This window comes from Microcebus murinus, chromosome 14 (genome assembly GCF_040939455.1).
Source record: "Microcebus murinus isolate Inina chromosome 14, M.murinus_Inina_mat1.0, whole genome shotgun sequence".
Lineage (NCBI taxonomy): Eukaryota > Metazoa > Chordata > Mammalia > Primates > Cheirogaleidae > Microcebus > Microcebus murinus.
This window is the reverse complement of record NC_134117.1, coordinates 10,262,707-10,551,064: the sequence shown is the minus strand read 5'-3', so window position 1 is coordinate 10,551,064 and position 288,358 is coordinate 10,262,707. Positions and strand designations below refer to the sequence as shown.

General features: G+C 40.6%; 4 protein-coding genes across 10 annotated transcripts in view; 3 read left to right on the top strand and 1 right to left on the bottom strand.

Moving 5' to 3' along the window:
* The window catches only part of BAG3 (BAG cochaperone 3), a 22,800-nt gene extending 561 nt beyond the window's left edge, over positions 1-22,239 (top strand). The window contains exons 2-4 of one of the 2 annotated variants that reach the window (XM_012739167.2): positions 15,663-15,998; positions 17,750-18,151; positions 20,875-22,239. In XM_012739167.2, coding sequence (XP_012594621.2) covers positions 15,663-15,998; positions 17,750-18,151; positions 20,875-21,681 — 1,545 coding nt within the window. In that variant the 3' untranslated portion in view covers positions 21,682-22,239. Of the gene's footprint in view, positions 1-15,662; positions 15,999-17,749; positions 18,152-20,871 lie in introns of both variants that reach the window. The other variant, XM_012739166.2, reaches the window with a different exon arrangement.
* A 38,055-nt stretch (positions 22,240-60,294) lies between these two features.
* Positions 60,295-150,722, top strand: INPP5F (inositol polyphosphate-5-phosphatase F). Of its 3 annotated transcripts, none has more exons than XM_012739168.3 (20): positions 60,295-60,596; positions 87,377-87,457; positions 112,280-112,416; positions 123,509-123,637; positions 123,855-124,022; positions 124,143-124,199; positions 126,787-126,985; positions 127,539-127,718; positions 128,577-128,644; positions 134,601-134,725; positions 135,514-135,591; positions 136,477-136,597; positions 137,921-138,049; positions 140,170-140,287; positions 141,842-142,040; positions 144,242-144,313; positions 145,270-145,343; positions 145,772-145,900; positions 146,494-146,581; positions 149,057-150,722. In XM_012739168.3, the coding sequence occupies exons 1-20, from the start codon at positions 60,500-60,502 to the stop codon at positions 150,204-150,206; spliced, it is 3,399 nt and encodes a 1,132-aa protein (XP_012594622.1). In that variant the 5' UTR covers positions 60,295-60,499; the 3' UTR covers positions 150,207-150,722. The 3 variants fall into 3 exon arrangements, with proteins under 3 accessions (XP_012594622.1, XP_075865863.1, XP_075865864.1); XM_076009748.1 differs by lacking the exon at positions 112,280-112,416 and adding an exon at positions 92,447-92,529; XM_076009749.1 differs by lacking the exon at positions 146,494-146,581 and having other exon boundaries at positions 149,057-149,272.
* Positions 150,723-151,349: 627 nt separating this feature from the next.
* MCMBP (minichromosome maintenance complex binding protein) lies at positions 151,350-205,507 on the bottom strand. Of its 3 annotated transcripts, XM_076009750.1 has the most exons (17): positions 205,154-205,507; positions 183,697-183,782; positions 182,917-183,057; positions 182,749-182,790; positions 178,596-178,697; positions 173,985-174,129; positions 172,350-172,463; positions 171,753-171,904; positions 170,205-170,305; positions 164,702-164,874; positions 164,148-164,271; positions 162,857-162,974; positions 159,220-159,385; positions 158,206-158,339; positions 156,888-157,052; positions 153,528-153,616; positions 151,350-153,100 (listed from the first exon to the last, which is right to left on the bottom strand). In XM_076009750.1, exons 1-17 carry the CDS (start codon positions 205,209-205,211, stop codon positions 152,974-152,976), a joined length of 2,037 nt encoding a protein of 678 aa, XP_075865865.1. In that variant the 5' UTR covers positions 205,212-205,507; the 3' UTR covers positions 151,350-152,973. The 3 variants fall into 3 exon arrangements, with proteins under 3 accessions (XP_075865865.1, XP_012594625.1, XP_012594626.1); XM_012739171.2 differs by lacking the exon at positions 172,350-172,463 and having other exon boundaries at positions 164,696-164,874; XM_012739172.2 differs by lacking the exon at positions 172,350-172,463.
* A 12,092-nt stretch (positions 205,508-217,599) lies between these two features.
* SEC23IP (SEC23 interacting protein) lies at positions 217,600-264,408 on the top strand. Of its 2 annotated transcripts, none has more exons than XM_020280725.2 (19): positions 217,600-217,851; positions 223,938-224,470; positions 226,913-227,123; positions 228,244-228,437; positions 235,020-235,109; positions 236,592-236,712; positions 238,697-238,786; positions 239,659-239,800; positions 240,942-241,150; positions 241,490-241,608; positions 242,398-242,547; positions 243,864-243,959; positions 249,196-249,387; positions 253,175-253,330; positions 253,736-253,838; positions 254,986-255,171; positions 255,863-256,022; positions 256,545-256,646; positions 264,031-264,408. In XM_020280725.2, the coding sequence occupies exons 1-18, from the start codon at positions 217,689-217,691 to the stop codon at positions 256,624-256,626; spliced, it is 2,997 nt and encodes a 998-aa protein (XP_020136314.1). In that variant the 5' UTR covers positions 217,600-217,688; the 3' UTR covers positions 256,627-256,646; positions 264,031-264,408. The 2 variants fall into 2 exon arrangements, with proteins under 2 accessions (XP_020136314.1, XP_012594629.2); XM_012739175.3 differs by having other exon boundaries at positions 255,860-256,022.
* Positions 264,409-288,358: the final 23,950 nt, after the last annotated feature.

The window sequence follows — 288,358 nt, the reverse complement described above, 5'->3', positions numbered from 1 at the left end:
GGCCGCGGCCGGCCGGGCCGGGCAGGGCCGGGCTGGGGTCACGCGAGGCCTCGGTCCCCGGCGGTCGGCGAAGGCCACCTCCCGGGCGACCCTGGCGCCACGCCGCACACACTGGGGGTGGGCCGGCCGCTCCCGGGCGCGTCCTGCCGCGCCCGACGAGTCTCCCCCACCCGCCCTTGACAGGCGTTGAGGCGGGAGGGGGCGCCAGGCGGGGGTGGCCGGGACGTGCGACCCGCGTGGTGGCACCGGCTCGGTGCGGGGGCCGGGGGACGGGAGCTGGCCCGGTGCTCCCGGGCGCGGAGCGGGACGGCCGGCCTGGTCAGCACCGGGCCCGCCGCGGCCTCTGCCGCCCGCTCGGCCGGAGCCCCTTGACCCGCCCTGCTGGGCGGACGCGAGGGCGCCGCTCGCGCGCTTGGCCGGTGGGCTCTGGGGAATATTTACCAGCTCCTCAAGCTCCACGACTTGGTTGAGGGGACTTCGCTCGCCTGGCCTCGAGTGACTCAGGAGGCTGGTGTAAAAACATTTTTTCCTGTCTCTATTTGAAATTAAAATTGTGCTATTGTGTGAAACTGCTTTCAATAAGAAAGTTTTCTAGTATGACTTGTGAAGTAAAAAACAGGGTGTTTTTCTCGTAGTTTCTAAACTAGAGATGAGACTGCCTCTCAATAGTTGGCCGTTGCTTTACACTGCAGAGAAGAATGAGATATATACACATACACATATGTATGTATATATTTATAATGGCATAAGTTTCATTCCTTGTTATGGTATTAAAATACTTAGGATTTATTTCCAGTTTACAGATAACTGGGTAGTGATACTCTTGAATACAGAAGTATGCCTCACTTACAAATACTCAAGAGTGTATACTTCTTAACACTCAGGAGCATGAAAATTTGAAAATATAAATTTGGAATGAGTCTGTTAATTTAAAAAATTATGATTAGCAGTACTACTCTTGCAATTTTCTATAAATTTGGGCTCTTTCAAATTAAGAGTTTGGAAAAAAAAACATACTTAAAGTAACTGTTACTGCTGTGTGCGCAAAATAATAAATGCAGTAAGGAACTGGTAAATTATTTGGAAGATTTAAAAACTCACCAAATTAAAAGTGCTTTATAAACCATTATTTTAGAATAAAGACCCTGTATTGTCCCCTTTCATTTTTATGCACTTTTTTCTTAAAAATATTTCTAAAACTGGTGCCCAACAGTGAGATATTGTACATTCAAACAGTTTATATTTACAAGAAATTAATTGTATATTTATTCCTGAGCTAGTACAAGAGTCTGTGTAATTAGCTGGGATGGGCACAATTTAAATATATACATTTTTGTGTTCTGTTCAGTCCTTTATTGGGTGAAACCTAAGCTCATTTCAAACCATCCTTACTGCAGTCTGCATGGATTGTAGATAATCATTAGTGTGGGACAACTATTATAAAATAATACAACTATTATTTTAAGGCTGCCTTCCTGTAGACACAGAGATAGTCAGAAGCTGCTGTCACCCTTTGTTGTGAGTGAAAATCAAGTTTGAACATAAACATTACTAGCACTTTGTTGTCAACATGAAACTTACCCAACAAGTTGGGATCTTCCTGTACCCACCTGGTAGATGGGTTAGGCTGTGGTTTCATAAACCTTATTAAAGGGAAAAAAACAGGTTGAATTACTAATGTTGTTCTCAACAAACAGAAATTAAGAAATACTAAATTAGAAGTCTGATGCTGGAAAAGTTAATTTGAAAATATAACATTCAACATTTTAAAGTTGAAAAGTCCTTAATGATCTTTTAGTTCAGCATTTTTTTTTTAGAGACAGGAAAGTCCCTGCTGCCCCTTCTCTCCCCACCCCCGCGTTTTTTTTTTTTTTTTTCTTTGCTCCAACACCCAGGCTGGAGTGCAGTGGCTCAGTCATAGTTCACTGCAGGCTCCAACTCCTGGGCTCAAGTGCTCCTCCTGCCTCAGCTTCCTGAGTTTCTGGGACTACAGGTGCATGCCACCATGCCTGGCTACTTTTTTAATTTTTTGTAGCAGTGAGGAGGTCTTGCTATGTTGCCCAGGCTGGTCTTGAACTCCTGGGCTCAAGAGATCCTCTTGCCTTGGCCTTCCAAAGTGCTGGGATTATAGCCAGGAGCCATCACACCAGGCCAGCTTCTTTATTTTCTGATAAAGAAACCCAGAGAGTTCAAGTGTGTTTCTGAAGGGCACCCAGCTAGTACCAATGGTAAGGAGAGAACTAATATAAGGAAAATCCTAGCAAGAGGCTGAGTACCTGTCCAGAAGTTGAAAGTGGTTTGAATGTCTTATGAAACTGTGAAGCTTTTAGCCTGGAATACTTGATTATCTTTGTGTCCTCTTGGTCACCAAGTTACTGGGTCACTGAGTTCTGCTGTGGTTGCTTGGATTTTGATGATTCAATGTGATCAAATCAAGAAAAGAGTTCTCTTTACCATATTAATTACTTGAGATTTGTCAGCTTGGCACAAAAACGTAAGGACAAAATTAACATTCAGTCCATGAGCTGTTTGGACTTCATTGCCTTCAACCTGTGCTTTGATCCACACAGAATATCTGGATGACTAATTCCCTTTCACGTATATGAATCACATCTGACTCCAAACTATAGTGGAAAATCCTGCAATATTATTTTACATTAGAAAGTGGTTTCTTGAGGCATGATGAGGAAAGGGCCCTATCGTAAAACAAAGGGCGATTTTGGAGGAGCTGAGCTAAGGCCCTTGTCTTCAAGAGGAAATGCTGTCAGTCAATAAAGGCTGTTCATTGAGCATGAAAACAGCCGTCTCTCCCTTTGGGGAGGACTCAGCTCAGGATGTTTACTATCTAACCACTTTAGTAAATAAATGACTTTTGTGGAAAGAAGAAAAAGACTAGAGCTATGTGTTTTATTTAGTCTTGTACTCTTTCGTCTCACAGTTGATGCTCTGCTTTCCCCTGAAGTGGTGAGAGCAATTCTTTTATCCCCGTTTTTACAGAGGGGGCAAGTGGAAGCAAATGCCTTACAGTCTTTGCAGAGGCAGGACAGCTACAGGCAAAAATGTTGGGTGTCATCCAGCACCATTGTAAGCAGCTGGACGTCCCCACCTGCAGTCTCTTGGATTTTGATTTTCTGCACTCTTGCACTCCGCACTAATCTGGCAAGTTCATGCTAGTCCAGGCCCCTTCCTGGCAGAGGCTGGCATTCCCTTTGGCGTCAGGAGATGCACAGTTCCGGTGCAGCTCCTCCTCCCTGAGTAAACAGAGGCAGATACTCTGGAGTACTGTTCTCTGACAAACCTCCCTGAGATGGAGGAGACCCTCCTCCCTCACAGAGCAGGGTTGTTCTAGCTCTGTGCATATGGAAGGTCACCAGCCTGGCAGTCTCCAGGGGAGCCTCTTAAGAACACAGACTGCAGCTGTGTTGCACACCCCCTCTCCCGCCCATTCTCATATTAAATCTGAATTGCTCAGGGTAGGGTCCAGAAATCCACAAATCTAAAAAGCTTTTCTGGTGGTTCTGAATCTGCCAGACTGGCATTAGGAGCCACAGATGGCCTGTGGCCCCACCTTGGGGAGGGGGAACTGCAGCGTAGCAACGTGTAGGCCCTGGAATCCCTATCCCTGGAGAGGTGCCTGCTTAACATCTAACCTGCAGAGCCTTTACCCCAGCCTCTGTTTTTTGTTTTTTTGTTTTTTTCCTTGGGGAGACTCTCTCAATGCCTGGGCTTCTGGCGGTGTGAATGTGGGGTGACATGGGAAGGGAGTGGACACAGCACCATGTGAGTCTGGCAGAGTGGCAGTATGAGAGTGGGGGAGGAGGTCAGACTCAGGGCAGTCCCAAGACCCTCCTATACCTCAGGAAGAAGCAAGCCAGAGCCTTTTGTCTTGCTCTCCCTGCAGAATCTCACCATAATAATTTGACAGATTATACTTAGGCACTGTGAGAGGGAGGTAGAAACATCCTTTCAGAGAAAATTGAATATGTTTTGACTTATGATTGAAGAAGAGAGAGCCAGTTATTCTGCTTCAGGTTCAGCAGAGCCTCCTGAATTTTCTTGAAGATGAGATCATTTTGCTCTTTCCAGATCGATTGTAAGCTATTATGCCTCTTAACAGAGTCAGAGCACAATCAGGAAATGAGTGGCCATTCTCTCCTTCATGTTTCCAGCAAGTCGCAGTAATGGCCGAGCAAATTCCTTCGCAACTAACTGGATGAACAGTGATTTGTTGGGGGCGTGGAGGGGAAAGGCAGATGAGGAGCATGGCCAGATGCCTTAGGAGTCCGGCTCATCCAGGCCTTCATTTTCCCTCTAAAGAACAGCCTGTGTCTGGCTCATACAAGAAACTACTGCACCTCTGGGAACATAATTTGTCCCCTGTTTTGTAAAATAGATTTGCCCTTTATGAGAGCAGAGCCAGTACACAGGAACTGTGGCGATGTTTGACGTTAGCCAGGGCTGGGGAGGCTTAGCTGTTGGATGCTCTCGGCTGGTTGTGAGTCAGAAAGCTTCATACCACCCGTGAGGCTTGATTAGCGCCGTCCTCGTTTCTGGAATGACACACAGTTGCCTTATATAAACCACTCTACATGTTTATTACTTTTTATTGACATTTAAAAATGATGTTCTGATGCTTATCATCCAAAATAGGAAGCCATACATAATCCACACTTACTCTTTCTCTAAGTTTTGCTGTTTTAATATTGCTCTTAAATATTTAAGAGACCTTACATAGGAAAACCGGGAGCTGAAGACAAAGGCCTTGCTTATTAGGACCCTGTAGTACTGATGAACTTATGAATCATCTTGTCACTCTTGACTGTTATTCTCTAGGCTTTCTCTGGCTCCTCGTTGTCGTGAATCAAGTCCACACCCCTGGTCTGCTTTTGCCTCAGAGTGTAGACTCACAGTGGGACGTTTGAGGCTTGGCTCCAGAGCCCCTCATTTTGCAGGTGCAGGAGTTGATCCCTGTCCCTCATGTGGCACTTAAGATACTATGTGAGATATTTGGTGCTATTAAATTTTCACATATTTCTATAAGGATATCTTTTGGACCTTGGAAGCTATTTAGGAAACCAGGCACCTTGTAAAAGCTTAATCAGAAAGAATTTATTTGCGAAGGAATGAATGTAACATTTTTTTGTCTGTCAACATATTTATATGTGCCAAATATGGGTAGGTGCTTTTACGAACTATATCTCTTCAAATCCTCAGAACAGCTCTCTGAGATAGAAACTATTATGTGTGTCTTACGCATGAGGAAACAGACTTGGAGAGGTAATGTCCTGGCCTATGGCAAAACAGAAAGACTTTTGTGGCTTTAACCCTACCTGGGTTCCTGAAGGGGTGCCTGACAGACTGCTCTCAGTAGGCCTGGCTCTTCCCATTCAGGTTCCCAGGAGCAACCCTAGGTAATAAACAGCACTGAGTTCATCTTTGTACAGTTAAGCAGAAATTTGGCCCATTTCCTGAGCCTGGGTCTGAACTTAGGAGATGGGCCGAAGCCTTCACTCACTCATTCATCCCATCTGAAATGTACTGAGTGCCCACAGTGTGAAGTCACAGTGTTAAAACTCCATAGAGAGGACAACTCTGCCCCCTTGGAATGCTGTTCACCATAAAGGATGTCCTACTTTCCTCTGGTCAGAAGCCGGCTATCCCTGCTCTGGACTCCTTGTTACTTTAAGTTGAATCTTTTTTCAAAGCTCAGCACTTTCCTGCTTTGCTTTGGAGTCCCGTCCCTTTTGGGAGCTCTGGGGGCAGAGTCTGTCTGTTTCATCTCTCTGCCTCTCGGTGCCTGGCAGGGTTTACAGGCTCAGAAAAAATCGAACAAATGATTCTGTGCAGAGAAGGGTAAGACATGGGCCTGGGCCCCAGAGTGTGCAGGCTGGTTAAAGAAAAGCTGCCTTTCCAGGCACAGTGGCTCATGCTTATAATCCCAGCACTTTTGGAGGCTGAGGCAGAAGGATCACTTGAGGCCAGGAGTTCAAGACCAGTCTGAGCAACCTAGTGAGACCCCATCTCTACAGAAAATAGAAAAATCAGCCAGGCATGGTGGTGCGTGCCTGTCATCCCAGCTACGTGGGAGAGGCTGAGGTGGGAGGATCGCCTGAGCCCAAGGGTTTGAGGTTGCAGTGAGCTATGATGATGCCACTGTACTCTAGCCCAGGTGTCAGTGAGACCCTGTTCAAAAAAATAAACGATAAATCAATAAAAGGAAAGCTGCCTTTAGTGAGTGTAGATGGATGTGTGTCACAGGAAGCCTTCTGTTGGTTCCTAAGACTGCAGTGTTATCCTGGGCTCCTGAATGTCCCCCAGAGGCCTGTTCCTTTTTATCGCTTTCTGAATGGCCTTTTCTACACAAAGGACTTCAGTGTTGATTCCCTAAGTTCATCCCTATGGGTCTGGAGAAGCTCCTTTTTGTTTCCACCGGTGACGCAGCATCTTGGAGCAGGCCTGTGGGAGAGGCTGGGAGCCGGCAGCAGCCAGACACCGCTGATCCTAGCCACAGACAGCAGCCCCCAGTGCTGGGAAAGGAGTCTCTTTAAAGACGTTTTTTTCATGTGGCTGGCAGTAAGATCAGACACTATACGTGAGGCTTCTTATTCACTCTCAATTCAGAAAATCCTAGAATTGCAGATTGCTCACTGCCTGCGTCAGGAGCCTGTAAACAGCTCAGCTGCCCAAGAGCTACCAGCACAGAGCTCTGCCCTTAGTGAGTTGAGGTGAGACTTTCCACGGAAAATTCCTGAGCTTCCTACTGGAGAACAAACATTTCCTATTTCAAGATAACTTCCTCAGTGTTCATTAAAGTAGAATTATATGTTTCTTCAGTTATTTAAAAAATTCTTCTTTGACAATAAATAAATGAATGAATGGTTTAAATATCCAAACGGTGGGAGGGTAGGAAACCACCTGCATGTGTAGGAAAGGCAGCCACTTCCCTGGTTGAACCTTCTGCAGCAGACCCTCAACATCTGAGTGGGGTCAGCTCTCCCCGTTCCTACTTGAACAGGGTCTTCTCCCTTCAGAGGCTCCGTTCTCACAGTGTCCCCACGCTGGGTGTGGGTACAGTCTCACGGCCGTGGTGACTCAGATTGGAGCCGAGTGCCTTCACTCTCGCTCGCCCTGCCTTGGCTGGGCCGATGACTCAGCATGGAGCGCTGTGCTGGCTCGCTGACCCAGAGCACACTTGAACTGAATGTTCCAGGTCTGAGCCTCAGCCCAGCTTGGCTGGGTGAAATGAAATGCTTTCCCCCTTGCTGCATTTTACCCCGGGAAGATGAAGGTTTTAAAGACATTAGTCTCACAAATTGTTATTGCACAGTGTACAGGTGTGACAAGAATAGCAGGAAGGTTAGCATATACCTGGCCTTATCATCAGACAAACCTGGGTTCTAGAGATCTTAGGTAAATCAGTCACCCTCCCTGAGCCTCAGTCTACCCTCCTATAAAATAGGCATAGCAACAGTCCTGTCCAGCAGGGAGAATCAGGGGAGATGGTGCGTGGGAGGCGATTAGTCCAAAGCCCAAGCTGATGCATGTGTGCAGCCCCTGGACACAGCCACCACCGTGGAATGGAAAGATGTTGGTGGGTAGGTGTTTGGCTTTCCCACGCAGTGGACCGTTCAGGCTGTACATGGATCTAGCAGTTCTCAGAAGTCTTATTTCTTAGAAGCTAGGCCTCCTGTTGTCCCCCTTGTACCAAGTTTAACTGACTCCCCTTGACCAGTGTCCATATGGTCTTCAGAAGCCCTCCCTGTGGCTTCCTGTGCCCCTTGTGAGTGTCGTGTGTAGATGGGCAGTAACACACACAACACGGGATCAGATGAAGGCTGTGGGCCTTCTGGACCTGATGAGGCTCCCAGCTCCATCCTCTGCTCAGGACAGGCCAGGGGGATTGTGTTTCCTGCACCATGCTGTGTGGAGTGCAGTGTTTGCTTTCCACCCCAACTCCTAAGAAACACGACTTCAGGCCTGTCTGAGAGCTACAAGATCCATGTACAGCATGAACAGCCCACTGTGTGGGGAAGCCAAGGAGTTGGGGAGGGGGGTGATCTCTCATCCATGGCTATGCAGCCCCAAAAACAGTACCAGGCAGGGCCTGGGTTCCTAGTCTGTGTTGGGGGGAAGCCATGCCGCCATAATGAGGGGCTGGTCATCTGCACAGCTGTTCTGGACCCAGCTCTAAGGGTTATAAATGTCACCACAGATGGAAGGAGAGGGAGGGATTTTCTAATCGCCACCATATTGAGGGGAATATGGTGCTTGTGGGAGAAATGCACTGAGAAGCTGCTTGGGGTGGGGAGAGGAGTCCTCCCAGGAATTACCCTCAAAGGTCTCATCATCATTCACAGAAGAGGGTACCCTTACCCGAGCTGCAGCTGATGAATTATAGGGTTTTTCCTTTTGGAAAATTGTATTTTATAAAAAAATGCATATCTACTGATGCCCTACACACTGATACCTCACAAACACTTGGGTGGTTTAGCAGATGGAATAGCCAAGTGGTTGGCCAGTATTTTCACTTTTAATATGAGACAAATCCTTGGAAAGGTACCAGATGGGGAGAATCTTTTCCTGGGCTCTATCTAAAATCAGACAGTTTGTTTCCTGGCATGGAAATTTCAGGTACTTTTCCATCTGTGGTTTGTGGCTTTGGATTGATTAAAGCAGGTAGCCCTGCCTTTCTTTTTCTTTCTTTCTTTTTTTTTTTTCCTCTGAAGAGGTGGCAGGTCATTTCTACTTTGCCCTGAGCTGCTGCCTGTGCACTCACTTCCTGTGTAACCTTGGCCCACATCTGGGTTCCCACCTCTGCTGCAGGGGATCCTTGAGGAGGGCTGCGGGGTTGGGCCTGTGAAGAGGCTGGATGCTGACTGGAGTCCCCAGCACGTCCCCAGCAGGGGAAATACCCAGCAGCTGCTGCAGTGCCTGGCCTGGGGACTGCTTATATGTGTCCTTTAGAGGATATTGAGGAGACACCAGCAGGTGTTCTGCCGCCAGGCACATCCTCCTGTGCCCCAGCTTGGCCTGGCTTTTCTCCCATAGGTGGGGGGGGGGTGTGCTGGGAGCTACAATCGGCACAGTTGGGTGTTGCTTCTCCGCGGTGGGTTTGTCTGCAGTGCAGGCCCCTTCCCCAGAGCAGCTGATGAGCCTGTTGGAGGGAGAGGGCAGTTTAGGGCTCAGTTCCTTGAGTTGGTTTTGGCTGTGTTTGCTTCCAGATTGTGAAACTTCAGGTGTAGCCCTCAGTAGAGAAAGTGGCATCCTTGCTAATGAGTGCTCTTAAGACTCTCAGATAAAGGGGCTTGAGAACCACAGAAGAATTAGGCTTTGTAAACAATAAGCCTAACTAACTACTGCTCCCGAAAAGCTGGGTCCGTTAGTAACTATTTGTGGAATGAAGGAACATGATTGTCTAGAGCATGGGGCAGCTCGGAATTTACAAAGACTTGTACCTTATTTCACTTAACATCTTGCAAAAATCTCTGGGAGGTGTGGGGGTTCTTACAGCTGGGGAAGCTGACCCTTAGTAGCAGGGAGTCGTGTCTGAGTCCACATAGCTGGTGAGCACAGGGAGGGATTGGAACCCAGGGTAGCAACTCAGAGACCAGGGCTCATGCTGGTTTGTCCCAGTTCATTTGGACATAGCTGCAAAGAGAAGCAGTGTTTGTTTTATCTTCTAAAAAAAGTTTTCTCCAGTAGAAACTCATAGGGACATCCATCTCATTAATCCCAGGATAAAAGGCATGTGTTTTAATAACAGGTGTATCAGATAAAGCCTCCAATAACCTATGACTTATGATTGTTTATAGAGTTTGTGGTTAGCACAGACCTCTGGTCTCACCAGGAGTCTCATGACAAAACCTAACTCCTTGGATGTGCTATAAATGGAGTTTGGTGGAATGTGGACTTAGCTTATTTTTCAGAATTTGCCCAGAATCTATTATGAGCCCGAAACAGTGCTGGGGGTGTGGGGGGAGACCCTTACATCACAATCCAATGGGAACTGAAGGAATTTTGACTTTGGCTGTAGGGATGCAAATGGCTGTTTATTTATCAAATGGGCAATAATACTTAGTTCACTCATGGCCTGTCATAGCAAACAGAAAGTTCGTAGGATGTTGAAGCTTAATTCTATTTGCGCTTTAGAAGAAAGTTCGTTTTGTTTGTTTCCTCCCTGATAGAGCTGAACCAACACACCTACTGTTGCTCAAGGTCCTGGCATAGCAAGTTCCAAGATTCCTATTTTCCTCCATCTTTTTTCTTTGTTTTAGACATTTTGAAGTATTGCTAGTAAAACTCAGCACCTGACCCTGTGAAGGCTCTTCTGACCTAAAAACCCAGTTAATAGAATCTGTGTCCTACTTAATTAAGACTCTAGGGCTGTCGAGTGGGAAGTGCTGCGGGACAGCCCAGAGTTGCCTTCGTTACCGTTACCCTTAATTCAGACCAAAATGAGGGAGCTGCGGCTTGTAGGTGTTAAGCCCACTTTTCAAAAAGTGCTGTGCCATTGAGCCAAGATTGGGGGAGGACACTCAGCGTACAGGGGACCAGTTTTGGGTGGGCCCAAAACTGGTGGGTGGGCACACCCTTCTCCACGGTTGTCCCGTGAATGTGCCCAGTGTATACCTAGCCAGGCAGACACCTAGCACCTGCCCAAGAGCTGTTGTTCCTGCTCTGCTCTTAAGGCATGGGAGTTGGGGTCAGCAGCTTCCTCTTTATTTGGGACATGAAATAATAAGCATTTGGGGTGCTTTGGATTCTAGCGATTTCTGATATGATTTTAGTGCAGTTAAAAGTGGTCATTTTTATATTTCCATGACATTAACTTTTGTTTGGGGTCTTTGTGTAGATGTTTATAGCTAAATGGGACCTCGGAAATCAGGCCCCATGGAGAGTGTCAGAGCTGGGAGGAACTCGTGATCACCATTTCTCAGTGCAGTTCTGTGGGCTTCATCACACACCTGCTGAATCAGGCTTTCTTGGGATTGGGCTTAAAGTCTGCCTTTCCTTTTTGCATTTCCTGGATGCTCCAATGCACCCTGGAACTTGAGAACCACTGCTTTGTAGAACATTTTTGGGCCTTCCCTTCATTTTATAGGTGAGAAAACTAAGGTTCAGAGAGGGAATGCCAGCTGCTTACATAACACTCATATTTAGGGACAGAGCCAGGGTTAGGACCAAGTGCAGCCTCTTCCCAGGTCTCCTGTCTGTCCCCATGGTGCCCATGTTTCTGTTAAAAACAAGTCATGCAGTTTAGACATGCTCTTGAGCACACAAACCCAACAGCTCACCAAAGCTTAAAACCTGACCTCAGGTTTTCTCTAATAATAATATCTTGTACTTAATAGGGCAAATTTTGGTTCATCTGGGGTAATTTTTTCATCATTATCTTGGCCATCTCATGGAGTTGTTTGGCACCCTGAGATGTACCTCAGAGGATTTTAATGCAGTGCACAAACAAGGAGGAAGAATTAACTAATTCGTTTTATGAATTAATGAATGTCGTGAGATAAGCAGTGGAAGTCAGGACTCAGCCCTTGGGCTCTTATTTCTTAATTGGATTTTGTATAGTATATATTCCTGATGTCTTTACCCAGAGATAAGGGTAATGAGCTGAGCTGCTGCAGCTGTGATTAGGTGGTGGCAGAGATCTGCTTGGTTACCGTGACTGTGCCCCTGTCACGCAGTCACATAGAGCAGCCCCCACCCTGAGGGAGCAGATTCCCAGGTCCCCCAAAGTCACAATGGGGCAAGTAGTGGAATCTTATCACAAAGATGCTGATGTAACCACACATTTGGACTTGTATTTGAACTTGAGAGCACTTAATGAACTAAAAGAGACGTGCTTCAGTCACATTCTAGGGGAATTATAAATATTACACATTTTTTCATTTTTCATTTAAAAAATGTCCAATTTCTTTTTTTTGCTAGATTGTGATGAAAACACCATGATAGAAAGAAAGGGCAATTTAATCCTTCCAGGCAGTGATTTTTACTTAGTAAAAACAGAAGCATTTGCTATCATGACTCTAGTGATAGTGGAGTAGGAACATTAGAAGGTGTTGTCTGCATTTCTGGTACAGACCTTGTTATAGATGGGAGTTTAATTTTTGTTTTAAATTATTCATTCATATAGAAGTGTTTAATTGCCTGTTTCTCAAAATTCATGTTTTTTTTAACTTGCCTAAAGCAGTGTTTTTCTAACCAAAACCCTACCAGAGTGGAAGGGGAACTTCTTTTAGATGCAGTGCTTACAGTGAGACACATGGTTTTTTTATTATCTGACAGAGTGGATCATTAATTCACAGGGACCCAGTAGTCCAGATCTCAGGATTGTAGGAAGAACATCCCAGGCCACCCATGCTCATCCTCAGCATCTCTGCCCTCCAGCTTGTACCTACTGGCAGTGGCAGGTCTCAGTGGCCCCCATGCTCAGACATGAGTCTTGTGGAGGCCTCCTTGCTCCAGTCGTCTTCCTGCGGCCCCCTTCCCTTCAGCGTCCTCAGTCCTGCTTCACCCTCACTGCCTGACATGTGTTAGTTCTCCTCTCCATTCCCTCCCACCTTGCTGGGGCATCTCTTGTAGTGGTCAGAACACTCGGGAGGGTGGATGTTGGTCCCTACTTCCAGCTGGGCCCTGGGGCCTCCAGCCTGATTTTCAGCTCAGTGCTGACCTTCAAGCTCAGCTTCTGGCTGCTGCTCTGACAGTACCGCCCCATCCCTACAGCCACCACATTCTCTGTTCACTGACCCAGACGCAGCACTGGAATGACCCAGGCTGAATATGGTTCCAGGAAGAGGCTTGGCTGCCACAGTTCCTTGTGTAGGCAGGGCTGTTCTTCCTTCCTCTCCTCTTCCTTTCTTCTTCCCTTTTCTCTTTCAATTGGAAAATGGATTCAGTGAGATGCATAAAATGCACAGCTCTTGGCAGGCTGGCTCCAGTGCCTTCTGGATCCAGGGCCTCCCTGGGAGGAGCCGAGCCACAGCCAGGCCTGTCCAAGGGTTCCAGGCCCTGGAAGGATCTGGCTGCCAGGGAGATGGACTTGTGCTTGAAGCTGTCTCCAGTTAAAACCGGATAGTGTGGGTGGGGTGTGGGAGGGGATGGGCAGTATGGGGTCCAGGAAGTGTGTAGTATGATGGGTTTTTACAGAGGTATGCACCTGTTTACCACCACCCGGAGAGAGAATATTTCTATCACCTCAGAAGGTCCTTTCAAGACCCTCCCTAGCCACTCCCATCTCCTCCAGAGGTGACCACCATTCTGACTTTTGTCACCATTGATTAACTTTGTCTTTCACTTCTGATTCTTTTGGCACTTTGGAGTCTAAAGAGCATAATTTGGCCTTCCGGGCTGCCCTCTTGATGTGCTCTTATAAAACTTCACAACATTTCTGCAGGGCTAGTGATGCCAGCTCTATTTTCTAGAAAAGGAAATAAAGGCTTGCAGAAGTGGGGGAGTTATCCAGGCTCACAGAAGCATTCCCAGCAGGGGTGGGAGTGGCACTGAGACCCTGTCTAGGCCAGCCTCCACCCTAGAGGAGTCCTGCTTCCCTGTGCCCCAGCACCTACCCTCCCTTCACGCATTCTTGAGCCCTCTCGTGAGCCCCTTGTCCACAGGGATTGTGCCTTGCTGGTTTGTAGCCTCGTGGGACTCATCAGCACGGAAGCAGGATGTGCGCCCAGGGTAGGCAGGATGAGAGTTTGCTAACTGCTGTCTTCGAGGTAGGCTGCGCAGATGGCTGGGAAGAAACAACAGGCCCCAGGGCAGCCAACAAAGGTGACGTGGAAAGACTTATACAGGCCCCAATTTTGCATAGAAGGAAGGGTGCCTGGTGAGTAGACTGAGTATGCTAAGGCATGTTTTTTTCTTTTCTTTTTTTTTAATTTAATTTAATTTTTAAAGCCAGTCAAATTTAGCAGTGGGGGGTTGAATACTAACTTTAGTGACACTAATGTTAATAAGTTCTGATAACCCACTACCATCGAGCAGTCTGAGGTGTGTTTTGACTCAGCGCTGAGTAGCAGAGGGTTCCTCCAGTACCTCTTGCTGGCTGCCTCCTAGTGTGTCTGCCTCCCAGCAGGGATTCGGTTCTGAATGTGAGGCCTGGACCCACTCCCTGCTCTTGGGTGACCTGAAAGTTAAGCAGGCTAATATAATGCTGCCACCCTAAGCACGTGGGTATTCTAATCTGAGAATGCCTGTCTGCCCATGTCCCCAAGGACACAGTGACACTCTTGCCTTCCCTGTGAGCTGGAGGCCCTCCAGGGGGCAGGGTCTCAGCAGGAGGGAGGCAGTTGACGGGCTGAAAGGGCTAAGTTCCAGGGTCAGCCACCTGGTGCCCATGCCTGCAGGCAAATAGAAACATCACAAAATTAATGGTGTGTTTACTCAAAATGTGGATCATCCCTTCCTTTTGACCAGTTTTGCAGCAGTAGAAATTGTACCCTGTAGGCTCATAGATTCTTTGCCTTTGGTCTTTGCTGTTCAGAGAGATGCCTCTTTAAGGAAGGATCACTCTCCTTAATAATTGACCTACTCAGATGTGTACAAGTGGCACAGATCAATAGGTCCCCTTCTCTGTAAAAGGACCCTCTAGTGTTCAGGACACAGGACTTCTGTTGCGTGGTCTCTGCTTGGTGAGAGATGGCATTGCCCAGTGAGTGACTGGCCAGCCCTGTTGTCTGAAATAGGATCTTTCCCTGTGGTACATCTGGAACTTGGCCTTCTCAAGGGTCCCAAAATAGCCAGGCCACTGAAGGGAGAACTTCCTGAGAGGGCATAACAGGGAACCCCAACTGTTTCTCTTTCAAACAGGCTTTGTTGTGTTAAAGAAAAAAAATATTCAGTGATGCTTGTTAAAGCATGCTGATGAAGACTTGACTTAGAACCATTGAGATAGGTATAGGGACCACCTCACTGGAGTCTGGCATTGGGGGAGAGAGAACTCCAAATACAGTGTGGACAAGTGGGAATTTACAGCCACGGAGCAGGGTGGGGTCAGTGGATGGAAAATTACTAAGAGGAAGCATCAGGGGTGAGGAGGATTCTGGCAAAACTGACCTAACAGGATTCTTGCTGAAGACAGGCCAGGGTGACCAGACATCACCTAGAGGATGGTGGAGGATGAGGAGCCTGATCAGATATCCAAACTGTGTTCTGTGTTTGGGCCCAATACAAGTCTTTGTTGTCAGGAAACGTGAGGGCCGTTTGGAAGCAGAAGCCTGCTGTCATTCAGGAGTTGGGATTGAACCCTGTTCCTGGGGATCACCTTCTGATCTGGGTCAGTGAGGATTTGGGAGACAGTAAGCGGCTCTCCTACATACACTGCTGCCGTTTGTCACGGGGAGAAGAAACCTGCCTTACCAGTTTGGGAAACTGGAATCTCTCTTTGCTCAGCAGATACCTGGGCTCACTTGCCTTCTCCTGATGCCCCTAATTCTTAGCTGCCAGCCAAGCAGCAGTCTCCGTGGGGGCAGGGGTGGGAGGCCTGGTAGGAGCAGGGGCTGTGGGGCAGCCGGGCTCCCTGTGCTTGGCCGTCCTGGCTAACACTGTGGGGCCCAAATCGCTCTGGAAGAGTGTCACACTGTCTTCTGCCAGGGCTGTTTTCTTCCCAGTCTTCCCAAAGAAACTGGTCTGAATGTCTCCTCTTTTTATTTCAGGAAGCTGCATCCTCTGCCAATGGCCCTTCCCGGGAGGGCTCCAGGCTGCTACTCACTAGGGAAGGCCACCCTGTGTACCCCCAGCTCCGACCAGGCTACATTCCCATTCCCGTCCTCCATGAAGGTGCTGAGAACCGGCAGCCACACCCTTTCCACGCCTATCCCCAGCCTGGGACGCCGAGATTCCGAACGGAGGCGGCAGCGGCGGCTCCTCAGAGGTCCCAGTCACCTCTGCGAGGCATGCCAGAAGCCACCCAGCCAGACAAACAGTGTGGACAGGTGGCAGCAGCGGCAGCAGCCCAGGCAGCCCAGCCCCCAGCCTCGCATGGACCTGAGGTAAGGCGGGCCTGCGTGGGGTGGGAGCGAGTTGCTGTGCTGCTTAGGCTGGGTCCCCGCCCCTGAGGACAGTGCCCTGGGCCTGGCACCTGTTAACATGCAGGGCAGCTGGGCCTGGCCTGCAGTGTCAGAGGTCACCCAAAAAAGACAGGTGGACAGTCCCCACACTATCCCCCAATGTTTTATAGGTGTGTTTTTCAGGTGGGCAAGGCAGGAGTTACATGGCTTATTTTCATAGTTATGGAATTGGGGCTCAGGAGGGTAAACTATAAACTGCTTGGTTCAAATGCACAGTGGTGGGAGTAGCAGGGACCAGAAATCTGGCCTTTCATCTCCTGATTTCACTGCTCCTTTATTCACACTGGGCTTTCTATTTCAGAAACAGAGATAGCTGTGTATTATTTTGTTCAGTTCAGTACTTATGGATAAAGCTTAATTTTTTGCAGTTATGTTTATATGAAAATGAGACTCCATACCTGCCCTCACAGTGTACCACATTTAAAAAGGAAATTCAAAACAAGGAGTCATCAGCCTGAGCAAGAGCAAGATCCCATCTCTACTAAAAATAGAAAAAGTTAGCCAGCTGTGGTTGTGTGCACCTATAGTCCTAGCTACTGGGGAGGCTGAGGCGGGAGGATCGTTTGAACCCAGGAGTTTGAGGTTGCGGTAAGCTATGATGACGCCACTGCACTCTAGCCTGAGTGACAGAGCGAGACCCTGATGCAAAAAAAACCAAAAAAACAAAAAATGAGTCAGGAAAGCAGCTGTTTAAGATGAGGTTTTAATCCTGAAACCAAACACTTCAGGGTGTGTCGATGGATTCAGTGCAGTAATAGCTAAAAAATAGTTCTTAATCTGGTTCTTAGCAGAAATTTGAGGAGTCCCCAATAGGATTCCTGAGAAGTAAGTCCTTTTCATTTTCCTGTCTGGAGATCACGCCTGCAGTTGTGTCCACTGGCATTGTTCTCCAGCACGAATTCTCATTTCTTGTCTGCACTCAGAGTCATGACTGCCTCTCGGCTCTGCTCTGAATCTGTTTAGTTTCACAACCTGCTTGGGAATGAACAGTCATAGTTAATGTGGGATACTGGGATACATAGTTAATGTGGGATACTTCTCCTTTCTTAGAGAAAGCAGTGCCTGTATTTGTAGTGTTTTTACTGTAAAAAATCAATGTGACACATCAATCAGAGAGAAATCTTAGCAAACTTAAGCTAACAAAACCTTATAAGCCAGCTGGGGAAACATCTTTTTCATTTTCTAGGTGAATAGAAGGTAGCACAGAAGGGAAAGGGGCTTGGCCTCCTTCCAGCCAACGGGGAGGGTGGGGGATGCGGCAGCTCCCACTCACTCAGCTGAGTTCTCTGCAGGTTAGTAGAGAAAGGGTTAAGGAACGAGGAAATGAGATGACATGTAATGACAACAAATGCATTGTACTGTGCGCTTCCTGTGTGTTGGACTCATGCTCAGGCATGTACACAGGTGATTTTACTTAATCTTCACAGCAGCCCAATGAGGAAGATGGGATATACTCTTTTCCTATATCACAGGAGGCTTAGAAAAGCTACATAGCTACTAGGAATTTGAACCTCTCAGTCTTAACCCCACATGTTGAAAATTGAAACATTCACTGATGGCAGGTCTTAGGAAATGTGTTCCCCTGAGCAGGTGCACAGTGGAAGGTCCAGTTGGAGTGCCAAGGCAGAGGGGTTGTTCATGGTGCCACGCCCTCTGCCTTTTGTCTCTTGCAGCGGTCCCAGTCTCCAGCTGCCTCTGACTGCTCGTCCTCATCCTCTTCCGCCAGCCTGCCCTCCTCTGGCAGGAGCAACCTGGGCAGTCACCAGCTCCCCCGGGGCTACATCCCCATCCCTGTGATACATGAGCAGAACGTCACCCGGCCAGCAGCTCAGCCTTCCTTCCACCAAGCCCAGAAGACCCACTACCCAGCTCAGCAGGGTGAATACCAGACCCACCAGCCTGTGTACCACAAGATCCAGGGGGATGACTGGGAGCCCCGGCCTCTGCGGGCACCATCCCCATTCAGGTCACCTGTCCGGGGTGCATCAAGCCGGGAGGGCTCACCAGCAAGGGGCAGCACACCAGTGCACTCGTCGTCACCCATCCGTGTGCACACCGTGGTCGACAGGCCTCAGGTACGGAAGTTAGGTGTCAGCAGACTGGCTACGGTGGCATCTCTGCAGGGGCCGAGGAGCTCTGCGGTGCCCTGGATTCCTCACTAGCTGTGCTGTGTGTAATTGGAGGAAAGTGAGATTTGGGAAATTGTTGGTCATCAACAGAAATGCAGAACAAGGGCTCTGAGCCCTCAGCACTTTCTATCTACAGTTTTTGCTTGGCTGATCATTTTCCATTGCTGCGGCCGTAGGGGCAGAGGAAATGGCTTGGTGGAACTCACACACCTGGAACCAGGTTCCTTAGCACCCACCACACCCTGTCAGGGTTCTTCCCGCCCCATGCATGCTTCAGCCACAGTCTCCTCTCTGATCTCTTCCTCACAGTTACCCCTCCACTCCGAAAGCCTGTTCTTTTCATTCCCCTCTCTGTGTTTGATCACGCTCACCCACTCCCTGAAATGCCCACACAATGCAAATTCTCCTCATCCTCCAAGGGACAGGCCAGTTTTGTCTCTTCCATGAAGCCCTTCTCATCTTTCTCAGGGTGTCTTGTATGGGTTCCTTTTGGTTCAGCAGGTGATTATTCTGTACATTTCAAAAGTGTTCATCTTACCTCTTCAGCTCAGCACTGAGCCTGACCACAGGGACCATGTCTTATACTTTTTGCCTCCCTTTCCAGCTGGGTACCACGTTGCCTGCCTGATGCATCAGCTGGCTGTGGTGACTGGGAAGCCGTCCTGGCCTGGCGCAGGTTGTGGGCACGAGTCTGCTTACTCTCCTGGAGACGTGGGATGCCGGTTCCTGGAGGAGGAAGGCATTTAGTTTGAGCAGCTTAGCAGCAGAACATTCGGCAGCCCTGGGTCCCCTCTGGCTGCAACTTGAGCAGCTGAATTAATTCTTTGCCACAGTTTTTAACAGAAAGCTCCCTGTGAACGCATGTAGGATATCACTGTAAACACTGATACTGTCCAGGGCCCTGGATCAGAGCACCTCCCTTTAAATATTTTTAAGCTTTTTTATTTGGAAATAATTTCACCTTTAGAGTTGTAGGAATCATACAAAGAAGTCCCATAAACCTTTCACCCAGTTCACTGTTTGTTAACATTTTGCTGCATTTGCTTTGTCATTTCTTCTCTCTTCTCCGTGTATTTTAACTATTTGGGAGTTAGTTGCAGACATCATGTCCCTTTACCCCTAAATATTTCAGCACATATTTTCCTAAGAAAAAGACATTCTCATTCATAACCCCAGTACAGTTACTAGATTCAGGAAATGTAATACTCTTAAAATATTTTTATGCAATATATAGTCCATTTTCAAATCTCCATTATGGCAGTTTTTCCCATTCCAAGATCTAATCCAGGGTCATGAGCACTGCATTTAGATGCCACTTCTCTTCAGTCTTCCTTCAGTCTGGAACGGTCCCTTGGCCTTTCTGTGCTTTCATGGCTTTGATGTTTTTGAAGAGCTCAGGCCATAGAGCACCCTCTCTTAAATGTTTCTGAAGTCACTTCTTACACAGCCATTGTTTGTAAATGCCAAGGAAGGGCAGTGTGATTAGTTTGTTAGTGGTGAGGGCCAAAGTTGAGGATACCTGATTGGCAAAAGATTTGATGGAAGGGGAGGTTGCTTGTGTTTAGATAGCTAAGTGTCATACCATGTTCATACTTGGGTTCAGTAATCCCAGGAAAGAAGTACTATTTGTAGAGCTAGAGCTATTTTCCTACATATTATTCTCATATATTTCTCATAATCAATGAAAGAATATTTGATACTACTTTTACCCCTATTAACCTTGTTTAGAATAACCTCCCTTTTATAGCTTGTTCAAAGATCCCTTTTGGGAAGTTTTCAAGGACTTGTGACCTAACTGAACATTATAGTGGAATTTAGTATTTCAAATTGGGAGTACTTTAGAAGTAATATAGTCTGACTCTTTCCCAGTTGATGAGAATAGGGCATGTGAGATTTTTAAAGAGGTTTTAGATATTCCCTGATATGCTAAAAGAGCCAAGATATTTCTGTTTTGAGCATAGCTCATTTAAAAAACAGCCATGTGAGAAACTGCAGCCAGAGGTCAGCATGGAGATGCTGCATCATGGCTGAGTGTTAGGCTCTGGCACAAACGCGCTAAAGCAAAATTCTTACCGTATTAACTATTTTGAGCATCTTGCTTATTCTAAAAAAATACGTCAGTCTAGGCCTAAACCACTAGGCTGTCATAGGTTTAAGAAAACGATCGTATGTTTTCTGAAGCAGAAGATGAGAAGGTCACACCATGAGCAGAGACTGTCTGTGCAGCGTAAGGAGGGAGGACCAGTGTCAGCCAGTCCATGGCTGCATCACCTGAGGGCTGGAGCCACTCAGGACTCTGCTCTGAGCTAACCTAGTTTGGCAGTCAGCATGAGTTTTTGTTATTTCCATTTTTGAAAATTATATTGGTTTTCTTTTCATTGCCTTAAGAATACTATCTACAGAGAAATTTGGGGAGAGGTAACAAACCCATACCCAAGGTGATCAGTGGAAGCCTAACTAATGGTTTGGTCACCTGCCTCATTAATACCATGTTTTTATTTTGTAACAGCCCATTGGTTGACTTTGAAAATCTTTATACTGTTAAACTTTTTTTAAAAAATTCATTTTTCCAGTTTTCTTTCTAATCTGTATTAGCCACAAACAACTGTCTATGACTTTCAGCCAGTTATTAAAAATATCTTTGTGTCCTGTTCTCTTTCTCTCAGCAGCCCATGACCCATCGAGAATCTCCACCTGTTCCCCAACCTGAAAACAAACCAGAAAGTAAGTCAGGCCCAGTTGGACCAGATCTCCATCCTGGACACATCCCAATTCAAGTGATCCGCAAGGAGGTGGATTCTAAACCTGTTTCTCAGAAGCCCCCACCTCCCGCTGAGAAGGTGGAAGTAAAGCTTCCCTCTGTTCCAGTTCCTTGTCCTCCTCCCAGCCCTGGCCCTTCTGCTGTCCCCTCATCCCCCAAGAATGTGGTTGCAGAAGAGAGGGCAGCCCCCATCCCTGCCCCTGTAGAAGCTATACCCCCAAAACCAGCAGAAGCTGAGGGCCCCCCAAAACATCCAGGTGTGCTGAAAGTGGAAGCCATCCTGGAGAAGGTGCAAGGGCTGGAGCAGGCTGTAGACAACTTCGAAGGCAAGAAGACTGACAAAAAGTACCTGATGATCGAAGAGTATTTGACCAAAGAGCTGTTGGCCCTGGATTCGGTGGACCCTGAAGGACGAGCTGATGTGCGTCAAGCCAGGAGAGATGGTGTCAGGAAGGTTCAGACCATCTTGGAAAAACTTGAACAGAAAGCAATTGATGTCCCAGGTCAAGTCCAGGTTTATGAACTCCAGCCCAGCAACCTTGGAACCGATCAGCCGCTGCAGGCAATCATAGAGATGGCAATAGACAAGAGGGAGAGAAGTGCCGGAAGCGGAGAAGGTCCCCAAACGGAAACCCAGCAGCCAGAAGCGAAAGCAGCAGCAACTTCAGACCCCAGCAGCACGACAGACACAGCTGGTAACCCAGCGGCACCATAGTCTCTGCTCCATACAAATCAGATTCAGAGACTTGGAACTGATGTGTGCTTTAGGGAATTTTAAGTTGCATGTATTTCAGGGACTTTTAACTCAGTTGGTTTTTGTTATTTGTAGGTTGGTACATAGTAACTTGGGTGGAGGCAAAAGACACTAATAAAAAGGCTAAAAGGAAAATGATGCTTTTCTTCTATATTATTGTGTACAAATAAAGAAGTCGCTTGTTGTTTCAGAAGCTAAACTCTATTGCTTATTGTTCTGGGGCCCTCTCTGTGCATGGGCACCACATGTTAGCCGTGGCTGTGAGCTGTCTTCCTATAGCTCTGGACTGAAGAAGCTTTTTGGGGAGGTTAGATGGGGAGTCAATTTCCCATCACAAATATGAAACTTATTTTTCAGAAATGTTGCCATTTAGTGGGATGACTTTCTTCATCTCATAATTAAAATACCTAACTTTAGATAGAACACAATATGTAAGGAGTCATAGGAATTATCTGTATGTTGAATGACTTTAATGCTACATTTAAAAAAAGGAAAATAAAGTAATACTATAACTCAAAACATGTTTTGTGGTTTCTAAACCTTTGAAAACAGTGGTAGCATTGAGATTGTGTATTCCTGGCTTCAGTCAGAATAAATGGCAGATGAATTTATAAGCTTGCTCTGGGATTCATGACATCTCTACCAGCCTGGCTCATGAGAGTATTTGTCTTGGCCACTTTTCAGGCTCAGATTACAGGTGGAACCTGGGAAGACTCAGGGCTGTGCACTCAGGTATGGGAACGTTACTGCTGCTCCCCTTCAGACTGCCCCAGCCAACAGCCAAGGTGCCCACCTGGCCTCGGGCTACCCTGAGGCCTCACCAGGAGTCTGGAATCATTGGAAAGTGCACAGGGAGGCCAGTTCCTACTAGTGCCTGAGACTGACCAAAGTGTTCCCTGGAGTCCAGGTCACTGAGGGTTGGAAATGTGCTCTAGGAGTCTTGGGGTCATCTTTATCTGACACCTCTGAGTCACCAAACTAGGCCAGGGCCAGGTTTGTCTTCCCCGATTGAGTTCCTAGAAGCCTTTGGGGTTAAGGACCAGATGTACTCAGAAGCCACTGAGTAGAAAAAGATCCTTGTTTCTGTGCCAGTGATTTTTTTAAAGCTTGCAAAGGACCACAGCCCCCAAATGTGGAGATGTGCTAGATTTGGGTTTTCTTAACTGCCAAAGAAAGTGAAAAGGAAAAGGCCTGAGACCTTGGAAGTCCCAGTGAGGGTGCTGACTTAAAAGCCCCTGAGCTGAATTTCTCATGACTGTACTGAGTTTAATATTGGTGCCTGACGATGCTGCACAAAAACACACACTGGTGTACTTGCCACTCTTAGCTTGCTGAGAGAGGCTGAAGTCATGCCGATGGGAGTCTGCCAACATCCTTCCTCGGTGAACTCATTTGGGGAATACAAACCGACATGCCACTAATTCTAGAAATGTGAACATGTAAATAGGAAAAAAAAAAAGCCCTACTGGACTATTTTTAACAAAGATAATGTAACCACTTCTTTTTGGGACTTGGGCATCTATTCTCAATGGACCTCAAACAACATTAGAGTTCCTTGAGTGGTTACTGAATTAGGTTGATAGTATTTTTATCACTAAATATCAATAAGTCACTCTTTAATGTAGTTGGAATATTTTCAATGATCCAATAATTAGATGTAGCACGGGCAGCAGGACGGAGTTATCTGGCCTGTGTTGGTGGTCCCTGGGCCTTGCGTGGGGGCGGGGCATAGAGTAGCTGCAAGGCTCTAACTTACATAACTCTGCCCCTCAGGAGTTGTGGGGCCAGATACCTACTGAGTGTCAGAGGTTCTCCTGTGATCCTTCACTAGGCCTCCCGACCAGTGTGTCCAGATCCTGGCTGCCTTGGGGCCACCTTTTTGTGAGACTTCCCCCATTTGAACCAAATTCCTTCTCAGACTTTCCTTTCCCCAAACTGTGGGTGCCCTTCAGTCTGCCGGTGCTCTCCACACCCTTAGTCATTTCCTCAGCAAGACTGCAAACCCCCCGTGCTGGCAGGGCCATCCCGAGCAGGCCTTACTCCCACGGTGCTGTCCAGACCTGGGCACACAGGCTCCCGGAACGGCCAGGAGGCTCTTAAAGTCCCCCTCACTTAAGACATCACGATTCCAAGGCCAAATTGAAGTTACTTCAGAAACAAATGCCATCATCAGGAAACAGGAGTTTAGGGGCGGCTCTTTCACCAACTTCCTCTTGTAATTCCCAGATATGTAATTTGGGGCAAGTGGTTTCCTCTCTCTGGGGCCTTTCCCCTCCCATCTGTGAAAGGTGGGCATTGACCAAGGCCCCTCTTGGTGGTCTGGATGATTCTGGTAGGTCCGTGCTTGTTCCTGTTGTGGTCTCTGCCCGTGATATTTCTTCCTTATGCCTGGCCAGAAAGCATAGCACGGACTCCACCGTGGGCCGCCTGTCCGGTGAGCCCCGGGTGAGCGTGGCCCGTCTGCCCACTGTCCTGTAACGTTATACAAGAGTGATCGTATGCCAACGGACAGCATCCAGGGTTGCAGTTATTTTGGGATGTGCAGGAGCCTGTGGGAAAATGCTGGAACATGTCTTAGTCACTTGGGCAAATACATTTCTTTCCGTGTTCCAGCGTGTTTTGAACTCTCAGGCAGGCACACCCCCTTTGTGACTGCGCATGCTCTTCCTGAGCGCCTCTCCCTGTCTGGGCCTGGGCACCACCTCCTCCGGGCTCTGGGAAGCCTGTGTGCAGAGCCGGGAGAACAGGGCTGGAGAAGCCCCTGGAGGCCTGACGTGGGGAAAAACTCTGGTGCCTCTATCGATACGTAATTCAAAACAGTAATCCACAAAAGAAGAGTAAGGAAGATCTGAATTTCCCATGTCATGCTGTATTGTTTTTTAAAAAATTAAAAAACTTCTCCAGTTATGCGATTCCTCCAGTCATGGGCTTGTCCCTGCTTTCCTGGTACTGTCACCCAGCACTGCGCAGTAAGAACCAGTGGAGACCAGGAAGAGCTGTGTCATTCCCAGGGGAGGGCCACAGGAGAGCGCAGCTGCCATCCCACCCTCAGTGGAGGGGACGAAGAGGTGGCCACAGGCCTTCCCGACGGGGGTCATCCCGAGACAAGCAGGGCCAGAGTTCATTTCATCGTGCACTTGGAAGCCAGCAGCCTGACGGATGCGCGGAGGGAGTTGGAAAAAGCATTCCAGGCAGGAGTGTTCTGGAAAACACTCCTTTTCCTGTCCTTGTTTCCCTAGCCAGAGCTTGCCCTGAGGACCTGGCTGGCCATGTGGAAGGAAAAAGGCCTCTTCTAGTTGGAAAAGGGGAGATCCTGCCACCAGCCCCTTGCTCATTCCTTTCGCGTCATCTCTTTCTCTCTCAACTGGCCCCTTCCTTCTTCTTAGCATACAAGAAGCACAAACTGGAAAAAACCACTTCCTTCTCGCCCCTCCCAGCCTACCCACTTCATTATCGGACATGGAGAAACAGCCAGCTAGGCCCCCTTGCCAGCCTCTGTGATCCACCCGATCGCCCCTGCCGAAACCCCCTGGGGCAGGCATGTTGCTGCGGTCGGTACACAATTTCTCCTGCCCTCCTCCCTTCAGACCTCTTGGACTCCCCTCTTTCCCGCCTTTCGTAAAAGGTCTCCCAGATTCCTCCCTCTCCCCACTGTGCTCATCACCGTGTGACGATCAGTGTTATATGTCAGCTTGGCTGGGCCAGAGTATCTAGCTATTTAATAAAACACTAGACGCTACCATGCAGGTATTTTGTAGACCTGGTTAGCATCTACAATCAGCTGACTTTAAGTAAAGGAGATTGACTACACTTCATGGTGTGGGTGGGCCGCATCCAATCAGTTGAAGGCATTAAGAGCAAAAAACAGGTTTCCTGGAGGAGAAGAAATTCTGCCTCTTCCTCAAGACTGCAGCATCGGCTCCCACCTGAGTTTCTAGCCTGCTGCCCTGCCCTACAGGCTTCCAGCTTGCCTGTCTCCACAATCACGTAAGCCAATTCCTTAACAAAAGCCACACGCACAGACTACAGATATGTTCTGTTTCTCTGGAGAAGCCTGACTGACACGTGCTGTTCACGCTCTCACTGGTTCCCCAACTTCCTCCTCCCAGACCCCAGTCACCTCCGGGTCTATGTTTCTGGGACCCTCTTTCTCCTGAACACCAAACTTAACGCGCAGTTGCCTGCAGGGCACACGGAAAGGTGGGCATGCACCGGATAGCCTCCAGGAAGCTAGAATTCAAATCCTGGGTTCCCTCAGGGTTTCCCCAGAACCTAGTGAGCTCTAGCCCAGTGCAGGCCTTCCACGGGGTGCAATCGCGAAGCTCACAGAGGCCAGCCAGGTGGAGGAGTGACAGAGTCAGCTGTCACAAGTGGGGGTGGGACAGGGGGCAGACATGACACCCAGCCCCAGCTGATGGGACATGTGGGGACAGGGGTCCAGTGTCATAAGAGCTTTCCAATCTTCAAGAAAGACCAGAAATCTGTTCCTGTGAAAGCTCTCAATTTTTAAATATTTTTAAATGTTTTTTAAAACCAAGCAGGCCCAACCAAAACCCATTTGCAGGCCAGACTCAGCCTCCGGGCTGCCAGTTAGCAAGTTCTAAGTCCCACTGAGCTATAAATATTTAATTCTGTCTCCAGTCCCTCCCGTCCTTCCTGCTACTCCTGGGAGTGTTGTAAGGGCAAGGGCTGTACTCGGGCTTCTTTGACTCTGCTGTACCCCGCTTGGGCCAGGAGAAAAGGCAGCAGGGAGAGGCAGCACCCGTCTCTCTGGCTGCAACCCTTTTCTGTCCCCACGCCCCCACCCAAGGCTTTCATCCTGCTGCAGCTCATTCAGAGTCCCCAGCCCTGACTCCTCTAAAGAAGTGAGTGGGCTGCCTCCAGCATCCCCTGGTGTAAACAAAACTCGCCTTGAAACCCTCATGCTCTTTATTCTGGCCTGTTCATCACGAGAATTTTAAGGGTAGTGATTAAGGTTGGCTCTGGAGTCAGGTAGATCGGGTTTCAATCCCAGTTTCCAGCTTCCTCACTCAATGATTGTGCGACCTTCGGCACAATCTTAACCTTTTTGAGCCTCGGTTTCTCCCTTAGTTGAATGGTGACAGTAAGAGTACTTTACATGAAGTTACACATGTAATTTTGAGTACACCCACTTGCTCAAGACAGTCAATAATGGGAGTGTTGTTTCTGCAATTCTTCCCTTCACACCAGCCCATGACCAGGAGAAAGAGGCAAGAAGCAGGTCCAGAGCTCTCCGACCTCAAGGTGGCATCTGGGCAGGTCCAGGGCAGGGGTAATGGCACATCACTCTGGTTTCTTCTCTGCACCTCTGTAACCCCCCGCTCAAGTCTGGATGGCATCTTTTAACAGTGGTCCAGGCAGGGATCTTGTGGCTGGGAGGAGCAGGGACAGAGACACCCTTAAAGGACCTCAATCGGTGGGGTTCATTGCAAAGATCTCCGGGCCCTGGAATCCAGGACACTCCCAGGCCAGGCCTCGAGGGGAGAGGAGCTGATGCGAGGGCAGCACCCGGGAAGCCAAGGAGCCACCGTCAAACTGAGCCTCCAGCTCTTCCTCAAGTTGCTCTTCTCTCCCAACCATGATTAGGATCAGACTCAGGGCACATGATGCCACCAGGGAAGCACTCAGACTGGCAAACCACTAGCCATTCCCAGTGAGATGGGGCCTTTAGGGAGAATGACCTCAGCAAAGAGAGACCAGGAAGCAGCATGGTTTCTGGGAGCTAGAACCTGCCGTTACTAAAACAAAGAAATATAGAGATGGGGGCTGCACGAACACACTGACCCTTAATGTCCCTTGCATTTGGTACCTGACCATGGCAGTCACCGTTAGGGGCCCCTCAACATTATATATTTGGAAGCATAATGATTAAGGAGGCTAGCCCAATTCCAAAATCAAGGTACAAACGGGTGCCTTTTTATACATATCTAGATAAAATTTAAGAAAATTCAACTGAAGGTGTTGGGGTGTTGGGCTAGACAGTGCAGATTCAAGGGCCAGCTCCTGCCCTAGAGACTCAAAGTCACATGTACTTAGTCCCACAAAACCCCCCAGATGCCCATGCACCTTCCTACCACGCTCCCACTAATACAGGAAGGATATAACAATATCACAGTACTTGTGCCTGCACAAACTTCCAGCAAAAACGACTAGATTGGAAATCAGTTCCATGGAAATTCCCAGCAGACAAGTTTCAGGAATGTCTATCATGTGGCTCTTTATGAGCTATAGATTCTTGGAACTGCTTTGCTTCAAATGACCACTGCAATGTGCAAATAAAGCGTGCAGTGCTGTTAACGCTTAAGTTGGATGCCGTTGGTGCTGATTTCTTGCATTCTGCAGGACAAGGATGTGTTGTAGCTGGCTTGCAGCTGTGTGAGACAGAGAGCTCTGGAAGGTCATAGAAGAGCCTTTAGAGATGGTGGCAACTGCATTGGTTGTAAAATCAGACAGCTTTAGAAGACCTTACCACCTGCCTCCCCCATCAATCCCTCCCTAGAGATACAGCTTCTGTCTACTAGGAACTTTGGCTTGCACAGGCTCTCTGTGGCTGCAATGGTCTCTCTTTACATCAGAATCTTTTAGCTGCCTCTCCCACTGTTTGTTTCATCCTTTACATGTCTTTTCTCTTTACATCAGCCTTATTGAGATGTAATTCACATACCATATGATTAACCCATTTAAAGTGTACAATTCAGGAAGCTGGTACTTTGAGACAGGAGTCTGCCAACTTCCTCCTTTGCTGGCAAACTAATAAACTCTTCTTTCCTTCTCAAATCACTTATCCTCATTCTTCTGATGCAACCTCGGAGACAAGTGCTGAACTTTTGGTAACAGAATTTGGTGTCCCTGGGTGGGACCCATTGGCACCCCAGTGGAAAAGCACCCCAAAACTGCTGGAAGAGGCAGGGAGCAGCCCCGGGACAAAGCTGTGGGTCTTCATGGGTGGGAGCAACTTCTTTTTAAGGTGAGAGAGTGAGAGACAGCCCCAGCAGCTGCCAGAGTCTGTTTTAGCTCCCGGGAACTCCTGTCTCTGTCTCCCCGAAGTAGATGCAGCTCCCGGCAATCTGAACTGAGTGGAGGAGAAGGAAATGGATTTAGGAAGTGTCCAGATGCCAGGCCATTTGTAGGGACAGAGGGACAACTCCTTAGTGACGATCTCCCTGGATTATCACCTCTTCTGTTGATCTGTCTTACTGCTGGGTTTCCAGCAGCCTCACTGGGCATCTTCAGATGATTTGTGCAAGGGTTGACCAAACAGCTGATTCCAAGTCCCCGTTTCCTAGGAATTTGGACTTCCTCTTGACAAATGACGGATGGGCCATCTTAATCCTGTTTGGCTAAGAAAGATCATACAGTTGAGGTGAGAAGGGAGCTGGTTTCTAGAATGTGAGAGAAATAACGCTGTCCAGTCGAGTCTCCTCTCCAGGAAATTTTAAACAAGATAATTGTGTCTGTAAGACTAAATCTCTGGAACAAAATAAAAATAAAGTGTACAATTCAATGGTTTTCAGTATATTCATGGAGTCGTGCAAAAGAAGAAAGAAAAAAGAAACTCAGTAGCATTTAGTTCCATTTCCCTCTAACCCTTCCTGCACTCCCAGCCCCTAGAAACCACCAATTTACTTTCTCTATATACAAAATCGCCTATTCTGGACATTTTATATGAATGGAATCATATGATATTAATAATCTTGTCTCATGACTGGCTTCTTCCACTAAATGAATGTTTTCAAGGTTCATGTATGTTGCATCATGTGGCAGTACTTGATTTCTTTTTATTGTTGAATAACATTTATTGTATGGGTATACCACATTTTATTTACCCATTCATCAATTGGTGGACTTTTGGGTTCCTTCTATTTTTTTGGCTGTTATGAATAATGCTGCTATGAGCATTCATGTACAAGTTTTTGTACAGATATATGTTTTCATTTCATTTGAGTATGTACCCAGGAGTGGAATTGCTAGGTCTTGTTGTAACTGTGTTTAACCTTTTGAGAAACTGCCAGACTGTTTTCCAAAGTGGCTACACCATTTTACATTCCCACCAGTAGCATAGGAAGGTTCTAATTTTTTTGCATCTCATTTTCTACATATTTTAGTTAAATGTTTAAAAACATAGATGTAACTGACAACTCACCTCTTAGCAGCAGGTGAGTTGAGTTCACTGACTAGCTCATGGATTGCCTGCCTTGGGGCAGGTACTCACCCCTGGTCCCATCAGCCAGGGCCAGAGTGACGGAGCAGAGTCATGTGGTACGAAACATGGCTACTGAATGCCTGTCCCTCCAGCAGAGCCTGTGGAGACGAGAAGAGGTCTGAACAACACGATCCACTGAAGGCAGAGCACTTGAGGATGATGCCAGTTCATTTCAGGGCCTCCAGAAGGAGGCCAGCTGGCCAAAAAAAGAAAATGATATATTGCTTTCCTTGGGCCTCTAAATAAGGCAAAACAGGAGACCTGGTAACTAGTTTGATCTGCTTCCACTAACACTTTGGGGCCAACATATAGCCAGGTCTCTAATTTTTCCAATAAATTGCAGGAGCATCTACATGACCTTATTAGCAAGAAGTCTAGCGTCTCTATCCGAAGGCCTCTCCCTTCCTCCCTGAACTATCCAAGAACTTCAGGAGCTCACTCAGGTCCATGGGAATCAATCCTGCTGCAGGTGCCAGGTAGAGAGAGAGAACAGAAGGTCTCATTGGTTCACCAGCCAGTCCTCTGGAAGCACCCACAGTGTCACTGTTGAAAGCTGGCCCTTCTTGCCCCTTTGGCATCGACCTGGCTTGGATTCCTAAGGCCACCACCTGGGGCTACTTTCCAGGGTCTGAGTTCAGCACCCTCTTGGACCACAGTGATACATCCAGCAGTTGGATCCAGAGCTCCCTCCTCAGCCATACGCTGTGCTGGAGCCAGCAAGTACTCCCCACGAAGACTGAGGTCATGCTTGAGGTCCGAGAATAACAGACATGGATCCTTCCAGTTCACTGGGTTGCAAACTCACACACCTGTGAGTATAAGCAAATAAGCAGTTTGCTTACCATAACAAATATGGCCTCTGAGAGAGGTGAGAGAATGTTCTGCTAACATCAGAGCCTGCAAATTCGCAGAATATGGAACGTGGAAAACCCAGGAGTGGCACTGAGAAGCCGCCACTACATTCTCTCCCAGGTGTGATGCAAATGAGGTGCTTATCACCATAGCAGGCCTCTTCGGAACACCTTCACCTGGACAAAAGTCTCAGCCAACTTTAACAGAACACAGCTGAATGCAGTCAAATAGTTCTCACCTGTGGCCGTCCACGCTTGGCCTACAGGTATGTCCTCCCACGAACTCTCATTAAACCCCCTGCCATCTTCCCACCCCTCCCCCCCAACACCCCTGGTCTCCAGTTCAGACTTCTTGCACGGTTCCCCTTGGGGCCTTTGCGTTCTTTCCCAGCAGTGCTCCTTCATCCATCCCAACAAGTTTCTCTGTCTTTGAATCTCAGCGAGCAAAGCCTGGGATCCACAGATTTTGCCCCGGGGAGCCCCTGAACTCTTAGACAAGTTTAAACCCTTTTTCCCTGACAATAAGCTTTGCTCGTCAAGAGGTATTAAGGGAGGGACAAGCTTCATCAACCCTTTAAAAAAAATTTTATGTCAGTTTTTACTCAGGGCAACGAGTGCCTGCTTGCCCTAAGTTTTCATAACAAAGAATCCACATAAAGGCTATTGCCTGAATAATGAAACCTCTAAGATGACTCTGTGTCTACCTTCTGAGTAGAAGCAGCTGGCATAATTTTAAGACGTCTCCCAATAGGTGCTCAGTTGCATTAACATTTTTTTGGAGATAATTTTGACTAATTATTGGGTCACAAATTTCTTTCAGATGAAAAGATCTTTATCCCAAATATATACATTGTAAACTCTCAGGATTGAAAAATATTAAAAACATGGTGATGCCTCTATTTTGATTTTTTGTTCATTATATTTCACCCTAATGATCAAGATATTAGAAAATATATTGAGGTGATGGGTATCTCAATTACCCTGATTTGATCATTATGAATTATATATATGTATCAAATATCACATGCACCCTTAAAATATTCACAACTGTGATATATCAATTAAAAATTAAAGAAATTAATAAAAGAAAGATATAGTTTAAAAATAAAATTACATATAATCATTGCATGAACAATTTTAAGGGTAAAGTTTCAGATTTGAATGAAAGAGCGTGCACATGTAGTACATACAAATAAGAATATGAGGCCCATGAGTAACTTACTAATTACTATAAACTGTAAATGGTTGATTTGGGATAGATGTGATTTTTTGTGTATGTGTGATCCACTGGAATGTGAAACTCAAAATCTTTCTTTGGAGCTAAGGCTTTCCCCAAGCTAGTTGAAGGTCTGAAATCTCCCAGGGGATTGATTTATGAGTACAGGTTAAGGTTACTTCGGACCTTGGTAGACCGTGGCTGTTAAATTAGGCTCTGGAGTCCTGAGACACAGCTTTTCATCCCAGCCTCCTCAGTAAGTAACTTATTTTAGCCAAGCCACTTCCCTTTGGATTAATGAAATTCTGCTACAGTGCTATGATTCTTAATGAAGAACTCAACAGCAATTATTAAAACCTGCAGTGAGGGATTTCACCCCATTGACCAGTAGGGGGCGAATCATGACTGTGCCTTCTATTTTCACCCCTGCTCAGAGGAATTCTTTCCTGCTTTCTCCAGAAGCCGATCGTGGGCTCCATTTTAGGATGAATCACCCGAAGAAGTATATCTTCCTTTATTTTGTATTTCTTATAATACAAAGGATATGCTAACAAAGACTAAGACTTTATTTGAAAACCGAGTAAAGCAAGCAAAGACGGGACGCGGTGCTGGTGTGGTCAGGTGTTTATCTTAGCTGGTTAGAACACAGCCACGCTTTCCTTCATTCCTTCGTTCCATGAATAAATGAGATACCCTCATTTTCTAAAATTGGGGAAATTTGTGAGTCAGAAATAGTCGAATCCACACCCATCGGAGATCCGGCCCAGTCACCGCTGGGCCGGTTTTCTAGCAATGTAAGTCACCCTTTGGGGGCAAAGGCCAATGTTCTCAGCACTTCAATGCCATTTTTATGCTTTCCTAAGGAGTGGGACCAAAATAATGCTAGAGGAAAAATATGATTCTTTGTATGAGAAAGGAAGAACTAAGGACGAGGCACGTTTGTTTCTTAGATAACTAATGAGAACCCACCCCTCCCTCACCCCCTAGCTCTTGCTGGTGGCAGTAACCATCAGAGATGAGAATCATCTCTCCTTGGGACTAGAGCGGCCCTCCATGCAGAATGGCAAAGTATGAACAGAGCAGAAACTCATTAGCGTCCCAATAGGCCTGAAACCTGCGTATTTGAAAGCCTCAAGAAGAGACTAAGAGGAAACCTCTTCCTGCTGTGGAGTTGGGCAGGTCAGCCCTCCTAATTGAGAACAGCTGGAAAAGTGGGCGAAACAAGGTGAGCTACCAAAGTGGAGAGGATTTGAGGGCAGAGACCTTGGAGAGAAAGTTCAGCAGAGCTTTGAGTAACTGCGGCTTCTTTCTTACCAGGGAAGTATGAATAGAAGAGGCAGCTGAGAGAGGTCCTGCTCTGTCCCAGAGAAGCAGAGGGCCCAAACACTGGGCCAGCGACACTGGGCTCACAGGTTGTTTGAGAATGATCCTACCCTCCACCTCTTCTGAGACCTTGATTTATCAGTAGTCCCAGCTCTCTTGTGTCCAACCTCTCTCTCTCTGTTTATCCCCACCAACATCAAGATATCTTTAGGTTACTCTCATCACTCTATCTGGTTATTGCCCGCTCTTTCTTCCTCCTTTGCAAAACTAAACTTCTAGAAAGAGTTATCCACACTTACTGCCTGTACTTCCTCACTTCCTGTTCTGCTCAAGTTCCTTTGGAATAGAGACCATCTGGCTAGCTCTAGGGGGCTGCTGCTTACAGGGACACGGGAGTCAGTCTTGTGCACATCTAGAGAGAAGACACTACAGCACAGCGGGCTTCGTGGAAACTTGGAATGCGGACTGCAGGCTCAGCAGGATGAGCTCCTCGGCTCTCCTCTCCTCCCTTCTCTCTCTCTCTCTCTCTCTTTACTTCTCTCTGACCATCTCTGCTATTCCTTCTTCTCTCTGCTTACCCGTCTAGCACCATCCCATAGTGACCATTCCAGCTCCCACTGTCAAGAGACAGATGCCCAAGAGAGATGAAACCTAATTAGCCTAGCAATTTCTTCCAGTGACGAGACAAGCCAAAGGTCACTGGTCTCAAAGTACAGGATGTGACTGTTTAGGGCCGCCGGATCATAGACTGGGCAGCCTCCCTTAGAAGGGGCTTTGGGGTGGGGAATAGGCCTGTGGAGCACCCTTGTGTGCCTCCCATTCGCTCCTGGACCCAGGCAGCTGCTCATGTGCTCATACACAATATCTTTTTGTTGAATCTAGTGACAGTATTCGTTTCTTTCTGTGTTTGAACGTCAGTGGCTTTTGGAACTGTTGATCCTTTTTCTGCTGCTAACTCCTGTGAAATTTACACTCTAGTTTTTCTCCTGCATTGTGGCTGTTTCTTTGCAGCCTGTCTTGTGGGCTCCTCTTTCTCTGCCTGTGTTTTCACAGTTGGCCTTCCACTGGGCCTGGCTTGTCCTTTCCTCTCCAGAGTCCTTTCTCCTTTTCTAGTTCCTCTCCAGGCAGCCTCGTTCTCACACATGGCCTCAGTCACGTGCTCCGCACTGGCACCCTCTGATTTTATAACATATGGGCTCAACTTCCTCCAAACCTCTTAACCAACTGGACAGCTCCACCTGGACGTCCCACAGGCACCTCAAAGTCACTGTGTGCACAACTGAACTCCATCCCCCTCAAATTTTCTCCTCTCCTGATGTTTCCTGATGAGCAGTTGGAGCTACTCACTTGCCCACGCCATCTCAGCCTGGCTGAGGACTCAGGTGGCTAGGACTATAGGCGCCACTATACCTGGCTGATTTTTCTATTTTTTGTAAAGACATGGGGTCTCAGTGTGTTGCCCAGGCTGGTCTAAAACTCCCAGCCTCAAGCAATCCTCTTGCCTCAGCCTCCCAAAGTGCTGGAATTACAGGCATGAGACTACCATGCCCGGCCTAAAAAATACTTTATTTTTTTAAGAGCAGTGTTTTTTTCTTTTTTATAATAGGGAAAATATTATTTTATTTTTATTTATTTTAATTTTTCCCAGCATATTGCGTGGGTACAAATGTTGAGGTTACATATCTTTCCCTTCCCCCCTCCCCCCTAGAGTCAAAGTTTCAATCGTGTCCATCCCCTAGTTGGTGCTCATCACACACATTATGTACATATATACCCATTCCCTCCCCTCCACCTGCCCAACACCCGATAGATGTTATTCCTATGTGTCCACTTATGTGTTGATCAGTTAATACCAATTTGCTGGTGAGTACATGTGGTGCTTATTTTTCCATTCTTGGGATACTTCACTTAATAAATGGGTTCCAGCTCTAACCAGGAATATACAAGAGGCGCTATATCACCGTTGTTTCGTTTAGCTGAATAGTACTCCATGGTATACATAGATCACATTTTTTTTTTTTTTTTTGAGACAGAGTCTCGCTTTGTTGCCCAGGCTACAGTGAGTGCCGTGGCGTCAGCCTAGCTCACAGCAACCTCAAACTCCTGGGCTCAAGCAATCCTCCTGCCTCAGCTTCCCGAGTAGCTGGGACTACAGGCATGCGCCACCATGCCCGGCTAATTTTTTATATATATATATTAGTTGGCCAATTAATTTCTTTCTATTTATAGTAGAGACGGGGTCTTGCTCTTGCTCAGGCTGGTTTCGAACTCCTGACCTCGAGCAATCCGCCCGCCTCGGCCTCCCAGAGTGCTAGGATTACAAGCGTGAGCCACCGCGCCTGGCCCATAGGTCACATTTTATTAATCCACTCATGAATTGATGGACACTTCGGTTGTTTCCACGTCTTTGCAATTGTGAATTGTGCTGCTATAAACATTTGAGTGCAGGTGTCTTTTTCATAGAGTGACTTTTGTTCTTTTGGGCAGATGCCCAGTAATGGGATTGCTGGATCAAATGGTAGATCCATTTGTATTGCTTTAAGGTATCTCCATATTGCTTTCCACGGAGGTTGAACTAGTTTGCAGTCCCAAGGAGCAGTTTTTTTAAAGAGTGCCTGTAGTGCTATGATGACACCACTGTACTCTAGCTTGGGTGACAAAGTAAGAACCTGTCTCAAACAAACGAACAAATACATAAATAAAATCATTTTTAAAAAAAGAGGTAATTAAGGTTAAGTGAGGTCATAAGGATAGGGCCCTAAGGTAATAGAACCGATGTCCTCATAAGAAGAGAAGAGCCATCAGGGATGTGCCCACACAGAGAAAAGGCCATCTGCAAGCCAAGGAGAGGCCTCAGGAGAAGCCAAATCTGCCGCACCTTCATCTTGGACTTCTGGGCTCCAGAACTGTGAGAAATTAGATTCCTGCCCAGTCGACAGCATTTTGTTATGGCAGCCCTAGCAAACTAAAACAATCTCCAATCCAGCTATTTCTTTAAGAAAGCAAGAGGTAGGCACTCATATCATCCATAGTAATGATAATTTCATCCTATCTTTTCTAATTGTTATGGCTCCTATTCGTTTTTTATTGTGTTCTTTACACTGTCTAGCAAGAATGCTGAATAAGGTCAGGGATAACAGACTTCCTTGTCCTGTTCCTTAACTTAATGAGAATGCCTCTGGCATTTCATGGGTAAATATGCTGTTTCCTCTGAGTTTCTGATAGCCACCCTTTGTCACGTTAATCAGTCTTGACAAATCATCTTGTCCCTGCCCACCTGCTTAGACACCTCTCCTGTTGTCTCCATGCACTGACTATGCTGCAGACATAATAAATTACAGACTATTTTCTGGAATTGCCATCGTCGTTTGTGGCTTCCTGTCTTTGTACATCCTTCTCTCCATAACAGGAACATCCTCCCAACTTTCAAATATCTGGCAGCTGAAAGAAAACTAGATAAAATTTTAATTTCTCATTAGATCCTCGACACAGGGAAGAAGATTCCTACTTTTCTCCCCATTTGGGAGAATATTGGAGGAGATGCTTTCATCATCCTTCTCTTTCCTTTAGTTGCTCCCTCCCGGGGAGAGGTGGAAGGTCTGACTGCAACCCTCTCATCAGTGGGTGGGGTACCTGGTCTTACAGGCAAGCCCCAGGTCCCACCCTTCTCGCACTTCCTGAGCCCAGATATGATGCTCCTGTGAGGGTAGCATCACTTGGCAGGCCACCTCTGGAGGAGAAGGAGGCAGGGATCTGTCATTCTCTTTTTTCCAACTTCTACACTGTGACTGGATGTGCAGGTTCAGTGACCCCTGCCCTGTGAGTCCTGCTCTATTCAGTTCAGCAGAGAGGAAGGAGGACTATGTCTCCCTTAGGTCTAGATTGAAGCCACATTCAAATCCAGCTGTTACTAGAGCTTTGCATTCAGGTTGTTTTTCAGTTTCCCATTTGGCTAGAGGTCCTTGGACATATAGTCTGTTGGTATGAATCTTAGAGTGGGGGGAGGGCGAGTGAGAGACCCTTGATGGCACTGAGTTTGCGCTCTCAACAAACATTTGCTGGATAAATGAACGACCTGCTGTATGTACCCCAGCCTTTCCCACCTTTAATAACAGCTACCATTTACGGAGCATCTTCCATGAGCTGGGTGCTATTATCTCATTGTATCCTCCCAATAACCCTATCAAATAAGTTTTATCATTTTCATTTTATAAAAAAGATATCCTCCAGCCTGAGCAAGAGTGAGACCCCATCTCTACCAAAAAAATAAAAGAAATTAGCTGGGCATGGCGGTGAGCGCCTATAGTCCCAGCTACTCGGGAGGCTGAGGCAGAAGGATGGCTTGAGCTCAGGAGTTTGAGGTTGCAGTGAGCTATGATGATGATGACACCACTGTAACACACCTGGGCAACTCTGTCTCAAAAAAAAAAAGTGGGGGCGGGATATCCTGTAGACCACTACCGTATTATCTATCCTAAAGCAAATCTCTGCTTTAAAAAGGTAGCAGCTCCCTGCTCCTCACAGTCTTGCCCCGTCTCCAGTTAGCTGGTCTTCATTCTGGCCTCTTGTTGGTAGCTCAGAACATGACGTGCCTCCGTATCCACTGTAGGTGTTACTGGTCTTCCTGAAACGTGCACTTTTCCTGCTTTAGTTCCTGCATTCATTCAGCCACAGTATTTATGGAGCAACTACTGTATGCTGGGTACTGAGCCAGGTGCTGGGGATATGGTAGGTGATCAAGACAGCTACAGTCCCTGCTCTGAAGGAACTTTGCTTTGCCTGGGGGTCAACAGATTTGAACAAGTGCAGTGAGTTCTACAAGGGAGAGTTGCAGGCTGATGTGGGAGTGAGACAGAAGGACATAACCTGATCTGGGGAGCCAGGGAAGACCCTCCTGAAGAAGTGATCAATTGAAGCTGAAGTCTCCATGTGCCTACTAGGGCCCCATCTAGGCTGGAACATCTTTTCTGCTGATTTTCTCTGGCCTCTTGCCATCATTCAACATCCAGATCCTGCAAAACCTCCTGAAGTCTGTCCTTGGTCTTTTTTGTTAAAATATAAAATAAGAAGATGCTAGCAAGTTGAAAAAAAAAAAAAAAGACAAAACCTTTAGAAATCGTTTTTTCATAGGGGTAGAGACTGTTCATTGTCCCCAGTATCCTTTCTCTTCTTCTTCCTTGGTAGCAGAAACCTAAATTTTAGCTGGACCCTTGGCGCCCAGAATAAAGACAGTATTTCCCAGCCTCCCTTGCATCTGGGCTTGGCTGTGGGATGCAAGGGAAAGTGGGCGGTACTACTTCCAAGATGTATCTATGCTTATAAAGACAGGGTGGGCTCATTCTTCCCTCCTTCCCATTCTAATGCTTGATGAAGACCAGAGATCCATCGTGGATTATGAGGATGAGAGCCACCTCGCAGGGCCAGTGGGCAGGAAGCCGGAAGCAGCCTGGGTCCCAGATGCCTAGGGAGCCACTGCGTTAGTGTTCTACGGTCACCATAACAAGTTACCATGAACCAGGTGGCTCAAAACAATGGAAACTTATTGTCTCACAGTTCTGGAGGCTCAGAGTCTGAAATCAAGGTGTCATCAAGGCCGTGCTCCCTCTGAAGGCTCTAGGGGGGAATCTTTCCTGTCTCTTCCAGCCTTCGGAGGCCCCAGCTCCTCCTTGGCTTGTGGCAGCAAAGCTGCAAGCTCTGCCTCCATCTTTAATTTACATGGCCTTCTTCTCTGTGTGTCTTCTCCTTTTCTTATAAAGACACCAGTCATCGGATTTGGGGCCCACCCTAAGTTAAGGATGTTTTCATCTTGAGATCCTTAACTAATTATATCTACATCTGCAAGGAGCCTATTTCCAAATAAGGTCATATTATTTTTTTTCAGACAGAGTCTCACTCTGTCGTCCTGGCTAGAGTGCCATGGTGTCAGCCTAGCTCACAGCAACCACAAACTCCTGGGCTCAAGCGATCCTCCTACCTCAGCATCCTGGGTAGCTGGGACTACAGGCATGTGCCACCATGCCTGGCTAATTTTTTCTATATATTTTTAGTTGGCCAATTAATTTGTTTCTATTTTTAGTAGAGACGGGGTCTCGCTCTTGCTCAGGCTGGTTTCAAACTCCTGACCTTGAGTGATCCACCCACCTCAGCCTCCCAGATAGAATTACAGGCTTGAGCCACTGCACCGGGCCAAAGAAGTTCACATTCTTCATCATCTTTTCTTTTTTTTAGAGACAGGGTATCACTCTGTCACCTAGGTTGGAGTACATTGGTACAATCATAGCTCACCATAACCTTGAACTCCTGGGCTCAAGCAATCCTCTTGAGTAGCTAGGACAACAGGCAACCACCACCATGCCACGTAATTTTTTAAATTTTTTACGGAGATGGGGTCTCACTATGCTGCCTGGGGTGGTCTTGAAATCCTGGCCTCATGTGATCCTCCAGCTTTGGCCTCCCAAAGTGCTGGGATTACAAGGATAAGCCACTGTGCCATTTCTTTCCTTTTTTTTGGTAAACAGTATCTCACACTGTCGCCCAGGCTGGAGTGCAGTGGCATGATCGTAGCTCACTGCAGCCGCAAACTCCTGGGCTCAAGTGATTCTCCTGCCTCAGCCTCCCAAGTAGCTGGGACTACTGGCTCGTACCACCATGCCTGGCTAAAGTCGCATTCTGAGGTCCTGGGTGGATATGAATTTTTGGGAGATACTATTCAACCCACTATAACCACCACACAAGTTCTAAGCTGCCTACATACAGCTGTTCAAGGGAGGAAAAAAAATACTGTTCTCCTTTATTTATGCCATTATTATTTGGGAATCTCTCAACCCAAATTCTAACCAATAGAGACATTCCGGAGGGCTAGCCTTGTTGGGGTCTCCAGGGACTGCTCTTGGGCTACTATCTGCCTCATTCATAGCAGGGGCTGGAGGGTGGCAGGACCCTCTTCTAATGACCACATTGTTAGACCACAGTGGACACTTGACCCAAGCTCAGGCGATGATATTCTCTCTTCAGGCGACTGAGACTTTAGGGAATTAGACTGGGAGACAGCCAATATCTGAACTTGTCTGTTGAATGGAGGAAAAATTAATTTATGGGTTGCGGACTAATTACCTTCTGCCTATCATGTGCAGAGAGAGGCAGAGAAAACTGGTCTCTACATGAGGAAAAAAATAAAGCAGATGTTCTAGAGAGGAAGAGATGTGAGTGTGACAGGGAGTCTGGATGGTTCTCACTCTTGGTTCCAGGGCTGAGAGGAAGAGGCTTGGCTGCATTTGTGTAAGTTAAAGATAAAACTAGCTCAGCATGGGCCAGAGCCAGTGCTTTTTACCTGTGCTATCTGGCACTGGTCGGATATCTGCCCTAGTTTCTGCAACGATTCAGTGGCTTAGCCCAACTCGAGTTTCTTTCTTGTCTCACATGAAGTCCTCGATGGTGAGGCAACCCCCTTCTAGCTTGTACCTGTGTCATCTGGGATAGGTGGCCTACATGCTTGCTGGAGTAGGGGATGAGAGAGAGAGAGGAGGTGTAGTCACTCCTCCTTTTCTTTTTTTGAGATTGCTTATTTTATTTTATAATTACATGAAATATCTACACAGTTTCAAAATCTAATTTGCAAAGCAAAGTACATTCAAATACATCCAGCTTGTTTGCCTGTCTTTTATACCCTATTTCCTCTTTCCTGCTAAAGTTAACAATTAAAATTTATATTTATATGTATCTTTATTTTAAAAATATAAGTAATTTTATATATGGATTCCTCTTCTTCCTTACTCAATACTATTCAAATTTTCTCCACCTTGCTTTATTTTTTTATTGTGGTAAAATATGTATAACATGAAATTTACCACCTTAGCCTGTTTTTGTTGTTTTTTTATTTTTTTGAAACAGAGTCTTGCTCTGTTTCCTGGGCTACAGTACAGTGGCATCTGCATAGCTCACTGAAAGCTCAAACTCCTGGGCTCAAGTGATCCTCCTGCTTTAGCTTCCTGTGTGTCTGGGACTGCAGGCAGGCACCACCATACTGGGCTAATTTTTGTACTTTTCTTGGAGATATGGTCTCATTCTGTTGTTCAGGTTGGTCTTGAACTCCTGGCCTCAAGCAATCCTCCCACCTTGGCCTCTCAAAGTGCGAGGAGTAGAGGCATGAGCCACTGTGCTGGGCCATTGTAACCATTTTTAAGTATACAGTTCAGCAGGATTCAGTACATGTACACTGTTGTGCAACCATCACCCCCATCTATCTCCAGAACTCTTCGATCTTCCCAAACTGAAATTCTGTACCCATTAAGTACTTATTCCCCTATCCCTCCTTCCCCCAGCCCCTGGCAACCATCTTTCTACTTTCTGTCTCTTTTGAATTTGATTATTGCAGGTACCTCATGTAAGTGTAATCATATAATATTTGTGACTGGCTTAGCATTTCACTTAGCATAATATCTTCAAGGAGGTACAGTCATTCTTCACTTCCTCAGCCCCAAAGTGACACACATTGCAGTCTACTGGCTAGACTTAGTCACATGGCCCCAAATGAACTGCAAGGGAGGCTGGGAAATATTGTGAAGCACATGGAATATTTGTGAGCATGAGGTTCCATGAGACACATTTGTGTCATGTGACAAATCCTCTTTTTGCTTATGTTAGGTTGAGTTAGCTGCTGTTACTTGCAACCAAGGAATTCAAATCATACCCATTCTACACATACATCTCAACATCTAGTAAAGGGGGGAAGCTCAGAAATAGGGATTCTTTATTACTAACTGGTGATATTCTTGTGCTCCTTTTCCATGTTAGAAGTATGGAATGTTGGCATTAAAAGAACCCTGAATCCAGAATGGAACCAATCTCCTAATTAAACTGTAAATGCCATATCTATATCAGTCAACATTTATTAGACAAAATGCACTGAGCACTGAGGATGCATTGAGAACTGTGAGAACTGTGGGGCCACAACATTGAAGAAAATTTTGGCCCCATTCTAGTTAGTAGAAAACATTGTCTTTCCTCTGTTGATTATAATAACTTGTTTGCCCTATGACCTAAATGTTTTATTTTTAGATTGTTCTCCTGACTGAAATCTATGGGTATACCATGAGCATATTTTTGAGTTGTAGAATTTCACTTCCTTTTTCTTTCTCGACAGTTTTACTATTGTATCAAAATTTCCCCTATTCTTTGCATTTCTCTTTTTTGTAAAGTTAAATAATAAGGATGCCACATTTCACAAACTTTTAGGAAATCTGCTACCACCTACTTAGAAAAATGATTCCTCAAAAATTATAAGCACCAGAATAACTCTTCTAAATCTATACTTGATGACCCAGAGCCTAGGATTTGACACTGTTGTATAGCACAAGAGGTCAGCAGGAATGGCAGGGAGATGATGAATTCTTACATGAATGTGGCAGTAGGTACTAAGAAGGAATTGAGGCTGTGTTCAGGTAATCAAGACACCTGGGTTCTAGCACGGTCCTCCCACAAACTAACTGTATTACTTTGGGAAAATACCTTAAATTCCCTAAACCTTTTAGCTCCTCATCTGTAAAATGATGCTGCTAAACTAACCAAAAATCTCTTTTCACCTTAAATTTCGACACATTTATGATTCTAGAGAGAATCATAGGAAGAGAGAGTCAGACAGCTGGGAAAATTAGGAAACTGAAAACAGAAAAAAGAAACTGGGGGCAAAGGAAAGTTCCAGGGACAAAGAGGGCAATAAAAATAATCCAGAACAGCAGAAAGTGAGGGAATAGAGTAAGGTTAATAGGGAGGAAATGAAAGACTGATTTTTTTTTTTTTTGGAATTACAAATATAAATCATATGAAGTTTCACTTTTAAGCCTGAAGAGGAAGAAGAAATCTGGTTATTTGTATTTCTCTTGCATTAAGAGGAAATCTTCTGGAATTATTATGACTTGCTTCTTTAGGCTTTAGCAATTCCAAGGGAAAAAAAGGACCTATATCTACTGCTACTTTGAGCTATCAGCTTGTTAAAACTAGCACATAGTAGTTATTGAGTGAGTAAATGCTTTTTAAGGAGAAAGTGGAGGAAGAATGTTATGGCATACAAGGAGATGATTGGGGTCACTCAGGAATGAATCATTCAATTATGTTGGATTTCCTCCAGACTCGGAAAGAATGCTTACATTTCGTGATTTCATCCAACCTCGAAACAATGCACGGGACAGATCAGGAGGATAATGCTTAGCTCTAGTCCACCTGACTTACATGACAATGGGTCCCTGTTGTAGGGGGTTGTATGAGTGGCTTATTGTGATTCTGTTGGTTGGTCAAAAATTTGCTGAGATGCCAGAGGCAACAGTGCACACATAGAAACAGGAGCTTTAAAGCAAACGGCTGCTTCATACAGAGGAAAGGAAGGAAGCTTCTATTCTGGGCCTTTCCCATTGCATCCTCTCTACCCATCTCACTAGTTGTCTTGCTTTTGGGGTCAGAAGTAGGGTGTACCTGTCTTAGTTCACCCTTTACCCTCTAGGGCCTTTGAGACCGTGGCAAGTTCCTGTTGTGCTCTGCCTCTCATTTTCTGCATCTCTAACCGGGACTGGTTGTGTGGATTATGTTAAATAGACTGATGGTGCCTTCCACAAAGTCTTTTACAGAATGGAAGCTCAAAAAGTTGTACATTTTCCCCTCTATAGACATCCCTCTCCTTTCCTTCTAAAGGACAGATGGATTATTTAGAACAGAGCACTCCATTTCGGTAGTGGTTTCCTTTGAAAAATGCTGCTTCAAGCTTCGGGGATGGGAATGTGAAAACTTTGTGATGGAAAAGTCATATAAGACTTTATAGATAGATTCTGTGGGACAATAAGTTTCAAATCATAGAAGTATGAGTCTCACAGATGGGAAGAACTCCTAGAGAGCTTATTCAGAAAGAGATTCTGGGCTATTTCACCAGTAAACACGATGCTGTCTCTCTTTTTTCTGGAGAGCTGTGGCCTTTGGTAGTTTAAGTGTGTTTACCGCTGGGTAGCAATATGCCATTTTTAAACTGATTGCTGTCGGTTGAGTTATGTCCCCACAAAAGATATGTTCAACTCCTGACTCTTGGTCCCTGTGAATGTGACCTTATTTAGAAATAGGTCCTTTGTAGATCTAAAACAGTTAAAATGAGGTTATACTGGAGCCCTAACCTAATGACTGATGTCTTTATGAGAATAGAGGAACTTGGACGCAGACACAGGCACACAGGGAGGACGCCATGTGACAAGTGAGGCAGAAGTTGGAGTGATGCATGGGTAAGCCGAGGACTGCCAAGGACTGCAGGCAACCACAGATGCTGGAAGAGGCAAGGAAAGATCCTCACCCCCGAGCCTTCAGAGGGAGGATGGTCCTGCCAACACCTTGACTTTGGACTTCTAGTCCAGTTGATGGTGACAGCAGCCCTACAAAGCTAACATCCTGACCAAATGACCCATCTTTGTCGTATCTCTTATTTTAATCAGTAGGATTAATCCTTGCCCTCAGTAGTTTTGAGATTTATGATGGAAATTTGAACATAGCTATCAACACATTCTATTTTCATATTAAAATAATGTATATGAGGACTGGGGGAACCTTCTGATGACTGAGTGCATAAGCTCCTAGGAAAGAGAGAGAAACTCCCTCTCCAGGTCCCCTCTGTGCGGCCAGATGCTGCAGGGAGAACATAGGACCACCCAGAGGTGTGGAGCTTTTAGTTTCGCCATCTGTAAACACTGCTGATATTTACTTCCTGCTACCTCAGAATAAAAATACATCTTTAAAGTATTTTGAGCTCTATGGAGGCTGCAGTAGAAAATTAAAAATAGCACGATCATCTTCCTTTGCCTCTTCTCTGTTTTTTTTTTTTTTTTTTGGAGTGATTTTCCTTCCTCCAAACTTGTTATTTACATCTTTTCCTCAAGATGTCTTCTCCTCCGTACGTGATGATAATTGTTGTTCATGTCATTGGGTGATTCCACACCTAAGCAAAGGTGTTGTTTTGCATTCTATGAGGAACTCGGCTGTTTATTTCAATCCATTCATAGACTTGTAGAACAGAGAGAGATGTTTCGGTTGAATGTATTCCTTTACTTGTTAGGTTGTAAAGATGAGTGTAAATGAAATGCATGCCTAGCACTGTTTTTGTTCGTAATATGTGAAAATGATGTAAACTCTGCTGACCTCCTGTTTTTTACACCTCCCACCACTACAATGAGTCAGACAGAACGGGGAGCTGACACTAACCAAGCTGATGACCTGAGAGAGGACCCATTGCTTAGTTACACCATCATTAACGAGAAGCTCCCCGATCTACTTTCTGACTCCAGAAAGGTTCTATTTTGCCTGTTGAAAGAGAAATTCTTTGCCCTAATGCTAAGGATATTTTTGTTTGCTCACTTTCTGGCTTCAGGGTTATGCTCTTTTCTCGAGCCTTACAAATGCTTCTTTTTCCTCATGCCCTAAAGGAAAATATGAATAGCTATTTGATTTGATTTTTTTCAACACACACAACCTTTGGGCTCTCATTCTGTCTCTAAAATGTAGAGTTTTTTATTATTGCCCATTGTTCACCTTTTTTAAAAATATGTTTTAAGAGGATGATGCTTTCCCAGATGAGGTACTGATTATGATTGAAGCTTTCATGATTTTTTTTCAAAAATCCTGTGATTATTCTCAGTGAGCTTACTCATTCAGAGAGTCTGAGTGTTATTTTTAGCACCCAGCAAATCTGTTGTTTTAGATTAGATTAATAATGAAATTAAATCACTTTCTTGATTATGTTTTTTTTCCATTTTCTCAGTTAAAAAATATTTTTTCAAAGATGTTTCTGAAAGAGTTGTTTTGAATAGGTAACTTCATTGTCCACCTTACGGAGTGTATCAGTCACGGATAGATGGTTTCATGTATTTCATGTTGTGTGTAGACAAAGGATTCCATGTTTTGTGCGGCAATTTGGATGGGCCTCAAGAATGGGTAGGGGATAATGGAGAGGGGGGTAAGTAAGAGCCGGTGAGCCGATGACGAGATGTTTGGCTGTGTTGTGGGCTGAATTGTGCTCCCCCCAAACTCATATGGTGAAGTCCTAACCCCCATTACCTCAGACTGTGACTGTGTTTGGAAAAAGGCCCTTTAAAGAGCTGATTAAGGGGCCGGGAGTGGTGGTTCACGCCTGTCATCCTAGCACTCTGGGAGGCTAAGGCAGGTGGATTATTTGAGCTCAGGAGTTCGAGACCAGCCTGAGCAAGAGTGAGACCCCCGTCTCTATTAAAAATAGAAAGAAATTAGCTGGACAACTAAAAATATATACAAAAAATTAGCCAGGTATGGTGGCACATGCCTGTAGTCCCAGCTACTTGGGATGCTGAGGGAGGAAAATCCCTTGAACCCAGGAGTTTGAGGTTGCTATGAGCTAGCAACCTCAAAGAGACGCCACGGCACTCTAGCCCTAGTGACAGAGTGAGACTCTGTCGCCTCAAAAAAAAAAAAATAAATAAAATACAAATAAATAAATAAAGAGCTGATTAAGGTATTATATTAATAAAATGAGGTCAGTAGAGTGGGCCCTAATACAATATGACTCATGTCCTTTTGAGAAGAGGAGATTAGGACACACACAATACATAACCCAAGAGACAACCATGGGAGGATGTAGCAAGAAGGGGCCTGCCCAAGCCAAGGAGAGAGGCCTCAGAAGAAATCAGCCCTGCTGACAACTTGATCTTGGACTTCCAGCCTCCAGAACTGTGAGGAATAAATTCCTGTTAGTTAAGCCTCCCAGCCTATGGGACTTTGTCATGGCAGCCCCAGCAGGCTAAGACAGCTGGGGCCTGGCCACACACTCCGGGGTCGGGAGGAGGAGGATGAAGGGCAGAGCCGTCAATTTGGGCATCTGCTCAGTACAGCTTTGAAGGCTCCGAGTAAGTCATCACACACGGGTGGCTGGCAGAGACGGGGCCCCTCTTGAGGGTAGGGAAGGGGACAGAGAGTGAGGGTAACAACACGTGCAAGTAGGCTGGGTGGAGGGAGATGGCTACAAATATTCACGCTTTAATAATTTGATTGCTGTCATACTTTATCCTTGAGACTAAATAGATCCGTACTCTCTAAAAATAGAAGGAAATACTACAATTACTTTATACAGGCTGCTATTACTCTCTCTTTTGTTTTCAAATGCTCTCTCAGCAGAATCAACCTTCGATTCCTCTCTCTATGGCTTTTTCTTTCTGAGTGACATAAAGAATCAGTGTATTGGCCGGGCGCTGTGGCTCACGCCTGTAATCCTAGCTCTTGGGAGGCCGAGGCGGGCGGATTGCTCAAGGTCAGGAGTTCAAAACCAGCCTGAGCAAGAGCGAGACCCCGTCTCTACTATAAAATAGAAATAAATTAATTGGCCAACTGATATATATATAAAAAAAAATTAGCCGGGCATGGTGGCGCATGCCTGTAGTCCCAGCTACTCGGGAGGCTGAGGCAGAAGGATCACTCGAGCCCAGGAGTTTGAGGTTGCTGTGAGCGAGGCTGACGCCACGGCACTCACTCTAGCCTGGGCAACAAAGCGAGACTCTGTCTCAAAAAAAAAAAAAAAAAAAAAAGAATCAGTGTATTAAAAGGGGCAGTAAAAGAAAAGCCCCAAAGCTACAAATCTCTGTTGGCCATGTGCACTGGGTTAAATAGCATCCCCCCAAATTCATGTCTGCCAGGATGATGGGAATGCGACCTTATTTGGAAATCTGGGCTTTTTGCAGATGTAATTAGTTGTTAAGATGAAGTCCTACTGCATTAGGGTGGGCCCTAAATCCAATATGACTAGTGCCCTTGTAAGAAGAGGGGAACTGAGAGAGACACGTGAAGACAAAGAGGAGGAGAAAGGCCTGTGACGATGGAGGCAGAGATTGGAGTGACATGCTGCATGCTACGGGACACCAAGGATTGCCAGAGCCACCGGATGTTAGGAAGAGTCAAGGGAGGACCTTCCTGGCTAGCCTTCAGAGAGGGCAGGGCCCTGCCAACACCTGGATTTCGGACCTCTAGCCCCCAGAACTGTGGGAGAATAGATTTCTGTTGTTTTGAGTCACCCAGTTTGTGGCACCTTGTTTTGGCAGCCCAAGGGAACTGCTACGGAGGGCAGCGCAGGGACCAGCACAGTGCCTGACAAGTGCTTGTTGCTTTGTGACTGTCACACAGTAGCTGCAGCTCTGTATGCCAGAGATTTCAAACCTGTGCTAGGATTATGGCAGCGGTGAAGCATCTAGCATGGACCTACAGACACGGCTCCATTCCCTTTGAAACATACTAGGAGACGAATGGAAACTGTGCTAAACCCCTGAGGGACATCTCCTGAGGGTATCACATGGACACAGGGCTTTAGGACCAGAGAACACATCACAGAGTGTGAGGCTGTGATTTTTTTCCTCCAGTGTAAAGAAACTTCTATACTCTGAAATGTCAGGATACCTGCTTAGGGATGTAAATCCAGCTAAATTTAGAGACATTTTTCTCTTTATAAGAAAGAATCATCATTTAGCAACAGATACAGGAAGGTTAAGCATTGGAATCGCAATGTTTCCTGAAATCTTTCAGATGTAAACTTGGAGTATGAAGCCCATGTTTAGCATATGGTATGCTCATCGTTTCTGCCAAGACTGGTTGTGTGAAGATTGGCAAGGTACACGTTTGAAGTTGATTTTTAAATGAAATAGCATTGTTCCTAGCTGGGGGATGACCTGAGAGGCTGGGTGGTGTGATGGAAATCAGGCCAGATCAGGAGTTCTGAGGTTGGTTTCTACAAGGCCTGATGTTGTCAGAAATTTGCTGCCTGATTGTAAGCAAGTTAATGCCGTTTGCTGAATCTCCATTAAACTAGGTAGGTGATTGCTGGAGTTCTCTGCCCTTCCTACACCGAGTGTGGGTGTTGGGACATTAGCCCCTCTGGTGAGTTGAATAGTGTCCTCCCAAAAGATATGTCCATGTCCTAATTCTTAGTACTTGTGAATGTGACCTCATTTGGAAATAGGGTCTTTGCAGATACAATTAACCTAAAGATCTCAGGATATGGTCATCCTGGGTTAGGGTGGGCCCTAAATACAAACAGATCCGTGTCCTCATAAGAGACAGAAAAGAAGATGACACACAGAAGCATGGGGAGGGGGCCATGTGAAGATCCACGTGAAGATGGAGGCAGAGACAAGAATGATGCACCTCAAGCCAAAGATCGCAGAAGCCACCAGAAGGCAGGACAGAGGCACGGAAGGGATTCTCTCTCAGAGCTTCCAGAAACCAATCCCTGCTAACACCTTGATTTTGGACTTCTGGCCTCCAGAACTGTGAGAGAATAAATTTCTGTTGTTTTAAGCCACCAAGTTTGTGTTCATTTGCATGGCAGCTCTAGCAAACGAATACAGTCCCCTACAGGTTAGGAGGGCCCTGGCACAGTAGGCCCCCTCCACTAGCCACCCACAGGTAATCACACCATGCCTGATGACGGGACGCTAGACCAAACACACCGAGAATTCCTACGGGGGTTGTATTCGCTTCCCCTGGCTGCTGTACAAATTGGGACAAACTTGGAGGCTTAAAACAACACAATTTTATTCCCTTACAGTTCTGGAGTTCAGAAGTCCAAAATAAATCTCATGGAACCAAAACCAAGTGGCCTGCTCCCTTCAGAGGCTCCAGGCGAAAGTCAGCTCCTTGTCTTTTCTGGCTTCTGGTGGCTGCCAGCATGGCTTGGCTTGTGGTGGCATCATGCCCATTTTAAAGACCAGCATCTTAATGTCTCTCTCAGCTCTGTCTTCACGTCACCTTCTCTGTGTGTGAAACACCACTCTGCTTCCTTCTTATACCAACACATGTGACTGCATTTAGGGCCCGCCTGGATAATTCAGGATAAGATCTTTAATCACCTCTGCAAAGACCCTTTTTCCATATAACATTTTCCTGGGTTTTTTTTTGAGACAGGGTCTTGCTCTGTCTCCTGGGCTTGAGTGCATACAACCTCACTGCAACCTGTAACTCCTCCTAGGCTTGAGTGATCATCCTGCCTCCACCTCCCAAGTACCTGGAACTACAGGTGCCCATCACCACACCTGGCTAATTTTTCTGTATTTTTATAGAGACAGAGGTCTTACAGTCTGGTCACTCTGGTCTCAAACTCCTGGCCTCAAGTGATCCTCCTGCCTTGGCCTCCCAAAGTGCTAGAATTATAGGTGTGAGCCACCACGCTTAGCCAATAGGTTCCTAATGTCTTTGTCTTACTCTTCTGCTCATACCACCCAGGATGGGAATAGGGTGGGGCCTTCAGAGAATATGCTGAATGGATACTACCTGTTTCCTCGGTTCTAGCTCCCCAATTTTTGATTGTCTGTCTCCCACCCCCAATCCCCCCACTTAATCCACCTCCCAGTGTAACATCTCCCAACCCCTACCTTGGACATTCCAACCTTTCCCATGAGTTGGGACCTGCTCTTTAGCTCCCCAGGTATCCTGCGATCTCTACCATTCCAGCTTCGGTGGCTCTGGGCTGAGAGGTAGTGAGCTTGGATTCCTGTGAACTGGGGGAGGATTGTAGTTAGTACCTTGCTGCTTCCAGGCAGTGCCTTCACCAGGAACTTTCCTCCTGAGCCACCCAAGGGCAAGCACACCTTGCCACTGAGCGTGACCTTTCTTCCTCAGACAACCCAGTCTAACATCACACGATGAAAACTCTCCTCCTGTTAATAGTACTTTTGAATCCACTCCTGGAAAATCTATAATGCTGGCATTATGAATCAGGGATTCTTCCTAGCTCTACTTGCAATATAAGGGCTCCACAGGAACGGGGAATAGCTCTGTCTGAGTCATTGCGATGAATGGTGCCATCCTCAAACATAGTTTCCGATCTCTAAATTTATCTCCTAACAGAAGTGTGTGTAGATGTGTGTGTGTGTGTGTGTGTGTGTGTGTGAGTCTGCATCCAGCTACATGATTGTTAGTGAATCAGAGAATTAGAGGGAGCAGAAAGTATATCTGAGCTCAGAAAAGCAGGAGGGGCTGAAATGATCCGAGAGAATGATCAAAGCAGGGAGGACAATCAAGAGAAGATGATGAGTGGGCACAAAATCCTCCTTTTATGTTCTTTCATGCTAGCGGTGGGGGCAAGTATTGTGACGCCTGAAGCTTTTTCACATAAAGAGAGACTTCTTTAGGAAGAAGAATACAAAATAATGAATACAGAATTAGGGCTTCCGATGAAATTAAGAAGTCTGGAATCTTAAGCTTCTTTAGCCTCAGGGCAAATCCTCAGTCTCTGGTTGGGGATCCTGCGATATTCACCTTATAGTTGTGTGATTGATACCTGTCACCACTACCGCCCCGTGATGTGATCCGAGCTGTATAGATACACATACATCATTCAAATGTTTTTAGCTATATATATGTAACATGTACGTATATATTAACATTATAGATATAATGTTAGGGATCTGTCAAATAATGAATCTGGAGGAGAAAATTTTATACCACAAAGCAGATGTTAGCAAAAAAAGTATAAAATAACATTTCCGTAACACTTTGCAGTTTAGGACACCCTTTCCAAGACTTTAGTTCATCTAATCCTGACAACTGCCTTGCAAGGAAGATTTTATATTTTATCCCCACTTTACATACACACACGTCTATTAGGAGATAAATTTAGAGATCAGAAACTATGGAAAGGGGGATACTGACCTTGGAGAGTTGGGAGGTTTGCCTAAGCACAACTGACTGGTTAATAGAGAGGTGGGCTGGGACCCAGGTGACGCTGGCCAGGTTGACAGGGGTGTAAACACTATTGGCAAGCCCTTCTGCTTACCACCACAGGGGCCGCCTCGGCTGCCTGCCTCTGCACTGATCCTGCTTGCCTGTCTCTCTCCACCCACCTTGCATTTCTCAGCTCCCAGTTCCACAGGCGGAACTGTAAGTAATTTTCTCCAAACAGGCCGGGTCAGCAGTAAACTAGGAACTGGTGAGGCTCTGTGGAATCACTTCCGATCTAGTGTTTGTCCATCTCTGTGGGTGGACACCAGCCCCTGAAACTTGCTGTCCTCCTCTGAACTGTCTAGTTCCAATCAGGAAACCATAAGGGAAGAAAAGTCCACAGACTTGCCCTCAAATTAAAGACCCCAAATAAAATTGTTAACAGCCACATTTTGTTATCATTCAGAATGGAAATACTCTTACCGAATCCCAAGGGGGGAGAATCTGTTCATGCTGGAGTGATGGGCTTAACTTTGTTAATGTCTGAGTATTTCCAGCCTTCCCCCTTTCCCCCACAGCTAGAGAGTTTCCTGGCTTAGCTCTGTGCTGTTTCTTCCCCTTTCCCCCCCTCTGAAGGAGGCCTGGCCTTTCCCAGGAAAAATAGCCCTAAGTGCTTTGCTCAGATCTCAAAACAAAGAACTGGAAATGAGGCTGGAGAGAGAAAGGCTTGGTGGAGTTTTGCAAGGGGAGATATGGGAATAATTGTGTTCCACGGAGTAATTGTGTTCTACAAGGACAAAGAAATAAGAAATAGATTTTTAAAAACTTACAGAGGACATTATATGATAGTATTTGAGAAATACAAAGGACTTGAGTTTTCCCAAATTGCTTTTAATTGTGTAGACTGGACTTTTTCTTTTTATCCTCAAGGCTGGCCTGGAATGAACCCCTTGGTTTGTAGCTTTATAAACATCTTACTACAAGTTAGAATCTTCACTTGATTAAGTAGCAGTGAGAAAGGCCATGAGAAATGATGTGCTGCCTGGGGGTAACTTGACTGTCAGTCTCTTGCCAAATCTAAGAGGCACCACAGCACTCTAATCCTGAAATTAGAGTGAGGGCCAAATTTTGAAAATATATTTGCCACATTTTTGCAGCTAGTCTCTGGTCTAGCTGATCTCTCTCCCATCATACTTAAAATCACCATCTCGGAAACCTGCAAGTCATGTTCCTCGCTTGGCTCTTTCTACCTCTCTACCCCCACTGGTTCTGCTCCTGTAGGCAGGAGGCATCCAAACAGCCCGACCCCCTCGACACACCCCCCTTCACTGTACTTCTTCAAGCTCATTGAAGGATTACTGTAGAATTGAGGGGAAAGAATGGAGCAGTATTAGGAAAGCCCAAACCCCACATTTCCTTGTCACTAAGTGTTACTCTTATGAAATAGTAAAACACTGTAAGATATTATTATTTTCTGTAACCAGGAGAAGAAACAATAGGTTCAAAATCTACTGGTCAGCTTTTCCAAGGATGTAACAACTTTCTATAGCAGTAATTTCCTCCCCCACACCCCTTGTGTTTTCTGGGGCAGTGCAAAGCATTGTTCGAAAAATCTCCAACGTGATTATCTAACAGAAGGCACTTTTGACAATCATTATTGACTTGTGATAGGAACAGGCCCCAGCAGGACATCAGCCTGCCTGGGAATTACAATCGGCAGAGAAGCAAAACAAGCCACTGCTATTAGCTTAGAAAAATTTAGAAAATGGGATAAGGAGGTAAGAAAAAATATGGTTTCTTGTACTCCATTTAACAGAGTATATAGTATGCAAAGGTGGCTTATATACTTAAGTGTACCTCTCTTTGACAGCATTTAAGGTTTTAGGGAGGTTCAAAAATATTAAGAAGAGTATGAAGAATGAATAAAAACAGCTGGGTCCCTGGACTCCCAGCTTGCCAAGGCAGAAGGCTCTACATCCTTAGGTAATAAGCTGCCTAAAAATCTGTTTTTGTGTGTGGTGAAGGAATGATTTTTATACACACACATATATACACTTAACTAGGTATTTTTAAGATTTGAAACATTAAAAGCACATGGTTTTAAAAAAATCAAAACAGTGTATAGTAATATAAAGTGAAAAGGCTCTTCCTTCCCTCCTACATACCTGATTCCCTTTTGCACTCCTCCCTCCACAATTTCCATCCCAGAGAGGTGACTACATGTTGTGTTTTGTTTCAGAAATGTCCTAGGCTTATAAAAATATAATATCTCTTCCATTCCCTCCTTTGAAAACCTCCAGTGGGATACTATAAAATACTATTCTACGACTGGGACTTTTTCTAACAGTGTATCTTGGGCTTTCCCCCCCCAAATTAGTTTATTTAGAACTACCCAATTGTTTTAAAAATCATCATTTTCCGGGGGAGGGGAGACAAGGGCAATATACGTACCTTAAACATTTATACCCCCATAATATGCTGAAATAAGAAAAAAACAAATAAAAAAACCCAAAAACAGACAAAAAAAAGTAAAACTATCTTTTTGGGTTTTTTTTTTTTTTGGCTTGGTTTTTAATTGAAAAGTAAATGCATAACAGAAAGGAAGTGAGAGACAGCTGGCTTTAGACAAATATGAAATTATCACTGTAAAAAGCTAATTATCTTGCCTCTGCAAGGAGAGAGAAGAAATATTGGATGCAGAAAATACATTCTCTCTCTTGCTTTCTCTAACACACATGAAAGAATAATTATAGCTAGTTTAAACAATAACGTGGGTCCTTGGCAATTTTATCAGGCCATACAAAAGCTGCTACTTATTTTACTTTTTTATTTTTTATTTTTTGAGACAGAGTCTTGCTTTGTTGCCCAGGCTAGAGTGAGTGCCGTGGCATCAGCCTAGCTCACAGCAACCTCAAACTCCTGGGCTCAAGCAATCCTGCTGCCTCAGCCTCCCGAGTAGCTGGGACTACAGGCATGCACCACCATGCCCGGCTCTATTTTTTCTTCATATATTAGTTGGCTAATTAATTTCTTTCTATTTATAGTAGAGACGGGGTCTCGCTCTTGCTCAGGCTAGTTTCGAACTCCTGACCTCGAGCAATCTGCCCGTCTTTGCCTCCCAGAGTTCTAGGATTACAGGCGTGAGGCACCGTGCCCGGTTTATTTATTTTTCTGAGACAGCATTTCACTCTGTTACCCGGGCTGGAGTGCCATGGCATCAGCCTAGCTCACAGCAACCTCACACTCCTGGGCTCAAGCGATCCTTCTGCCTCAGCCTCCCAAGTAGCTGGGGGACTACAGGCATGCACCACCATGCCTGGCTAATTTTTTCTATATATTTTTAGTTGTCCAGCTAATTTCTTTCTATTTTTTAGTAGAGACAGGTTCTTGCTCTAGCTCAGGCTGGTCTCGAACTTTTGAGTTCAACATCTGCCTGCCTCAGCCTGCCAGAGAGCTAGGATTACTTCTACCTTAGACAAAGTGATATCTCTCACCTTTAGACCAACATGATAGTCTCCTTATGAAGTACTTTTCTCCTTTTTGTTCTATGGTACTTCTCAGCTGAACAACTTTTACATGTCAATGTGCTCCAAAATAGTCATTACAATTTCTGGTTGTTCTTGATGAGGTTATGTGAGGAGGTAGCACAAGTTTACTGGCAGACAAACTTATAGGAAATTGGCTAAGATTGGTCAAATGTAAACATTTGGCTTGTCTTAGTTTGTTTGGGCTAACAACAAAATATCATAGACTAGGTGGCTTACAAACAACAGTAATTTATTTCTGACAGTTCTGGAGGCTGGAAAGATTGAGGTGCTAGCAGATTCAGTGTCTGATGAGGGCCTGCTCTCTGGTTCATAGATGGACATCTGTTTTCTCGTGGTGCCCTCACATAGTGGAAGGGGCAAGGGATCTCACTGCAGTCTCTTTTGTAAGGGCATTAATGAGCTAATCACCTCCCAAAGGCCATGCCTCCTAATACTATTGCCTTGTCAGTTAGGATTTCAACATATGAATTTGAAGAGGACATAAATATTCAGCACATTGTATTCTGTCCCTATGGTTTTCCAGAGAAAACAGAACCAATAGAATAGATGTAGATATATAGAAGGAAATTTATTATAATGCATTGGCTCATGAGATTAGGGAGGCTAAGAAGTCCCACAATCTGCCTTCTACAAGCTGGAGAACCAGAAAAGCCGGTGGGATAGTTAGTTCCAGTCCAACCTGAAGGCCCCAGATCCAGGGAGGCCAATGGTGTAAGCCCCAGTCCAAGTCTGCAATCCTGAGAAGCAGGAGCTCAGCTGTCTGAGGACAGGAGGAGATGAACGTCGCAGCGCTGAACAAACGTGCCCTTCCTCTGCCTTTTTGTTCTATTCTGGCCCTCAAGGCCTGGGCGATGCTCACCCTTACTAGTGAGGGCGGATCTTCTTTTCTCAGTCTACCAATAAATGCCAATCTCTTCTGGAAACCTCCCCACACATATACGCAGAAGTAACATTTAACCAACTCTCCGGGCATCCCTTAGCCTAGTGAACTTGACAAAACTAACGATCACAGTTTGTGACTGTCTTAGGCCCCTCACCCTAAGGTTAAGCCACCCCAACTGCAGACCTGAGAAATAAGCAGCCTCCTGGTAGGGCAAAAAAATATATATAAAATCTCTCCTTTGGGAGATTTCTCATACACAGATAAGACTGAAGAAAGTTCTCATAGACAAACAACATACAAGACTGTGGACAAGTAGAAGATGGGAGATGATATTAAAAGTCAAATTTCACCAGAGTACACCAAAGTCTAATCAAAACCCCAATACCTCAGAGATAAATAAGTAATAAACCTGACATTGAAGGGCCAAATCAATAATCAGAGTGGGGATATTTACCATTGTTGTGTCAGTCTAACTATGTGAACACATTTCCTCACATTCATTGATTTCACCACTGGCAGAATACTTAGTGATCATCTCTTTTAATAAATAAGGAAACTGAGACTAAAAGAGTTTAAGTGAATTGATCACACAGAACTGGCTAGAACCTGAGTCCTTAGTGAATATACTTAAATTAGTATAAATATGCCATACATGTAAAAGAAGATATATAATTTTTAGCGTGGTCATCCATGTTTAAAAACAGAGCAGCATCACATGCACTTTCTACTATAACCTGGGTGACACCAGGGCAGGAGGACCTTGAATTAGGAAGCTGGAAGAGGGTGATGAAGCCTGGCAGGTAGCCACAGGCCAAGGATGGAGCGGCCAGCCAGGGAGTGGAGAAGCTGCAGGGTCCAAGGTTCAGCAAGTCCATATCCGGAGTAAGGCAGGACAGCTGTGGGAGGGGACTGGGGATGTGATGTTTGCAGGGGACAGAGAGCATTTACTCTTTTCACTCTGCTCAGCCAGGCGAGGGCTCTTCCTACCCCCAAGCGGAGCATGTGTTTTATGCCTGAGGGGGAGAGCAGTGTACATTTGGGTCAGATGAATTACAGGAACATCTTCCCTCCATGTTTTCCTCTTTCCTAAAAACTTTGCTTGTTAACTCTGGATTTACAGGTAAACACCACCATACAATGATATTAGTTAATGACTGACCACTGTTTTCTTCTAAGCTGCAGTCAGGCAGGTTTTTGTAATTAATTTCATTTAAAACAGTGGTGTTCAACCCTGGCTGCACATTAGAGTCATCTGGGGAGCTTAGGGAAAAAAATACTGATGCCAGAGCCCCATCCCAATTAAATTCTGGTTTAATTGGTCTGAGGTCTGAGCATTGTTATGGCTGGAAAAACTGCCCAAGTGTTTCTAATAGGTAACCAGGGTCGGATCCACTGATATGAAACATCAGGAAAAGTTTTATTTATTTTTTTTTATTTATTTTTTTATTTTTTATTTTTTTTTTTTTTAGCTAAAAATATAGGAATGTCACAGGAAAAGTTTTAATCAACTAATTAATTGTCTTAAAACAGTTGCAACAGTATTGCTTTGTTCACATCTGACAATGTGATTCATTAAAACTATAATGAAATAACTTGCAGGACATTCTGTCTTCATAGGATTTCCCATCACTCATTTTTGCTAAGGAAAGTCAACAACATATGGCTGAATTCAACAATAAATCTGAAACTGATGGTTCCACTGAACCTTATCTTTATTGTCTTTGTCCAAATCACAATACAAAGGTTTAGTATAATAACCACCCCCTATATGTTGAGATGTCTGGACAGCCCAGAAGGCATGGTACTTATCAGAAAAGATTCCAGGACATTTTGTTGTCATGGGACTTTCTGTGCTATGGAAATTCAATAATGAAATCACTGTGGGCTGGAATAATTAGTAATGTGGAACTCCTTCCTGCTTTTGGGCCCTCTCACGGGCCCTCTCACTTTTATTTGAGCAGATGGTTAAAAAGTACTGCCTCCTTGCTGGCAAAGGTGGCTCACACCTGTTAATGCCAGCGCTTTGGGACTGAGGCAGGAGGATTGTTTGAGGCCAGGAGTTCTAGACCAGCCTGAGCAACATAGCAGATCTTATATCTACAGACAAAAAAAAAAAAAAATTAGCCAGGCATAGTGGTGGGTACCTGCAGTCTCAGCTACTCCAGAGGCTGGCAGGACTGCTTGAGCCCAGGAGTTTGTGGCTGTGAGCTGTGATCTGGCCAATGCACTTTAGCCTGGGCAACAGAGAGACTCTGTCACTAAAAAAAAAAAATAATAATAATAAAAAAGCATTGCCGGGCCGGGCGCGGTGGCTCACACCTGTAATCCTAGCTCTCTGGGAGGCCGAGGCGGGCGGATTGCTCGAGGTCAGGAGTTCGAAACCAGCCTGAGCAAGAGCGAGACCCCGTCTCCACTATAAATAGAAAGAAATTAATTGGCCAACTAATATATATACAAAAAATTAGCCGGGCATGGTGGCGCATGCCTGTAGTCCCAGCTACTTGGGAGGCTGAGGCAGGAGGATTGCTTGAGCCAGGAGTTTGAGGTTGCTGTGAGCTAGGCTGATGCCACGGCACTCACTCTAGCCTGGGCAACAAAGCGAGACTCTGTCTCAAAAAAAAAAAAAAAAAAAAAAAAAAAAAAAAAAAAAAAAAGCATTGCCTCCCTTTTCTAGCACTGTCTCCTACCTCTTGTCTTTTTCTCTTATTTCTGCCTCAGGCATTAGAGACCACAGGAGATAGGACTATAAAGACTCACTGATTTATAGAACTGGGAGTGTAATTAAAGTTCATTAGTGTAGCATTTAATACCTCTTGTGAAAAAAGAAAAAAAAAAAAAGAAAAAGAATTTTAAAATTTTTATAAAAAAAAAAAAAAAAGGTCATTAGTTCAACCCCACCTGAGGTCAAGGAACTAGATGACACAGCTGGACAGAACCCGAACTGGGTCTGGAACTAGGGCCTCATTCCCCAAACCCTTTCATACCAACTGGTTTTTCAAGATAGGCTGAGCTCAAGAGATGCTTGGGAGAGACTCCTTCCACAAGTTTTCCATTCATCTTATCCTCGCCAAGCTGTGTCCCTTCCACTTCATTGACTGCCTCGCTTTATGAAACCTTCTCAGACTCATCCTGCTTAATTCGGAACACAATAGCACCTGTACTTTCCTCCTCTCTATTTAGCCCCGTGCTGCCGACTCTCGTGTATTTCCTATTGTTGCATGCTCCCCTCGTGCACGTATTGAACGCCTGCTGTTGTCGAAAGTCTGTTCTAGTAGGAAATACCACAACAGAAGACGCCTGGGCTCGGCGGAGAGCATGGCTGGGGACGAAGCCCTGTACCCAGCCCGGTGGGTCGCATCTTCCAGCTCTCGGGTGCGGGTCTCTGCGGGCAGCTAAGGCCCGCGGGCGGAGGGGCTGTCGGGCCGGGTGTGGGGACTCGGCCTGGGTTCCGTCGGGGCTGGCGGGAGGCCGGAGTAGCCGCCGGCACGGGAGGGGACGCCCCAGCCCCACGGGTGGGCGTCTGCCCCGAGACCGCGGAGGAGGGCGGCGGGCCCGGCCACCCTCAGCCAGGCTCGGGGTCTGCCCTCCGGCGGGCCGGCCGGGGAAGGGCCTGCGGGAGAGCGGGAGGCGGGCGGAAGGAGCAGAGGGAGCAGGAAGCGGGAGAAGCCGGAGGAAAGGGCAGGGAGAGGGAGCCGAAAGGAGAAAGAGGCGGGAAAGAGTGGCAGCAGGGGGCGGAACCGGGGCTCGGGGCGGGGCCGGGGGCGGAGCCTGGCGGCGACGGGGTGGAGCCAGCGGCCCGGGGTGGGTCGGGGAGGGGCCAGGGAAGGGGAGGAGCCGGGGGAGAGGCCTCTACGGCCGGCGCCGCGCCGGGGCGCGTTCTCCGCCGGCGGGTCGGGCCCCCGGGGCGTTCCCTCGCCGCCGCTCCCCCGCGCCGTCCCTCCTCGCTGCTCCCGGGGCGCGGGCTCTGGCGGCCGCGGCCGACGAGGACGCCCCGTGCGCCCCCCGCGGGCCGCCGCCTCCCTCGGCGCGCGGGCCGGCATGGAGCTCTTCCAAGCCAAGGACCACTACATCCTGCAGCAGGGCGAGCGCGCGCTGTGGTGCAGCCGCCGCGACGGCGGCCTCCAGCTCCGACCCGGTGAGGCTGGGGGCGCGCTGGGCCCGGGCGGGGAGTGGAGGGGGCGCGGCCGGGCCCCTCCGCCGGGGAAGCCGCCGGCCGGCCTGGCGAGGCGGGGCCGGCGGGCTGCGAGCGCGGGCTGTCAGGGTTTCCTGACGGGAGGGAGCCGCTGCCCTCTGCCGTGCAGGAAGGGCTGACGACCCGGGCCACTCGGGGCGCGCTTCCGCGCCGCGCGCCCGCAGTCGGGGTCGCGGACCCCGGGGCCGGCCCGGGGTGGGGGTGTGGGCGTGTGGGGGTCCACCTCCAGCAGAAAGTTCCGGCCAGGTGCGCTTGGCCTGAAAGGCCTCTTTCACCCTGGGGGATCTTCTTTCTTGTCCCTCGCCAGAAGTTCTGGGTTCCAATTCCGACCTCAAGGGATTGTGCCAGTTCGGTCGGTCGAGCGCTCTGCTGGACACTCACTCCCTGCTCGCCAGGTGTTCCTGGTCTCATTATTACAGGTGTCACTTTGTTATGGTTACCTCATAGGCACCCGACTTAAGGCGCTCGTCTTTGATTTTACTATTGCAGTACAATTAAACTACTGTAAAATTTTGAGATGTTTGTGTGAGTCGATATTGTGCGATACAAAATTATTGTGGGCCCGTGTTTGGGAGTCGTGTAAGCAGTTAGGAGAGGCCTACGGCTACAGCAGTTAGCTTGCTTTAGGAAAATTTGTTTGCAGTCGTGGGGTAAACAGAGCAACAGTCTGCCCTCAGAGAGCCATCAGTCCGGTTTCGTGTAGGAGGGGACTGAGTGGCATCTCCTCCTCCTCGTAGCTTGTCAGTCCTCTTCCCTAATCACTCAGATCCTTCACTTTAAAGAAATAGCCAGAGCATTTCTAATTTACTTGTAATTCATATATGCAGTCTAGACAAAAGAATTACGTGGTATGAACTGAAAAATATAAAAGTTTCAAGTGAGCTTTTCAGATCATAGCTGGTCACCATTTATAGAGTGGCTTCCAAGAACAGGCCATTTAATATGTTATTCCCAGGCCGGGCGCTGTGGCTCACGCCTGTAATCCTAGCTCTTGGGAGGCCGAGGCGGGCGGATTGCTCAAGGTCAGGAGTTTGAAACCAGCCTGAGCAAGAGCGAGACCCCGTCTCTACTATAAATAGAAAGAAATTAATTGGCCAACTGATATATATATATAAAAAATTAGCCGAGCATAGTGGCGCATGCCTGTAGTCCCAGCTACTCGGGAGGCTGAGGCAGAAGGATCACTGGAGCCCAGGAGTTTGAGGTTGCTGTGAGCTAGGCTGACGCCACGGCACTCACTCTAGCCTGGACAACAAAGCGAGACTCTGTCTCAAAAAAAAAAAAAAATATGTTATTCCCAGTCCCCACAACAACCTTACAGAACAGGTGGTGGTGGTACCCTCTTTTTCAGGTGAGGAGAAAGGTGTGAGTGATTGAGTAACTTGCCTGAGGTCACAGAATAGAGTTGGGACACTTACATAGGGCAGTTCTTTGACCTCCAGAACACTTTTTGACAGGCCCCAGTGCTTTCTTATGAAGGCCTGCTCATTGCTTTGCTAGAGCAGTGAAGGAGAACTTATTTTTTTCCTAGGCTCTGGTTGTATTTATTTTCTTGCTATTACATTTTGGTTCCTCTTTGAGAATTCAGGAGAAACTATTGTGCCCAGATAAGGTTCTTGATCTTAGGACTGAAGTTGTTAAAGATAGGCTAATTTTGGCCAGTCTCTTGTCATTCTCTTCTTTTTTTCCTGGTTTGATCATTTGCTTGGCTATTTTCCCCCTACCCCCCAAAGTTTGGGTAAGGCTTCAGTAGAGCTTGAAGTAGTTTGCAAACTTCCCAGGCTGTCAGAAGAGCCAACTTTTTGGATTCTAAAAGCTTAGATTGTAAGAGCTGGATACAACTTGAGATCATCTCCAACTCATCTGACAGAGCAAACTTTTTGCACCTCAGTTTCCTCAACTATGAAGGGTAACCTGGGCCTAGATTTTGGATTAAGCTTTGTGGTTTGGATTACTGTTTGTTTGTCCAAAGTCCATATCAGAAGGCAAACTTAAAGCTTTTTTCTGAATAAAATGGCCGTAGCCTTTGCAATTAAGTTTATTTCACTTCTTAGCATATAGCCAACCACAGACTAAGGTAGACCAGAAATCTAGAGGAAGGAAGAGGCCATTATGTTTCAGAAGTAACAACCAGTTTTGATCTTTAGGTGTTCAGGTATTGCCAGTGAATAAACAATCCGATGCACTTGACTTTACCATAGTATCCTGCCCAGGACTGAAGATCCTTTCTAAATAATGGCTATTTAATAATGATATTTGAATTGAATAAGTACTTTTTAGATATTTTTCTTTCTTTCTTCCTTTTGTTTGGAGACTGAGTCTGACTCTTGTTGCCAGGACTAGATTGCCGGGGCGTCAGCCTAGCTCACAGCAACCTTTAACTCCTGTGCTCAAGCAATTCTTCTGCCTCAGTGTCCTGAGTAGCTGGGACTACAGGCATGAGCCACCATGCCTGGCTAATTTTTTCTATATATTTTTAGTTGGCCAATTAATTTCTTTCTATTTTTAGTATAGACAGTGTCTTGCTCTTGCTCAGGCTGGTTTCGAACTCCCGACCTTGAACCATCCTCCCACCTCCGCCTCCCAGAGAGCTAGGATTACAGGCGTTGAGCCACTGTGCCCGGCCTACATCTTTTTCTATATTTGGAATCATTTAACATTCTCTTTATTGGACTTTCCCCTCTGCTTTTATGGCAAGTTTTGCTATTGTTTGTAGTGACAGCATTTAAAATCTTTCACTGTTTCCTATTGGTTCTTCAACTGAATAGATAATGACTAAGTCCTTTTCTTTTCCAAAGAGCAACAGTATTATAAGACCAGAAAAGCTTGTGGGCATTGTGGTTTTTACATTTGTGGCTATTGAACAACCTGAAACAAGAGTTTTCTTTTTCCTGGAGACATCAGAAGAATCAGTAATGATGGTATTTAAGGTTAAAATGACCATTTCCTCAGCTTGGAATGTCTGCCACTGCCAGCCCCTTTTCCTGCCTAGTTCATTCTGCAAGACCCACCTCAGATGCTAATCTGAACACTCAACCCTGTGCTCACCCAGCACTCATCCCTGGGGTGGGATTATTGGCCACCTTTATTATGTTTCCAGCTACTTTCTACACTTAGTACACACTTCACTTGTAGTCCTTACTGTGTCAATAGTAGTTTGTCTACTTTTTCTCCAGTGAACAGTGTTTTCCGCAAGGCGAGGACCATTCTTTATTCATCCTGGTGTCTCTAGGCTTTAGACTGCTTAGGACATGAAAGGCGTTTTGGTCAAATTGAGCTGAATTAAATTTAAGTCCAAGTTTTCTGTCAGTAATATCCTTGTCTTAAAAATAAAATGTTGTTATGCTTATTAGTCATTTTAATCCCTGTTTAGAATAACTTTTAATTGGGGCAGAAAATCTCTGTCCAGTTGGGTGAAGAAACAGGAAATGTGCACTTCCACTTGTGTTGTATTTCTGTCTGATGTAGCATCATCTTTGTCTTTTAATCTTTGTGGTAGCAGTCCTTGTTAGGTTCATCTTGAACGTTATTTAAACTTTTCAGTTTTTTTCTTCTAGCAAAACAACTGAGCATTGTTATTTTTTCTGGTGTTTCCATTTTTTTAAAAGGGTGTTTAGTAGTTTGTATTCATAGCATTGCTTTTTTGATAGTTGCTTATGTCTATTGTAAGGTAATGACCACCAGAGATAGATATTTAGGTTATTTTGTTTTATTTTCTAGCAGGGAAAATGATAAAGCTCTGTGTAAACATTCCATAATCTCCTGAGAGTAGAGTTTAATATCTAAGGATAAGAATTGTAATTTGAAGACTTAAAAAGAAATATAATACAATCCACTTTTGGAGAATGGTGATATGGTCTTATCTTTTCAGTCTTAAAATTGCTTCCACTAGTCCTTGTGGCTTTGTCTGATATGACAGTGTTATATAATGTATTGCCATGTGTTGCCTCATTCTATTCTGAGACTGAGTGACCACGAAGAGATCTCAAAGCATCTGTCATACATTTTAACATTCATAAGCATATAATCTATATATAGAAAGGTGATACTCTGAATGATGAATACTACTGAATGTTTTTTTGTTTTTGGAGGGGATAATAGCTATCAATTAGAATTCACAGAAACAAAAAAATTTTGCTGTTCTTCTTAGAGTTACTTTTTGATAATGAAATTATTTTTACTATGTCATATGCAGTTAACTTCTTTTGAATGAGAAATTATTATGGAATTGAAATCCACATGGACTATTTTTTTGAGGAATCATTTTTTATGAAACTGTATTCAGTTTAGAGTTTTGTGTTATTTGGTATTTACTTTTAAAAAAGGATTTTTAACTTTCTTTTTAAAATTGAGTTTGCTAAACATTCACACATTACTATGACAAAATGAGAGGGTATTTTAATTAAAAAAATCAATTACTACCACCAAAAGAAACTACCTAGTATATATTTTAAATCTTTCTGACCATTTTCGGTATTGTTGAATAACCAGGTTTTTTCTTAGTGTCTTTACTCTTCAGTTTCTTTAAAATGGCTTACTAGTTTTATATCCTATACTACTTTTTATCCCATGTTTCATATTACTAAGAGGCTAGCAGTTGGGTTGAATAGGGCCTGTACATTTATTTTTGTGTCACATATTTTATATGTGTCTACATATTATGAATGTACATTTATTTCCTATTTTAAGATATAAAAGAATTATCCTCCCTTTAGCTTTAAAAAATAAAAGACAGGGTCTTTGTAAGGTGACTGACAATTTTTGGAATCAGATTTTGTGGACTGAGGGAAGTTTTTGTGCATATTTTGTTGTTTACACTGACAGCTGAGACTAAGAGTAGCTAATAGTGGCTTTTGAGCATTTTTCTGAGCCAGACACTGTTCTAAGCCCTTTGTATGTATTATTTTATCTCCACAGTAAACCTCAAGAGGGTTTCATTATCATCTTCATTTTACAGGTGAGGAAACTGAAGATCCAGGCTTGTAACCCAGTATCTGACGCCAAGGCCAAATTTTCCTCGGTTTTGACAAAAATGTTTTATAAACCTTTTTACCTCCTTACTACAAAGTTGTAGGATTTATATTTTCATGGGTAATAGCTGAAATGTATCTTTAGCTTTCCTAATCATTATAAGTGTAGCCTATATAGAGAATAAAATAGCCTCTCAAATGTCAAAGCAAGCACATCGGAGAAGGATCTACACAGACTGAAAAGACTGATACTAGGGTAATAGGTTTGTTCTTTGACCTTGTGGCTGCCCTGGCTCCTTTCTTGCAAAATTAGTTTATATAGTTACAGGGAATATCATTATGTAGTAGATTGACTAGTAGTAGTTTTTCCAGCTATGGTCAGTTTATCTGGTTTCTCTTCTTAAATTTTTAGACCATCTGCAGTTTGGGAAGGGAATAGATATAGGGTAGATCTTTGAGCAGAAACATTGATATGTACTCTGTAGGAACTATTTCTTCCAGTGATAAGCAACCTGAAGCCTTTCTCAGTCTAGCTTTGCAAGAGCTCTAGATCCAATTTCATGGGCATCCTTGCAGAGCATATCAAGCAGACAGGAGTGGAGGAGAAAAAGCCTTTAGGGCAACCACCTTCAAAGAAGGGAGGAACCTTTGTAGAATGACTGGTTCTCGGACATGTGTGTTCTGGCCAGGCCATGGCCAGCAGACGCCAGGGGACAGAGGAGAGGTGGTATCAAGCCCTTCTAGGGTAGATCATGCAGGTGCCAGAAACCATGGTGCCTGGACAGTTTGGTCTTTTGGGAACCTGGCTGTATTGGTGCAGGTTCCCCTTTGTCCTACCTGCCCAGCCTAACACAGCCCTAGCATAGGGAAAAAGAAGATGTCATGGAGGGATCCCTAGCACGTGGTCCACAGCAGGTCTTCTATAAAATTTTATTGAATGAATTGAAATATTTCTAGTCGCTGGTCTACCTTGTATGGTTTGAGTAACAAAGGAGTTGTTGGAAGGAGTAAATGGAGAATATAAAAACAAAAGACTAGAATGTACTGCCTTTCTTGCCACCTAAAAATGTCATGCTAATTTCTCATTGTCATTTTATTCAGTGAATGGGGAAATCTAACCTTTAAGCCTGCAGGATTCAATAAATCTTTTTGAATGAAAATAAATGAGATAGGCCTCTTTATTTTTCCCAAACTGGCTCTTGTGCAAAAAAGGTTGCTGCTGCTAATTTTGGTTTCTGTGATTTATGATGGAATTGATGTATTTTCAGATAGATCTAGACTATTAGACAATCAAACTAGTTTGGCTGTGCTATTGATTCAGTACATTCTCAGCATCTTAGTCTAACCTCATTTTGGCTTGGTTTTATGGGGATTTAAATGCGTTAGATCTTTACAAGCTGTTACTATTTCTCTGTGTGTCTTTTTGTAAACTGTTCTATTCCTGTTCAAATATGTTTTAAAACATAACCTTTAAAAAAATCTAGCCTAGCAAACGCAAGTCTGAGAAGTAACAGCAATTTCACAGAGCCTCTAACGAATAATTATTCATTAGCTGATCTAAGTCCTAATCATTATGTGACAACTGACCATAATTGAGCTGAAAGCATTTGAATCGGTACGTTTAACCAAATAGGGAAATAATTTAAAAAATTATCAATAGCTGTTGATAATACATTAAGCAATACTTATAAAGAGTATTTTTTAAAGTGAGAATAAGCAATACATACAAAGAGTATTTTTTAAAGTGAGGATAAACACTGAACATTTAGCATTGTGGTACTATCAGAAGACATACTGGTAGTATCTTAATTAAATTGTGTGTTATGTTAGGATGACTCATCTTCTGGTTGCTGTAGACCCTTAAGAGAGCTGCTTCCATTCACAAAAAGCATCCACTCCTGCTTTCTTTGGTAAGTCTGGTTGAGCGAAATACAGGTTGATTTTAGGTTAGTGTTCACCGATGTTTTTTATTATAAGTTATTTTCTTATTTCGGGTTCTTTCAAGTTTACCCTTGCATTTCTTTAACTTGGTAGTGAGACACTTTAAAGTGCTGTGCTGATTTTCTTTATGAATCTCATTCTTTGAAACACCTTTTCACTTTTTAACACTGAAATTCCAAATTTCACAATTCTGCAAGGTCAGCATGTAAAATTTGAGGCAGTTGTCTAACTGAAATGTTAGGAAATTTTAAACATGCCATAATGCTTTCAATTTTAGTAGTTTTATGTATAGTATTATTGTTTCACACCATCATTACATATTGTTTTTATGCCAGATATGAAGTTATTCTCCCTGTTTGCAGCTTAAGATATCTTCCTTCCCCCAGGGGACAGCTGTGGTGTGTGGGCCAAAGTGTTCAGCTGAATAATAGTTGGCTGGTCTCCCTTCTAGGCACTTATTAACTTCTAGGATTCATCCCTAGTAGCTGTGCCAGTCATTCATTCCCATTTATATCTTTCATCCTCCCTTTTCTTTTTTTTTCTTCTCAGTTCTAGGCCATCATGGTTAACTACATCCTCCCTTTTCTTGAAGAAGCCCTGCATGCACTCCCCCCCAACTAATTTAGTATTATACCTTTTTCTCCTAACAAATTACATTGTCTGAAATTCTGTGAAGTCATTTGTTTATTCCTTCAACATTTATTGAAGACCTGTCTGCTAGTCATGTAGCAAACTAAAAAGATGGCTAAAACACTGTCTTTACCCTAGTGGAGGGTGTAGTTCAATGGAAGAGAGACGCATATGGTTCTATTGCAACAGATACTGTGATAGAGTTCTCACACAGAGTTCTGTGGGCGATTTGAGTTGGGTCTTGAGGTCCGAGGTCTTAGTGGTTTTTTTCAAAGATGGTGAAAATCTCTTTTCTTTCCTAATAAAGTGGGAAGAAAGGTGTTCTTTGATTCTGTGAAGTTCCTTCAGCTGTAAATAGACTGATGATATTGCACTGTAAGAGTAGAAAGCCCTGGAAAGCACTGGTCCTATGCACTACTAGACTCCTTTAGGGACTTTTTGTTTGTCTTGCCAGAAATAACACTTTGTATGTATAATGCCTTTCTTCTAATTGGGTGCTAAAAAAAAAAAAAGAAAAAGAAAAAGTTTGAGGATGAATAGTGCCTAATAGGCCAAACTATAAGAAATAAGGCCGGGCGCTGTGGCTCACGCCTGTAATCCTAGCTCTTGGGAGGCCGAGGCGGGCGGATTGCTCAAGGTCAGGAGTTCAAAACCAGCCTGAGCAAGAGCGAGACCCCGTCTCTACTATAAATAGAAAGAAATTAATTGGCCAACTGATATATATATAAAAAATTAAGGCCGGGCGCGGTGGCTCACGCCTGTAATCCTAGCACTCTGGGAGGCCGAGGCGGGCGGATTGCTTGAGGTCAGGAGTTCGAAACCAGCCTGAGCGAGACCCCGTCTCTACTAAAAATAGAAAGAAATTAATTGACCAACTAAAAATATATATACAAAAAATTAGCCGGGCATGGTGGCACATGCCTGTAGTCCCAGCTACTTGGGAGGCTGAGGCAGGAGGATCGCTTGAGCCCAGGAGTTTGAGGTTGCTGTGAGCTAGGCTGACGCCACGGCACTCACTCTAGCCTGGGCAACAAAGTGAGACTCTGTCTCAAAAAAAAAAAAAAAAAAAAAAAAAATTAGCCGGGCATGGTGGCGCATGCCTGTAGTCCCAGCTACTTGGGAGGCTGAGGCAGAAGGATCACTCGAGCCCAGGAGTTTGAGGTTGCTGTGAGCTAGGCTGATGCCACGGCACTCACTCTAGCCTGGGCAACAAAGCGAGACTCTGTCTCAAAAAAAAAAAAAAATAGTTTCCTCCCTTCCTCCCCACTCCCCCAGGACACTGTGCTGTGGCCCTTGTTTGATCTGGAAGCAGTTTTCATTGGAAGCCAAATAAAACAGCAAATCCTAGATCTGATGATGGGTTTGAAGGCAGAGCTTTTTGTTACTGAGGACTTTGGTGGCAGAATGACTGTGCAAACAATCTTAGAAGGGAAAGAGTAAATTAATTTTGAACAAAACTTTCAGGAAAAGCTAGGAAATTATTTAAACACCAGCTGGGAGAAAGGTTACATCTATTTAATCATTGAAGTGCTAATTTTACACATCTGTTAATCGCTTTAAAATGAGGAAAGGAAAATACCATTTCTTAGCTCATCTGTGCTTAGATTTACCTCTCAGAATCCTGTTTCTGAAAGTGATATTAAAGGACAATTTTTGGAAGAGCAGAAGGTGAGGGGTATGTCCCAACATATCGCTATGTTTCTTGGGTGATATACATTTTGAACTTATGGTCCAAGGATTTATCTAATTTTTGTTTGAAGTGGTTTTATATTCAGGTTCTTTTTTTTTTTTTTTTTTTTTTTTTAGACAGAGTCTCACTTTGTTGCCCAGGCTAGAGTGAGTGCCGTGGTGTCAGCCTAGCTCACAGCAACCTCAATCTCCTGGGCTCAAGTGATCCTACTGCCTCAGCCTCCCAAGTAGCTGGGACTACAGGCATGCGCCACCATGCTCAGCTAATTTTTTCTATATATATTTTTAGTTGGTCAATTAATTTTTTCTATTTTTAGTAGAGATGGGGTCTCGCTCAGGGTGGTTTCGAACTCCTGACCTGGAGTAATCCACCTGCCTTGGCCTACCAGAGTGCTAGGATTACAGGTGTGAGCCACCACGCCCGGCCTATATTCAGGTTCTTAAGGTCGTGAGTTTGGAAAGTTATAATTTAAGCTGTACTATTTCTAAATCATGACTTTTAAACGTGTAAGTCTCCTATACTGATGTTCTGTACTGTTAAGTCTATGCCTTTCACAATTTTATACATTTCGTCAGGTCCTCCTAGGCTGAAGAGTCCTAATTACATTGACCTTTATGAAAATCCTTTTCTTTAGTTCTCTGTTCTTTGAGTTGCATTGGATCTTTTCTTGAGATGTAACAATTAGGACTTTATGCTTCATATCAAGAATCACAACAATTTAGTGTTTGAACATTGTAGAGTTTAAGAAACAATTTCTGATTTCCATCATGATGATCAAGACTTTGTGGCCTTCTTGCTGCACTGTAGCTGAATCCCTATTTTAATAGGAATGTCTGAAAATTCTTAGGCCCCTTTCCTAGGTGGTATATCTCATCATTTAAGTATTCCTGGGGTTATTTTTTGAAGTGTTATTTCCTTCTGATAGCTTAGACCAGCCTTTATGCCAACTCAGTGTATTATGAGATATTTATATAGTTTATGACACTTTCTTACATGAAAGAGTTTAAAAATGTGCATGCCACAGGCATCATCTTTCATTAGACTGATAGGAGAAGACAAAGTTACTAATACAGGTTCTTCCCAGTGACCTATAATCATTTAGGCCAGTAATTCTCAGGGTGGCTGTACATTAGAATCACCTGGGGGAGATTTGAAAAACACCTATGTCAAGGCCCCACCTTAACCAATTGAGACAATCTCTGAGAAGTAGAGTCCAGGCATTAGTATTTTATAAAACTCTTAGATGATGATGATAATGAGCAGCCGGATTCACAACCGTTGAGATAGATGTCACACTGGGAAATCACCAGCTGCTAGAACTTCTAATTGGATTAGCTCTTTAGCTTGCTGAATGCTGGAGAATAATTATCATTAGAGAGTTCAAGGAAATATGTATCAAACTTTGCATTTATAAGATGGCACCTGAATCAAATTAATCCTTAACCTGTTTTCCTGGCCTAATTAAATTCTGAGAATTAAAGCATTGATGAGCTAACAATTGGGTCTTTCAGTTCCTCATTCTAAAAACCCTTTTCCTCATCTGTTTGTCTTTGGTCTTGGTGATTGTCTTTTCAGAGCAATCATATCCTTTGTCTTTAGCAGGAAATGAAACATGGGTCTGATTATTTATGCATACCCTGGCACTTTTTTTTTTTTTTTAAAGACACAGTGAAAGTGCCTATAAACTTCAGCAGCTGTCCAAAACCCAGGGTTGTTCTTGGGTTGAGGGAGTGCCTTCCCTTTATGATCTTGGAATGAATGACTCATGCTCTCTGTAGACACACTACTTAATCGCTTGTTTTCTGTGTACCAGGAAGAGGAGAGCATATGAAAACAGAAGCCATATATCACCAAATACATCTGAAATAAGAGTGGAAATGTTGACCTAATGAACAATTGAGCTTACTATAAATACTTATGACTTTGGGTATATATTACTTCATTATTTCACTAGTTAAATTTTGGCATTATTTCTAAAATGCTATAGTTTTGTCATTTATAAGCAACTCTGCATGTTACTAGATAACTTTGATAATCTTAAATTTTAAAACTTATTTGTGAATTTAAAATACTTCTTTTTTGAATCTGTATGGCACTTTATGCCTTCTGAAGGAAAGGTTAGAAAACAGTATGTTTGTTGGAGCAGATCAGTTAGGTGGTGGTTTTTTGTGGAAAGATGGTATAAGTCCACTGGCCATTTTCTTTGCCATTCTGATGCCTTCTGCCCCCAGAGTAGCCATTAATATGGGCCACTAAGTGTAGTTGCTGCATATGCCTGGACTAATATTGTCTGTGCATGTCCTCTATTTAAGTAGATTCTGCTAATGCTAACTTGTTTTATTTCTTTAGTGAAGAGTAACAGATAAAAAAAAATTTATATGTATATATAGACAAACACACACACTTTGAAGTGTTTCTTGTATGCCAGGCACTGTACCAGGCAGCAAAGTCACAGGCTTCAACAAGACACACTGAGCTGTATCTTTGTGTTAGACACAATGCCTGCTTCTGGCCTTCGTCTATTGTCTTGTGTCTCTTGTCTCTATATTGGTATGAGAAGCTGTGTGCACCTGCTAGAGACTTTAAGATAATTTCAAGATTGCAAGTTAATTTAAAGTTGCCCAGGATTTTTAGGTCTTTCATTGTGAGAAGTCATACGTTCATCATTTATTATATTTATTGAAAGATAAATGTTTTTATTATTAAAAGCACCTGTAGGCCAGGTGTGGTGGCTCATGCCTGTAATCTTATTACTCTGGGAGGCCGAGGCGGGTGGATTGTTTGAGCTCAGGATTTCCAGACCAGCCTGAGCAAGAGCAAGACCCTGTCTCTGCTAAAAATAGAAATAAATTAACTGGCCAACTAAAAGTATATAGAAAAAAATTAGCCGGGCAGGCGCATGCCTGTAGTCCCAGCTACTTGGGAAGCTGAGGCAGGAGGATCGCTTGAGCCCAGGAGTGTGAGGTTGCTGTGAGCTAGGCTGACGCCACAGCACTCTAGCTGGGGCAACAAGAGTGAGACTCTGTCTCCAAAAAAAAAAAAAAAAAAGAAACTTAAGATATTAGTCTTATTACAAGTCAATGAAAATAAGTAATTAGTAGGAGAAATCTATTTTTACTCTTTGCTTATTTTTTATCCATTTATTTGGTTCAATAACTATTGAATGAGTACCTGTTATGGTAGGCCACAGGTATACTATGGTAAACTAGATAGCCGTAGAATTAAATAAACTGATAGAGGCGTTGAGACTTAATCTTTTAATTGTTAGTTGAAACTGTTTACATTTGTTATAACTATAAATGTATTAGGAGTTATTTCTATTTATTATGCTTTTTTATTTTTTTTCCTGTCACCTTGCCATATTTTCTATTGGATAACTCGAATTTTTGTCAGGTATCTTTCTGTTGCTGATTAAAAATTACACATTCTATTAATATATATATTCTTCTATGATTTCCCCAAACTTAGGACCCAGTACTTATTTAATGAATGTACCTGAAGTTTGCCAATATTTATGTCTTTCCCAAGCATTTTTTTTTTTTTTTTTGGGGTAGAGACAGGGTCTTGCTATGTTGCCCAGGCTAGCCTCAAACTCCTGGCCTCAAGCAATCCTCGGCCTCTCAAAGTGCTGGGATTGCAGTTGTAAGCCACCGAGGCTGGCCCCAAGCATGTTTTTACCTCCCTTGAGACTCCACCTTTTCTAGATTCTTCCTCTCTCTCATGTATATAGAGGGTTTAGGGGAAGAAGAAGGCAGTTATGCTTGATTCACCATTTAGACCAGAATTAGGTTATTGGAACTGAGACTGGATGGTCAGTTTTGAGCTGCAGCAGAGCTGCAGATCAATGTTTAATATTCTGAGGAAATAGAATTCTAGGTCATATCTAGGCATTAAGATATTTCCATAAAGCATTTATTACTGCAAAGGCTTTCAGGAATTATGGCCCTATCATGAGGTTTAATAATTAAAAAACATCTTTTTTTTTTTTTTTTTTTTTTGAGACAGAGTCTCACTTTGTTGCCCAGGCTAGAGTGAGTGCCGTGGTGTCAGCCTGGCTCACAGCAACCTCAAACTCCTGGGCTCAAGTGATCCTCCTGCCTCAGCCTCCCGAGTAGCTGGGACTACAGGCATGCGCCACCATGCCCGGCTAATTTTTTCTATATATTTTATTGGCCAATTAATTTCTTTCTACTTATAGTAGAGACGGGGTCTCGCTCTTGCTCAGGTTGGTTTCGAACTCCTGAGCTCAAACGATCCGCCCGCCTTAGCCTCCCAGAGAGCTAGGATTACAGGCGTGAGCCACCGCGCCCGGCTTAAAAACATCTTGAAGTTGGTTTTTTCTTTTATACTTTTTTTCCTTTTAAGCCTTATGTAGACCCTTAAAATAAAAATTTGTGGAAAGATTATTGAGCCGTAGGAACCTGGAGTTTTAAAAATATAAAAGTTTCTAACTTGAGTTGAAAGTTATTAACATTGATTATGTGACAGATTCTGTGCTGGGGACTTTCACCTAATTCATTTAATCCTCATGAAAACCCTAGAAGTTAGGTGAAATTCCCATTTACAAAAGAGGTCATTGAAGCTGAGAGAGGTTCAGAGACTACAGTAGAGCTGAGGTTTTTCACCTGGGATACCAAATGCAAGCTGTGTCCATATCACATCCAAATATCTTGACTGTTCAGCCTTCCATTCCTGGAATCTGCCCAAGGTCACCCTTGTACAATTTTATCTGTCACCTGGGTCTCTGGTTTTGGGCTTGCCCTCTCATGTCTGTCCTCTTCACACTTGTCCTAATGTTCTATCTCACATGCAGATCTGCCCTGCCTAAAGTAAATGCCTCTTCAGTTTACCATCTTTTGTCCTCCTGAGTGGGTCCCTGTTCTTCAGCCTTATTCTTAAAGCTCCCTGCCTTATACTTGTGGCCCAGCAGTACCAAACTATTAATAGTTAGAGTCCTTCTGTATTCGATAAATATTTGAGTGTCTGTTATGTGTTAAGCAGCCTGCTAGAGGCTCACAACAGCTTTAAAAATTATCCAAGTGGTGAAGGTTTTGGCTCTGGACAAGGATAGTGGCATTAGGGGTGGAGAAAAGTGAAAGGTTCATCAGATGTTGAGGGGTAGGATCAATAGGACTTGGTGAGAAAGAAAGAAGGGCATTTTGGATGTCTCCTAGGTTCTGGCTTGGACGCCTGGGGTAATGGTGGTGAGCTGAAAGCCCCAAATACAAGAGTATCATACCAGAGAAAATTTGGTAGGGAAACTTCCGGGGTGCTAGAGGAGATATGTTAGAAAGAGCCCTAGGCTGAGCATGGGAAACTGGTCTGATGTTAGCAAGCTATGTAGTGTTGGGTGGTCACTCTACCTCCGTCAGCCTTGATGTCATTACTTGAAATAGACCAGATGACTTTAACTTTTGCCACTTTAAATAGTGAATCCTTCCAATATGCTTTCATGCAAATTCTGTGACTTCAACTTGCCTCTCCATTCCACGTCATATGTTCCCCTATCCACTTTTGAGCCTACTGTGTACCGTGCACTGGGAACATAAGCTGAAGGAGACTAGGCCTCCATGGGCTTCTTGTTCTTGATGAATTCCCATTCAGCTAAGGAGACAGGCAAGTCAGTGATTACATGTGCTAAACCCAAATAAGGTGCCATGATGGGAATATGTGCAAAGGTTCAGGGGAGCCACATGAGAGAGGCTGGTCAGTTCTACTGAGTGGGTGGAATGGGCAATGTGTCTGGGAAGAGCAGTGACCTTTGTTCTGGGTCTGGAATGAAGGGCAGGCAGAAGTGGGTGGGGAGCAGCATTCCAGGCCTAGGCTGTGCATAGCTCAGGACGACTGAAGGTCACGGTGCTGGGGCTGGGTTAACTGGACCAGTCTGTGCAGGGTCTCTGTGGGGAGTAGGAGAAATAATTAGCAATGTTCATATGTATTTCTTTTTAATGCCTCATGTATTTCTTTCACAATATTTATGTTAGATAAACCAGACTTTAGGGCAAAGAGTATACACTTTGAACCAAAAAGTGGTTATTATCTTCCTGATGAACAGAGCAGTTCACCAGGAAGATAATAACCCTGAATCTGTATGTGGTTGATAACTAGTCTCAAAAGATACAAAACAAAAGTAAAGAAGGAAAAAAATACATAAAATGTGAGACTAAAAAAATAAGACTTCTCAAAAACTAATAGGTTAAGCCAGGGGTCCTCAAACTTTTTAAACAGGGGGCCAGTTCACTGTCCCTCAGACTTTTGGAGGGCCGGACTATAGTTTAAAAAAAACTATGAGCAAATTCCTATGCTTACTGCACATATCTTATTTTGAAGTGAAAAAACAAATGGGCAAAAACACCTGCATGTGGCCTGCGGGCTGTAGTTTGAGGATGCCTGGGTTAAGCAGTCAGACAAATTAGCAGATATGTAGAGGAGTTGAACTAAATAATTTACCAGGTTGACATAATCAACCCTCACCTACAAGTTAGTGTTTCAATTGCTTGAGGTTCATAGTAAATACTTTCTTACATCCTGACCTAGTTAACACGTACACGTATGTGTGTATGTGCCAGAAACAAGTTTCATGAAGCAATATTTCTGCTTACACTGCAATTTTTCTATTTTCTGTTATATCTCATTGCTGTTAATGCTGATGTCATTATACAGAATTGAATTCATGACCTGGTAAAGGATTGAGGCCCTTTTTCTTGAAAACAGTTAAAAAAAAGAAAAATACATGCTTTTCAAGCACAATAGAACATTTTCAAATTGGCTTTCCAAATTCCCCTCTGTCCTTCCCCTTGCTAAAACAAAGACGACTTTGACTTCTATTTTTACTGAAAGGCCATCTGATACACTCATCTGCTTCTCTTCTCCATTTCTATATTTAGTCTTTCATCTTTTCCTTCAGACTTAGAAGAAAAAAACATAGTATCTTCTTTTCTAAGGTTAACTTTTACCACCTGTATTTTTTATTTCATCATCTGCTTTCTTTTCCTCTGGTATCTCCTCTTGTTCTTAAACCTAGACATTCCTTCTTGACCATCCATTATGAACTCAGCCTCAGTGGGTTTAATTGCTTCTCGTTCTGGACTTCAGAGATTATCAGTGACTATTATTTTTAGCCATTAGACCACTTACACAGTCATCTTTATAGTTTTTTTCAGTTTATTTTTTTAAGTTAAAATCTTATTGTCTTGAATGAGTGATGTATTCACATGGTTCAAAATGCCAAAGATGCGAAAGGGTATTGAGTTAGGAGGTTCTTACCTGCCTTTTCTTCCAACTGCTGTCGACCCCATCCTTTCTGCCTGGCTCCCTCTTACTCTTTTTTTTTGTGCATGTCCTCATCCTTTCCCATTCAGGAGAGGATAGATGTTTCAGTGTCATCTTTGATTTATGCTCTTCCTATCTGCCATGTAGCTTGCTCCGAGGGCTTTCGTGTTACTCTCCTTCTGTGCATGCTTCACCCACTGCCAGCCCACTCCCCTGTGTTCATTTGTCATGACCTCCTGCGTCACTTCACGCTAAGACTGTTGCAGCATCCTCCTGGCTGGGTTCCCTACTGCCAATCTCCACCTCCTTTCAAATATCATTTTGTGAAACTTTTGTTTCTCATGCACACATATGTGTGTGTTCATGGGTCATGATGTAAAAACCATTTCTTGTGATGGATCTCAAACAATTGAGAACACTATTTAACTTTTGGGTGAGTGTTCATTACATCAACCTTGTAATACAGTCCTGGCTGTAATCTTGTTTTACTTAGATCATTATCTGCTTGCCATGGTCTCCAGGAAGCACAGGCTCATTATCTTTTATTCAGATCTCTCCACAATTGGCCTCAGTTTAGTTTTCTTTTTTCTTTTTCTTTGCCATTCCAAAGCTTTGGCAGTATATATACAGCAACAGATTACCAGATGAAAACAATCATAAGCAATAACAGCAGTGAGGATTGACTAGGAAAAATGGACTGTTGCCTTGCATACAGTGTCCGATACCACCTGTATTGGGCTGGCTTAGAAAAGAAACATGGGACCTCTGAGTGCAGAGCTATTAGTTGCACCTTGGTCTCCCAGATTAGTGGGTAATCCGGGAGCTATTAGTTGCACCTTGGTCTTCCGGATTAGTGGGTAATCCGGGAGACCAGCTTCTGCAAAATCAGAACTCACATACAGCACCAAACGAGGTTTAGGATGACAAACTCAGCAGCAAGATCGATCAACAGAAGAGGCAATAGCCCAGGGAAACCCTCTCTAAGGCATTGTCTCTCCATCCTATAGACAGAATGAATAATTGAATATTAGCAAAAATATCAACATTTTTATTTTTCTGTTTTCCTTTAACAGATGCTTTAGATTGCCTACAGGCTGGCGCCTCCACTGGGGGCTTAGGTCCTCTTCTTCCGTGGAATATCTCTTTACTCTGGTATGAGGGATCCAAAGTTTTCATTTCTGACAATTTCAGTGATATGTGAGCTGTTAGAGGCACTTCATAGGGTCTTTTTCACTTCTTTGTTTCTAACTGGGGCAGAAAGCTGAAAGAGGCAAGCCTCATGCATCGTGGTTAGGACCTGACCCACTCATTTGACAAACTTTTATTCTATTTTCTTTAACTTGTGGTTATGCCAGGTTTTAGTGTGAAATGTCTGTTCTTGGCACACCCATGATCAAAGAATGACCAGACACACCAAAGTAAGGCAAGCACAAAAATGAGGTTTATTTAAGAGAAAGATACATTATAGAGCAAGAGCCAGATATAGTTTTACAGAGCATGATACATACATATGCCACAGATGATGGCCAGACTCACTGTCACAACAAGGGGAGAGCAAATGGAAAGGTGCAAAAAGATCCTGGTCATGGTCTGCATCCTGTTTTATAGTACCTGGATTGGTACCTCCCTCGTGGTTCAGAGGTCATCGTGGAACCACTTAGATTGGACAGTTGGGAGTTGCCTTACTATACCTGCTAGTGGTTCTAGGTTAGTTTCCACACTCTGATATCTGTGCTGCTTGGCTCAGGGGCTAGAGAGTCCTCTGCATTCTTTTGCAGCTGGCACGAGAAGTTATGATTGGCCAATTCATAGGGTATTCCCTCCTCTCCAGGTATGGCAGTCGCTTGGGAGATTAGGGTGGGGTAGGACCAGGATGGCCTTCTTCCCAGATGGGACAATTGCACCAAAGCAACAGCACCCACTTTGGTCCCTAGGAGATCTGGAATCCCTCACTATCTGCCTCATAATTATATTACCATACTTAGAGTGCTAAGGAAGGTCTCTCATAAAAATTTCTTAGGGGCTTAACTTAAGCCTGCTTCTAAAGGGCTAACCTTATCCAGAGAAAGGCAAGCAGCAATACCTTATCCCACTTTAGATGGATTTCCTGAATTAATTTTAGGGCTTTGTTTACTTGCTGGGTTGCCTCTGCCACAAAGGAGGGTCCATTATCACTCTTGTGAAATGCCCAGGGCTCTGTGGAGTGTGATTCTGGGTCCTGTTGACAATGGGGTGTCTGTTGACATCCTCACTATAGGAGGAGGAGCTGGTGAGCCATCTGCAGCTGTCTGTCCATCACCAGAGGGTCATTCTCTATCTGCTTGGCCTCCTTCCCTGGATTGCTGATGCCTGTTATCCCATCATCCTCTGAGGCCCAGTCCTGTTCTGCACTGGTGTATGTGTGCAGGAACTCAGCAAAGGCCCTGTCTCGGGTCAGCAGCTCCTGATAGGAACCCGTCTTGGAACCTCAGATGTTCTCTCTGTACGGGTAGGAGAAACCTCTACCCAGCCTGAACAGGTATTTACCAATACAAGCTTGGGCATCTGAGTAAAGCTGCCAATCATGAAAGGCTGGACCACCACATGTTGGGCTTCCTGTGTAGTGGGTCACCTTCCTATCCTTGGACCACCCCAAGCACTTAAACAGTTAGTTGCAAACAGGATTCTCCAAAATAAGGTCCCCCCAAATCCATTAAGGCATCACGCCCCTAACGTGTGCATTCATGTAGGTGCCTCATGAAAGGCCAAACCAAAACTTCGGGTAGGAGAACGAGTTCATGAGAATTCTGCCTCCACTTAGCTGTGCCATCCCAAATGTCAGAGTCTCAGTCTTTAGTTTTAAAGGGGATCTAAATCTAGCTGGGGGTGTCAAGGCCCTGAGGAACCAGTCACTTCCAGTGGCCTCCTTAGCAGCTCTACCAGTAGCCTGACTTCTTTTTGCCATACTGGCCACCTGCTTCAGCTCAGCTGTGGCCTGTATTGAGGCCATTATTTCAGTGGCATACTTAATATGCCACTGTCAGGAGACCCTTTTTCTTTTTCTTTCAGTTGGCACTATGAGTATGTACAATCATAAAAGCGTATTTAGAATCCATATAAATGTTTACCCTTTCTCTCTGGATATATAAATTGTCCTCCTCTGGCTTCGAGAACCCTCTGGCCAAATTGAATTTGCTGCCAGGAGAGACCTTTCTGAACCCCAAATCGTAATTTACTGGGCATGGGACTGAAGAGTTAGTTCAGGTCCCACCCTCGCCAACCCCTCCCATGGTGCCAAGATGGAGGCGGTGGCAGATGTTTCTTCCCCCTTCCTCCTTGCTGCATGCGGTGGTGGGCTGAGTGCCTGTGCCACTGGTTCCCCACCTCCTGCCGGGTCCGCCCTGGGCTGTGGCCCCACCCAGTGCCTCACCCTGGCCAGCTGCAGGGGTTCTGGTGGGGGTGAGAGGACCTCATTTATCAAAAATCAAGCAAACACAGATCATTGTTTATACCATAAACCAGGGGTCCTCAAACTTTTTATTTATTTATTTATTTATTTATTATTTTTTTATTTTTTTGAGACAGAGTCTCACTTTTGTTGCCCAGGCTAGAGTGAGTGCTGTGGCGTCAGCCTAGCTCACAGCAACCTCAAACTCCTGGGCTCAAGCGATCCTCCTGCCTCAGCCTCCCAAGTAGCTGGGACTACAGGCATGCACCACCATGCCCAGCTAATTTTTTGTATATATACTTTTAGTTGGTCAATTAATTTCTTTCTATTTTTAGTAGAGACGGGGTCTCGCTCAGGCTGGTTTCGAACTCCCGACCTTGAGCAATCTGCCCGCCTCGGCCTCCCAGAGTGCTAGGATTACAGGCGTGAGCCACCGCGCACGGCCCTCAAGCTTTTTAAACGGGGCCAGTTCACTGTCCCTCAGACCGTTGGAGGACCGGACTAGTTTAAAAAAAAACTATAAGCAAATTCCTGTGCACACTGCACATATCTTATTTTGAAGTAAAAAAACAAATGGGCAAAAACACCTGCCTGTGGCCCACGGGGCCTTAGTTTGAAGAAGCCTGCCATAAACAATGAGTTTATCTCAAGCAGAGAGCTTGAGACTCAAACATTTTAACTCTGTAGTGGCAGGTCAACCATTTGAGCTCTGAATTTTCCTTGATATAATCTGCTCTTTAGTAAAAACTTGTGCGTAAGAATTGTCATCTTAGAAAACCTGGCATGCCTTTGAACCTTCTCATTTATATAAATACTTGCAAGTAGAGGTGCCATAAACCCCAACTGGGGTTCCCCAAGGGGGTTGTTCTCTTTGTCTTTCCTTATTTGTATATATTTATTATTTATTTATTTATTTATTTTTTTGAGACAGAGTCTCACTCTGCTGCCTGCGCTAGAGTGCAGTGGCTTCAGCCTAGCTCACAGCAACCTCAAACTCCTGGGCTCAAGCAATCCTCCTGCCTCAGCCTCCCAAGTAGCTGGGACTACAGGCATGTGCTACCATGCCCGGCTAATTTTTCTATATATATATTAGTTGGCCAATTAATTTCTTTCTATTTATAGTAGAGATGGGGTCTTGCTCTTGCTCAGGCTTGTCTCGAACTCCTGACCTCGAGAAATTCCCCCGCCTCGGCCTCCCAGAGTGCTAGGATTACAGGCGTGAGCCACCGCGCCCGGCCGTTTTTCCTTATTTTTAAAGGGTTTGTTTCCTTTTCTTTAAGAGAAGCAACTGGGCTGTGGTCTAGGGTTTAGTGTAGTGGGTCACAGCCTGTTGATTGCGGGTGGGACTCTACAGTGTTTCACCACTGAGTCGTTCCCACCCTCTTACGTGTAACTCAGGCTATTATTATTTATCTACAAACAAGGCAGTTTGGTTTCCTCTTTTGCAAAAGCACAGAACAGCTCATTGAAATTAACTTTTGGGAGGAAGAAGCAATGGGGGAGACCCTTTAGAATGTACCTCCAAATCTAAATTAGGATTCAAACACCAAATTTCTGGGAAAAGAACCAATAGCTCAGAATAAACCAAGGACCATCAATCACCACTTTTTCTCACACTCCATACAAGTGGTATCACAATACAAAAACTCACCAGACAAGCAGTACAGAAACTTACAAACAAACACTAACAATATAGGGAATTCCCAACACAATCTAAAATGCCATGGCCTACCGATCAAATGGGAATTTTCATTTAACAGCCACTTCTCACACTCCAGTGCGTACATTGGCATCCAGCGTTTATTTTCCCAAGGGACTTTGCTTCCTGATGTTGCAACAAAACTCACAAAAACAAATACAGAGAATTCTCAACACAAAATGCCGAGGCCGACCAGAGGGGAAGTGTTCCAAACGAGAACCAAATTCTCAAATGAGAACCAACATCCCCCAATCTCCCTGGTTCCTTGGGAACCACTGCAAATAAGTTCCAAATTCAACTACTCAGCTTTAAGAAACAATGGTTTCTTAGGTGATTCACAAGAGGTGATATAACACCTCTTGTATATTCCTGGATAGAGCTGGAACCCATTCTACTAAGTGAAGTATCTTAAGAATGGAAAAACCAGCTGGGCGCGGTGGCTCACGCCTGTAATCCTAGCTCTCTGGGAGGCGGAGGCCGAGGCGGGCAGATTGCTCGAGGTCAGGAGTTCGAAACCAGCCTGAGCAAGAGCGAGACCCCGTCTCCACTATAAATAGAAAGAAATTAATTGGCCAACTAATATATACAAAAAATTAGCCGGGCATGGTGGCGAATGCCTGTAGTCCCAGCTACTTGGGAGGCTGAGGCAGGAGGATTGCTTGAGCCAGGAGTTTGAGGTTGCTGTGAGCTAGGCTGACGCCACGGCACTCACTCTAGTCTGGGCAACAAAGCGAGACTCTGTCTCAAAAAAAAAAAAAGAATGGAAAAACCAGCATCACATGTACTCACCAGCAAATTGGTATTAACGAATCAACACCTAAGTGGACATATAGGAGTAACATTTATCGGGTGTCAGGAGGGTGGGAGTGGGGAGGAGGGGATGGGTATGTACAACCATAACGAGTAAGATGTGCAACATTTGGGGGATGGTCACGCTTGAAGCTCTTACTCGAGGGGGAGGGGGCCATGGGCAATACATGTAACCTTAACACTTGTACCCCCATAATACGCTAAAATAAAAAAAAAGTTCCAAATTCTAATCAGGTTCTCTAGTTCCACTCAACCTCTTCCACCCCCAAACTAGCATCTCAAAACAAATCCAACAGGGTGGTATGAAACCCCCTCCACCCATATGGGTGGAAACAGGGTCTAGGCATCCCGAGGAACTTCGCTTACGAATGGCTGTGGCTATCACGATGCTTCCCAAATCTGTTTCCTTCTCAAGTCAGTTCAGGTTGTGGAGAACTACGTCTACTTTAGAAAGAGGCGGGAGTTCCCTGGAGTTAAAACAGGCTCCCGCAACTGCTGGGGCCATCCCTTGCTCTCTCAGCTTGAAAAGAAGCTGCTCCTTCCAGTGAAGACCCACAACTTGTCCTGGGGCTGCTCCGTGCTTCCTCCAGCAGTCAGGATGCTGATCCACCTGAGAGGCCACCTACCCAGGGACACCAAATTCTGTTACCGAGGTTCGGCACTTGTCCCTGAGGCCACATCAGAAGAATGAGGACAAGTGATTTGAGAAGGAAAGAAGAGTTTACTAATTTGCCAGCAAATGAGGAGGTTGGCAGGCTCCCGTCTCAAAGTACCAGTGTCCTCAGTTTGGTTTTCAATTCAAATCCCCAGTGTACTTGCTGGTCCTCGGTTATCTAGACTGTTTGCTCCTTTATTTTGTGTCATCTTAACCTCATACAGTGCCTGGTTCTGATATGTGTTGGTCTCCAGCAATAGGACAAATTCCAGACCAAATCTTGTACTTTCTTTTCTCTGTATTATTGCTGCTTTCCCTATGCATGAAGTTTCACTTCTTCACTTCTCTCCCTGATGACTACATTCTCTCCCTCTTTCACTTCTCTCCCTGATGACTACATTCTCTCCCTCTTTCACTTCTCTCCCTGATGACTACATTCTCTCCCTCTTTCACTTCTCTCCCTGATGACTACATTCTCTCCCTCTTTCACTTCTCTCCCTGAGGACTACATTCTCTCCCTCTTTCACTTCTCTCCCTGAGGACTACATTAGCTCTAACTTCTTCCTGTTCCTCCTTCTCCCTATTCCTAAAGCTGATTTGGTACCCACAGACTGGCATACAGAGTCTTACAACTGTGGTCCATTTGTCTGAGGTCAGGCTGGCAGGATTATGGATAGCTAGAGCTCTTTCCTTAGCAGGGGCATCTGCATTGCCAGATGTTGAGAAGTGGCCTGCCCAATAGAGGGATCCTAGATCACTGTTTGGAAATAAATCAGAATGTCTTTATTCCAAAAGAGTTGGAGTTAAATATTTAAAAATTAACAAAGAGATAAAATCACTAAATAAGTAATTGATATTAAGTAAGGAATAACTTTTTAAGCCTAAAGTTAATGAAAATGCTAAATTTGTATAAAAATTAAAAACTGAAAATATTTGTAAACATGTTAAAGTCCTTAATACAAATAGAACTCATGAGTCAATAGGGACTATAAAGAAAAATTGTTAGAAGATACGAACAAGAAAATCATAAAAGAAACATAAGCAGCCAGTTTTATAATCAGGTGTTTAATCTTACCAGTAACAGAAAGAAAGTAAACATCATGTTAGGAAATAGAGGCCATCCAGTTAGCAAAATTGAAAAAGAAATTCTAAATGCTGGCAAGAATAGTTTATTTTTTAAATTTTTATGATATTTTTTTTGGAGATAGGGTCTGTCTTTGTTGCCTAGGCATGAGGGCAGTTGCATGATCATAGCTCACGGTAAGCTTAAACTCCTGGCCTTAAGGGATCCTCCTGCCTAGGCCTTTCTAGTAGTTGGGACCACGTGCTACCACATCTGGCTAATTTTTCTGTTTTTTGTAGAGATGGGGTCTCACTATGTTGCTTAAGGGCTAGTCTTGAATTCCTGACCTCAAGCCATCCTCCCACCTCAGCCTCCCAAAGTGCTAGGCCCTCAAGAATACTTTAAAACAAGCATTTTCATATGCTTCTGCCAGAAATCTAACTTAGTATAACCTTTGTAAAAAGTAATTTGCTAATATTTGAGAGCTTTATATTTTTTTAATGTTTCGACCTACTCATTTCATTCCTTAGGAATCTGTCCAAAAGCTATTAATTAGGGAGGCAAATAAAATGTTTGCATAATGTTCATCATTTATCACAGTGTTTTTGTATTAGGGGAAAGACTAGAAATTACTTAACTGCTTTCTTTGAGGAAGTACTTAAGTGGAAAATTGTGCCACCATGAAGTTATAATTTTGAAGAATATTTCAAAGAAGAAAATACTCATGAAATGTTAGAAGAAAAAAATTACTATAGAATGCTGTTTTTATATTATTCCAGTTTGTTATGCATACAAACATATTACCTGTAATGTAGGAAAATACTATCTATGGGTGGTGAGATGGGGTGATATGTATTTTTTTCCAATTTTACAGTACTGCTTTTATAATAATGCATGTCATTTAAAAATTATTATTGATTTAGTTTCACATAGTTTCTGAGGGAGGCAGTGTAACAGGATTGTTTAAAGCACAGGCTGTGAACCAGGTAGCTTGGCTACTGATTATAGTCTTCTGATTCATGTATGACTTGGCCATGTTTCTTTTCTAAGTCCATTTCCTTGTCTGTAAAACGGGACTCCTGATACCTAACTCAGAGTTGTCAAAATCAGAAATGTTAATGTATATAGTAGCCTTATTTTTTAAAAAAATACCTGATTCTTGCAATCAAAACAAATAAGTTGTTTTGCCACCCATTGAATATAACAAAGACATTCGAGATACAATAGTCAAAACGCAAATGGATTTGGAGACTAAACTATTAATTGTATAATTATCCCCTGAGTTATTTATTGAGTATAAGTTTCACTAAAATAACATTTAAATGGTAATAATTAAATTGTAACTTTAATTGTCTGCCAAGAGAAATATTGTTTTCATTCTTGCTAATCTTTTTCAGCTGTTGAACTACCCCAAATGTTATGTTTATCACCATGTATATAACAGCCTTTTGCAACTTGAGTTCCACGAGAGAATTAAGCCCTCTTTTTTTTTTTTTTTTTTTTTTATTGAGACAGAGTGTCACTTTGTTGCCCGGGCTAGAGTGAGTGCCGTGGCGTCAGCCTAGCTCACAGCAACCTCAAACTCCTGGGCTCGAGTGATCCTTCTGCCTCAGCCTCCCGGGTAGCTGGGACTACAGGCATGCGCCACCATGCCCGGCTAATTTTATATGTATATATCAGTTGGCCAATTAATTTCTTTCTATTTATAGTAGAGACGGGGTCTTGCTCAGGCTGGTTTTGAACTCCTGACCTCGAGCAATCCGCCCGCCTCGGCCTCCCAAGAGCTAGGATTACAGGCGTGAGCCACAGCGCCCGGCCTGAATTAAGCCCTCTTGTCTTTACCCATCTGTTGTGTGTAATGACCATGTTTTTCTCCTGTGTGTCTAGAATGGTACCAGCTATGTGCCATCTCATTTCTCGTATGGCAGAAATGAGAAAACAGTCACTCAAATCGCTGTCTGGTCTGTGGCTCAGTGAGGAACCCTGATTGAGATGCCTGGCACATAGAAGGCACTTGATAAATGGAAATAGGGTCTATTGTTTTTGCCCTTGGCTTTCCATGGTTTCTTTGCTTGATGTAAGCACCTTTAGGAAAAGATATTTTCCAGAGTGTGATACAGTAAGTGGATGGCTTTATGGCAATGTCCCAGGCCGCCTTTCTGGATCTGAGATTGGCTCTGTGCTGTAGGAGTGTGGATAATTCCTCAGTTTGCTGCCTTGTAGTGTACCAGCCTCTTTCCTCCACTGTAGGGCGCCAAGGTACCACTTCTCCATCTGGGCATAGTTTCTGCAAGTCAATTCTCTCCCCATACCTGTCCTTGTATCAGAAGTCTTCTTCAGGCCTCAGATTTAATGCCTTGTCGTAAATTGCTTTATGGCAATATAAGCAATTGTGGATGTTCATACTGCTTTTTGGGGCTGTTGATCATTTTTTAATACACTGCTAAAGATACTGTGTTATTCTTGAAACTGGGTAATGTAAAAAATAATAATAAAATAATAAAAAGATATTGTTTTAATATGTTTTCTGGGGAATGTTTTCTCATGACTGCTTCTTTTATTTTAGCTACGGATCTTCTTCTTGCCTGGAATCCCATTTGTTTGGGGTTGGTAGAAGGTGTTATTGGGAAAATTCAACTTCATTCAGGTATGTTTCTATAAACTCCTTAAACTTGTCAAATTTAATGTGGCATTCTGTGAAGTTTTCCTCTATGAGGATACATGTAGATTCTGTTAGGACTTTTGTTCTTTTGTCTTAATTTTGGGTCTGCTCAAAATGGGTGTATTTCCATATAAGTTTAATGAAATAAAAACAAAGTTTTAGCGAAAAAGAGGCATAATATTACAGTCCTTTCTTCCTTTTACTAAAAAAAAAAAATCTTCTTGAATGCCTACTGTGTATCAGGAATTGTGCTGGTTGGGAGAACACAATAGTGAGCAAAAACTGACTTGTTTCTACCCTCATGGATCTTATAGTTTAGGAGGAGAGACAAATATAAATGAGTAATCACTGAAATATACAGGTAATTATTTTACAATTGTGACAGGTGCCATGAAGGAAAGATATAGCAGGTGCATTGATTTAAGGGAGTGAGTAGTGGGAATAAAGCTGGAGAGGTAGGCAGGTGGCAGACCAGGATTGGTTGACTTTGGGTCAGCTGTTCCTTCCTGATACAGTCAACTCTGGCCAGGAAAGAGGAGGGCTTTTAGTCTGCAGTGTGGTCCTATTGGGGACCCCTGTCCAGGGCAGGCAAATTCATGGGAAGTCTAGATAATTCATTAGGCCCTTACTTTGAAGGACAGAGGAAATTTTGTTGTGGGAAAATACAGCAGATATTATATAGGCAGGTCCCAAAAACTAACTGAAAAGGGCTAAATGAAGTATTTTAAGCATTATATTTAAATATATTTTCCCCTTAGTAACAATTTTAATGAGTTATGAACTATAGGGAGCTTTGCCATTGTTTCTATGTAATTGGGAGAGTATATCTCTGTAGTGTGTCCTTTTTTTATTCTTTTAAAATAAAATTATAGAGCATTTGGGAACTAGTTTGATTTTTGTGTATTAGGAAACACATATTGCAGGACAATCTAATTTTCCTTTGCTAGTTTCTTTTTTTAAGTGTGCTTTTATTATGAACTACTTTATAAATACAAAAAGCTGTTTATTGCAGATATATGGTATAGGTTGTTGCATAATACACAAACAGGTCTGCTACCCAGATTAAGAAATGAAATATGACCAATGTCTTTGGAGCCCTCTCTGTACCTTTCTCCAAGTGTTTCTGTTTCTTTTCCTTTAAAGGAACCTGCTATTTCGAATTTTGTACTTATTCCCTGGGTTTTCATTATTGCTTTTATTACATATGTATTCCTATATAATATATTGCTAAGGCTTGTGTTTTGGGGATTTTATATAAATGATATTAAGCTGTGTTTGTGTTCTTTCACTTTTTATTATTTATATTTTTGAAATTTATCCATGTTGATGCATGAAACTGTGGTTCCTTATTTTTACTATTGTATGGATATATCATGATTTGTCCTTTTTCCTGTCATTGGGTGATTGAGTTGTTCCTTTTTTTTTAGTTATTAGAAATAATACTGCTGTGAACATTGTTGTGTATTCTGTCTTTGGTAGGTTTTAAAAAAATGCTTGCAACCCAGAAGAAAAGCATTTAGTCATTGTGTAATCATGCTCAGTATTTTAATAACACTCTCCTACCTGTCCACATTTACATACGTATATTTTTAATTCATTTACATGCTGACAGGATAATTTCACAGTTGGGTGTTCTGAGCTAAAATTCGTTTTCTATTATTTAAATGACGTGTGAAACTTTTGAGTTATTTTTCTTCATTTTCAGTCATATCTTAGAACAGCGAATAAATCACTGAAATTAGTCAGGAGACCTGGATACAAGCTCTGTTTATTATCTTTGAGATATAGGAGAAGCTATCTAACCTCTCTCTCATTTATCTGTTGTTGTGTGACAAGCCATCCCAAAAGCTAATGGCTTAAAACAACAATAACATATGGCATCTTACGTTCAGTGAGTTGACCAAGCAACTTTTCTGCTCTTGTCCTCTGTTGGCTGGGATTATTCCTGTGGCACCATTCACCTGGGAGTTTGCCTGGATTGCCTCAGTTTCCCTTCATGTGGCCTCACTCTCTATGTGTTTCATCTCACAGAGCTTCTCCTTGGGTTCTCTTCTCTCTTCTGGATAGCCTGGATGTCCTTTAACGGTGGTGGCAGGGGGTACCAAGAAGACAAGTCTCAATATATATCTAAGGGCCTCTACTTCTTAAGCTATAATACAAAACAAGAGTAAACGTAACTGGTCTCTTTATTTCTATAGGGTATTGTGAGTCCCAAATGAGATAACATACCTGAAGGTGCTTAGTAAATTATAAATCACTGTTTTATCTTTTGGCTGCAAATACAAACATATCAGTTTATACAAAAACAAATAAATTTTTATGAGGAACCCAAGGGACCAAAACCAAGAAATGGATGTTGTATAGGATCTGAGATTACTTTCTTGGGCAGGTTGTCTCTGATGACCTATACATCTCCTTCATTCTTCTTCTTTTTTTTTTTTTTTTGCTTTCTCTGTGTGTATGTAGGACAAAATTTCTGCCTTTAAAACAGCATCCTCAGCCTTCAAACCTACAGACATCTCATGTTCCCTGTCATCGCTAGAGACTGACCAGCAATCAAAAACGATTGAGCAGTTAGTCTAGTTCAGGCTCCTAGGAAAGAGACTTACTGGCCCAGTTTGGGCCTGGGGCTTCCCCTGGTCAAATAAGTCAAACATACTCCAGAGGCCCACTCCCCTCGGTGGGAGGGGCAGTCAGAGCAGGGGGATTTGGACTTGGCAGACAACCTAAAAATTTATCTTCTACAAACAATTTACAAATATAAGTTAGTGGTTGATGAGTTTATGATGCAGTGAGAGTGAGTTATGAGGGGTCAGCCTTGTTCATATGTACTTCCCATCCTTATCTTTCTCTGGCCCCTAAATAGGTGGTTGATAGGCAGTGGGAATACTGATGATATAGGATATTTTGGAAGAGGCAGAGGTGGGGAATAGAGTGAACTGGAGAAAGAAAGTATAAAAAAAGGAATGAAGAGCCGGGAAAGTCTCTCAATTTTTCACTATCCTAATCTTTGAACTTTTTTTTTCTTCTTGTCACATCACCTAGGTTTGGCTGTTAAGAAAGGGAGTGGAGTTAGGGAGAGCCAAGGAAAACCTTTCCTGGGCCCTGCTGCTCTTCCTTCCCTCCCAACCCTCTGTGTGTCACTCCTCCCCCGGCTCCTGCCTGTGAACATCATCTTACTCTCCTTGTCTGTCCTTGGGCATACTTCCCTACCTCCCTTCCCTGGGCCCCCTTAAAGCTTTCTCTGGGTCAGATGGGTAGGAAGGGAGGGGTGCTCCTGGGGTGTGCTAGAGCTGAGATGATCACTTTGGGGGCATTTCCCCATGGGAACATCTTATCTTTGGGAGTAGTGGATGAGGGGAATAAAATGTCTGTACTTAAACTCTGTCTCACTCTTGTTTCCCTCCTACTTATTCTCTACATATTAATGCATGAATTTTCGTTCCTGCCTAGTGAGATGGGAACATAAATTTATTTGAACAGATGTCATTGACAGTCTTAAAATGGCGTGGGTGAGCCATGCCACTGTAACTGACTGTCACTGAACTCTGAGCTCTAGGGAATGTAGCAAGCTCTCGTGACAGGAACTGTATTAGTTTGCTAGGGCTGCCACAGAGAAGCACCACAGGCTGGGTGGTTTAAACAATAGAACTTTATTTTCTCACAGTTCTGGAAGCCAGAAGTCCGAGGTCAGGTGTTCGTGGGGTTGGTTTCTTCTGAGGCCACTTTTCTTGGGTTGTAAATGGCCACCTGCCCCCTGTGCCTTCCCTTGGTCTTCCTTCTGTAACTGTATATGTCCAGATTTCCTCCTCATAACTTATAGTGATTCCAGTCATACGGGATTAGAGCCCACTCTAAGGAACTCATTTTAACTTAATTCCCTCTGTAAAGACCCTGTCTTCAAATACAGTTGCAGTCCGGAGTGCTGGGGATGAGGGCTTCAGCATATGCATTTTGAGGGGATACGATTCAGCCCATCACAGGAACTTAATGTCCACGGACATGCTTATCATGAAGCATGTCTAAGCGAATTCCCTGTAGTCCAATATTGCTGTTCCCTGCCATTACCCTTTATTTCAGTGTGATGATAGGCCATTCCCTAAATATCATTGACTAGGCACCACCCCAGAGATGGAATAATTCTGAAAGATCACACAATTGCCTTGGGTCAGGTTACTTCATGTAAGCCTCTATTGCCATCTGTAAGACAAAGATGATAATACCTCTTTGACATCATTCTTGTGAAGATTTAATAAAACTCACATAAAGTGAATTGTTAGTAAGCATTCGATGTATACTGTAAATTTTTTTCCCTTAAGGGTTCTTAACACATTTTAAACTTAAGACTATTTTTCTAATGTTAATATTTATTGAAACTGTAATGATATTAACAAGTCACTAAAAGACTACTTTGTAAGAATCTATACAAAATAATGTTTTAGTAGTAAAATATTAGCATTAGTGAAAGCTATATTTTATAATCCATGTGTCCCTTTTAAAAAATATATGATGGAGGAATTTTAAAGTATTTTTTGGTTGTGGTATCCTTTGTTAATAATTGCCTACCCTTTTAGCAAGCTCTGCCAAAACATTGTTCTATTAAACCTAGTGCCTAGAAAATATATCTTTTAAAACCATTATCCGGTTTTCAAGTTGGAAGGCTTATTCTCCAGACATTTGCAGGCAGGTGGACTTTCAGCCAGTGTATAAGACAGTTGATAACTTGAACATGTCTCACTTTGGTTTGACCAGCTGAGATTTATTACTAGGAGGAACAGAAAGTAGGAGGGATGAGTAATGTGTCAAACAGATAAAAGTATAGCTCCATGAAAAATGAACATTTTTTTGTTCATGTGGTGCCCACCAGGAAATGATGATGATATTCAAATCTTATCATGATTGTTAATTACATGTTAATTTTTTGTTTTCTTTTTTTGTCTGTCCCCTCCCTGGAGGATAATAAGCTCCAAGAAGGCAGCGGCTGGGGCTGTGTCTGTTTTGCCCACCTGCTATGTCCCTGTGTGCTGGCCCACAAGAGGGACTATTCAAAAATGTTAGCAAGTGCTTATTGATTTAACACATATTTATGGAGAACCTACTGTGTGCCGAGGAACCTGAAGCTTCCTCAGACTTAGAATCTGAGTGATAGATATTAATGTGTCAATGGCACAGTTATATCATTACAAACTTAGGCTTCTGAAGAAAAGTGTGGAGTGTTGTGGAGTATATGATGGAGGGGCTTGACTGAGCAGGGCTGGAGTTCCTGGGTGGAAGGCATCTCCTATGGACAGGGCCGGGGTGTGAGGAGTGACGGGGAGTGGAAGAGAGATGGCCATTGACAGAGCAAGCCACTGTGCATGAAACCCATGTGAACGATGTGTTTCTTTTCTCCATTTTCTGTATAATGTCCGGGGTACAGCCATAACTTCACACAGACATCCATGAAAAAATTGCTTTAGGCTGGAGATTTTAAATGGATCACAAAAGCTCTTCAAGTTAAAATGTATTTTCAAGATTGAGAAGAGGATAAGCTCAATTAGGGTAAGAAGTATCTGAATGTAAAAAGCAAAATGATATATTCGGAAATAGTTTTTGAAGAGAAAATTGTCAGGAGTGTTGATTAATGGGGCAGTAAAGGCTCTTTGTTTGGTAATTGAGGGAATTACTACTCATAGTACTGAACAATCACAGACAAAATTCACTCAAGTAGATCTCATTCATTAAAATACTACTCACCATCTGCTATTCCTCCACTTTTGAAGTGGTGAAGATGTCTCAGTCATTAAGATGGTAAAATGCATTATGCGTATGATTTTAAAACTGATTTTAGTCTTCTCTTTATGGAGACTTCTTTGCCGTGTTTTATATATTTTAGTGATGAATGAATTGAGTGTCACTAGATTGTTTTAGTACTTGCCTGGAAAACCACTGGAAGACTCCGCTGCTTCAAGGCATTGGAGAGAACAGAGAAAAGCCTGACTGTGGCCTCTGCTGGAGGCCTGGTTCTTGGGACAAGCCTTGTGGATGTTGCTTTTGTTTAAATATGAGTTTAATTGTGTACAACTATAGTGTGGGAGAAGTAGCTTGTTTTATTTTCTACTAACAACTCACATTGTTAAAACATAAGGGTATTCTGATGATGGTTGCATAACTCAATTTTATTAAAATCATTGAGTTATATACTTAACAATGGGTGAATTTTATGGTATGTAAATTTTATCTCAATAAAACTTAAAAACATGTAAGTCAGAGGGTAGCCTTTGTTGTAGCCTGTTGTCATTACTCCTGATTTTTTCTTAATTTAAAAAATGAAATCTCTGATTTGGTAACTTATAGGTGACTTCTTTTTTCATGTAGTAAAGTATCTTCAGAATACTTTCCTCAAAGAAGTACTTTCTTGGATAGATTAAAAAACATTCTTTCCTCAAAGCAACAATATTATTGGTAACATTATCTCTACCAAAATATAAATTATCTAAAATGTAATTCAAATAGTCATTTTATATTCATTTTCTAATTCATGAAGATCTCATTATTTATTTTACAGGTGGCTAGGTTCCTGGTTAGCTCTTAAGGGATTGTTTAACTGTACTTCAGCTCACCCATTCAATGAATAGCCTTGAGTCTTGGAAGCAGGCAGCTAAATGTATGAGAGGATTACATTCTTTGCATCTTCTCATCTGTCCTGTATTTGTTTCCCTCCTATTCCATGTCCTCTCTCCCCAGGTACCTTAGTGCTGAATGGTCCACCCTTCTCTCTTTGCTCTCCTCAGCTTGATCCATCATCTTAGGCTTCAAAATTTCCCACCCCTCTTATCCCTAATCTGAGCTGGAGGCTCCTTGGAGCAGTCCACCTCCCTGGTAGAAACAGATTTTGAACTAGTCCTGTGAATGTGACCCATAGTTCTGAGCCCTCCAGAGGGTCTTTAAATAAGTGTGCTGCTTATTCCTGAGCATATCTAAGTGGCCTGAAAATATAAAAATTATTTTTTATATTTTCAGGCAGATGTTCAAGAAGCAGGCCAGCCTAGCCTCATATGCTTGTTCACTGTCATTTCTTTTTCCAGCCACAGACCCATTTGTTCTTAAACTCTAGTTGTTTTCCTCAGTGATTTCTATGGCAATGATATTAGAAGTTTGATTTTTAGCCTCAGAAAGAGAGGATTGTTAAGGGAAAAATGACTTATATGGGCCACCTAGAAGGAAAGGTACTTTATGTATGTATTTCTTCCTTTATGTTACTTTTGGACTTTTTTTCTTATTGAACATTTTAAAATAGTTCCAGGCAAATTATTGTCAGGGCTGATTTTTTTTTTTTTTTTTTTTTTTTTTTGAGACAGAGTCTCGCTTTGTTGCCCAGGCTAGAGTGAGTGCCATGGCGTCAGCCTAGCTCACAGCAACCTCAAACTCCTGGGCTCGAGTGATCCTTCTGCCTCAGCCTCCCGAGTAGCTGGGACTACAGGCATGCGCCACCATGCCCGGCTAATTTTATATATATATATATCAGTTGGCCAATTAATTTCTTTCTATTTATAGTAGAGACGGGGTCTCGCTCTTGCTCAGGCTGGTTTTGAACTCCTGACCTTGAGCAATCCGCCCGCCTCGGCCTCCCAAGAGCTAGGATTACAGGCGTGAGCCACAGCGCCCGGCCTCAGGGCTGATTTTTTACGAAAGAGGATTTTTGATAAACATAGTAAGTTCTCATTTACTTGGCCACTAATAACCAGCAAGAGTAAAATATGAAGAATATTTAATGGGGCCAGCGCGGTGGCTCACGCCTGTAATCCTAGCACTCCGGGAGGCCGAGGTGGGTGGATTGTTCGAGGTCAGGAGTTTGAAACCAACCTGAGCAAGAGCGAGACCCCGTCTCTACTATAAATAGAAAGAAATTATTGGCCAACTAATATATATAGAAAAACTTAGCTGGGCATGGTGGCGCATGCCTGTAGTCCCAGCTACTCAGGAGGCTGAGGCAGCAGGATTGCTTGAGCCCGGAGTTTGAAGTTGCTGTGAGCTAGGCTGATGCCACGGCACTCACTCTAACCTGGGCAACAAAGCAAGACTCTTTTTTTTTTTTTTTTGAGACAAAGAATGTTTAATGGACTTGGTTATCAGGTTTGTTAACAGCCTAGATAAAGGCTTGAGTCCCTTTGTGTAGGGACCAATCACCTCTAACCTGGAAGCATTCTTATGCTGCTTTTCAAAGCAGTAATTTATCTTCATGATAAATTTGCTTCTTGAATAAAATCCTGATTATCTTTAGTATGCTGGAGTTTAATAGGCAGAAAATTATGTATTAAAATTTTTAATTTTTTAAAACCTATAAGAAACATATAAGAAAACATCTTAGTACTTTAGAGGGATAAATTATAATTATCTAAAAAATATACTATTATATAGAAATATCATTTTGCCTAATGATACTTTATAAGTTAGATTTTTCTAGTTTCCTGAATTTTTCATTTTTATAGGTACAAAAGAGTTTATAGAGTATAATAGATTATTTCAAGATTATTTCATTTCATGGCAGATCTTTATTAGGAATTTTACTTCAGTCTTAAGCTTCACAGGCTAAGCTGAATGTGCTTCTAATTGCACCATTTGGTGCTTTTGAAATAGAGCCTATTAAAAATGTTTCTTGCCCTAGATGCTGTGCCTATGAGTCATTGTCAATTTTCTATAAACTCTGACTTAGGAAACTTTAGTAAGCAACAGAGCAACCAGTCAAGAAACATTGAATAGCTACTATGTTTAGAAGATGAACAAATTAATAATTAGCTGTTTAGTCACTGGGAGCGTTAAAAGCCTGATGTAATGTACTTTAGCTACCAGGTACCTGACATTGAAAAAACCAGCACTGGTGTGGTAGCATTACTTGTTATCCCATTTACTTGATGTATGGTGCTTCCTGAAATATATTTGGGGATATGTGGTGCTCTGTTTCCATTAGAGGAAGAAAAAGCATTTTATCTTAATGTAGTTCAAAAAAAATTGAAATGACTATAAATATAAAACAAAAAAATTATTAAACATACCACATGGCCGGGCACGGTGGCTCACGCCTGTAATCCTAGCACTCCGGGAGGCCGAGGTGGGTGGATTGCTGGAGGTCAGGAGTTCGAAACCAGCCTGAGCAAGAGTGAGACCCTGTCTCTAATATAAATAGAAAGAAATTAATTGGCCAACTAATATATATATAGAAAAACTTAGCCGGGCATGGTGGCACATGCCTATAGTCCCAGCTACTCAGGAGGCTGAGGCAGGAGGATCGCTTGAGCCCAGGAGTTTGAGGTTGCTATGAGCTAGGCTGATGCCACGGCACTCACTCTAGCCTGGGCAACAAAGCAAGACTCTGTCTCAAAAAAAACCAAAAAAAACCCATACCACAAATTCATATCTTTAGTGGAAATTTAAATTCCTGTATCAGTGTGCATAATACCTGCTTTATAGACTCAGGGTTATATTCATTTAAAAGTGCTAAATGGCCAATTAATAGCTTATGTAACAGGTATCAATAAAGTGGCTTTTTATGGACACTTAGGACTAAATTTATGTTCGTATCAAAGATTTGCAAATAAGTCTGAATCCTTCAAATTGGAACACAATTTGTCTTGGAATTTAAGATATTTTCCCAATTATTAGATTCTCTTAGAATGTACTGCATATTAATATATATAGTTCATTGGTCTCTCAGTATAAGGGGGGGGATTAATTCCAGGACCACCTGCATATACCAAAGTCCATGCATACGGAAGTCATGCAGTAATCCTTGTGGAACCAGGTATACAAAAAGTAAGCCCTTTGTATGTGTGGGTTTCGAATTCTTCTGATACTGTATTTTCAGTCTGCGTTTGGTTCAACAAAATTGGAGTATAAGTGGACCCATGCAGTTCAAACCTGTTTTGTTCAAGGGTCAACTATATGTAATATTTCTATTTTAGTCTATTTGGGCTGTTATAACAGAATACCGTAGGCTGGGTGGCTTATAAACAACAAATTTATTTCTCTCAGTTCTGGGGGCTGGGCAGTCCAAGGTCAAAGCTCTGGCAGATTCAGTGTTTAGTGAGGGCCCACTTCCTGGTTCATGGATGGCCTCTTCTCACTGAGTCCTCACATGGCAGAATGGGTGAGGAAGCTCGCCTGGGTCTCTTTTATAAGGTTACTAATGCCATTTGTGAGGGTGGAGCGCTCATAACCTAATACCACAGGCTCCCCCTTGTAATACCATAACCACTGGGGGTTAGGATTTAAACAGTCAGCCCTCTATATCTGTGGGTCTTGTGTACACAGATTCAACCAACCTTGGGTTGAAAATATTCAGGAAAAAAACCAATAAAAATAACAGTATAATAGTAAAAGTAAATCAAATTAAACAGTACAGTATTAACAACTATCCACATAGCATTTACATTGTATTAGTGTAAGTTTTGTGTAATACTGGTATTGTATAAGTAATCTAGAGATGATTTAAAGTATACAGGAGGATGTGTGTAGGTTATATGGAAACACTATACAATTTTATATAAGGGACTTGAACATTTGTGGATATTGGTATCTGCGTGGGGTGGGGTGGGAGGTCCTGGAATCAGTCCCCCATGGATAGTGAGGAATGACTATATGAATTTTGGAGGGACACAAACATTTAGCCTATAGTATTGTGCCCTTACCCCCCTGCCCCAATTTATATCCTCACATGCAAAATACATTTATTACATCCCACATCCCAAAAGGCCCAAAAGTTTTGACTTGTTCTAGATCAGCTCTGAAGTCTAAAATACAAAGTCTCATTTAAATATCATCTAAAGCAGATATGGCTGAGTCTCAAGGTATGATTCATCCTGAGGCAAATTGTTTTTCATCTGCCAGCCTGCAAAACCAAACAAATTATGTACTTCCAAACTACTGCAGTGGTGTGATAGGCACAGAATAGACATTTCCATTTGAAAAGAGGGAAATAGGAAAGATGAAAGAGATAATGGAGCCCAAGTAAGTCCAACCTGAGAATAATACTTTCTGGATCACTGTTCTGTACTCTAAGCCCACTGGTGTAGAGGTTCCATATCCCAGACCCACTGAGATGGGGGTCCTGCCTCCACAGCTCTACTCAGCAAGGGTTGTGCCCCTAGGGCTCTGCTGGGTGGGTCTGTCCTGATGGCTTTGGACAAAGGCCATCTCACCTGTTGAAAGCAAGGAAATGGCCCCCCTTTTGAAGCCAAGGAGGCAGCCTTGACAATCTCTGAATCACCTTCTGGGTCATTCTTCCCTTGTCTTGAGGAATAATGCACATTCTTAGCCAAATAGCTCTATGGTCCTGTCATGTGAAATCCAAGAAGTCTGACAGCTGTCCTGCATTCTCCCCACTGCTTCCCCTGCAGCTCAAATTGGCGGTTCCACCGGGGTGGCCGATGAAGTCCATGGTCCACACCCATACTGATCTCCTTATCAAAGGGGCACTTGTCCACTCCCTTAGTGTTCTCCCCTAAACACTCTCATACTTTGCAGTATGGATAGAATTTTTCAAATCTTTAAGTTCTGTTTCCTCTTTGCCTAACAATTCTGTCTTTAAGTCACGTCTCTCTCTCCACATTTTACTATAAGCAGTCAGGAGCCAAGCTGCACCTTTGACATTTTGCCCGAAATAGCTTCAGCTAAATATCCAATTTTATCACTCTTAAGTTCTACTTTCCACCAAATGCTAGAACATGAACACACTTAAAGTTCTTTGACACATTATAACAAGGATCACATTCTCTCCATTGTCCATTGGCACGTTCCGTATTTCCATCGAAGACTTCATCAGAATGGCCTTTACTGTCCATATTTCTACTAACATTCTGTTCAGGATTATGTATTCCCTCAGAAGATTGAGGCTTTCTCTACAGCCCCCTTCTCATCTTTCTGAGCCCTCATCAGAATTGTCTTGAAAGGTTCATTCATGGTAATGTAGGCCTTCTCTAGTATGCACCTCCAAACTCTTTTCAGCCAGTTCCAAAGCTCCTTCCACTTTTTAGTGTTTGTTACAGCAGCCCTCCCGCTTCTTGGTACCAAAATCTGTATTAGTAAGGGCTTTTCAGAACCTGTTCTGTGTATGTGTGTGTGTGTGTGTGTGTACAGTTGACCCTTGAATAACATGGTTTTGAACTATGTGGGTCCACTTACATGTGGATTTTCTGCCACCTCTGAGGCACCAAGACCAACCTGTCCTCATCCTCCTCTTCCACTTACTCAATGTGAAGACAGTGAGGATGAAGACCTTTATGATGATCCATTTCCATTTAATGAATAGTAAATATATTTTCTCTTCCTTATGATTTTGTTAACATTTTTTTTTCTAGCTTACTTCATTGTAAGAATATAGTATAAAATACATATAACACAAAATATGTGTCAGTCAACCATTTATGTTATTGGTATTCCCGCCAGCAGTAGGCTATTAGTAGTTTTTGGGGAAATGAAAGTTATATCTGGAGTTTTTATTTCAGGAGGGTGTCAACACCCTGAACCCTTGCATTGTTTATAGGTCAACTATGCATACCAATAGTGTATATATAAACAGACTGAATATGTATAGAGATTATTACATAAAGAGATTTATTGTGGGGGGTTGGCTTATGTGATGATGGAGGCTGAGAGGTCCCAGGATCTGCCATCTGTAAGTGGGTGAAAGAAAGCTGATGGCATAGTTCCAGTTCAAACTCAAAGGCTTGAGAACCAGGAGTGCTGATACCTGACTGCAGGAGAAAATGTCGTCTCAGCTCAGACAGACCGACCTCTATTCTGGCCCTCAATGGATTGCATGACACCTGTCCACATTGGTGAGGGCAGTCTTTACTCAGTTTACCAGTTCAAATACTAATCTCTTTGGAAAATCCTCACATATACCCAGAAACAATGTTTTACTGAGCTATCTGGGCATCAGCCCAGTGAAGGTGACAGATAAAATTAACCATCGCGGGGTCATTTAAAGATTTCACACACTTTAAAAAACATGAAGAAAATTAGAGATTCTGTTCATGACAGCAACAGACTTGGCAGTATTTGATGAGAATAATGGCTAAGAATTTTCCAAAACCACCTATAATTATAAATACAAACCACAGATTGGGGTACTATGAACCCCAAGGGGAAAAATAAAAAGAAAACCACATTCAGGTACTTCATAGTATAACTGATGAAAACTACAGACAAAGAGGACATCCTAAAAGCAACCAAAGAAGAAACACATTAAATTCAAAGACAAGTAGTAAGCTTTGATAGAAATAATGCAAGCTGGAAGATAATGGAATGACATCTTCAAAGTGCCTGTCTAGAATTTTATGCCTTCAAAAAGCAAAGAAAATAGACATTTTGAGACAGACAAAAACTGAACTAACTTGTCAACGGCAGTCTCTGCACTAAAAGAAATACTAAAGAGAGTTCCTCAGGCAAAAGGAAAGTGATTCTAGATGGGAGCAAAGAGATGTAGGAAGGAATGAAGAGCAATGGAAAGGGGAAATAAGTTAGTAAATTTAAATGAATTTTGCTTCCTGTGGGGTTTAGATTTAATGTAGAATTAAAATACACAGCAATAATAATGAGTTTAGAAGGGTTGGTATTCTAAGTCCTTTCATTGTCCAGCAACTGGTAAAAGTACGAATTTACGTTAGGCTTTGATGAGTTAGGGTAGGGTTCATGTTATCATCCCCTACAGTATAACCACTAACAGAATAATATTTAATACAAGATTGTAAAAAGCTAATAAAGAAGAGAAATGGAATAATAATGATTTAAAAACTTAATCCAAAAGAAGGCAAAAGAGGTATATATGGAACAGATAGGACAAATAGTAAGATGGTAGCTTGATTCCTAAATATATCAGTAATTACATGTGAATAGACTTGATGCTCCAACTAAAAACCAAAGATTTTCGTACTGGGAAAACAGTGAAATCCATCTACATGCTGCTTTCAAGATAAATAACCTAGATGCATATGTACAGAAAGATTGAAAATGAAAGGCGAGGAAAAAATTGCACAAACGTTAACCTCATGAAAACTGACGTAGTTATGCTGATATCAAAGTAGATTATAAGGCAAGAAGCATAGAGGGAGAAACATTTCAAAAATAACAATGTTCAAGTCACCAGGAGGATATGACAATTTAAAATTTGTATGCCCCTAAGCATAACCTCAAAATATATAAAGAGCAGTGAGTCACTTGGCTTACGTTTTTTTTTTTGTTTAGACCATCAACTTCAAACGACAGAGAAATACGTGAGTATTTTTGTTGGTAGCTTCAAAGAGAAGAAAGGTGAGCAGACCTTTCCAGAATTCTTTTTTGAGACAGTCTCACTCTGTTGCCTGGGCTAGAGTGCTGTGGTATCAGCCTAGAACAGCAACCTCAAACTCCTGGGCTCAAGCAATCCTTCTGCCTCAGTATTCCAAGTAGCTGGGGCTACAGGCATGCACCACAATGCCCTGCTAATTTTTTCCATATTTTTTTAGTTGTCCAGCTAATTTCTTTCTCTTTTTAATAGAGTTGGGGTCTCGCTCTTGCTCAGGCTGGTCTTGAACTCCTGAGCTCAGATGATCCACCCGCCTTGGCCTCCCAGAGTGCTAGGATTACAGGGGTGAGCCACCACGCCCAGCCCAAAATTCTTTTTCCTACTTTACTAACACATCTTCATCCTCTGATATATCTGATGCAAATGTAGATTCTTCTATGGCTCTTTAAGCATAATCTGCAGCAGCCCTTCAAGAAAAATATTTGTATTTGAATATTATGTTACAAAAGACTTTGTAGTGTTCATCTCTGTCTTTGGGTTAGTATTTATTGCCATGTCTATGTAATTATAAATTCTCGCTGGGTGAGGTGATGTGTGCCTGTAGTCCCAGCTACTGGAGAGACTGAGGTGGAAGGATCACTTGAGCCCAGAAGTTCTGAGCTGTAGTGCCCTCTGCCCATCTGGTGTCCACATCCAAAGTGGGCATTAATATGGTGACCTCTTGGGAGTGGGGGACCACTAGGTTGCCTAAGGAGGTGGTAAACCAGCTTAGGCTGGAAACAGAGCAGGTCAAAACTCCCATGCAGATCAGTAGTGGGGCTGTACCTCTGAATATACCCACTGCACTCCAGCCTGGGCAACACAGCAAGATCCCATCTCTGTGGAGGAGGGTGGTGAAAAAAAGAAAGAAAGAAAAAGAAAATAATTATCAATACCCCTATGCTGGCTCCTTGAGTCATCATTGTACAACTGTGTGAGTGCTAAGGCAGCTGCATGCTTCCTGTTTTGTCATTTCCCAGCATGCCTTCCATGGATGCTCCGGAGAAGTGAACCTGGGGGAGGGGGGTAACTCTTTGTCCCCAGGAATATGGTCTGCAGTATTGGGGCTTGCAAGGAGGTAAACACATGACAGTCATTATTAGCAAATGCACCCTCTCTTCATCTTTACCTTTGTTCCTCACATGAATGTTTATAGAGAGATAAATTGGAGAGCATCCAAAAGAGCAGTGAAAATAGAATCCACAAAATAAATTATGGCTGCATGCTATGAACATAAGTCATTTTTAAGCTCTCAAGTAAAATGAAAAGGACTAATGCCAAGAATGGTAACCAGTACTTTCCATCTCTGCTGGTCTCCTTATATGAGAGAACTAACACAGCGGGGTTTGGATTAGATTTGAAGAATTTCCATAAGAGTGGGGGAGATTAGTCAAAGGGAGCTTTAGTTCTCCTGTAATATTTAACCTTTTAAAAAATGGGAATATATTCATATATTCCCTCTATCATTTTAATAAAAATAAAAATGATTGCTAGATGTTCATTGTTGTGGAAATGTCTTTTCTACATGTCAGTAGGGTGGTTAGCCAAATCTAGAAATACGTAGATGCAGGACTCCCTAGAGGTAACGTCGTGAGTAGGGAGATGTGATGGTTAACATTATGTGGCAACTTGACTAGGAAGGGATGCCCAGATAGCGGGTAAAACATTTTTGGGTGTGTCTGGGAGGGTGTTTCCAGAAGAGATTAGCATTTGAATCAGTAGACTGAGTAAAGAGGATCCACCCTCACCAATGTGGACAGGTACCATCCAATCCTTGGAGGGCTGGACTAGAACAAAAAGGTGGAGGAAGCGTGAATTTGCTGTCTCTGTTTGAGCCTGAACATCCACCATCTTCTGCCCTGGGACATCGGCACTCCTGGTTCTCAGGCCTTCTGACTCAGACTGGTACGTAAACCATCAACCGCCCAGCTTTCAGTCCTTGGACTTGGACTGGAACTTACACCGTCGACCCCCTGGACTTGCACTGAATGACATCACAGGCTTTCCTGGTACTCAAGCTTGCAAATGGCAGATGGTGGGACTTCTTGGCTTTCATAACCACTTGAGCAATTCCTATAATAATTCTCCTCTTATGTGTGTATATCCTATTGGTTCTGTTTCTCTGGAGAGGATTGCTTGAGTCCAGGAATTTAAGACCATCTTGGGGCTTGGTGCGGTGGCTCATGCCTGTAATCCTAGCACTCTGGGAGGCCGAGGATTGATCAAGGTCAGGAGTTTGAAACCAGCCTGAGCAAGACCCCGTCTCTACTAAAAATAGAAAATTAATTGGCCAACTAAAATATATAGAAAAAAAAATTAACTGGGCATAGTGGCACATGCCTGTAGTCCCAGCTACTTGGGAGGCTGAGGCAGGAGGATCACTTGAGCCCAGGAGTTTGAGGTTGCTGTGAGCGAGGCTGATGCCACAGCACTCTAGCACAGGCAACAGAGTGAGACTCTGTCTCAGAAAAAAAAAAAAAAAAAAAAGACCATCCTGGGCAATATAACAAGACCCCATCTCTACCAAAAAAAAAAAAAAAATTAAAATCTGTATCCTGCAATTGCTTATTCCCTTTTAAATGAGTCACTTACTGTATAGAGCAGACAGTTGAATCTTTTCCAGAGTATTGTTTTAGCTTGCCCTACTGGTCATGCTTTTCAAGATAATCACTTCCTAATCAGTTTTCTTATCATGTGGGGAAGTCAGGTTTCCTTGTTTCTCTTTTCCCGGAGGTGCCAGGGTTACAAAATTGACTTCCTCCTATCCCCAATCCCATTTAAAAAGTTGAAAAAAAAATCTTTATGCTATTAGACCTTGCTAGATTAAATCAGCGTTTGATTCCTTGTTGTACTGTACATCCTGATCTCAACATGGCAGCTTTAATTGAACCAAGGCTTTTCCCCCCTGGTAGATAGGATAGTAGGATAGCTACTTTGGTGCTTTAAAAAAATTTTATTATAAAATTATGCCTGATGGATACTGGGGTTGCTCAACAATAGTGATGCTATACTTTTATGTTTGTCTTGTTTTAAAACTCTAAGTATAAAAACTATTATTTAGATCATTTAACCCTGTAACTCAATATACACATTTCTATTGGTCTTCTCAGACTTTTGTGTGTTAGTGGTTTTGTTTGATTTCACCTAAAGCCAAGCCAGGAATAGAGTTTGCTATTATTTTCCTTGATTGTTTTTGTTTTTGTTTTGTTTTCTAGAGTGAATGATTTTGCCTGGAAATAGCTCAGTGTTCAAGTCATAATTTTTCTTTTCACTGTGATAATTTCAATTATTCCTTTGAACACTACTTGAGATGGCTACATCTTTTTACTAATGTTGATATATTTAGAGAATTAACAGGCTGTACTATCTTAACCTCCATTTTTGGCAGAAAATACACTTTTTATAGTCCCTTTGGTATATAGGACTCCTAACAAGTCCATGGCCCCCACACTCTGTGCTGCAAAATTATTTCAAAGCAGATGCTAGGTATCATATTTATCTGCACAAATACTTCAGTATGTATCTCTAAATATGAAGGGTTTTCTTCTTTAGCTTAATGACAATCTTATTACATCTTAAAAAATTATTTCATATTCAAAGTTTACTTAGTGTCTCAAAAGTGCTACTAAAAATTCATATGTGTATATTTCTAACTTCTCCAAATAATTCTATAGAATACATTTCTAGGAGAGGAAAAGATTGGATAAAGCATATACAGTTTGAATTTTGAGGCATCCCCAACACTGAGTATTATGTTTACCAGAGATTTCTTTTTCACAATTTTTTTTTTTTTTTTTTTTTTTGAGACTGAGTCTCACTCTGTTGCTCAGGCTAGAGTGCAGTGGCATCATCATAGCGCACTGCAGCCTCAGACTCCTGGGCTGGGCTCAAGCAATCCTTTTGCCTCAGCCTCCCAACTAGCTGGGACTACAGAAAAAATTTTTCTATTTTTTGTGGAGATGGGGGTCTCACTATGTTGCTCAGGCTGCTCTCAAACTCCTGGCCTCAAGTGATCTTCCTGCCAGAGTCTCCCAGAGTGCTGGGGTTATAGGCATGAGCCACCGCACCCGGCCTTCTTTTTGACAGTTTGTTAGAGAAAAAGTGATATTCCTATTTTAATGTGTATTTAATTATTGCTGAGCTTACTTATGTGTTTTATGTTTGTCTGTACTCCTTCCATAAAGTGCAGATTTATATCTTTTTTACTATTGGGATATTACCTTTTTCTTATTGATTGATATAGCTCTTTATATTTTATAGATACTAACCTTTAGTGTGCCATATGTGTTGCAGATAATTTCCTATTTATCATTTGATTTTCATTTTGTTTACAGTGTCATTTACCATCCAGATGTGTTTTATTTTCATATAATAAATCTGTCCATTTTGTGATTTATGGATTATGTAGCATGCTTCCAAAGATCCTTCTCCTTTAAGATTATAAAAAGTCTCTTATATTCTCTACTAATGTTTTGTTTTTTTCTGTTTGTATTTTTAGCATTAGCCCATCTATAATTAATTTTGGGGTATGGTTTGCAGAAGGAATTTAACTTTTTTCCATATGGAGAACCAGTTATTTCAACACCATTTGTTGACACGCTAACCTTTTCTCATCTTTATCATCATTTATTAGATGCCCACGTTTACATGGGTCTGTGTCTGGCTTCTCTGTTCTAGTGATTCATTCGTCCATTCCTTTACCAGTATCACATTGTTTTATTTACTGTAGTTTTAGAGTACATTTTGCTATCTGGGAAGGCAAGTACTTTCTCAATTTCTTTTTGAAAGTGTTACTGGATATTTTCACACATTTAGTCTTTCAAGGGAAATTTATAATAGATTTAAATTTCACTAAAAATCTCACTAGAATTTTGACTTAAATTGCTTTCAATTTCAAGATTAATTTGAGAGATGCCAACAACTTGGAAATACTGAGTAATACTGAGCCTGCCCATCCAGACATATCGTGCTTTCATTTATTTAATTTTTGCATGCTCTCAACAAAGGTTCTGTGGTACTTTTCATATAGGTATTAGACATTTCTAATTGGAATTATTCCCATAGACTTTGTTTCTCCTGCTAATGTTTTGAGACCTTTTTCTGTTATATATGGAAGTGGCTTATATTAATGCTTATTGTATGTTTATATTTATATCCGTGGGACTCTATTCTTTATTATTATTGGTTTCTCAAGGTTTAAAAAATTTTTCTAAGTATATAGTATGGTTTCATTTCTTGACCCATATGTATTCTTTCACCTTTGGTATTGCATCTGGAGTCCATGCTTTTTCCCATAGGCCAAAGTTTAATAAATGGAAAATGGTCTAGCACATGGTAAAGGCTTGATATTAGTTTCCTCCCTTATTCTTTTCAATGTCACAGTTGATCAAAAAGAAAAAAGTGAACTAAAATTCATAAGGAAATAGATATCTACTAGTTATAATCTAAGTAATTTACCTTAATTTCTCTCTTCTTTGGAAAATGGTATGATAGGTGGTTGCAATTTTTTCTCTCTCAACTTTCCTTTAAATTTACTGGGAAAAGAAAAAATATTGGTACATATGATTATGGTAAAATCAAAAACCTTTTTTGCCATTTATTTTTTGAAGAAAATGGATTCTCAAATAGGATTGTGACTCAGGTATTTAACCAAAGCTCATGGGGTTTATTCTTTATTTTCCAGATTTGCAATTTTTTTTTTCAACTAAAAGAAAGGTACAGAATCATTGGGGGGAAAAAAGTTGAATGTCATAGAAGACTGTGAGTCATACATTAATGACTGTTGAGCCTGAGGGGTGGGTGAATTTGGATTTATTGTTCCCTCTGCTTTTGTGTATGTTTGAAAATGTCTATAATGGAAAATTTTTGAAAAATCCTATCTGGCCAGTTACCAGTTCTGTTGCCTGGGGCAGGTTATTTGAATGTTCTTAATTTTTCAACTGTTAGGTGGAAATAGCATCTACTACCAGGGTGTTAAGAAGTATCAGTAGGCTGGGCGCAGTGGCTCATGCTTGTAATCCTAGCACTCTGGGCAGCTGAGGCAGGAGGATTGGTCAAGATCAGGAGTTCAAAACCAGCCTTAGCAGAGGTAGACCCCGTCTCTACTATAAATAGAAAGAAATTAATTGGCCAACTAAAAATATATAGAAAAAATTAGCTGGGCATGGTGGCACATGCCTGGAGTCCCAGCTACTCGGGAGGCTGAGGCAGAAGGATTGCTTGAGCCTAGGAGTTTGAGGTTGCTGTGAGCTAGGCTGACGCCACGGCACTGTAGCCTGGGCAACAGAGTGAGACTCTGTCTCAAAAAAAAAAAAGAAGTATCAGTAAATACCTTGTGATATTTACCTTATCATAGATGTTCAGTAAACATTAACTCTTAGGAATAAGAACATGAATTATAAAAACTAATCCTCATAGCTACTCTCCAAAGTAGGCAGTTTTATCCCATTTTTCAGATGAGAAAACTGAGAATTGAAGCAGTTACATATTATGCTGTGAGGTACCCAAGAAATAAGTAATGGAACTAAAATTTGAGTCTGAGTTCTGACCTCAAAGTCCAGGACACTTGAAGCCTCCTTGAATAGGGAAGACTGCTATTTATGAAATTTTGTTTCTGTTATTTGAGATCATTTACATTATACTTTCTCAGATTTACTCTTCATCATAACTCTAAGGCAGAATGTCAGTCTGTAGCATTTTTTTTTAAAGAAGCACCTCAAGTTTTCACATTTTTGCGTATGAGTAGTTAATTCTAAAAATACACATATTTTACTTTAAAATATATTTGAGTTTGTAAGTTGAGTTTAAATATTGGCAATACCAATGTTTTTGTTGACAAAAGGATGCTTTTTGTTTTTCCAAGTGAGTTTGGGTATGGGGTAAAACCTCTGTCTGAAAGTTGAAATGTTTATATTTTTGGTATTATACCATTAGATGGCTTATTGGATTTATTATATTTGATATAATGCATATTGTGTTTTTGCTGAATTGATTAAAATCATAATTTACAGTGTTATGAAATGAATCCAGAGGAAATCAGGGCAAGAAGATGCAAACTAGGAAGAGAGCTTTGTCTTGGCTTTTCTGGTCAACTGCAGACTCTGAATTGCTCACTATAAAATAGAAATTATTCCTGTGAGGTTAAGAGACCTATTGTAAGAATTTCCTTTTATTCAACAAAATTTATTGACATGCAACAGGTTATTATATGCTATGTGCCTTATTATGTGTTAGGTTTATTATAAGTTAGGTGCTTGGTAACTTCTCTCCATGCCCAGTAGATTTCCCAGCACATGATAAGTCCTCAGTTAGTATTTTGGGATATTGAATAGTGAAATGGCCTGTAAAAGCCTTGAAACTTTGGAATACATTTCTACCCTACTTTTTAAAGGATTACGAAATGTTCTAAAATTTTGTATTTATGAAATGCTTAAAGCATATGTATTCTTAAAATGATGGTTGATTAATATTTTGGGGGAAATTGAAATACTATATATCTTAAAAAAATTTTTTTTCATATGGGAAATATATATCATGTTATTTTTCTATAATAAATTCTTGAAACACTGTTTCAGTAATTTCTGGTTTTAGGTGTAGTTTTTTTTTTTTAACAGTGTAGCCTCATAAATTGAAAAATTGCTTTTTTCATAGACTATCATTCATTTAATTAAAAATCTTTTGTGAGAAGTAGAAATTTGGATTGGAAAGATAACCATTGGGCCTTTGGGTGTTTGCTTCTTTCTCTCTGGTATTTATTAAAGATTTCCTTCATTTGTTTTACCATTTTCTCCACATTCTCCTCAGTGTTCACTTATCTGCTCAATCCTAGTGTACACATAAAGTAGTTTCAGAATTGCTGACTCCTATCCTTCTGAAAAATAAATTTACTAACCAGAGTACAATACTGCATGCAGGGCTTTTGTCTTTATCCTTACAAAATATTGTTTTCCAACCAGAATACTATGTTGAATACAGTTCTTTTGGCTTTATCCTTACAAAATACTTTCTTCTAAAGTTATTTAGAAAATAAGTAACTTTCTTCCCTGTCTCCTACAGTGTGGTTCAGTTTTCAGTTTGTAATAGAATTGGGTTTGTGTTTTGAGTTCCCCCCACATTTCTTTATTTTAGGGGATACATGAAATGTTATCATTGTTCTAAGAGTCAGAGCTACCCTGGGAGACCAGTCATTTGCCAGGGTATCCTCAGAGAACTGTCATTGCCCTCGCCCTTTCTATCCCATTTCCATTTCCTCCTCCTTCCTACCCCATTTCCACCTGCTCTCTCTAGGTGACCAATCTCATCAACTTCTGGCATATCTCTCTTTCTTTTTTGGTACAAACAAGCAGATATATATGGTCATGCATCACTTAATGATGGGGATACTTGATGTTGGGTATGAGGAATGCGTCATTAGGGGATTTCACCACGTGGGAACATCGTAGAGTGCACTTACACAAACGTAGATGGTGTAGCCTACTACACACCTAGGCTATATGGTATGGCCTTTTGCTCCTAGGGTATAAACACGTACAGCCTGTTACTGTACTGAATGCTGCAGGCAATTGTAACACAGTGGTATTTGTGTATCTAAACATATCTAAACATAGAAAAGGTACAGTATAAATACTGTATAAAAGATAAAAAATGAAAAAAAAAAGATAAAAAATGGTATACCTGTATTGGACACTTAGCATGAATGGAGCTTACAGGACAGGAAGTTGCTCTGGGTCAGTCAGGGAGTGAGTGGTGAGTGAATGTGAAGGCCTAGGACATTACTGTACACTACTGTGGACTTTATAAACACTGTGCACTCAGATTACACTAAATTGACATAAAAATATTTTTCTTCAATAATAAACTTCTTTTGGAATACCTCCTGAGGGAACTGCCTGAGACCGTTTTACAGCTTATTTTTTAATGAGTAGAAGGGGTACACTCTAAAATCATAAGTATAGTATAGTAAATATATAAACCAGTAACATAGTCATTTATTGTTAACAACTGTTATGTACTGCACATAATTTTATGTGCTATACCTTTATAAGACTGGCGGCACAGTACATTTGTTTATACCAGCATCACCACAAACACACGAATTGTGTGTTGTGCTACTATGTTTATGATGCCACTAGGCTATAGGAGTTTTTAAGCTCTATTATAATCTTGTGGGACCACTGTTGGATATGCAGTCTGTCACTGGTCAAAATGTCTTATGTGGTGCATATCCCACCCTCCCCCTTTCTCTCTCTCTCTCCATAACCTCATATTTTCTTTCTCACAGGAAAGGTAGCACACTCTAGATATTCTTTTGTGCTTTGATTTAATAATATATTTTATTATATTATTATAATATGGCCTTATTATATACAGTCTGCCTCCGTGTTATGGTTCTGCATCTATGGATTCAACCAAACATGGATTGAAAATATTAAAAAAAAAGTGTATGGTTGTATCTGTACTGAATAGGTACAGACTTTTTTCCTTTTCATTATTCCTAAAACAATATAGTATGACAGCTGTTTACATAGCATTTAGATTGTATTAGGTATTATAAGCAATCTAGAGATGATTTAAAGTACACAGGAAGACATATGTAGGTTATATGCAAATTATGCACTGTTTCATGGAAGGGACTTGAATACCGGTGGATTTTGGTATCTGTGCAGGGTCCTAGAACCAGTCCCCCACAGATACCAAAGGATTACTGTATATTAATAATATATCCAATTTATCCACTTAATGCATCCAGGAATCATTCCTTATTCATAGAATCATTCTAATTCTTATTTTTTATTTTTATTTTCTCTTTTTTTTTTTTTTTTTTTTTTTTTTGAGACAGAGTCTCACTTTTGTTGCCCAGGCTAGAGTGAGTGCCGTGGCGTCAGCCTAGCTCACAGCAACCTCAAACTCCTGGGCTCAAGCGATCCTCCTGCCTCAGCCTCCCGAGTAGCTGGGACTACAGGCATGCACCACCATGCCCGGCTAATTTTTTGTATATATACTTTTAGTTGGTCAATTAATTTCTTTCTATTTTTTTAGTAGAGACGGGGTCTCGCTCAGGCTGGTTTCGAACTCCCGACCTTGAGCAATCCGCCCGCCTCGGCCTCCCAGAGTGCTAGGATTACAGGCGTGAGCCACCGCGCCCGGCCCATTCTAATTCTTTTTTACAGTTGCATAGTATCCCATTGCATGGAGTGCCATAGTTTATTCAACCACTCTCCTGTGTTTGGGCATTTATATTCTTTTTAGCATTTTTCAGGTATAAACTGCTGCAATGAATGGGCTTGAGTATATATACTTTTGTTTTTGAGGTATATCTTCAGAGTAAATTCTAAAGAGTGAAATTGCTATATTAAAAGGTTAGTACATATGTTGTTTTGTTAGGTATTGCTAAAAGTGATGCACACTTTTTTTGTTGTTTATTGTTGTTAGGTTATTCACCTTCAACTTGCCAGAACAACAACACTCTATAAATACCAGACATTAATACAACTTTTCTTTTACAGATCTGCCATGGTGGCTTATTCTAATTCGCCAGAAAGCATTGGTGGGCAAACTCCCAGGAGACCATGAGGTCTGTAAAGTTACCAAAATTGCTGTGCTGTCACTTTCTGAAATGGAACCTCAGGATCTTGAGCTAGAGGTAAAGTGAAATCAAAGGGCATTTTATGGAAACCTGATAATAAATGTAATAGCAAAAATATGAGGATTTGGTTCAATAGGCCAGAAACAGGCATTTTTAGAGCTGGATAATATCTTTAAAATAATTTAATCATGTAGTTTTCAAATTTCATTTTAGTAGTGGAACTCTTATTTCAAAATCTGTGAAATCCAGTATGTAAGAACATAGAAGCAGGGCTGCTCTGGTTGAGATGGTGTTGGTGGGTAGGGTGGGGTTGGGGCTCCTTGGGACCCTGTCCACTTGGTCTCTCCTGAGGAAGCCACCTTCTGCTTCCACAGAGCCCTAGGGCTTTGCACAGTGTAGTTCAAAAACTCCTGATTTGGGGGGAAACTGGGGAGTTAAGATGGAGAGATTTAACTTTTATTATATCCTTTTTTTTTTTTTTTTTTTGAGGCAAAGTTTCACTCAGTCACCTAGTGCAGTGGGGAGGTCACAGCTCACTGCAGCTTTGAACTCCTGGGCTCAAGAGATCCTCCCATCCCAGCCTCCCAAGTAGCTGGGACTACAGGCATGCCACCATGCCTGGCTAATTTTTTTGTCCGTGTTAGGGACCAGGTCTCCCTGTGTTGCGCAGGCTGGTCTCAAACTCCTGGCCTCAACAATCCTGCCTCAGCCTCCCAAAGTGTTGGGATTACAGGTATGAACCACGGTGCCTGGCCTACATCCTTTTTTGTCTATATTTCTTGAATTTTTTCTAAAGCATATATTTCTCTTGTAACTTTTTTTTTAAGTTTTTTTTTTTTTAAAGAAAGAAAACTGATCTAAGTATCATCTTCATTTTCCAGGGAGGGGCTTAAGCCCCCAAGCAGAGTGACTTAAGGCCAAAATAATAATAATTTTTAATCTTATTATTTTATTAAATGATGTTTTTTTACCATGACGTGCTGCCTCTTGGTAGAAATAACCCATGAAAGCATTTATATCCTGTTTGCTATGGGTGTGGGCACTTGACATCTAGAGATTGTCATCTCTCTGGCATAGCCTATTTTGTTCACTATGTGATGTGCCAGGCAGGCCATATGAGTTACATGGATCATTACATTTTTTTTTTTTTTTTTTGAGGCAGAGTCTCGCTTTGTTGCCCAGGCTAGAGTGAGTGCCATGGCGTCAGCCTCGCTCACAGCAACCTCAATCTCCCGGGCTCAAGCAATCCTACTGCCTCAGCCTCCGAAGTAGCTGGGACTACAGGCATGCGCCACCATGCCCGGCTAATTTTTTCTATATATATTAGTTGGCCAATTAATTTCTTTCTATTTATAGTAGAGACGGGGTCTCGCTGTTGCTCAGGCTGGTTTCGAACTCCTGACCTCGAGCAATCCGACCGCCTCGGCCTCCCAGAGTCCTAGGATTACAGGCGTGAGCCACCGCGCCCGGCCGGATCATTACATTTTGTCCCTAGGACCACCCTATGGCGTGGCCACTGTTGCAGATTAAGTCACACAGCTGGCACAACTCGGGTCTGGATCTGGACTCAACCAGTCTGGGCCTGTATCACTGTGCTGAGCTGCGTCTCTGTCACCTGAACAGCAGGTAACAGATAAGAAAGCACATACTACCCCACAACTCAATATATGTTTCTCCATGCTCAATTCTTGGGGAGGATGTTTGGGGACAGGGTTAGATTGCTTTAACAAAAAAAAAAGTAGTAAAAATATAATTATTTTTATGCTTTAGATTTCACTGGAAGTTTGACAATCTAATTTTAGGAAACTAAAATGAATTTAAGAGGACCTTGATATTAACTATTTGTTACAGGAATCAAAAAAAGGTTAGAGTACTTCTCCTTTTATACTAGTGCTAGCATGCCATTTAACTAATTCACTGGTGCTGATCCAGAGACAGAGAATTTAGGTGGCCATTAATTAGGTCTATTAAAAGCAGATGTTTGCAGTTTCTGTTTGCATTATATTTTGGTGAGGAGCAGCCAGACTAACAAAAATTGTATTGGTTTCCTAAGCCAGTAAATTTGTCATCAGTGTCCTTTGGATGGCTTTGCTGACGAGTTGTGCCAGCTGTGTGACTTAATCTGCAACAGTGGCCACCCCATAGGGTGGTCCTAGGGACAAAATGTAATGATCCGGCCGGGCGCGGTGGCTCACGCCTGTAATCCTAGCACTCTGGGAGGCCGAGATCAGCATCACTTCCTGTCACCAACCTTTCCCACTGAGCTGTCACTCAGTTTGAGAGTATTACGCCTGGGGTCTCTGGCAGTTTGATGGAGAGCAGGGGACTGGCTTGTCCAGCCCCAGCCATCAATTTGCATATTTGGCACTCCCAGCCCTGGAGAAATTAAATGTCAGGCCCCATCCAGATAGGTTGGAATCCTTGTTGGACTTTTCAAAGAGTTTTTCTGACATCCTTCATGGCCACCAATCTGTAACATTTTTGAGACTAATAGCTGACATAGGACAAATGGGAGAGAAGAAATCAAGTTTAGGAAATTACATTTACATGGATTTTTAAAAACAAAAATGGGAATACTATGAAAGCTTTAAGAATTTCTTTTTTTTTTTTTTTTTTTTTTTTTGAGACAGAGTCTTGCTTTGTTGCCTAGGCTAGAGTGAGTGCCGTGGTGTCAGCCTAGCTCACAGCAACCTCAAACTTCTGGGCTCAAGCAGCCCTTCTGCCTCAGCCTCCCAAATAGCTGGGACTACAGGCATGGGCCACCATGCCCCGCTGATTTTTTCTATATATATTAGTTGGCCAATTAATTTCTTTCTATTTATAGTAGAGACGGGGTCTCGCTCCTGACCTTGAGCAATCCGACCGCCTCGGCCTCCCAGAGTGCTAGGATTACAGGCGTGAGCCACCGCGCCCGGCCAAGAATTTCTTTATTCTTCAGACTTTTCCTTTTCTCTCCCGATAGGCTAAGGAAAAGAGGTTATCTTCAGATAGAAAGGAAAATAAGATTTCCCCCACATGACACAGTTGAGTATTTTTGTAGCTGTGGGCTGTACAGTGTAAACGGCAGCACTTAGCAGGGCTCCAAAGATTATGGTCCATGGAAAGAGTTGGGTCTACGTAATGACTCTTGCTATTAGGGGCAAAAGTAACTAGAGAAAGCATTTCTGCATCCTATCTCAGTGAATAGGTTGGTACATCTTTCTCTTAAGAGATTGTAATTTTAGAAATTTGTACTTGTGCCTCTTTAAATCCTGTTTTATAGTAAAGGAACTTTGTACCGTGTTTCCCCGAAAATAAGACAGGGTCTTATATTTGTTTTTCCTCAAGAAGACACCCTAGGGCTTGTTTTCAGGGGATGTGTTACTTTTTTTAAGTACGGTACAACAATCTACATTTATTCAAATAGAGTTAAGTCATCTTCTGGAACGTCGTCATAACTCTCCAAATCCCGAATCCCATCCTGAATTTCTTGTGACTGTATTTCCTTTTGAACCATTGGCCCCAATCTCTCATGTCATGCAGTAGAGCTCTCAAGGGGTGGATGAGAAGGGCTGCTCATCTTTACCGCTCTGTGAGGAAATGCATGGATTGTGCAGATACGCTGCGCAGCCACCCCGTCACTAGGTCTTATTTTCTGGGTAGGGCTTATATTGCGCAAATGCTTAGAAATCCTGCTAGGGCTTATTTTATGGGTAGGTCTTATTTTCGAGGAAACATGGTAGCAGTGAATAAGAAGGGCAGAGGACAGCTATGTTGAAAATCATGAATTTCTTACTTTTCTTCTAACATGTTCATTTAAATTGTGCTATCCTTATTTCAGTTTCCAAATCACTCCATTTAAAAGGAGCTTTTAAAAGCTTAATCATTTTTATGTTTCTCTGATTATACAGTAAATTGTAAAGGAGCAGGGAAAAAAATCCCACTGCCTAGAAACAGTCATGTCAAGGTTCTAGGGAGTCTCAGTAGTTGTTTCCATTTGCCCCCACGCTCTTTGCAGGAACAATATTGTTTTGAAGTTTTTCAGAACAGTTTTTATATTTTGCATTTTTGTGTATTTTCTCCTACTCCTGTTTTTATGAACAGACATAGCTTATGCACATAAAAAGACTTTGTTAAACAAAATTAGTCGTTTTGTCTTCTTTGTACGTCTTTATGATTTGGGTGTCTGTGTGGCACGTTGAATAATCGGCTGCTTTTATTCTCCCCAGCAGCACCTCAGGCTCATTGTCGTGGACAGTGTTTTGCTAAAGCCTTGTCTGTCTTCTGCAACTGGAGCAGAAGCAATTTTATTTCAGAGTGTGGTATTAATAGAGTTTCTAGTTTTCTGCCTCAGTTGCCTTTTTACTTTATGTGTATGCCTTGTTTGCCAGATTTTTTTTTTGTAACTCACATACCATATTGTTCACCCATTTAAAATATATAACTCAGTGGTTTTTAGTATATTCAGAGTCATGTGACCATCACCACAATCAATTTTAGAACATTTTTGGCACCTTCCCTGAAAACCGTATCCTCATTAGTAGTTATTCCTCATTTCCCTCCAAACCTGAGCTCCCCCAGCCTTCTCAACCACTAATCTATCTCTCTAAATTCATCTATTATAGATATCTCTTATAAATGGAATCATACAATATGTGGCTTTTGTGACTGACTTCTTAGCACAACATTTTCAAGGTTCACGCTTATTGTAACATGTATCAGTACTTTATTCTTTTTTGTTGCCACATAATATTCCATCGTATGGGTATACCACATTGTATCCATCCATCAATTGATGGACATTTGAATAGTTTTCACTTTTTTGCTTTTATGAGTAATACAACTATGAACAATGTTGCATACAAGTTTTTTTTTTTTGAGACAGAATCTCACTCTGTTGCTCAGTCTAGAGTGCTGTGGCGTCAGCCTAGCTCACAGCAACCTCAAACTCCTGGGCTCAAGCAGTCCTTCTGTCTCAGCCTCCTGATTAGCTGGGACTACAGGCATGTGTCACCATGCCTGGCTAATTTTTTCTATATATATTTTTTTAGTTGGCCAATTAATTTCTTTCTATTTTTAGTAGATACGGGATCTCGCTCTTGCTCAGGCTGGTTTTGAACTCCTGACCTTGGGCGATCCTCCCGCCTCAGCCTCCCAGAGTGCTAGGATTACAGGCGTGAGCCACCACACCCAGCCTGCATACAAGTTTTTGGTGGACATTTGTTTTCATCTCTTTTGGGTATATACCTAGGAATGGAATTGTGGGGTCATATGGTAACTGTTTAGCCTTTTGAAGAGCTACCAGTTTTTCAAAACAATGTGCCATTTAAAAAAAAAAAGATCTATGCAAAGGTATGAAGCATCTGTAGGGTTCAAATAAATGAAAACATAGATGTTCTTTCTTTTGAAGAAAATACCCTTTAAAGTTTTCTAGGCTTCTGTTCCATGTCTGCATATCTTATTTGCTATATCTCATTGCCTTATTAGATAACGGTATCATCTTCCATATTTAAGTTCCTATCAGACATCTGTTTGAAATTTTAGCTCCCGAGGGATATAGATACTAACTTTTAAAGTAAAATCATTTATTTCCCTTTTCTCAAATAGCAGCAGCAATATCAAGCCTTAATCTTGGCTGTGAAACATGAGTTGCAAGAGTAATAGAAAAACTAGAGGAGTTCCGTAGAGCTGGTGGTGGTGGTTTTCTTTTTGAGATCGTGTATATCGAAGTTGTGATAAGGGCCTAACCACACACCGCGCGGAACTGGCTGGGCTTCTGGAAAAGCAATTCTGGAAAAGCGAAGGTGGTCTGCTGTCCGCGCTCTGCACTGTGATGCCAAGGGCTCTGTCTAAACAAAATATCTTAGGACTAGAAGGGATCCCAAGAAGTAATTTTCTCTGTCCCAGTTTATTAGCAGGGCTGAATTTAAGCATTTCAGGAAGATAGTGGTCTATAGTACTTTCCCTTCTAAAGAAGATTTAAAGTACTCATCGGAAATGTTTAAATTTATAGTAATATAAAAATGTCTATTTAGAAAAATCAGTTTTGAGGAAAGGAAGGCCTTCCAGTGAAGGTGGTTCAGTGAGTTTGTGCTTTGTCATACAGACCCAGGATCCTTTTCCAAACACTTTGGGGCCATATTGGTTTTAGAATTCAGGTTTTGGGGGATTTTTAAAACTTTATTCCATGTATTCTGTACGCTCCCAGTGAGTCTGGAGCATTACTCCCAATACAGCACATTAATATTTCTTAAGAATCATGTGAATATTCATAGGAAGCAAGGCAAATGATGACTGTCGATATCCTCATATCTGTTCAGGGCACATTTTGCCATTAAATGAGTTTTTAACAAACTTAAAAATATAAACTTTCAGGTTTCAGAGTTTTTTGGATTTTGGAGTTGTGGATAAGGAAGTTAAGAGATGATGGCCCTATATCAGCTCTGTTCCAAGCCTGAGATGAGGGTAGATAAAAGGAAGAAAAACAGGAAAACAAAGAAGACATTGCCAGGCTTTTGAGAAGCATCTTCATAGACTGTAAATGGAATAGTAGATCAAACTAAAGCCTGGGCCTTCTGGGTCTAAATCCAGAAGCTGGCAGTAGCAGGTGGAAATTTGGCCCCTATACAGTAAAGGGGACGAAAAGGGCTTCATGGGAGGTGGGAGCCTGGAGCCATGCTTCGTACCTGAAGACTGGTGCTCTGGTAGAGCTCCCAGATCATGAGAGGTGGCTGTCAGACCGTCTGCACAGAGTGGGATAATCCTGCATAAAGAATCTCCCATCTGCTGTGCCAGGAGCACTTCCATTGAGCAGAGCTGGTCTGGCCAAAAGATAAAGATCTGAATTAACACAGTAGCAATGGGCATGAAGTGGTTGGGGTTGATAGGAGAACTTAAAGAAGGAGAATAATGCAAGGTGACTCCAAGTTTTCTTGCTTAAGTGGTCCAGTGGGTGGTGTAGTCAGTACCTGAGATAAGGGGATGCTAGAGAAGGAACACGATTTGGGAAACAGATGTTGATAAGTTTTTGAGATGCTGCGTTGGAGGGACTAGTGTGTCTCAGTGAGAGGGAGGTGTCATATATAAGGGTCTTGAACTCAGGGTGAACAAGTGGGGTTAACAAACATAGTACTAGTGAAAATGAGGAAAGAAGGTGATATTTTCTAGACAGAGCAGGAAGAATGAGAAGAGAGCTGAGGATGGATGGTTGGGAACACCATCACGTTTAGAGACAGACATCAACATCTACTTTCTATTTTTAGTAGAGACAGGGTCTCTTCTACAGGTGGGGGAAGAACCCCTCAGATTGGTGTCATGGAGACCAGAGAAGGAGACAAAAGGCAATGGTCATCAGTGGCCTACGTTTATGTTTATCTCTTTTTCTGAGTTGAAGAGGTCTGAGGTGTTTCCTTAGGGCCTTCACTCTTTGACCTCTCTCAGTCCCACTATAGTCCTCAGAATTCCAGGGACTGTGACAGTGTTTGCATCCTGCTGACTCTGCGAGTGGATTCCAGGATTGAGGAATGGATCTAAACAAAAGATTCTGGCGTACGTAAACATGTCAGTAGGTGTGTTAGGAAAGGGGCCGTTAGGAGGAGAGAGGTTGGGAGAGGAGAAAGGGCTAAATGATGAGGCAAGGTCCTGGCCCTGGAGGAGGAGGATGGACCCGTCCTTCTGAGAGTGAGGATGTGGGTGCAGACCCGGCATGCTGCTGCAGGTGTACTTCAGGATAGCTGAGCTCTGATGTATTCCTGGTGGGGGATTTTGCTGCCTTGAATGCTCTTAAGGAATAATTATGTCTGACAACTGCATAATATCCTGCTTTGAATGTTAAAATTGTAATAATGTATAACTAGGTTTGGGGCGTGTTTTCAGATTTTTAAAAGAAAGTGGTGTTAATGACTAAATAATTACCAACATTCTATATAAAAATTGTTATCCAACAACTGCTTAATGCCACAAGCAAAGCAGCAGCAGGGACTAGAGGAAGAGCATCTTTTGAAACTGCTTCTCTGCTGCCACCGCGATGCCACACCAAGGAGGGCGGGGTGTGTGCGATGCGTTCCTGGAAGCAGGGCAGTGATGGTTTCCCCAGGACTCCTGCGTGCCCCGCATGTGGATATGGGGGTTCCACTTGTATTTGTATTAATAGCATCAGAGCCTGTTTACTCATTTAACAAATATTTATCGAAACCTCCAATGCCAGGCACTGCTAAGGCACTGGAGATATTAGTCCACAGAACAAAGATCCCTGCCATTATGGAGCTTATGTATAGAAAGGGGAGACAGCTCATAAACATCAACATGATAATCAGGTAGCATGTTAGAAAGTAACACATGCTAATGGAAATAGAAATTGAGCACAGTGAAGGTAGTGGAGGGGGAGTGTTCAGGGGTGGAGACTCTGGCAAGATATCTGGGGAGAGGGCATTTGGGCAGAGAGCAGAGCTAGAACAGCGGCCCTGGGGTGGGAGCATCCTGGCGCACTGAGGGGGTAGCAGGGAGGCCAGTGTGGGCAGAGTGAGAGAGCACAGGAAGGGAGGAGGGGAGGGTGGTGGAGGTGAAGGTCTGGTCTTGGACATACTGAGTCAGGTTTGTTTGTTTTTTTGTTTTGAGACAGAGTCTCACTCTGTTGCCCAGGCTAGAGTGCCGTGGCGTCAGCCTGGCTCCCAGCAACCTCAAACTCCTGGGCGCAAGCGATCTTCCTGCCTATTAGCCTCCTGAGTAGCTGGGACCACAGGCATGCGCCACCATGCCTGGCTCATTTTTTCTATATATATTTTTAGTTGTCCAGCTAATTTCTTTCTACTTTTAGTAGAGACAGGGTCTCGTTCTTGCTCAGGCTGGTCTTGAACTCCTGAGCTCGAACGATCCACCCACCTTGGCCTCCCAGAGTGCTAGGATTACAGGCATGAGCCACCATGCCTGGCCCTGGGTCAGGTCTTGAGACGTGAGTTTGAGGTGCCTGGTGGCAATCCAAGTGGAAACATTGGGATATGTGAGGCTGGAGTTTTGGGAGCCAACTGGGCTGGAATTACACATTTGGGAGGGAGAGGGTGGCATATGGGTGGTAGTTGAAGCCACGAGACTGAAAGAAGTCACTGAAAGAGCCAGTGCACATGGAGAAAGGGACTAAGGACTGACTCTGGGGGGCCTGGACATCAAGAAGTCAGGTGGTTGGAAAGGATCCAGTTGGGGAGAGAGAGGAGTCCCCAGTGGAGGCCAAGCCTAGCCGTGCATCAGAGGATGAGGGAGTGAGGAGCCATGAGATGCTACTGAGAGGTTAAGATAAGAACCAAGAGCTGACTGTTGGGTTTAGAAGTGGAGGTCATTGATTACGCTGAAGATAGCAGCTTGGGAGAGTGGTGGGGGGCCAAAGCCAGATTGGAGAGGGCTGGGGAGAGAGAACAGGGCGAGTGGGGCTGGAGGTGGCGGGGAGCACAAAGTGAGGGGGCTGCTGGCCGGCTGAGGAAGAGGCTGTGCAGAGATGTGGGGAGGCTAGCAATGCCCGTCCGTGTGCAGACCGGACAGATCAGGGTAGTGCAAGGAGAGGCTTGCCCGGGCAAGCGTCCCTAGGAGTTGGTTCTTTGCTCCTTCCCCTTCAGCTCAAGATTGTATTAGTTTTGCTTATTTGGAGGAAAACTAAGCTAGCTCAGTTTTGGCAGCAGGACTATACATCTTTTCTGTCTCATCTTTAGTTCCCCTGTCTTTAATGGTAGGGCAGTAGCAGTTTAAAGCTACATGAAACCCGTGTGAATGGCTTTTAGATCTTGATAGCCATCATTTTGAAAGGCATAAAATTAGCTGGAGATTCCATCGCATCTGAAAACTTGGTTTGGTTATTTCTCTCTACTTTTAAATGTGGTAAAATAGGGATGGTCTCTTTGATTTTTTAATAATCAAAACTTGAACTAGCTTTTGTTCTCCTCATTTATCATCCCTTAATAGTTATTTTGTAAGTAAAACAGTAGTAATAAGCACTTAGTAACTATTAGCTCTTGCTAGGAGTCTCCCACTTAGTGTAGCAATAAAAGTAGTTTGTTGACAAAAATGGAATTGGTCTGTGTATTTTTAATAGAATTCTTGTGTACCTTTGAGAATATTTGCTTTGTGTGTTGAGCCAGATGAAATGATATGTGAAACCCTTGACTTTCTTTTTTTTTTTTTTTTTTTTTGAGACAGAGTCTTGCTTTGTTGCCTAGGCTAGAGTGAGTGCCGTGGCGTCAGCCTAGCTCACAGCAACCTCAAACTCCTGGGCTCAAGCGATCCTCCTGCCTCAGCCTCCCAAGTAGCTGGGACTACAGGCATGAGCCACCATGCCCGGCTAATTTTTTCTATATATATTAGTTGGCCAATTAGTTTCTTTCTATTTATAGTAGAGACGGGGTCTCGCTCTTGCTCAGGCTGGTTTCGAACTCCCGACCTCGAGCGATCCGCCCGCCTCGGCCTCCCAGAGAGCTAGGATTACAGGCGTGAGCCACCGCGCCCGGCCAACCCTTGACTTTCTTTAGAGCTCTCCATGCATTCTTTTTACATAGACAACGTTTCCATCCTCTTCCTCACCTCTGTCAGTTGGCCTGCACGTATCCTGCAGCCTCCAATTACTGCTTCTTCAAACTGAACTGCTCTCTGGACCCAAAGCGTATGTTATAAGCTGATTTCATTAGTGAGGATAGGAGGAGAGCGAGTGATTGAAATGTCCAGCTTTCGAGATTCCCCTGGAGCAGACTCTTAAGACCTCTTCTCAACCAGAACACTCAGCTAATTAGCATGAATGAATATTCAGCACAGACACCTGTAAAGTAATGACCCTGAAGCATAGCAAATGTGTATTTTCAACATTTTTATTCTTAGATGCTAATTTTCAAAGCATTAATCACCTCAACCAGAACATTTTATTCTTCAGTTACATTAGATAAGAACTTACCATCGTGATCCTAACCTGAATTTTCCACCTTAAATCCTAGGTATATCCTGCCCTGTGTTTTTGTGTCTTCTGCTCTATAGTACTTTCTAGTATGGAAACTACAGTTGCGTTTTCCATCAGTTGTCTACTAGGTCATTTTAATCAAATGCATGAGTAGTAGCATTCAGTTCTGTACTCCAACTTGAACATTTAACAACCAAGTATAAGTAATAACAAATCATCTTTCTCTTCCTCATTATTTAGCTCTGTAAGAAGCATCACTTTGGGATTAACAAACCAGAGAAGATTATACCATCTCCCGATGACTCGAAGTTTCTACTGAAGACCTTTACACATATTAAATCCAATGTGTCTGCTCCTAATAAAAAGAAAGTAAGAATTTAATTGATACAGGCTTTGAGTTTATCTTTAATTTTAAATTGAGGAGTAATTTTCCTCTCAGTAAATTTATTTTCAAACGATTTGTTCTATTGAAGGTACTGTTTGCTCTTGTCCTTGGGATTATTTTCACTTCTCTCCTTGGAAGTCACGTATTATCCACATAATACTTTCCATTTAATTCCTTCAGTAATAGATTCATTTCTTTTAGGTTAAGGAAAGTAAAGAAAAAGAAAAGTTGGAGAGAAGATTACTTGAGGAGTTGCTGAAGATGTTCATGGACTCAGAATCCTTTTACTATAGCTTGACCTATGACCTGACCAATTCGGTGCAGAGACAGAGCGCTGGGGAGAGGGCCGGCCGGCCCCTCTGGCAGAAGGTACCACTCACAGCTCAAAGAACAGGGTTTACCCTCTGGAACAAATGATGGCCTGTTTTGGCTTTTATGGGAAAACTGAAATACTGTGTTTCTGAACTGCCTTTTCTCTACCTTTTCTAGGTTGATGATCGATTTTTTTGGAATAAATATATGATACAAGATCTTACTGAGATTGGTGTGAGTAGTTGTTTTTAAAATGTCCTAAATTTGTAGTTGTTAAGTGTTTTGTAATTGTATTAAGATAAATTGTATTTATCTTTTTACTTATATTTTAATTTGTTAGAGACAGGGCCTCACTCTGTTGCCCAGGCTGGAGTGCAGTGGCACGGTCATAGCTCACTGCAGCCTGGAACTCCTGGGCTCACGCGACCCTCCTATTTCAGCCTCCTGAGTAGCTGGGACTACAGGCGCACACCACTATGCCCAGCTATTTTTTTTTTTTTAATAAAATAAATTTCAAAATCTCACTGGAATATTTTCCCCTATAGAATGGGAATCATTTAGCTAGGGAAAACCAAGGCATTATTTTAAGGCACGTTACAATTCCATTGCCTAGCCATAGGCCAGTCTTTTTAGCAGGTTCCTATAGGATAGGAGTGGTTTAAGTCTGTGGAGCTAATGTCTGTAGCATTCCTGTAAGAGGTACTTTGTACTGAGAACGCTGAAGCCCAGTTTTCCTATAATGACACCAGTCATTTACCTTCTGTGACCTCTGTTTTCTCACCTGGGAATGGGAATAGACAAATCTCTAAGGACATTCCAGTGCTGCTAATATTCGATTCAGGGGAAGACACAGAATATGGTGACGTCATTGCATGAAGTTGCTTCTGGTTTGATGATTACTTTCTTCCTCAACTCTGCTGCATGTGTTGGAAAATTATGACTGTCCAAAGACAGTTTGTTCATTCGATCAGTAGATATTTATGGAAGGCCTGCTGTGTGCCACTTACAGTTTTGGACACTTAACCAGAGCAGGCAAATAGCTGAATAGGGCCATGGATTTTTTTCCTTAACCTATCAGAAATTTCAAAGCTTCTTTCTTGCTGTTTCTCCCCCTTAGTGGCGGTTAGCATAAATAATTTTTATTTTATCTAGTGGTGTCTGCCACCGGGTATCTATCATGCCTCTATTGAGAATGAGGCATGTGAGATTGTTTCACTGCGGTTTATGATGCTGATCGAATTATGACACCAAAACCCAGTGATAGAGGAGAAAAAAAGGGCATCTGCATCTGTAATGAGCGTTTGTCCTGTATGCTGACAGTATTAAGCCCTGATAACGTTTTTGCAGAGTTTTTGTCAGAATGCTTTTCTATTATTACCATTTAAAACTGACAACTCAAAATAAAGGTGACATTTATCAACATACATTTTTCTGTTCCTGTCAAGAATTTTGCATTTATTGCTAGAACAAAAATATAAATAATGGGAATGGTGATAAGAAAAATGAATGCAGATAGACCCTTCTTCACCTCACTATTTTCAACTCTAGCAGCCTTCCTGAGATACTATCTGCAGGCCTCAGAAAACAAAACTGTGAGATAGGACCTAGTATCTAGTGATGGAAGAGGATGTGGATTTGAAGTTAATGCTGAGATTAAGGCTGGGTACTGCTTATGGAGATAAACGGGAAAGCAGGACTCCAGAACACTGTCAGGAGCATTTTTTATACTGTTCTGTCTGTGCATGCTGTCAGCTGAGAAACCTGAGTGTTCTGAGTCTGAAAGACAAAGAAGAGGAAATCTTTTAACTTTAATCAATACTCTCCTAATTATATTGGATGACATTTTGAATCAAGACATTTGTGGAAAGGAGATTTTTCCAGTTTATTTACTACTTAGATTTAGCTTGGTGAAGCAATGGTTTTTTTTTCTGTTTTTTGTTTTTTTTTTGAGACAGAGTCTCACTTTGTTGCTTGGGCTCGAGTGCCATGGCGTCAGCCTGGCTCACAGCAACCTCAAACTCCTGGGCTAAAGTGATCCTTCTGCCTCAGCCTCCCAAGTAGCTGGGACTACAGGCATGCGCCACCATGCCTGGCTAATTTTTTCTATTTGTGGTAGAGACGGTGGGGTCTCTCTTGCTCAGGCTGGTCTCGAACTCCTGAGCTCAAACGATCTGCCCACCTGGCCTCTCAGAGTGCTAGGATTACAGGCGTGAGCCACCGCACCTGGCCAGAGCAAGTTTTTTTCTACACTAAAAAAATAAAGTAGAGCTACGTGTTTCATAATAAAGTGGTCAGAGTTGGCTGTATTTTATTAAAGGCTTAATACGATTGGGAGTTGAGAATCTGTCGTTAAGCTTTATTTTTCTATACCAATAGGAATCATCATGATAGCTACATCTGTTAAATACTGTGAGGCAGGCATTGTGTTAAACACTTGATTTGTATTATCCATTTAATCTTCACAACAACCTTGTGAGGTAGTTGTTATTTCAGTTTCGCAGAGGAGGCCAGCGAGGCACAGTGAGGGTGGTTCCCCTCGGTGAGTTAATAAGTGGTGGAGCTTGGATTTGTACCCAGCAGTTTGACTTCTATGCTGTGCTCCCTCTCTGTCAGCTGTTTTTGAATCATCACCGTAAAGAAAAGGAGAGACCCTCCCTCCTTCCCTGCCTCTCATAGTGTTCTCCAGCAAGCAGAAAATATGGTTGAAGGATAGGTTTCTGCTTCTAATAAACTGACAAATATGTGCCGACTACTGTTTGGATTTAAGAAAGTAGCAGTGCTGTACAGAATAGAAACAATATGACGTTAATATTATTTTCAGACACCAGATGTGGACTTTTGGATTATCCCCATTATCCAAGGTTTTGTGCAGATTGAAGAACTTGTGGTTAATTATAATGAAACGTCTGATGATGAGAAAAGCAGCCCAGAGACCCCCCCTCAGGAGTCCACCTGTGTAGATGACATTCACCCACGATTTCTAGTGGCTCTCATTTCACGCCGAAGTAGGCACAGAGCAGGTGAGTAGGGGGCTGTAATAGCATGCAAATCAAATCCTGGCAAGAATGGAAGAGCTGCAGATGTGTTGAAATGCTAATGACAATCATGGATTTGGAAGCATAGTTGGCCTCAAAGTGCTTGGTGACTCTAAATACTGTGCAGTAATTGGAGACTAATTTTTGAGGAGGGATGAATAGGGGAGTGTTAGCAAAATGAGAAAGAAAAGGGAGGTACTTAGTAAATATATGGAGAGGAGAAAAGAAAATCACTTGGGATGAGCTTCTGAATACCAGCATTCCAGCTGACAGCCTGTATCATAGTGATAGACCCTTCCTGAGTGCTAATACCGTTGGGAAAACTGTTAGTTCAGAGGAACTATCTTAGCTTCAACTTATTAAAAACAATGATACATACAGTTATGATTTTGGGTAAGTTGATACTGTTCTGCTTGGCAGTTGTACATTGAATCCCCAAGGCTTTCCTGGAAAATACACATTTGATTAGGAAGCATAATCCAGTCAGACTAAATACATTTTTTAAAATGTTGCTGAATTCTGTTTTAAATTTTTTCAGGAATGCGTTATAAACGAAGAGGTGTGGATAAAAATGGAAATGTTGCTAATTATGTGGAGACAGAGCAGTTAATTCACGTTCATAATCATACCCTGTCATTTGTTCAAACACGAGGCTCTGTGCCTGTCTTTTGGAGCCAAGTTGGGTATCGCTATAATCCAAGACCTCGTCTGGACAGAAGTAAGCATGTCAAGTATTTGGTTTGCAAATGATGATTTCAGAGAGAAGATTTTTTTTAAAAAATTAGATACTTGATAAGTTTGGATTTGCTTTGCCAGATACTTCATTCAAAATAATAATTTGTATTGGGAAATGTAATAATAATCACTGAAGTAATAATTGACTAAGTCATTTAATAGTAAAAAATTTCTTTAATACAGCAAAACAACTTATTTCACAGATTTAAATTGCTGTTGCTTTAAAGAATACTGTGTTGAATGTTCAACTTTGGAAAAGAGTAAATATAGAAAATATTTGTAGAAGCAGAAAATGTCTTAAGATGGAATCTACCAAAAATCGATAAGATGCCTTTACTCAAATATTTCTTCCTAACAGTTGTTTTTTTTAAAAAAATATTGAGCATTTAATTTCTTCCAGTATTTTAACTTTAGTATTGGAATAGCTAAGTCATTTAAATCTAATAACATTACTAAATGAAGTTGATTTTTAAAAATAGTTATATTTGTCTCTTAAAACTCAATTTGTATTTGTGAGAGTTCAGTATAACTTCATTTTTAAAAATGTTTTATAGGGGTTTTTATTCTTATAAGCCACATAAAACCTTTTCAGAGAAGTATACTGATATGTAATCTCATAATTTCAAAGTTTGCACTTTCAGATATGTTTTAGTTTAGTCTAATAGGGCAAAAATCAGATCTTTGGCTTAGCACTTCATTTTTAAATGATGGTTTTAAGACAATCTTGTTACATTTGAGCTGTCAATAAATTATTTAAAAGTAAGAGTAAAGATGGAATAGACACTGATTATCTGTTTTAAACATGGGAAGGAAAAAAAGATTTTGTATCACTTCTTTGTAGGTGAAAAGGAAACTGTTGCCTATTTCTGTGCCCATTTCGAAGAACAACTGAAAATTTACAAAAAACAGGTGGGCTTTGATCTGTAGTAGTAAATGTTCCTTAATATTTAAAAATGTGTATCTTTTTAAATCTCATGAAAATAACATTGTACTATTCATAATTAAGCAAAAACAGTATTTATTATGAAGTTAAAAAACATATAAGCAAAGAGTATTCTTAATATTCTTTAAGAATAATCACTGAGTCAGATACTTTAGACTGTGTTTGGATAACATAAAGAGATTAGACTGCTATCAGTTAATTATTACAATCCAAGAAGTATCTAGACTAAGAATTGAAAGTCATCTCTCAGTACCATCTATACTTCTACCTCCTGGAGATAATAATTTGATGTGTATCTTTCAATATCTTTTTTTTCTCTGCCCATATGTATTCATACACTCAATATAGGAATGCAGTCATATAAACAAGCCAAAATCAATTGAAAACTGTTAGGTGAAATACAAGTTCAGTCATTTCCATACAAGATTAATATGTAACAATCAGTATGCTCTTATCCATTAGTAATGACCAGTCTGAATGTGTAATGCCATGGAATGTATAATGAATGTGTAATGCATTTTTCTTACAGCAACAGAAATAAAACAAGAAGAAGTAGCCTAAAATGTAATAAACTCACAAAAAGATACCATGTATATGGAGAAGAAAAAAAAAAAAAAGAATTACTGAAGAACACAAAAGAAAGCCTGACTTAAATGGAGAGGAAATACCATGTTCCTGGAAGGGAAGACTCAATATTGAATAGATTTCAGTTCTTCCCAAATTAATATATAGATTTTATGCAATCCCAAACAAGGTCTCACCAGGGATATAGAAAGCAAACCCTCAAATTTAAGAAATTTATGAAGTCTGATAATAAGAGATAAAGGCAGGTATTTGAGTTTCAAAAGGAGAATTTCACGTTGTTAGAAGGAAGCATAAGTTGGTACAGCCATTTTTGTATAGTATTATCAATTAAATTAAACATGCTTATACTGTTTAACCCAGTGATTTTACTTTTTGAAAACTATCCTACATGCCCTTTATAAAAATCAGTTGAGATGAATTATGGATCTAAATGTGAAAGGTTAAACAATAAAGCTTTCAGAGGAAAATATAGAACATCTTTTTGACCTGGAGTCTTTTTTTTTTGAGACAGAGTCTCACTTTATTGCCCAGGCTAGAGTTAGTGACGTGGCGTCAGCCTAGCTCACAGCAACCTTAAAGTCCTGGGCTCAAGCAGTCCTTCTGCCTCAGCCTCCCAAGTAGCTGGGACTACAGGCATTGTACCACCATGCCCGGCTAATTTTTTTTCTCTCTATATTTGTTGGCCAATTAATTTCTTTCTATTTATAGTAGAGACGGGATCTCGCTCTTACTCATAAGGCTGGTTTCGAACTCCTGACCTCGAGCAATCCGCCCTCCTCAGCCTCCCAGAGTGCTAAGATTACAGGCGTGAGCCATCACGCCCGGTAGCCTGACCTTGAGTCTTAACCAGAACTTAAGAAAGCACTATTGTCCCATGTTTTCAATGTATTGTTATTTATGATATATTTTATTAGTTGTTTAATAAAGGGTAATGCCCATTTAGGAAATAGTTTTGTTTTTTTTTTTTGAGACAGAGTCTGGCTCTGTTTCCTGGTCTAGAATGCCATGGTGTCAGCTAGTTCACAGCAACCTCAGACTCCTGGGCTCAAGCAATCCTTCTGCCTCAGCCTCTTGAGTAGCTGGGACTACAGGCATGCGCCACCATGCCCGGCTAATTTTTTCTATATATTTTTAGTTGGCCAATTAATTTGTTTCCATTTTTAGTAGAGACAGGGTCTCGCTCTTGTTCAGGGTGGTTTCAAACTCCTGACCTTGAGAGATCTACCCGCCTTGGCCTCCCAGAGTGCTAGGATTACAGGTGTGAGCCACTGCGCCTGGCCAGGAAATAGTTTTTTTAAAAACAATAATAGTATAATGAAAACATTGATAAATTTGACTTTAAATTTATTTTTATTAAAATTTTATCATTTATTAAAAGATACTATAAGTATTATTTATTAAAATTTTGTTAAAATTAAATAGGACTTTAGCCATAATGAAAAAAAAATTGATGTTTGACTTTATTAAAATAAAGAACTTCTGTTTATTAAAAGACATCATTAAGAGAATGGAAAGGAAGTTCACAAAGTGAGAAGATATTTAAGATTATTTGTTGCCTATATGTGACAAAGATCTCATATCTAGATTATATTTTTTAGAACTTTAAATTCATTTAAAAAGATGTGCAACTCAAAAGAATTGAGCAGATTCTTCATGAACAATTATATCCAGAAAGCCAATAAACATATGAAAAGATGTTCTACTTTAGTAATTATCAGAGAGATGCAAATTAAAACCACCACTCACACAATGGAATGGCTAAAATAAAAAATAAGGGAAATACCAAGTTTTGGCAAGGATGTGAAGCAACTGGAACTTTAATAGATAAAAATTTTAGGCCGGGTGAGGTGGCTCACGCCTGTAATCCTAGCTCTCTGAAAGGCTGAGACGGCCGGATCGCTCAAGGTCAGGAGTTCGAAACCAGCCTGAGCAAGAGTGAGACCCCCATCTCTACTAAAAATAGAAACTAATTGACCAACTAAAAATATATATAGAAAAAATTAGATGGGCACAGTGGTGCATGCCTGTAGTCCCAGCTACTCAGGAGGTTGAAGCAGGAGGATTGCTTGAGCCTGAGCCCAGGAGTTTGAGGTTGCTGTGAGCTAGGCTGATGCCACAGTATTCTAGCCTGGGCAACAGAGTGAGACTCTGTCTCAAAAAAAAAAAAAAAAATTTTATCCAAGAGAAGTGTGTCCAATCAAGGAGGCATGCACAAGAACATTCATTATAGCATAGAAACAACCACATTGTTCATCCAGAAAACAGTGGGTAAATAAAGTATGGCATATCTCAAGGATTGAATATAAATGCTTAAAAAGAATGAGGTAGATCTGTGTGTACTTATATGGAAAGATCTTAAAATCACACTGTGGAGTGAGAAGAGAAAACGCTATAATGGCATATGGTATGTTAACCATTTAAAAAAAAATCCCACAAAACAAAATTGTGTCATTTTACATATATGTGGTTATCTTCCATCTGTTCCGTCTATGTCTACACACGTACGGCATGCACATTTACATAGTGAAACATTGTGTGAGCTGAAAGGGCACACACCCAGCTGGTAACCCGGGAGTTGCTTCCAGGGAGGGCTATGGGATTGGGTTGTGGTCAGGAAGGATTTTACCTTATGCTACATGTGCATTTCTTTCGATGTGTTTAGCATATTAACAATATGTATAATTATAAGTGTTAATAGTTACCAAGAATAAACCACATTTTCAATGTAACACACAATCTTAAAAATGAGACAGTACTAAGGTGTGTAAGCAAAGGAAATAACCACTTCCCACGCTTGTCTCTGTTCCCTGCTGACTTTCACATCAATTTTATAGGCGTGTGTATTGAGCAGACGCTTTCTGATTTCTAACAGTACCCAAGCAGTGTTCATTTATCTACCTTCCCCTGGGTAATATCTTTCCAGGGCGCCGGGCCCACGGTTGGTCTGACTCAGCCATGGTGACACCATTGCTCTTGCCAGTGATTGGTGTAGGCGTGGGCCCGCGTGTGTTCACTGGGGATTTGGCCAGTGAAGTATAATGTGGGGGAACTGTCCCATAGGAGGCTTCTGGGGAAAGGTTTCCTGCTCTAATAAAAAGAGACACAGGAACCAGTAATCCCCCTGTGGTTGCCGTGTCCGGGTTTGATGTGGAGCTGCTGCAGCCGTGTCAAGACGGTGAAGGAACTAGCCCCAGGATAAACAATGGGCTGGCAGAATAAATGTACTAGGAACCACTGAATTAAGCCATTCTAGAACACCCTACCTCAACACTTGTTCTGAGATTTGAGTCAATTTGTCATTTGCAGGAAAAAACACCTTGACACATGTATATATACAATTCAAAACAGAAGTAAAAAGAGGGCTATACCATACAGACTATTCTGCACCTATTTTCACTTAAGATCTAATGGCTGTTATTTAATCCATTTCTCCATTGGTAGACCTTTAGGATATACTAGTTATTTTGCTATTATAAAAATTCTTCAGAAAACATCTTTTATTTATTTTGGGACACAAAAATCCCAAAATAAATACATTTCTGGAAATGACATTGCTGGATCAAACAGTATATATATTTAAAGTTGCCACCTACCACTCTGTTGCTCCCAAAAAGATGAAACCAGTTTTTACTCCCAGCAACAGTAGGGACCAGTGCCCATTTCCCCACATATACACCAATGCTGTCTGTATTTAGTATTCACATTTGCCTGTGTAGAGGTGAAAACTAGTTTTGTTTTAAAACTTGCATTCTTTTGGCTATTAAAAAACATGTAGTTTCATGTTTATTAGCTGTTTGTATATTTTCTCACGTGAATCTCCTGTATTCTTTATCTACTTTTTTTCCTTATTGAATTTATAGCACTCTTTATATAGTATTGGTTTTTATGTTGTAGATATATTCTGCTGGGTATTACTTTGATTTTTTTTTTTTTTTTTTACCTTTGCTTATACTGTCATTTGGTACACAGGCTTAAAATTTTTATGTTGTCACATCTGCCCATCTTTTCCTTATTTTTTTTTTTTTTTTTTTTTGAGACAGAGTCTCGCTTTGTTGCCCAGGCTAGAGTGAGTGCCGTGGCCTCAGCCTAGCTCACAGCAACCTCAAACTCCTGGGCTCAAGCAATCCTTCTGCCTCAGCCTCCCGAGTAGCTGGGACTACAGGCATGCACCACCATGCCCGGCTAATATTTTTTTTATATATATATATATTAGTTGGCCAATTAATTTCTTTCTATTTATAGTAGAGACGGGGTCTCGCTCTTGCTCAGGCTGGTTTCGAACTCCTGACCTTGAGCAATCCGCCCGCCTCGGCCTCCCAGAGAGCTAGGATTACAGGCGTGAGCCACCGCGCCCGGCCCCATCTTTTCCTTTATGCCCTCTGATTTTTATGTTATGCTTAGAAAGTCATGCCCCACCCTACAATTAAGAAAACATTTGAATTTTCTAACTTTTTTATAACTTGAAGAAAAAAATATTTAGATCATTAATGCATCTAGAATTTTGTGCAGAATTAATGAGATGTTGAGAGCTGATGTAAGCTTCTCTCCACTCCCCATATAGACAGTTATTCTAGTGCCATTTATAGAATAGTCCATATTTGCCTCCACAGTGGTCTAGTCTTAGATTCCTCAGTGTACATAAATCTGTCTCTGGGCCATCAGTCCTGTTCTACTGAGTCATTTATCTGTTTCTACACGACTACCACAGTTTCGGTTGCTATACATTTAGAGTATATTTTGCTCTCCAATGGGGCAAGTCCCCCTTTATTATTATTTTCCCAATTTTTTCCACATATTTACTCTTACAGATGAACTTTAGAATTAACTTATCAAGTTCATAAAAAGATCCTGATTGAATTTTGGTTGGGATTGTTGAGTGTATAGATTAATTTGGGGAAACTTGACATCTTGATACAATATTGAATCTTGCCATCCATCAACATGGTATGTATTTCCATTTATGCAGGTTTTCTTTTATGTATTTCAGCAAAGTTTTATAGTATTCAGTATGTAAGTTTTATATATTTCTTTTTAAAGTATTCTGGATATTTACAATATTTGCTGTTATAAAGGACCTTGTTTTCATTATGTATTCTAATTGGTTATTGCAGATATATAGAAAAACTATTAATGCTACTGACATAAGCAATTCTGATAAATTTATGAAACAAATGAAAATTTAATTTTGTAGGGAAAAGTTGATGCTTGAGTGGATTACTTTCTAAGCATGGCTATAAAATATTTCTAAAACATAATTCCAAATAAATCATTTAAAAATCACATTATGATTCTAATGTCTCATTAAATTTAATTTTTTCTTTTTCTTTACTCTTACAGGTTATTGTTAACTTGGTAGACCAGGCAGGAAGAGAGAAAATTATTGGTGACGCTTACCTGAAGCAAGTGTTGCTGTTTAACAACTCACACCTCACTTATGTTTCATTCGACTTCCACGAGCACTGGTAAGATGACTTCCTGAGATGAGTTTTGATCAGTTGCAATGTTTGGGGTAGATGCTGCCCCAGAGACCTTTTCTCTTCTCTGCTGGGAAGAAGACATTTTTTCTCCTCGTTGTTAGAAAGGGAAGTATAGCATTTGTTTACATAGTCTTAATTTTCATTTGGGCTTTATTTTGGCTAAAATTTTGAGTTAATTATTCCCAAAATATTTAGTCTTTCTCTTCCAGAATGAGTTCTGTTTTTACTTTGATCACACCGGTTAAAGAACTTCTGGCACATTTCCTTTCTGCTTGAGCCTGAGCAGAAGTAATAGAGTTTCCTTACTTAAAAATTTACCAGGCTGGCTCATCTTCCTGCTCTGTTAGTAATATTTCTTTCCCTGTGGATAAACTGCACTAGAGTTTGCTGTGCAAAAACAACAATCTGTGAATCATTTTGATCATGCTTTTAACTTGTGTGTATTTTGAGAACAAGGTTCTTTTGTCATAATCCTGACTCTAATTTGGGTTAATTTACCTAGGTATTAGAAATTTGATGGGGAAAGAAGCTTTTGATATCTGTAATAATACATTTCAGTGTATTCTTAAGTGTGCTTTTTTCCGCAATCCAGATTAATTAAAAACATTTATATAATTGTCCATATAACAAATGTAGTAATAACCTCATATCCGTACCATAATAATTCTTAAGTTTTCCAAGCTACCTTAAATGTCATATCTTAAGTAAGTTTTAAAAAAATAATTGTATCATCATATTAAATTTTTTTTTCTTTCCTTTGGCATGGGCTTTAGCCGAGGAATGAAGTTTGAGAATGTTCAAACACTGACAGATGCCATTTATGACATTATTCTGGACATGAAGTGGTGTTGGTGGGTATTTCATAACAAGTCATTTTGACAAACTCTTGGTCTGTGAAATATATGTATTTGTCTATACCACTAAGCATTAAAATAATAGTAGCATGCTGAGAAAGCTTTGCTCTGCTTCCTAGTTCCTATTCTTTTCAAGAGAATGCTATTGATCATAGGCAGTGTTAGCTTTGAACTGGGAGAATGTGTCATGCAGTCTGGCAAAATGAAGTGAAATGTTCTGTGGCCGTTCTTTAAGGCTTCTCTTGCTCTGTGGTCCACATTTTATCTTTCTCACCATCCCTAACATGGAAGGCTTAGAGATACTTGGTCTCAGTTTTTAGGCATTTCAAAATTATCAGAAAAGGGAAATGATTCTCAGACTACAAGAGATATAAATTGGCTTAAAGGACAGGAGGGAACATTCGATTAGATTTTAAGACTATGCGGGTGGCCAGAGAAATTAGATGAGCAAGGCATGCTGCATGACTCCTCCCTGGGTGGCAAAGTAAATTAGTCTTTTTCAGATAGTTGAGATGCATTTCTACTTTGAGTCAAAAGGACAAGATGTGTTTTAAAGTGCCTTCCGGTTTCTGAGTGTGTAGGAAAGCATAATTTGGGGTTGTGTCAGTTCTGCCTAATAGTTGTAGGACTTGGGAAAAGTCACTCTTTCTTCCCCTCAGTTGTGTGTTTTTTTAAGTGAGGATAATAATATATTCCTTGCCAAGTTATAGTGTAAATTAACAGTAATGTCTATAAAGGACCCAGTAATGCCTGGCACATAATGATATTACAAGCAAATTAATAGCTAATGCTGCTGTTACTGTTATACTTTTAAACACTGTCTTTTGAAAAACCTATTAAAGTATTTTATATTGTTAAATAATCCATACTATTTTTGAAAAGGGTTGACGAAGCTGGGGTAATATGTAAACAAGAAGGGATTTTTCGAGTTAATTGTATGGACTGCCTGGATCGCACCAATGTGGTTCAAGCTGCAATTTCAAGAGTGGTCATGGAACAGCAGGTAATTTAGAGTCCGTTGGATTGTAAATACTCATTTTATAAATGCTTTTTTCATGAGTACCCAAATAACTAGAATCTTTTTCTTATTCTTTCTCTTTTTTCCCCCAATACTTGCAGTATGAGAACTTTTTCAAAAATGAAATTATCTGTAGAACACTTAATCATCCTTATTGCATTAAAACTTGGAAATAACACTATTCATTAGAAACAAGCTGAACAAAGTTGCATTTTCTTAATTATTTCAAAAATGTGAGGGCCAACGTTTTAAAATCTGTTGGATGGCATTGTGTGTTCATTCACCTTTTTCCTCTCACCGCCAAACTCATCCTTCCCAGGTGTTTGGGACTGGGAGTCTGCACACACTTCTGCTTAGACAGCTGGCTCTGCCAATAGGGGGCGCCAAAGGAAGACGATGAGGCAAGAGGAGGAAAAAGGCACAAGTCCCTTCACCTGTGTTATTTCTGTTGGCACTTGTTGGTTCCTTTGACACCACAAAACCAGCCTCTTCCCTTTGTGCCCCGGCTCTAGGGGTGTGACATCTGCTTCCTTCATTGTCTTCCATCATCTCTGTTATCTTAGTGTCCCCTTTTAGATTTTTCAGCCTTCCAACATCTGGATGACAAAGTCCCTGTGTTAAATTCCCAAGGTAGAAATCCCTAGCATGGTTTCTAGTTTTGTTTCTTATAGAACCTTGTGACTATTCTTTGAGGACATGAATCTGTTCCTCTAATGTAGCATTTAGGCAGCCAGGTTTGAGTTCGAGCCCTGGCTCTGTCATGTACTTGGTGTTGACTCTGTACAAAGAACTTAACCTCTCTAAACCTCAGTCTCATCATCTTTAAAATGGGGGTAATTACAGTATTGATTGCATAGGGTTGTTATGATGATTAAATGAGATAATTTATGTAAAAGCCTTGGCACAGAGTTAACATTTCCTGGGCACTTGACTTCTCTGCTACTATTAATATTATTACTGTTTCTTTTTTTCCAGTCATGCTGTGATCAGATAATACCATTGTTTCTATGTGCTTTTTTGATACATTCACTACAAAGGCGAATTTAAAACAGACAAAATATAATAGTATGATCCTACACATTAAAACTTATATCAAAACAGTATATTTCATTATATTTATTCAGCTGTAGCATTTCATAAAGCTGTCTTTCAAGCAGTGCTTAATTTTTAAAAAGTATGAAAAGACCATTTTTAAAAATTGAAGGGTCCTGAATTGTATATGAATATGTTTCCTTTTTCTGTAGTACGTGTTTTATGCTATGGTTTCCTGACTTACATACTGTTAATCCACCAATGTGTTCATTTTAGCTGAAAAAATTAGGTGTGATGCCCCCGGAGCAGCCATTACCTGTGAAATGTAATCGGATCTACCAGATAATGTGGGCTAACAATGGTGACTCCATTAGCAGACAGTACGCTGGGACGGCTGCTCTGAAGGTAAATACCTGCAGCAAGCATTTGTGGATCATTTTGTAGGACACAGGGTTAAAAAGGTACGTAGGCTACAGGTGTTAGGTCTGGGTAGTTGAATCCTTTCTGGAATGTTTTGCTAAGGCAGGGGTCAGGGGCCAGGTAGTGTGACTCTAGCAGGACACCCATTAGATCAGAGGAAGAAGGGGGGGCTGTGTGGACCCGAGGAGGAGCATATGCTGTCTTGGGAGGGGCCGGTTTGCTCTTTCTTGTGAGGTCCTGTGTTGTCAGATCTTCCATTTTTTCAAGGAGGTCTAGATATAGAGAATTTTATGTGAAATGATTAGTTTTCAAAATTGTGTATAGGCAGGCCAGACGCGGTGGCTCATGCCTGTAATCCTAGCACTCTGGGAGGCCAAGGTGGGAGGATCGAACAAGTGCAGGAGTTTGAGACCAGTCTGAGCAAGAATGAGACCCTAAAGAAATTAGCTTGACAACTAAAAATATATATAGAAAAAATTACCTGGGCATGGTGGTACATGCCTGTAGTCCCAGCTACTTGGGAGGCTGAGGCAGAAGGATCGCTTAAGCCCAGGAGTTTGAGGTTGCTGTGAGCTAGGCTGATGCCATGGCACTCTAGCCCCGGCAATAGAGCAAGACTCTGTCTCAAAAAAAAAAAAAAATTGTGTAAAGGTAACACACGTCTACTGGTGGGATTAGGCCCCCAGTATGATACTTTGTCTTCACTGAGTTTGTATCCCAGACTTGCCTCTTAAAAGCTCTGTGACCCGGGACTAGTTGCTTAACCTGTCTCATTTGTCAAATGGGAGTAATACTAGGCCTAGTTCAAAAGATTGTCGTGGGATTATATTCATTAATGCATCATAGTAAATGCTGAAGAAATGTGGGTTATAATAACAAAAAATATTGTTATTGTAAATAAAGTCTTTTGAAGATCCTACAGAGCTAGTCTTCACAGAATTTTAAGTTAAATGTAAAATATAGTCCCTAGTAACTAAGTAGTCCCTTTTGAGGGCATTGTCCTTGTGGGCAATAGGAAGTGGTTGAATTAGTTTAAATTAGGTTTATATTAATCATTGTTTAAGGTAATGGTTCATTTCAGGATATTTCTTATAACAAATTGTACCATCAAGGACTCAACAGATTTCAGATAGTCTTTCTTTTTGGTTGAGTGGTAAACATCAAAAGCATTTTATTAAATAAGGAAAGTAAACTTTAGAAGTCCTTGTATAAGTTATTGTTTAATAAGAGAAATACTTTTTTTCCCTTTGAATCTAAACTTCTTTGGGATCAGCATCCATGATCTCTTCTGTAATAGGTACTTGTTGCTGCACTAATATTCCCTGTGAATGGCCTAATAGGCAGCATGTTCTTCCTAAACTGTCAGATTTAGAACAAGGCCTGAGATTTCTGAGATTGACTTGGATAGAAATAGTGGGGTTTGAATGAGGAAAAAGAGAGACTGTACCTTCCTTGCCTCAAGTTTAAGTCACCACCTCTCTAAGGACTTCCTCTGACGCCTTTGTTGAGAAAAACAAGAGAAACAAAACAATTTAAATCTTCATTGGATTGTTCTACAGGTGATTGTAATATTCAGTGAGGTATGGAAACCCCTGGCCTTGCTCTCTATCCACATCTACACACACACACACAGGTTAAAGCCTATTGTAATAAACTCTAAGGAATTGTCCATGTTTTGTACATCAGAAATTTGGTTTTTGTAGTTTCATACCTTAGGTTTAAAAAAAAAAAAAAAAAATTTGGTTTTTGAATATTATACCAATTTGAGGCTTGACATTTTTATTGTTTTTGTGTTTGTTATATAATTGGTTTTGGCCTGTAAATTCTAGAAATTCTACAATTTGCCAAAAATGGCTTTACCCTAAAGCACTATCTAACTGTGAAGACCTGATGCCACAAATAACATGTGTAATTATTTGACATACTTGGATCAGAGTCAGATACTAGTAGATATTTTAACTACACTATTTGAAAATTATAAAAGTTATAGTTTGGAAATTATAAAAGCCTGTAGAATTCCAGTCTTGAACTGAAAGCCCACAACTGATTTTGGGAGAACATTCTTGTGTTTGAATAAATGGTCACAATGCCTTTTTGTTTGACAGGGTGACTTTACAAGGACAGGAGAAAGGAAGTTAGCAGGAGTTATGAAAGATGGAGTTAACTCAGCAAATAGGTATTACCTCAATCGATTTAAGGATGCTTATAGGCAAGCTGTTATAGGTAAGGAACAGAAATGTTTTTCTTTTCTTAAAATTTTTATTCCTTCTGTGACTAACATTTTACAGAAACCGACTTCATTAACTTAACTCATGTTTTGTAATATACTTGTGTTTCTGTATTGAGCATCTTACCCAATAAATCAAATTCAAGTTTTGCAAGATTAGAATTTGAAATATTTTGGACTGGAGCAACAAAAGAAGCCATTTCCACACATAATTGTCTGTTTGCTACTCATGTAACGGAAAACAGGATTTTTGAATCTCCTGGGGTGTGGAATAAGTGCCCTAAACCTCCACAACTAAGAACTTCTTATTCTGTTTGCTTTCATGTAATGCAAGGCTAAGAAAACTGGATGGTTCTTCTCTTCCTCTACGCCATTTATCCTATGTTCTTGATGTGGACAAATCCACAAGTCCTTTTTGATAGCATGGTTTAACAGGATTTTAGGGTACCAGATTTAGAGATTATCCTAACCAATTTATTTTTTAGAAGAAGTGGAAGGCTAGATGACCCAGTAGAATTTGTGCATTGACATGTTTTTAATTTCCATGAAAATATTACCTTATAGGATTAAAGTAAGTGGAGAATATTCTGGATTAGAACCAGATGTAACATAGGTGATCTGTGGTCCCCACGAATCTTTTTAAAATCCCATTTTCTCCCCTGATTATTTAGCATACACATTAGTCTAATAGGGCCTAAGTACAAGCCACTTAGGAATTTCTGATGTAAAGAAGACGTCTGATTTATTTGACAGAGATGGGGGCAGCGGTGGTGCATGCTAGTGACTACAGAATAGCACAGGGTTTAGCAGTTTATTTAAGGAAAAAAATAAGGTACCTTGCTTCCACTAGTTGATCTAGCAACTGAGTTTTGTCACTGAGGACCCAATTGTCCTCCCCAATTGTTCTCAATTGTCCTCCCCCCAATTCAGCCATTTATAGTGTCAGCTTCCTCCTGATCCCCCCCTGAATGTGCTCTCCTCAAGGTTGAGAGAGAGAAGGAAGTAGCAGTCTGGGCTCATCACTTCCCTTTGTAGGGCCAGTTGGCAGATCTACTTTCCCAGAAGCCTCCTTGAGTCTCATTGTCCCAAATAACTGCTGGGAATGGGAGTATAATGATATATTAAGGCCTGAGCTGCATGCCCCACCAAGAGGAACTTATTAATAGTTTGTCTATTCAGATCTTTTGCTCATATTTTAAATTGGCTTTTTATTATTGATTTGTAGGAGTTCCTTCTATATTCTGGATACAAGTTCCTTACCCAACAAATGAGTTGTAAATATTTTCTCCTGTGGGTTATCTTTTCACTTTTGTGATGGTGCCACGTGAAACACAAAAGTTAATTTTGATGCTGTCTAGTTTGTCTCTTTTTTCTTCTGTTGCTTATGATTTTAGTGTCACATCTAGAAAATTATGCCTAATGCAATGTAACAAAGATTTGTGTGTTTTCTTCTAAGGGCTTTTATAATTGTAAGTCTTACATTCTCTTTTGTTTTTAAAAAATGTATTAGTAAACTAAGATGATGATAGATATTAACACTTCTACCCTAGATCTGATGCAAGGCATTCCAGTGACAGAAGATCTTTATTCCATATTTACCAAGGAGAAAGAGCACGAGGCTTTGCATAGGGAAAGCCAGAGAAGCCACCAGGAACTCATCAGCCAGCTCTTACAGAGTTACATGAAGTTACTACTTCCTGATGATGAAAAATTCCACGGGGGCTGGGCCCTCATTGACTGCGACCCCAGGTGAGTTGGACTTGTCTCTTGGTGACTAAGTGCTCACCGCGGATGCTCGGTCCTGGCGCGGAGGCGGGAATGGCCGTGCCCTGCCGCCCTCGCCCGCCCTCCCGCCGGAACTGTCCAGCACGGGCCGCCGGCTTGCCGGCTGCCCTCGCCGGTGCTTCCCGTCGGCGAGCGCGGGTCGCGGCTGGACGGCCACCGGCAAGGCCCGGTGCGACCGCTCCGGCCGTTCCTGGCCTCCTCCCACCCCGTTACGGCGGGGAAACCTGACTTCGTTGGCAGCGTGACGGCGCCCGGCCGCCGGCGGCGTCTCCAGGAGCCAGCTCCGTGCAACTTCGCGGCCCCTCAAGTCACGCGCCCCTTTCGACCCGCGGCAGCCGAGTGCCAGGCGCTTAGCAGCCACGTCCCTTAGGCTTGTGGTGATGCAGGGGACGGACACTGCCGCGGTGCCCCTCCAGCGCCCCCCGACCCCCAGCGTCCCCTCGAGGCGCGAACAGTCCCGTGTAAAGGCAAGGCGTGAACGAATTCTCGCGGGAGCTGGCCACCTGGACACCCCTACCCACTGGAGGGCTCGGGACGCGCTGGACGAGATGCGCATGCGCGCTGGCAACCGGAAGCGGGGGCGGAGCTAGGCTCGTCCCCTGGGCGTGACTTGGCGCGGCCGCGTCGCGCAGCTGCTGCAGTCGCCGCATTGGCTCGCGGGCGCGAGCTCGGGTGCGGGCCGCCGTCCGAGTGAGGGCTTCAGGCGTGGACGGATGGACTGACTGACGGACCGACGATGCCGCGCTCGCACAGGCCGCCCCCGGGGCAGCGGGCCACCACCGCGGCCGCCGAGCCCAAGTCTGACAGTGTGCTCGCTATGACTTTCAAGATATTTCTCCTTTTTGCAGGACTTATGGTTAAAGTTCCTGTCGGGTTATATTTTTCCTGCAAACTACTTCTTTTCCAAAGTCTGATGTTAATGTCCCCTGAAGACAGCGCCTTCTACGCGACTGTTGTCGCAGTGGTCGGGCTACATGTGGTACTAGCGATTTTTGTGTTCATAGTGTGGAAGGAGGGCTTGCCCCAGTGGCGGGAAAACAAAAATGAATAGAACAGCTCTCCTGCAAAGCTGCAAACCTGGGGGTGGGGTTGGGAGGGGACTCCCTAAAGGGTTTTTTCTTCTTGTTCGTGTTTCATTTTTTTTTTTTTTTTTTTTTTTAATTTTAAGGGGAAGGGTGGTTGGGGAGGGTAATTAAGTATTTACTGTAGTTAGGAAAGTAAAAATGGGGGGGGGGCTGACATTTTTCGACCGCTTGTTACGTGCCCAGTGCTTTTCTTTAAGGACATAATGTTTTTGACTGAGTATCATGTTTAGCTGATGTAAATATTAATGCCAAAATAGGAAACTAAGATAAAAGTAATACTGTAATTAGTAGCAACAGAATCTATTTCATAGTAAAATTATGTGTCGTGACGTAATTTTTATGGCTCCGCTCGAGCTCAGTTTTCAGAGTGCACGTAAGTATCAAGGCACAAGACTAAATTTCATTTTACGGTGTTTTCAAGTGAAGCTGCTAGGATCATTGAATGTATAATTTTCTTTTTTCCGTTGATTAACTGGTGCTCAGATTTTGGCTCCTAGAATCCATATGTGTGTTACCGGGTTTTGGCGTCTTACTATCTCATTCATTGCTTTACCCGAAAATTGAGGTGAATTTGTTATTTTAGAGTAAGATTCTATTAGACTTAAGCTGCAACAAGGTGCCACTGATGTAGAAAACTGCAGTTCAAGATTTTGGTAGATCCTTCCCTGCAGTACCTGTTAAACAATGACATAATTCTTACGCAAATTAAGTATGTGGTTTAAGTTTCACCTCACAAATGATTTTTTTCATTATCTTGTTTTTCAGTAGCATCTTGATATGGTCTAGGGAATAGGTATGAAATCCTCAGGCAGAAATATTGGTACTTCTTACGGTGGCATTTGGAGACCAGTATGAGAATGCAGATTGTTCTACACTTTTTGTTGTTTTTTCAAAGATTTTTCAAATGGATAGATTGTATTATGTTTAGCTTCAGAAGTAGAACCGATTGATTATTTATTTGATTTTCTTTTTTTCCGTTCGCCAATCTTGTGTCCTAAGTGGTTCTGCTGTAGAAATATTCTTGGCAAAAAACGCAGATGAAAATGAAAATATTTAATTCCCTGTGTCATGTTTGTTTAGCCTCATCGATGCTACTCACAGAGACGTGGATGTGCTGTTACTGCTTTCTAACTCTGCCTACTACGTGGCCTAGTAAGTTGCTTACTGATTTAAAGCTTTTGGTTTTTTAAACTTGAGTAAATTTCCTTCTTAGAATTTATTACAAAAAATGTAAGAATCTGGTTTTATTGTATATTTTATGCAGCCTTATTGAACCCCTTTACCTTTTTATAACTGTTAACATCATTCTGACCTCCTTTTATGGTTTGAAAATGATTTTAGTTAAAATCAATGTTTATTTAATATTGTGTTCTTTTAGCATTTAGTATTATTTCCTATATATCTCCCAGGTTTTGATGTACTCCATATATTTTTGTCATTAATGGTCATATATCACTGTTTGTAATACTATAATGTATATTCCCATTGTTAGGTATTGAGTTACTTCCAATTTTTTGTTATTATGAATGATGCAGCTATCTTTATGCAGATAACTTGTGTGTGTGTGCACACATACGCATGCGTGCTTCTCTTTGGTTACAAGGGTATGATGAATTATATGATTTTTGTGATTTGTTACATTTATCTCCAGAAAGACTACTGATTAACAATGCTTCTAGCAAAATAAAAGTAATTGTTTCCTCAGCCCAGATGCCTGTTGGCATAGATCACATGGATTTTTCATTTGATTTTGGATATCAAATTTATCTGCTGTATTATTCCCAAATACATGGGGGGAGGTGTTTTGCCTTTTAGATTAAGTTTTAGGTTCATTTTCATTTTATACAAGTTTTTATAAAACTGAGAGATTATTTTTACCTTGTAATTGATTTTTTTTTTACTGTAAGATCTACAGACTGATTTTTCTTTAGCCATTTTGAACTATATATGTTATTCTTGTTTAATCAAGTTTTTAAAATAGTTATGTTTAACTCAACAGGTACTATGGAAGATTAACTGCATGTAATAGTTTGCAAGTATTATACCTCAGGTGACAAACCAAATATGCTTTTTGATTTTAACCCTCTTTTATTTTTCCATTTATCTAGTTATGATGATGAAGTTGATAAAGTAAACCAGTATCAACGACTAAGTTTAGAAGACCTGGAAAAAATAGAAATAGGTAATTTTTAACATACTAACAAAGTGTCATAGAAAGCAAATGGTATTGCTTCTGAGAGTGGCTCAAATTATTTAGGCAACTGGTATAACATCTGTTAGAAACCAGAAAGGGATATTCCAAGCCATCTATTTCTTAGGACTTCCTTTCTATTTTTAGAGGTTAGTGACAGATGTATAATCTAATGATAATAACCCTATTCCTTTTATTATTTACACCTTGTAAAGATTAGTTCAAATAATTGAAACAGTTTTTATAGCCTCATCAAACCAAACGATCATGGTAAGCTCATATTTTTTGTGCTCTCATTTAGATTATAAAGAAAAATGGGTTAAATACCTAATTGATGAATGTGTGTTGGTCTTTTGGATATAGAAGTAAGCAAATGTTATGGGAATGATATAACTACACATATTCATTTGGGTTTTTAGGTCCTGAACCCACTCTTTTTGGGAAGCCAAAGTTCTCCTGCATGCGATTGCACTACAGATACAAAGAAGCAAGTGGTTATTTCCACACACTGAGAGCTGTAATACGAAATCCAGAAGAGGATGGAAAAGGTAAAAAGAAGAAAAGATGAAAGTATTCAGTGATAACTTTGTATCTGCTCTTACAAGCCCAAATAGAACTGGGACATTTTATACTGTAACCAACTGGAATGAGAACTGATCCAGGGAATAGCTTTGGGATGTGAGACAGTGAAATAGCAACTGTTTCCAGCAATGCAGGGAGATTATTTGAATGGATTATGTGGTTTTTGGCAAGGGGCGATATAGTGGGGATTCTCTGTGTGTTTGGCCTTATCAGAAGCCATATAGGTGCCAGGGCTTTTCCTACCTCATGTTTCTCTTGTGGATAATAGTCGGGACCATACCTGTCTTGTATATAGCTCTTTCCTTGGCATCTAGTACAGTGCAAACACAAGTTTTAATTCTGGTTGATTTAGTTCTTTGCTTTTCTGTTAAAATTTGTTTTAGAACATTTTGAATTAGTTGGGGGACTAGTGAACAGGTAGTAGTTTTTTTTATAAATTATAGCAAATGAATTTGTACTGTACAACCACAAATTTCGTTCAAGGTTGTATGAGTTAGAACTGCTATTTTTTTTAGTATGTTTTTGGAGAAATTGCCAAGCAGTTATCTCTGGGTTTCAGATACCCTTCAGTGCATTGCAGAGATGTTGCAGATCACCAAGCAAGCCATGGGATTGGATGTACCTATAATTGAGAAAAAACTTGAGAGGTGAGTATACTACTTCTCTCAAGATTTTCTTTGGGATTGTCTCCCAAGAATAGACATTTATTATCTGAGGTCTTATTTCTTTAAAAGTATTTGCAGCAGGGAGTTGGGAGGGGATCACATTAGGGTAATGTGTTGGTATTTAGAGAGGTAAGTATCAAATATGTTTGGATCAAAAAAATAATACTTTTTGTTTAAATTCTGTATCTATATAATTTTCAGATAATTTTTAGATTTACAGAAGAGTTGCACAGATAGTGTTTCCATTTTACCCTTCATTCAGCTTTCTTTTATGTTACATCTTACGTAACCATAGGACATTTATCAAAACTAAGAAATTAACCTTCACACGATACTATTAACCAAAGTACAGAACTTATTAGGATTTCACGTTTTTCCACTCATGTCCTTTTTCCATTCCAGGCTCCCACATTGCATTTAGTTGTCTCCATAGCTTCATTTAATCTATGTTCCTCAGTCTTCCTTTGTCTTTTATAACTTTGACTCTCTTGGCCAGTTATTTTGTTAAACATCCCTCAATTTAGGGTGTTGAGATGTTTTTTCATGATTATGCTGAGGTTATGCCTTATTGAGAAGGACACCATGGAAATAATGTGCACTTTTCAGTGCATCACGTTGTAGGGAGGGGAAGACGTGACATCCATGTCTTACTGTTGATATTAACCTTGATTACTTGGCCAAGGTGGTGTCTGCCAGGATTTTCCACTGTAAACTTACTGTTTTCCCCTTTATAATTACTATTTGGGGGGAGATCCTTTGAGATTATGCTAATAATATAGTTTCTGTTGAAACCTACTATTTTCATAAGCACTAGTCAGTGGATCTTGTCTATAGTAATTATTCCTATGGTGATTTAATTGTGGTTTTTCTAATTCCCTCATTCCTTCTATACTTGTTAATTAGAATTCTTTTATAAGGGAGGTTTGATTCAGTAGAATGGGAAGTTTTAAGATGCTTAATTGTAGAAGTGTCTTCCAAAATCTGTAACCCCTTTGGAGGGAGTTTTGACTTTTGTTATTATTATTTTTATTCCCTGGTTGGCTACATGACTCATGCTTCAGTAATATTGGCCTATATGAAAATTGATCATGGCCAATTTAAATTTTTATATGTAATTTTTAAGAACTATATTATGGAAAAATTTTGAGCTATATAAAATTCACACAAATTACTATAACACAGCCACTATTGTGTAGTTATATAATACATAAAAATACATTTGCTCTTTCCCCTCCAATTTGTTTTTTTAATAACAAGGCCTCTAAGTATAAACTATTTCATCTACTACAAAAAAAATAATCTCCAATTTTGGAATAAAAACTGGCAATACAGGACTTAATGAATTTTACAGTATAAATACCATGTATACGTGAGTGGGTTTACGAGGTTAATTTTGAGTGTACTTCGTTTGCCATAGATGATAACTTGACAGGTAACTCATTTAAGATGCCCGTGGTTGCTATCATTTTCATATAGTTTTTTCTCAGTTCTTGTATACATTTGCAACCTATACAGGTTAAACCTTTTGTATATATTTATATATTTAATATCCTTTCTTGGTGAACACTATATGCATTTTCCATATTACTATAGAATTTATAACTATCATTTTAATAGCTGCCTACTGTGATCTGTTTGCAAATATCTTGTGTGGATTCAGAACATGGACTCCGACTGGTCAGACTTTTCACCCTTTAACCTTGGGAGAGATACTTAGTATTCCTTTACTTCAACTTTGTTATCTGTAAGATAAGATAATAAAGTCTGTGTCAGAGTTGGATGGATTGAATGATGACGTACTTAGAATAACACCTGGCACACAGCTGTTAAGCCCAGTTGCTGCAGGCTTTTTTTCCTTTTATAAAGTCATGGCCGGGCACGGTGGCTCACGCCTGTAATCCTGGCACTCTGGGAGGCCGAGGCGGGCAGATTGCTTGAGGTCAGGAGTTCGAAACCAGCCTGAGCAAGAGCGAGACCCCGTCTCTACTATAAATAGAAAGAAATTAATTGGCCAACTAATATATATAGAAAAAATTAGCTGGGCATAGTGGCACATGCCTGTAGTCCCAGCTACTTGGGAGGCTGAGGCAGGAGGATCGCTTGAGCCCAGGAGTTTGAGGTTGCTGTGAGCTAGGCTTGACACTATGGCACTCACGCTAGCCTGGGCAACAAAGTGAGACCCTGTCTCAAAAAAAAAAAAAAAAAAGTCATGACAGATATCCTTGTCATGTATTTTTTCGTGTTTAGGATAATTTCCTGAGATTAGCATCCCAAAATTGGGAATCCAATTTAAAAGGTGTGAATATTGATTGTTGTTTATCAATTAGCTATGCATTGTTTTCAACCAATTAGAACCAGTTTCTTGAAATAAGCAAAATGTTTTCACTTCTATTAATAATTGGAACTGGTGTCTTGGATTTCATGGAGAATTAACTATTTTTCTGTTCTAATTTGTAGGAAGAGCAGTAAACCTCACGAAGACATCATTGGTATCAGATCTCAGAACCAAGGCTCTTTGGCCCAGGGAAAAAATTTTTTAATGAGCAAATTTTCATCTCTAAATCAAAAAGTGAAGCAAACCAAATCTAATGTAAATATTGGCAACCTACGAAAGCTAGGAAACTTTACAAAACCTGAAATGAAAGTTAACTTTCTAAAACCAAACTTAAAAGTAAATCTTTGGAAATCAGATAATAGTCTTGAAACCATGGAAAACACAGGAGTGATGGATAATAAGGTCCAGGCAGAGTCTGATGGGGACATATCTTCAGATAATGACTCATACCACTCTGATGAATTCCTTACAAATTCCAAGTCTGATGAAGACAGACAACTAGCTAATTCTTTAGAAAGCGTAGGGCCAATAGATTATGTTCTTCCTAGCTGTGGTATTATTGCTTCAGCACCTCGATTAGGCAGTCGATCCCAGTCTATTAGCAGCAATGATATTAACATCCATGCTCCTTCAGAGATTACTGTTGCTCATGGGAGTGGGCTTGGAAAAGGCCAGGAGTCTCCTCTGACGAAAAGTCCTTCTGCTGACAACATACACATACTGACTAACTTTGCCAAGCCTGTGGATATTTACTGCCACAGATTTGTGCAAGATGCACAAAACAAAATGACCCAGCTGTCAGAGACCAGATCTGTGTCTCAGCAGGCTGGTGAGGAAGGAAACCAAATGACCAATCAAGTTCCTAATGAAGAAACACAATCTGAATCAGCGGAACAGACACCCTCCCGACCATCTCAATTAAATGTGTCTTTTTCTGCAACAGGTCCACAGTTTTTGTCAGTTGAACCAGTACATTCAGTCTTATCTCAAAAGACCCCCAGCTCCGGTTCCAGTATGCTTGAACTTGAGACAGGGCTTCATGTAACTCCTCCTTCAGAAAGCAGTAGCAGAGCAGTCTCTCCCTTTGCAAAGATTCGAAGTTCCATGGTCCAGGTTGCTAATATTACCCAAGCTGGATTAACCCATGGGATAAACTTTGCAGTGGCAAAAGTTCAAAAGAGTCCTGCAGAACCTGATGTGGTTAATGAAGTCCAGCAAAATGAACTTAAAAATATGTTTATACAATGTCAGACACGTATAATTCAGATTTAGTTCTTAGCCACAAAGAATCCTTCCATGGCTTTTATTTAAAAATTTCAAAAGTTTTCACATATTAGGGTATTTAAACTTGTACCGTCTGAATTTAGGGGTCACAAATTTCTGTTTTTTGGGAAGAGTTTTAAAAGATGTTTGAACCTGAGCAGATTTCTAAATTTGAGAGCCAGGACTATAGAAGTGCATCACCCTAGAATGGGTAGACCTGAGTAGCGTATACACTACAGAGCACTTTGCTCACTTGAAAGAATTCAGGAACAGGTCACTTTGGGACGTAACCTGAACCTTTGTTGGACATGGACATCTGCCTCTAAACCACATAGTATGAAAGTTGGAGTATTTCAGCAAGTATCAGTTTGTCTCTTGTCTTTAGAGCCTTACTCTGTTGTGATTCTCAGCTGAACATTATGTCTATTGTAACTTTGATAAGCATTCCACTTTTGTTATTTATTAGTGGTATCTTTTTTTGAAGTCTCAAATCTTGTGACTATTAAAGTACCATTGTAATTTAAAGTGACAGTGTGTGTTAGAATTCCTTGCATAACATTTATGGTAAATTTGTCATAATTCAACACTTGGTCTGAGCTGTTCCAAATATTTCACTCCTTTGAAGTCTTCTCATGATCTCAGAAATGCCATGGATCACAAACTTTTAAAACCAAAACACTCTAAACTGAATGCTTTATTCTGTTGCTACCAACTTTTCTTCTGGGTCTCGAAAATAGAGTATTCCCAACAAAGAAAGCAAAAGCCAAGGTAAGTGATGAAATATCCATGTTTAAGCTCCACCAAAATTAGTTCCAAAGAGATTTTTCAAAACTAAAATTACCATAAAGCAGTGTTTAGTTCCAAACAGGGTTATATACATGTTTGTTCAGTTTCCTGGTCATTCATATGGGACTAACATCTTGCCTTAAATCACAGCAACAAACTTGATTGTCCACATGTATAGGCAAGGGAGAAAAAGCTCTGCAGTGGAGAGTTCCACTGTGCTGCCTGGGTGGACCTTGAGTAGGAGGGTATCTCCCTCCACACTTCCATTTAGCTCTGTCATGTTTTTCTACCAATAGGACACAATCTTTTTTCACACAAGATTACATGGGATGCTGAATCTTACAGTTCATGAAGAAAAGCCCAAGGTACTGGTAATTTGAGAAGTTTTATTTATTGGAAAGAGGTTCTTTCAAGGGAACTTTTCTCCAAGACCAAGGAAATTATTTTTCTTTGGTGAATTACAATTTACATTGGCACAATAAACACATGGTAACTAATCTACTTTGTTCTAGGACAATTAAAGAAAATGTATTTCATTCTCATAGATCCAGTTAAGCTTTCATTTTATTTCTAAAAGTTTAAGGAAGGCTAGTCTATCAGTTATAAAAATGAAAACCAGTTAGAATTCTAATATAAACATTATTTACATTAGTTTATAAAAATAGATTTGAATTTAGGAAAAGTTAATATTGAACTAGTAATTTTTACTTCAGTTCATTAGGCATGAATTCCTTGGTTTTTCAAGGTTGACCCTGTTTCCTTGGTTAACAATGTCAATTTAGGCCTCACAGGAAGTTTTAAGGGATCATTTAATTCATCTGTTTCCAACTAGGTAAGTTACTTACTAGAAGAAATTAATCTTTATACATACCATTCATAGCTTAAAGTAACATTCTAACCTTTCTGAAGATCCTTGTTGCCACAATTTATATTACTTATAGTAATAATGCTCTGATATTTTTGTTCCTTTAAAAGTTGGATATTAAAACTAATCGGTCTGGGGAAAACCTACCTGCAGTTGTATCAGGCTGTTACTGGAGAAGCAGATATTAGTTGATCTAACACGTTTAGAACTGATAAACTCATAAAAAGCTAAAAATCGAATACAATCAACCAAAGTAAATGAAGCATATTAGGAAGATAATTAAAAACCATTCTTTCTAAAGAGGTACTATTTTGTTTTCATACTTGGGCAAAACTTTGTAGGGTAGCATTCCCTTAAAAGTGTGGTTCCCAAATGCACTGGGATATAATGAGAAAAATAAGGACAATGTAGTGGGGTTTATCTGATGTTCTGAGATTGTCCTTTTATGAAAAAGAAGCGATAATGCAGTTCTTTCAGATTACTTGGTAAAATAAATTGATAACCCTATAGTCCCCCCAAAAATGTGCAAGTATTACTGCTGATCCATGAATTCCAAAAATTTGGGAGCCACTACTGTGCAAAAGATGAGTTTTTCAGACTGTTAATAACTGTTAAGTGGAAAAAAGTTTCTGTGGCCAAGTGCCTGGGAAATGACAATACAGAATTTCACATGGTCCTGTGAATCAATGGCAATCACAGCCCATTCCCATAACTTAACTACTGAGGACAACCAGCCCCACTGTTAATTGGAAAGACAGAAATATGAAGTACACAATTCTCATATGAAATTAACACCAGCAATTCAACAGAGTCTGGCCTATGACTTATCTGAAGCTAAGGAAATGGTATAATCAGCAACATTAGTCAATATTAAACTTTTAATATCAAATACTTTTTTTTACATCATTACTAATTTATATAATTATAAAACAAACTTGAAAAGCTCCATAAAACCAGTAAGGTAAAAGCCCTTACTGAATATCATATAAACTTCAGATGTTACCAGGCTTAATTTCAGGAAAAGTCATTGGTTTGTGATACAAATTATCTATAAAACTATGTGGTATAAATGATATTTGAATTTTACAATAATGCGACTACAATTTGCCCATTGGCCTCCGATCTTTAAAGTTCATTTCCATTCACACACTGTTGCTGCTGAAGCCTGGTTCTTCTTAAAGATTCCAGCTGCTTTGCTCTTAGCCATCGTTCCCTTGACAGTGTTGTCTGACCAGCACTGAGAGACAGACACCTGGTGTGAAATACAGAAACAAATTTAAGTCTAGAGCTAGCATAGTAAGTTTTTAATTTTTTTCTAAGACCTAGGAATACTTTTTAAATGTAACAGTCCATGTTAGGAGACAAGACCATCTACACAAAAGTGTAGCTTACACAAAAGTCAACAGCCAAGTTATACTTCTACAAAGGCATCTTTTAAGAGTCAGAATTGGAGGGTGGCTCACTCTTTGAAACTTAGAGAACAAGCAGCATGCCTGTTTCACTGAAGAAATCACTAGCCAAACGTGATTATTGATCCCCCTCAATAAGCCCTTTTACACGATGTTACTAAAAGGAAAGTTCGTGTCCGTTTTTAGAAGTCTGCCTTAGTTAATGCTGAATAAATCAAGAGACTTATACACAGCTTGCTGAAAAAGCAATTATAGACATGCACTACTTACCGAGCCACCACAAGCAGCTGGTGGAGATCATCAGCGGTGATGCTCTGAGGGTCATTCTTACGCATTTCCACAAAGTCATCCTCAACTGCCTTTATCGAAAGAGTAAATGGTCTTTAAAACTACCCCTTAATGAACAACTTTAAGAAGAAATGACATTTGTGGTGGTGTAAGGTTAAGGAAAGTAACATGGATCCTTGACTACTTTAAAAATGAGGATGTCAGCCTTGCCTTAGACAAAAGGAGACAATATGGGTAAAAACACTGACAACCAAAACTTTATACTGATAAAATGATGCTATTGATGAAAATATTCTAAACAAAATAATGAAACTCAGTTTAATTTGAGAAAGTCACACAAACATACAAATCAGCAACTAGCACAGCAAACACGATGCTTTTCAACAAATGGAAGAGTGATACTAGTGAAATGGCAGAGCAAGGACCTCTAAAACTTGTCTCCACCATTAAAGCAACAGGAACACTGATCAAAACTAACTTCTTCAAAAGTCTGGAAATAAACCACACATTTCCAGCCATCCAGACAGCATTTGTGCAACAAAACCAGGTGACTCTCGATAAGAATGTTGACGTTTGTGGCATTTTACCTTGCCCTATTCCTGTGTTCCAGCCTGTCCCACTGGGTGACAGCCTTGAAAACCAACAGACTGGCAACCACCAGAGAGGGTAGAACAGGGCTGGAGCCCCTTCAAAGTACCATTCCCAGAGTGGTTCCCTGGAAGAACCCACTTGCAAGGTTGTTTTTATTTAACCTGACTTGAAGCCTACCCAAGAGAAACAGCCTTTTCCCAGGGTATTTACCAAAAAGAATCAGAAGAAATTATTGATCCTCTTGGCTGCCTCTGACATTGGATAATAGTTGTGGCCAAACCCTTAAATAGAAAACCCTTAAACAGAAAAGCTGGGGGATGAGATGTCCACAGAGGGCTTTGAAAACCTCACAGGCCTTCTAGAAATTTAGAAGGCCACATGCATGCTCAGAGACCTTAAGCTACCACCCTCTGGATAACCTCAAGGCTCTGTGTAAGCAGGAAATGAAGGATAAGGCAGGGCTGTAAACTGTATGGCTAATTGTTGAAAGCATGCACCAACGTGTATACGGAGTTCCTCACCCTTAGACTGGGAGACTTACTACCAGGCATTTAAGGAAATTTTTGTCCAATAATTAACCACAAAACTAGCAGCAGACACTTCATTGCCCACATGCAATAAAGCAGACTTTGTAGAATTAGTGCAAAAAAGTCACTAAACCACTAACCAAGAACAAACTCTAGGGAAGTTTAATGTCTAGAATCTGATTTCTAGAACAGAGCTGTGATATTATCATACTTAAAATGGCTGATTTTGAACAAAAAAAAATGAAACATAGAAACAAGAAGGTATGGCCCACAATTTGGGAAAAAGTGAATCAAAAGAAACTTTCCCTGAGGAAACCCAAACATCAGACTCCCTGGACAAAGACTTTAAACTGGCTCTTTTAAATATATTCAAAGAGCTAAAGGAAGCTACATATAAGGAACTAAAGGAAAATATGACAGTGATGTCTCACCAAATACAAAGTATCAATAGAAAGATAGAAATAATTTTTTAAGAGAAGCAAATAGAAATTCTGTAGTTGAGGCCAGGTGTGGTGGCTCACGCCTGTAATCCTAGCACTCTGGGATGCCGAGGTGAGAGGAAAGCTTGAGCTCAGGAGTTCGAGACCAGTCTAAGCAAGAGTGAGACCCCATCTCTACTAAAAACAGAAAAAATTAGCCCAGTGTGGTGACATGTCCCAGCTACTTGGGAGGCTGAGGCAGGAGGATCACCTAGGCTGACACCACGGCACTCTAAGCCCCAACAGCAGAGCAAGACTCTGTCTCAAAAAAAAAAAAAAAAAAAAAAAAAAAAAAAAATTAAATAAAAATCTGGAGTTGAGAAATACCGTAACTGATAAAAAAAAATTCACTAGAGGTATTCAGCAGTTTGAGCAGGAAGAAGAAAGTAAGAAAAAAGAATGAGAAAAAATGAACAGACGTCCTGTAGCATACGATCCAATGCACCAACATACATATCATGGGAGTGCCAGAGGGAGAGAAGAGAAATGGGAAGAATCTAAATAAACAATGGTCAAAACCTTTCCAAATTTGTTGAAAACTTCCCCCAAATGTACATTAATCTACACCTCTAAGCTCAACAAACTCCATACAGGATAAATTCAAAGAGATATATACCTAAACACATCAGCCAAAACTGTCAAAAGTCAAAGAGAGAATCTTGAAAGCATCAAGAGAAAAATGACTCTGTGTTTAAATAATCCTCTCATCAGAAATTAGCTGATTTCTCATTAGAAACCAGAGGCCAGAAAAGAGTGGGAGGACATATTCAAAGTGATAAGAAGACTATAAACCACAAATTCTACATCCCAGCCTTTAAGGAGAAATTAAGGAATTCCAGATAAACAAAAATTTAATATGAACCCACATAAAGAATGCCCGTATGGCCAGGCATGGTGGCTCACCCCTGTAATCCTAGCACTCTGGGAGGCCGAGGCGGGTGGATTGCTGAAGGTCAGGAGTTCGAGACTAGCCTGAGCAAGAGCGAGACTCCCGTTCTCTACTAAAAATAGAAATTATCTGGACAACTAAAACAAAATATATATATATATAAAAAATTAGCCGGGCAAGGTGGTGCATGCCTGTAGCTCCAGCTACTAGGGAGGCTGAGGCAGGAGGATTGCTTGAGCCCATGGGAGTTTGAAATTGCTGAGAGCTAGGCTGATGCCACAGCACTCTAGCCCGGGCAACAGAGTGAGACTCTGTCTCAAAAATAATAAATAAATAAACAAAAAATAAAGAATGCCGGGAAAGGTAACTATATAGATAAATATAGAGTATAAATGTCTTTTTTGTTTACAACTTTTTCTGATTTAAAGACAACTGTAAATGCAATAATTACATATGTGTTGATGAACATACAATGTATAAAGGTATAATTTGTATAACAAAAACAGCACAAAGGAGGAGAAGAAATGGACTTATAAAAGAACAAAGTTTTTGTATATTGTAATTAAACCGGCATTAATCCGTAACAGATTGTTATAGTTAACACATTAATTTTAGCCCTCAGGGCAACCACTAAGAAAGTAACTTTAAAAATATTGTAAGGGAAACTTCAAGTGAATAAAAGGGACAATAGAAAATATCTATTTCAAACAAAAAAGACAATGAATAGAGAAACAAAAAAGATACAACATATAGAAAACAAACAGCAAAATTATGTTATCAGCAATTACAGCAAATGTAAATTAGTTAAACACTACAATTCAACACAGAGAAATCCTTTATTTTAACCCAAACATACCTTGGTTATTTCATCAGATATGCTATAATCCAGGAATCTCAAAAGGGTTAGATAAATGCGGAATTTGTTCAGCACAGAAGGCAGCACTGCTGAGAGAAGGCTGTTCATGTACTCTTCCATGTTTGGCGGAATTAGCTGAGGTTGTAAGTGAATCTGGCAGTCTGCCTGAAAAGAGAAAGTATACAGTATTTTTCAAGTTCCTAAATTAATCTACATTTTTAGGAAGATGCATTATCTCTATCAGCCCCTAAAGGAATTAGAAAATAGCACTGATTACTCAGGATGAGGGAAGAATCAATTTTTAATATTAATTTACATGCTCTCTATAACTACATCTCAGCAATTACAAAAGTTAGCTTTTTCTTGATTACTTATATTTCCTCAGCAGTATCAGTAAGCACACCAAAAAAGTAGCCAACCTCTAAAGAGCAGCTAATTAAAATGTTTATCACACATTCCCACAGAAACTTACCAATGAGCCATTTCATTCACAGTCATAGACTGTCATCAGTCACAGGTGAACACTATCATACAGAGAAACTATACACCTTTTAAACAACTGACAGTATTTCTCATCATTCTCAGAATTAAAAGCTCTCTTTATCATCACCATAAAGCATATACATAATTACCAAGTGATTAGGGACATTTTAAAAGGAACTAAAATACCTGTTACATAAGTAAGACTGGCAGAAACAGGTCAAAGGCAACAAGAATATACATCTGGAAGTTAATCAGACAATTTATAGACAACTTCTACTTTCTATGCTTAGATGTGGGAGTTTCTGCTGCCAACAGCTTTCCTTGTCTAGTGATCTGCTGAGTTTTCATCCCATGGCAGTACAAAATAATCAACTCCCTTAATAAGCGGCAGTCAAGTCACAATTTTTTTAAACAATTGTAACTTTTTTTTTTGAGACAAAGGCTGACTCTGTTGCCTGTGCTAGAGTGCCATGGCATCAGTCTAGCTCACAGCAACCTCAAACTCCTGGGCTCAAGCGATCCTTCTGCCTAAGCCTCCCAAGTAGGTGGGACTACCTGCATGCACCACCATACCTGGCTAATATTTTCCATATAAATTTTTAGTTGGCCAATTAGTTTCTATTTTTAGTAGAGACAGGGTCTCGCTCTTGCTCAGGCTGGTCTTGAATCCTAACCTTGAGCAATCCTCCCGCCTTGGCCTCTCAGAGTGCTAGGATTAGAGGCGTGAACCACCATGACCGGCCGTAACTTATTAATAAGGAGCACCAAGAAATAACATAAATGTAGATATCTTTCCAGGATCAACCTCCCTCCATTTAAAAATGACTCATCATACCGGGAGGAGTGACCTTCCCTCCGAAGTAATAAAAACATTAATGTTGCAGGGGAATTCCATCTGGTGGTAACTGAAGTCATAATCCACCTTTTGCCAAGTTATTAGGTTGTTCAGAGCAGTCACATTGTGAACACCTACAAAAGAAAATTTTCATCAACAAATTAGTTTTGCTGACACTGATTATAAGACATGAGGTTTCTACTGCTTTAATGAAGGATATGAGGTTATTAAGCTAAACCACTATGCTAAATGTTCACTAGGAAGTAGTCATCACAGACAGTACTAGTTAAAGCTAGAGCTTTCTGAGGCCAACATTCCCCAAAATCTAATACCTAGCACCTGGTATGCAACCAGACATAAAAGAGGTTCCCACTAAGTATGATCACTTTTTAGGTGAGTTCACAGGGCTAATATGGTAGAACTAAAGCTATTTTTATACACAGATAAGGCTAGTGGACTTTACTGATTTTATACCCACCTTTGCCTCAAATGTGCCCAGTCTACATTATTTTTACTTCTACCTTTACCACTTGAATTTATCACCGGCAGTATCTTCTCTTCATTTGACAAAGCAATCTGCTTTCTTATAATTTTATAACATGTACAATAATTGAGGTTATTTCAAACCATCTGATCTATTAAATATTCTTTCAGTGATTCTCTGAAAAATGTTTAAAACTTCATAATGGGAGATAAACATTTTATTATGTATATCTTTTCTACACTTACCTTTGGAGGTAACAGATGACTAAAGACAAAACTTCCTATTTCAGCCTTTAAAAAGCTATTGTTCTACTGTACTATTTCCAGAATGCTATGACAAAACACAGTTGTGGTGCACAATTTAATTAGTTTTTAATATATGCATTAATAAAATTCATTAAGCCTTTATCTTAAATATTTGTTAAATGTGAATCTGTCTTTGTCCACAGACATTCTTCTAAAAAGTCATTACTAGATCTGGCTTCAGTAGGAGGGAATTCAGAAATGGAAGGGAAACATCTATGTATCTACCTGGAGTGTCCAGCTGCCCTTGCTCCAGAAGAGTCTCATCAATTACAAGTGAAGTATTGTTGGGCAGCTGGAGAAGTCCACTGACCAAGCGATTGGCTGTGTAGTCTTTGTGGGGAATGAATTTCAAATGGTTCATGTTCTCTATAGTCATCTGTAGACGAAAAGACTGCAAAGAAACATTTTTAATGAGCAAGTATCTAAGTTTCCTTGTTTTAAGAAAACATACATTTATAGTTAAACACTGTGCTTTATAGGGAAAAAATGATCTTGTAAGTTTCTAAGGGAGTAGTGATACGGTTTCTTGAACGCTTAGAAGCAAAATGAATATATCATACATTAGAATTTCATTTATTCTATGAGCTGCTTTATTCTTAAATGTCTTATTCAATACTCTTGAAGAATAATTTTTATCACCAATGACGCAAATGGTAGACAACTGACATAAGTATCAGATACCCAGAAGCTTAACTTCTTTTATGTAATACAAGCTAGCAAAAAAAAAAAAAAAAAAAAAAAAAAAAAAGTGTATTTTAGTCATCAAGATAGGGAGAGAGTTTAACTTTCCTCTAAGCTCTGAGTTAAAATCATATTCATTCATCATAAACTACTACAGACTTTTTTGAACAAACTTTTCAGTAAAAAAAATTGGCCGGGCGTGGTGGCTCACGCCTGTAATCCTAGCACTTTGGGAGGCCGAGGCGGGCGGATTGCTCAAGGTCAGGAGTTCGAAACCAGCCTGAGCGAGACCCCGTCTCTACCAAAAATAGAAATAAATTAATTGACCTGACCAACTAAAAATATATATACAAAAAATTAGCCGGGCATGCCTATAGTCCCAGCTACTCGGGAGGCTGAGGCAGTAGGATCGCTGAGCCCCGGAGATTGAGGTTGCTGTGAGCCAGGCTGACGCCACGGCACTCACTCTAGCCTGGGCAACAAAGTGAGACTCTGTCTCAAAAAAAAAAAAAAAAAATCAAGGAGCAGAGCACACCAAGCTGTGGTGTGGTGCTGCAGTTCTCATGACCCAGGCTGTGGGCCGCTTTCTTATCCAGTCCAACACGCTATCTACTCAACCCAGTGACACCTCCTCCTCCAGCACCCTGAGCCCGCCACTCTCAACACCCTCTTCACTCTGCTTCATGTGCCAGTCCACTCTCCTACCACTCTAACTGAAAAAGGACATGTGGTGGGGGTGGACACGGGAGGTTGAGGCAGCTAGGGAAGAGACCACATTACAGACACAAATGAACAGCCCCTAAAGCAGGGCCTGTGGGGTCTAGCCTCAGCTCTGCCATATAAGCAAGGCAGTTCACTTGTGCTTAACCTGTTGTGAAAACTACATAAAATATTACAGGAAAGTATTTTGAAAAAGTTCACAGTGCTAGCCAGACATAAACACAGGAGTGACATAAGGGAATGAGCTATATACTAAGGTTAAAAAGTAAACAAACCCACTGCAAAGTGATATAGAATCAAAGGAAATACCTTATCATGTTATAACCTTTAGTACCTCCCTTAGAGAACGATTTCACACTTTAAAATATAATTCAAATCCTGAGAATGTGTGCACTACTTAAATCTTGGCCTCACAGAGTGAGTGGCCCCAGACTGCTGCTCCGACCTCACCTCCCCCTTCTCACCAGTGCTTATCCTACACCTGCTACGGCTGGCCTCTCTGCTGGCACTCCTCAAACACGCCAAGTACATTGTTTGTTGCCTTGGTGCCTTTGCATTTGTTCTCTCTGCATAGGATGACACTTCCCAGCAGCCATCTGGCTGGCTTCTGTACTTGCATCAAGTCTCTCCTGAAAACCATCCTGTTGGCAAGGCCTTCCCTGCCTCCACCACACACACCGGCAGCTGCCCCCTGGGCCCACTGTCAGCACCCCTCTCCCTTTCCTGGGGCTTTGTTGTTCTTCAGGGCACTAAATGACATACTATATACATAATTTGTTGGTCTTCCACCTCAAAAATTTAAATTCCATGAGTGTACAGGATCTGACTATTTCTGTAATTCTCAAAATGTGGTCCAAGGAAGCCTCGGGGAATTGCTGAAACCCTTTTATGGGGTTAATCAGGTCAAAATCATGCATGGATAAGAGATCCTTTTAATGTGCAATATAGATCAATGAATTTTACTACAGCAGAGTATGAAAAGTTTCAGACTGGACGTGGTGGCTCATGCCTGTAATCCCAGCACTCTGGGAGATGGAGGAGGGAGGATCACTTGAGGCCAGGAGTTTGAGACCAGCCTGGGCAACACATCAAGATCCCATCTCTATAAAAATTTTAAAAATCAGCAGGGCATACACCTATAGTCCCAGATATTCAGGAGGCTGAAGCAGGAGGACTGCTTGAGCCCAGAAGTTCGAGGTTGTAGTAAGCTACGACTGTACCACTGTACTCTAGCCTGGGTAAGAGAGTGAAACCTTATCCTCTGCTTAAAAAAAAAAAAAAAAAAAAAAAAAAAAAGATTTGAGATTCCACACTTCAGTTATATTTAAGAAAATGCCATGTAGACAGTTTTGGTCTAGTATCAAAAAGGAATACCCAGAGTTATATGAAAAGGTTATTAAAAAAGTCTTTCCTTTAACCAATTATTTTTCCATCTGTGTAAGGTTAGCTTTCCTTCATATACTTCAATTAAAACACCATATTACAACAGATTGAATGCAAAAGCAAACTGATTGCTTTTCAACAGCTCCATGAAAGAAAAAAAAAAGAAAAAAAAAAAAAAGCAAACTGAGAATCCAGTCAACTCCTATTAATCTAGATATTAAAGAAATTTGCAGAAATGTTAAACAATGTCACTTTTATCACTAATTTCTTTTGGTTTTGAAAAAGTTGCTTTTGTAAAAATGTTTGTGTTTATATGTAATCAATTTATTCTTTTTAATATTTTAATTTCCAATGTGGTAAATTGATGATAAATATATCTACATAAAAAAATAACTCTTTGAATCCTCAATACTTTTTCAGAGTGTAAAGCAAATCTAAGGAGAGTAAGAAGTGCTGGTCTACTCTGGTCCACTGCTGCTTCTTGAGGGCCTAGAAGAGAGCCAGTACTCAGAGACACACAAAATTTCATTCAATAAACGATCTAGGGCAATCTCTTAAATTTCCAAAGAGGTGATCAGTATTTTTAGCCACACAACTAATCAGAAACAATTCCCCTTTTCCCAAGATCTTATCACCACACAAATACTGTATTCCAGATGGCTTGGCAAATAAAGTTAGCTCAACTTTCCAAACAGGAATCAAAATTGAGGCAATGGAGATAAAGATCTTTATTACCTCAGCTAAAAGAATTATGCTCCTATAATTTAGAGCTTATTTAGATTTAAGATTTTAACACAAAGGATACCAAATTGCACAAAAAAATTGGCATCAAAGTATAATTTTAAAGGAATTATTATAACTGTGTTAATTGTTAGACTTACAGAAATTTGTGTTAAGGCAATTAAAAAGTGAAATGTTTAGGGGAGAGGAGATTTTAAATTTTGTAATGTGGCAGGCTTTATTTCCCCTTAAATGAGATCTACTAAAATTTCAAAGTTAAATATTTAGGTTGCATGAAAGGCAACCTAAATGGATGTGTTCAGGGTGCTTAGGTTTATAATACACATATTGATCTTACAGCTGGCACAAGGTGTTGAATAATTCGATATAAGTTTTCTGTGAAAGTACTATTCCGTGGGCAACCACTCAAGTTAACTGTAAATTTTCCAAGTGGAAGAACGTCTCTTCTTGAATATCTAGGTGGGGGAAAAAAAGAAATCATTAAGATACTGAAGTTATTTCCTGATTTCCACTGAAAAGCAAGTAAAATTAGCTTAATATTATCATTAAAAATAAAGAACATTTTGACGAGTTATTTATCAGAATAACAGCAATACAAATAACAGCCAATACTATTTGATCATGTGCCAAAGACTGTTCTGAAGTCTTAAATGTTTTCTCATTTAATCCCCAAATATTTTGAGGTAGGTACTATTATCTTCATTTTACAGACTAGAAATTTGAGGCACAGAGATCTTATGTAACATGTTCTGCTACCCAGGAAGTTGATTGTTAGGATTTGAACCCAAGTAGTTTGGTTCCAGAATCTATACTCTCAACCATTATGTACTACTGCCTCAGATCCCATCTGAGGAAAGATAATATCCCATCTGAAGATGTTACTGCAGTGTTATTTATAATAGAGAAAAACTAGGAAAACCTAACATGTAGGGAAATGGTTACAGTATGGTACAACTATATAATGAAATACAAAGTTCTGGAAATGTTACGGTGGGAAAATGTTTAATATATGTTAACTGCTAAAGACAAGATATATAGCTCTGTGCTCAGAGTATAACTGAGCTCTGTGCAGATTTGTACACAGAAAGAAAACAAAGATGAACATGTACCAAAATGTTAACTGGGATTATCTTTAAGTAGTGAGATTACAGATGATTTCTATTTTCTTCTGTATGTTCTTGAAACTTGTCAAAGCAGTGCATTAGTTTTGAAATCAGAAAACAAAGAAATACAATGGAGTGAGAGGGCAAGGTGCTAGTGTCAAAGGATGTTTGTACCCTGTTGACTGTTTTTAGAAGCAGAGCCTTGGGATGTATAAACAGAGAATTCAGAATGCAAAAAGAATAAAACAGCTCATTTTATTCATCAGCTAGGTCCTTTAGCTGATTTTGGCTCTAAAATTTAAGATGACATAATCAAAATGCTAAATGTGAAACTGTGAGAAAAAGTGAAAAAAGGAAATTTGTTTATGATTCGGTCTAACACTTGTTACACTGAACAAATAAAAACCACTTGATGAAGCCTAATAAACTAAAACATACAAATTACATCACAAATTTTCTTGCTCTTTTCCACTTTCTATACCCATCAAACTCCCTTAATTCCCACCAGGAATATATAGCACTTACACTGTAGAGATGAGATGTAATATAAGGTATTCAGCAGCCAAACTATCCCCCAAAAGGGCATGAGTGAGGAACCCAAGCAGTTCTGCCCTGACTGGAGACAATTCAGACATGAAACTTGAAACAACTGGAGGAGGAAGGGAGACCAGATTCAGAATACACACACCAGTCTTGCAAGTGTCTTGCAGTAAAAAATAACTATGTGAACAAAGTACGATTCAGTAGATGACTAGTAAAGACTTGAAATATTAATAAGTGATGCCAATCTTAAAAGACAGTTTTGTATGCTCTTTTTTCAGCCTAATTTCTTTCTTTTTTTTTGTTTTGTTTTGCTTTTCTTTTTCCCCAATCGATCTGACCACAGATCAAGTGGCCTAATTTCAATGAAGACAATTAAGAGGAAAATGGGGTAAAGAAACAGTGATTACTGGAAAAACTTATTCTGACAAATGAGGACCTGACTTTCGATTCCACGATAAGCACATGTTACAGGCAGCTCCAGACACATGCTGAAGCTAACAGTCACTAGTTCACTAGGCTTTAACACTTACACTTACAGGTTTTGCTCTCCTCTTTGTTAAGGCAAGCAGGCAATAATGGGTTAATGTGTTGCAACTTCTGGGCTAAAATCACATGAATTCTTGGCACTAATGATGCAGGAGGACTGTGTACTCTCTGCTCTTCTGCTGTGTCTGTGCACTCCATTGGATCCAGCAGTGCAGAGGCATCCCTGCGGAGAGACAATAAAAAGCTTCAATTTGGAGAGATATCGACGATACAGATGTAAAAATAATATGCATCTCTGAAGACAAAATTAGAATTCAAGCCAAGAATATTTCTACCTGTACATCTCCTGTAAGAACAGAAAGTGGCTTCTCACTGTAAAATGTTATATCACACAGATTTCAAGCTGTTAGGTCATATTATGATATAATGTATTTATATTCCATTCTTTAAGAACAATAATATTTCTTACTCAGTATGCTATCACTGCAATAAATGGGATCCAGGATGTTACTCATTTTAAGGTTATTTCAAAACACAGATACTCTTTTTTCAACTATCAGCTGAGATACGAAATACTTCAAGGCACATCTCAAAAACCAGGGTCTTCAGAGGAAAAAAAGACCTTTTACAATAAAGACATCTGCACTCGAATGTTTATGGCAGCACAATTCACAATACCAAAGATGTGAAAACAACCCAAGTGCCCATCAATACAAGAGTGGATTAATAAAATGTGGTATATGTATACCATGGAGTTCTACTCAGCCACACACAAAAAATGTTAACCTAGCATCTCTTATATTATCCTGGATAGAGCTTGAGCCCATCCTTTGAAGTGAGGTATCACAAGAATGGAAAAACCAGCACCACATGTACTCCCCATCAAACAGGTATTAACTCATCACCACTAAGGTGCTCACATGGTACTAATATTCATTGGGTGCTGGTCAGGTGGGAGGGGGCTGGTGTGTGTGTGGGGTAAACTTACAACTTTTGGATGTGGAGCACACTATAGGGGGGAAGGGCACACCTATAGCCCTGGCTTGGGCAAGGCAAAGGCATTATACGTAACCAAAATGTTTGTACCCCCATAATATTCTGAAATAAAAAAAAAAAAAAAAAACTCTTGGGGTCTTTTTTTCAAATGCAATCTGGTATCTATTATTCACTGTGTGGAGAATCTATTCATCTCTATCTTGCTAATTATTTTTCCTAAATTTTATTTTTGCATGATACTTTCCTTGAATAGTGAGTGGACAAGCTATGAAAATAAAGGGGAAATTTTTCAGATTTGCTAAATAAATTATCAGATAATAGATTTATTGTGAGATGATTGAAACAAATGACTAAAATGTTTTTAGATCTTCAGACTTTTATAGATTCATTCGACTCTAGAGTAATAAATTCATACAACTATTTCCTTTTACTACGAGAATGACAACCTTTTACATAACACATGATGGGCAATGTTCAATGTTTTACACACATAAATTCATTAAAACCTCACAACTACCCTTATTTATAATGAGGAAACCAAGCTGAAGGTCACACAGCTAGTAAGTGGCCAAATAAGGATTCCAACCCAAGGTCATCTGGCTGTTTGTGCTCTTAACCTCTAAACTGCCTCAATAATGAACTAACTAAAGCAGGAAAGTCATCATAAGCAGAAATTGCCACTATCAGCAATTTTATATACTATAATTAAGGGATTGTTATTCAAGTTGTTTAAAATTTATTTAGGGACAATTAAAGGATTGTTATTCAAGTTGTTTAAATTTATTAAAGTTGTTTAAAATTTTTATTTTGCACCATTTCTTTTTAGTGTGAAAAATGTAAAGTTCTTCCTATGCAGAAATCAAGACAAATATCCAGTATTCAACAAGGAAAGTCTATTGTAGAGCAGGAACATCAGTCCTTTCTCTTGGCAACCTCAGAACAAAAGAGTATAAGGAAGATCTGGATTTCCCAGATACACTGTTCAGTAAAAAACAAAAAAAAAACCCCAAAAAACAAAAGTATAGGTGGGACACGGTGGCCCATGCCTGTAATCCCAGTACTCTGGGAGGCTGAGGTAGGAGGATCGCTTGAATCCAGCTTAAGCAAGAGTGAGACCCATCTCTACTGAAAATAGAAAAATTGTGGCATGCACCTGTAGTCCCAGCTACTCAGGAGGCTGAGGGAGGAGGATCCCTTGAGCCCAGCAGTTTGAGTGAGCTATGATGACACCACTGCACTCTACCCAGGGTGACAGAGGGAAACTCTGTCTCAAATCACCTCCCCCCAAAAAAAAAACACAAAAAAAGGAAATTGAACCACACTACCTCCCCCCTTTCGTATTCTTATTAAAGTATAAAAGAGCACATATCCTATGCCACCTTTTATAGAAGATAAAAGGTGGGAACGGAATATACACAGATCTACCTTTTTTTTGAGACAGAGTCTCACTTTGTTGCCCAGGCTAGAGTGAGTGCCGTGGCGTCAGCCTGGCTCACAGCAACCTCAATCTCCGGGGCTCAGCGATCCTACTGCCTCAGCCTCCCGAGTAGCTGGGACTACAGGCATGCACCACCATGCCCGGCTAATTTTTTGTATATATATTTTTAGTTGGTCAATTAATTTATTTCTACTTTTGGTAGAGACGGGGTCTCGCTCAGGCTAGTGTTTCAAGATCTACCTATTTTTGTAAAAAAGAAATATATGAAGGATAAACCAGAAACCAAGACTAAAGGTTCCCTAAGGAGGCTGGGTGGGAACAGGCAAGCAGGAATGGGGATAGCAGGGAACAGTTCTCCTGACAGCTTTCTGTATAGTTTTGATTTGGCAATAAATAATGTTAACATTTCCTACACTTAAAAAAAAAATCAAAACAATAGGGGTGGAAAAAAAAAACTCTGAAGTGAAACAATCAGACCCAAATGAACCTCTATAAAACATATAATGGAATCATATTGAAGGGGGAGGAAAGTTAACCAAGTAACCTTGGAACACAGTACTCTCTGACTATATAGCCTCCCACTAAAAAAAATGGAGCCAGGCACAGTGGCTGCCCTGGAAATAAATGTAGAAGGAATGCCAGAAAATAAATGCACAAGGATTGACTGAGTTAGACAACTGCCAACATGGCAATAACTAATTCAACCAAGAATCTTCAATCCAGCACTTTGGGAGGCCAAGGTAGGAGGATTGCTTGAGGCCAGGAGTTCTGAGGCCAGCCTGGGCAACATATTGAGGCCTCATCTCTACAAAAAATAAGAAAAATTAGCCAGGTGTGGTGGCATGTGCCTATAGTCCTAGATACTCAGAAGGCTGAAGCAGGAGGATTGCTTGAGCCCAGGAGTTTGAGGCTACAGTGAGCTATGATCACAACACTGCACTCCAGTTGTGTGACAGATCCCATCTTAAAAACAAAAAGAATTAAAAAAACAAAAACGGAAACAAACATTGAACTCTAGTTACTAGGTTTGTATTTTATAGTGCTACCAATTCTGAAATTCCCTCCTGTGCATTGTAGAAATCAGCAGAGGATATACTGTGGATAATGGGAGTCAAGTTTTTAGAAAAGAGTTACAAATATAGAAAGGAGGACAATTAGAATGGCGTCTCTGGTGTTGAACTGGAATCACTAGTATGAACTCATGCTTTTTCATAGATGTAGAAATATATGAAGACATGTGTACATGTGAGTATATATGTGTGTGTAAATATGTATACACATATATGGATTTGTATGTATGTATCCCAGCTCTGTCCACTAAGACTATAGAAACAAAGCTAATGCAGTACCAATGAGCACACCTGGCACTCAGATCTTGATTTTTAAACAAAATTCCTCACTTAAAGAAACTGGTACTCTTTGAAAAAAATGGCTAACATTTGGGCTGGCACATGGAAAATACAAGATAAAGCTGAAACAGCTTAATGGGCCAGAAAATAAATGTGTTAGAAAATGATAAGGTCATCTTAAAAACAGGACTCAGAGCATGCTTAAAACGGCTTGCACTAGCCAAATCTGAGAAAATTTGAGTCTCAAAATAATGATACTAACACTGAATAAGAATGTATCAGTCCATACTGATATAAGAAAATAAATTACCTGAATAAACAAGTGGAAGAGAAATCTCTTATAGTAGAATGCCAGAAAATAAACATAGAATGACTGAGTCAGACAATTGCCAACATAGCAATAATTGATTCAAGCAAGAATTAGCAATGGATGCTAAAATAATTTGGTAAAAGTTTAATTAGAAATGGGATATTTACATAGTCTGAAAGTATTTTCCTCTAAATTACTTGTTAATTATAAAGTGAAAAACAGTAACTTTATAAGAGAGACACCTGGTAGACACCACCTTAACTAAGTGAGCAAAATTTACATCACCAGTAATGGGACAAACTGACATCATGTGCCTCCCACTGTAATGCAATGAGGAAACATCACTTCTGTGGTAACCTGCCCAAAATCATAACCTGAATCTAATCATGATGAAACATCAGACACACAAACTGAGAAATATTCTACAAAATAACTGGCTTATACTCTACGAAAGTGTCAAGGTTCTCTGCTCTCCACCATACCAGAAGGCAGCCATCTGCAAACCAGGAAGTAGGTAGACCCTTCCTAGACACGAGATCTGCTGGTGCCTTGATCTTGGACTTTCCAGCCTCCAGGACTATGAGACATAAATCTCTGTTGTTTAAGCCCACCTCGTTGTCCCCAAATAGTGTCAAGGCCATTAAAGACAAAGAAAGGATAAAGACTGTTTCAGATGCATGCAATGAGTGATCCTGTAAATCCTGGACCAAGAGTAAGAGGTGGGAAGTACAAAAAAGAACAGGATTGAGACAATTAGCAAAACTAAGTATGGATTGTGGATTAGTGTATCATATGTTTAAGATAAATTTCCTAATTTTGATACTTATACTTTGATTATATATGAGAAAGTCATTGTTCTTAGGAAATACTGACTCAAGTATTTAGGGATAAAAGGGTCTGATGTCCGCAATGTACTTTTAAGTGTTTCAGAAAAATGTGTACATAGAGCCTGTAATCCTAGCACTCAGGGAGGCTGAGCCGGGAGGATCACTTAAGGTCAAGAGTTTGATACCAGCTGAGCAAGAGCGAGACCCTATCTCTACTAAAAATGGAAAAAACTTAGCTGGGCAACTAAAAATAGAAAAAAAAAATTAGCTGGGCAATGAAAAATAGAAAAAACAAAAACTATATTAGCTGGGTATGGTTGTGCATGCCTATAGTCCCAGCTACTTGGGAGGCTGAGGCAGGAGGATTCCTTGAGCCCAGGAGTTTGAGGTTTCAGTGAGCTAGGCTGATGCCACAGCACTCTAGCTCAGGCAACAAAGCAAGACTATGTCTCAAAAAAAAAAAAAAAAAAAAAAAAAGTGTACATAGCACCAATGAATGAGAAAGCACATAGGGCATATGTGTTAACTGGTAAATCTGAGAAAAAGGGAATTCTTGATAACTATCCTGCAACTTTCCTGAAAGTTTGGAATTATAGCAAAATAAAAAATAACCAAGAGAGCAAACAGACTCACCTGTCATCATTATTCAGTATACTTAGCACAGGATCCACAGATAGTATGCCATATAGCTCAAGAATGTCATTTACTTTGAAACAATCCCAATCTTCATAAACCTAACAAGAGACCCACATGAAATCACATTGTTAGGGCTAACACAAAAAAGGCTAAGCTATTAGTCTTGAAATAACATTAATATTATCATCTTAGAATTTCAGATCAGGATATGGACCTTAAAACGACTCCTTTATTTCATAAATTGGGACCAAAAGAAGGTACAGGTCTAAAGTCATTCTGCTAGTTAGCAAGTAAGTTTAAAATTATAACACAGGATTCTTGACTCCTAGATCAATGTCTGATTTCAATATACCACACCTACTTCCAAGAAAAGGCTTTTCCCAAGGCTGATGGTCAATTCAAACTACACATCATCTCAAAACGTATTAACCATAGTAATGGAAGGAAAAAAAAACCCCAAGATTATTAACTTTGGGCTTATTCATAAACTATGCAACATTGGAAGGATTAACACAAAATTTAAACTGGCTAGAAGATTTTTCACAATAAAAAAATAAACTTTCAAAATTGTCTGTCATGATGGACATTAGTAACTGTCAAAGCTTCTTACTGGTGAGACCTAACAGAAGTATGGCAGAGAAAAAAGTGGAAATTCCAGCCCCTGTGCTATATCACTGAAGGGCTATTTAAGTGAAAACCATCAAGAATGAAAATTCTCAATGACCATTTTTGAAACTTTCATTACTTGTTCAATTATCAGGATCAAAAAAACATTAATGGTTTTCTTCTATTTTATTTTAAATACAAATGAGAAATGAGTTTTGCTAAAAGAAAGAAGAATGGTAAAAATGAAGAAGATATTATGAAGTTAGAAATGATATAGGAAGTAGACATAAATTAAAACGTTGTTCCACCTCTACATTTAAAATATTCAATTCTTTAAGAACACAGTGTAGCCAGAATAAGGGTCCACCCAAAGATGTCCACAATCTAATCTCAGAACTTGTGAATGTTACCTTACATGCAAAAGGAACTTGCAGGTGTGATTAAATTAAGGGCCCTGAGAAGGGGGGATTATCCTGGATTATCAATGTAATCACACACAGGTCCTTAAAATCGTGGAACCTTTCCTGGTTATGGTCAGATGAGATATGATCATAAAAAAATGGTTAGACAGATGTAATGTTGCTGGTTCTGAATAAGGAGGAAGGGGCCACAAACCAAGGCATGCACACAGCCTCTAGAAGGTAGAGAAGGTAAATAAAACAAAACAAAAAATAAACAACAACAAAAATCCCAGCCCAGATTTTCCCCTAAATCCTCCAGAAGGAATGTAGCCTTGCTAGCACCTTGATTTTACCTTAGTGAGACCCGTATCAGGCTTCTGACCTAAAACCTGTAAGATAATACATTTGTATTGCTTTAGGCTACTAAGTTTGTAGTGATTCATGATAGTAACAAAAGAATACAAATGCTTAGAGTTTTCCATTTTAATTTCTGAGACATATAACATGTCAATGGCAGATCTACAAAAGGTTTTATTACCTTCACAAGGCATGCAGGGCCCTTTTCTCCTGGCAATGGAAAATTCAGATCAAAAGGAGAAGAAAGGTTCAGGGAGTTCAGCTGTTGCCCAGTAGAAGCTTCAGTTTCTAAACGCTTTGGCTCTCCACACCACTGGAGTCCACCAACACTCCCTAAATTCAAAGGATAGCATTGCACTTAGTCATTTCTAAGGTTTCCTGGAGAAAAAGAACATTCCATAACTGCCTTTCAAGTTTGATATAAATGATGCTTCTGAGCTCACAAAGTTTAGGCTATTACAGTTTTTAAGAAAATAGCACATACTAACAAAGTCCTCTGTTTGACCTATAACAGAACAAAGATAAATATGAAGATCTGAAATTTTTAATTTTTTTCCTACTATAAAATGGCAACAAATTCCTCCCATCAAATCATGTCTAAGTACTTTCAAAAGTTAATATTAGGCCAGGGGCTGTGGCTTGCATCTGTAATCCTAATACTCTAAGAGGCCAAGGTGGGAGGATCACCTGAAGTCAGGAGTTTGAGTATAGCATGAGCAAGAGCAAGACCCCATCTCTACCAAAAGCAGGAAAAAAAGCTGGGCATGGTGGCCTATACCTGTACTCCTAGCCACTTGGGAGGCTGAGGCAGGAGGATTGCTTGGGCCCAGGAGTTGGAGGCTACAGTGAGCTATGATGGCACTGCACTCTACCAGGCCAACAGAGTGAGATGCTGTCTCAAAAAAAAAGAAAAAAAAAGGAAACCAAACTCCAGTCCTCACTACCCCCCTACCCCCACCTTCACACACACACAGTGAATTCTGAATAAGGTTGACAGATTATATCAATGTCCATTTCCTGGTTGATAATTTTACTATGATTATGTAATATCACCATTGGGGGAAAGTGGGCGAAGGGCATATATGACTTCTCTATATTGTTTCTTAAAATTGCATGTAAATCTATATTTATCTTAAAATAAAAAGGTTAAAAATATGTATAGCCTAAAAGACTGACTAGAAACGAACAAGTTGAACTTTACACAAAGTATTCAAATGTATATAAAAAACCCAAACAAAAAAGGCAAGAAATAGAAGGTGGCATCAACTACTTAAGTGATAGAATTACTATATTTCCTGGACTTGAATACATCACTTATTATTATGATACACCATTAATTTTAATAAACTTTGGGTGTGGGTGGAGAAAAAGAAAGATTATTACACCTCATTTGTACATATTCATTGTAAAAGATTTCAATTTTAAAAACATTAAAATATGTCTTGCAAGTTTATAAAGTAGAATATATGGTTCCATGAAATTCAATAGTAAATTTTTATTTACCACTCATTGTTAAATTTGCGTTCTTAACCCATTCTTGCAGATAGTAAATGACCAGTCCCATTTGTTTTGACTCCTTTCCTTCTGATCAAAGGTGCTAAAGGGAAGTGACTGGCAGGTAAAAGGAGAAATAAAGACAAACTTATCTACCTGCCATAACAAAGAAATTCACTGCTTGTAAAAGCTGTGATTGAAATCAATAATAATATATAGCAATTCTGAAATTCTTAGATTCCAACAGTTCCTTTTACAAAGAAAGAAAGAAAGAAAGAAAGAAAGAAAGAAAGAAAGAAAGAAAGAAAGAAAGAAAGAAAGAAAGAAAGAAAGAAAGAAAGAAAGAAAGAAAGATTCTCTCATGCTCTTAGGAAATTTCAACTTTTGGTCTGTTTTAATCAGAAATAGTTGTACTTTAAGCATGTCTTAAAAAATAAACCACTACAAATGCCTCTGGTATATCACAATTCTGTTTTTCCTTTGATGTTTTTAGTTCTATAAAATAAAAGTACCAATATTCTAAAAAAAACGAGAAAGGATATTTTCCAATTATAAATAAGTAATTTTTAGGGTAAAGTACCATACTTATTACATTACTTAAGAGTTGGGAAAAAAATAAGAAGATTGAAAAGACCTTGTCCACCTAACTACTTGAGACTCTAAAAACATACATTTAGAGCAGCCAATTCTCACTTAAGTGATGTCTAATTGCTCAGTTACAAAGCACAGTCTGACCAGAGTACTGTAAAAACTCTCAAAACCGTCTATAATTGTGATAAACTTGAAAGTAAGGTTGCCACATCATCACCAACACCTAAATCTAGAGCTATATTATGATTTATTCTGAAATGATTTATTCTGAAAACCAACAGACTGTAAGAGAGCAGAAGTCTACAGGAAGCATGTTGACAAACACTACCTGCTTGTCTGGCACCTGCATGTTGGTCTTTCTGTTTATTGGGCTGTAGGTCCATATCTTCATCATCTTCGTAACTCCTCTTGTGACGACTGGGAGTATAGGATGTTGAGGGACTGACTCGAGCTTGGTTTGCATTAACATAGGCGTTAAATGAAAGGTTAAGAAAAGACTACCACGAACTGAGCAATATCCTAAATTTTATGCTAATTACATGACTTAAGGAGGCTAGGAGGCCGGACATGGTGGCTCACGCTTGTAATCCTAGCACTCTGGGAGGCCGAGGCGGGCAGATTGTTTGAGCTCAGGAGTTTGAGACCAGCCTGAGCAAGAGTGAGACTGTCTCTACTAAAAAAATAGAAAGAAATTAGCTGGACAACTAAAAATATATATATAAAAATTAGTTGGGCATGGTAGCGCATGCCTGTAGTCCCAGCTACTAGGGATGCTGAGGCAGGAGGACTGCTTAAGTCCAGGAGTTTAAGGTTGCTGTGAGCTAGGCTGATGCCATGGCACTCCAGCCTGGGCAACAGAGTGTGACACTTTCTCAAAAAATAAAATAAAATAAAATAAAATAAAATAAAATAAAATAAAATAAAATAAAATAAAATGAGGCTAGACTGCCAGTTTTTGGTCATGAGATAAATAGGTAACAATTGTATGCCCCCATCTCTGCTGTAAACAACTATTTAACTGGACAAAATATATGAAGCAATTCTTTTCAGTCACTGGACAACTGGAAGCATAAGGCTATGATCCTCGAAGGAGGAGAAACACACTGGTAAACTTCACATTCTTCCAGCTCTCTTGGAAGCACTTTCCAAACACCAACAAAAAGCAGCAGACACCCTGCTCTTGCTGGTGGAGAAAAAAGAGTGCTTAGCTCAGCTACTGAAGCAACTGGAATTTGCAGAAAAGTACTAGGAAGGAACCATTTGCATATAGAAGACGACCCAGAAATCTGTGCACGTTGTTTGGATCTTTAGCCAAAAGTTAAATGGAGACTCTGGAAGTAGTATACTACTAGAACTGGACTTTGCCAAGAATCCCAGGCATTAAGGTAACACCAGGAAAGAGCAGACCTCATCAATAAGGACTATGTCTTACACAGCAAAATCTGGTCCACAACAACCTTAACAGATCCCAAAACCAGGCCTTGATAAGATCAAAGTGATCCAATAAAGTATGTCACAACAACATGCAACATTCTTGAAAAGACGACAAAAAACTAAACTCTCTACAATGCTGTAAATCAACATACAATAAAACATTAATTAGTATGTGAGGAAGCAGGAAAATATGACCTGTAATGGGGATTATAATCCGTCAATAAAAACAAATCCAGAAAATGACCTAGACATTGGGATTAGTGGACAAGGACATTAACACAATTATGAAATTAGAATTTTAAAAGAAAAGATGGATATAATTAGTCAACAGATGAAAAGTATTAGCAGAGAAACAGAAACAACAAAAAACAAAACAAAAAATCTAAAACTGAAAAATAAGATATCTGAAATGAAAAAAAAAATCACCTAGTGGGCTTGACAGCAGATTGGAGAGAAAAAAAAAATTAGTGAGATTGAACATAGGTCAATAGTAACTACCCAAACTGAAGCAAAGGGAGAAAAGAGAAAAAACAATCAAAACAAAAATGAACAGAGCCTGGGTCACCTAGAGAACAATAACAAGTGGACTTAAAATCATATGATTAAAGTTCCAGAAAATGATGAGTTTGGGACAGAAAAAGTATCTAAATAAATACTGACTTGAAATTTCCCAAATTTTCTAAAAAATATCCACCCCCAGATTCAAAAACTTCAACAAAACCCAAGATAAGCACATTAAAAAAAACCCATACCTAGGTGCACCATAGTCAAAGTGCTGAAAACTGAAGATAAAGAATATCAGAAGTGGGCCGGGCGCGGTGGCTCACGCCTGTAATCCTAGCACTCTGGGAGGCTGAGGTGGGCGGATTGCTCAATGTCAGGAGTTCGAAACTAGCCTGACAAGAGTGAGACCCCGTCTCTACTATAAATAGAAAGAAATTAATTGGCCAACTAATACATATAGAAAAAATTAGCCGGGCATGGTGGCACATGCCTGTAGTCCCAGCTACTCGGGAGGCTGAGGCAGCAGGATCACTTGAGCCCAGGAGTTTGAGGTTGCTGTGAGCTAGGCTGACGCTACGGCACTCATTCTAGCCTGGGCAACAAAACAAGACTCTGTCTCAAAAAAAAAAAAAAAAAAAAAAAATCAGAAGTGGCCAGAGGAAAACAAAAGACATATCACATACAGTGGAACAATAAGAATGATTGCTAACCTTTTATCAAAAACCAGTGGGCCAGGCACGGTGGTCACTCCTGTAATCCTAGCACTCTTGGAGGCCAAGGCGGGAGGATTATTAGAGCTCAAGAGTTCCAGACCAGCCCAAGCAAGAGTAAGACCCCATCTCTACTATAAATAGAAAGAAATTAGCCAAACAACTAAAAATAGAAAAAATTAGCCAGCACGGTAGCATGTACCTGTAGTCCCAGCCACGGGGGAGGCTGAGGGAGGATCATTTGAGCCCAGGAGTTTGAGGTTGCTGTGAACTAGGCTGACGCCACAGCATTTCTAGCCCAGGCAAGAGAGTGAGACTCTGTCTCAAGAATAAAAAAACAAAAACTAGTGCAGGCCAGAAGATAATGGCACAAATATCATTTAAGTATTAGAGAGGGGAAATATCTGTCAATCAAGAATTCTAGGCCGGGCGAGGTGGCTCACGCCTGTAATCCTAGCACTCTGGGAGGCTGAGGTGGGCGGATTGCTCAAGGTCAGGAGTTCAAAACCAGCCTGAGTAACAGCGAGACCCTGTCTCCACCATAAACAGAAAGAAATTAATTGGCCAACTAATATATATAGAAAAAAATTAGCCAGGCATGGTGGCACATGCCTGTAGTCCCAGCTACTTGGGAGGCTGAGACAGAAGGATCGCTTGAGCCCAGGAGTTTGAGGTTGCTGTGAGCTAGGCTGACGCCACGGCACTCACTCTAGCCTAGGCAACAAAGCGAGACTCTGTCTCAAAAAAAAAAAAAAATGAAAGTGAAATAAAGACATTTTCAGCTGAACAGAAATGGAGAGAATTCATCTCCAACAAATCTATACTTAAAAAGAAAAAAAAACAAAACAGCTAAGGGAAATAATTCCATATAAAAAACAAAGAAGAAAGCTAGAAATAGTAATTTCTTAATTTATGTAGAAGACAACTGACAGTTTAAATCAAAAATAGTACTAATATATCATGAGCTCTATCATCAAAGTACCAATGAAATACACAACAATAGCACAAAGAACAAGGGACTATACAGAAGTATACTGTTGTGAGAGTCAAGTTAAAACAACAAAAATTTTAACTCGATGACCTGGGCATCCACCTTAAGAAGTCAGAAAAAGACAAATTAAAACCAAACCAAAAGGAAAAGAAATAGTTAAGAGCAGAAATCAGTGAAATACAAAACAGTCAAACAGAGAAAATTAGAATAAAAAGTTGGCTGATAATCCCTAGCAACACTAATCAAAAAAAGAGAAAAATAAATTAACACTATTGGGAATGAAAGAGATCAAGGCTAGATATCCCACAGACATTAAAAGGAAAATAAAGAAATACTATGAAAAGCTTTGTCGATAAATTCAACAACTGAAATTAAATGACTTTGAAAGATTTCTTGAAAGATACAATTTATTACAATTGACTTAAAATATCTGCTAAAAAAAAAACTGATGAAGTAATTTAAAACCTTCTCCCAAAGAAAATGCCAGGCTCAAAACTGGAAATGTGCTCATCAATAGGGCACCAATACTCAGCAATAAAAAGGAATGAACCACTGACACACACAACATGGATCACTTTCAAGTGCTGGAGTCAGACACAATATTATATATTGTATGATTCAATTTATGTGACACTCAAGAATAGGTAAAACTAAGCTATGGTGAAAGAATTCAGGAGGATGGTGATTACAGGAGAAGGAACTGGTGACTGAAAAACGGCACAAGTGAATTTTCAAGAAGTTCTTTATTTTGACTGGAGTATAAATTATATATAAATGTATGGATTTACTCAAATCACTGAAGTGAATACTTAAAATCTGTGCATTTCAGTGTATGGGAACCACGCCCTTTAAAAACTACTAGCTAAAATTAATTTTAAAAAAAGGAGACTGAGATCTTTCCACAATCTCCTCTCAAAAGAACATGCTGTTTTCCCTTAAGAAAATTAGAATGAATTCTAGTTTGAAACTATTTTTTTAACTTATCATGATACTCTTTTTCAGTACCTTTAAATCTACCTCAATATTTTTAACACTATTTCATCATAAATATGTGCCACAATTTTAGCATTTCTCAGTGATGAATATTCAGGTTGTTTTATAGGTTTTCCTGTTTGGACAAATGAAACACATTTAATTAAAATAGAGTCAAGCTTTATAAATATGAAGAATAATTTTTTTCCAACTAACTAGGGTAAAAAGACCAGGTTTTCGGAAATTCTAAGTCTGAACTGTGATCATTTTAATTAAAAAAAATAATTAGGAACCATTCAATACATAAGAAGTTTCATATAAAGGATATTTCCTTTACCCATGAAGATTCTCCAGGCACTGGAACACAATAGAAAGTCTGTCTTTCCAAAGTGGTAGTTCTTGGAGAGTTTAAATCCAGTTCTTGTTGAGGCTGTGATGTGCACAAAAAGTATTTTAAAAAATATATTAAGAGAAATTAAAAAAATTTTAAATTAGCAACCACATTATCACATTATTTATAACACTGTAGCAAATACTCTACATAAAGAGTTAATTAACGGCCTGGCGAGGTGGCTCACACCTGTAATCCTAGCACTCTGGGAGACCGAGGTGGGCGGTTTGCTCAAGGTCAGGAGTTTGAAACCAGCCTGAGCAAGAGCAAGACCTCGTCTCTACTATAAAAATAGAAAGAAATTAAGTGGCCAGCTAATATATATAGAAAAAATTAGCCGGGCAAGGTGGCACATGCCTGTAGTCCCAGCTACTTGGGAGGCTGAGGCAGAAGGATCGCTTGAGCCCAGGCATTTGAGGTTGCTGTGAGCTAGGCTGACGCCACAGCACTCACTCTAGCCTGGGCAGCAAAGTGAGACTCTGTCTTAAAAAAAAAAAAAAAAGAGTTAATTAACAAGCAACTCCAAATTGACATCTTTAAAAGAAAACTGATATAAAATAATTTCAAGTGCAATAATCAAAACACTATCTCTTCCTAAAATCCATAATACACAGTACCCTAGGTTACAAAATTAAATCCTTTTTAATCCTTTCAAAGACAAAGCACATGGTAATCCTGCTGCCTCTTTTATAGAAAAGTATCAGAATCAGCCTATTACAATACAGGAATTTAATGACCTATATTCCTCATTAGGTAGCTCTAGATGAGATTTTTAAAAGCCAGATATTACTCCTTAGGAAAGGCATATTCTCTATTTCAAAGATACACAGAAAACCCTAAGAGGAAGAAAGGACCCAAGAGGCATCAAGTTTGAGCGTGAGATAATGTATACAAGCTGGGATTTCTGTTTGCTTCCTTCTTTCCAGGCCCAAGGTCCCCTTTTCCTGAAATGGGCTTTTATTCTTAACTCTTTAGCAACATAGGTATAGGTTATTAAGTATGAAATGTCTGATTTCCTTAACTACTAAGTTCGATAGTTGGTATCTGACATTTCACTTTGACACTTATTCTATTATGAAGGTATGGTGTCAGTCTACAAATGCACATGTGGCTTGTGATTATTTTTCAAGTTTTTTTTAGAGCAATTTTTGTGAAACCATGGATAAGTCAAAAATTCGTGTTATTTTCAAATGAGTTCTATCATGGAACCAGTGCAGTTCAGACAGCTTGAAACATCAATGAAGTGTTTGTGAAGGATGTAGTTAATGAACATACAGTACGTTGGATGGTTTGACAAGTTCTGTTCTGCTGATTTTCATCTTGAAAATGAGCCACATGGGTGACCTGAGACCAAGGTGGATAATGATGAGCTGAAAGTGGCAGTGGAAGTGAATCCATCTCAACCCCTAGGTGCATTAGCAGCAAGGTTTGACCAAATGGTCCAAAAACACTGGATCATTTGAAACAAATTGGCAAGGAAAAGCAGCTGGATACATGCAAATTAAATAAGCATTGGCAGAGAAATTGTCTCTAAGCTTGCCTTTCTTGCTGTCACGACATAAAGGCAAACCATTTCTACACAGTATTGTTAAATGTGATGAAAAATGGATTCTTTTGATAATTGCAAGCATTTGGCCCAATGGTTGGATAAAGATGAGGTGCCAAAACACAGTCCAAAACTGAATATTCATTTAGAAAAGCTAATGGTGTCTGTTCGGTGGTCTGGTGCAGGTATTATCCACTACAGCTTCATGAAATCTGGTCCATCGATTATAGTGTATGTCTACTGCAACCAACAGGATGAAATGAGGAGGATGCTTGTGATGAAGAAGCTGAGATTGGTCAACAGAGACCGTCCAATCCTCTTGCAAGACAATGCTTGGTCACATGTCACATGAACAATGCTGCTCAAGCTATAGAAGCTGGACTTGATGACAGAAACTCTCTATCATCCACCATATTCACTGGACCTTACATCAACTGACTACTACATCTTCCAGGCTTTGGACCACTTTTTCCAAGGAAAAATATTCAATTCTCAACAAGCTGTGGAAAACACCTTTCATGATTTCACTGCCACTTGCTCTCTAGGCTTCTTCACTGCTGGCATAAACAAGTTACTGTTAAGATGGCAAAACTATGTAGCCAGTTTAGGTGCACACTTTGCTTAATGTATTGCTTGTTTTGAGATATAATAAAGTACATTTCTGATTGGAAATCAGACATTTCATATTTAATGTCCTAATATAAACTCTGTCTTAGCCTTTGGTAGTGTTACAAATGGACAGTCTCATCTATTTCACTGGCCCATTTTCAAATGCTGAGATTACTGAGCTATATTACATTATTGTGTACTAGAAAAACTTATGTATTAATATATTACCCTAATGTATTAGAGCTCCTCAAATAAAGGATACAGTAGGCATTTATAAAGTTGATCCATTAGACCTGGAACAATATTTATCTTATGGAAACACTCTAAAAGAAAAAAGACATTGGGAGACCTGAAGTGCCATCTTTCAAATGAGTTCATTACTTTAAATAATTGTTGGAGGTTATATTTTTGTTTAATATAATCTTTGCAGTAACCTTCCAAATTAGGGCTGTCCTTCTGTCCAGATCTGCCTACTGATCTAGAATACTTTATTCAATCAGGAACAACTTCTAATGTGAATTTAACAGGTGAATATTAGGGTTTGATATATTTATCTGAGTTAGATTCCAAGGACTAGATAAACTGATAAACTAAGATTCTGGATTCACAAAGCAGAGAACTAGACCCAGAATGTAGGTAACTCCACAGAGGTCCCACTTTTCTACTGGGCCCCTGCCTAGTCAATCTCCACCTGTGGTACTTGTTTTCTTTCCAACAGCTGAAAATCAGGGTCTGTGTTTCAACAGAAACACATGAAAAACAAAGAGCAAACTGAGGGAGACATTTTTGGTGATAACATTTACTTTGACATGTTGATATAATTGTTTTTACTATTTTTTTTATAGAGACGGGGTCTCACTCTTGCTCAGGCTTGTCCTGAACTGCTGGCCTCAAGCAATCCTCCCACCTTGGCCTCCCAAAGTGCTAGGATCACAAGCGTCAGTCACCGCACCTGGCCTCTTTTTTACTATTACACTAGAAATAAATATTAAACCTTCCCCAGCTATGGCATCAGGCATGTTTGAAGAGGTGTCAAAATGAAATTGTTTTATCCTGCACATTGTTCCCCTATATCAGAAAAGCAATGCATACAAAATGCAGATATACTGTGGTTCCTCTACATCTGCTCCTTTATTAAGTTTCTTAAGACTACCCCTCCCTTTCACAATTATAGTTATATCCAATATTCTGCTTTCTTCCCTCCCATTATTGATATATAAGAGTTTCTATTACTGTTTAAGTTCATTAAAAATATTTTTTCTCCCAGGAAAAAAGGGCAGGACTTAATTATATTTAATCAAGCAAATGCTAAGCCCTAAGTTAATATTCTACTTTCATTTCATTGTATTTTAGTTTTCTTTTTTAGAGACAGAGTATCATTCTGCTGCCTGGGCAGGAGTGCAGTGGCTTGATCATAGCTCACTAAGCCTTCAACCTCCCGGGCTCAAGTGATCCTCTCACCTTAGCCCCCCAAGTAGCTGGAACTATAGGCATGCACCACCACACTCAGCTAACTTTTTTATTTTTTGTAACTATGGGTCTCACTATGTTGCTCAGTCCAGTCTCAAACTCCTGGCCTCAAGCGATCCTCCCACCTTGGCCACCCAAAGTGTGGGATTATAGGCATGAGCCACCATGCTTGGCCTACTTTCATTTTAAAAGAATTCATCATAACCTTTGAAGTTTTAAATCAAGTATATAGATATTAGAGAAAGAAATTAATATCATTTACAATATTCCCTCTTCTAAAAGATCTTTAGAAGATAAAAAAACCAAAACACTAGAAAAACTCTTAAAGCCAAATGAAGAAAACATTACACATGATTTCTTAAAAACTTATTTACACACAAGATAAATTTAAGATCAAATAAATAAATTCTCTGCTTAGGAAAAAATTCTTATTAAAAATGTTTTATATATCTTAAAGATACATACCCCACACTCTGCTACATCTCTGTATTTTCCAAAATGAAGAACCTATGACCCAAAATATAGGATAACAGTATTACATCAATATACCAGAATCAACAATACCATAAACAAAGAACAAAATTAATAACACAAATTATAAGCAGAAAGTTTCATGAAAAAAGCAACACATACACGTGTTTTTGTGTTTTGGTTAACCGTTTCATAAACTCCCATGTAAAACTCAGGGTCAAACATATCCTGAATCATGCAGCGAAATTTCACAAAACTGTTAGGTTTCAAATAATGAAGCGGAACTTCATTCAATGACGGTACCTTAAAGGAAAACAATTTAATAAGTCAACAAAATATTCTGTCTATAAAACATTAAGCATATATAATCGACTCAGATTGCTACACACACACACACACACACACACACACACACACACACACACACACACACACACACATATACATCACTGGCTCCATTAAGGAGCCACATAGTCTCAATGGTCAACATAATATAATTGTTGGGACAAAAGTACTTTCCAAGTTCTTACAAGTTTGTTAAGATAACATTTGACCACAATGTAAAAGGAAGCTTTTCCTTCAGAATATACTTTTCAGTTAGCAAAAAGGCATTTACTCTGTTGAGCTCTTCTCTTAAATATAGTACATGCCAATTCTTTTGAAATGAAGGTAATAAAACAAAGGTAATCGAAGCTCTTGCAATTTAAGATTTGCCTTAAGAAGTAATGTGGTCATTTACTGCCACCTAGAGGCACAATATAGAAGCATTTAACTGTTTGGACTTAAGTTGCAAAAAGAGACCAAAAATTTTTATTATACAAATGTATGTAAAGCAGAAGTACACAGTAATTTATGTATTTTTAAATTACATGTGGGTTACTACTCTACGGAGAGAAACTATGGTCTGTCCAACCCTCTCCCCCAAAACAGCAATAAGCTTACCCATTTAGGAGCATTATTTTCCTTCAGCTTTTCCTTAAAATATTCAATTACTTTCTTCTCCCAGTCAGGATTAACTCCATTTTGGGCTGAAAGAGAAATATCTTTTTTCAAAGCTAAAAGGTACAATATATAATGACAGACTACGATCAGGTGAATCACACATTAGTTTAGCCAGTTAAAACTGAACTAAAATTTGCTACTATAATAGAATGAATCTTAGATAGAATGATAAATTTTATACTTCAGTGTGTATGAAGCACTACACAAGATATTCAAGAACAGGGGTCCTCAAACTTTTTAAACGGGGTCAGTTCGCTGTCCCTCAGACCATTGGAGAGTGCGTACTGTGGGCCCGGGACTAGTCCGCTGCTAAGCAGAACAGGCAGCAGCGGCAAAAAACACGCGGAGGGCTGGATAAATGTGCTAGGCAGCCCTCACGTGGCCTGAGGGTCAGTCATAGTTTGACAATGCCTGCTCAAGAAGCTGCCCTACTAGGGGTTGGATATTATAAATCAGGGGTATGCTGACCTCCTGCAAGCTCCCTAGAGCTAACAAGCTAGCTGAGAACATGAGCCCTGAGGCTACCTAGACTAAGCAGCATATGAGCTAGCATTTGTAAAAAACACTGTTTTTTCAAAACATTTTAAGGTAGGTTTTAAAAAATCTTTTCAACTACCCTGAAATGAAGAGCAGAGGGTGTTTGGTTTTTTTTTTTAACTTTTAATTCAGGAATAATCTCTAAGTTGCAAAGAACACCTACATCTATGCCCCATTTGCTTATCATTTGCTCTATCTCTCATATATTTTTCTGATCCATTTAATATTAAATTGCACTATTATACGTAATTTTACCTCTCCATATTCCAATTTGTCACATGACCTAATCCTGTCCTTTACTGCTGTGGTCCCCAACCTTCTTGGCACCAGGGATCAGTTTCATGGAAGACAATTTTTCCACAGACAGGGGTGTGGGTGAGGGGGTGTTTTCAGGACGATTCAGGTGCAATACATTTATTGTACCATCAAACCTCTCTGCTAATGATAATCTGTATTTGCAGCTGTTCCCCAGCACTAGCATCACACCCTCAGCTCCACCTCAGATCATCAGGCATTAGATTCTCAGAGGAGCATGAACCCTACTATAAAATGCATGTGCGAGGGATCTATGTTGTGCACTCCTTATGAGAATCTAATGCTGCCACTGATGTGACAGGAGGCGGAACTTATGCGTTTGTATGAGTGAAGAGGAGTGGCTATATATACAGATGAAGCTTTGCTTGCCTGCTGCTCACCTCCTGCTGTGACTAGTTCCTAACAGGCCACTGATCAGTACTGGTCCACAGCCTAGGAGACTGCAGCTCTACAGCACTTTTTCCCTTCAGTACAGGACCCAGGTTAGGATCATACACTGCATTTAGCTATCATGTTTAATTTCCTTTAATATGGAATAGTTTCTCAATCTTTATCTTTTATGATATTGCTATTTAAGAATAATACATACTGACAGATTAGTTTAAAAAAAAAATAAAAAGAGAATAATACAGGTCCTTTAAGAAAAAACAGAATGAATCTCATTTTGGATTTGTCTGATTCCTTATAATTAGATAGATTCCAGTCAAGTATGACCAATCAGACTATTACATAAGTGATGTTGTGTCCTTCTAAAGGCACGGTATCTAGACAGAGATGATATCCATCTTTTCCTCTTTGGTAATGCTAATTTTGATCACCCAGTCAAATGATAATCAATTTCTGTACTGTACAGCTACTATTTATCCCTCACAATTAATAAACAATCTACAGGAGGCACCTAAAGGAATTGGCCAAGACCCCAAAGAGTGAATTATTGATGGAATACAGATTTATGGGGAACTAAAACCACCAAACCACACAGTTGGCCAATTCTGCCAACATTCATATTCATCACACAGGTGCTATAGAGATACAGAGTAAAAAATTTTGTCCACGTTTGTTACAGAGCTGGTTCTGCTAGAAATGCTCATAAAATCCCGCCAACACCATGCCTTAGCAGAGCTTCCAAACACTTTTACTTAACTGGACAAAGACCAGTTCTGAAATTAAGTGGGGGAGTGGGGCTTCTTCCTCAGGTGATTCTGATGGATGAGGATTAAACCCACTAGTAAACTGGTCCTCAAAGCCTGTTTCCTGACCAGCATCATTGGTATCACCTGAGTACTTGTTAGAAATACAAATTATTCAGCCAACCCTAAACCTAGTGAATTATAAACTCTTGGGGTGAGGTCTCAGGACTCATGTTTTAAAAAGCCTTCTAGGTGACTATACTGAAGTTTAAGAATCACTGTTCTACTAGATGTGTACCAATAAATGATCAATGAATCAGGGGAAAAAAGGAATATTTCTGTATGTAGCCAAAATGGACGTTTAAAGAAAAGACATATATAGCCATGACTGTGACTTCAACAATACTATTCTGACTGCATTTGTTTAAGAAACATGAACATACCAGATAATGAGTAGTGGAGCTACATTAAACAGTAATTGGGGGCCATGGGCACTGGCTCATGACTGGACCCTAGCACTCTAGGGGGCTGAGGTGGAAAGATCATCTGAGGTCAGGAGTTCGAGATTAGCCTGAGCAAGAACAAGACCCTGTCTCTACCAAAAATAGAAAAAATTAGCTGGGCATTGTGTTGCACACCTGTAGTCCCAGCTTCTCATAAGGCCGAGGCAGGAGGATTGCTTGAACCCAGAAGTTTGAGGTTGCAGTGTGCTATGATGACTTCAGTGCACTCTAGCTGGGGTGACAGAGCGAGACTCTGTCTTTAAAAAAAAAAAGTAGTAATTGGGGAGCGTAAGTTACTTCTAAGTAACTTGCAAGTATATCAACACAATTTCTAAAGTAAAGGCCAACTTAAAAGTATCTGGTACTGCCAGACAATTAAAGGAATAGACATTTCCCCCCAAATCAAGAGTGCAGCATTAACTGTTCATTATTTATTAAACCTACTGTTTGCCCAGCACTCTGCCAGGTGCTACAAGGATATTGAGAGCTAAAATAAGCTATGACTAGAATAATGGCTTAAAAGCAAAGAAGAAAAACTAAGGTGGATCAAAGAATCTCAGAGAGGGTTTCTGAAAGAGATGGTATTTGAGCTAGGCCTTGAAAGAGGTGTAGAAATGAAACATGTTGAAGTGTAAAGGAATCACATATCCTAGATGTAGAGCACTCTGAGGGAAGAAACAATAATGGTAATCCAAGGACAAGGATGGGCACTACTAGAAAGTCAAGTACGTGGAGTACTAAGTGCCTGTAAGAGAATAAAACCAATGAACAAAAACTAAACGAGGCCATACATACCAAGTTTTCAATACCAGCCCACAAATTTGCTCTCTATTCACAATTAACTTTCACATCTCCAGGAATTAGCAATACTGGGACATAAGAGCTACCAAGGAATTAATGTGAAAATATGTTGTTTTGCAAGACTAGCTTCCGTTCCCCACCTTTTGTCATGTACTTTCTTTAAGAGGGAGCAACCACTGCACCCTCAGTTCAAGGGTATACCTGACCTAGGCCTTACAATGATTCTGGTGTTTGGTTTTGGGATGAGCAAATCAAAGACAATTCCAAGAATAGGTTTAGTATTGGAGGCTGCAATATTGAAAGGTTATAATCCTGAAGCTACATGTGGCTACTGTGACCAAAATCTGTCTGAAAGCGAAGCCATCCCAGAGGAAAGCAGAGTAAAGAGTAAAGAGGCAATTCCTGTAGACATCATTTATGTACTTGTTTTTAAGTGAGCCTGACAACAGCCCATTCATGAACCAATTTATTCATCTTCTGGTTTAACTAAGACCAAGTTGGGTCATTTGCAATCAAAAGTCCTGTTTAGCACACTTGGATATCACACTATCACATATCACCATATGTCCAGAGTTCCACAAAGAGCACCATGAATTCTTAGCCATCTGAATTTGAGCACCACTGCACTCAATCTTGTCCTAGTTTAAGTAGTGAGGGGAACTTAGAGACAATATACAGGCTTTTATAGTCTCACCTATAGGGTATGAGGGTTCCAGTTGTTCTACCTCATCAACACTTGGTCTTGTCAGTCTTTTTAACTCTAGTCATCATGCTGGGTATGCAGCGGTGTCTTATTCTGGTCTTAATATGCATTTCCCTTATGACTAATGATGTTGTATACTTTTTCAGATGTTTACTGACCATGCTAATAAATCCTTTTGTGAAGGGCCTACTCACAATTTTGCCCATTTTCAAAAACTGGTTTTGTTGTGGCATCACTAATTTGTATGAATTCTTTTAGGTAATCTGGATGCAAGCCTTTCATCAAATTTATGTAGTACAAATATTTTCTCCTAATCTGTAGGCTGCCTCTTGACATTCTTAACCATGTCTTTTGATGAGAATTTTTTCATTTATCAATTAATCTCATTTATCAATTTTTTCTTTTATGGTTACTGATCCTAAGGTCATGAAGATATTCTATTTTTTTTATTTTTCACATTTAGGGCCATAATTAATCTATGTGAAATAAATGTTTGTTTATAGCGCAACATAGGGGTCAAAGCTCATTTTTTTCCAAACAGATATCCACTTGTTCTAGAACTATGTAATTAAAAGACTTTCCTTCCAGCGTTAGCAACTCAGTCAAAAATCAACTCACTATATTTATGTTAGTCTATTTCTAGATTCTTGATTTGTCTACCCTTATGCCAATACTATACTGTCTCAATCACTGTAGCTTGATAGTATTAAGTCTTAAAATCAGGTAATTAAGGTATTCAACTTTCTTCAAGTTTTTGTCTTAATTATTCTAGATTTTCAACATTTCTACATAATTTTGACGATCAACTTGTCAACCTCTATGTAAAAAGTCTGCTAAAATTTTAATTAAGGTTGTGTTGAACCTATAAATTAATTTGAAAAATGACATCTCATATCAAGTCTTTGATCCATGAACTCTCTGATGGGAGAGAGCAATAAGGAAGACTACATATGGATTCCACCAGACTCCATCTGTGTCTTTCTCCCTTATGATCCTACTGTGTATCCTTACTATACAGCTATAATAAGTCTTAGGGTTACAACTATATAATGAGTCACACAGTTCTTCCACTAAATCTTCGAACACAGGGGTGGTTTTGGGACACCCCCCAAACACATGCATAAATCAACACTTCATTTCTTTTTATTGCTAAGTGTTTTTTTTCACTGTATAGCTGAAACAAAATTTGTTTAACAATTCACTTACTGAAGGACATTTAGATTCCAGGTTTTGATACTTATTAACAAAACAACTAAGGCCAGGCCAGTGGCTCACGCCTGTAATCCTAGCACTCTGGGAGGTGGGCAGATTGCTTGAGGTCAGGCGGGCGATTGCTCGAGGGAGTTGGAAACCAGCCTGAGCGAGACCCCATCTCTACTATAAATAGAAAGAAATTAATTGGCCGACTAATATATATAGAAAAAATTAGCCAGGCATGGTAGCGCATGCCTGTAGTCCCAGCCACTTGGGAGGCTAAGGGAGGAGGATTGCTAGATCCCAGGAGTTTGAGGTTGCTGTGAGCTAGGCTAATGCCATGGCACTCACTCTAGCCTGGGCAACAAAGCAAGACTCTGTCTCAAAAAACAACAACAACAACAACAACAAAACCAAAACAACTATAAGCACATGTGTATGTACAGGTTTTTATATGAACATAATCTTCCATTTCTTTAGGTAAATATCTAGATAAGGCACAGTTAAGTTTATGGTAAATGTATGATTAAGATTCTGCCTTGTTTTCCAGAGTGGCTGCAACCATTTTGCATTCTCACCAACGCCGTACAAGAGATCCAGTTGTTTGCATCTTTGCCAGTACTTAGTAGTATTGTTAACTATTTTTAAAAATTTTAGCTGTTCTAATATGTGTGTAGTATCTCATAATGGTTTTTTTCTTCTTCCTTTTTCTGTTGGACTCATCATGGTTTAAAGTTGCATTTCCCTAATGGCTAACAATGTGGAACTCTTTCCAGGTGGCTATGTGCCATCCTTATATCTGTTCTGGTAAAATGTCTATTTAAGTCTACTTAAATCTTTTGCTCCCTTTAAAAATAACAATGTTTTCTTTTATATTCTAGATACAAGTTCTTTATTATTTTCAAATATATTCTCCCAGTCCATAGCCTGTCTTTTCTCTTCCTTAATATTTTTTTCGCAGTGCAAAAGTTTTTAATTTTGATGAGCCCCAATGCATCGCATTTTTGTTTTATGCTTCGTGTCCCTGGTGTCAGTCTTAAGAACTTACTGCCTCAAGTCATACATGTTGTAGAAAAACACAAAAACAAAACAACTCATTGCCAAACCTCAGGTCACAAAGATCTGTTTTCTTCTAATAGTTTTAGGTTTTATACTTAGATCTGCGATACATTTTGAGTTAATTTTTGTATAAGGTATGAGATTCATACAGATTCATGAGATTCATACCTTATACAAAGGTCACACCTCTGTTGAAAAGAATATCCTTTTTCCATTTTACCTTTTGTACCTTTGTCAAAAAACAAATAGGGCTGGGCAAGGTGGCTCACGCCTGTAATCCTAGCACTTCAGGAGGCAGAGGCAGGAGGATCACTTGAGGCCAGGATGAACAAGAGTGAGACCCTGTCTCTACAAAAAAATAGAAAAAAATTAGCCAGGTATGGTGGCATGTGTCTGTAGTCCCAACTACTTGGGAGGGTGAGGCAGGAGGATCCCTGGAGCCTAGGAGTTTAAGGTTGCAGTGAGCTATGACGCTGCCACTGAACTCTAGCCTGGGCAACAGAGCAAGACCCTGCCTCCCCACGGCCCCCCAAAAAAGCAACTAGGACAACAGGGATGAACTTTTGCAAACATTATGCTGAGATAAGCCAGACACAAAAGGATAAATATTTTATGATTCCACTTATATCAGGTAAGTAAAATTGGGAAATTCATAGAAACAGAAAGTACAACAGAGGTTCTGGGGGAAGACAAAGAGAGAGGGAAGCTGAGGGGATGAATGAATATCTATTTTATCTTAGGTGAGTCTGGATAGTTTATAGTTATGGTAAGTGGAATAATGTCCCCTTCCCCAAACGTTAATGTCCTAATGCCCAGAACCTGTGACTACGATGGGGAAAAAAATAATCCCAATATGCTAGCTAAGCAACAAACCTAAAAAGCAAATGGCACAAATCAGAGGACTAACTCAGCTCAATGAAGAACACCTACAAAAAATGGTTTTGAGCAAATAAATAATATAAATAAAATGCTGGGCTGGGCGTGGTGGTGGCTCATGCCTGTAATCCTAGCACTTTGGGAGGCCGAGGTGGGTGGATTGCTCAAGGTCAGGAGTTCGTAACCAGCCTGGGCGAGACCCCGTCTCTACCAAAAATAGAAATAAATTAATTGACCAACTAAAAATATATATACAAAAAATTAGCTGGGCATGGTGGCGCATGCCTGTAGTCCCAGCTACTTGGGAGGCTGAGGCAGTAGGATCGCTGAGCCCCAGAGATTGAGGTTGCTGTGAGCCAAGCTGACGCCATGGCACTTACTCTAGCCTGGGCAACAAAGTGAGACTCTGTCTCAAAAAAAAAAAAATGCTGGAAGAGCTTAGAGAAAATGATAATGTCAAATGTCTATTCAATAAGAAAAAGAAATGTAATAACACAAATGTAAGTAAATTAAATTACCACTCTTCAAGAAAATACAACACACATGCATCTAACGTGGCCTCAAAATCCATAAAACAACAATTTATGGAACTAAAGAGAAAAATAAAAACAGCAATCACAATTAGAGACTATAACACAGCCATCTCAGAAATACAATGCACAAAAAATAAAAGTAAATAAATAGCAAATGTGATTAAGATAATTAACAAGCTCTCAAATAGATAAATAAACCTCCAAACAGAATGCATTTTTTAGTAAGTGTAACACATTCACAAAAAGTCCTATGTACTAGCAATAATAGAAACCTCAATAGTTATCAAATGTGTACCAAGTTCTCTGACTCAAATGTGACAAAATATGAACTCAGTAACAAAAGAAAAGCCTAAAATAACAATACCCTCATACCTATAATAAAAAACCAAAACCAAAAACCAAAAACCAAATATATACTATTAAATAATTCTTAGCTTAGAAAGGAATTTGTAGGGGCAATTATAAAATGCTCTCAGATGGATAATGAAGGAATTTATACAGGTTAATATTTGAGTGACACTAAAGTTGATAGTTTTGAATATATTTATTCAAAAGTTATAGATTTGAATATATTTATCAAATACCAAGAAAGAATGAAAATAGATGAGTTTATTAATATTCTCCATAAGAAGCTAGAAAAAGAGCAATAAACACGAGGAGTGAAAAAGGAAATAGTAAAGCTAAGGGGCAGACATGAATGAAATGGATAATAAAAACACCAATACAAATGATTAACATTAAGACAAATTTTCTGGCAAGCCTATTCAGGAGAAAAAGAAAGATATACAAAGAATAATGGCATGTAAGGGAAATCTAAGGAAAAAAAATAAAATCATAAATAAAAATAAGAGAATACTGGCCGGGCGCGGTGGCTCACGCGTAATCCTAGCTCTCTGGGAGGCCGAGGCGGGCGGATTGCTCAAGGTCAGGAGTTCAAAACCAGCCTGAGCAAGAGCGAGACCTTGTCTCTACTACAAATAGAAAGAAACTAATTGGCCAACTGATATATATATAAAAAATTAGCCGGGCATGGTGGCGCATGCCTGTAGTCCCAGCTACTCGGGAGGCTGAGACAGAAGGATCGCTCGAGCCCAGGAGTTTGAGGTTGCTGTGAGCTAGGCTGACGCCACAGCGGCACTCCCACTAGCCTAGGCAACAAAGCGAGACTCTGTCTCAAAAAAAAAAAAAAAAAGAGAATACAAATAAAACATATTACCAAAAGAAAAAATAACTATGGATAGCAGGATACATAACAAAATGAAAAAAGGGGAAATGCTGCAGACTATCTAATAGAAGTTTCTAGAAACTATGTAAAATATCATGAGCTATGAACTAATAACCTTGAAATGAAATGTATACATTTTTGAAAGAACATGAATTGCCAAAATTGGCATACAAGATTGGCTGAGTTCTTATTTTTATCACATTTCAAAGAACATCGTGTCTAATATCAACATGAGAAACAAAAGAAACAGTAAGTAATCCTCCAACTCCCATGAAGTCCCAAATCCAGATAATTTTGCAGAGTTTCAAGCCAATTTCACAAAAAATAAAGATGCAAAAATCCTCTATAAACTATTAGTTAACTGAATCCAATGGAGTATGAAAAAGATTATGATCAAGCAGTATTGTTTCAATAATGCAAGAGTCGTTCATTATTAGAAAATCTATTAGTGTAGATACATTAAAAGATTAAAGGGAAAAATATGAGCATCTCAGTAGTTATAGAACTAAGCATTTACAATGTCAAAACCTACTTATGAGTAAAAAATTATAAATTGTCTTGACAGGAGTTTGAGACTAGCCTGGGCAACACAGCAAGACACTGTCCCTATTAAAAAAATTTTTTTTTTAAATATTAGCTGGCTGTGGTGGTGTGTACCTGTAGTACTAACTACTCAGGAGGCTGAGGCAGGAGAATCACTTGAGCCCAGGAGTTGGAGGTGTAGTGAGCTATGACTGTGCTACTGCACTCGAGCCTGAGTGACAGAGCAAGACTCTGTCTCTCAAGAAAAAAAAAAAAAAATTATAGCTTAATGGTAAGCTTAGGAGTGTAACAGAAACCACTTGTCCTTGGTTCTTGAAATACTGTCCCTAAAATAATTTAATGAGAGGATTATACTTCCTTCCCTACTGTCCACACACTCTAGTAAGTAGACCCACAGAGAAATTATATAATTATAATACTTTAAATACTACTCACTCATGTTTAACCTTTATAATTCTATCAAAGCACAAAAAAGTTATGGACAGAATGTAAATATTATAAACTGTGGAAATGCACAACATCTGAGACAAACTGGGTAGAAGCAAATGAGAGCAGTATAGAGGCACCAATTTTCTCATCTTATAAAGTGGAAGCCCTGAAATAGTATCTGAAGTTGTTGCAGGGGGAAAGGAGTTTTAGAATATGCCTTTAAATTTAAAAGGAAAGCAATCTAAGTGAGAAACTAGATGCTTTCCCACTAAGATTAGGAAAAAGGCTGGGATGTCCCTTGTCACCATTCCTTTTCAACACTGTATTAGAAGTCACAGGTAATGCACTAAGATAAGAAAAGGAAACAAAAGGTATACTGATAGGAAAACATAAAGCTATCTTTGTTCTTAGATGGTATGACTGTCTCTGCAGAAAAGATAAAAAAAATTTAAAAATAAACTGTAGGAACCAGTAATTATAAGCAAAGTTGCAGGATACAAGTTAATATACAAAAGTTAATTACTTTCCTATATACCAGCAATGAACAAGTGGAATCTGAAATTTTTTTTTTTTTTTTTGAGACAGAGTCTCACTTTGTTGCCTAGGCTAGAGTGAGTGCCATGGCGTCAGCCTAGCTCACAGCAACCTCAAACTCCTGGCTCAAGCAATCCTTCTGCCTCAGCCTCCCAAGTAGCTGGGACTACAAGCATGTGCCACCATGCCCGGCTAATTTTTTCTATATATATTAGTTGGCCAATTAATTTCTTTCTATTTATAGTAGAGACGGGGTCTCGCTCTTGCTCAGGCTGGTTTCGAACTCCTGACCTTGAGCAATCCGCCCGCCTCGGCCTCCCAGAGAGCTAGGATTACAGGCGTGAGCCACCGCGCCCGGCCTGGAATCTGAAATTTAAAAACACGCAGCCAGAACAACATAGCAAGACCCCATCTCCACAAAAAAATAGAAGATTAGCTGGGCATGGTGGCACATGCCTGTAGTCCCAGCTAGTTGCAAGGCTGAGGCTGGGAGGATTGCTAGAGCCCAGGAGTTAGAGGTTGTAGTGGGCTATGATGAGACCAGTGCAATCTAGCCTGGGAAACAGAGCAAGACCCTGTCTCAAAAAATAAACAAACAAATCCATAATATTATTTACACTAATACCCCCAAAATGAAATACTTAGATATAAATCTAACAAAATATATATAAGATTTGTATGAGGAAAACCACAAAACTCTGGTAAAAGAAATCAAAGAACTAAATAAATGGAGAGATTCCATATTCATGGATAGGAAGATGCAATAATGTCAAAATATGAGTTTTTCCCAACCAGATCTATAGATTCAATGCAATCTCAATCAAAATCCCAGCAAGTTATTTTGTGGGCATCAACAAACTGATCCTGAAGTTTATACTGCAAGGCAACAACCTAGAATAGACAATACGATATTGAAGAAGAAGGAGAAGATCAAGAACTGGCATTACTCAACTTCAAGACTTAATATAAAGCCACAGTAATCAAGTATTGGTGACAGAACAGTACAAGTACTGGTACTCGTGACAGAACAGACAAAAAGATCAATGGAACAGAAACCCCAGAAACAGACTCACATAAATGTAGTCAACTTTGACCAAAAAGCAAGGATAATATAAAATAGAGAAAAGATAGTCTTGTTAACAAATGATGCTGGAACAATTGGACATACAGATTAAAAAAAGATTTTAGACACAGACCTTATCCCCTTCACAAAAATTAACACAAAATGGATCACAAATTTAAATGTAAAATGCAAAACTATAAAACTCCTAGAAGATAATACAGGAGAAAATCTAGATGACCTAGGGTTTGGCAATAACTTTTAAACTACAATATCAAAGGCAGAATCCATGCAAGAAAGAAATCATAAGCTGGACTTCATTAAAATTATAATTTTTCTGTTGTGTCAAAGAAACTGCCAAGAGAGAAGACAAGCCACAGACCAGGAGAAAATATTGGCAAAAGACCTATCTGATAAAAGACTGTTATGCATGTATTATCAAAGAATTCCTAAAACTCAACAACAAAATGAACAACCCAAATAAAAAATGGGCCAAAAATCTAAAGAGAGCATAACAAGGAAGACATACAGATAGCAAATAAGATATGAAGAGATGTTCCAGATTATATGTGATTAGGTAAATGTAAATTAAAACAATAAGATACCACCATATACCCATTAGAATGGCCAAATTCCAGAACACTGACAACACCAAATGTTTACCAGGATGTGGTCCAACAGGAACTCTCATTCAATGCTGGTGAAAGGCAAAATGGTACAGCCACTTTAGAAGATAGTTTGGCAGTTTCTTATGAAACTAAACATACTCTTACTATATAACCCAGCAATCAGAATCCTTGGTATTTACCCAAGAGTTGAAAACATGTGCATAAAAACTTGCATACAATGTTTATAGTAGCTTTATTCATAATTGCCAAAACTTGGAAGCAACCAGGAAGTCCTCCAGGAAGCGAATGGATAAAACTGTAGTACATAACAGAAAAAAAAAATATCACTCATTATTAAAAGAGCTATCAAGCTACATAAAGACATGGAGGAATGTTTAATGCATATTACTAAGTTAAAGAAACCAATCTGAAAAGAACATACTATATGATTCCAATTATATGACATTACAGAAAAGGCAAAAACTATGGAGACAGGAAAAAGATCAGTGGTTGCCAGGGGTTGGGAGGAGAGTGGGATACATGTGCAGAGAACAGAGGATTTTTAAGGCAGTAAAACTATTCTGTATGATACTATAATAGTGGGTATATGTTATTAGACATTTCTCAAAACCCACAGAATGTGCAACACCAAGAGTGAACCTTAATGTAAACTATGAACTTTAGGTGATGATGACATGTCAACGTAGGTTTATTATTTATTATTATTATTTTTTTTTTGAGACAGAGTCTCACTTTGGTTGCCCAGGCTACAGTGAGTGCCGTGGCGTCAGCCTACCTCACATCAACCTCAATTTCCTGGGCTCAAGCAATCCTACTGCCTCAGCCTTCCGAGTAGCTGGGACTACAGGCACGTGCCACCATGCCCAGCTAATTTTTTCTATATATATTAGTTGGCCAAATTAATTTCTTTCTATTTATAGTAGAGACGGGGTCTTGTTCTTGCTCAGCTTGGTTTCGAACTCCTGAGCTCAAACGATCCACCCACCTCGGCCTCCCAGAGAGGTAGGATTACAGGTGTGAGCCACCATGCCCGGCCCCGTAGGGTTGTTAATTGTGACAAATGTACCACTTTGCTGGAGGATGCTGATAGGGAGAGGTTATGTATGTGTGATAGCAAGGAGTATATGGAAAATCTCTGTACCTTCCACTCAATTTTGCTATGAACCTAAAATTGCTCTAAATAATAAAGTGCTCAAAATATATATAAGCAACAAAAACCAAGATGGAAGAAAGACTCAAATGGAGGTAAGTATATATATATAATTTAGAATAATAATGTAAATTATAAATTATAACAAAGTAATAGTAGTTAATGTTTAATGAACTCTTAATGCCAGGCACTATTCTAAGCATTTTACATGTATTACCTCATTTAATCCCTACAATAGGCCTGAAGAAATGGGTTCTCTTATTATTCCCAATTAACAGATGACAAAATTGAGGTTAAAAAAGTTAACATGACACAGTCACACTAAGCAAATTAAGAGGAGCCAAGTAGTAGCCTATTAAAAAGTGGTTCAGAATACCCTAGATGCAGACAATAAAGCAGCATTTCTTGTACAGAATTTAAAAATAATAAAGCCAACTAATCATAAACTTATCATCACCATTCATTGACAATTCTAAATAATGTCAGTGACACAATACTCTTTCTTGGAAAATCTTCTGTTGGTCTAAATCCTAAATAATTTTTGTGGTTACTGCTGAGTTTTAATAATATATGTGTAAGTGTCAAATTAGCACATTTGTACTACTTGCCCTTTAATAATCATTGCATTCTAAATGAAGTTAATTCTGAGAATCCTCAGTACACAGTTGGCTCCCAACATGGACACATATTGGTTTGAAGAGTAAATCTCTCTAAATTGTTCAGAATAGGCCAAACTTTCTAGGGCACAGTTAGTGCCCCACAACTCCTATGGTAGAGTCTTGATGTATATAATAGATTTGAAATTAACAGTAAGACAATGATTGTAAAGATAAGAAACGAGTTATTTCAAATCTATCTTCTATGGACAACTTGTGGTCTTTTTCTTTGTGCTTATATTTAAAACACATTTAAATAAAATATTTAACAATGAAGCAACGTGAACTGAGGTGTAGAAGGTGCAAATTTTAACTCGTGAAATATTTTACTAGATTTAAAAGATATCTTTACTAAAATTTATTCTTTTTAAGCTATTTCCTTTAAAACTAAAGAATGAATCAAGAAAATGTGTTTAGCTCCACCAATGATACGATTTGGTAGTTGCCTACCTTGTGTCTTTTGTGACATTTCAATTTTATTAAAATTTACTTACTAGTTACCACTTGTTTATATAAAATATATTGAAGAATAACTAAAAGACTGCCCCCGTAATATTTTGAAATTAAAAAAAAAATTGTAATTGAAAAACAACAACTAAAAGACCAAAATTCAAACTACTAGGTAGCTATAAATACTATAGGGGAGAGAAGGGATGTCTGGGTCTATTCTGAAATATGTAATACCTTCAGCATTGTGTACATACATCACTATTTTATAATTATTACTGAAAATAATTCTTTACTATAGAGAAGGCAGGGGTTAAAAACTGATCCACTCAGGCAGTCAAATACCCTGGGTATGGCCCTGTAGTTAAGAAGCAATCTAGCTCTAGAGCCCATTAAATCTGTACTCAAAAGCACCTCAGATTCAATGCAATCCCAATCAAAAATCAACTGCCTAAATAGACATGCTGACCTTAAAATTCATATGGAAATGCCAGGGACCCTGAGTAGCCAAAACAATCTTTAAAAGAAGAATGAACTTCCTGGTTTCAAAACTTAGTACAAAACTACAGTAATCAAGACAACATGGTATTGGCATAAGAACAGACATACAGGCCATGAAATGGAACTGCTAGTTTATAAATAAAGTTATACATCTAGATTCAATTGATTTCAACAAAGGTGCCAAGACCATTCAATGAGCAAAGAATAGTCTTTTCAACAAATCTGGGACAACTGGATATCTACATGCAAAAGAATGAATTTGGACCCCTACCTCATACCATATACAAAAATTAATTCAAAATGGATCAAATCCTAAATATAAGAGCTAAAACTAAAATTTTTAGAAGGAACATAGGCATAAATGTTTGAGACCTTGGATTAGGCAATGGTTTTTTAAAATGTGGTACCAAAAGCATAAGCCACCAAAGGAAAAATAAAATGAACTTTACCAAAATTAAAAACTTTCATACAAAGGAATATTATCAAGAACATGAAAAGAACCCACAAAATGGGAGAGAATATTTGCAAGTCATATATCTGGTAAAGGTCTAAAATTCAGAATATGTGCACAATAAGATGCTAACTAATATCACTAATTATTAGGGAGATGAAATTTAAAAAATGAGATACCACCTCACACCCAGTAGAATGGCTATGACTAATGAAACAACAGAAAATAACAAGTGTTGGAGAGGAGACGGAGAAACTAAAGAGGATATGGATGGCTAGTGGAAATGGAAAATGGAGCAGCCACTATGGAAAAGATTGGTAGTTCCTCAAATAGTTAGCCATAAAATTATCATATGATCCAGCAATCCTAACCCTAGGTATATTACAGAGAGAACTGAAAACGTATATTCACACAAAAACTTGTACACAGATATTTATGGAAGCACTATTCATAATAGCCAAAAAAGTGGAAATAGGCCAGGTGCCGTGCCTCACATCTGTAATTTCAGTGCTTTTGGAGGCTGAGGCAGGAGGACTGCTTCAGGCCAGAAAGTTCAAGACTAGCTTGAGCAACATAGTGAGACCCTGTCTCTACAAAAAAAAATTTAGAAATTAGTAGGGCATGGTGGCATGTGCCTATAGTCCTAGGGAGGCTAAGGCAGGAGGATCCTCTAAGCCCAGGAGTTGGAGGCTGCAGTGTAGTGAGCTAAGATTGCGCCACGGTACTCAAGCCTGGGTGACAGAGTGAGACCCTGCATCTAAAAAAGGAAAAAAAAAAAAAAAAACAACCAAAAATTGGAAATAACCCAAGTGTCCAACAGCAAATGAATAAACAAAATGTGGTATATAAACATAAAACAGAATATTATTTTCAGTCATTAAAAAAAAAATGAGGCTGGGCATGGTGGCTCACATCTAGCACTTTGGGAGGCCAAGGCAGGAGGACTACGTGAGCCCAGGAGTTCGAGATCAGCCTGGGCAATAGCAAGATCTCATCTCTACAGAAAATAAAAAACATTTGCCTGGCGTGGTGGTATGCACCTGCAGTCTCAGCTCCTTGGGACGCTGAGGCAGGAAGATCCCTTGAGCCCAGGAGTTTGAGGTTGCAGTGAGCTATGATGATGCCACTGCAGTCTAGCCATGGCAACAGAATGAGACCCTGTCTCAAAAAATAAATAAATAAAAAGATAAAGATGCTAGCTAATGTGGATTGGAACTGACAATGAGTGAATTTGGGAGCTACAGAATGGACAAAGAGAAAGTTAGTGTGCAGAGATGAATGCACTTTAAGAGAGAAAAACTGAGAAGAGCTGCTTAGATTCCTGTTAGCTGTACAGTCCTGATTCCACTCAGTCTCTTAGAATACCCAACCATTCTCTCTCTGCCTTTGGGGTCTATAGTCTTAATATAAATTACTTTTTTGAGCCAGATGCAGTGGCTTATGCCTGTAATCCCAGCTACTCAAGAGGCTGAGGCAGGAGAATCACTTGAACCCAGGAGTTTGAGACCAGCCTGGACAATATAGCAAGACCCCTGTCTCTAAAAAATAAAACTTTAAAAAATTAATAAATTACTTTTTTCAGTGGCCTACCAAGGACAGGGTGGTAGGAGGGATCAAAGCTGGGTATATACAATAAGGGTGTGAATTTGATAATACAAAGCAGACTGACTTTTAGTTCATTTTATTATTGCTTTAAATTCTCTAAAATGCTGGTGATAAAATACTCCACTCTGCCCTCCTCCACACAACACTGCTCTTTTTTGCCATGAACTAGTCTAGTTCTGTCAGATGCAACCAAAGAACTTTAAATACAACCAAAAATAATGATCTTGGTCCAACCAACATCCAAAAGAGAAAATAGCGAAAGAAATCAGAGTTGATAAACACTCCTACTTCTTCTGAATTAAAATCAGTTATTGAAAGACAATTTCCCTTTTTAGGTGAAAAAAACGATTAAAAGAAAAAGTAGAGCATGAAATTTTTTTTTTTAATTTAAGGTTCCTACATTTATTTAAGGGAAGCAATTTGATATGTGTCAGTAAATGAATAATCACTGTGAGGACTGAGCCATTAACATTATACACATAATAGAGCCCAATAAAGATCTGCTGTAGGCTGGGCTCAGTGGCTCACGCCTATAATCCTAGCACTCTGGAGGCTGAGGCAGGAGGATCACTCGAGGTCAGGAGTTTGAAACCAGCCTGAGCAAGAGAGAGACCCCCATCTCTACTAAAAATAGAAAGAAATTAATTGGCCAACTAAAAACATATAAAAAAATTAGCCAGGCACGGTGACGCATGCCTGTAGTCCCACCTACTCAGGAGGCTGAGGTAGTAGTATTGCTTGAGCCCAGGAGTTCAAGGTTGCTGTGAGTTAGGCTGATGCCACAGTACTCTAGCCTGGGCAACAGAGTGAGACTCTGTCTCAAAAAAAAAAAAATCTGCTGAAGTATTCCTAAAACTTAAGCCCTTGGATCTCAATGTTGTTCTATATATAAAATCAGTTAGAAAATACAAATGAAAAAAAAAGAAAATAGAAATGAAACATTAGAGGTATTTTATAAAGCCTTACAGGAAAAATTTTACACAAGAACTGTAATATGACAGATACAAAATCAAAACACAGACTGGTTCACAAAGATGAATTATGATTCATAGAGTTATGATTGGCCACCTGCAGAATTTCAAAGTTTCTTATCTGAACCAATAAGAAAGAATTATGATTTACATGTGAAAGTAACTCATACCCAGTATGATCACATTCTCTGAACCAACATAAAGCCCACCAGGAGTGTCCTAAACTTAAGATTTGTGGTCATAGTAACCATCCCAATTCACAACATTTCTGATTAATCAGTCTTTCCACTGCCTCTGTTCAACAAGTGTCCACTGAGCACTTTCAATGTACAAGGCATATTCTAGGCAATGAGGATATAACGGTGAATCATGAGGGTACTGGATCTGAATTCCCAGAGTCAAAATGTAGCAAAGGGGCCCATGAAACAAAGAAATTCAACAATGCACTCTACAGGTTAATTTCCAGGGACACACAGGATCCTGCAGGAACACAGAGCAAAGGGTATCCACACCTTGGTACCTAACTTAGGTTCCCAAAGGAAAAGTTAAGATTTAGGCAGGGGAGCAGACACGGCATGGAAGGGAGAACCAGGCAAAAGAAACAGCAAGTGCAAAAGGCCTACACACAAGATTCAAAATCAAAGAACTGAAAGAGGTCAGTATGGCTGGCATGGAAAATATGAGGGAGAATGCAGGGATGAAGTCTGACAGGTAGGCATGGATAGAGCCAAGAAGGGCTTCATAAACCACTTTAAAAGGTCTGGATCAGTTATTAAGGGCAACAAGAAGTCATCAAAGGACTTGATTCCAACATGCACAGTGGAAGAGAGAAGCAAGACTAGAGGCAAGAGACCCGTTAAAAGGCTCTTCCAGTCATTCAGGAAAGAGACTAAAAGGCCTGATTTAAGACAATAGCATTGGAGATGAAGGTTTCCGTACAGATTCAAGAGATACTTAAGAACTAGAACTGATAACATATGACAGAATTCAGAACCTAAAAGAGAAAGAAGAGTTGGGTGGTTATCAAAAAAACTAACATCACATACTAAACCAGAAAGTACTCTAGATCAGCACTGTACAACAGGACTTTCTGATAGAAATATTCTATATCTGTACTGTACAAATAGCCTCCTATCCACATGTAGCTACTGAATACTTGAAAAGCGGTACGGTAACACCTAGGAAATGAACTTTTAATTTTGTATAATTTTAGTTTAAATTTAAATAGTTACAAGTGGCTACCATATTAGACAGCTCAGCTCTAGACTGAGACACCTAATCTAAAATAATATGACAGAGTTAGTAAGTTTACATGACAGTCTATGACAGAGACAATAAGAATGTGAAAAAAAATCCCCTCAGTTGGAAAGATGTTCAAGATGTATTAACAAATATATATTTTAGAATAATACACACAGCAAAACTGCATTTTTCAGTTTAAAAAAACTGTCTAAATATATGCAAAGAAAATAAATTGGACAACCACGAATCAAACAGTAGTTATCTTTAAGATGAAGGATTATAGAGGTCTTTGTATTTTGTTCCATGTTTCAGAATTTTTTTATATATATACAACAAACATGTCTTACCTTTCTATCTGGGGGAAAAATAGATTTAAAATAATTTCCCACTAAACCAAAATGTGTCTACTAATTTAACTTACTTATTGCAAAGATACCTATAATGCCATTATTACAAGATATCCAGTATAGTCACAGTGATAGGAAAGTACAGCAAAAATTTATACGATACCTTAGAATTGCTTCTAACAAAAATATTATGACTTCTCTGTAACACACAACCTGAAAATAGGACATTCTGGGAAGAAACACATCAATAAGCTTCAGGTTTCCACAATGATCTGCAGAATTTATAAAATACTATAAAGCCAGTATTTTATAACCAAATTATACCCTTTCTGTACTATGAGATGGGTGCCCCTTAGGATCATAAACTTAGGAGATAACATCTGACACAAACACATTCATATCTATATCAAATATAAAAGGATCTCATTTATCCAAGACCAGGATATGAGGTATTTCCCATAAATAAATTCTGTAATTATCAGCAATTTAATCCTTTAAGCACCAACCCTTTTTACTTTGGAAGGATTTTTCCTAAAAAGTACCTACGTGTCTGTACCCTCTTAAACCAATACGACAATTTAATCTTTGACATTTTGGGGCCATTTCTTGAACATCAATTATGAATTCCAAATTATTATTATGAACATCAATTACCAGGATTTAGTGGAGGAATGTATGTCACTTTCTCAAAGCACCCTTGACTGCTATATAGTGAATCTGGCTATTTTTATTTTGTTTTTTTAATACATACATAACTTTTTATTTCCTCTATCAGGTTGCCAGTGTTCACTGGCTACAATCTGGATACCTAACCAGGCTTTCTTCTAACATGTGTTGCCTTCAGTTTCAGCCTGAGAAACCATATAAATACACAAATTAGAATCACAGGCAAAATGAATAGAGTTGCAGAGAGAGCACTAGAGGCTTAACTACAAGAAATAACATGTATTTTATGCCATCGGTTTCAGGTGCTGAGAACTATTTGGATTTTTACTAGCTTTTCTCCCTAATATTAATGAGTTAAGGCCCCTCCTACAACTCTAAACTCCAGACAAGTCAGGTGTTGGCGATCCAACACAGTGATTTCTGGTTGGGTTTGTCTCCGCCACTCATAAGTGCAAAAAGACCTCGGGGAAGGGGGAAAAGGTTGTCAAAATGTCCAGTTAACGACAAATATAAGTTTTTCTTCATGTACCCTTAGCAGAACAGTTTCAATAACGATTGCGACCTTCCCCATGGCCGTGGTAATGTAAAAAACCAAAAAAGAGAAGAAGACAAAAAAAAAAAAAAAACAATTGCCACTAAAATTTACTAAACTAGCCTGCCGCGTTCTCAGCTCTATGTAGAAACTCATTTAAGCAGTCCATTTCTTGCCAGCTCTGGCACAGAAGCAGATACAGGCTAGACGGGTTCTTAAAATCATCCCAGCATAAAAATTAAGCTACAACATGACATTTTACCTCCAAAAGAGAGGATGTGTGTAATACTGGAGTTAGAGCTAACTTCTGTGCAAGCGAGCAGGCACTCCCCCGACACACCGGAAGTTTTGAAATATCCTGTAGGTTTCCCACAGGCAAAGTGGTTTTCCCTCCCCAAGGCTCCGCCAGCCCTACCCAAGGTTCAAGGACCTCTCCGAGTTTGCGGTACGCGGGGCTCGGGCCCCCGGCTGTGCCACGCAGCGGGGGTGAGGCCGTCAGTCTCAGCCTGGTCCTCGCGACCTAACCTTGGACGCCAGGAACTGCGACTCGGGCAGGTGGAAGGCACCTGCGGTCGCGGCCCCGGCCGGCGCGGCCCGGCACGGGCTGTCCCAGCTCCGGCGGGCGCAGGCCCCGGGAACCGTCTAGGGCCGCGTAAGCCCGCGAGACGGTCCCGCGTGGGGGCCGCGCGGCGGGGCCAGGCCCTGGGACTCGGTAAACTCGGCGGCCCGCCCGGCCCGCCCCCGACGCCGCCACTCACCGAAGAAGCCCTGCACGATCCCAAGCGGGTGGCTGAGCCAGTCCTCCCCACAGGGCATCTCGCCGAGGGCCGGGGTCGGCGCGGCCCGGGTGGCTGGCGCCCAGCTTCTCCTCAGGGGCTCGGCCGCTCCTCGCCCGCGCCCTCCCACGCACAGCGGGGCGCGGGTCGCCCGGCCTCCACGTGCCTCAGGGAGCAGCGGCGGCGGCGGCGGCGGTCGGCGAGGAGCTACGGGAGGCAGTCAGGCGCGGCGCGTGCAGCCCCTAGCCTCCACTTCGCACAATGGCGGGAAACAGCCGCCGCCGACCGCGCTGCCTGCGACCTGGGTGGAGCTCGTGTGGGGAGGGGCGGCGGGAGCGCGCCGCGCAGCCCCGCGCGGCTAGGAGGCGGGGCGGGCCGGCGGGATTGGGGGCGGGGCCGCGACGCGGCGGCCGCCATCTTAGGGACGGGCAGGAGGAAGGGCAAGCGCCTCTGCGGGGAGACCGTCTCGCGCGGAGACTGTCGTCGTGCACCGGAGGGGCGTGTTGCTGTTTGTCACCCTTTGCAGGCGTGGAAGGGGAAACTCCTGTAGTCGGCTTATTAATTCATAGTGCGAGTACTTGCACAACAGCCAAAAAGCACAAACTCAAAGAGACCTCAGCGTCCTCTCTGGGCTCTACCAGTGGGTGAAGCCACCTTTGGTGCCCACCCACCGCTTCTTCGTGCCTTTTTTTTTTTCCCCTCGTGGCAACTCTTTTATATGGCGCCCTGCCGAAACAACCCTGTGGTGAATTTCCCTGGGCCGGATAAGATCTCCCTGAGGGACATATACAATTAGATAAGGGGAACTTTTAGAGCCCCCGCGCCCCCTTTGCCGTCAGGTACCGCCACAACGTGCGGACCAGGATACCCTCGAGGATCAACATGGGACAGATCAACTCTACAGCAACCTTTTGCTGAGGAAATTTGGGGACTTTGCAAGTCCACAAATGAAACTCTGCTGGGCTTTGCAGTGTACCTAAGAAAACCCCAGACTCATCAGCTATATCTACTCAGATGGAAAAAGGGCACGTTAACAGAAGGGGGATGATCTGAATGGAAAGTGGAGAGCTGAAGAACAAACACTGAACCTGCATCTCAAACCCTTCTTGGGAGTATAGGGAGAGAAAAATCCTACTCTTCTAGGGTCTCCACTGGGGAGCCCTTAAAGCCAGACAGCAAGAGGAAAACAAACAAGTTTAGTAACATGCACGTCCCAGATATACACGGGAAAAACTCAAGGAAGAGTAAATCAAAGAGGTAGCTTACAATTTGAGTTTATACAGTATCTTCGACAAAGAACAATAAATGTGTAGAGAAATGACGGGACAAAGGAACGCAGTTTTAGGCTTCCAAAAGCGGCAAACTGTGGGCAGATAAACATACTGGGAAACTAATGGTAGAGACCCAGGCTAGTTAGTAAAGTTTGGTGTGTGGATTCTTCTGGCGCTATCTGTGGGCTGATAAGGTTCTAAAGTTATCTCTGATGATTATTTTTTTTTCTATTTTTTAGAGACAGGGTCTTGCTATGTTGCCCAGGCTGGCCTAAAACTCTTATGATCAAGTGATTCTCCCCCCTCAGCCTCCCAACTATCCAAGACTACAGGCAAAAGCAACTGCTTGTCATTGGTGATTAACTTTTGTCCTTCCTGTTAGAGACAGGAGGAGGGACACCTTTGAAAATATGTCCTGGCCAGGCGTGATGGCTCATACCTGTAATCCTAGCATTCTGGGAGGCTGAGGCGGGAGGATTGCTTGAGTTCAGGAGTTAGAGACCAGCCTGAGCAAGAGTGAGACTCCATCTCTACTATAAATGGAAAGAAATTAGCCAAACAACTAAAAATAGAAAAAATTAGCCAGCCATGGGGGCATGTGCCTGTAGTCCCAGTTACTTGGGAGGCTGAGCAGGAGGATCAGTTGAGCCCAGGAGTTTGAAGTTGCTGTGAGCTAGGCTGATGCCATGGCACTGTAGCCCAGGCAAGAGAGTGAGACCGTGTCTCAAAAAAGAAAGAAAGAGAGGAAGGAAGGAAGGAAGGAAGGAAGGAAGGAAGGAAGGGAGGGAGGGAGGGAGGGAGGGAGGGAGGGAGGGAGGGAGGGAGGGAGGGAGGGAGGAAGAAAGAGAAAGAAAGAAAGAAAGAAAGAAAGAAAGAAAGAGAGAGAGAGAGAGAGAGAAAGAAAGAAAGAAAGAAAATTTATGTCCTGCTTTTAAGCAGATAGTGAAAGGGCAGGGAGCTTTTCTTGTACAGATGCTTCTCAACATATTGAATGGGTGACATCCCAGTAAACCCAACCTACCAAATATCACTCCCTATCCTAGCCAAACCTAAATGTGCTTAGAACACTTATATTAGCCAAATGTTGAGCCAAATAATCTAACATAAAGCCTATTTTATAGTACAGTATTGAATATTTCATGTAATTTATTGAATCCTGTACTGAAAGTGAAAAACAGAATGGTTGTACCAAATGAGTATTGGTTCCACACCATCATGAAGTCAAAACATCTTAAATAGAATCATTGTTAAGTTAGGGACCATCTGTATCTACTTCTTCTCAATTGCCTTCAGCTCTATTAATTTTATGCCAAAGTGGCATATTTTGGGGGTGACAGTGTGGTTTACTTCAGGGCAGAATAGAATAGTTTGCGTTTCTCATTGTAAATTAATTAATTGGCACACTAAAATGTGCCTCTGGTTCTTATAAGTTTAGGTGAGTTGAGAAAACAGTTTCAAATCCAGGACATCACCACCATTCCATTCATTCATTCATTTAACAGAGAGGGTTGTCATGTTTCTGGGATTGTATAGGGAAATCCTGTATTTTAGCTTCATGGCTAGTCACAGGCAAGTTAAATATATGCCATGAAAATGCTTTTAAATCATCATAATTTCAGATTTGCTTTATCTAAATTGCAGATTGATACCAATTCAGCAGTGGCTAGTATAGGGGAGGAAAATTATCTTTTCCTTCTATTCTTCTAGATTCTATGCTGAAGTCCCTGTAACAAAAGACAGATTAACAAGAGAAAAGCATAAAAATTTATTTCAGGCTGGGCACGGTGGCTCACGTAATCCTAACACTCTGGAGGCCAAGGCGGGCAGATCGCTCAAGGTCAGGAGTTCCAAACCAGCCTGAGCAAGAGTGAGACCCTGTCTCTACTAAAAATAGAAAGAAATTAATTGGACAACTAAAAACATATAGAAAAAATTAAACAGATATGGTGGTGCGTGCCAGTAGTCCTAGCTACTTGGGAGGCTGAGGCAGTAGGATCGCTTGAGCCCAGGAGTTTGAGGTTGCTGTGATGATCTAGGGTGATGCCACGACACTCTAGCCCGGGTGACAGAGTGAGACTCTGTCTCAAAAAAGAAAAAATTATTTCATATAAGCTTTACAAGAAGTTGGAGCCTTCATAAGGAAATGAAGATCTCAAGAAGCGGTTAAAGCTGAGCGCCTTTATGTTAGGTTTGTTGCGGTGTAGAGCATCGTGGAAGAATGTGATAGGACAAAAGGTGTGAGCTAAGAGCAGTAAACTAGGGAAAACGTAGCAAGGCCTGTGAATTAGATTCCTCTTTGAGTCCCTTCATCTTCAGAGATAAGGATGCGCCAATCCTTTTAGAGAGAGGGCACTTCTTACATGAGGGTTTTATAACATGCTTCAGGTGAAGAGAGCCCTTTCTGTACATGCTATTTCTCAAATTCCTTCAGCTTAAAATATTTAATATACCAAAGTGCCATATTCTGGGATAACAAGTCCTGAACCCCATCACTTGGAATACTTCACCTTTTCAGTTCTCCTTTAGTGTAGTGTTTAGTTATTTATAAATAAACAGTTGCTCAGATCTTACTTAATCAGATGCTGTAACCCTTCTGAAATACAATTATTTTATAATGTGAATAATTTCTCCCTCTAAGTTTTCTGTGGCAAGATGTTTTGGTACTATTAATAATTAAGTAGATATGAAAATGAAAAGGGCCAGGGGAGGGTTCATAAAGGTATATCTCTATGGCAAGATTTTTTTCCCCCCACGACCAGTGGGGGAAAACTACACTTCTGCTCCCAACCCAAGCCTGTATTTTTAAAGAGGGCATTAAGTGATCTCGACTATAAGGAATTACTGAGAGCACTGGAAATACTGGGGTAAAAAAAAGAAGATTCCATCCCTGCCCTAGTGGAGCACACAGTCCATTAAGGAGACTTACAACTAAATAATTATCCATTTACAATAGGTGCTGGCCGAGAAAAAGCGAAGTTTTTTAAGAGAAATAAACAGAGGCATCTGTGCTACTGAGGGGGTGCTATGGCTTGAACGTGTCCACGAAAGTTCGTGTGTTGGAAACTCAATCCCTGATGCAACAGTGTTAAGAGGTGGAACCTTTAAGTGGTGATTAGGTCATGGGGCCTCTGCCCTCATGAACGATGGTTCCAGCCTCCAGAACCGTCAGAAATAAATTTCTTTTCTTTATAAATTACCCAGTCTGTGATATTCTGTTAGAACAACACATCTACAGCCATATACCACCCTGAATGTGCCCGAGCTTGTCTGTTACAGCAACACGAAATAGACTAAGACCAAGCAAGGGTTGTGGTGTGAGAGGGACGGATGCTTCAGGGCTTCCCTGACAATGTGACATTTACACTAGAACTTGAAAACAAAAACTTGTACAAAAAAATTAAAATAATCACAATTTACTGCATGACTTGCCTATTAATATTCATAATAAAGTTAAAATTCAAATATTGATCTAACCAACATTATAATTATACTATATTGGGAGGCCAAGGAGCCGAGAAGGATTCAAATTTGTGATAAGGATGAAGAAGATCAAAAATAGCAAAATCCTCATCTTTCATCTGGGAAGTCAACAGATAATGCAAAGGGGAAAAAAAAGGAAAAATCAGAAGTGACAGTGGAATCATGTTAATTTAGAAATATAAAAGTACTGAAAGAATCAGCCAAGAGTTCAAAGTAGTTGCCCCCACCTTGGGACAAATGTTTCTTTTAAACATTTGCTAGTTTTCTATTTACTTATCACTAAATCAACCCCAGATGCACTAGAATTTCCACTAGATTGTAAGATTCATGGCCAGGTGCAATGGCTCACTCCTATAATCCCAGAGACTTGGGAGGCTGAGGTGGGGGGGATCATTTAAACCCAGGAGTTTGAGAGCAGCTTGGTCAACATGGCAAGACCCCCATTTCTTAAAAAAAAAAAAGAAAGAAAGAAAGAAAGAAAGAAAGAAAGAAAGAAAGAAAGAAAGAAAGAAAGAAAGAAAGAAAGAAAGAAAGAAAGAAAGAAAGAAAAAATGTTAACTGGGCATGGTGGTACATGCTGTAGTCCCAGCTACTGGGGAGTGAGGTGAGAGGATCTCTTGAGCCAGGAGTTCAAGGCTGCTGTGAGCTACGATCATGCCACTGCACTTCAGTCTGTCTCTAAAAAAAAATCTACTTCATAATCCATCTATTTTAAGAAAATAATAAAAGAGATGCTTGAAGCAGTGATTTTTGTGTATGTTGTTTTCCCTCCAACGCCTAGAATAGTGCCTGAAATGTAACAGATGCTCAATAAATTGTTGCTGAATCAGTAATGCACACTTTCTGTAAACTGCCTAAATGCCATCTCTAGAATCTAGACGCATAACTTATTCTATCTACTGCCTTTTCTGGAACATCTTTTTCAGAGCCTTTTGACCTATTTCAAAGGTCAAAAGTAAGGTTGCCCTTACTTACAGTCCAAAATTGTCTTCCTGGCATCTCCTACCACCATTATCCTAATGAGTGTTTTTTCCTCTTTCTTCTTATTGAGATTTCAGGGAAAAAAATGTGTTCTCCTCCTCTTCCATGTTTATAGATAGGTTGCCCAGTGAGAACTGTATTTCCCAGCTATAGAGATATAGCTGAGGTTGGTTGCTCAGTGAGTGACATTTCCCAGCCTTCTTTACAGCTCTAGGTTGGGCTGTGTGATTAGGTTCTTACCAATGAATTGTGAATTAGTGAGCTGTTAGGAACGTCTACTTCCATTTCTTAGGTGAAAAGATTTGGCCCTGGATATGTTCTTTCCTTCTTCCTGATGCATGGGCTAGAATGACCTGTGTTAAAGACACCTGGATTTTTATATGAATATTGCATTCCAAGGTCTTTTTATACAGCTGCTAGCATTACTCTAAATAATTTAGGAATTGGTATCACAAGTGGGTTGCTATTAAAACAAACAGAAAGTGTGGCTCTTGTTTAGTGGTTGAATACTGGGTGACATGTGAAAGAAAAAATGCCCCAGACAATTAAAGAGATAACTTTATTCAGGCCGTTGCAATAGGGAGAGCATTTGTTCAGGAACATCTCAAAGAGGAGGGTTAATATTTGAGGTTTTATAAAATAAGTGTGTCGTAGAGGAACGGTGGAGTTGGGTCTTATGTTGGAATATGAAAGAACAAAGTAGGCCTTTGTGGTTAATCCTTTCTCAAGGAACACAAAAAGTTGGGGTAATATCTTAACTATTTCTGTTTTGTTGTGGGGGCAGGTGCAAAAAATAGGGAAGTTGGTTGGCACTCATTGACCAATTACTGATCTTTCTGGGCCAATTGCTGCCAAGGTCGTGGGTCAGAGTTTGATTGTTAAATGTAGTCTAGCTATTGTCTGTTTGTATATTCAGTCTCTCAGAAACAATATGTAAGCCTCATATGTAATTTAAAAGTTTTCAGTAGTCACATTTTAAAAAAGATAATCCAGTAATATTAATTTTAATATTTAACCCAGCCGGGCATTGTGGCTCAGGCCTGTAAATTCCAGCACTTTGGAGGATCACTTGAGGCCAGGAGTTTGAGACCAGCCAGGGCAACATAATGAGACCCCATCACTAAAAAAAAGAAAAAAAAAAAGAGCAAAGAAAGCAAAACAATTAGCAAGGGGCATGGTGGCATGCTCCTGTGGTCTTTAGCTACTTGGAAGGCTGAAGTGGGGGGATCACTTGAGCCCAGGATTTTGATGCTGCAGTGAGCTGTAGTTATACAACTGGATTCCAGCCTGAATGACCGAATGAGACTTTGTCTCTTAAAAAAAAAAAGAAAATTATTAATAAGACATCAGGCAGGAAACGGTGGCTCACCTGTACTCCTAGCACTCTGGAAGGCTGAGGCAGGAGGATCACTTGAGGCCAGGAGTTCCAGACCAGCCTGAGCCCCCTATCTCTGTAAAAAATAGAAAAAATTAGCTGGGTGTGGTGGTGAGCACCTGTAGTCCCAGCTACATGAGGCTGAGGCAGGAGAATTGCTTGAGCCTAGGAGTTTGAGGTTGCTGTGAATTCTGATGACATCACTGCACTTTAGCCTGGGTGACAGGGGAACACCCTGTCTCAAAAAAAAAAAAAAAAAAAATATATATATATATATATATATTTTTTTTTCCTAAGTAAGTCTTTGAAATCCTGTGTGTATTTTATACTTACCTCTCAATTCAGGTACTTACATTTCTAGTGCTCAATACCCACAGGTAGCTACCAGGTTGGATAGAACAGGAGAAACCGAGGCCTTACTGTATGGGAAAAGCCAATCAATTTAGTATTTAAACCATAGGAAATAAAATGTCTTGCTCAAAGGCATTTCCAAGGGTCCTTTGAGACTTCTCAGGTAATATGAAGAATCCAGCCTTGTGGCAAAGATTAGATCAAGGATGTTGCTCTCTCACCAGAGCCTACGGTTTCAAATGGCCTTAAGATAACCTTCCTTTAGGCTGAGAAAAATGAGCCTGAATCAGACAGGAAAGTAAAGAACTTGGAACTCACTGGAAATAAAACACTAGGAATCTTGCCTGAAAAAGCCAGCAACTGTTCAAGCCTTAAAGCAAGTCCTAGGCCCCAAACTTGTACCAGCAGGAATTGGGCTGCCAAAACTGTACAGCCCCCAAAGAGGACAGGCTTTCCAATGCTGCTTTAGATATGCTATGCAAGATCATGAACCAGGGACTCCCCCCGCAACCCCCCACCCCGACCCCCAGGGCAAAGCTGGGGCCTCAGAAGACTGTGGACTGGGAGTTATCTCCAGAGGGCCAACCAGAGACAGCCAAGACTAACCATGAAAATTCTCCACCCTCAGAGCAGGGGGGCATTTTTAGTTCACGCCTAGCAGGATTCAGTCATTTCTATGGAAGTGACTGCTATGTTTCCCATTTCTCCTTTTTTCCAACGGGGGTCTTCATGGCAGTTACACTGCTCTTGCTCCACTGTAGTCTATTGGATGTATTATAGTTCAGCAGACCACAACGGGCCACATCCAGTTCCAATGGAAAGGGCTGAGCTATACCCAAAGATCCTGGACTTTAAAGCTGGATGTAGCTTGCTGCCTCTTCTGGGAAGGGACACAGACAGATTCTATGCCTGGGAAGGGTTGGGTATCTGGTTGCCAAAGGGGCAGACTTTGGTGGTAATTGTCATTTGCTCAGCAAATTTTCTTCCCTCCATAGTTATATGTGGTTAGAATGTGGCCACCCAGTTGGGGACTATTTCCCAGTTCTTCTTGCACCTAGAAGTGCCTTTTGTTGAAGTTCTCACTAGTGGAGTGTGAACAGAAGTGATGTGTGCAACTTATTCCCCACTTGTTAAGATGAAACATCTGATCCTGAACTTCTCTGACCCTTCCTGCAGGCTTGGATGTCAACAACTGGAGTAGCCTTAGAAGCCTTTGTTGAAGACAAAAAGCTGGTCACCAACGTGTACTCTTATGTGAGGATGAACTTCTATTTTGTTTGAGCCACTACATTTTGGAGTCTTTTTGTTATAATAGCTTGCAGTCCTCTACAATACCTGTGTTGGATATCATGTTTCCAGTATCCCACAGAGAAAGATTTTTCGTAGTTTGTTCTTAGTTTTGGTAACACACTTCTCTAATTGCTTTCATAGAAAGTATCTTTGAGAGGTAAATATTTTGGGAGCGTTTAATCAGTTTTTGTTCTGCTGAGACCTTTAAGATCTTCTCTTTGTTTCCAGTGCTCTGGTGTGGGTCCACTTTCAACTATAGCAATGGGTACTCAACCCTGTCGGTCTGGAAACTGGTATCCTTCATTTCTAGAAATAAAAAATATTTTTTTCTTTGATGATTCCCTCCCCTGCATTTTCTCTGTCTCTATTCTTAGCAGAACTCTTAATATTCAGATATTGGATTTCCTTGCCTGGTATTCCAATTTTATGTTTTTTCCTCCTAGTTTCCATCTGTTTGTCCTTCTGCTTTACTTTTTGGAAAATTTTCTCACATTTCCTTTACTTCTACTGAGTTTTAACTTTCTTTTTTGTTCCCTGAATATTTCTTTTATTATTTCATTATTTATTTATTTATTTTTGTTGCCTGGATAGGGTGCTGTGGCATCATCACAGCTCACTGCAACCTCAAACTCCTGGGCTCAGTCTATCCTCCCTCCTCAGCCTTCCAGAGTGCTAGGATTACAGGCGTGAGCCACTGAGCCCAGCCATTCTTTCTTTTTTTTTTTTTTTAAGTAGCACACTGATTTTGTTTCTTTGTTCCAAATCCTCTTATCTCTCTGAAGATTTTATTGGTAGTTTTTGTTATTGTTTTGTTTTTTAGTTTTTCTTCTTCCTGCTGTGTCTTGAATGTTTGCATTCCTCTAAAATCCTTATGTTGAAATCCTCATCCCCAAGGTGATGGCATCAGAAGGTGGGACCTTTGGGAGGTGATCACATCATGAGGGGGATACTTTCGTGAACAGTATTTGTGGCCTGTATAGGGCTGTAGATAGACCTCTTGCCCATCCCACCACATGAGGACACAGTGAGAAGGTGCTGTCTATGAACCAGGAAGGAAACAGATTCTCCCTCACCAGCCACTGAATCTGCTGGTGCTTTAATCTTGGACTTCCCAGCATACAGAACTAAATTTCTTTCATTCTTTTTCTTTTCTTTTGGGACAGGGTCTTGTTCTGTCATCCAGGCTGGATTGCAGTGGCACAATCATAGCTCATGGCTGCCTCAAACTCCTGGGCTCAAGTGATCCTCTTGCCTCAGCCTTCAGGTGTGTGCCACCATGCCTGGCTAATTTTTTGTAGAGACACAGTCTATGTTGCCCAGCCCGGTTTGAAACTCCTGGCCTCAAAGGATCTTTCTCCCTCAGCCTCCTAAAGTGCTGGGATTATACAAGTGAGCCACTGTGTCCAGCACCTTTTGGTAATTCTATGGTATAAATCAAGTTGACTATGGGCTTTCTCTTCCGCTGCTTTGTTAAATCAGAGGCTACTTGTCCATCATTTTTGCTGCTTCCCAAATCTTTTTGCTGTCAAATTCTCTCTCCCATTCTCTGCATCCTTATGGGTTTATGCTTAAAAATAAAAACTATTTGTGCTTTCAGCAGAGTTTCAGGAGAAGCAAATCATGATGCATCTGTTCAATCTGACATCCTTCCCAGAAATTAGTCCTATTTCTGTTCATTCCTACTGCAATCACCATAATTTGAGCCACCATCATTGCTCACCTGGTTCACTACAACAGCCTGCCAACTGCTCTTCCTACCTCCAGGCTTGCTCTTTCCTTAACTATTTTATTACACTAAAGTCAGAGTGAACTTTCTACAGAATAAATGTTATTTCTCCACCCTCCTTTAAACTCTTGTTTGATTTCTCTTTTCTCTTAACCTGTAAAACCCTCCACCAACTGGTCTCTGTCTGCTTTTCATCCTCATCTCCCAACTTCCTCCTGTTGCTCCTTGGGCTTCAGCCTTACTGTAACCTCTGTTTCTCTAAACATCCCAACTTGGCATCTCAGGATTTCCAACATACTGTTCCTTAATGTGAAATTGTCTCTACTGCTTCTCCCACCCCAGCCTTCCCCAGGCTTCAGATCCAGTTAACTTGAACTCATTGTTTTTCAGGTCTCAATTTTAAGTTTTCTTCTTCAGGGAAGCCTTTCACAACACTCCAGACTAGGTAAGTCGTTTGTTGATGGTCTGAAGGTTTGAAATCTTTGCCCTCTTTCTCCATGGAAAGGTTGTACCTCCCTCTGGGATTATGTCAATGTTCCATGTAACACATTTTGGGAAATTATGCATCATAACACCCATCACACATTAGTTTATTGTTATTATGTGTTTAGTTGTCTGTCTTCCTGATCAGACCCTAAGCTTCAAGAAGGAATAGTTCTCATTCTCCCAGTCCCTGCCAGCTGTCTTGCTCTAACTTACACCACTGCCTATCATGAAGATGGGACAATTATGCATCTCCTCTGGATAAGCGCCAATTAACAAACTCCTAGTCATGGGGACCAACCTCCCTTCCCAGGCCTCAGTGCCTTTTCTTTTCTTTTTTTTTTTTTTGAGACAGAGTCTCGCTTTGTTGCCCAGGCTAGAGTGAGTGCTGTGGCGTCAGCCTAGCTCACAGCAACCTCAAACTCCTGGGCTCGAGTGATCCTTCTGCCTCAGCCTCCCGGGTAGCTGGGACTACAGGCATGCGCCACCATGCCCAGCTAATTTAATGCCTTTTCTTTAGCACACTACAGCCTTTAAAAAGTCTCCAACCTTTTGTTTTAGAAAAGTTGAGTTCAGTTCATGCTTGACCCTCTTCCCTATATTACTAAATAAAATCTATCTTACTGCTTTAGTGTTCAGCTTTTATAAAAAATTTTTGACAGTAAGCATATTAGCTATTGAATTAATAAACTTCAGTTCTATACAGGTGTAAATAGCTGGGAGGGGGAGTTTCATTATTTGAGGCTTCTTTTGGGGTCTCATCTTCCTCTCCTACTCTCCAAGAAGCTGAAAGACTGCTTCTGTTATTCTTTTCTTTCATAATCTCGAACTATGAACAATGACAATTATGTCCAAGTTATCCACAACGCATTTTGGACTGAACTAGTAAGATGACTGTGGATATAGGAAGCTATTTAAAAAGTCACATCCCAATCCCCCGGTTTCTCTTTTAAACAATTTCCCCCTATGGCTTAAAAACTTAAACAGTTTTACCATTTCTATTTCTGGGCCAACGACGAGAGTTCAGTTCAGTGCAGAAAGACTCGTGGGTGCTCGAGTGGGCGGGTGCGGCTTGGCCGAGGCTGCGGATTGCCCACACCACCTCTCCTCCCTCCCGCCTTCTGGCGGCACTCTGCTACCCGCCCCCGGGGGCTTCGCTGTTCCTCCAAAATCTTTGTTGGTAAAACTACCCCGTGGGTACTTTTAGGAAGACCATAGCGGCCCCCGCACCCCCCGATTAAGCGTCAATTCGTGCTCTGATCCCGAACCGGCAGGGACCGCTCCTAGGCGCTGCCGCCTCTGCCTTGGCCCTGAGACTCCAGCCACGCCTGCGCAGCCGCTGAGGGTGTCACGTGCTAGGCTCGGGCGTGAAGCCGGCGCCGCCATGTTAATTTTTGGCGGCACCGGCTAGGGGAAGGGGGAGGGCAGCTGACTAGCCGCCAGTAGTTCCGGCTCCCGTGCGCAAGTGCGGAAGTGCGCTGGCCTCGAAGGTGAGCGGTTTCCGGTCGGCGGTGTTTCACCGGCTGCCGGGAGACGTGTAACGGACGGTAGGCCGCCGCCATGGCCGAGAGGAAGCCTAACGGTGGCAGCAGTGGCGCCTCCGCCTCTTCGTCGGGAACGAACTTACTTTTCTCCTCCTCGGCCACGGAGTTCAGCTTCAACGTGCCCTTCATCCCGGTCACTCAAGCCGCCGCCGCCTCGGCCTCCCTGCTCTTGCCCGGAGGTAGTAAGGGGAGGGCGGTCCGGCCGGGCGAGTGTGTGCGGGACGGCGGGCGGGGGGCGTGGGGGGGACGAGGCCCAGACAGGCGGTGTTTCTTCTGTCTCCACCCACCCTCTGGGTAGCTTGTCAGGACCTCCAGTGGCCAGGTTTGAGTGGGCTGGGGGCTTTGGGATCTTGGAGGCCGGGACCAGGTGATGAGGCTTGCTCTTCCTTAAAGACACCCTCTTTTCCCACTTGTCCAGAGTCTGGACACTCGTGTACTAGCATTCTGCAAATCCGTGTTGACATTAGTGTGCCAGCTGCTGGCAGGGGATGCAGATACATTAGACAGTGGCCCTCTCCTAGGATATAGTAGGCTACTCCCACTGGGAGAGTGCTATGGTACAATAGGATATCTCCTAGGGTACAGTAAGATGTCTTCTAGCTTGGGCAGTGGCCCTCTGCTAGGATGCAGTAGACCATCTCCTACTAGAAAACTCCTGGACTACAATAGCATATCTCTTAGGCTTCAGTAAGCTATCTCCTAGTATGGACATATAATGTTTCCACAGTAGAGATATAGAATGCATCCCTTGTCTTTTAAGATAGTCCATTATTTCCTCTAAGAAGGTTTTTCTTGTTCTCTTAGACACCCACTCCTATGCGCTCTCCTAGCTCTTTGTTCATATGTTTATTATTGTCCAGGGAGACAGCTTTTTTGATGATTATGTAGGCAATACCCAGAGCATGGTGTTTAGGAGCACAGATGGTCTGTGTTCCAGTCCTGACCCTGCCAGTATCTTGCTGTGTGACCACAGACATGTTACTTTACCTCTCTGTGCTTCAGTTTCTGTATATGTACAGCCTCTCAGTATTGTGATGAGAAGTGCATCCATTTTTCTAAAGCACCGAATATAGCATCTGGTAGACAGTGTGAAATAATGTTTGTGAAATAAGCATACCTCCCTCTTCATTTGGACTGTGAGCTTCTTGAAGTTTGCAGCTATGACTTAATTACCTTTTATTTCCAGGATCTTGGTTAGTGCCTAATACATAGATCCCCATTAAATGCTGATTTTTTTCCCCTGTGAATAATTTATTCTTGCTTAGAGAGCTAAGGAAAGTTTTATTGAGAAGTGAAGAAGGGCACACTGGAAGCAGGTGTACATGAAAGTTCCCCTTCCCTTGTGTTATGTGTTTTCTTGGTGTTCATCACCTGAACACTTGCACGTATTTGTTTGTTCTACCTTACTGGAATGTAAGCTCCATGAAAGCAAGGACTTAGCTTTATTCACTTTTATATCCCCAGTGCCTAGAATAGTGACTGGTCTACCAGGCACTCAGCAGATATTTGTTGAATGAATGAAAGGATGGGAGTTAGGAATATGTATGTCTCATTTTGACAATGGAGTTGAAAGGTTAGGCATCTTTGGTGAAGAGCCAGCATGACTGGAGCAGGGTGCTGTGGGATGATGCAGGAATAAATAAGGTCATTGCATATCATCCTGGGATTGCATATCATCCTTTGCTTCATGAATGTTGTTTGGTTCATGTCCTTCATCCTTGCTATATTATATTTGGTTTGTGTGCATCACTATCAGTTAATGCTAAACATTTTCATTGTTAAGTATAGGATAACTACACCTGTCTTTAAAACTCTTGTTTCTTGGAGACAGAGTTTTTTTTTTTTTTTTTTTTTGGTAAGAACATTAATAATTTTTAGAACTAAAATTCTGTAATAAGTATTTTTCTACCTCTAAAAAAAGATTGCATAGTTAGAAACCAATTTGGAGACTTTCCAGAGACAAAAGAAGAACCAGTCTCCTTAGAAGCAGCAGTCATCAGTGAAAGAGAAACACAGGAAGCAATTTCATACATTCAACAAACATGGATTATGCAGCTTCTGTTTGCCAGACTCTGTTCTGGATATCAGGGAGACACAGAAGAGCAGACAGCTCTGCACTCAGTGACTGCACAGTGTATATGTATACATAAATACCCATCTGTGTAAGCAATAATGATACAGGTTTAGAACAGTTAGAGGGATTGGTAGGCTGCTGTGAACACTGTGGGTCTCAGGCTGACTGAGGAGTGGACATCCATCAGGCTCAGGCCCTCAGATGAGGTGATGCTTGAGCTGAGGTTGAAGGGTGCATAGAAATGAGGGAGTCTGGAGAGACATGCATATGTAAAGGTCTGGAGGCGTGAGAAAATCTGCAGGTTTGTTAGGAGTTGGTGATGGGTGGTATGGAACAGGGATGGAGCTGTCTATCCTCTCCTCTCTTTTCTCTTCTCTTCTCTTCTCTTCTCTTCTCTTCTCTTCTCTTCTCTTCTCTCCTCTTCTCTCCTCTCCTCTCCTCTCCTCTCCTCTCCTCTCCTCTCCTCTCCTCTCCTCTCCTCTCCTCTCCTCTCCTCTCCTCTCCTCTCCTCTCCTCTCCTCTCCTCTCCTCTCCTCTCCCCTCCCCTCCCCTCCCCTCCCCTCCCCTCCCCTCCCCTCCCCTCCCCTCCCCTCCCCTCCCCTCCCCTCCCCTCCCCTCCCCTCCCCTCCCCTCCCCTCCCCTCCCCTCCCCTCCCCTCCCCTCCCCTCCCCTCCCCTCCCCTCCCCTCCCCTCCCCTCCCCTCCCCTCCCCTCCCCTCCCCTCCCCTCCCCTCCCCTCCCCTCCCCTCCCCTCCCCTCCCCTCCCCTCCCTTCTCCTCCCCTCCCCTCCCCTCGAAGATCACTGTGACTAGAATGTCTACAGGGGAGTGGCTTCGGTGCTCTATAGACCTCGTGCACCATACTTAGGAGTTTGTAGTTCATCTTGTGAAGTATGGGGGTGCCTTTGAAGAATTTTAAACAAGGGAGTGAAATTAGAGGTGTGTTTCAGAAAGACTGAAGTTTTCTCTGGTTGCACTAGAATAAGGCTGATTGTAGCAAGAAGGGTCAGTCTGGAGGCCCTGGTGTGTGAGTCAGGCAGGAGTAGATGGCAGTCTAACCCAAGTCAGCCACATAGGGTATGAAGAGCAGGGAGCAGATGTGAGAGATTTTTAGACTATAAAATTGTAGGGATTTAGTGACTCACAGGAGGCCAGACTGTCAGCTCTGTCTGTCTGCACAGAGGCCCATTCTTGTTCACTTTTAATTTTTTTTTTTTTTTAAAGAGAGGCCTTGCTTTGTCTCCCAGGCTGGAGCACAGTGGCATGATCATATCTCACTGCAGCCTTAATCTGCTAGGCTTAAGTGATCCTCCTGCCTCAGCCTCCCAAGTTGCTGGCACTACAAGCATGAGCGTATTCAGTTTTAGATGAAGCTCTGTGTCTGGCACATAATGGGTCGTATCTAAATATTTCTCAAATGAGTATTTGAATGATTAAATAAGGGGTATTCGAGAGAGAAAGGGGCGTGTGTCAGAGACTTGAGGTTTCTGGTTTGATATCTGGATGGATGTAGGCAAACATCTATTGAGATGGTGAGACACAGTAAAAGGAGCACAGGGACAGAGAGAATAAATTTAGTTTTAGGCTTACTAAGTTTGAGGTATATGTGGGTGAGTCTGCTAAAAGTATTTTGAGGAAGTTGTTGGAAAATAAGTTCTGGAACACATGAGAACAGTTTGGGTTTGAGATGGAGTTGGGATTGTCACAAGTGCACAAGCGCCTATTAAAGTTATGGCTCTAGTTGCTGTATGTATCTGTATTAAAGTAGAAAGTGCCCCTGAGCTGATGCTAGCAGTGGTGGAGATAAGCATTTCATTTGTAATTGGTGCTAATCAGAAATAAGTTTCTTGGACTAGGTTGATTTTGAGTTTTCTTTTTTTTTTTGAGACAGAGTCTCGCTTTGTTGTCCAGGCTAGAGTGAGTGCCGTGGCATCAGCCTAGCTCACAGCAACCTCAAACTCTTGGGCTCGAGCGATCCTTCTGCCTCAGCCTCCCGAGTACCTGGGACTACAGGCATGCGCCACCATGCCTGGCTAATTTTTTATATATATATCAGTTAGCCAATTAATTTCTTTCTATTTATAGTAGAGACAGGGTCTCGCTCTTGCTCAGGCTGGTTTTGAACTCCTGACCTTGAGCAATCCGCCCGCCTCGGCCTCCCAAGAGCTAGGATTACAGGCGTGAGCCACCGCGCCCGGCCTGATTTTGAGTTTTCTTAAAGGTGTGGTCCCTAACCCCCTGTCCAAGGACCAGTCCATGGCCTATTAGGGACCAGCCAGCAGAACTCTGCTCCCCACCCGCCTTGTCTTCCATGAAACCATATAGCAGGCAGTGAGGTTGGGAGCTGTGGCCTGGGGGCAGGAGCCTAGTGAGGGAAGCTTCATTTGTATTTACAGCGGCTCCCGTGGCTCACATCACCACCTGTGCTCCACTCCCCCTCCCCTCCTAGTCTGGTAGAAAAATTGTCTTCCATGAAATTGGTCCCTGGTGCCAAAAAGGTTGGGGACTGCTGTCTTAAAGGATGAAAGGTACCAGTGAGGTTTTTTCCATGGTTTTAATTGTTGGAAAATGAACTAAGAAGGGCTTGAAAAGGGATGGGAACTGGAAGTATATCAGTAAAGTGGAATGATACAAGCAAAGGGCTTGTGCAGGAAGTGATATTTTATTTTTAGTTACAAAAACTAGTGAGAGGAGTATTTTGAATAGTGGAGTATCTTAGTTAAATTGATGTGTGTGAATTATAACTGGTGCAACCTAGAAGCTCAAGCCTGAATCTACGAGCCTGGTAGCCTCCTTTAGTAGACATCAGGAAGGAGCCCAGGGCTTGGAAGAAGGCTGCCCTTTGGCAGGTCTCCAAGGGCAGGGACCAAAGTATGCCTGTGTACTGAGTGGGTCCACCTCTCTCATGGACTCTATGCTTCTAGCAGTGAGATAAGAGGGAATGAGGCCAGGTGCGGTGGCTCACGCCTGTAATCCTAGCACTCTGGGAGGCCGAGGCGGGCGGATTGCTCGAGATCAGGAGTTCAAAACCAGCCTGAGCAAGAGCGAGACCCCGGCTCTACTATAAATAGAAAGAAATTAATGGGCCAACTGATATATATAGGAAAAAAAAAATTAGCCGGGCATGGTGGCGCATGCCTGTAGTCCCAGCTACTAGGGAGGATGAGGCAGGATTGCTTGAGCCCCGGAGTTTGAGGTTGCTGTGAGCTAGGCTGATGCCACGGCACGCACTCTAGCCTGGGCAGCAAAGCAAGACTGTCTTAAAAAAAAAAAAAAAGGGAATGAGACAGGAGCAAGAAGATTAGGAGGAAGATGAAAGCTGTAGCTAAGGCTGCATGGAAGTTTAGTAAGGAAGAGTAAGGTAGATTATTGAGGTGATATAGAGGGAATATGCTTTTATTTTACAACTTGGTAGTAGAACAGAAGATAAATTGTTTGGAATTGTTAATACCCACAGTGAAGATCAAATTGGCCAAAGTGAAGTGAAATGAGCTTTCCTTGGTTAGAAGGTGACTTTTCTAGCAATACAGTGTTTTGTAATGATATGTGGTTGTGGTACTGCATGATTTTGAGGATGGCAATCCCCAAGTTGACCTACTTTGCCTTGGGAATACAGATGCCTCCTGTTCAGTTGCACAATATGTGCTTTGTAGGTAAGAGCCTTGACACACCCCTTCTTGTCAACAGAGTTAATATCTGTGCTTTAGTTTCTCATCATGACTATAGAAATATATGTATATGGGTAGTGGAGTAACATTTGAAGTATTTCTTACCAAGAAAAGAAGATTAAAAATAATACGTAAAAGTAGTAAGTATAAATTTTGTTTTTATTTTCAAAAACTTCTCCTACATACAAATATATACTTACAAAATAAGTAATAAATACCTTTATTTAAAAATTAATGGAATAGTATGTACCAGAATATTAACAGTTTTAACAGTGATTGTCTCTGGGAGGTGGGCTTATATGAATGAATTATTATTTTTCCCTCATTTTGATTTTTTTAATTCATATTTTTTAGTTTTTCATTTCAAAGAAACAAGTTTTCAAAGAAAAGAAGTGTTTTCTGTAATGCAGAAATACAAGTTTGAATAACAAATTAAGAAGTACAGTTGCTAGCTCTTCCTTATAGAATCGTATCTGCAGAATGATAGAGTACCTTTAAGCCATTTGCTCTCTTGTTCTATTTCAGAGGATTCCACAGATGTTGGTGAGGAGGACAGCTTCCTTGGTCAGACTTCAGTTCACACGTCTACCCCACAGACATTTAGTTACTTCTCTCAGGTATCAAGCAGTAGTGATCCTTTTGGCAATATTGGACAGTCACCATTAACAACTGCAGCAACATCAGTTGGACAGTCAACATTCTCCAAGCCCCCAACTGCACACCCTTTTATACCTGGATCCCAAGATGTGTCAAATGTGTTTTCACCATCCATTTTGAAGACTCAACATGGTGCTCTACTTTCCTCACCAATGGAAATAAATACTTACCTGCCTTCTCAACCGAGTGGTCTCTCTCATTCAAATTTTGGGAGCCCACCCCAAGGAACCTCCCAACCGGGACACAATCCATATCGCCATACCCCTGTCAGCAGCAGGGTTAATCCTTACATTGCACCACCCCAGCTGCAGCAGTGCCAAACACCAGGCCATCCCACTCCTCCTCCATCCTCTGGACCCCCTGTTCAAATGTACCAGACGCCTCCAGGATCTTTGCCACCGGTATGGAGACATGTTCTTATGTCCTACTTATAGACTCTAATTTCTTCTCTTTCTCTCTCACCTTAGCCTATGTTTTAAAAAACATTGTGCAGTTTATAATCAATATGATGACAAGTTATTTTCAGAGGATGTTCTTTGTAAGCTTCATGCCTTGAAGTTAACATTCTTTTAGAGGTAGCTCACTGGATACCTCATATTTTAGTGTATATTACCTGTTTACTGAAGTGATCATTGATTTTTGTGAATTGGCTATATGCCAGTATTTCCAGATTTTAGTGTAAGATACCAGTAATAAATGTCATCTAGAGACATGTGAGAGGTGAAACAATTATTGTCTAACAGACTGCCGGGTTCTCATCTTTTAACTATATAAGTCAATCAAAGCACTCAACTATAGGGACTAAAATTAATTATTCCAATAATTTCTTTTCTTTATAGAGTTTGGATCTAGACAGTCAACCTCTATCTCAAGGGGGGGTGATGGAATAACATTTGTCTTGGGTGAATTTTATGACATTCTCTTGTGCTTTTTTTCCCAACTAATTATTCAACTGACTTCCAAAGAAAAAGCAACCAAATAAAAAACAAAAGAAGGGGGGAGATGATTAAAAAGAACTGAAAACCCAACTCAGTGTGGTCTTGATAGCAGTATTGTAATCAAAGTGTAACCTAAGTTCTCTCTTGGAAGTGGAGAATGGGTTCTATTTTATCATTTAATTTAAATCACACTAATTATAGAAATTCTTGATCATGTTGGAGTTTTGCATATTGGAAAGTAAGCAGATTTATAGCATGTAGTATAGTTAAAATTTTTGCTAACTATAGCAAACTAATTATAGTTTACTGATTAAATTTTTTAAAGTTTTTAAATTAAGAATTAGAAAAGATAACTTCAGCCACGCATGGTGGCACATGTCGGTAGTCCTAGTTACTCCAGAGGCTGAAACAGGAGGATCATTTGAGCCTGGGAGTTTGAGGCCAGCCTGGGCAATGTAGCAGACCCTGTCTCCAAAGAAAAAAAAATTCAAATTTAAAGAAAAAATTACAAAACTAAAAATAGCACAGAGAACACTGCAATATCCTTCACCCAGATTTACCTATCATTAACATTTTATCTCTCTCTCTCTCTCTCTTTTTTTTTTTTTTTCCTAAGACAGAGTCTTGCTCTGTTTCCCAGGCTGGAGTGCAGTGGTGTCGTCATAGCTCACTGCAGCCTCAAACTTCTGGGCTCAAGCAATCCTCCTGCCTTAGGCCGAGTAGCTGGGACTGCAGGTGTGTGCCACCATGCCCAGCTAATTTTTATATAGGTTTTTGTGGAGACAGGTCTTGCTGTCCCCAGGCTTGTCTCAAGCTTTTGGCCTTAAGCAATCCTGGCTTGCCTTCCCAAATGCTAAGATTAAGGGCATGAGCTCCCAAGCGTGGCCTGTTTGTTTTTAGTTTGTGGGTATGCACACTCTAATGTGTTTGAGCCCTCCCCCAACCCCCCTTTTCCCATCTTCCTTTTCCTCCTTCCCTTCTTTCCTCCTTCCCTTTTCTCTTTCATTCTCCCTCTGTATGTATATATGTGGTTTTTGAAGGTGAGTGTTTGAAGACTATTTAAATATATTATGACTCTTTAATCCTAAATACTGTGTATTTCTAAGAAAAGGGATATTCTTTTACATAACTACAGTAAAGCTATCAGCTTTAGTAAATTTAAGGTTGATAAAATGCTTCAAAATTATTAAAACATTTAAAAATAATTGTATTCTGATTTTTAAAAGCATTTTCATTGTAGAAAATTTTAAAAAGACAGAATAACCAAATTAACAAAAATTGTCTGTAAACAACCACTCTTTCCATTTTGGTATGTGTCTTTGTTATCTTTTTTCTAGGCAAACATAGTACCAGTATTTTTTATAATCTTTTTTCTATGAAATATTTTAGATGTTATTAAGATTTTTTCTAAAACATTTTTAATGGCTCTAGAGAATCTAGCATTTGAGTGAAGTATAGTTTATTTAATCAGATTTCCATTTGACGTTTAGATTATTTTCAGTGATTTTCTTTTATAAATGACCCTTTGATATACATCCTTGTGGGTAAAGTTTTACTTGTTTTTACAATTATATCTGTAGGATAACTTCTTCGAAATGGAATGGCTGGGTCAAGGAATATGCACGTTTTTAAAGGTTAAGTAAAATCATAGGAGATGTATTGGTGGATTGATTTCTCTGAAGGTGCTAGTTTACCATCAGTGTGAAAAAGTTTAGTTCACTCTGCAACAGATTTTGAGTTTGATTAGATTAAAATATTTTTTGACTGCTTTGGGGTCTACTTATTACATTAAATAATTGTCTAGAAATATATGTAGGATAATTATTGCTTATGTCAGTTTGGATCTGAAGCATATACAAAATTGTTCTTTTGGACAAGCATGACAGTCTTAACTTTGTTTTCCAGATTCCTCCTTCAGTGCAGTCACCATCACAGCAGCAGGTACTTGCTAGACCTGGGGGTCCCTCTTTGCAGGTGCCACCTCCTTTTCTACTTCAAAACCAATATGAACCAGTTCAGCCTCACTGGTTTTACTGCAAGGAGGTAGAATACAAACAACTGTGGCTGCCTTTCAGTGTGTTTGACTCTCTGAATCTTGAAGAAATCTATAATTCAGGTAAGTACTGGTCATGTATCACTCATATCTTATTTTAGGAAGAGAAGAAATGAAGAGTATTTATCCATGGCCTACTTTTTGTGAATGTCAAATCCTTTAATCCTTGCAGACCCCACCAGACTCTGTACCTTAAGACAGTGATACTAATATAAGTCCTGAGTTACCTGAGCATGGTATTTGAAGAAATGTTATAACAATGTCCTTCTCTGTTTAAAGGTGTTAAAAAGGTGTTAAATCAGAGAAGCTGAGTAGTTCATATAATCCAGATTTCAGTTTTCCTATTTCCCTTATTCATTTGTAGTTACTGGGGCATTTTTAAAGCATTTTCTGTGGAACTCTTGATCCTGAAGATGCTCTGTGAAAAAAGTTTTAGAAATGCTGCTCACTATGTCCCTTTCTCGAGAGTGATGGTGTGCAGGATGTGTTAAAGCTCTCAGAAGCCTTGCAGGGCAGAAATATATTTCTTTGTTTATCTTGATGTTATTTGATCATATGACTTAAAAATCACTTGTTTTATCCTTTAGAAACATACTCCGTGGAGCATTCCTGTGTGTAGATGTTATTGCTTTGATTAACAAAAACCCCTACCAGTTATTTGAACTATTTTATGATCAGATATTTAAAGTTTGCCCTGGCTGTTTCTTTTTTGAAACAGAGTCTCACTCTGTTGTTGTCCTGGGTTGAGTGTAGTGGCATCGTGGTAGCTCACTGCAACTTCAAACTCCTGGGCTCAAGCAAGTGATCCTCCTGCCTCCGCCTCCCAAGTAGCTGGGACTACAGGCATGCACCACCATGCCCGGCCAATTCTTTTCTATTTTTAATAGTGATAGGGTCTCGCATTTGCTCAAACTCCTGGCCTCAAGTGATCCTCCTGCCTTAGCTTCCCAGAGTGCTAGGATTACATGTGTGAGCCAACACGCCCAGCCTGTCCTTGTTTCTTTTTCACCTAAGAAGAGTCATAATTTTGAACAGCATGGATTAATCCTAATCTTCTATTTTTAAATAAAAATGAGCATAGTTCTTTGTCTTTAAGTATTGGCTAGATACCATATTCATTATATATTATTTTTAAATATTCCTTTAACAGTCAGTCAGGTAAAGTGTTGATTTTGTTCTTTAGTCCAGCCAGACCCTGAGAGCGTGGTTTTAGGCACGGATGGAGGGCGCTACGACGTGTATCTCTATGACCGTATGAGGAAAGCTGTATATTGGGAAGAGGAGCCGGCTGAAGTGAGACGCTGTACATGGTTTTACAAGGGGGACACAGATAGCAGATTTATTCCCTATACTGAGGATTTCAGTGAAAAACTAGAGGTATGAGTGCTTTATTTCTTTGTGCTTTAAAAAATGTAGTGCTTAACTTGGTACTTTTCTTTAAAAAACATTGAGCCTTATGTAACACCACTCACATTGGAACTGACTTTATTTATAAGACAGCCTGTCTTGGTGCTGTTCACAAAGATGGCTTTTTAAATGGTGCTATTGTTCATGGGGTACTAATTGTGGCCTCCATGTCCAAAGATAGAATATGGTTTAAGAGGTATATCACAGATTTAGTAAGGTACTTACATCAAACCTTCAAAAGAATTTTGGCTGCTGGGATATGTTGTTGACAAGCATATGGATATTTTCGAATTATGTTTAGTAAAAGGCTTGAAATTAACCTCTGATTTGTGAAAATAAATACAAAACAGAATTGGAAGATGTGTCATGAGATTTATTAGTCCTCTTAAAACTGACAGTTAATGTTGTTTTATATAATTGTGTTAATTTCTTGTGATAATTCTACTTAATAGTTGAGTATTAGATATTTGAGATAAGTGAATTCACTTGCATACATGGGAAACTAGATAGAGAACATTTTATTAACTGTTTTTTTTTTTTTTGTTTTGTTTTTGAGACAGAGTCTCACTTTGTTGCCCAGGCTAGAGTGAGTGCCATGGCGTCAGCCTGGCTCACAGCAACCTCAGTCTCCTGGGCTCAGCGATCCTACTGCCTCAGCCTCCCGAGTAGCTGGGACTACAGGCATGCGCCACCATGCCCGGCTAATTTTTTGTATATATATATATTTTAGTTGGTCAATTAATTTCTTTCTATTTTTGGTAGAGACGGGGTCTCGCTCAGGCTGGTTTCGAACTCCTGACCTTGAGCGATCCGCCCGCCTCGGCCTCCCAAAGTGCTAGGATTACAGGCGTGAGCCACCGCGCCCGGCCTATTAACTGTTTTTTAATGTAATAATTCTTCAAATTTCTTTAAATAACTCTAACATTAATATTAAAAGGGGTTTGTAAAATGTTAATCATCCCTAGATTCGTATTTCAAATAACTTCAAGCAAGGACTACTCTGTGTGTTCTGTTTAGAAACTGACAGTTCAAATATCACTATTAATTATTAAATTTTTTTCCCTTGAGGAACATATAATTAATAGAAATAAAAAATTCAAGGCCGGGCGCTGTGGCTCACGCCTGTAATCCTAGCTCTTGGGAGGCCGAGGCGGGCGGATTGCTCAAGGTCAGGAGTTCAAAACCAGCCTGAGCAAGAGTGAGACCCCGTCTCTACTATAAATAGAAAGAAATTAATTGGCCAACTGATATATATATATAAAATTAGCCGGGCATAGTGGCGCATGCCTGTAGTCCCAGGTACTCGGGAGGCTGAGGCAGAAGGATCACTCGAGCCCAGGAGTTTGAGGTTGCTGTGAGCTAGGCTGATGCCACGGCACTCACTCTAGCCTGGACAACAAAGCGAGACTCTGTCTCAAAAAAAAAAAAAAAAAAAAAAAAAAAGGAAAGGAAAAATTCAATTATAGTCTTCTCTTTCAAATCAAACTCTACATGTAAAAATATTTTTTAGACTGTACTTTATCCATATACATATTTTTCCTAGCAATTATAAACTTTTTATGGGATATTTTGCTTTTTTTAAAAAAAATTTGTAAATGCAGTTCTTAGACATTATCAATTATGCCTGCTCTGAAAATATTAGGCTCTATAGTAGTGACTCTAAAATACTATTCTATAACCACATCAATACCAAAATGTAAGTATTGGCCTAAAATAAGACAGTTCAGTTGGGATTAAGAAAATTGGAAAAGAGACTTGTTGAGAGAGAAACTTCAAACATTTTAAATTTCATCTCATAGTAAGAAACATAATTCTTTATTTTTTAAAAGACAAGATCTTGCTATGTTGGCTGAGTTGGATTCAGACTCTTGGGCTCAAGCAGTCCTCCTGCTTCAGCCTCCCAAGTAGCTGGGACTACAGGCATGTGCCACCAAGAAGTACCCTTTATGTTGAGATTTAGTACACGCACTTTACACACACATATATATGTATATTATCAGAAACAGTGGTGTTCTCGTAAACTGGCTCTCTGGGGAAAAAAGTCCCTGATACGGCATTTGCTGATTTCCACAGGGCAGGGAACCTGTGACCTCGGGGCCACATGTGTCCTTCTGGATTCCCAAGTGTGGCCCCTTGACCGAATCCAAACTTCAGAGAACAAATCACCATGGCAGTAGTTATAACCTATCAATACAATGTTGTAGGACACAGCGTTGGGAAGAGACATGTGTGATCAGGTCTTGAAAGCTAGTACACGCCAGCTCCAACAGAGCACTAGAAACAAAGATCCATGGAACAGTAATTACCTTCCTATATGTTATGCATATTCACGTTGATATTTTTATTTAAAACAGTGATTTCACAGTTTATTACTAGTAATGATCACAATTTGAAAAAATAGTGAATTGGAGCAGAGTCAGAATCCAGTTAAGTAGAGCAAAGACTGAAAAGAAGGTATAAAATTAATTTAGTCTCAGAAATACCAAATATCAGGAGGCACCAGTCTCTTAAAAGATAATTTTAGTTATTTTAAGAAGGAAAAAAAGTATAAAGGAATGCTGATATGCATAGCTTAATTTTAGATTTAAACAAATAAACATAAAGGTATGCTATAATTTTTGATACCCTTGGCCCCTATAGAAACTGTGATCTCCCAAGGTTAAATGTTTAGTCTTATTTTGAAGCTGAAGTATATATTTTCAAGTCTAAGCAGTATCTCAAAGTATATACTTTATCTTAACCGTGTTTGATTATTGGGTGACTCAGGCTTTGATGGTGGGATATTTATCTCAACAGCATGTGGCTGTTCTTTTTTTTTTTTTAATTTTTAAAAATTTTTTATTTTTTTATTTTTTTTCTATTTTTTTGCTTTAGACCATCAAAAGGGAAGACGTGGCTGTTCTTAACTTCAGGAGACCTTAGCTCCTGTTCATCCTCTTCTAGGAAAACCTAACCAGATCAGGGAAGAGACAGATCAGGTTAGGAAGTGAGAAGGCCAATGACAGAGAACCAGATGACACATATTGCTCAGCATTGCATAGGTGATCCTGGCCTATCAGATCCCTAAGACAAAACAACAGAGGTTTTGGAAATAGAAATTACCTTTAATTTGACGATGACATGATTATCTACATAAAAAATCAGAACCTCTAGAAATATCCTTACCACCAATGCAAGAGTTTATAAAGTCTGTGGATATAAAAATCAACATATGTAAATTGATAACATTCCTGTAAATAGAAATAACCAATTAGAAGCTGTAATAGAAAAAGAAGATACTATTTATAATGCAAACCAAACTACAGGCTATGCAGGTAAAAAGTCCAACAAAAGGAAGATGCGAACTTGATAATGAAAAACTACAAGACAAAATTGAAGGTCATGAAATGTGACTTCTACAGTGGAGCTAAATATTGCATTCATATGGGCATAGTTTCAATGTCATAAAGATGTCAGTTCTTCCCAAATTATTTGATCAATTTAGGCAGTCCGAATCAAAATTTGTACACTATTCCTAAATTTTTTTTTTTTTTTTTTTTGAGACAGAGTCTCACTTTGTTGCCCAGGCTAGATTGAGTGCCATGGTGTCAGCCTAGCTCACAGCAACCTCAATCTCCAGGGCTCAGCGATCCTACTGCCTCAGCCTCCCGAGTAGCTGGGACTACAGGCATGCGCCACCATGCCCGGCTAATTTTTTGTATATATATTTTTAGTTGGTCAATTAATTAATTTATTTTTTTTATTTTTGGTAGAGACGGGGTCTCGCTCAGGCTGGTTTCGAACTCCTGACCTTGAGCGATCCGCCCGCCTCGGCCTCCCAAAGTGCTAGGATTACAGGCGTGAGCCACCACGCCCGGCCTTATTCCTAAATTTTATATGGAAGATCAGAATGTTAAGGATAACGAAGACCATTTTGAAAACTGACATGTGGAATCATACTTTTACCCAGTAAGTCTTACTATAAAGTTATGGATTGAAAGGGAATGTGAAGAAGTGAAAATAATTCTTAAGATGGTGAAACTTTTCTTTCCTTAACCATTTTTGTTTGCGGCCTTGCTTTTAGTAATTATAAATAAATATGTGGCCCGGTGTGGTGGCTCACGCTTGAGCCCAGGAGTTCGAGGTTGCTGTGAGCTAGGCTGATGCCATGGCACTCTAGCCCAGGTGACAGAGCGAGACTCTGTCTCAAAAATAAATAAATAAATAAATAAATAAATAAATAAATAAATAAATAAATAAGTGCTAAAATTTTTTAAAAAGTAAAGAGGGTCTAAAGAACAGAAGGCTAATGAAAAGGAATTGTTACTGAATAATTGCCCAGGAAGCAAAAAGAAAGACTTTTTTTTAAAAAAAAAAAGAGACAGGGTCTTACTCTGTCACCCAGGCTGGAGCACAGTGGTCCAAGCATAGCTCATTACAGCCTCGAACACATGGGCTCAAGTGATCCTCCTGCTTCAGCCTCCTAAGTAGCTGGGACTGCAGGCATGCATCACCATGCCTGGCTAATTTATTTAATTTTTGTAGAAACTGGATCTTGCTATATTGCCCAGCCTGTTGTCAAACTCCTGGGCTCAAGTGATCCTCCTGTCAGCCTCCCAAAGTGCTGGGATTACAGGTGTGAGTCACTGCACCCAGCTTGAGATTTCTATTTTTACATGATTGTCAAGTAATCACTGTTACTAATTTTAAAAAAGACTTTGTAGCAGTTTTTACTTGTCAATTAAAAATTAAAAAACAAAAAAGGCCGGGCGCTGTGGCTCACGCCTGTAATCCTAGCTCTTGGGAGGCCGAGGCGGGCGGATTGCTCAAGGTCAGGAGTTCAAAACCAGCCTGAGCAAGAGCGAGACCCCGTCTCTACTATAAATAGAAAGAAATTAATTGGCCAACTGATATATATATAAAAAATTAGCCGGGCATGGTGGCGCATGCCTGTAGTCCCAGCTACCTGGGAGGCTGAGGCAGAAGGATCACTCGAGCCCAGGAGTTTGAGGTTGCTATGAGCTAGGCTGACGCCACGGCACTCACTCTAGCCTGGGCAACAAAGTGAGACTCTGTCTCAAAAAAAAAACAAAAACAAAAAAGACTTTGTATGGTAGGTGTGCCAGAGATTTCCCCTTACTTCAGGTTGAATCTCTCCCTAAGAGGCCTTTATAAAGAGCAGAATAGTACAGTTGGCCCTCCATATCCATAGATGCCATGTCTACAAATTCAACCAACTTGGGTGGATAATATTTGTGGCCTGGGATCATGGCTGATGCCTGTAATTCCAGCACTTTGGAAGGCAGAAGCGGGAGGATCACTTCAGGCCAGGAGTTTGAGACCAGCTTGGGCAACATAGCAAGACCTCATCTCCTCAAAAAGTCTTAAAAAAGAAAATTAGCCAGGTGTGGTGGCACATGACTTACAGGAAGATCTCTTAAACACGGGGATTCGAGGTTGCAGCGAGCTATGATTGGGCCACTGTACTCTAGCCTGGGTGAAAAAACAAGACCTGGTCTCTTTAAAAAAAAATAATTCAGGAAAATAAAACACAATGATGTAACAATAAAAAAATAAATAAAGAATACAGTGTAACAACTAGTTATATAACATTTACATTATCGTAGGCATTATAACTAATCTAGAGATGATTTAAAGTATATGGGAAGGAGGATGCATGTAGGTTTTATGCAAATACCATGCCATTTTATATAAGGGACTTGAGTACCTGAAGATTTTGGTATCCAAGAGGAGTCCTGGAACCAGTCCCCTGAGAAACCAAGGAAAGGCTGTATATCTGGAGGAAGAGTAAGAAGATGGTTGGGCAGTTAAGATTTTAGAGTCAGAAAGTTCTAAGTGGGAATGAACCACAGTTCTGCTATTGCTATTTTCCAGTTGTGTAATCTTGTGCAACTGTGTACAGTGCTTAAGATGTCTGTTAAGGGTTGAATTGTCTCTCCTCCCCTCCTCCCAAGTATGCTGAAGTACTAATCCTCAGTACCTCAAAATGTGACCTTGTTTGGAAATAGGGTCATTGCAGGTATAATTAGTTAAGATGAGGTCATCCTGGAGTAGGGTAGGCCCCAATCCAGTATGACTGGTGTCCTTATAAGAAGACAGCCATGTTAAGACAGATACACAGAGAGAATGCCATGTGATGATGAAGACTGATATTGCCAGCAACCAACCATAAGCCAGGAAAAGGCAAGGAGGACTTCCTTGTATGTTTTAGAGGGTCCTGCTGACACCTTGGTTTTGGACTTAGAGCCTTCAGAATTATGGAACAATAAATTTCTGTTTTAAGAAACCCAGGTTATTGTACCCTAGGAAACTGAAATCATGGGTTTTTTCTTGATATAGTGGGGAGCATATTATTTAGGAGTGATTGAGAGTGATTAGTTAAATAAGATAACATAATTTAAGGTGATATTAAAGAAGTATGGTAACAATCAGTAAATGGGAGCTGCTATTATTGGTATTTTTATCACCATTGTAGTTAACATTTTCCACCACACTCTCTCAGTGTGATATAGGGTTTTCATATTGGATTATGTGTTGCTTCCTTTGTTGTAGGCTGAATATAAAAAAGCTGTTACTACTAATCAGTGGCACCGAAGATTAGAGTTTCCAAGTGGAGAGACAATTGTTATGCACAATCCAAAGGTAATGATACTGTTTTAAGATATTAAAGTGTTAGGTTCATTTTAATAACTATTTTGCTGTGTTTGATAAATGTTCATTTTTAGTAACTTCTGCCGTGGGGATATATTTATAACAAGTGTGTTGCTTTTAAAAAAGTTTATTATAGTTCACATTGATCATGGAAACAAAAACAATTTAGCTTCTCATGGAGTTTCTGTGTATGGCAATATATTAACTGAAGTTTAGTATATACTGTAGAAGTTACTTGATACATGTTTTCATTTGATCACAGTTGGCCAACTTTTTCTTTAAAGGGACAGAGAGTAAATATTTTAGGTTTTGCAGGCCATTTGTTCGCTATTGCAGCTGCTCTGCCATGGTAATGTGAATGCAGCCAAAGATAATAGGTAAAATAATGAGTATGATATTTTCAATAAAACTTTACTTACAAAAACAGATGGCGGGCCAGATTTGTCCTGTAGGCCATAGTTTGCCTACCTGCACTTAATGATGGTTTATTTTAATCTTTCAAGTAAAAATACATTCTTTTTCTTTTTGTATTGTCTCTATGAACTTGTCTTGTTTTTTAGAAAAATGTTGATTGATAGTAGTGTTCTGATTCTTAATCAGAAATTCTTAATTTCTCTGAGCTCCAGATTCCTCACCTGCAATGATATTTACCTCCCAGGGTCATATATTTGATTAAGTGAGGTAATTAATGCAAAAGCATCTATCATAGGGCTTTGGACACAGCAGTTTCTGAGAAGTAGTCATTTCATTTATTTATTTTTACATGAAAATATAAAAGAAAACAAAAATTCAGTCTAACCACTTCTATAATCCTTATTGATACTGAAATAAATAAATAAAAACATTCATATACCAATAAAGTTTAAACAGTGTAAAAAGGTATTAAATGAAAAATAAAAGCTTTCTACCTCTGCCCTCCTCATTTTCCTCTCAATGGTAGCCGCTCTTAATCTTTTGGTTTTTTATACAAACAAAACCATTTTGCATACTATCATTTGTATGTATTTTTAAAAATTTCTGTATGGCACAAGGCTGAATGTAATACAGTTGATTGAACAGAATAGATTTTTTTCCCTAAAAAGTGGTGAATTTTTGTCATTGAAATTGAATTTACAAATTAATTGGGAATCTTACCATTTAAAGGATTTTCCCTTATATTTTTAGTAAGACAAAGACTCCTCAACTGAAGGTAACTTGTCCTTGGTATCTTATGTGTAAAGCTGGAGTTTTATGTTAGATTTTTAAGTCAAGTATACTCTTTTGATTTGGCTCCCTGATTTTCCAACATTAATTTTGATGGTTAATTAACACTAGCAGGACTCTTACAAAATTGGTTTTGAGGGAATAGTACTAATACTTGATTTATAAACTGTCCATACTATGAAGTATAGTTTATCATGTATTAAATTACTTAGCTTGGAGTGGAAAAGAATTTCATAATGAGCTCTGTCATAATCCTGTTGTATCTTGAAGGTTATTGTTCAGTTCCAGCCTTCCTCAGTGCCAGATGAATGGGGGACCACACAAGATGGACAGACAAGGCCTCGAGTTGTAAAGCGTGGAATCGATGATAATCTTGATGAAATTCCTAACGGTATGTGACTGAAGTGTTTTTTAGTCATCTCTGTTTTAGCATCATTCTTTAGAATGATAAAAAGAGAAACATAACTATTAGGATTACCTGACATAGTTGACAGAAATCAGCTAGTTTGGCACATATCTTTCTTTTTGATATTATTTTTATATCCTCATCTTTTATTTTTATTTATTTATTTTAAGCACAAAAATGAAGTATATTGAGGAGTGAAAGATAGGATTATAGAGCAAGAACAAGATAGAAGTTTACAGAGTGAGCAAGGTACATTTCGCCACAGATGATGAATGGACCCTTGTCACAAGGTTTTTCTTTTTACTGATATATAATAATTATACATATTTATGGGTTATATGTGATATTGTGATACCTGCATACAATAATGATCAAACATTTACCTCAAACATTTACCATTTCTTTGTGTTGGGAACATTTTACATATTCTAGCTATTTTGAAATATAAATTAACTGTAGTCAGTAGGGTTAACTGTAGTCACTCTACTCTGCTGTCAAACACTAGAACTTACTCCTGTGTACCTGTTTTTGTACCTGTTAACCATCTCTCTTCCTCTCCCTCCCAGCCTCTGGTAACCATCATTCTACTCTCTACCTCTATGAGATCAACTTTTTTTAAGCTCTTTTATATGAGTTAGAACACGTATATATTGTTATTTTTAAATCTGGAATTCTGTTGAAGATACACAAACCACATAATGTGGATTCTAAAATATGTTTTATTAGCAAGAAGCACTTTGCTGGTTGGAACTAAGCTTTGGCAATACTTTTGGGCTTAATGTTTTCATTCCTCACTGGTTTGTATTACTCTAGTGCAAGGGTTGGCAGACTTTTTCTGTAAAGGGCCAGATAGTATTTTAGGCTTTGTAGGCCATATGGACTCTGTTGGAACTAATCAGCTTTTCCATTGTAGTGTGAAAGCAGCTACAGACTGTATGTAAACAGGCATAGCCATGTTCCATTAAAACTTTATCTGTATTAATAAAAAAAAGGTAGTGAACAGGATTTGGCCTGTGGGCCGTAGTTTACCAACCCCTGCTCTAGTGTATGTGCTTTGTTTTCTCTTATTATACCATTTAAGAATGGATTTAATTTTGACAATTACATATGCTTCATGATTGATTCTTTGTCTTATAAAATCATAAAATAGGTACACATATTATGAAATCTGAAGTATTAGAGTAGAAAAAATAGCGTATGAATCTAACATCAAGGGGAAGGATTTTGGGAAAATATTTTAAAGTTTTATATTGGCAAATTGCTTCTCCATGTGGGGTTTAGTGCCCTGGGGAGTCTGAAGCAATCACAAGGTTATGGAGCCTTCATAGGTACAGAGATGCTGGTCGTCATATGCTGATAGCCACTGGGGACAGAGAGAGCCTGCTTCCTCCACCTCTTGTTCTAGTTTGCTGTTATTGCCAAGATGGACAAATTGTTCTTCTAATTTGGTAAAGGGTAATAAGGCTTATTCACTTGGAAGGGTCATTAATTTCTTTGGCAAGTTTGTAATGACAAAAGGAATATCTAGAATATTGCTGTTAATTGGCCAGGGGTGGTGGGTTCATGCCTGTAATCCTAGCACTCTGGGAGGCCAAGGTGGGAGGATTGCTCAAGGTCAGGAGTTCAAGACTAGTCTGAGCAAGAGTGAAACCTCGTCTCTACTAAAAATAGAAAGAAATTAATTGGACAACTAAAAATATATAGAAAAAATTAGCTGGGCATGGTGGCACATGCCTGTAGTCCCAGCTGATCAGGAGGCTGAGGCAGAAGGATTGCTTAAGCCCAGGAATTTGAGGTTGCTGTGAGCTAGGCTGACGCCATGGCACTCTAGCCTGGGCAACAGAGTGAGACTCTGTCTCAAAAAAAACCCAAACAAAATAACCACACAAAACTGTAGAATATTGCTATTGAATTAGGAAAATCCAAATAAATCCCCAGCTTTTAGTATGTATCTATTTTTTTTTAATAGGGGAAATGCCTCAGGTTGACCATTTGGTGTTCATGGTGCATGGAATTGGACCCGTGTGTGACTTGCGCTTTAGAAGCATTATCGAATGTGGTAAGTGTTTGTCATATTTTATTTCATGGGATGATCTGAGAAGTAATAGAAGAGCTTTTGAGTATTCATTTTTAGCTTATTTCCCAGCTGTATACTACTTGCTGAGGGGCTATAAGGGGAGATTTAAATTATTGGTGGCAAATATTAATCTGTGCTTGATTTGCTCTTAGGACTTATATAACTCATAAAATCTTAAGAGTCTGAAGAATTAGAAGGGATCTTGGAAATAATTTAGACTTTCTGACAGCCTCTGCCTAAGTACTTCTAGCAACTAGGAGCACCTGTGCATTGAACTGATTTATAGCGAGGGAGTTGTAAGAAGTTATTTAATGGAACCATGAATCTGTCTAGTTGACTTAAATTTTTGAAGTTTTATTTTTATATCTGTATAATAATAGTTCATATTTGTTGAATGCTTAGTATGTGCCAAGTACTTTGCATGTATTGTCATTTAACCCTCACAAGTAAACCTTTGGGGTATAGGTACTATGGCTGTTATCCCCATTATTAGGGGCTCAGGTGTGAGTGAAACACTCCCTTATAGTCAGTAGGTCCTGAAGCCCTGACCCTATAGCAGGTAGTTTGATTCCAGAGTCTTTACCCAGGGTTCCATGCTGCCTCCAGCAGTGGTAGTTAACCTGATGTTTCTCAGGCATTTATACATTACTCTAAAATAATGAAATGTTAAAAAGCGCTTTCTAGTTGTTGGCTATTCTTTTTCTTTTATTAATTTTGTTATTTTTTTCTTTTAAAAATGTATCTTTATGTTGTAAAAATACTGGCATGTTTGAAGTAATTGCTAACTAGCTATCTAGCTAGGACAATTTAATAAATTTAATTTATCTTCTGTCATTTTTCTTTTTTTTTTGAAGTGGATGATTTTAGGGTGGTATCTCTCAAATTGCTACAGACACATTTCAGGAAATCTCTAGATGATGGGAAAATAAGCAGAGTGGAGTTCCTTCCAGTTCATTGGCATAGTTCCTTGGGTGGCGATGCCACAGGTGTTGACAGGTTTGTGGATTTTGATAACTTATTTTTTAGATTATTCAAATGTAAATGCAAAATTTAAACCATAATATGAAATAGTTCATTATGACTTCAGATATGTTTTTAAAAATTATATACTTGCTCTGACATATGATTAAATATTGGCTATAAAGTTTACATGCTACAATTGTGTATGTGTGTGTGTTGTATGTATGTATTCCTATTGTAAATAAGAGAATATAAGATGTTTTAGCTGGTTTTAAAATACTGTTCTAATCTCTATAGTTGTTGCTTAGTGGCCTTTCCACCCACTAGATAACAGTAGCATACCCTTTCCTCATAATGTGACAACCAGAAATGTCTCCAGAAATTGCCAGATGACTCTTGGGGTTAAAATAGCTCCTGGCTGAGAACCATTCATTCAGAGTGTTATTTCTCAGTGGAGATGCTCTTGGCAGGACAGTTCTTTGTTGCGTAAGTCTGATTATGTTAGTCTGATGGCCAATAAATACTAGAAGTGCTCACCAGGCACTGTGATAGCTAATAATACTCTATTCAATTTTAAATACTCCCAATTGAGAACCACAGGTCTAGGTAATATTTATGCTGGCACACAGGGCTAATAACATGTCTGGATATCAGTGAACACCATAATGTCCATGGCACATGGTTTAATAGAACAAATTCTACAAACAGCATTCTGTCTATGTTAGGCCCCATTATAGGGGTGTTTTCTTTCTCTGTGGATGTTCATGAATTTTGTTTTGGTTATTCTCAAATCAAGAAACATTTGCATTCCACATAGCACCTTTTTTTTTCCATGTGACATTCTCTTTTGTCCTTTCCACCCACAATTTTTGTAGGTGTCCAGATTTCTAATTAACTGAAAGAAAAACGGAAGTTTTCCTTTCTGAAAATAAAATTAAAATCTTTGCATATGACATTTTATATACCAACTACTGAGAGAATCCCAAAATTCATAGTATAGTTATAGTCACAAATAACTCTTTTGCTTTATCTTGATTTATGATTCTGTCTACAGAATCAAGTTGTATTTCGTCTGTAGGGTTTCTTGTATTTTTGGGAATCAAAATCTAAACTTTTAAAAGTTGGTAGATTTAAGATAGACACTGACTGGACATACTTTTTTTTCCTTTTTAAACAGGAATATCAAGAAAATCACCTTATCCAGTATTGGTCGGTTTCGTCACTTTACCAATGAAACCTTGCTAGATATTTTATTTTATAATAGCCCCACCTACTGTCAGACAATTGTGGAAAAAGTAGGACTGGAGATAAACCGTCTATATGCACTCTTTATGAGTCGAAACCCACACTTCAAAGGAGGAGTCTCTGTTGCTGGTCACAGTTTAGGTAACATTTTAAACATGATTTTTGTTGAGTCATCACTGCTTTCAATGTAGGTGACATTGTTAGTACAAAATCTAGAATTACAGATCTTAAGTTTTATAAAGGGTTAGAAATTAATGCTTTGAATTTAGATTTTGCCTTTGCTATTAACTTCTAGTATTACCTAGGAATGCCATGTATTTTAATTTATTCTACTGTTGGATAAAATAATACTATTGGTTATCAAGTCTTGGTTAACATGCTTTTTATGACTTTTACCTATGAACTTTGAAAAAAGTAGAGTTAATTTAGCATTATAAAAGCACCTAATATTTTATAAACCAAAATACTTATTTTCCGTAGGTTCTTTAATATTGTTTGACATCCTGTCTAATCAGAAAGATTTGAATTTATCCAAGTCTCCTGGGCCTCTTGCTGTTGCTAATGGAGTTGTGAAGCAGCCACATTTTCAGGAAAAGCAGGTATGTTTGCACATGGCCCAGGTCACATTCAGATTTAGAGTTGGAACTGAACAATTTTCCAAAACCGGAATTGTTTCCTGAAACTGTTTTGTTTTATTTTATTTTATTTTATTTTATTTTATTTTATTTTTTTATTTATTTTTTTGAGACAGAGTTTCGCTTTGTTGCCTAGGCTAGAGTGAGTGCCGTGGCATTAGCCTAGCTCACAGCAACCTCAAACTCCTGGGCTCAAGCAATCCTTCTGCCTTAGCCTCCCGAGTAGCTGGGACTACAGGCATGCGCCACCATGCCCGGCTAATTTTTTCTATATATATTAGTTGGCCAATTAATTTCTTTCTATTTATAGTAGAGACAGGGTCTCGCTCTTGCTCAGGCTGGTTTTGAACTCCTGACCTCGAGCAATCCGCCCGCCTCATCCTCCCAGAGAGCTAGGATTACAGGCGTGAGCCAGCGTGCCTGGCCTGGAACTGTTTTTAAATATCAAAAAACACTGAGGTTTAGAAGTGTAGTGGAATCAGATTGCTCATTGTTTGAGTTTCTCTACTTCCTTATAGATTATAAATTTAAATGTAAAAGCTTATGATTTTAAATAACATAAATTATAGTAAATGAGGGAATGGATGATTTATTAAATATATATATTTTTTGGAATATTTGAATTTTGGCAAAGTACTCTACCTGAATTATGATTTGTCTATACAGCAAAATTGTTTAAGATTTTCCATAGATCAGGAGACATTTTATGGGAGTTTTCTGAGTTTTGTAATGTTTCCTCTGTTTTTTTGGAAGATGCCTGAAGAGCCAAAGTTGGCTTTGGATGAGACATGTGATCTTGATGTTGAAAATGAAGTTCTAACTTTGCAAGAAACTTTGGAAGCACTTAACCTTGCTGAATATGTTAGCACTTTTGAAAAGGAAAAGATTGATATGGAATCTCTGGTATGGATGATAGTTTGATTCATTTTTGTTTAAAACTGGCTTCCCTGTGCATAAGATTGAAAATTAATGATTTAAACACTTTGATATCAAAATACATTCCAGATAAGGCAAAGACTGAAAAATTGAAAAGATTGAAAAACACAGAAGAATTTTTATTTTCTATAATCTTGGAAGGCTTTTCTAAATATGAACCCAGAAGCCATAAAAGAAAAAATTGTGTAGCAGTAGAAACCATAAACAACATCTAAAGGCCAGTGATAGATTAGGAAAAATATTTGGTACACACATAGACAGAGGGTTTATTTCTTTTATATTCAAAGCTTCTACAATCAGTTACAGAAAGACCTTCAATGTAATAGGTAAATAGGTAAAGAATATAAACTTGGTTTACAGAAAAGGAAATAACAAATGTTTTCTTACCATATGAAAACTCATAAGAGAAATGCAAATTGAAAGTTGAATGAGATTTTCTTTTTAGTCTATCAGTTTAAAAAAATAGAAAGTTTGATAATATATTGTGTGGCTAGGATGAAAGGAAGTAGGCACTGTTGTATATTGTTGGTCAGAGTGTAAATTGGTACAACCTCTATGGAGGGCAGTTTGGCAATATCTTTTAAAATATAACAATGCCCCAGCAGTTCACTGTCAGGAATATTTCCTATAGAGAAATAGTCACATAAGAATATCTGCAAGGATACTCACTGCTGCACTGTTTGTAATACAGCAAAACCTTAGAAACTTCTTCAGTGTTCATTGGTAGCACACTAGTTAATCATTTATGGTACATCCACATAATGGAGTACCCTGCAGCTGTTGAATGCATGAGGCAGTATCCGAGATACTGATCTCTAAGATACATTACATGAAAAGAACAAAGTTCAGTGCTATGTGCATAGTAGGCTATACACACAGATGGTGTGGATATATAAGATATCTCTGCAAAGAGAGCAAATTACCAGTAGTTGCCTCTGAGAGGAGAATTGGATGGTTGGGACGAGAGTGGAAAGAAGAGACTTCATTGTATACTTGACTGTAGCTTTAGAATTTTGTACAAAATACATGTGTTTTCTGTTAAAAATTAATGGAATGATTTAGTTTTGCAGGGCAAAGATTTTAAAGCCTAAACTAATACATGATTTCAGAACAAAAAAACTAAAAATTTAAAAATTGGCTTTTAAAAATTGGCTCTTAGATTGCTTTAGATGATAGAGAATGTGATATGAGAGATGAAGATAGAGTATCTTCTTATAATTTTCCTATTCCAATTTCAGTTCCTCTATCACTAGATTTATTAATCAGTCTGTTTCCTTTCAAAGCTTATGTGTACAGTTGATGACCTGAAGGAAATGGGGATACCCCTTGGACCCAGAAAGAAGATAGCTAACTTTGTAGAACATAAAGCAGCCAAACTGGTAAAGTTCATGTCTGTTCTCAAGAAAAACTAAAACTCATGGTGTGAATAGCCCATTTATGTTTTCGAAATGTTTAATACTGCTGTGCTTAGGTCAGCTAGTTTGCTATCTGTCTAGGGCACAGTGATGGAGCTAACTTTGAAGTTAGTCAGAACTGGATTTAAATTCATATTAGGCTAACTGACCATCCTGGTTTTCCTGAGACTGAGAGAGTTCCTGGGACAAAGGCCTTTCAGTTTTAAAACCAATTATTTGAGGATTTTCTGGTGCAAAACTGGTAAGTTCTGGGCAAATAATTAAGTTGGTCACCCTAATTCGCAGCTCAATCACTCATTAACTATACATTCATGAACAATTTGCTTAATTTTTCCGATCCTTGATTCTTTCATTTCTAAAATGGGAGTAATAATACCTTCCTCCTATGGTTGGAGTGAGCATGAAATAATTCATGTAAAGCTTAGCACCCAGTAATAGCTCACTGTCTCTTCCCAGTCCTCCTCATTATCTAAAGCAGTTGTCCCCAACTTTTTTGACACCAGGGACCAGTTTCATGAAAGACAGTTTTTCCACAGATGGGAGAGGGTTTCACCTCAGATCATGAGGCATTGGATTCTCACAGGAGTGCGACTGGATCCCTGGAATGTGTAGTTTACAGTGGGGTTTGCACTCCAATGAGGGTACGGTGCCCCTGCTGATTTGACAGGGGTTGGAGCCTGACTTTACTCACTCCTCTGCCACTGGCTTTCTGCTGTGTGGCCTGGTTCCTGGTAGGCCACAGACTGGTGCCAGTCCATGCCCAGGGGTTGGGGACTACAGAAATGAGATGAGGAAACATACACATATTAAAATCTCATTGATAGGCCGGCACACTGGCTCATGCCTATAATTGTAGCACTCTGGGAGGCCGAGGAGGGAAGATTGCATGAGGTCAGGAGTTCGAGACCAGCTTGAGCAAGAGGGAGATCCCGTCTCTACTAAAAATAGAAAAAACTGGCCAGGCATGGTGGCGCGTGCTTGTAGTCCCAACTACTCGGGAAGCTGAGGCAGGAGGATTGCTTGAGCCCAGGAGTTTGAGGTTGCTGTGAGCTAGGCTGATGACACTGCACTCTAGCCTAGGCAACAGAGCGAGACTCTGTCTCAAAAGAAGAAAAATGAAATAAAAAATTAAAATGTCATTAATACATTGACTACCACACTAGAAAAAAAAATTTTTCCCTGGGGCCACAGTGCTATATTGAAACAAACATTCCTTTCTTATTTTTTTTTATTGTTTTCTATGTGTGAGTTATATGCAGCACAATCCACATTTTTGGAATTGTCAGTATTAATTGTAACAATGAGAAAACCAACAAGTAAGATTTTCATGAACCAACTGCCGGGTTTTGCTTCATGAGGCCCTGGGCTCGAAACTGGCCTGAGTTAAGTACAACTCACGTGGCAGTCAATATGTTAAATCACCAAACAGCAAAAATTCAAGAGTACAAAACAAAGCAAGAACTAAAAAGCATTTGAAAATAAAACAACTGGGAAGAAAAACTTTCTTGTTTTATTAGATTTTAGTTTATTGATCAAATTAATTTTATAGATATTTTCTGATTAGGTAATACTTAGGGAGGCTATTTTATTTTTATTTTATTAACATGGTGTATGATGATCCTTCCATCATTTGGATTTCTGGGGTTCTATTATTTGTGCTACTTATTTGGATCTTAACATATGTTACTTTTTTATATGGAAAATGACTATAAAGTCATAGAACTGATTTTTTTGTGTGTGGTTAGCTTAAGGAATTGAGACATTTACCATTTTATTGAACATCTCTTTTAGGTCAGGCACTGTGCTCAATTCTTGGGATTTGGAGATGAACCAAGAGTGTGCAGTTTAGTTAGGGGGAGATAGTTGACCACAGATGACAACACATCAATCCCTAATGGAGTGCTGTCTGTGCTGTACAGAGCCAGACGAGGGGTGGCAGTTTTGGCTTATTGAGAAGTGGACTAGGGTTTGTGAGAGAATATTTCCCCGAGGTGTTGGTGCTCATGTTGAAGGAGGGTAGGATCAGGGAAATGGCCTTCATGAGCTGGCATATGTTTTCCTGTAGCTGAAACCTGGGGTGAGCTGGGAATGGGGCAGGGCAGAGGGTTCTAAAGGTCTGAATGGCAGGCGTGGAAGTTTGGATTTTCTCTTGTGAGGGAATGGTTCTCATGCATCTTCTTATGGCCATGAAAGTCATGGTACTTTTAAACAAATGTTACAAAATGCTGACCTGCTTATTAGCTCTATCATAAATTAGGACTTGGCACTAAATCATCTATTTATCTTGAATTTTAATTTCACCTTTTGTGTTTTAGAGCGTTCTCTTGATTACAGTATACAGATGGAGTTGGAAGGGGATGAAGCTAGAGAGGCAGTAGGGAATCTCTTAGATTAGTAATTGTCAATGTGTAGTGGCTGAGTGAGAGATGGAGGAGTATGAGCTCAGAGGTGGGATGGAAGGGAGTAACTCCAAAGGCACTGGAGACATAGAACAAGCAGTGTTTGATTAAGTGTTGAGAAAGGTTATTAGCTTTGGCAGTTGAGAAGTATCTTTCATCTCATTTTCCCCTGCATGTAAAATCATTCTGTAATTTTAGTTTACAAAGAGCTCTTCATCTCACTTGTGCCTCACAACCACCCTGTGAGTAGATCCTCAGGTGTTTGTCTCTGATGAGCACAGTGGTTAGACTGAGAATAGAATACAAGTGTGTTAGTATTTTTCCTGCATATCAGGCTGGGTGCTCCATTTCTAAAATTTTTTGTTTCCATGTACACATCAGTGAAGCAAAAGCCTGTCAAAAAGACAAAAACAAGAAGTGAGAAGCTGTGTTTTCAGGCTCTACATTACGTTCTTAATTTTATTTTGTAATAAAAGGAAAAAAGTAGAAAAGTATTGTGTAGTTTTTGAAAAATTTCTAGGAGCCTGGTTTATAGACTGCAGTTGCTTGGATATATAAATTAATGACATTATAAGAATGTTTTGAAGTGAGTAAAAATCTATGGAGTGATCTTATGTTTTCAATTCAAAAGTAATTGCCTTTGGGTGAACCATGAAACTTTCTCAGTAGGATTGCCATTGATTGTTCCACATTTCTCACAGATAACAAGGTGCTGCCAGATCAATAAGATAATATGGTGTGTCCTATTGATTGACTGTAACTGAAATAATGGGACCAAAATTAGCCCATTATTTTATAATAAGGAGATCAAATATTTGTGACGGATGTGCTTTTTCTTTTCTTTGTAACCCATCTTAGTGATTTTCATTCAAAAAGGAGCCGGGCGCGGTGGCTCACGCCTGTAATCCTAGCACTCGGGAGGATGAGGCGGGTGGATTGCTCGAGGTCAGGAGTTCGAAACCAGCCTGAGCAAGAGCAAAACCTCGTCTCTACTATAAATAGAAAGAAATTAATTGGCCAGCTAATATATATAGAAAATTAGCCGGGCATGGTGGCACATGCCTGTAGTCCCAGCTACTCGGGAGGCTGAGGCAGGAGGATCGCTTGAGCCCAGGAGTTTGAGGTTGCTGTGAGCTAGGCTGACGCCACGGCACTCACTCTAGCCTGGTCAACAAGCGAGACTCTGTCTAAAAAACAAACAAACAAACAAAACAAAAAGGAATAGCTCTTAGTGTTGGGAATATTGACAGTCAAGTATGTGTATGTTGATTCAGTTAGTTGTTTTGGGTTTTTTTTTGAGACAGAGTCTCACTCTGTTGCCTTGGGCTAGAGTGCCATGGCATCAGCCTAGCTCAAGCAATCCTCCTGCCTCAGCCTCCAGAGTAGCTGGGACCACAGGCATATGCTAGTATGCCCAGCTAATTTTTTTCTGTATGTTTTTAGTGGTCCAGCTAATTTCTTTCTATTTTTTTTTTAGTAGAGACAGGGTCTCTCTCTTGCTCAGGCTGGTCTCAAACTCCTGAGCTCAAACTATCCTCCCGCCTCAGCCACCCAGAGTGCTAGGATTACAGGCATGAGCCACCATGCCCGGCCAATTCAGTTAGTTTTAAAGTTATTGCAGATAATCTTAGGGGAACAAAGCAACTCTTGGCAATAGGACAGTTTATGATCTCTTTAGACAGCTTTTTTTTTTTTTCTTAGCAATTTAGAATGTTAAGTTCTATGACTGAAATGGAAAATACTTCTGTGTGAGAAAGACAGTTTAAACAGAAAAACCCGGAAATGTTCTTTACTTTGGATTTTAGGTTTACTTTTTTGCTGCTTCCAATGGGCAGAGATAACCAAGCTTTCCAAAATGTTGACGGTATAATCAGTTACTGAACATTTTCATTTTTCTGTATTGCCTTTTCAATTAAACAGCTGAACTTGTTTTCTGATTTCCTAGTATTTGGAATTGATTAATAGATAAGGCCAGTTTGGCCAGTTGTTTTGTTTAGGTACTGTTGGCAGCTGTTTAAACAGAGACTAACAGTCATTCACAGCCTGGGGAATAAGAGTTGTTATTTTGAAACTCCATGCTTATGGAGAAAAGATAAGTCCCCATGACAACTGTTTACCTTACCCTGATATTGTTGTGGCTGTCTTCAATGTGTAATGACAAACCAATGTGAAAAGCTTTTGTTTCTTAACAGAGATAACACCTTTTATATAGATGTCCCCAAAGCTTTTGTTTATTTATTTATGGAAATGCATAGATCTTAAGCATTTAGTACAATAAGTTTTTACAAGGTATGTACCTGTGTAATCACTTCCTAAAACAGGAACTGAACATTTCTGACCCTCATGTGGCTTCCTCATGCTTCTTTCTAGTTAATTTCTCCCCCAACAAAACTACTATTCTGATTTCTATTACTATAGAATAGTTTGCCCATTCTACAAGTTCATATAAGTAAAATGAACATTATATACTCTTGTATACCCGGCTTCTTTTGCACAAAATAATATTTTTGCGATTCATCTAATGATAGTACTTACATGTTTAATTGTAGCTGTTTTGCCATAGTTTTCTTTTGCTTCTTAGTCCTTTAAGAATTTTAAAGTAAATTATATACATCATGGCTGTTCCCCCCTAAATATTTAGTACGTATCTCTAAAAAGAACATGTCTCATAATAACAATGCTGTTATTACGCTTAAGAAATTACTAATCCTTCCTTAATATTGAGCTAGCATATCTTGTACTGATAGCTGAGAACTGAACCTTTCCTTAAGATTATATTATGAAATTTTGTTATTTCATAGGAACAGAAAAAAGCAACATCAGAAAAGAAGGCAATGATGGCCGCTTCTACAAAAGAGGAAAGTGCTCAGAAAACTAAAGAAATGGCTTCTCTACCCTCAGAATCTAACGAATCACAGAGGAAACTTCCAGTTGGTGCTTACGTTTCTTCTGTGTGTGTTGATTATGATTCTTTCAAAGTTGGCACAGGACAGGTAAGTTTACGTATTGACTAGGGCTACATATTTTATATTGGAAACGTACATCTTTATCATTTGGGTTGGCTTTAAATTCTTGAAATATTTATTTAACAGTTACTTGGGGCTGTGTGGAGAAAACGGATTTTTCTCTTAGTAAAAATTTTATGGTTTGTTAATAATAGTCAAAGTAAGGGATTGAACTGAACATATACAGAACATGTCATCTAACTTTCAAAATTGTCTTTATTTCAATTTTCCCACTATATTCATAATATATATAATATGAATTTTAAATTCATATTTAAAAACAGCAGTATAATGTCTTAATAAAACATATATTTTCCTATTTTTGTTAAAGTATGTACATAAATATATGCTCAAACAAAAGTCTGGAAGGCCTTGCTTAAATAATTAATGGTGGTTGTTGATTAGATTATGAAGTTTTTTTAGGTCTTTTGCTTATCTGTGTTTCTTGACTTTCTGGAAATGAATGATGCACACGGTAGCGGTTACCTGGATTGTCCAACAACCCTTTTGTCAGCACACCATGGAGGTAATGTATGTTCATAATTTAATAGCATTAGTCTTCATAGCCATTTAACAACAAAAATGGCTATAGCTAGAAAATTATGTTCAGAATATACTTAAATTTCTGTGAGAGAAACTTGCTGTATTTACTCAATTTAAGTTTGCTAAAAGTACTCATAATTCTTCCCTTGGAGAAAAATTTCTATAAAAATTGACCAAGTAGTTGATAATGCTGCATTTGATAATATACTTTAATGTGCTTGTATCTGAATGGCTTAGAAGTACTAAAATCCTTTTAGACAATGTTACTTTCATTATATTTATAGTTGTATATGTAAGGGTCCATTGTCCTAAGTGAGTTCATGAAGGCATTAAATGGAACTGGGTGTTTCATATATCCTGTTTAAGTGCAATTCATTCTTAAAGATTGCATTTTTAAAATGTCTCTCTTTTTAAGACATGAGCAAACTTGAACATAGTCTAGCAAATAAAAGGCAGTTATTTTGTCACCTACCTGTGAAGGGTGAGGGTGCAGAAGGGAATCTGTGTTGTCAGGATACTTGCTGTGTGCCTGTCTGGGAGGTGGTCCTCCTCCACAAAACAGGAATCAAGGATGTTGGTGGCTCTGGGCTCATGTTCTTACAGCTTTAGGACCGCAGAGGAAAAGGAATCTAGCTTGCTAGGTCCAGTTGAAAAAATTTCAAAGAGGGGATTTTACTTGACCTGGTTTGAGTCCATTCTGGACCAATTCTTGTGGCCTGGGGTCACAAGATTGACCCTACCTGGGTCATATATCACCTCCATGGTGTGCTGACCAAAGGGTTGTTGGACAATCCAGGTAACCGCTACTGTGAGCATCATTCATTTCCAGAAAGTCAAGAAACACAGATAAGCAAAAGAAGACCTTAAAAACTTCATAATCTAATCAACAACCACCATTAATTATTTAAGAAAGGCCTTCCATACTTTTGTTTGAGCATATATTTATGTATATATTTTAACAAAAATAGGAAAATATATAATGTTTTATTAAGACATTATACTGCTGTTTTTAAACAGTATATTTTGAATATAGTCCATTGTAAGTAAATATTCCTTTACAGCTTCATTTTTGGTGACTGCTCTGGTTCACTGTTTGGAAAGATAATAATTTATTCTTTTCCCCTTATTATTGGATGTATTAGTTTCCTAGGGCTGCCATAACACAGTACCACAACCTAGGCGGCTTTAAACAATGGAAATTTGTTGTCTCACAGTTCTAGATGCCAGAAGTCTGAGATCAAGGTGTTAGCAGGGCCATTCTCCCTCTGAAACTTGGAGGGGAATCCTTCCTTGTCTCTTCCTAGTTTCTGGTAGTTTGCTGGCCATGGCAGTTCTTGGTTCACCTTAATCCATTTTCATGTCTTGTTCTCCCTACCTCTTCACATCATCTTCCCTCTGAATGTCTGGCTTTGTGTCCAAATTTTCACTTTTTATTAGGATACCAGTCATATTGGATTAGGGTCCACGCTAATGATCTCATTTTAGCTTGATCACCTCTATAAAGACATTGTTTCCAAACAAAGTTATACGTTGTGAGGTGCTGGGGGTGAGGACTTCAACAAATCTTTTTTGTGGGGACACAGTTCAACCCATAACATTTAGCATGTACTCAATTTCTTGTTTTTCACTCTTTTAGGCAGTCCAGTGATGAACATTTTAAAATCAATTTTCTGTGCACATTGTTTATTAATATTAATATTTCTTTCAGTTGAATTGGTAGAAATAGGGTAGCTGGGTGAAAGGATATACACATGAAAATTCAGATAGTTACTGCTACTTACCCCTGGAAAGGTACCATTTGCACTTCTGCTGGCAGTTTATGAGGTTGCCTTTCTCACCTGTCCCTTGCCAGTACTAGTATTATCATTTTCCTTTAAAAATATGTAGTAGTCTCACCTTTGTAATTTTCTTCTAAAGAAACTTTTTACATGAAAATAGATTTTTACTTTCTTCTTAGTATTTCATTTATGTTTCTGATAACCTTACAGGGAAAATGGAATTACATTATATTTCTTTGAGCAAAAGAGAGGTTAGATATTTTCTCATATGTATTTAGACATTTTTCTTTTGTGAACTGCTGGTTTTACTTGCTTTTCTATTGGATTTCTTTTTCCTTTACTGATATTTAAGAAATACTTGTATATTAAGGCTATCAGCTCCTTGTCATATATGTTGTAAATAATTTTTCCAGCGTGTAATTTTTCTTTTAACTTTTTTCTTTTTCTTTTCGCTGGAGCAAAACTATTGAATTTGCAAATATAAGGGCAAGCCTAGAAATGTGAAGTCTAGACTTTGTTAGACAGGGTAGACTAGTGTAGTAGAAAGAGAATTGGATTTGGAATTAGAAATCCTGGATCTAAGTCCTCATTCTCCCCCTCACTGGCTGTGTGTTCTTGGGTAAGTCATGTCACATGCCTGAGCTTCACTGTGGGCATGATGATTCTTGCTTTACCTCCCTCTTTCTGTGGACCCCCCTCTTTTTGCTCCCTGGGATTAGACTGATCATTGTTCTTTGCTTTTAAGATACCCCATTGCAAAGACACATTTCCTGCCACTGAGAAATGAAAGAACTTTGTAAATTACAGAGTGCTCTACAAATGTTGGTGCTTTTCTCTTGAGAGACTACATGCAGGCTACCCAAAACAGGGGCTTTTTCAGTATGAATCCTTTTTCTGATGAAAAGAAACTTGCCTTAACTAGAGAGGGTGGTAGTTAGAAGTAACACTCATTGAATGCTTAAGATATGCTTAGCTCTGTGCTAAGCACACTATGTGGATCAGGTTATTTGTTTTTCAACCACCCTGTGAGTTTGGCATTGTTACAGTCTCCATTGTATAGATGAGGAAACTGAGGTGGAGGCTCGAGAGGTTAAGAAACTTGCCCAAGGTCACACCGTGAGTAAGGAATGGAGCCTTGATTTAGACCAGGTAGTGTGATTCTAGAGTCTGCAGTTTTAACCACATTTATAATCATAATAAATATAATAATTCTTATATACCATATATGTTATGCTAGACAATAAAAGTATAGTCAGAGGATGTAAGTAGTCTATAAAGATTTTAAAGAGGAATCTTTTAGTCTTTTTAAGCTAGTAACAGCTGTCAGTGAGAGGTATCATCTGTGTTTGGATTCTTTTAAGTAAGTACAGTTCTAAGAACTTTTGAAAATTCAATAGAATTTTGTATTATGTAACACTGGAATGATATTTTATTGTTATTTGATTTTTTTCTAGGTTTCTGTTGTTTATAACTCATTAGACTTTGAACCAGAGATTTTCTTTGCCTTGGGATCTCCAGTTGGTATGTTTCTCACCATTCGTGGAGTTGATAGGATAGATGAGAATTACAGGCTTCCTACTTGTAAAGGATTCTTCAATATTTACCATCCAGTGAGTGAATTGAGTTTACTTTCTTTTTTGAAGAAGATGAACTTATCTTCTTTATCCTAATAGTTTCTCAGATTCTTATTCTTGGGAATTAATACTGATTTTGATTTTGTAAGGCTCAGCTCTCTGTCCTAAGAGATACAGTTCAATACTGTCCAATAAACTTATCTACCAGAAGCTTTTGTTCAAGAAGATAATTCTGTTGCTTTGCTTGCAAAGTGATTTTACCCACAAACTTGAAAATGTTATAATTACTAGTATTTAAATAAAGTGTGAAAAAAATAAAAGTTTATGGTTTGCCAGTTATCCATTTTCTTACTCAGCTAAGGCATAGCATATAACTCAAAATAAAACAGCTTTTCATAAATTTCTTCTATTCATTTCTTTATTCGTAAATTCTGCTTACAGCTTGATCCAGTGGCGTATAGATTAGAACCTATGATTGTTCCAGATTTGGACCTAAAAGCAGTTCTCATTCCACATCACAAAGGCAGAAAAAGACTTCATTTAGGTAAAAAGCCAATACTATAAAAACTTGTTTCCTTCCTATGGTTTTATAATCTCTGATGAATTAGGAAAATTTTAACACTAAATTCTTTCTAATAGAATTAATGTTCTTTAAAGTGCCTACTATGTTCAGAACTTTTTTACTAAGGATTTGGAGGAGCTATAATGAAGTTATGAATGGATTCCGTCTCTTTGATGTCATTCTGATTGTTGAGATAATTAAGAATGGGGGGATGTTGGTAATAAGGTAGTAAGTTGCATAATTAGATTTTGATAGAGTTTGGTTATAATTTTTGGAATTGGGAAGAGGAATAACATTTAAATTAATTACCAAACCATCAAGAAATAAATTTGATGTTGTCTAACTCAAGTGAGCGGTTTTTTTTTTTTTTGCTAACTAGACAGACTTTTCCTATTTAAAAAATTCATTAAACTTAATGGATTGATAATTCTGAGTTGGGTTTAGATTTTTCTTTTGCCTTTTAACAGTGTGTATTATTGTACTTATCCCTAGATTTAAAAGTTTAGGTGAAAGGGTTGGGAGTATAGGGAAGAGAAGGAAAAGTGATCATATCCCTCTTATTTAAAAAGTGTGCTTTTTGTTTTGTTTTGCTTTTTAAAAATATTTAACCTTTTTGAAGTTAAGATGAGAAATTTGATAGTTCAAAGACCTTGACAAATATGATTATTAGACGAGAGTAGAAAAAGTGAAGGGGCAGGGATTTCTTCATTTCTAAATTAAAAGTTCAAATTGTGGTTACATTGGAATGTTTAATTCTCAGAAGCTTTTCATTTTTACGGATTCGAAAAAGTGATTTTTTAATCTTGTGGGCCCATTTTTTAACATACAGTAAAAAAAAAAGGCTATGAATGTGCTTATATTTTTATGGTATTTGAACTTTCTTTTTTTTTTTGGAGAGAGGAAATTTATAGGTTTTGGCTGGATCTAGTTTAATTGTTAAAAATAAATGACAGAATAAGTCTTGCCATGACATTTTGACATATTGAGGGTTCTTGTGAAGTACTCCATATTTTTTACAGTTGAGAAGAAGAAGAGGCCTATCCTGAGAAGAGTGTTAACTTTTATTTTTTCTGATGCAGAATTTTACCTAGTGACTAATTAACTTGGTGTGTCAACTTAATCTTTTTAGAGTTGAAAGAAAGTCTCTCTCGTATGGGATCTGATTTGAAGCAGGGTTTTATTAGCTCTCTGAAAAGTGCTTGGCAGACATTGAACGAGTTTGCCCGTGCTCATACCTCTTCAACTCAGTTGCAAGAAGAATTGGAGAAGGTGGCCAATCAAATCAAAGAAGAGGAAGAAAAGCAAGTAGTTGAAGGTAAATTTGACATTTGAGGCATTTTCCAATACAAATATTATCTATGAACATAATACTTATAAATTATATAATGATGCTTTTCCCTTCTAGTCATTCTTACTGAACTGTAGCAGCTATTCCTATAAAGGAAAATCTATTATGATAAATTGTACTGTCAATAGCATTACTTCAAAATTTATGTCATCTTTTTTTACTAAGTTTTTACATATTAGTTACTAAACTTTTCCCTCTGTAATTTAAAATTTTTGTTGAGATTCGTAAGGCCAGGGTAGACTATCAGAGATGAGAACTAAGTTTGTATTCAGGCATTTTAAAGACTCACTCTGAGAAGTTACCTTCCTGATACTGTTGTTTAACTGTGTCCTTATTTACTTCATATGCAATGTCAGGTCATTGTGCCATGATGTTTTTGACTTTTTCAGATTCTAATTCTATATTTCCTTTCTTTCTACAATGCTCTCTCGCCCCTTATCTTCACAACTTCTGTCAGCTGTTGGCTCTTTCTCCTCTCTCTTGGGTAACCAGCCCCTCTTCCCCTGGCTCTTTGGAGGAATGGGGAGTGAGCCACGTAGCTCCCCAGGTTGCTACGAGTGTCAAGCAATATTCTCATTGAGCCCAGAAAGTCAGCTAAAGTCAAAGGATAATGATTAAGTGATTGACTTTGATATTGAAATGGTTTGAATTCTAGCAGAAAAGATTGTTGAAAGTCCAGATTTTTCCAAGGATGAGGACTACTTAGGAAAGGTGGGAATGTTAAACGGAGGCCGCCGAATTGACTACGTTCTTCAAGAAAAACCAATAGAGAGTTTTAATGAGTATCTTTTCGCTCTTCAGAGTCACTTATGCTATTGGTAAGTATTCTTAACTTTGCTAACATTCGAGTGGCCTTTAGCTAGCACATGTAGCAGATTTAGTTTTAGTGAGATTCTTTTACTGATAGATCACATGTTAGGGAATATTCATTTGAACTCTTAAATATTCAAAATCAATATTTTTCCCCTTTAATTTTCCACAAGATGGCAGTGTGTCATCTTCCTTCGACCAAAGACCCTCTGTACTTGCACACTGTTTTTGTAGGATGCCTTTCACAGTGGCAGTGGTAGGAACTTTGAAAAGCCATTCCTTTATATATCCCTGTCACCAAGGAGAATGCAGCACTACTATTTTAGAACTGATCAGTATCCACCAAGTTTTTAAGGGCAGCTCTGAGGTTACACTGCTTTGTTACACTGAGATTACACTGCTGTCATTTGCCCTGCTTAGATAGAGTTGACTAGAACAAAAGCTGCATTTTCTACCTTTGTACATAGCTCATTTCTACTAATTGGCACTAAAGTAAATGTGCTTTTTTTTTTTTTTTTTTTTTTTGATAGGGAATCTGAAGATACTGCCCTGTTATTACTTAAAGAAATTTATCGAACAATGAACATTAGTCCGGAACAGCCCCAGCATTGATCAGACTTCAGTTTTACTATGTGAGTTTATTCTTATTAAATGTATAAATTCTGAATGTTTGCATTCTGAGGTCTTTTGCATGGAGTTGATGTTCACTGTGATTTTCTCTTTGCTCATTTCTATTTCCTCTGAGTAGGTTTTTTTTTTTTTTTTTTTTTTTTTTTTTTTTTTTTAAGAGATAGAGTCTTGCTCTGTTGTTCAGGCTGGAGTACAGTGGTGCAGTCTTAGCTCACTGTAACCTCAAACTCCTTTGCTCAAGTCATCCTCCTGTCTCAGCCTCCTAAGTAACTGAGACTACAGGTACATGCTGTCATGCCTCACTAAGTTTTTGTAATTTTTGTAAAGGTGGGATCTCACTATGTTGCTCAAGCTGGTCTCAAATTCCTGGTCTCGGGTGATCCTACTGCCCTGGCCTCCCAAAGTGTTAGGATTACAGGCATGAGCCACCACCCCTGGACTGTTTTCTTTTTTTTTTTTTTTTTTAATTCAGAATAGTGTCAGGACTTGGTTTGCAATTTACATTTCTGACTTGTTACACTCTTTCTAAAACTGTATAGAATTCAAGTTCTTTTATTTTCTTTTTAAAACAGATTCCCAGGAATATCAGCTAGAAATTTCTTTGGCTGTAGGTGACAGAACCCTATTCACAATACTTTAAACAAATAGAGGTTTATTTTTCTTCTGTAACAGGAAGGGTTTTTCTGTTGAATGATACCACCAGACACCCAGACTACTTGCATCTTTCCACTTGAATGTTGACTCTTGCTGCCTTATAGTTATAAGATTCTATCATAGTTCCTGATATCATATTTACATTCACAACATGAATAAGGTAGAGAGAGGGTAGGATTGGTCATATCTATCCCTTTTAATTAGAAAGCAAAAGCATTTCTAAAAATTCCTTCATACATATTGACTAGGCCTATGTCACATGTCAGCCTTTCACCCTAGTCTGTGTGTATGGAAGCTTGCAAAAGTGATGTTTTAAGCATTCCCAGTCTTTCTAGAGGGAAGGAATAGAGAAGGGGTTAAATCTGTACTGGGTGAGCCAACCTGTAAATCTGCCAGGCCCTATATTTCTAAGTGTCCTCCTGAGACACTAGATACTTATTTTTCGGCACTAGATTATGCATCGCTTTAAAAAATAGGTCATGTGTTTTTTAAAAAGTTAGAAATCGTAAAGCCTTTGAAAGAGTGAAATATAATATGTTGAGCTCTAAATTGCTGAAATCAAAGGTAGTTCCTAGTGTTTTTGGTTTTCTAATGGTGAATGATAAATGAAGATTCCTTCAGCCTTCACCTTCTCATTTTAGAGTGGTAACCAATTTTAATAGTTTCCTTAAAGAAATTTTTCTGTATGTCCAAGCAAATATGCATGCATTTTAAAATCCCTTAAAACAATGACATTTCATTCATTGTATTATTTTGCAACTGGATGTTTTTAATCAGGCAGACAGCTTGCACAGCGTTCCGAACATATTAGTGTGTGTAGGTCTTTTTCATTCTCTTTAATGATTACATCCCATCTTATTTAGCTAGTTTTTGTTAATGAACATTGAGGTCATCTTTAGTGTTTTTTATGCTGTATATTAGGTAGTCTTGGTTAACAGAGTAAGTGAAAGCTCTAAGAAACCATTTCGTAATCATACTGTATATCAGTTCTCACCATTTCCCATATTATAATATTAAAATAAACAGAGTATAATGTCAGAATCTATCACAGTCCAGATTTTCAATTATAAAATAGTCATTCAGTTGGTTGACAAATATTTATTCAATACCTGCTATCTGTCAGGCACCAGTTTTCATGCTGGGGTAAGCAGTAAACAAGATTTCATTCTCACTCTCAAGGAACTTTCATTCTACTGGGACGAGATCGACAGTAACCTGTAGTCTAATACATAAGCAAATTTCAAATATGGACAGCATCTGCGGAGAAGATGAAATTGGAAGATGTGGTGGGAACGACTGGGTTGCTTCCAGGAAAGGTCTTGCTGAGTCTGCCATTTGAGTTGAAATTTGGTGAGAAGGAGGTGGCACGGGGCAAGAACACTCCCAGCAGAAGGGAGAGCAGCTGTAGGGGTGCTGAGACGGGAACAGACGTGTAGTGTCTGAGGGACAGGGTGCAGACCAGCATGGCTGGAGGGTAATAAATGAAGCGGAGAGCGGAGTGAGACAAGTCAGGGGTAGGTGCACCTGATGGGGAGGAGGGGTCTGGCCTGAGTGTAGTGAAGATGTTGGAGGTTTTAAGAAGAGGAGTGACATGAGTTGGTTTGTGCTTTAGAAAAGTGGTCTGGGTTCTGGGTGGAGGATACACTGTTAGTGGGGCAAGGATGGAGGCAGGGACTATAGTTAAGAGGCTGGTGACAACTCTGGCCAGGGCTCTGGTGGCAGGGGTGGTAAGAGGTGATGGAATGCAGATCTGTTTTGGGGGTTGAGTTTTTTATGACTTACTGATGAAGTCATTGAGGGGTGTGAGAGAAAGAAGAGTTAAGTATGACTCTTAGGATTTTGATGTGACCTTTTTCTGGGAAGACTTGTGGAGCAGCAGGTTTTTGTGGGGTAGTGTGAAGGATGGGGAATCAGTAGTTTTGTTTTGTCAAGTCAGTGGTTGATGTTGGTCTAAAGCTCAGAGCTTTAGAATCATCAGGACATACTTGCCATTTGAAGCCACTGGCTGGCTTAGATCACCTAGAAGGAGTGTGTAGGTGAAGGAGAGAAGGAGTGTGGGGGAGAAGGAGCCAGTGAAGTAAAAGAAAATCCAGGGACTTGGTGATCTCAGGGAAGCTGAGGGAAGATTGCTTCAGGGAAAGAGTGTCCAGCCATGGCAGATGCTGCTGAGGGGTGAAGCAAGAGGGGGGGGGGGTCCAAGAACCGGCCATTGGCTCCAGGAAGACATAGGGCATTTTTGGTGATCTTGACCAAAGCTGTGATAATGTCATAACAAGGTCAGAGTGGTTGAGGAGTGGTAAGAGATCAGAGATAACAGAGATAAGGCGGGGGGGGGGGGCGCGGGGGGGAGGATTTTATGATACTAAAGTGTGTGTATTTGCCAGTAGAATGATCCCATATTTGGGGGAGAACTTGATAAGGCAGGAGTGAAAGGGGATAATTGTTGGAGGAAATCTTTGCCCACTCATCAGGCAGGGGCCGGGGTAAGCTGGAGAGCTTAGCCTTAAGGGGAACGTGGAGCCAGGCTTGGTGGTTCCTGTGGTCCCAGCTACTTGGGAGGCTGAGGAGGGAAGATTGCTTGAATGCAGGAGTTTGAGGCCAGCCTGGGCATATAGTGAGACCCTGTTTCTAAAAAAAAAAAAAAATAAGCAAATAAAAATAAGGGTAAAAAAAGTAAGAGGAGTGAGGAAGTGTCCTTCTTTGTTCTGGAGAAATGCAAAGGATGTGGGTACAGATGGGTGGTAGAATCAGTGGTGGGAAGAGTTCTCTGTTTCTGTAGCTTTCTCTGAAGTGTGCAGGAAGGTTATCCATTGAGAGTAAGGTCAGCAGTAGAGGGCTGGTGGGAGATTGAGGAGAGTGAGGAGCAGAATGGTACTCAAGTGTGGGAAAAGGGTACATGTCAGCACAGTGTAGGATTGTGTTGTAGGCTTGAATGCCTGTTTGCTATTTTGGTTCTGAGTTTGAAGCGAGTTGAGTTAGGGCAGTTGCCTGACTTTTCTTTAGCCATGTTCTGCTCTTGGGTGAGGTTCAGAGTAAGCAGATATTTGTGTTTACCAGGGATAGGGTTTTGCCAGGTGAATGAGATGGGAAGAAAAAGGCAAGAGAGCTAAGGGGTGATAGAGATTGAAAAAAGTAAGTGACAGCAGTAGGATGAGGTTGGGGAATCGCAGGGGAAGGCATCCCCTAGTCAGTGACACGACGATTAGGATGGAGGCTGTGGCCAGAGAACGGAGCCTTGGAGTGGGGTTGCTAGGGCAGTGCAGGCCGTGGCTGTGTGGCAGGACCTTGGAGGCACTGCACTCCGAAACAAACACACTGTGTACTAAAGAGCAATAAACTAAGAGTGTCTCATACAGGAACCCAAGAAAATGCAGAAAAAACAGTAGCAGCAGAAGCCACCTGTATCTTCTAAGTCTGTTTTATATTGTTTGCTATCTTGTAGCCAGTTTATTCCATTTAAGCATTGTTCCATATCCATCCATTGATCCAGTGTTTCATGATGGTGAACACCTTACCTAAGTGCCGGGTACTGTTTCAGGCCCTGGGTTCACAGTAGTGGACCAAAGTCTCTGCCCTCCAGGATCTTACTTCCTTTGAGGAAGGCAGGCAGTACAGAAGCAATTATGTGCCAGAGGGAAATGCAGGGCAGAAGGGTAAGGAGGAAAGGAGAGCGTTTGGGATGGGAGCAAGTTGGGTTATGTGAGATGGCTGCCTTACTGGTAGTGTTGTGTGAGCAGGCGGCGATCTGAGAAGGATTATTTCAGCCTGAGAGAAGAACATATATTTGAACTTGGGAGCCACCTCATTCTTTTTAATGTATTCCGTTGACTGTTACACCATAATTTGCTTAACCAGTCACCTACTGATGGGCATTTAGGTTATTCCAATCTTTTGTTAGTATGAACAGTGTTTCAATGATACATATATTTTAATAGTTGCATGGCATTCCATTTTATAGTTCTTTTATTTATTAAAATACTTAATTTATCCCTCATGTATTAGGTGATTTCCAGATTTTCACCATTATAAATAACTGACATACTTTTTGTCCATCTTTGACTGTTTGCTTGGGATAAATTCCTAGTAGAAGCATTGTTAGCTCTAAGAATATTGCACATTTTGAAAGGCATTTTTGTCCCTGCTTTTTGCTAAATTAATTGCATTCTAGAAAGGTTGCCCAGTTTTCATTATCTACCATCAATATATAAGTGCAAGTATTCCTATACCCTTGCCAACACTGGGTTTTACTGTTACTTACAATTTTGCCAGTTTGATAGCCAGAAATTGTTTCTTTTGTCATTTGTATTTACATTTCTGTTACTGGTGAAGTCGAGCACTTCTGGTGTATTTAAACTGGCTGATTATATTTTTGTCAATTGACTGTTCTTGACCTTTGTGCATTCTTCTGGAGGTGTGGGGTAGGGTACTTTTGTTTCTTACTGATTTGTAATTATGGCATATAAGGATATTAACCTTTTGTCATTGTAATTTTTTTTCCCAGTTTGACATTAGCCTTTTATTTTTGCATATGCTTTGGATATTTTTGAGGAGAGGAAGCATGCTTTAAAAATATATAGGGCAGCCTTTTAAGATTAATTATTTTTTAGATATTTACATTTATTTTCCTTTAGTTCTTAAAAGTTTTTTATTTGACTTTGTAATTTAGAAGAGTATGGTATAGAGAGCGATTTAGCTTTTTTCTTATGTAGTTAATTGTTTTTGCTTGTGCCACATATTGAATAATGTGACCTTTTGTCTTTGGCTTGATATTTTTTATCATATGCAAACTATTTTACAGTTGTTTGACATTTTCATCATATGCCTAATATTTGTTTTTCAGGCTTTCTCATATTTATTTCATTGAATTTTTTTTTTTTTTTTTTTTGAGACAGAGTCTCGCTTTGTTGCCCAGGCTAGAGTGAGTGCCGTGGTGTCAGCCTAGCTCACAGCAACCTCAAACTCCTGGGCTCAAGTGATCCTTCTGCCTCAGCCTCCCGGGTAGCTGGGACTACAGGCATGCGCCACCATGCCCGGCTAATTTTTTTTTATATATATATCAGTTGGCCAATTAATTTCTTTCTATTTATAGTAGAGACGGGGTCTCGCTCTTGCTCAGGCTGGTTTTGAACTCCTGACCTTGAGCAATCCGCCCGCCTCTGCCTCCCAAGAGCTAGGATTACAGGCGTGAGCCACAGCGCCCGGCCTATTTCATTGATTTTAAGTAACCATATTTTTTGCATTTTATCATCTTCAAATTTGAAATGTGTCTTAAAATCAGTTGTTGCCTGGATGAAAGGACACGTATTTTCTTCTGCCAGTCACTGGGCAGGGATTACCAATCTGAGTCTGCTTAAGCTAATTTCCCTGCTTGAGATTTTCTTGGACTGTGCTGGTAGTGTGAATTCAGTGTACAAAATTTGCAGGTGGGGTAGGGTAGGAGTACGAGTTCACATATCAAGGAATTATTTTTCTCTCTTGCCATTGTCAAGGAAGAGGTGCAGGCTTCTTTGCCATCTCTTCTGCATGGCAGATGGTTTTATTTAACCCTCCATCAAGGCTGTAGCCATTTGATATCACACTTTTTGTGAGGTTCTCTGTCTCCTTTGAGACTCCCTTTCCTGGCCATCTTTGTTTTTCATGGTACATAAAACAATGGTGTATCTTACAAGTGACGGTGTCTTAGATTGGGTGAAATATAGTGTTTTAATAATTGTAACTTTATACTTTTTAATATCTGGCAATACAAATTCTCATTATCCAAAATGAATTTTGAAATTAAGTTCCCCTGACACTTTCTTCCTAACAAAACAAAGCAAAACAAACAAAACATAAACAATAATAATAGTAGGATTTTGCTATTGCCTAATGTGAAAGACTCAGTAAGAACCTTTTATTTCACATATAGTATTAATTTGTTCACTGTAATTGTTTTATTTCTTCTTATACTTGGCTGTAAAATTTAGGCAAGAATTTGGGTTCCTAATACTATACTAATACCATAAAATAATTCATTTAAAATATTAACAATCCTTCTCTGTGTGGTTCATTCAAGCATTAGTTTTGCTAAATAGTTGTTTTATGTTTCCATCTGTTTAGTCCTTTTTAGAATTTTTGTTTAAAAAGCTTGAAATTAACTGATAGATAACTAACTTTCAATTTTATTTTACTTTCTATACTCACTTTGTTATGAAGATTATCATGCTAGTTAATGTTACTGAATGCTCTATGCACAGTCTCATCCCTTTGGAAGGCCTGAGGACTTGTGCTCATAGGCTGTATTCCTTGGAGGCGGTTGGCAGTTTTTGTTTTGTCTCATTTTGTTTTGTTTTGGAGACAGTCTCACTCTGTCACCCTGGGTAGACCTGCAGTGGAATAATTGTAGCTCACTGCAACCTCAAACTCCTGGGCTCAAGCGATCCTCTTGTCTCAGCCTCCAAGCTGAGGCTTGCACCATCACACCCGGCTAATTTTTCTATTTTTTAGTAGAGATAGAGTCTCGCTGTTGCTCAGGCTGGTCTTGAGCTCCTTAGCTCAAGCAGTCCTCCCACTTCGACCTCCCGGAGTGCTAGAATCACAGGTATGAGCCACTGGGCCTGACTGGCAGTATTTGTTTAGTAAAGTTGAGCACTTAACTTTGTGTTCTTTTACTTCAGAAAGGGACAACAGTACATTATTGTATTATGACTGCAAGTCTGTAAAGTTTACTAAGGATTCTTTTTTTTTCTTTTTAAGACTTTGTCTTCACAGAAAGTTCCAGTATGACTTACATTGCTGGGAAAATCCTCAGAAGACATTCCCAGTTTGCTCCTGTGATGGATGACAGAAAAGCAATTCATTGACAGTTGTTCAGAAATAATCCTCAGATGCAGGGATTCATTTAAGACAATACACAGAACCAAAAGACAATGAAAAAAATCAGTACTACATTTGGACAGTATAGATGAAAAATGAATTATAAAAATGATGCAATGAAAAATTCCTCAGAACAGTTTAGTCGTATAGTTGTTAAAGTTATGTGTAATATCAACGAAGAAATATTTGTAGCATGCAAATGGTTATTTCTTAAAAAACTATTGTCAATGGGTTATTAAACTTGCATTTTTCTTTTTATTAATGCATTATGTTCTTTTTATTCAAGTGTGGCCTTCTTGAGAAACTATAGTAATATGATTTTTAAGAAATGTATGTTCTACTTTAAATGTGAATTATAGTTCTGAGCTGCCTTAATGCAGGGTCATTTGTATTTGTTAAGAGGAAGTAACCAAGATCACTTATATTTTAGGTGGAATCAGATTTTATAAAGTCTTTCAACTATTGCTGAGAGGCTCCTTATGGAAGGAAGTGAAATGCACCTTATTTTACAAAAGTCGTACAGAGAGCTCTCCTGCCATGTCCATCTCCAGTAGGAGAGGGGAGCACAGGAGAGATTTTTCATTTTCCCATTCAAGGTAGCTGTGCAATTGCCTTGTTGCTGAAGTTCCAATTAATGTGAGAACCAAAGTAGAGTTTTTTTCCTTTCTTTTTTTTTTTGGTTTGTATTAATTTCACTTATATACCAAAGTGTTTCAAAATAGGAAATGTATTATTGATTCTAGGCTATAAGGCTACTTCATGAAAAGACTGCTCTATAATATTTCACTTTGTTTTACTATAAATTCAAATTATCTAAATATTTTCCTAATACTACATGAGAATGCTGATTTTCTTCTTTTGTTATATAGTAGAAACATTTTACATTGTTTACATAGTTCTCATGGAACATGGAATTTTTTGAAAGTGACATGATACACATTTTTGTGTATGTATTCTAATTAGTGTGAATAAAGCAGTAACATCAATGCATTTTTTAAGAAGCAAACTTCTGTATTTCTCTTGTCTTTCTTAAAAGTATTCCTGTGAGTTCAGTGTTTATTCCCTTTTCATTGTTAATACCCACTAAATAGTTAATTCATAACCTCAGCATTTACTCCTAATAATAGAATTAGAACAGCAAAGTTTTAGTGCTGTAGTTGACCCCAGACAGCATGTACTTCAATCACTACATTCTACAGCTGAGGACAAGACACTAATGCCTTTTCCAGGCTGGTTAGTGGCAGATCTGGACTGGAATATGGTTTCCCTGATTCCTTTTCAGCCTTCATTTCTCTGCACCATGACTACTGCTTTTTCTTAATTTTCACTTAACTTCACAATACTGATGAAATAAAGAAAAATGAAGGTCATTTATGTATACATTAATAAAATCCAATTTGATTTTTCAACTTACAACTGGTCTTGATTGTATCATTCAACCTGTGACTTTTGAGTAATGGGCAGAGGAGAAGAAGGGATACTTGGGCTAGTGTCTGCAGAAATGTGTGGCAGCAGAGTGTCAGGACTCTTGCCTTTTCATTTTATTTGAGGAAACAAAAAATAGAATTTTTTCATGACTCTGCCAATGCACATATATCTATATCACTGTTAAATCTCTTAAAAAACAAAAAAATAGTAGGTCCCCTGAGGGCAGTCTATATTTATTAACATATTGTTCATTATTATAACCACTGTACCTAGCACAGTCTTGCCACATAGTAAGGCACTTTCCAATATTTGTAAGTGAATTTTTACAATCAAAAACTTAATTAAAAAAAAAAAACAAAAAAAACTTAATTTAATACTTGGAAGACCAGTCCAGATTTAATTGAGTACTTGGAAGACCAGTCCAGGTCAGTGGTTAGCAAACTTTTAAAAAGCAGCAGAACCCTTTCTCTAATGAAAACTTTTGCCAGATTTCAGTCTATAAACCAGGTGAGAGTATAGCTACCGAGTGAAGCTTGACCTTCCCCTTTTCCTCAGGAAAAGCTCATGCCCTGGGAACCTCCGTCCCATCCCCAGGTCTGGATTAATGCCTTCATTTTCCCGAGACGAGCAAAGTCAAGTCTCTAGTCATTCTGAAAGCATTTGATGTGTAGAGTTGGGCACAAAAAAAGCATCAGCGTTTGAAATTGAAAGTAAAGGAGTCATAATACTGATGAGGATGACCCAGGCCTGGTCTGTTCTGGACTGTTCTGTGATGTGGTATATAACAAGAGGAAACTGCTTCCCAAGTCTGACAGACACATGTGCTTCTTGTATCCAACCAGACAAGGGTGTTTTCTCAAAACCAGTATGATTATAAGGAAACCGCAGATGATAGTGATTTCTGAGGTAAGTATGTTATTGGGAAGGTGTGATCTGTATAGAGCCTTGAAAATGAGAAGGAGTAAATACTACTGTCTTGGCAGAGATGATATATATTTGAAATAGTAACTCGTAACATTTGGTCTGACTATGAGAGAAGTACTGGAGATAGGATTATCCCAGGAAATCCAGGATGATTGGCCTTGGTATTTGTATTACCATTGTTTCAGGTTTTTGTGACTTGAGGCATCAGACTATCTTAGTGCTGTACCTTAGTGTTGACCAACCAACTTTCTGGTGGCAACTTGGTTGCCCATGTGAATTTTGCCATCTGGGAAGAAGGTAAATTGAACTGTAGCAGCTGTTTTGGTTTTCCTCCAAGTTTTAGTTCCCATTGTAACTTAACCATTTTGGTACCAGCATCGATTATAGTCGATAGCCACAGATGAACACGCGCAGCGACTTTAGCTGACAGCTGTGATATGACTGTTCTAATTTTTCATTTATCAAAATAAAATTGTAATGAAAACATATATGTACATGTTACCTATTCTGATGTACATGGTAAGTAAAGCTGCCTGTAAAGTAAAACAAGCTTTCAGTGCTTTAAAGCTTTCCTCATCACACAAGAGCAAAACGGATTCATCGTCAATGCACAGCACAGACTACCGTGCGGATTTTGAGTGCCGGCTGTGGGCTAGGTTTCGCGGCCGGTGAGTGCAGTACTGAAGTGGTTAATAAATTGGCATTCTGGCTTAGTATGAGTCAGTTCCCCAGGGCTGGGTCTTCTGAGGGGAGTTGATAGAGTTCAGGTCCTTTATGAGCTGAGGCGCTGATGTGTTCCTGCTGTTGACCATCTCCCTGTAATGTACAGGATGGATTGCACCTGACTTGTCTTCATATGCCTATAATCCTTTCAACAGGTTCTCAGTCTTACTCTGATATTTCACCTCTTAATTGAGCTTACCAAAAACTTAATAGCCTAATAAAGAGCTCTAGTGTCCTGTGTTTGTGTCCAAGCTCTACCTCTTAGCTGGGAATCCTTGTGCAAGACCTTCTCCCCTAACCTCTCAGCAAAGCGCTTCTTGTTTTGCTTTTGCTTAGTTTTCTCTATCTTGAAATTCCTTGACCTCATAGAGGAGTTGTGAGGATTAAATGAAAACATGAGTAAAATATGTATAACAGCACTCAGCACACACAGGTGCACAAAATGTTAGCCCATTATTACTACTATTATTGTTCTTTTACCATGCGCACTCGGGTCCGGGGAAGACCCGGGTCTTCATTCTAGGTCACTGCCACTTCCTGTCCTCTCTGGGTAGTGCTTTGGCCAGGTTTCTTACGGTTGAGTGCTGCCAGAGCGAGGCTTAGCGTCTGCTCACAGAGGCTCTGAGATGTCTGCAGGGGAGCGGGGTGTGCCAGCCGGGAGGAGGTGTGGTCATTGGAAAGGAGGGCGAGGAGTCATGGCTCTGGTTGGGCCGGGCTGGGTGGAGGAGCGGGCTGGTGGTGCTTGTTTGCCTGTCTTCATGTAGGTCACCGGGGCTCTCACGTGGCACTTTTGGATAACTTCTGCATGCCCCGATTCTCTCCTCCAAACTCATTTTGGGATAAGGATCAAGAAAACACTTTTTTCCTTCCTATATTCTGCCCTCTTTTCTTCCCGATGGTATTTTTTTTTTTTTCTGCTTTAAAAGGTTAACTCTGTTGCAGATTTTCCCAGATGTATTGGCCCCACAGAACACTGAAAAATAACTTCATGTTGTTGTTGCAACTAGCGGGAGCTTGTAAGATAATGCAGTCTCTTCATTTAGTACTTCTTTCAGCTTCAGTTCAAGTGAAATGAATTTGGGTAGTATGCATGTTTACTATTATATTTAAATTAAGCTATCACAATATATGAAACTGTATGAAGACATATGAAACAGACCAGGGGTTATCAAGGACACACGCATGAGGTAGTGGGCAAATGCATGTCGCTGGTGGGCATGCTGCAGTTCAGGGGAGAAACAGCGCCAATGCCTAGCGTGCCCCAGCAGATCTCACCCTGTGTCGTATCACCGAGGGGTTGGATGGGGTGTAGGATAGTGGCTAAGAGCACAGGCTTCAAACAGAAGTCAATGTTCAAGTCCTTGTTCCAGTGTTACTTACTCATCATGTAGTCTCGGACTAGCTACCTCACTTCTCGAAGGTTTAGTGCCCTAAAATGTACATGAAGGATCGCAGCATTACTTAGGGTTGTTATGAGATTTAAATGAGCTCATGGATGTGGAGTGTTTGAAAATATTATAGAAAATAACGGATGGGCTTATTTTTAAATCCCTCTGACCCATTTCTTCAGCTGATCGGCAGCCACATATAATATTTCTCCCTTAATAATAGCTGAAGCTCCTTCAAACTTTTTATGCCTGGTTTGCTCCAGTGGGAACTGAATGTGAAGAGAGGAGAGGACATGGTGTACATTTTATATCAGAGGAGAGAGCTTAAAAATTAATCTCTTTAAGTATGTACAAGAGTTGGTGTACCTCACCCTTCAAAGGAAGAAGTGAACATTACGTTTGAAAAGTTTCCAAAGAGCTAGAGAAGTCAGACCCTGATAGGATCAAATAAATTACCTAGATTGGGTAAAGGATTTTCACTTTATAATAAAAGTTAACTACTCTGACCCAATTTAAATTTGCTTCCTATTTCTACCTTTAAAAAAAATTGATGGATAAAATGTACCATTTTCTCTATTAGAAAATTCTTTTATAATAACTTCCATTAATGGAATCTTTTATTCCTCACTCAAGTGTGTGTTAACCTGACTACTGTTACTTCTTGGTTAGTGAATTTTTTCCTTTGTATTCATAAGAATTTTGTACATCTTCATATGAATTCATATATATTTTCTATAATTATTTACATCTAATATAATAGGTATTTTACTCCCATTTATTGTACCTTGATTGTATTCCTTCTTAGGTAAATACATATTTATATAATTTAAATTATAATTATCATATAACTAATAATATAGAAAATTGGAAAATAAAATAAATTTCACCTAATATCCAAGACAAAACCCAACTACCCTTGGCATCAACCTGTCTGATATTTTGTCTCTCCCTGGGTTAGCACTGAGGAGCATTCATAAAAAATTTTTAAAAAATAGCTAAATCTGCCTTTCATAAAGCACTCACTATGTGCCAGGCACTGGATGAAGCTGTTGCCATTGCCATGGTCTCATTCAATCTTTAGGTTCACCTGGAGAAGGCTTTGCTTTGGGCCAAGGGCATCATTTCTTTTCTTTCTTTCCTTCTTTCTTTTTGTTTCAGGTGGCAGAAATAGGATTTTAATATAAGTAAATTTGGGCACTTAAATTGGTGGCAATCTTCACTTACAAGGTAGGCTTCTGCTATATGGGAGATGACACAGAATTAATTTATGTGACAGGATGGAATTTTTGTGAGAGAAGGCCAGGCAGTCTTCTTTTTTTTTTTAATTTTTTTTTATTTCAACATATTATGGGGGTACAATATGCTAAGGTTACGTATATTGCCTTTGCCCCCCCTCCCCTCTTGGGTCAGAGCTTCAAGTGTGTCCATCCCCCAGATGGTACACATAGCACTTATTATGTATGTATATACCCATCTCCTCCACCCCTCTCCCACCTGCCCGACACCTGATAAATGTTATTCCTATATGTCCACTTAGGTGTTGATCAGTGAAACCAATTTGCTGGTGAGTACATGTGCTTATTTTTCCATTCTTGGGATACTTCACTTAGTAGAATGTGTTCCAGCTCTATCCAGGAAAATACAAGATGTGCTGTATCACCATTGTTTCTTAAAGCCGAATAGTACTCCATGGTATGCATGTAACACATTTTGTTAATCCACTCATGTATTGATAGGCACTTGGGTTGTTTCCACAACTTTGCAATTGTGAATTGTGCTGCTATAAACATTTGAGTGCAGGTGTCTTTTTTATGGAGTGTCTTTAGTTCTTTTGGATAGATGCCCAGTAATGGGATCAAATGGTAGATTCACTTGTATCGCTTTAAGGTATTTCCATATTGCTTTCCACAGAGGTTGAACTAGTTTGCAGTCCCACCAGCAATGTAGGAGTGTTCCTCTCTCTCCGCATCCACACCAGCATTTATTGTTTTGGGACTTGTTAATAAAGGCCATTCTCACTGGAGATAAGTGATATCTCATTGTGGTTTTGATTTGCATTTCCCTCATGATTAGAGATGTTGAGCATTTTTTCATATGTTTGTTGGCCATTTTTCTGTCTTGTTTTGGAAAGTTTCTGTTCAAGTCCTTTGCCCACTTTTTGATAGGGTTGTTTGATTTTTTCTTGCAGGCAGCCTTCTTTGAGGACAATTCCTGGGAGGGACTCATCTGACAGCCATCAGCAGGTGACACTTCTGGCTGCTGGGGAAGTGAGTGCTCGGTGTGAAGGGTGGACTGGGTGGAGTATCCCAGCATCCGCTCGGGAGCAGGGCTGGGAGTCCCTGCTGGAGTCTGGCTGGCAGCAGGTGGCCCCTGGACCTCCATGGGAGCAGGGAGGGTCAGGACTGGCTGGATTCGGCACCCAGTTTGGAGGCAGAGGCCAGAGGGTTTTCTGTTCGACTGGATTTGGGGCGGGAGAGAAAGAGAAAGCTCAAAGGGCTGGGGGCAAGCAAGAGCCTTAGCAGGAGGGGTCTCCTGAGGGGCTGTGGAGAAATTACGGTGGTGAGAAAGAGTGGTATGAGAAATATCGATGAAGTTTATGGATTGGATATCCATAAACCCTTTTAATATTTTTGGAGAGGCTCGAGTTAAAAAAAATGAAAAGGAATTTCATTTAAATGATTTTTGCCTGTTTGAACTGTGTTCTTCCACCCCACATGCCCGAAGCGTGGCACCTGCCCCTTTGCCGGTGATGGCTCGTGACGGACGGCTCGGGATGATTTGTGATGGCTCGGGTGTGGCCAGTGCTGTGGAGGAGAGGCAGCGGCCAGGGCGGGCGGGGTGCTTCTGGAAGGCTGCCTTGCTCCTAGGAAGGGGCGAATAGAATATTTTTCGACCTTGATCATAATCATAGTTGTTGCAACAGTCTTGATTGCTGCTGCACCCTGTGCCGAGTGCTATTCATGTTTCATCTCAGCAGCATTGTCGTCTCATTTTACAGGACAAAATTGGGAGTAGGCAAAGTCAGGAGACTTGATTAAGATCACACATCTAGTAAGAAAAATCATACATGAAGCCCTTAGGTTTGGCACCGCATAGATGCTGAGTAAATGGCATCAATCATTGTAATGCAGGGTCTTACCCAGTTCCAGGGAGGAGAGTAGGATCATTTGCCTAGATTTATGTGCTTCTGAATTCCCTTTTTGATTTTTATAGTTTTTCTATTTCCCCCTTCACCGCGCATTGGCATTTATAATTTCTTTCACCATGTCTCTCTGAGCCACGGTGTAACAGAAAGAACTTCAAAGTGTGTAGACCTGGCTTTGAATCGCAGCTGCATCGCTTACTAGCTGTGTGACCTTGGGAAAGTTACTTAACATCTCTGAGCATCCATGTCCTCCCTTGTAAAATAATAACCTCAGAGGGTCGTTTGAGGATTAAATAAAGTGCTTATTAGCACATTACCTGGAACACAGTCAGCACTCAGGAATGCTGGGCGTTATCATCAGTGTTACTGTGTAAGATTGCTCGCCCTGGCAGATCATGCGAAAGGGCCAGGTGAAGCAAGGTATGCGAGAGAGCTTTGCGAATGTTTGTTATTACGTTGTTAGAGAAACTAGACTGTAGGGAGGGGGTTGCCATACAGAAAACGAATTTATACAAGAGATGCACATGGCTGATGGGCTAGAAGTGTCATTTTCTGGGAGTTCTGGGCTGTGGATTGCTCTGGGGCCTGATAAAATCTGAGGATTTGGGGAGATACTAGGACTAAGTGAGAGGGATCCTCCCAGGGGAATGCACTGCCCGGGAGAGGCAAGCAATGGGATTTTTCTGGACCCCTCTCTCAACAAAGGCCCTCACCTGGCTGGAGTTCTGGAGTCTGGCCCATCACGAGGTGGGTCCAAAGTTCCTCAGTGCCGAGGGGAAGCAGGAGTCGTGCCCAGGGGTGAAGACGGACAGTGTCAGTGAGGGGGTCTGGGCAGGGGGACAACTGGATCCAAGCCACAGGGCCAGTCGTTGGGGGCAGTGACGTGGAACGAGGCGCTGGAGAAATTGGACTGCTCTCCTGGGAGCTGTGGCCCAGGGCGCCATTCACACAGAACACGATCCCACCAGCCTTGCCCCAGGCCTCACACAGTGGCCCTGGCATGGAAATTTCCCGAATCAGGGAACATTTTAGGGCGGTATTGTTCACACTGGAGTCTGAGCACCGTATACCAGTGGACCACTGAGCCCTCACAGGCAATCTGGATTTTGTGTTTTCATTTTGATGATGCTCCTTAGAAAACAAACACACACAAACAAAGCAAAAAAAATCCCACAGAAACAGAACCCTCCCATTCCCCCACGTACAATGTCTCCCTGTTGAAGCTACAAGCCAATCACGTCTCTTTTCCTTTTGGCTTTATAATCCAGAATGTCCTTCCCATATTCTGTCCTCTCTAGATAAAACCTGGCATCAGCTGGTGTCCTGGGTGGGTTCTAAAATGGTGGAACATAAAAGCCTTTGGATTTAGACCGATTTGCTTTCAAATCTTGACTCTGGACAATTTTCTTAATCTCCCTTTTATATTAAGTTTTTTTGTTGTTACAAAAATAATTGTTATAAAAATTCAAACGGTATGGAGATATGCCAGATTAAAAAGTGAACTTTCTCACTTTCTTGTCCTAATCCCTCTCCTATTCATATTAATATTTCTTCAATAGATTTTTATAACCCTTTTCTAGTATTTTGTAGTTTTGGTTGCTGGGAATGAGATTTCTTTTAAAACAATTTCAAATTGGTTATTGTTAGCGCTAAGCAAGTATTGATTACTTCTCATGTATTGCACGTCCGGCTGCCTCACTCCCTGCTCCGATTAGTGCTAATGGTTTTCAGCTGTTTGCTTGGGTGGTTGAACATCAGTTTTCTCATCTGTAAAGTACAGACGGTGTAGACCTTGCAGAGCTTGAATGAGGATCAGATGAGATGAAGTAAGGAGCTCAGCTTAGTGCCTTGCTCAGTGTGGCCTTGATTAGCATGGACTTGCATTTTTACCGGTATCATCCTCATGATGAGATCTTTTCTGTGCACCTCTCTTTGCGGATTGTAGAGAAGTGGATCATGGAGATAAACAATTTGCTCAGAAAGGCTCTGCATACAGCTTCTTCTACAGAAAGACTGACATCAACCAAGGGGCTGCCAACATTTGTTTTTGTTATGCTCTTAAAAATTTATTTTTTTTGAAACAGAGTCTCTGTAACCCTGGGTAGAGTGTAGTGGCATCATCGTAGCTCACGACAACCTCAAACTCCTGGGCTCAAGTGATCCTCCTGCCTCAGGCTCCCGAGTAGCTGAGACTACAAGTGCACACCACCACAACGGGCTAATTTTTTCTATTTTTGGTAGAAACAGGGTCTTGCTCTTGCTCAGGGTGGTCTTGAACTCCTGAGTTCAAGTGATCCTCCTGCCTTGGCCTCCCAGCTTAATTTTTTTTTTTTAATTGTGGAAAAATACATGTAACATAAAATTTACTCTCTTAACCATTTTTAAGTGTTCAGTGTCGTTAAGTACATGTTAATAGTTGTGCAGCCATCACCACCATCCATCTCCAGAACTCTTTGCATCTTTCAAAACTGAAACTCTGTACCCACTAGACAATAACTCCCCTTTTCCCAGTCCCCCAGCACCCGGCAACCTCCATTCTACTTTCTGTCGCTGTGAATTTGATGACTGTAGGTATCTCATGTAAGTAGAATCGTATAGCAAGCATTTTTCCTTTGGTGACTGGCTTGATTTCACTCAGCATGATGTCCTCAAGGTAGATTTGTGTTACAGCGCGTGCCAGGATTTGCCTTCTTTCTAAAGCTGAATAATAATACTCCATTGTGTGGATACACTACTTTTTGTCTATTTGTTCATTGGTCAGTGGGTCACCTCCACTCCTCGGCTATTGTGCATAACGCTGTTATGAACATGGAAATACAGATATCTCTTGGAGTCCCTGCTTTCAGTTCTCCTGGGGATAGATGCCAGCAGGATTGTGAGAACTATAGAGCATTGGGGGAAAAATTCCATGGCGTCAGTATCTCTGGCGAGAGTGGCCTGGCTGGCACCCCCTGTGCTTCTTAGGCTGCTGTGACAGGAGGGAGTTGTCTGCCTCTGCTCGTGTCACTGTGTTGAGCTTGCAGCCCCCCTTCTCCCCACGGCCTGCTGTCTCAGCACTGGGGCTGCAGGAAGCACTGGCTGGGTGGAAGATTTGTTATTGTTATTGTGAACTTTCAGGACTTCCAAAAACGTACATTTTTCTATTTTATTGTGTAATTCCAATGGCTAACATGACCCTGAAAAATGTGCAAACTGCAATAAAGCATCAACATTTGGCTTCCAGGAAAATGAAAATGCAGCAGGAAGAAACATCAGCAGGGGAAAGAGATTACTGGGAAATGCATAGTGAAATGCCTCAGCTGGGTTTTTTTTTTTACATTTTCCCCATTGTCTAAACTCTCGGCATTATTCAGTGCAGCATTGTTTGTAACGGCAGAAGACTTTAAACAATATACATGTCTATCCCCGGGAGATGGTTAGATAAATTACAGGATAGCTGTAAAGAAAAATGATCAACCTCTTTGTTGAGAACATCTACCAGGCATTTACAGCGAAATAACAAAGGCAAAATGCTGTGGTTTGTATAGGGTGTTGTCCTTTGTGGAAAAGGGGGGGGGGAGAGAGAGGAGAGAGAGAAATATGCATATATAATACATCCTTATGCTTGTTTGTATATTTATAATGAAACTTTAGAAAGCTGCATAAGAAGCCAGTATCAGTGGTTATATATGAGAGTAGGAAGGAGATTTTCACAGTATCACTTTTTATATATTTTTTATTTCTGAGCCATATGAATATATCACCTAATGGAAAATAAGAAAAGGGCATACAGTTTCCCACCGGCCTGACCACAGGAGAGACTCAAAATTGAAATTAAGTTGATTTATAGGCAGCAAACAATTGTGCAGTTTCTTGCAAGGAAAGTGGATCTCTGTTCCAGGCTATTTAGAATTTGTCTTCTCATCAAGGAAGCCAACAGCTTCTGATCCCAACTCCGCCTGAGATGAGACAGGGAGGGTGACAGCACTCAAAGCCTCACTCAGCAGCTGATCCTAAACTCTTTGGAGAAAGGGGAGTGTTGGGTCCAGGGCAGGGGTATCTGGAATTGCGGGGAACCTCGCAGGCTGTTGGACTGTGGCAGTCTGCTCCATCTTGCTCCAAGCGAGCAAGAGAGGGTGAGCCAGCAAGAGAAGCAGAGTAGCTTTTGCAGCCTCACCTGCGAATTGACATTAGCTCCCTTTGTCATATTCTAGAAACAAGTCTCTAGGATCATCCCTCACTAGGGGAGGAGGGGATTGCACAAGGGCAGGAGCACCAGGAGACAAGGGGAAATGACAAAATTCTTAGGGTCGATGATAATCAAAGTGGGACATGGTGACATTTGTGTGATGCAACTGAAACTACACCAAGAGGGGAGTTCATAGTGTTGAATACAACTAGAACCGGGAAAGATAGAAAAATAAATGGGCTCAGCTTTCAATGTAGGAAACTAGGAAATAGAAAATTAGAGTTAATTTGCAAAAAGAAAAGTAATGGTGAAAGCAGAAATTGATGAAATAGTAAAGTAAAATAAATAATAGATGATTTTTCAAAATCTACAGTTAGGTTTTGGCTAGTAGGTTGTACATAGGAGCTGTCTATGCAGCTTGTGAGGTGATTCCTTTGTTCATCTGGTTGCAGGGAGTGTGGGTGTGATGCTGGGAGCAACGTCTTGGAACATGAGGATGGAGGCACAGCCTAAGGCAGGTGGGCTAGCCAGGGCCCTACGTGACTGTAGAACTACCATATCAGACACAAACTGCCTACATCCTGACTTTCACATGACAGAAAAATAAATTTATATTTTTAAAGCCGCTGTTATTTTGGGTCTCTGTTACATGTAGCTGACCCTAAATCATAACTAGTACAGAATTGAAGAGACAAAATTGTCATTATTTTAGATAGTATGAGAATTTACGTAGTAAACCCAAGAGAGTAAATAAAGCATTAAAACTAATAAGAGAATTAAATGTTTAGCAAGGTTTGGAGGTACAAAATCAATATTAATAGTACTACTCTAAAAATAACTCATATCATATAAAAGAAAATAAGCTACCAATGGAAATAGCAAAAAAAACCCTCCAAACTTCATAAACCTATCCATTTTCTAGGAATTAACTTAATAAGAAAGGCTCAAGATCCTTATGAAGAAAAATAGGAAACTCTATTAAAGGATATAAAATAAAATGTATATAAATAAAGAGCTGTGAATGGGATGACAACATAACACTATTGATTCTCACCTAATTATAAATGACAAAGGCAATGCAACTCCAATTAAAATTGAGTATTTTTAGGGACTTAATAAATGGAGTCTACAAATTAGAAAGATGAATAAAGCTTCCTGAATAACTAAGACATTTTTGGAAAAAAGGAGCAAAGAAAGAAGACTTACACTACCAGTTATTGGCATATATTATAAATCCAGGCATAAAAACAGGCCCAATGGAAGAGAAGAGCATCCAGAAACAGACCTATATATTTGGGAACTTGATCCCTTATAGAGATAAGGAAAGGGTAGAATATTTGGAAATAATCTTGGGAAAGTTGGTCATTATCTGGAGAAAAATAAAGTTAGATTCTCATCTCATACCATATCCAGATGTATACTCTTAGATAAAAGTGCAATGCTAATAGAAAAAAAATGTAGGTTGGTCTGAGTGCAGTGGTGTTTACAACTAATTGATCACAACCAGTTACATATTCCTTTGTTCCGTCTCTAAATCCACAGGAATTTAGTATGACTCTAATGACCAGGGCAATCGGAGAGAGAAGATACTAGAAGCAAGTGACAAGTTAGAAGTCCACTGAAATATAACTGTAAAGAGATGCCTCCACTGGGATACAGAGGAGGAGTCAGAGTGAAGAAATATTGAGAAGGAAGGATACACACACCTACTGTTGAGAGACAGAGTGGTCAAGAACGATTTCTAAGTTTTGGCCTGCACAACTTGTTGCACGGTGGTGCCATTCATTGAGATTGCAAGGAGAACGTATAGTTTGAGAGGTAAGATAATGAGATCAGTTTTAGAAAGGTTGAGTTTCAGGTATCCACACGACATTTAGGAGGAGACACAGAATCCCAGGTGGCTATGAGGCTTGGGGTTAGGACAGCTATCTGGACAAAGGTGTTGATTGGGGTTTTGTCAATCCACAGGAGGTAGTTAATTCCACTGGATACAGTGGGGCAATTGCCTGAATTATAAAAAACAATGCTTCCCTTTGTTTATAAAGGAGAGGCTTTCTAACCACTATCATGATACCTTTTATTTTGGTTGCAGGAATATGGCGATTTTTTTCCCCACAATTCAACCACTTCTGCATTTTTAGTCACAGGATAAAACTCACCTCTTATTTTAATTTTATTTTTAATTTTTTAAATTTAAGAAATTTAAAAAACTGATACATCATATAAAAATTGTACATATTTATGGGGGACATAGTGGTGTTGGGATACATATAATGATAGTGATCAGATCAGGGTAATTAGCATATCCATTATCCCCCAAATTTATCATTCATTGTGTTGGGAATATTCAATATCCATTCTGTAGCTATTTGAAACTATGTAATATACTGTTGTTAACTATTGTCATCCTACTCTGCCACGGAACACTAGAATTTATTCCTTCTATTTATGCTTAATATTAGCCCAAAGGTGGAGAAGAGATATGTTCCTCCTACCTAGCTGTAATTTTGTAGCCTTTAACAAATCTCACCTCTTTCTTTTAGAGACAGGATCTCATCCTGTTGTCCTGGTTGCAGTACAGTGGCCTGATCATAGCTCACTGTAACCTCAAACTCCTGGGCTCAAGGGATCCCAGGACTACAGGTGTAGCTAGGACTACAGGTGCACACCGCCATGCCTGGATAATTTTTCTTATTTTTTGTAGAGATGAGGTCTCACTATGTTGCCCAGGATGGTCCCAAACCCCCACTTCAGCCCCCCACAGTACTGGGATTACAGGCGTGAGCCACGCTGCACGTGGCTTCCCTCTTATTTTAGAGTCTGCATTTGATTGAAAGATTATTGGTTGAAATTAGTGGGGAGAATATGACAGTGGACATAATGAAAGTAAACTAGTATATACCTGGAGATTCAAAGTCATGGCCTTGGTCTCTCTAGCACTATGCTTTAACCAGCCATCTGGTTGTTATAAATAGAAGATGACATTTTAAACGAGTTGTAAGTCAAACTGATAATTGCTGTTACTACTGCTGTTACTCCAGGCTATTGATATTCAAGGAATTATGATCTAGGGTTACTTTCTGGCACTAAGAAGTATACAAATTCAAGTTGCTGAGGTTCCAGAAAAGTGACGTGAGCTAATTGGAGGCACTTGATGTATGAACTATTGTGACAAAATAGGAGCCACAGGGATGATTCATTCCAGGCCCTTTCCCCTGGTTAGTCTCTCAGTGTGGACTGTGAGCTAAATTAAGGGTGTGGGATTTGGGACAGATTTAAGACCTAGCTCTTCGGCTTTCCGAATGTGTGTCCTTTAAGTTGTCTGCTCTTGTGGTTCAAAGATGGCTGAGGCAGTTCCAAACATCTACACACAGAAAAAGGAAAGTCTGTCTGTCTCCCTGTTTGAGTTATTGAAACCTTTCCCAATGGCCAAAGCACACTCCCTGAAGTCTCATTGGTTCCAGCTGTACTGCGTGCCCGATCCTAAACCCGTCCCCAGCAGGAGGAGTGGAATTACTTTTTAGCTAGACCATGTCTCCCGTTTTTCAAAATCTCATGATTTTATGATCGGGTGTAGATTTATGTCTATCCACTGTCAGTTCCCTCTCAAGGCACAGACTCATTCTTTACATTCTGAGAAATGTTCTTGAAATCTGAATAAGTTCATTTTCTTCCCTTTTGTTTTTCTGTAATCTTCTGGCACCGTTTTTATTTGAGTATTGGAACTCCTAGACTGGTCTGCTATTCTTCTTATTTGTAAGTATTCTAAGTTTGTCATTTTGGCTGCTAAAAATTTAATTTCCTAGAACCCCTTTATTATCTCTTGATGTTCATTTTTATAGCACCCTATTCTTATTTCATGCAGGTAATGTATTCTCTTATAGCTCTGAAAAATTAAATATAGCTTTGAAGCATCATTTTTCCTTTTTGTAGTGTCTGTTTCTTCTAGGTTACTTTTTGTTATTTTTGTTTTCTTTCATGTTAAGAGTTTTCCTGAGGCCCAGCTTGGTGGCTCACGCCTGCAATCCTAGCACTCTGGGAGGCCAAGGCGGGCGGATTGCTTGAGGTCAGGAGTTCGAAACCAGCTGAGCAAGAGCGAAACCCCGTATCTACTATAAATAGAAAGAAATTAATTGGCCAACTAATATATATACAAAACATTAGCCGGGCATAGTGGCGCATGCCTGTAGTCCCAGCTACTCAGGAGGCTGAGGCAGTAGGATTGCTTGAGCCCAGGAGTTTGAGGCTGCTGTGAGCTAGGCTGACGCTACGGCACTCACTGTAGCCTGGGCAACAAAGCGAGACTCTGTCTCAAAAAAAAAAAAAACAAAAAAAAAACCAGTTTTCCTCAAATAATTATTTTTAAAATTGAGGCACTAAAACAGTGTGGGATTGGGCTTGAGTGTAAATCACACGGTAGGGTGGGCTGTTTCATTGGGGGAACTCCTCCCCTTCATCTATTGTAGTATCTTTCTTTTCTCTTGGATTGGCCAGAGAAGACATTTCTTTTTTTTTTTTTTTTTTTTTTTAATTGAGACAGAGTCTCACTCTTTTGCCCTGGCCAGAGTGCAGTGGTGTTATCATAGTTCACTACAACCTCAGACTCCTGGGCTCAAATGATCCTCCTGCCTCAGCCTCCCGAATAGCTGGGACTACAGGTGCACCTGGCTAATTTTTCTATTCTTTATAGAAACAGGGTCTCATTGTCGCTCAGGCTGGTCTCAAACTCCTGAGCTCAAGTGATCCTCCTGCCTCAGCCTCCAAGAGTTCTAGGATTACAGGCGTGAGCTACTGGGCCTGGAGAAGAATTTTAAAATTTTCTTTTTGGAATGTAGAAGCCTGGTTTCCTCCTGGGTTCTGAGTCAGGAAAGAGGGCTGGGTATTTCAGCATTCATTAATATGTAAACTCTTAATCTAATTATTTTCAGTGTCTTACCCTGTCCCTCAACTATGGTTGGTGCCTCAGTTTATTTTCCCCATGTCAATGAATAAACCTCTTATTTTCTGCCAGGGTGGTGGAGGGACAGCTGCTGGGATGCACTCAGTTGGGGAGAACACCTAGGGAATCTACTTCTTTTTAAATATGCTTTCTTTTTAGGATGGTTTTAGCTTTGTAGAAAAAGTGAGAAGATAGTACAGAGCATTCTCATGTGCCCCAAACTCAGTTTCTTCCATTATCAGCATCTTACATTGGTGTGACATGTTTTTATAACTAATGAATCAATATGGATGCATCTTTTTTTTTCTGAGATAGAGTCTCGCTTTGTTGCCCAGGCTAGAGTGAGTGCCATGGCGTCAGCCTAGCTCACAGCAGCCTCAAACTCCTGGGCTCAAGTGATCCTGCTGCCTCAGTCTCCCAAGTAGCTGGGACTACAGGCATGCGCCACCATGTCCAGCTAATTTTTTCTATATATATTAGTTGGCCAGTTAATTTCTTTCTATTTATAGTAGAGACAGGGTCTCGCTCTTGCTCAGGCTGGTTTCGAACTCCTGACTTCGAGCAATCTGCCCGCCTTGGCCTCCCAGAGTGCTACGATTATAGGCGTGAGCCGTCACGCCTGGCCTGGATACATCTTATTATTAGCTAAAATCTAGAGTTTATTTTGATTTCCTTAGTTTTTTCCTAACATTCTTTCTTCATTCCAGGGACCCATCCCGGATACCATGTTACATCTAGCTGCTACGACAGTCTCCAAGACTTTCCTTGTTTTCTAAGACCTTGAGTGTTTTGAGGAATACTGGTGGTATTATGTAGGATGCCCTGCTAATGGCCTTTACCTGATGTTTTCCTCATGGTAAGACGGAGGTTATGGGTTACTGGGAGGATGACCACAGAGATAAAGTGCCATTTTCATCCCATCATGTCATGATTGATGCGGTGGATGATTTATGACTGTTGATGTTGTTGGCCTTGGTCTCCTAGCTGAGGTAGTGTTTGTCAGGTTTCTTCACTTACTCTTCTGTTCCCCCTTTGCATATGATACATTAATACTTTGGAAAGAAGCCATGATGTACAGCCCATGCCTAAGGAGTAGGGACTTCTGCTAATTACTTCTTAAACAGACTTTCTGCCAGTCCTAGAATTCTTAGCTTAATCCTTTACTCCACTTCCAGAGAAGTGCCTGGTGCTGCCAATTCATGTGACTTCTTGAGATTCTGTGGTGCAAATTATGTGGCCTTGTGGCTTGCCCCACCGTTTGCTTCAGCATCCTTGGATTGTCTAAGTTTGATTCAGTTTCCTGATTTCCCAGTTCTGAATTTTTCTTGCTGTTGTCTCCTGTGATTTCCTTGCCTCTTTTGAATTCATACTAGTCTTTGTTCCCTTTTCTGTAATTTTGGTGGGGGTATTTCTAGGGAGTAGAGGTATGGCAGTTTTAAAAACATGTCCACAAATTCTTTGATATTGTTTCCTGCAAGAGGTGGAGTTTAATTTCTCTCCCCTTCTGGGTAGGCTCTACTTATTATCTTGCCTCGAATGAATAGAATAAGGCAGAAGTGATAGCATGTCACTTCTGAGATTAGGTGATAGAACGACTGTGGCTTCTGCCTTGGATGTGTGTTCTCGCTGTGTTGGTCACTTGCTTTGGGGAAAGCCAGCAGCCACGCTGGCGAGCTGCCCACTGGAGAAGCCCACACGGGGAAGAACTAAAGACTCCACCAGCGATGAGCAAGAAACCGAGGCTGGCGGCAACCATGTGAGTGAGCTTGGGATTGGAATCTCCAGTGCCAATTGAGCCTTGAGATGACTATGGCACTAGCTTCCGGCTTGGCTACAGCCTCATGGGAGAGCCTGAACCGGATTCTCTGAGCTGAGCCACTCCCAGATTCGTGATCCTCAAAAACCGTATGACATGCTAAGTGTTATTTCAAGCTGCTAAGTTTGGGGTTCATTTGTTATGAAGCCATAGATAACTAACATATGAGATAAATCTCAAATAGAGACTTTTATAAGTGTTACCTATATTTAGATAATATTATAAGTTTTTGAGAACTCAAGTAACAAGGTGACCTATTTTTTAGAAATAGAATTTCTATTTTGGAATAATTTTGGAGTTATAGAAAGGTTGCAAAGATAGTAGAGAGGGTTTCTATATATCCCTCACCAAGCGTTCACCATTGTTAACATCTTTTACATTACCTTGCCACGCTTGTCAAAACTAAGAAGCTGACATTGGTCAGTTTCATTAACCAAACTATATGGTCTTATTAACCAAACTCCAGACTTTCTTTGGAATTACCAGGTTTTTTTTTTTGATTAATATCCTGTTCCTGTTCCAGGAGCCAAACCAGGGCACCATGTTGCATTTAGTTGTCACATCTCTCCAGTCTATGACAGTTTCTCAGTCTTTCCTTGTTTTTCCTGACCTTGACAGAGATCTGAGCTTTAGCAAAATTACTTTTTTTATTGGATTGTGTTTCTTTGACTGTGACACTGCTAGGAAGTTGAACGACAGAGACTCAGGCTTTATACAGGCTGTAACATCCCAGTCAGCATTTAGATCTATATTCATTCGTGTAATTATTTGGTTGCCTGCCTTCCCCACGGGCCTGGAAGATCCGTGAAGGTAGGGACCATATTTGTTTTGGAAACTTAGCAAGATGACTGGCACATAGTAGTCGCTCCATAAATATATGCTGAGTGAATGAATGTGTAGCTAGTGATCCATAAGTTTTTTTTTTTTTTTTTAAGAGATAGGATCTAACTCTGTCACCCAGGCTGGAGTACAGTGGCATGATCATAGCTCACTATAACCTCGAACTCCTGGACTCAAATGATCCTCCTGGCTCAGCCTCCTCACAACAGGTACACGACACCATACCTCGCAAATTTTTAAAATTTTTTTGCAGAGATGGTGTCTTGCTATGTTGCCCAGGCTGGTCTGGAACTCCTGGCCTCAAGTAATCCTCTTGCCTCAGCCTCCAAAGTGCTGAGATTATTGGTGTAAGCCACCTCGTCCAGCCAGTATTTTTAATGAACCAATGGGTTGCAGTATTCCTCAGAGAACTTAGAATTTTATCTCAATTAGAGGAAGTCCTAAGCAAATAGCAACTCTGTGCCAGATACACTACCAAGTACTTTACCTACACTAGCTAAATATATGTATATTCAATTCAGTTACGTAAAATGAGAATGGCAAAATTCTTTCTGAGGGACAATGCTTTGTCTACCCTAGATGAGAAAGTCTTATTTGATGTCTAGGAATTATTCCTAGGCAAGCCCAATGCAGTTGACAGAAAGGAAGCTGCTGGAATGGATACAGCTGTTCTCCTAGAAACAGCACACTGTGTAAGGACCGTGGTTCTGTGTGCCCGACAGAGACAGGAGGCATTAAGTCAGGGTTCTCGGGAGAACGTATGAGGAGCAAAACATTGCGTGGCAACAACATGAGGGAAGAAAATACCAATTCCTAAGACTCACTTTTCCCCTTTGAAACCAAAAGCCTAAATTCTGAAAACTGTATTCTCATTAAATACAACTCATTTTAATTCAGTGCAAAACTTTCGCCGTCTCTTAACATTTGAATTTAAAATTTTTACTTGTTAATATTACCATGCATATTACTATTGGCACTGTAGTTAAAACAGTGAGTGCAAATCATTTGTTGGACTTTTTTATGGTGGCGAGAGGTGGAGAGGGTGATGGCGCCATCTGGGAAGATGGTGGAAATAAATCTTAATGGGATTTGGGAAATGAGAACAGCCGAGTTGGTGATGTCTGTGGCCGGCGACAGTGATGCATTCCAGTGGCAGCTCAACCGACACTATTATTAAAGGCTTTATGTGGTGGTTTATATATTATTTAGAAATAATAATAAATTGGAGTTGGACTTTTGGCTCTTCTCCCAGATTAAATCCCTGGAATGTTTATCTTATAGAAGACACAGAAAGAATTCAATTTTGGACCCATATATTTATCTAAATGCAATAAGTGACAATTTCTTTGTTTTGTTTTGTATAGGGAAAAAATACAAATGTGTTTCAGAATAAAAGACAGAAAAAGTCATTAAAGTAAAAATTCAAGACCAAGACTGTGTAATATATTTTGGTAGTGGCAGCATAGCCTGATAAATCAGGGCTGTTTGTTTACTTTCTTTATAATTGATTTTCCATATTTTTCAGCAAGCCACAGGAAATTCAGCTTTAAATATGTCTGTTTTTATCTACAACCTTCTATGGTTAAAAATTACTTGTGTCCATATTTTAAATTATTTCCCCTCATAAAATTTTCATGGTCTTACCTCCAGATTGCCTTTCCGTAAAAGGGGCTGATTCATTTATCCATCCATTGTTTGTAAATGCCTAGCACTGGATTCTGAAATATGGTGGCATTTTATACATATTTGTTGAATGAAGAAATGTTGTCCGCATGCATGCAACATCGTTTTGAATGTTTCCTAAGACATGGCCACCTGAGACGGCTAATTTCCTTTTGCTATATGTTCCCCGTTTCTTTGATAGTAACAGAACTTTTAATTTGGTTCTGCCTTTAAAAGTCAGGGGCTTGCCCTCCTCTGGCTGCCTTTTTCTCTTCTTACTGGCTGGAGCGTAGACAGGGAGTGGAGCCATGGTAGGCAGGTGAAGGCAACCCTCTGGGGGTGGCAGAGCCACACCTGGAAGGTGCTTGGATCCCTGCATGGCACTGTGGAGCAGAGCCTCCGTCAGCCCCACACTCCACAGCTGTACCATCGCCCCGGAGAGAAACAAACTCCCGTCTTGTTCAAGCCACTGTTACTTGGAGGGGCCTCTTACCCAGCAGCCAGATTCGCCTTTTACCCATACAGTTCTCAAGGCTCTCGAAGGGGTGAGAAGAGTTGTGCTCCGAGAACCATAATGTAAGTCAGAATTGAGACATTCCTTGAGAGAGTCCAATAAGTGCTCTGAGGGTTTGGAACAGGGGTCCTCACACTTTTTAAACAGGGGGCCAATTCACTGTCTCTCAGACCGTCGGAGGGCCGTTGGAGAGTGCCGCGCACATTCCACACGTGCGCACCGTGGGCCCGGGACGAGTCGGCTGCTAAGCAGGACAGGCAGCGGCGGCAAAAACATGGGGCGGGTCAGATAAATGTCAGTCAGCGGCTGCATGTGGCCCACGGGCCGTAGTTTGAGGATGCCTGGTTTGGAGGAAGAGAGTTCACATTCATCTGGAGAGCAAATTAGGAGAGTTTTAGAAACTCAGGTGTCTGAATTTTGAGAGTAGCATTACTCTAGAGTCTGGTGGACATGGATATTATTATTCATGGAATCCTAGCTGCCTTGCTTGTTTTATGTGGCTGTCTGTCACAGCACTGCTGCCTGCAGGCTTAGGAATCAGGCACAGTCCTGAGGGTCTGTGGGGTCAGTGTGCACTCAGCCCCGCCGGAACACAGAGGCCGTCTGAGCTTTCTCTAAGTCAATGAATTGTGGCCTTCCCAAATTATCAAGGTGGTAACACGCATGGACTTGGGAGTCAGACAGTCATGGTTTCACATTCTGCCTCTACCACTCACCAGCTGTGAGAGGGAGCAGAATCCTGTGTGATTGAGACCTGGGCTCTCTGAGTTCAAATCTCTGCTCTACCACTTAGGAACTGCGTGACCAGGATAATTTGTTTAACCCGTCTATGACCTGATTTTTCTCATGTGTAAAATGGGGATAATAAAAGTGCCTACTTCATAGGGTTGTTGGGAAGATTAAATGAAAATTGTTTATAATACTGAGTCATTAATGCACATTTAATGTTTAGTATGTGCCAGGCATGCACACACACATTTATACTTTTATTTCATATATGCAAACAGATTACTGTATAGTAAATACTTAATATTATCTATTGTTGTTATTAATGATCTAACTTCCTGGTATCTCAGTTTACTTATGTGTAAAACAGAAGTAATAATATCTGTGTCCTGTCCTCATTTGTAAAATAATATCCACTCTCGGAGTCATAAGATTATGTCTCCAAAGCACTTACAGAATGCCTGGTACACAGAAGAGTAGGTAAATTACTACATAAGTTTGAAGTAGGTCTCTAAAAAAATTTCTCCATACATTGTCTATGTTATTTTAAAGGGAATTTTAAAGAGTTACGTGTAGTTTTGTGAAATGCAGACTTGGTGGGGGTAGCCACGGGCCTGTGTCCGGCAGCAGGTGTTTAGGCTTGACTCTCTGCTACGCTGCTGCCTTTGTAGGGACACTGGCAAAGACAGGGACAATTCCAGCTGGAGTCAGGAGAGGAAACGGGAGCAGCAGCTGTTATTGGGGCCTCTACGTGGCTCACCAAAGCCCTGCAAAGGGCCTGCATCCCCTCTGGCAGTCAAGGAAAATGAGGCTCAGAGAAGGTGACACACCTGTCCATAGTCCCCCAGCTGGCCCAGAGCAGATCGGTGACTTAGCCACACCCTCCCTGGGAAGCCTGTTCTGGCTTAAGTGCCAGGAGCTGAGTGGGAGTGTTGGAGGGTGAGCTCGGAACAGCTTTCCCAGAGGTCCCTGCCCACCAGTGGGTGTCACGAAATCCCCTGCCCCTGCCTCCAGCTGTCCTGGAAAGTGCCTAACCAAAGGAAACCTGGACCCTACGGTGGCCCCTCAGGGTCTCTTTTCATCGGACCTTCCAGGCTCTGGCCATTTCCCGCCCCGTTTCCCCGTCTGCTGGAGTGGGAGCACTTGGCCTATGGTGTCCTCACGAGCGTGGAGATGTGGGAGAGGCCTGAGTCCCACTGCACGTCCGGGAGCCTTTGGAAGCATCAAGCCAGCCCAGGCTGTGTCTCAGCTGGTCCACCCCCACTTCTCACGGCTGCCTTGAAGGTAGGGGGTCAAAGGAGGGGAGAAACAGCAGGAGGAGCACTGAGGCTGGCTCCGGAGGAGGCTGGGTGGTGAGTTAACTCACACACCAGCAGGGCCTGGATGGGATGTCGGGCTTAGCAGGGGTCAGGCCTCAGCTGGCAGCAGCATCGTGAGTTGTGTCAAGGAAGGGCCAGCAGGGGATGGCGAAGGGTTGGCGAGCTCCCTGCCCCGAGGGAAGGAGGGCTGAAGGGCAGATTGTGGAATGGCGCCAGGCCCCTGCTCAGCCTGGCCTAGGAAGGTGGTGACTTGGATCTGGTCATTTCTGTTCCTGCCAGGACAGAGGCCTCTGCTGGGGCTAATGACTCTTGTCACTGTCACCTTGTAATTTTCCAAATGAGGGACAGCTGGAACTGCCGTAGTGTGTTCTGCCCATGGGATGGGAAACCAATGATGCCCCAAGAGAGCCAGAAAATAAACTGGGGCCCCACAGACTTACTGGCGGACAGCGATGGCATGTCATAGGGCCAAAGTCCCCCAGGCTGGGCAGTGGCATCAGCAAGCCCTCGTCAGGTGATTTCAGAGATTTCGTTAGCGGATGAGGCAGAGGCAAGAGGGGACCCTCAGCGCTCACGTCACGGTGGCTGTCACCTATGGCAGGGCTTCCGGTACTTC

Bases quoted from the DNA above. Each gene is read 5' to 3' on its own strand.
- INPP5F (XM_012739168.3), top strand. From the start codon at position 60,500: ATGGAGCTCTTCCAAGCCAAGGACCACTACATCCTGCAGCAGGGCGAG. The intron at 124,023-124,142 runs GTACCACTCACA...TACCTTTTCTAG, and splicing joins GCCGGCCCCTCTGGCAGAAG to GTTGATGATCGATTTTTTTG. The intron at 127,719-128,576 runs GTAAGCATGTCA...ACTTCTTTGTAG, and splicing joins AAGACCTCGTCTGGACAGAA to GTGAAAAGGAAACTGTTGCC.
- MCMBP (XM_076009750.1), bottom strand. From the start codon at position 205,211: ATGCCCTGTGGGGAGGACTGGCTCAGCCACCCGCTTGGGATCGTGCAG. The intron at 183,058-183,696 runs GTAAGCTTATTG...TTTTCCTTTAAG, and splicing joins AAAATAATGCTCCTAAATGG to GTACCGTCATTGAATGAAGT. The intron at 153,617-156,887 runs GTATGTTTGGGT...CTTTCGATAAAG, and splicing joins TATCTGATGAAATAACCAAG to GCAGTTGAGGATGACTTTGT.
- SEC23IP (XM_012739175.3), top strand. From the start codon at position 217,689: ATGGCCGAGAGGAAGCCTAACGGTGGCAGCAGTGGCGCCTCCGCCTCT. The intron at 228,438-235,019 runs GTATGAGTGCTT...CCTTTGTTGTAG, and splicing joins ATTTCAGTGAAAAACTAGAG to GCTGAATATAAAAAAGCTGT. The intron at 238,787-239,658 runs GTAAGTGTTTGT...TTTTTTTTGAAG, and splicing joins TAGAAGCATTATCGAATGTG to TGGATGATTTTAGGGTGGTA.